Below are 244444 nucleotides of genomic sequence, written 5' to 3'. Positions count from 1 at the left end.
TGAAAACTTTAACTTAGTATTTTTTCTTCTCTCTTTTTTTAACCTAATATTTTTAAGGGAAATAAAATAATAGATGATTTGAAAGAAAAGCATAAATCAGAAATAGAAAAGCTAAAAAGTGATACGGGTAGAGAACAGTCGCATATTAAATGAGAACTAACCAGTCTCAGGAAAAAATTTTTTTAACTTTTTTCAGAAATAAAAAAAGCACATTTAAGGGCTGAAAGGAGAATGGTTTTTCTAAAAAGAAAGATAAAAGTTTTCAAGAGAAAGTGATAGATATAGAGAACAAGCACACACATTTATCCCCACAAGGAAAACCAGAGCAATGTATCAGAACAAATATTTAAAACAAAATTTTGAGAAAATTTTCCTGAAATAAGACTTAAGTCTACATATCGCAAAGGCCTACAGTGTATAGGATAAAACTGACCCAGAACAGTTTAAACCAAAACATTTTCTAGTAAAACTATTAGTCTTTAAAGATAAGGAAAAACCCCTTTGAGCATCCAGACAAAAAGTCCTAGTCATTTATAAGGAAAAGGAAATTCGACGGGCGTCAGACTTCTTTACAGCATCATTTTATGCTAGAAACAATGAAACTGCATTTTCAAGATTCTCAAAAAGAAAATATGATCCAAGAATTTTATATCCCCTTATGCTGTGTTCAGATGTAAAGGCTGCTTACAAAAAAATCTGAACATGAGCTTTTCCTGAGGAAGCTGCTAAGTAATGGTTCTCAAGCGTCTTGGTCTCAGAACTCCTTTACCTTTTAAAAAGTATTGAAGTATTGAATTCCCTGGCAGTCCAGCGGTTAGGACTGTGTGCTTCCATGGCCGGCACACAGGTTCCATCCCTGGTCAGGGAAATAAGATCCCCTATCCCTGGATGCTGTGTGACACAGCCAAAAAAAAAAGTATTGAAGACACCCTTCCCTACAGAGCTTTGGTTTCTGTGGATTGTATTATATCTATCAATGTTCACCATATTAGCAATTAAGATTGAAAAAATTTTTAATATTTTTTATTCATTTGAAAACAACAATAAAAATAAACCCATTAAATGTTAACATAACCTATGGGAAATAACTATATTTTCCCAAATAAATACAATTTAGTGAGAACAGGGGTATTGTTTTTGTTTTACAGCTTTATCATTTCTTACTATCTGACCTAATAGAAAGCAGCCGGATTCACACATCTGTAATCACTCTGTTACAGTGTACTGTTTTGGTTGAAGTGTGTGAAGATCTGGACTCACTCAAATATGTAGCTGGAAAAGGGAGTAGTATTTTAATAGCTTATTTAGATACTTGTGAACATTTTTCTTTGATACTAAACCAAAATTCAAGAAGTGGGAGTTTGTTAAAAGCTAGCTGCAACGTGGGATCTGACACCATATCAATGAATGTGTAACATTTTGCATTAGACCAAATTGGTCATTTGGAAAATATTGGTTCACTGAGTTAAACACATTGACACATTTCATGATACAATATTAAATACTGACACACTCCATTATACAATATTTAAAAATCACTTTTATTTGTATCAACACCTATCTCACCAGAAAAGTCTTTGAGTATTGGGAACTTGTCAGGTTCACAGTTGCAGATACAAGTTTCCCAAAATTCTAATTTTCATCTGAAAATTTGAGTTTTATCATTGTCAATAAATACTAAGTCACTTGTTTTCCTTGAAGTGACAAGCTCATTTTGTGTATTTTTGAGAAAATGTCTACCAAATACCCAAATCTGAATAAGTATAGTTTGTTTGTTACTTGTTCTTTCAGGTTAAAAAGATGTTCCATTAAAAAGTGATTAGTTCAGCCCACAACTCAAACCATTGCATAGTTTTCCTAAATATAATCTTAATTCTACTTAAGCATTCTGGGTCATAGAAAAAGAAGAAAACTTACAAAAACATTTTATGAGATGAGCTTAGCAAAAAAAAAAATGATAAAGATTGCACACATACACACAAGAAAACTACAGAACAATCTCACTTGTGAATATTGGTGCAAAAATCTTAAATAAGGTAGAAAATAGAATAGAATCCAACAACATATTTTAAAAAGTATACATTATGACCAAGTGATGTTCACTACAAAAACGAAAGGATTGGGCTTCCCTGGTGGCGCAGTGGTTGAGAGTCTGCCTGCGGATGCAGGGGACACAGGTTCGTGCCCGGGTCCGGGAAGATCCCACGTGCCGCGGAGCGGCTGGGCCCGTGAGCCATGGCTGCTGAGCCTGCGCGTCCAGAGCCTGTGCTCCACAACGGGAGAGGCCACAACAGTGAGAGACCCGCGTACCGCAAAAAAAAAAAACCAAAAAACAAAACACAACGAAAGGATTGTTCAATATTAGGAAATCTATTAATGTAACTTATTATATTAAATAATATTTCTAAGAAGAAATATCATACGCTAATCTCCACAGTTGCCAATAAAGCATTTGTCATAATTTATATCCATTTTTGATTTAAATTTTCAATGAAGTAGGAATCAATGGATATTCCCTTAATATGATTAAAAGATGTCTGTGTATGTGTATGCAAAATCCAGCATGTTTTTTATTTTTATTTTATTTACTTATTATTTATTTATTTTGGCTTTGCCAGGTCTTAGTTGTGGCACGCAGGATCTTTGTTGCATCATGTGGGATCTTTTAGTTGCGGCATGCGGACTCCTTAGTTGCAGCATGTGGACTCTTAGTAGTGGCATGCATGCAGAATCTAGTCCCCTGACTAGGGATCGAACCTGGGCCCCCTTCATTGGGAGCACAAAGTCTTACCCACTGGACCACCAGGGAAGTCCCCCGCATGTTTTTTACATGAGGGAACATTAGAGTCATTCTTGCTAGTCAAGAATGAGACAAGACTACCACTACCACTTAACATGGTATGGGAACACCAATTTAAAAGGATAAGATAAAAACACTTCTTTTAGCAGATTGTATCATTGTATGTTGAAAAATCGGAGAGAATCAATCGAGAAACTACTGTAAATAATAAGAAAATCTAGTAAAGTAACAAGTTATAAACTTAACAGAAAGAAATACAGTAACCTTTCCATATTCAAATAATAATCAGGTAGAAGATGTAAGAGGACAGAAGACTATTTAAAATAAAAATAAAGATAAAATACTTAGGCAATAACTTAACGAAATATATATGAAGAAAATTTTAAACCATTATTGAAAGAGACGAAAGTCAACATAAATAAAATAACAAGTCAACATCATAATGTTGGAAAGGAAGAGTCAACATCCCAATGATGTCAGTTCTTCCTAATTTATAAATTTAACTTGATCCAAAACAAACAAAAAACACAGGTTGCCTTTCTAGAATTAAACAAATTGATTATAACTTTCATATGGAAAATATCCAAACAAACAAGAGTATCCAGGAAAACCCTGAAAATCTTTTAGTGTCATGTGGGGTGGGAAGCTAGCCACACCTAATATTAAAACATATTATTAAAGTCTCTATAATTTAAAAAGTGTGCTATTGGTGCGTGGGTAAACATACAGACCAGTAAAATAGAATAGAAAGTCCAGAAATAGAAACATGTACAGTTGAAATTATTAATTTGTGATAGAGGTGAGGAATTCAGTGGGGGCGGGGTGGGATTGAGGTTTTTTTGTTTTCGTTTTGGCCTCACTGCAAAGCCAGTGGGATGCGGGCTGACCAGGGATGGAACCTGAGCCCCTGGCGGTAGAAGCGCAGAGTCCTAAACACTGGACTGCCAGGGAATTCCCAGGATTGAGTTTTTTAATAAAGAGTTGAGAAAACTGGATAGCCATTTGGAAAAATATAACATTGGGTCTGTATCTCACACTGTTCACCAAGATAAATTTCAAGTGGATCGGAAATCTAAATGTAAAATGAAACATACAAGTACTGGAAGAAAACATGGGTGAACACCTTTACAACTGAGGATTAGGGGAACTCTTCCTATGATCCAAAAGTCTAGAAGCAATAAAAGAAAAGACTGATAAACTTGACTACATAGAAATAAAAGAAGACCTTTTAGATGTCCAAACTCTCTCTCTTTCTCTCTCTCTCTCTCTCTCTCTCTCTCACACACACACACACACACACACACACACACACACACAGAGAGAGAGAAAAGCCCACTACAAATGAAATAAAAAAACAGTGACAAATTGGGGAATAACATCTTCAACTTAAATCACAAAGGGCTAATAGCTTTACTATACAAAGAACTTCTAAAAAGAGAAAGCCGATGACAATAGAAATTTGAGCAAAAGACATAAACAGTTCACAGAAAAAAAAAATTTTAATGGCCCTTGAACATATTAAAAGATATTCAACCTCACTTTTAGTGGGATAAGCAAACAGAAACTCCATCAAAGTACTACTTTCCATCTCTCAGACTGGCTGATCCAAGTATTTCATAACATATTGTGTTGGCAAGTTTAGGGAGCCACAGACACTCATATATTGCTCGTGAGAATGCCAAATAGTGTAACCACTCTGTAGTGAACATGGCCCTGTCTAGGAAAGTTACATATGTATTTATCTTTAACCCAGCAATCCCACTTCGAGGAATCTGTCTCAAAGATGCACTGGCAAAAATATGAGATCACTTATGAACAAGGTTATTCTTCGCAGTAGTATTTATAACAGCAAAAGATTGATAACTGTTTATCAGTGACAAATCACAGTTGAGTATTATGCACATATAAAAAGAAATGAGAAAGATCTTCATACACTAATATGAGGCAAATTTATTGTTAAATGAAAATAAAAGGTGTAGAAGGTTACATAATGTGCAATTCTTTGTTTGAGAAAGGGGAAACATAGGGACTTCCTTGGTGGTCCAGTGGTTAAGAACCTGCGTTTCTACTGCAGGGGGCACAGGGTTGATCCCTGGTTGGGGAACTAAGATGGCGCATGCTGTGGCCAAAAAAAGGGGAGGAGGGATATATTAATAAATACATATCAAAAAGAAACACTAGAAGATAAAACAGAAATTACAAAAAAAATTTACCTATGAAGATAGGAAGGGAACATTATAGAAGTAAAAATATGAAAGGAAGACTTCCCTGAATTTAACTTGTTATATAATTTTGTCTATAGAAATATAATTATTTTACATATTCAAAAATAGAATTGAAAAGCAACTCCTAAAAATTGAGGACTGAAACAAATGAAATTAACTGTACATCAGATTAGTAGCTTTTTAAACAATTTTATTGAGATAGAATTGGCATACAATCCACTGTATATATTTAAAATGCAAATTTGGTAAGTTTTGACATATGTATAAAGCCTTGAAGCCATCACTACAATAAAGATAGTGAAGGGCTTCCCTGGTGGCGCAGTGGTTGAGAGTCCGCCTGCCGATGCAGGGGACACGGGTTCGTGCCCCAGTCCGGGAAGATCCCACATGCCGCGGAGCAGCTGGGCCTGTGAGCCATGGCCGCTGAGCCTGCGTGTCCGGAGCCTGTGCTCCGCAATGGGAGAGGCCACAACAGTGAGAGGCCCGCATACCAAAAAAAAAAAAAAAGATAGTGAAGATATCCATCATCCCCCAAAGTTTCTGCATGCTCCTTTGTAAACCATCCCTCCCAACCCTCCCCACACTTCTCTCCCCCGGTAACACAGGTACTTTCTATCACTAGAGATTAGTTTGCATTTTCTGGAGTTTTATATACAAGAATCACATAGACTTTTTTTGTCGGGCTTATTTCATTCAACATAATGATTTTGAGATCCATCCATGTTCTTGCATGTATCAATAATTCTTTCATTTTTGTTGCTGAGTGGTATTTTATCATATGTATATACCACAATTTGTCCATTCATCTGTTGATGGACATTTGAGTTGTTTCCAGTTTGGAGCTATAACAAATAAAGCTGCTATAAATGTTCCTGTACAAGTCTTTGTTTGGACATATGCCTTCTTTTCCCTTGGGGAAATACCTAGAAGCTGAATGGCTAGATCAAATAGTAGCTATGTGGGGTATATGTTTAACTTTTGAAGAAGCTGCCAAACTTTTCCAAAGTAATTGTACCGTTTTCCATTCCCACAAGCAATGTATGAGATTTCCAGGTTCTCCACATTATTGTCAGCACAGAATGTTCAGTCTTTTTATTTTGATTAATTCTAATAGGTGTGTAGTGGTTCTCGTTGTGGTTTGTTGTTGTTTTAATTTATTTATTTTTGGCTGTGTTGGGTCTTTGTTTCTGCAAGCAGGCTTTCTCTAGTTGTGCTGAGCGGGGGCTACTCTTCATTACGGTGCGTGGGCTTCTCATTGCGGTGGCTTCTCTTGTTGAGGAGCACGGACTCTAGGCGTGTGGGTTTCAGTAGTTGTGGAGCATGGGCTCTAGTAGTTGTGGCTCTCGGGCTCTAGAGCGCAGGCTCAGTAGTTGTGGCACATGGGCTTTGTTGCTCCACAGCATATGGGATCTTCTGGGACCAGGGCTCGAACCTGTGTCCCCTGCATTGGCAGGTGGATCCTTAACCACTGTGCCACCAGGGAAGCCCCTCTCATGGTGGTTTAATTTGTATTTCCCTAATGACTAATGATGATGAACACATATTCGTGTGCTTATATATAAGCAAATGAATGTGCGTGAAGTGTCAAAATCGTTGGCCCATTTTTAACTAGGTTGGGTTTGTTTTTTTTTTCATATTTTGAATTTTGAGAGTTCTTCATATATTCTGAAGAAACTTCTCTATCAAATATATTCCCAGTCCTTGGCTTGTCTTTTCAGTCTTTTAATAGTGGTTATTGAAGAGCAGAGGTGGTTTTTTGTTCTGTTTTGTTTCTTTTCTTTTTTTTTTTTGGCCGCACCATGTATCCCTGGCAGTGAAAGCACCAAATCCTAACCACTGGACCACCAGGGAATTCCCCTTGAAGAGCAGGTTTTTACTTTTGTTGAAGTCCCATTTATCAATTTGTCCTTTTTTTTTTTTTTCGCATCTTTATTGGAGTATAATTGCTTTACAATGGTGTGTTAGTTTCTGCTTTATAACAAAGTGAATCAGCTATACATATACATATAACCCCATATCTCCTCCCTCTTGCATCTCCCTCCCTCCCACCCTCCCTATCCCACCCATCTAGGTGGTCGCAAAGCACCGAGCTGATCTCCCTGTGCTATGCGGCTGCTTCTCACTAGCTATCTACCTTACGTTTGGTAGTGTATATATGTCCATGCCTCTCTCTCGCTTTGTCACACCTTACCCTTCCCCCTCCCCATATCCTCAAGTCCCTTCTCTAGTAGGTCTGTGTCTTTATTCCCGTCTTACCCCTAGGTTCTTCATGACATTTTTTTTTCTTAAATTCCATATATATATGTGTTAGCATACGGTATTTGTCTTTCTCTTTCTGACTTACGTCAGTCTGTATGACAGACTCTAGGTCTATCCACCTCATTACAAATAGCTCAATTTCGTTTCTTTTTATGGCTGAGTAATATTCCATTGTATATATGTGCCACATCTTCTTTATCCATTCATCCGATGATGGACACGTAGGTTGTTTCCAACTCCTGGCTATTGTAAATAGAGCTGCAATGAACATTTTGGTACATGACTCTTTTTGAATTATGGTTTTCTCAGGGTATATGCCCAGTAGTGGGATTGCTGGGTCATATGGTAGTTCTATTTGTAGTTTTTTAAGGAACCTCCATACTGTTCTCCACAGTGGCTGTATCAATTTACATTCCCACCAGCAGTGCAAGAGGGTTCCCTTTTCTCCACACCTTCTCCAGCATTTATTGTTTCTAGATTTTTTGCGATGGCCATTCTGACTGGTGTGAGATGATATCTCATTGTAGTTTTGATTTACATTTCTCTAATGATCAATGATGTTGAGCATTCTTTCATGTGTTTGTTGGCGGTCTGTATATCTTCTTTGGAGAAATGTCTATTTAGGTCTTCTGCCCATTTTTGTATTGGGTTGTTTGGTTTTTTGTTATTGAGCTGCATGAGCTGCTTATATATTTTGGAGATTAATCCTTTGTCAGTTGCTTCATTTGCAAATATTTTCTCCCATTCTGAGGGTTGTCTTTTGGTCTTGTTTATGGTTTCCTTTGCTGTGCAAAAGCTTTGAAGTTTCATTAGGTCCCATTTGTTTATTTTTGTTTTTATTTCCATTTCTCTAGGAGGTGGGTCAAAAAGGATCTTGCTGTGATTTATGTCATAGAGTGTTCTGCCTATGTTTTCCTCTAAGAGTTTGATAGTTTCTGGCCTTAAATTTAGGTCTTTAATCCATTTTGAGCTTATTTTTGTGTATGGTGTTAGGGAGTGATCTAATCTCATACTTTTACATGTACATGTCCGGTTTTCCCAGCACCACTTATTGAAGAGGCTGTCCTTTCTCCACTGTACACTCCTGCCTCCTTTATCAAAGATAAGGTGACCATATTTGCGTGGGTTTATCTCTGGGCTTTCTATCCTGTTCCATGGATCTATATTTCTGTTTTTGTGCCAGTACCATACTGTCTTGATTACTGTAGCTTTGTAGTATAGTCTGAAGTCAGGGAGCCTGATTCCTCCAGCTCCATTTTTCGTTCTCAAGATTGCTTTGGCTATTCGGGGTCTTTTGTGTTTCCATACAAATTGTGAAAGTTTTTGTTCTAGTTCTGTGAAAAATGCCAGTGGTAGTTTGATAGGGATTGCATTGAATCTGTAGATTGCTTTGGGTAGTAGAGTCATTTTCACAATGTTCATTCTTCCAATCCAAGAACATGGTATATCTCTCCATCTATTTGTATCATCTTTAATTTCTTTCATCAGTGTCTTATAATTTTCTGCATACAGGTCTTTTGTCTCCTTAGGTAGGTTTATTCCTAGATATTTTATTCTTTTTGTTGCAATGGTAAATGGGAGTGTTTTCTTGAGTTCACTTTCAGATTTTTCATCATTAGTGTATAGGAATGCCAGAGACTTCTGTGCATTAATTTTGTATCCTGCTACTTTACCAAATTCATTGATTAGCTCTAGGAGTTTTCTGGTAGCATCTTTAGGATTCTCTATGTATAGTATCATGTCATCTGCAAACAGTGACAGCTTTACTTCTTCTTTTCCGATTTGGATTTCTTTTATTTCCTTTTCTTCTCTGATTGCTGTGACTAAAACTTCCAAAACTATGTTGAATAAGAGTGGTGAGAGTGGGCAACCTTGTCTTCTTCCTGATCTTAGTGGAAATGCTTTCAGTTTTTCACCACTGAGGACGATGTTGGCTGTGGGTTTGTCATATATGGCCTTTATTATGTTGAGGAAAGTTCCCTCTATGCCTACTTTCTGCAGGGTTTTTATCATAAATTGCTGTTGAATTTTGTTGAAAGCTTTCTCTGCATCTATTGAGATGACCATATGGTTTTTCTCCTTCAATTTGTTAATATGATGTATCACGTTGATTGATTTGCATATAATGAAGAATCCTTGCATTCCTGGAATAAACCCCACTTGATCATGGTGTATGATCCGTTTAATGTGCTGTTGGATTCTGTTTGCTAGTATTTTGTTGAGGATTTTTGCATCTATGTTCATCAGTGATATTGGCCTGCAGTTTTCTTTCTTTGTGACATCCTTGTCTGGTTTTGGTATCAGGGTGATGGTGGCCTCGTAGAATGAGTTTGGGAGTGTTCCTCCCTCTGCTATATTTTGGAAGAGTTTGAGAAGGATAGGTGTTAGCTCTTCTGTAAATGTTTGATAGAATTCGCCTGTGAAGCCATCTGGTCCTGGGCTTTTGTTTGTTGGAAGATTTTTAATCACAGTCTCAATTTCAGTGCTTGTGATTGGTCTGTTCATATTTTCTATTTCTTCCTGATTCATTTTGGCAGGTTGTGCATTTCTAAGAATTTGTCCATTTCTTCCAGGTTGTCCTTTTTATTGGCATAGAGTTGCTTGTAGTAATCTCTCATGATCTTTTGTATATCTGCAGGGTCAGTTGTTACTTCTTTTTTATTTCTAATTCTACTGATTTGAGTCTTCTCCCTCTTTTTCTTGATGAGTCTGGCTAATGGTTTATCAATTTTGTTTATCTTCTCAAAGAACCAGCTTTTAGTTTTATTATCTTTGCTATCGTTTCCTTCATTTCTTTTTCATTTGTTTCTGATCTGATTTTTATGATTTCTTTCCTTATGCTAACTTTGGGGGGTTTTTTGTTCTTCTTTCTCTAATTGCTTTAGGTGCAAGGTTAGGTTGTTAATTTGAGATGTTTCCTGTTTCGTAAGGTAGGATTGTGTTGCTATAAACTTCCCTCTTAGAACTGCTTTTGCTGCATCCCATAGATTTTGTGTCGTCGTGTCTCCATTGTCATTTGTTTCTAGGCATTTTTTTATTTCCTCTGTGATTTCTTCAGTGATCACTTCGTTATTAAGTAGTGTATTGTTTAGCCTCCATGTGTTTGTATTTTTTACAGATCTTTTCCTGTAATTGATATCTAGTCTCATAGCATTGTGGTCGGAAGAGATATTTGATACAATTTCAATTTTTTAAAATTTACCAAGGCTTGATTTGTGACCCAAGATATGATCTATCCTGGAGAATGTTCCATGAACACTTGAGAAAAATGTGTATTCTGTTGTTTTTGGATGGAATGTCCTATAAATATCAATTAAGTCCATCTTCTTTAATGTATCATTTAAAGCTTGTGTTTCCGTATTTATATTCATTTTGGGTGACCTGTCCATTGGTGAAAGTGGGGTGTTAAAGTCCCCTACTATGAATGTGTTACTGTTGATTTCCCCTTTTATGGCTGTTAGTATTTGCCTTATGTATTGAGGTGCTCCTATGTTGGGTGAATATTTACAATTGTTATATCTTCTTGGATCGACCCCTTGATCATTATGTAGTGTCCTTCTTTGTCTCTTCTAATAGTCTTTATTTTAAAGTCTATTTTGTCTGATATAAGAATTGCTACTCCAGCTTTCTTTTGGTTTCCATTTGCATGAAATATCTTTTTCCATCCCCTCACTTTCAGTCTGTATGTGTCTCTAGGTCTGAAGTGGGTCTCCTGTAGGGAGCAAATATATGGGTCTTGTTTTTGTATCCATTCAGCCAATCTGTGTCTTTTGGTGGGAGCATTTAGTCCATTTACATTTAAGGTAATAATCAATATGTATGTTCCTATTCTCATTTTCTTAATTGTTTTGGGTTCGTTATTGTATGTCTTTTCCTTCTCTTGTGTTTCTTGCCTAGAGTATTTCCTTTAGCAGTTGTTGTAAAGCTGTTTTTGTGGTGCTGAACGCTCTCAGCTTTTGCTTGTCTGTAAAGCTTTTAATTTCTCCATCAAATCTGAATGAGAGCCTTGCTGGGTAAAGTAATCTTGGTTGCAGGTTTTTCTCCTTCAACACTTTAAATATATCCTGCCAGTCCCTTCTGGCTTGCAGAGTTTCTGCTGAATGATCAGCTGTTAACCTTATGGGGATTCCCTTGTGTGTTATTTGTTGTTTTTCCCTTGCTGCTTTTAATATGTTTTCTTTGTATTTAATTTTTGACAATTTGATTAATATGTGTCTTGGCATATTTCTCCTTGGATTTATCCTGTATGGGACTCTCTGTGCTTCCTGGACTTGATTAACTATTTCCTTTCCCATATTAGGGAAGTTTTCAACTATAATCTCTTCAAATATTTTCTCAGTCCCTTTCTTTTTCTCTTCTTCTTCTGGAACCCCTATAATTCGAATGTTGGTGCATTTGATGTTGTCCCACAGGTCTCTGAGACTCTCCTCAGTTCTTTTCATTCCTTTTTCTTTATTCTGCTCTGCAGTAGTTATTTCCACTATTTTATCTTCCAGGTAACTTATCCGTTCTTCTGCCTCAGTTATTCCACTATTGATCCCATCTAGAGTATTTTTAATTTCATTTATTGTGCTGTTCATCGTTGTTTGTTTCATCTTTAGTTCTTCTAGGTCCTTGTTAAATGTTTCTTGCATTTTGTCTATTCTATTTCCAAGATTTTGGATCATCTTTACTATCATTATTCTGAATTCTTTTTCAGGTAGACTGTCTATTTCCTCTTCATTTGCTAGGTCTGGTGGGTTTTTATCTTGCTCCTTCATCTGCTGTGTGTTTCTCTGTCTTCTCATTTTGCTTATCTTACTGTGTTTGGGGTCTCATTTTTGCAGGCTGCAGGTTTGTAGTTCCCGTTGTTTTTGGTGTCTGTCCCCAGTGGCTAAGGTTGGTTCAGTGGGTTGTGTAGGCTTCCTGGTGGAGGGGACTAGTGCCTATGTTCTGGTGGATGAGGCTGGATCTTGTCTTTCTGGTGGGCAGGTCCATGTCTGGTAGTGTGTTTTGGGGTGTCTGTGGACTTATTACGATTTTAGGCAGCCTCTCTGCTAATGGGTGGGGTTGTGTTCCTGTCTTGCTAGTTGTTTGGCATAGGATGTCCAGCACTGTAGCTTGCTGGTCGTTGAGTGAAGCTGGGTGCTGGTGTTGAGATGGAGATCTCTGGGAGAATTTCGCCATTTGATATTATGTGGAGCTGGGAGGTATCTTGTGGACCAGTGTCCTGAAGTTGGCTCTCCCTCCTCAGAGGCACAGCACTGACTCCTGGCTGCTGCACCAAGAGCCTTTCATCCACACGGCTCAGAATAAAAGGGAGAAAAAGTAGAAAGAAAGAATTAGTAGAAGTAGAAAGAGAGAAAGAAAGGAGGGAGGGAGGGAGGAAGGAAGGAAGGAAGGAGGGAAGGAAGGAAAAAAAGAAAGGAGATAAAGTAAAATAAAATAAAGATAAAATATAATAAAGTTAAAATAAAAAAATAATTATTGAGAAAAGAAAAAAAAATTTTTTAAACGGACGGATAGAACCCTAGGACGAATGGTGGAAGCAAAGCTATACAGACAAAATCGCACACAGAAGCATACACATACACACTCTCAAAAAGAGGAAAAGGGGGGAAAAAATCATAAATCTTGCTCTCAAAGTCCACCTCCTTAATTTGGGATGATTCGTTGTCTATTCATGTATTCCACAGATGCAGGGTACATCAAGCTGATTGTGGAGTTTTAATCCGCTGCTTCTGAGGCTGCTGGGAGAGATTTCCCTTTCTCCTCTTTGTTCTCACAGCTCCCAGGGGCTCAGCTTTGGATTTGACCCCGCCTCTGCGTGTGGGTCGCTGGAGGGCGTCTGTTCTTCGCTCAGACAGGACGGGGTTAAAGGAGCCGCTGATTCGGGGGCTCTGGCTCACTCAGGCCAGGGGGAGGGAGGGGCACGGAGTGCGGGGCGAGCCTGCGGCGGCAGAGGCCGGCGTGACGTCGCACCAGCCTGAGGCGCGCCGTCCGTTCTCCCAGAGGAGTTGACCCTGGATCCCGGGACCCCGGCAGTGGCGGGCTGCACAGTCTCCCCGGAAGGGGGGTGTGGAGGGTGACCTGTGCTCGCACACAGGCTTCTTGGTGGCGGCAGCAGCAGCCTCAGTGTCTCATGCCCGTCTCTGGGGTCCGCGCTTTTAGCCGCGGCTCGCGCCCGTCTCTGGAGCTCCTTTAAGCAGCGCTCTTAATCCCCTCTTCTCGCGCACCAGGAAACAAAGAGGTAAGAAAAAGTCTCTTGCCTCTTCGGCAGGTCCAGACCTTTTCCCCGGACTCCCTCCCGGCTAGCCGTGGCGCACTAACCCCCTGCAGGCTGTGTTCACGCCGCCAACCCCAGTCCTCTCCCGGCGCTCCGACCGAAGCCCGAGCCTCAACTCCCAGCCCCGCCCGCGCCGGCGGGTGAGCAGACAAGACTCTCGGCCTGCTGAGTGCCGGTCGACCCTGATCCTCTCTGCGGGAATCTCTCCGCTTTCCCTTCCGAACCCCTGTTGCTGCGCTCTCCTTCGCGGCTCCGAGCTTTGCCCCTCCGCCACCCGCAGTCTCCGCCCCTTCGCGGGAAACCTTTCCTCCTTCACAGCTCCTTCCCACTGGTGCAGGTCCCGTCCCTATTCTTTCGTCTCTGTTTATTCTTTTTTCTTTTGCCCTACCCAGGTACGTGGGGGCTTTCTTGCCTTTTGGGAGGTCTGAGGTCTTCTGCCAGCGTTCAGTAGGTGTTCTGTAAGAGTTGTTCCGCGTGTAGATGTATTTCTGGTGTATCTGTGGGAAGGAAGGTGATCTCCGCGTCTTACTCTTACGCCATCTTCCTTATCAATTTGTCCTTTAATGAAGCCTGCTTTTGGTGTCATATCTAAGAAGTCTTTGCCAAACTCAAGGTCACAAGGATTTCCTCCCATATTTTCTTCTAAAATGCTAGAAATCTAGACTTACAGTTTTGTATTCACATTAGGAATATGATTCATTTTGAGTTAGTTTTTCTATATGATTTGAGGTACGGATTAAAGTCCTTGTGTGTGTGTGTGTCTTTTGTTTTTGTTTTCTTCATATAGATATCCAATTGTTCAAGGACCATTAGTTGAAAAGATCTTTTTTAAACTAAATTGCCTTTGTCAAAAGTCAGTCGTCTATGAGAAAACAATTCCATTTACAAAAGCATCAAAAAAGAATAAAATACTTAGAAATAAATTTAACCAAGGAGATGCAAGACTTGTACATAGAAAACTACTTAATATTGTTGATAATATTACCCAAAGTGATATACGGATTCAATGCAATCCCTATCAAAATCCCAATGGTGTTTTTTGCAGAAATTGAAAAACTCATCCTAAAATTCATATGGAATTTCAAGGGATCCAGAATAGCCAAAACAATCTTGAAAAAGAAGAATAAAGTTGGAGGAGTCACAATTCCCAAATTTAAAACTTACTATACAAAGTTACCATTATCAAAACAGTGCAGTGCTGGCGTAAGGATAGACATATAGACCAATGGAGTAGAATTAAGAATCCAGAAATAAACTCTCACATCTATGGTCAATTGATATTCAACAAGGATGCCAAGACCCTTCAATGGGGGGAAGAATAATCCCTTCAACAAACTGTGCAGGGAAAACTGGATATCCACGTGAAAAAGAATAAGGTTGGAACCTTACCTTACACTATATACAAAAATTAACTAAAAATGGATCAAATATCTAAATGTAACAGCAATAAACATAAAATTCTTAGAAGAAAATTTAGGGGCAAGTCTTAATGACCTTGAATTTGGCCATGGTTCCTAACTATGACAAAAGCACAGACAATAAAAGAAAAAGTGGACAAATAGGACTTCATTAATATTAAAAACTTTTGTGTATCAAAAGACACTATCAAGAGAGCAAAATGACAGCACACAGAATGAGAGAAAATATTTGCAAATCATATATCTCCTACAACTTAACAACAAAGACACAAACAACTCAGTTAAAAAATGGGCAAAGGACTTCATTAGACATTTCTTGATTAGACAGATGGCCAATAGACACATGAAAGGATGCTCAATATCATTACTCACGAAGGAAATGCAAATCAAAACCACAGTGAGTTACCATTTCACACCTATAAGGATGGCTATACTTTTTTTTAAAGAAAGCCATAGTGTTGGGGAGGATGCAGAGAAATTGGAACCCTTGTATATTGCTGGTGGGAATGTACAATGGTGCCTTTGCTGTGGAAGACAGTTTGGTGGTTCCTCAAAAAGTTAAACATAGAACTACCCTACCATATGACCTAGCAATTCCATGCCTAGGTATATACCCCAAAGTATTGAGAACATGGATTTAAACAGGCACTTGTACATCAACGTTCACAATATTGATGCAGCATTATTCATGATAGCCAAAAGAAGGAAACAACCCAATTGTCCAACAATAGATAAATGGATAAACAATGTGGTATATACATACAATGGGATATTTTTCAGCAATAAAAAAGAATGAAGTTCTGATACACACCACATCATTAATGAACCTTGGAAACAATGGTAAATGAAATAAGCCAGACACAAAAGGACAAATATTGTATGCTTCCATTTATGTGAAATATCTGGAATAGTCAAATTCATAGAGACAGAAAATAGATTAGAGGTTAACAGAGGCTGAGAGAAGGAGAGACTGGGAGTTGTTGCTTAATAGGTACAGAATTTCTGTTTGAGGTGATGAAAAATTATGGAACTAGAGGTGATGGTTGTACAACGTTGTGATGACATAATTTAAAAATGAATACTACTTGGTTAAGGTAGTGTTTCCCAGGTTTCCCCACTTTAAAGTTAATGTTTTCCCTTTCTGTATTCTTTGGAAGCAAGACTGCAAGTCCAGCGCAGCCTCAAAACTGGAAAGAAGTGTTTAAGTACCACCTCTTATAAGGAAGAGTATCTCCATGCATTACTTGGAATTCTTCTGTAAAGGTTTGCTTCTACTCCACCAGTTAGTTATGTATTCAGTCATTTATGTGTCTCAGTATGGACTCATGTACATTTATTTTATACTTTGGATTATAATCTAATACTACATTATTTATTTTGTTGCTCAAATTATTCCATTTGGCCATTGGGAAAATCTTTCAGGTGGACTCCTACATCCTTTTAAAATTTTAAACACTTCCTTTCTGGTACTACAAGATGCTCCAGAATTATTTTGTATTTTCCTTGCCCCAGCTCTAAAATTAGACATTTCTCCAAGGATCTTTGGTTGCCTTTATTGGAGAATGGTATTTTGAAACCCAAATTTGGACATAAGGTGTTCTCATCGCTATGGAGATGTCATTGTTTCTAGGTCCTCTCAGTGGACAGAGCTAGGTAATATATGTACGTATACTAACTTGTGGATACACACTTTCTCTCATTGTTTCTGTCTCTTTATCTCTACATATATTAAGCTAAACATGAGTTCATGCTGATGTCTCCAAATCTATTTCCAGTACCACAGGGTTCATTCCAGTCTTCCCTTCTTGCTTTCTCCCCATCTTCTCTTTCTGACAGTGAGAACCCTAGCTCCCAACACCCATTATACATTTACTTATTTGATCAACCCCAGTATACATGTAAAGCAGTTTTTAAAAAAAATTGATATCAAAGAATTATCCTTAATTTTTAGGTGTGATAATGACCTTGTAGTTATGTAAGAAAATGTCTGTATTTTTAAGAGATGCTTGTTGAGATATGTTGGATAGAATGTCTGGAATTTTCTTTAAAATATGCTGCAAGGGAATTGCCTGGCGGTCCAGTGGCTAGGATGCGCTTTCACTGCCTGAGTTCCACCCCTAGTCAGGGAACTAAGATCCTTCAAGCCACGAGTGCAGACAAAAATAAAAAAGTGATAGGACTTCCCTGGTGGCACAGTGGTTGAGAGTCCGCCGCCGATGCAGGTGACACGGGTTCGTGCCCCGGTCCGGGAGGATCCCACATGCGGCGGAGCGGCTGGGCCCGTGAGCCATGGCCGCTGAGCCTGCGCGTCCGGAGCCTGTGCTCCGCAACGGGAGAGGCCACAACAGTGAGAGGCCCGCAAACCGCAAAAAAAAAAAAAATAAATAAATAAGAATCCACCTGCCAACGCCAGGGACATGGGTCCCATCCCTGGTCAGGGAAGATCCCACATGCCGCGGAGTAAGTGTGCCACAACTACTAAAGCCAGCACACCTAGAGCCGTGCTCCACAACAAGAGAAGCCAGTGCAATGAGAAGCCCGCACACCGCAAAGAAGAGTAGCCCCACTCATCGCAACCAGAGAAAGCCCGCGTGCAGCCAAAAATTAAATATATACATATATATAATTTCAGACTTACAAAAAAGTGAAAATATAGAAGAATCCCTGTTTACTTTAATCCAGATTCCCCAAATGTTAACATTTTACCACATCTATTATTTTTTCTGTTCCGTTTGAGAATCCGTTGCAGACATAAGGCCCCATTACTCCTAAATATTTCACTGTGAATTTCCCATAAACAAGGACATTCTCTCCCATAAAGTCAGTACCATTATCAAAATCAAAGAATTAACATTGATATGGTACTATTATCTAATCTAGAAACCTTATTCAAATTTCACCAATTCTTCCACAAATGTCCTTTATAGAAAGAGAAGAAATGTTTTTTTCTATCCAGGCTCACATGTTGCATTTAGTTTTGAAAAAAATGAAAACACAAGTTTATAAATTGGAAAATGAAAACCCATCACCCCTGACCCTATTCCCCAAAGACAAACATGGTTGACAGTCTTTATGTAAATCCTTCCAGAATTTCTTTCAATGCATATACCACCACACAATACACATATGTTATACGCATTTAAACAAAAATGTGATATTATACACATAAGATTGATTTACAATTTGTTTTCAGTTAATATTTTTATTTTTATACATCATTCTTTTTATTGTTTTTATTGGAGTATAAGTGCTTTACAATGTTGTGTTAGTTTCTTCTGTACAATGAAGTGAATCAGCTATAAGTATACCTATATCCCCTCCCTCTTGGACTCTCCTCCCACCCCCCATCCCACTCTCTAGGTCGTCACAGAACATGGAGCTGAGCTTCCTGTGCTTTATGGCATGTTCCCGATAGCTATCTATTTTACGCATGGTAGTATATATATGTCAATCCTAACCTCCCATTTCATCCCACCCTCCTCCTCCTCCCATGTCCACACATCCATTCTCTACATCTATGTCTCTAGTCCTACCCTGCAAATAGGTTCATCTGTACCATTTTTCTAGATTCCACATATATGCATTAATATACAATATTTGTTTTTTCTCTTTCTGGCTTACTTCACTTTGTATGACAGACTCTAGGTCCAGCCACATTTCTACAAATGACCCAGTTTCTACATCATTCTTTTTAAAGTTTGCATGCTTTGATTAGTAATAATTTAATTAATCTCATATTGATGGACATACAGTGTTTCCAATTTTTAATTATTGCTAAAACATGATGTAATAAACATCTTTATATTCATTTATCTTTAAGCACCCATGCAATTATTTCTGTAAGTAATTTTCTAGACATACAAGTGTTCATTGAGTATATATTTTATAAATATACCTTGAATCCATCATCTTTCTATTTTCATCACTCTTGCTTTGTTTCTCTTTATTCCTTATTTTGATTACTCTAATCACCTCTTAACTGTTCTCTGCCTATAGATTTGCCCAATCCATTCCATCCTACCAAGCTGCCAGATCCAACCACTGTTCTGCTTAAAACTGCCCAACACTTTCAAGACAATTTACTGAGTATGGCGGTAAAGCTCTTCATGGTCTGCATTTTTTTGCATCTCTCAATGTTTGATCAAGAGGACGGTGCACTTCAGTCACAATGAATTTATTTATTTATTTTAATTAACTAATTTATTTTTATTTTTGGCTGCGTTGGGTCTTCGTTGCTGCATGCGGGATTTCTCTAGTTGCGGTGAGCAGGGGCTACTCTTCGTTGAGGTGCGCAACCTTCTCATTGAGGTGGCTTCTCTTGTTGAGGAGCACGCGCTCTAGGCGCACGGGCTTCAGTAGTTGTGGCATGGTGGGCTCAGTAGTTGTGGCTCTCAGGCTGTAGAGCACAGGCTCAGTAGTTGTGGCGCACGGGCTTAGTTGCTCCGTGGCATGTGGGATCTTCCCAGACCAGGGCTTGAACCCGTGTCCCCTGCATTGGTAGGTGGATTCTTAACCACTGCACCACCAGGGAAGTCCTAGTCACACTGCATTTAAATCACAGTCTCCTACTGGTGTGCCTTTTGGGCAAGCTGTTTCCTTTGTTTGGCATATTCTCCAGGTTAACTTCTACTCGTCCTTCCAGACTCAGCTCAGAGATCACTTTCTCCAGATGCCTATTCTGGCCTGCCCACTGAGGGGTGCTCCCAGAGCAGCCTTTGCATGTCACTATCATGACCCTTGTCCCATTGTGTTCACTTCCGTCTTTAACCAGACTGGGTCTATATTTTTACTTTGGGCTTACCAGTCCTTCCACAGTGTCTGATATGTGGTAGGTGCTCAGTAAATATTTGATAAACAATGGAATAGGAAAGGAAATTATCAGGGAGAATTTTACCTTGCTTCAAGACACACTTTAGCACACTCAAACAGGAATACATCTCAATGGGAGAAGAGAAATTTAGGAATAAAATGAAGATTAGTGGTTAATACCACCAGGAACTATGGGAGAAGGATCTATCTGGTAATTATAATCATTCAGCCAACAAATATTTACTAAGCAAATGCCAGGGACCAAGCACTATTCTAGCCCCTGGGGATATGGCAAGGGAGAAGACAAAGTCATGGCTCTCTTGGAATCTGCATTCTCCTGGGATATTCATGGGGCAATTTTATCTAAGTTTCCACTCTATCCCAGGCACAGATCTAGGTGGGGATAGGGGTGTGGTACAAAGACATAAGAAATTTTATCTGTCTCTTCAAAAAGCCTATGGCTGAATAAGGAATCCAAATATATACAGATATAATTACACACACTACAAAACAGAATATATGATCATTTCAAAACCATTAATTAACCCAGTCAACAAATGTTATTGAGCATCTATATTATGTACCCTCTGTACATGGTAACAGATATGGCTCTTGCCTCCAAGTCACTTCCAGTATAGTAGGAGAGGAAGACATTTTCTTTAACCTCAATAATAGGTATATAACTATTAAGTACTTTAAGTACTGTCATATAAGACAAAGCACCAGTAACTATGGGAGCATACAGTCCGGGAAGGCTTCCCTGAGGAAGTAGGGAATGCTATGAGAACACAGAAAAAAAGAGAGATAAGGTCAATTTGGGCAGGTTTCCTAGAGGAACAGGCATTTGAATGAGCCTTAAAAAATGGGAAAGTTTTATCCTGCAGGTGGAGAGGAGGGGCATTCCAATCAGGGGAAAAGCATCAGTAAACACATTAGTATGGGAAAGTACAGTCTGGTCCAGTGTGGCTAAAGGGAAGAGTGAATGGGACACCAAAAGGATGATGAGGATAAGAAGATATTATGGGGAAGAAGCTAGAGAGATGGATTGATGCCTCCATCCAAGAGTTTAGACTTTATTTGTTAAGCTAGTGGTTCCCCCAACCATTAGGCAGATCCATCTTAATTAGAATCTCAGAGGGAATTTTGTGGGTAAAATGAAAGTCAGCCATTGCATGGAGTTGCCACCAGAGGGTACCATAGGAGAAGGTCTACCTGAGCACTTCCCTGTGGCCAGTATTTTTTAATTTTAAAAGCTCCTTGGGTGATTTTGATGCTCACTCAGCCAGCCTTAGGGACCACTGCTTTATACAATAGAGAACCATCAGACGCTTTTAGGCAGGATAGAAACATGATCAACCCCGTGTTTTATGAAACATAACTCTGGGGACAGAATGAAGGGATGGAAGGTCGCAGATGGGGGATTAAGTGGTAGGCTATTGCAATGGGACTGGATGAATAGTTCTGGAGTAGGGCAGCAGCTATGGGATAGTAAGACAGCTGTGAGACAATTTCAGAGGCAGAACCAACAGGACTTGGTGACCAATTGGATATGGGGTTAAAAAGGGAGAGGGAGGGAAAAAGATGAAGGCCTCAGGCCTGGGTGATTGAGATCATGATGCTATGATAACGTGATACTATGGCCATGACAAAATGAGCAACACAGGAGTTTGGTTTTGTCTGGGGAACTGAGAGGAGTTTGGTTTTGAACCCAGTAACTGGCATGACCTAATGGGGCTATTACCTGGCCTCAGAACTGGGTCCTATCTTCTCACTCTAATTCCCCTTTCTGAGTATAGTAATTGTAATTTTTTGGAAGTTTTCTTCTGCTTCTTTTTTTTTTTTAAAAGGAATTCCTTTATTTTTATTTATTTATTTATTTATTCATGGCTGTGTTGGGTCTTCACCTCTGTGTGTGGGCTTTCTCCAGCTGCAGCAAGTGGGGGCCACTCTTCATCGCAGTGCACGGGCCTCTCACTATCACGGCCTCTCCCGCTGCGGAGCACAGGCTCCAGACGCGCAGGCTCAGTAGTTGTGGCTCACGGGCCTAGTTACTCCGTGGCATGTGGGATCCTCCCAGACCAGGGCCCGAACCCGTGTCTCCTGCATTGGCAGGCAGACTCTCAACCACTGCGCCACCAGGGAAGCCCTTCTTCTGCTTCTTGCATCACCTATGTTTGTTATTGTCATGCTGGAGCTTTCCTCAAATGTCCAGTGATCCTTTGTTGGGGAGTCAAGATGTTGCAGGAAAATAGGGCATGAGAGGCTGGTCAGGTCCCAGGTCTCAGGTGAGTCCCTGGAATGGGCCACCAAGTGAGGGTCCTGGCTTTGCAGAGCAAAAATTCAAGAGTGAGCCACAGTAAAGTGAAAGCAGGTTTATTTAGAGAGGAATACACTATTCCATAGGCAGAATGCTGTCTGCCTCAGAAGGCGAGAGTGGCCCTGGGCTGCAGGGGTGGTTAGTTTTTATGGGCTGGGTAATTGCCTATGCTAAGTGGGAGGAATATTCTAACTGTTTTGGAGAAGGGGAAGCAGTTTTCAGGAATTGGGCCACCGCCCACTTTTTGGCCTAAAATGGTCAGCCTCCGAACTGTCGTCATGGCGCCAGTGGGTGGCTGTCATTTAGCATGCTAATATATTACAATGAGCATACAATGAGGCTCAAGGTCTATTGGAAGTTGAATTTTCCGCCATCTTGGGCCTAGTAGGTTCTAACCAGTTTTCGTTGTATCCTCAAGGGCTATGTCATTCTTTTAAAGGTTGTGTCCTGCCCTCTTCCCTCCTGTCTCATAGGAAACTAAGCTGCACCTGGACTTTAGGAGGAAAGAGAAAGATCTAAAGTGTTGGCATCTAAGGTCCTTGTATTAGTCAGGGTTCCCCAAAGAAACAGAATCAGTAGGAGATATATGTGTATATATATATGGGGGTAGGGAGAGAGAGAGATTTATTTATAACAAATTGGTTTACTCAATATGGAAGCTGGGAAGTCCCATGATCTTCTGTCTGCAGGCCAGAGGCTCAGGAAAGATGTTGGTGTAAGTCAGTCTGTGTCCAAAGGCCAGAGAATCAGGGGAGTCAATGGTTTAAATCCCAATCTGAGGGGTAGAGAAGGTGAGATGAGATGTCCCAACTCCAGCAGGCAGATAGGAAGCAAAAAGGGGTGAATTCCTCCGTCCTTTGCTTTTTCTCCTATTCAGGCCCTCAACAGATTTGATGATGCTCACTCATGTGAGGAAGGGCAATTTACTTTAATGGACCCGTCAATTCAAATGCTAATCTCATCCAGAAACACTCTTACAGACACACCCAGAAATAATGCGCACTCTGGGTACCCTGTGGCTAGTCAAGTTGACGCCTAGAATCAATCATCACAGTCCTTGAGGTTCTTGAAGGCAGATGGTGTTTGTCCGCCATTATATTCCCTGTATCTATAGCACAGTAAACAGTTGATCAGTATTGGCTGAATATGCAAGTGAAATTAATTGAGCACATCCCTGTATATGTAATAAAATTTCTATTAGAATTTGTTTCTCTATTAATCTGATTAATTGTGTAGTATTGAAGATTTCCTAAAAGACCACATTCTCTTACTATAGATTGTACGTTCTACATCAGTGAGCTCCACACTGTAGCCTTTTATTTTTTAATTTTTTCTTTTGGCTGCGTTGGGTCTTCATTGCTGCATGCGGGCTTTTCTCTAGCTGTGGCGAGCGGGGGCTACTCTTTGTTGCGGTGCGCGGGTTTCTCATTGCGGTGGCTTCTCTTGTTGCGGAACACGGACTCTAGGAGAGCAGGCTTCAGTAGTTGTGCTTCACGGGCTCTAGTTGCTCCGCAGCATGTGGGATCTTCCTGGAACAGGGCTCGCACCCGTGTCCCCTGCATTGGCAGGCAGATTCTTAACCACTGTACCGCCAGGGAAGTCCACTATAGCCTTTTAGATTTTTGTATTTTCTTCCCAACTTTGCTTCACAATTTTAGTAGTATAGGAGATGACGGTTAATTATCATGATTTGGTGAGAAAGAGGTGAGAAATTAAGCCATATATATATAGTAAAGATCTTTATTGGAGTATAATTGCTTTACAATGGTGTGTTATTTTCTGCTTTATAACAAAGTGAATTAGTTATACATACACATATGACCCCATATCTTCTCCCCTCTTGCATCTCCCTCCCTCCCACTCTCCCTATCCCACCCCTCCAGGCGGTCACAAAGCACCGAGCTGATCTCCCAGTTAAGCTATATTTTTAAAAATTGCTCTTAAGTTCAGTTTTTGGCATTCCCACAATTAAGACATTCTTGGATGTGAAGCCTGGAAGGGAATACTCTTTATAAAATCTCCTTTGGAACTTAGAATTTAGATTTCAACAATTGGCAGTAAATGATTAACTTTTATCTTGAAAATATACCTTTACTCTCCTGATTCAAAGTGCAATAACTATTAAATAAATATGTATTTATTGAATTCCTTCTATATGTCAAGTACTGCTCTGGACATTAGGGAGATGATGATAAAGAAACGAGCAAAGATTGTGTTTGTTTTTATAGAAAAATGTAAACATATACAAAGCTAGAGAAGACAGTATAATGGACTCCTACCTACCCATCACCCAGCTTAAACAATATCAACTCACAGCCTTCTTTCATTGATAAACTACCGCTCTATCACTTCCCCTTATATTATTATGATTATTTTTTTAATTTTTATTTTTTTTGCGGTACGCGGGCCTCTCACTGTTGTGGCCTCTCCCGTTGCGGAGCACAGGTTCCGGACGCGCAGGCTCAGCGGCCATGGCTCACTGGCCCAACCGCTCCGCGGCACGTGGGATCTTCCCGGACCGGGGCACGAACCCGTGTCCCCTGCATCGGCAGGCAGACTCTCAACCACTGCGCCACCAGGAAAGCCCCCCCTTATATTATTTTGAAGCAAATCCAAGACATCAAATTATTTCATCCATAAATATATTGGCATATATAACTAAAAGATAGGGACTTCCCTGGTGGCGCAGTGGTTAGGAGTCCTCCTGCTAACGCAGGGGACACGGGTTCCATCCCTGGTCTGGGAGGATCCCACATGTCACGGATTAACTAAGCCCGTGCTCCACAACTATTGAGCCTGCGCTCTACAGCCTGTGAGCCACAACTACTGAGCCCTCATGCCACAACTACTGGAGCCCACATGCCTAGAGCCCGTGCTCCACAACAAGACAAGCCACCTCAATGAGAAGACTGCAACGAAGAGTAGCCCCCGCTCGCCACAACTAGAGAAAGCCCATGTGCAGCAACGAAGACCCAATGCATCCAAAAATAAATAAATAAAAGAAGACACCCTAAAAAAAAAGATAAAGATTCTTTACTTATAACTATAATATCATTTCCCTACTTACATTTTAACAGAGGAAACAAGGAACAAACAAGCAAATGAATAATGTTAGGTAATAATGACAAAAAATAGGTCCAGGTGATGGAATAAAGACTGATTTTCTATTGGGTGATCAAAGAAATCCTCTGCAAGGTGACATTTGATGAGAGATAAGCCTAACACGAGGGAACAGAGCATGTGACTGTCTAGAGGAAGAGTGTTCCTCACAGAAGCTCCAGCTAGTGTAAAGGCCTGAAGCAGAGCTCGGTGTTCACAAGAGTAGGAAGGAGGCCTAGGAGTCTGGAAGGACTAAGTGGAAGGAAGATTATACGGATATGATTTTGGAGTGGTCACCAGAGGCCATGAGAAAGACGACTTCAGATTTGATTCTAATTAGGTGTGATGAGTAGCCGCTGGAGGGTTTTGAGCAATGGAGAGATATGACCTGATTTACGATTTTTAAAAAATATTTATTTATTCATTTGGTTTCACTGGGTCTTAGCTGTGGCTCGCCGGCTCCTTAGTTGTGGCAGGCGGGCTCCTTAGTTATGGCAGGCATGTGGGATCTAGTTCCCTGACCAGGGATCGAACCCAGGCCCTCTGCAATGGGAGCTCGGAGTCTCATTCACTGCACCACCAGGGAAGTCCTTGACTTATGATTTTAAAGGATTATTCTGGTTGCTCTGTTGAGAATGATGTATAGGAGGACGTTTTAGGACAACAGGTGTCGAAACAGGGAGCCCAGTGGAATAGTCCAGGTGAGAGCTGGTGAGGAGGTGGTAATAAACCAGGGTAGTAGCAGTGAAGATGGTAAGAAGTGAGTCATTTCTAAATGAGTTTAAATTAACAGCTAACAGGATTGGCTGATAAACCAAATGCTGAATAAAAGATAAGAGAAAAAGGTAAGTCAAGGTTAACTCCAAGATATTTGGCCTGACCAAGGAGTGCCATTTACTAAAGTGGGGAATACTGGAGGAAGAGCAGGTTTGAAGGGGCATGCAGGCACTGGGCTTTTTAAGTTTCAGATACCTATTAAACATCCAACAGAGACATCATGTAGACAGATAGCTAATTCTAGAATTTCTGGGAGAGATGAGGGCTGGATTTATAAATTTGGGAAATATCAGTGTGTAGATGCCACTGAAAGTCATAGGGCTGGATGAGATCACCCAGGTAGTGAGGGAGGATAGAGGAGAGGTTGGGAAGAGAAAAGGATCCAGCTGAGGAACCTAAGAGGCCAGTGAGGTAGGGGAAAGCCAGAAGAGTGGATCCCAGGAGCCAAGGCTGCTGTGAGATCAGTAAGCCGAAGACTGAGAAACGCTTGCTAGATTGGGCCCTGCGGTGGCTACTGGTGACCTTGACAGGAATGGCTTCATCATGGGGATAGGGACAAAAGCTTAAGACTAGTGGATTCAAGCATGAATGGAGGTGAAGAAGTGAAAACAGGGGAGCAGAGAAGTTGGGTGGCAGCTGAATAGGGGAGTAAAGTCAAGGGAGGTTCTGTTAGTTTTGTTTTTTTAAACAGAAGCTGTTACAGCATATTTGCATGCTGATAGGAATAATCCAGGAGAGAGTAAAAAACTGATAATGCAGGAAAGAAAGGAGTAATTGCAGGAGCAAAGTTCATGAGTAGGTAAGAAAGAACAGGGAATCGAGTGCACAAGTCAGGGAGATAGATACACAGGAGCATGGACACCACATCTGTTTCTATGGGAGGGGAGGTCGAGTATGTGGGGAAAGATGTACAGATTTAGTGGTAGGAGGATGTGGATGTTTTCTTCCACTTATTTCTATTTTCTCACCATGAAACAATAGGCAAGGATGTCAACTGAAAGTGAGGATTTGGGGGATGGTGTTGCTTTGCAGAGAGGAGGAGATAAGTGGAAGAGGCAATGACTACAGGACTGTGGTAGGATCGCTGTGCAGGGTTGAGGGCCTGCTTGAGATCTGTGCTCTGTAAGAAATGATCTTTAAGTCAAACCCTGGATGGTGTTTTTCCCCTCTTTCCACAATCCAGTCCCTCTCCAGGCACTGAGGACTACATCTTGCTACAATTAGTCGGCACATCAGTCCATCAGTTATTATGTGATTTATGCATTTATTATGCATTAATGCACATCACCATTCATTCATTAAATTATATATTTTTTTAAATTTATTTATTTTATTATTTATTTTATTTTTGGTTGCATTGGGTCATTGTTGCTGTGCGCAGGCTCTTCTCTGGTTGTGAGGAGCGGGGGCTACTCTTCATTGTGGAGCACAGGATCTAGGCACGCGGCCTTCAGTAGTTGTGGCACGCAGGCTCAGTAGTTGTGGCTCACGGGCTTGAGAGCACAGGCTCAGTAGTTGGGGGACACGGGCTTAACTGCTCCATGGCATGTGGAATCTTCCCGGACCAGGGATTGAACCTGTGTCTCCTGCACTGGCAGGTGGATTCTTAACCACTGTGCCACCAGGGAAGCCCCATTCGATTATATTGATTGAGTGCCAGGCACCATTTTAGGTACTGGGGTTACAGCAATGAACAAAACAAATCTCTGACCTCAGGGAACTTCTCTTCCACATCTTAAAAGACAGGAACTCTCAGGACTTCCCTGGTGGAGCAGTGGTTAAGAATCCGCCTGCCGATGCATGGGACACAGGTTCCAGCCCTGGTCCGGGAAGATCCCACATGCCGTGGAGCAACTAAGCCCATGTGCCACAACTACTGAGCCTGTGCTCTAGAGCCCGCAAGCCACAACTACTGAGCCCGTGTGCCACAACTACTAAGCCCGTGTGCCACAACTACTGAAGCCCACCCACCTAGAGCCCGTGCCCTGCAACAAGAGAAGCCACCGCAATAAGAAGCCCACGCAATGCAACGAAGAGTAGCCCCTGCTCCCTGCAACTAGAGAAAGCCTGCACGCAGCAATGAAGATCCAACGCAGCTATAAATAAATAAATAAATTTATTTTTTTAAAAAAAGACAGGGGCTCTCATCTTTGGTAAACACAAATCTTCAGTGAAAACCAATGAGGAGGTGGAAGTTTCCATATTTAAGTACTCAGAACTGAAGTCACCTAAATCCTTAAAAAGAATACCAAGTCGCCATGACAGATGGGCCCAGTGAAGGAGTGAAGGACATGCAGCCTGCCTCAGGGAATGCATCTTTACTTCCTTCCCACTGGTGCTGGGCTGGCTCCATGGAATCTGGCCAAGTGCAGCAGACAGAACAGTAATCTGCTGGAATTTTTGTCTCTAGTGTCAGAGCAAGAATTCATCGTTATCCCAGAAGAGCATGAACTAATGGACCATCATAACGGAACAGGGTCTGCTCCATCCAAATTCTCAGGACTACATAGACCTTACAAGATACAACTTCCTTTGAATTTAGGAATATGTCCGAAAGGCAAACAGAGCATACCCTAAAAAGGGCTTATTAACTGAGGGCATCTCCTCATTTCATCTTCCTTTTTTTCTTACCTGTTTTGGCCTTTTCTTTCTTACTTCCTTCTTCTTTGCTAATTTTCATCTGCTTTCCTTTTTTTTTTTTTTTTTTTTTTTGCAGTACGCGGGCCTCTCACTGTTGTGGCCTCTCCCGTTGCGGAGCACAGGCTCCGGACGCGCAGGCTCAGCGGCCATGGCTCACGGGCCCAGCCGCTCCATGGCATGTGGGATCTTCCCGGACCGGGGCACGAACCCGTGTCCCCTGCATTGGCAGGTGGACTTTAAACCACTGCGCCACCAGGGAAGCCCTGCTTTCCATTTTTAATTAAATAAAGTCTCTTAGAACCACTAGCTCAGGAAGCCACTGTTTGACTATAGGCAGTGGTCGCTGGAATTCTAAGAAGAAAGCTGGCTTTAATTGAAATCAGGGTTTCCTTCTGACTCTGGGCAGGTAGGTGCGAGAAGAAGAGTAGAGTGGGAGCATGGACTGTGAGTTCCCTCCCGGAAGAGATTTGGGAATTCTCTTAGTGACCTCAGACCTTATAGCTCTGCTACAAAGAACAAGAATAAAGTGCTTGTCTATTGGGTCCAGAAGAAAAAACGTCAAGGGAATTCCCTGGCGGTCCGGTGGTTAGGACTCGGCGCGTTCATTGCAGGGGCCTGGGTTCGAACCCTGGAACTAAGATCCTGCAAGCCGTGCGGCACGGCAGGAAAAAAAAAAAGTGAGGAATGGAGTGAATGTGCTTTGTGCATTAACTCTACCCCTTTGCATTAACAGATACTTCTTACCTGTTGTTTCAAAAAGGGAATATTGAAACATGACAGCGTTTTTGTTCAGCTACCATACAAGCAGCATGCCCCCATGCCATATCCCTCTTTGTGCAGTAGATGTCAGCCTCACACAGCCTTTCTCTTCCTAAGTACAGATTCCTAAGAAAACGACCCTCTTACCCACCCTTTCCCTGGGTAAAAAGATCAATTTCTTCCCATCTTCAGCATGAAAAACAACAGTAAACAGTGACTCAGATATTGGAAACAGAGTTGTACTAAAGTACTTGGAAACTAACCAAACCGAGGACTATGGGAAGGGGTGACAAATGGAGGGGTGGGGGCAGATTAAGACCTGTGGATCTCACTGATGTTAGGTGTGGCATCAAGGTGGGTCTCTAAAAGCACAGTTATGACACCAATTCAAGAAGCGTGGACATGGCCCTGATCAAAGGTCTTCTGTTTCCCTCAGAAGAAGCTGAGGCATCAGCAAGTAGCTGTAATGTCCTGGGAAGATCTTAGTGTAAACCATTGATATCCCACTTGTCCAAAGGTGTCTTATCTTTGTCCTTAGGTAAGACATTCTCTGAACTTCAGCTTCCTAATCTTTAAAACAGGGAAAAATTACAGCCTTGTCTCCCCGAAGTATTTAATGAGGGGGAAAAAAAAAATCAAGATATTGTGCAGAAAACAGTTTGTAGATAATGTACTATTTAAATGTAGACAACAGATCTAAAATTATAAAGGCAAATGTAGAATCGAGTTATGAATAAAAAAGAATTCAGCGCTAAAACTTTAATAACCTTCAGTTAATTATTTCTATAGATTTTTCTCAACATATCTCACGAAGACTTTACTTTCTCTCCTGCGCTCAATGTTAACCATGTGGAATTTTGACACACTTAGGATTTATTCCACAAAAAGATCCAAACCTGAAGGAAGCCTTATAATATGAATAAATGGTCCTGTTTATTTAGGGGGTGGGGTGGGGAGATTCCTTTTCCACCTTTTTTTTTTTTTTTTTTTTTTTTTCAGTACGCGGGCCTCTCACTGTTGTGGCCTCTCCCGTTGCGGAGCACAGGCTCCGGACGCGCAGGCTCAGTGGCCATGGCCCAGGGGCCTAGCCGCTCTGCGGCATGTGGGATCTTCCCGGACCGGGGCACGAACCCGTGTCCCCTGCATCGGCAGGCGGACTCTCAACCACTGCGCCACCAGGGAAGCCCTCCTTTTCCACCTTTTACATTGTACCATTAATAGACAATCATAAGCCACTTATAAACTCCAAGTGCAAAAGAAATAGAAATATTAAATTTCAAAAACACTTTCTTTCCAATTGGGTGTGCTTAATACCATTGCATCCCAAAGTTGTATTTGATCCCACTCCCCCTTTAGCTTCTTAGTTCATACGTTGAGATGGCTAAAGCTTACCATATTGTGATCAGTTAGCACCAGTTTTGGCAAGAGACCCCAAATTCATCACATTCATATTTTATCTCGTATTATATCTACACCATTTGAATTGAAACATTACTGAAGGAATTCATGTTTGAGAGCAGAAAGATTATTTGTTTTATAACTTGACATTGAAATTTGAGCAGAAGTCTTCAAACCAGATGGTTGATGCTTTCTGATATTGTCAGGGAAGGCCAAAAGCAATTCAAACTTTTTTCATTTCCCATGACTCATCCCCTCCCATGGAGTTCTGTGCTATATATTCCCTGCTTTGTCTGTTCTTTTTGTTAAAAATCCTTTTTACATCACCACCCCCACTTTTTTTTTTTTTTTTTTTTTTTTTGCTGAGGCTTTCAATTTGCTGTATCTTGAACTGCAGAAGGAGAAGCTGTTGAACTCCTAAACTTTGAAACCTCTTAATACTTGCTGAGTGTTCAAGGGGGCGAAGTAGAAAAGATTGCTGATTGGACTTTACCCCATGTGGAAAAGCCCTTCCTACAATAGCTCAACAATCCCCATTTTAAGGAATTATTTACTTCCCTTAAAATCCAAAATCTTTTGGAACATTCTGTAAAAAGTGAGGCCAATTTCTGTACTTAGTGGTCAGCTTGGGGAACTTTATTTTTTAGACCCACTTTAAAATCAAGTGCTTTTGCATAATGTATGTAATACAGATTCAAAATAATTTCATTTTAGACTTACAGTGTTGTCTGCTATATTGCTTCTTGCTGTTTTTTTCAGAGTACTTTGCAATTATAAATAGATGTCATTGCTCTCACATAAGGCAGTAGTTTCTGGGTAAAATTCTTCACAGAAGCCAAGATACAGTATCAGTATGGAAATAAGTCATCTCTTAACATAAACAATCTGCTTCATGATCAGAGGTGCTTATAACTCCCCACCCCCACTCCAGTCTGCCTTTCTAATAATTTATAGATGCAAAAATATTAGAAGCTGTAAAAGGCCCCATTCCACCAGATTTTGTGTCATTCTTTCCTGGGACCAGAGTGGGGGGTCTTTCTCCCCCATCCCCCACCCCGTTTCAGATAACACTAAATAAGAGCTGCGAACGCTGAGGCTGCCACCTCTTCCGGGTAATTTTGTTTCCACGCTACTCTTCACAGCTGCTCACAATTATACTAAATGAACCTGTTTTCCATTATTCTTAATTCTTTCCATTCCCCTCTCCCACCCTGAATTTCCTCCTATTTTCAGATACTTGAAGATAATGTCCCTACAGCCTTCTCTCCTGTATCCTCAAATCTTCCAGACATAAATATTTTAATACATTCGCCAGTGTATTTCTGATGGTACTAAAGTGTCTGCACAACCGGTGCCTTATTTATAAAGCCCACATCTGCTGAAAGACCTGTAATGCTATACCAGCTCATGAAACTCTCCCGGAACGGTCGACATGGGAGGATTTTTAATACTTCCACTACCTACAAAGAGAAAGATGGAGAAAAGAGAGCCTATCGATTACAAAAGGAAATCTGTTAATCCATCTTCTCGGTGATCTTTGGCAGCTGTGTGCTGCTATTTACATTGAACAGAAAGGAGGAGACAGAGGATGGATAGGAACGGAGGAGGTGGGGGGCGGAGCTAGCTCAGCACATAAAACCCCTCGCTAAAAGGGGAACACGTTCGTTTGTGCCAGAGCCACTCTCCTGTAACCACGGGAGATGGGGCAGTCTGTGCCGTGAGGACGGAGATCGGAAGAAGGAAAACAGGGACAAGAAAACAAGCGAGACCGAAGAGGACATCTGGAGAAAGCGGAAGGCAGGAGACAGGGAGGGGAAAGCAACCCACGCCAGGTGGAAACAGGACCTAGAGCAAACCGGTCGGGTCCACGTTGTTTCTGGGAGAGAAGAGAGTACCGGAGGATTGCCTTTTTTTCCTGTCAGTTAATGAAAACTACTTTTATCCTCATCATAAAAGAAAAGGGTAAGGGGAGGTAAAGACAATCTGTTTTCTTAGGGGAAGAGCTGAGGGAAATCCGGACTACCTCCTTGAAGCATCTGAAATAAGCCAGTGCCTGGTACACATTGCTGAAAGGTCCTGGTTTCTGAAGAGCTACATCCTTTTTTCAGGAGAATTCCAGCCGGAGTAGCTGGTACAGTTCTATTTTTATATTTAAATATCTATGCCTCCCCCTTGCCGCCCCCAACAACACTTTCCTTGTTTGTAAGCACGAGTGACAAGAAAGTGTCACGGCAGAGTAGGAATATTTTCATTTTTCTCTTTTATCTGCCTGGGTCTTTTTTTTTTTTTTTTTTAAAGAGGGTAGGAGTGGTCCTTATCACATCACGGAAAAGGACGTCTCCATTTGAAAGGCTTTCTCTCTAAATATATTTACATCCATATGCATTAGAAAGAGAGATACCTTTCGGAGGTTGAAATCCTACTGAGAAACATGGAAAAAGGAGCCAGGCACCGAAACAACACTGGAAAGAACCACCCAGGTGGGAGCGAGTCGGAGGCCAGCCCCGAGAGTTCTGGAGGGGGCGGAGTGGCCCTGAAGAAAGAGATTGGATTGGTCAGTGCTTGTGGTATCATTGTAGGTGAGTCCAATTCCTTTCCCCACCGACCACTCCTCCCCGTCTGGAGGTCCTCTTGTAGAACCTTAACCCCTCATTCCCCCAACCCCCGTAAAGCACTATTTCTACTTCCTGCTCCCTTAGAAAAGAGTTGTCATTCACCTGTGCTGTAACCTATTCCCACTGGTCAAGTTTGAGGTATAGGAAGTGCTGTATGTCATACATCTCTTCCTCCAAACCCGGCTGAGAAGTTCTGTACAGTGTTTACGGAATGGAGCAAACAGGGGCACACATCTGGCTGATGGTCATTGTTGCCTGGGAGCTTGTTGAAAATATAGGTCTCCGGGCTCCACACTTGAGGGTTCTGATTCAGTTGACTTAAGGTAGGGCTGGGGAACCTAGATTTTTAACAGGCTTTCCTGCAGCCATCTCCTTAGCAGGCTGTGGACTGGCTTTTGAGACATACTTAGTTACTGTTTCATTGTTTACATTATATGAGACTATGGGCCTAGGGGGTGTGTCATAATAAAAATAGCTACAAACAGCAGTATAAGAATGCTTTGCCTTTCTATAGCTTTTACACCTTATACAGCACTTTCTCTTGGCAAAGCACATGTGATAGGGCTGTTATTCCCATTTCACAGATGAGGAAATAAATTATGGAAGAAAAGAAGAGACAGATTTTGCTTTTCTGTAAATGTAAATGCGTAGTTGGCAGTTTCTCTCGTTGCTTAATGGAGTCCATGTAACATCCACGTCTCTTAACATCCACGGAAGACCCTGTGAGGTTCTCAAAGGGCAATGGGAATAACTAGAATGGGGAGTCCGGCTGGGAGGCTTTGAAACTGGGGGTGTCCCCAAGAGTGCCAGTGCAGGCCACTCCAACCCCCTAACTGTACTCTACCGGGCAGGGGGTCCCAAACATGGCTCCATCTCGAGACAACACATATTCCTCTTTCCAGAGAGGCCCTAGAGATCGATGGGCAATGGGTCATTACTGTCCTCACTCCAGAGGGTGAGAGTTTCTTCTGCTGTCTTTGGTAGAGGGCTTTACCTTTTTCCCAGAGAAAGGGGCATGGGACAGTCAGGACAGATAGGTTTCTGTGCGGACTTCCTTTTGAAGGCATGTAGTGTCCTGGTGCCCACAGCACTTGGATAACCCCATGGTCCTCATGGTAGCACAGAGGCATTTTGGCACCTGAGCAATGGTGGCACTGGAGAACACCCTTGAAATCAAATCAAATCAGTACAGTATTCAGATAGTCGTCTTCACCTCTGCACCCAGCCTTCATACATCACATTATCTCCACTCTGCTTTCAAAGTGGAATCCCACTTTATCTAATTCTCTGACTCTGGGAGGTTTTCCAGGCATCTACAGTTTTAAGAAAGGTAATGTTATTTTAAACAATTATAGTCATGATTTGAATCTCTCATGACCTTTTCTGTCTCTCCCTTATTTCAATTGCTCTAAAAAATGAGATCAGCAAAGTACTCAATATGTATAGCACATGCCAATTTAAGGTCTGTAAATAGCCCAGAGCCTGTTACCTCTTTCACCCGTTTGACTGAGAGGATTAAGAATTTTCCCCCCTTTGGGAAGGTTCTGTTTTATCCACAGAGTGCACACCCACATACACACAAGCACAGTCAGACCTCCTTCCTGCCTCAGCCTTGTTCACCCACCCCTACATATGTGCAGGTATTCAAAGGTAGAGAATATTCTCCTATATACTGAGCTTGTTTTTGTCTCTTCCTTTATCGTTTGTCTAAGACTATGAAGAAATGAGAGTGTCCAGGTATAAGAGATATAGTTTTAGTTGGGTGAATGCTACTACTGATTTGTCCACAGCCTCATGGATAGCACTTCACAGTAAGAATAGTCCCAATGCTCCCATTGGTATTATAGCAACCAGAATAATAACTCTGGTAGTCTATGGTGAAAAGAGATCCCAAATATGTGATTTCAGAGAAATCAGGATATTTTTCCAAAGTGCAAGAGTCCTTGTACCGTTAATAGTCACGATTGTATCTCCATTTAAGCTGAGATACACATTTCCCCTTTAGGGTGATGTGGAGATGAAATCCTTTCCATTTCCCCTCCTGTGTGGCTGTTGATTTACAAATGTGCTGAGTAGCTGCCCTGTCCTCTAGAGGGGTTTCCGAGTGGATGACAGTGATTCACGTTTTTTCAAGACCAAATGCAAAAATAGAAATGGCATTTTTCACATGGAATTCAGTGATCTGGTGTGCACTGTCAACACTGTGGAAGGAAGAGAATTTGAAGGCAAAAAGAGAAAGGAAATTTCCTAAGGTCATGAGGTATGGGAAAGTAGCAACTGCCCCAAATCTATCTCATATCCAATTGACTTAGAGGGATAAGTTAAACTATGTTTCATAAAACCTCATAAAATTTCACTCACAATCGTCATTGATGATTTAAAGTAGGAATAACAAAATGGCAGGTGTTACAAGAATATAAAATGAACTAATAGAAGACTCATGCCCTAGAATTATTTATAATCTGACTGGGGAGATGAGATTTATATACATTAGACAGAGAACATTGAAAATTTATGATACGGTTGAGCTGTGTAAGGAGGACAAAGTTAGGTGAATGGTGAGAAGCACAAAGAGAGAGAAGTTCTCACCCAGAACTAGATTAAGAAGCATCTTGAAGGACATGGAGAAAGATGGAGTAGAGAAGATAATTCTGGGAGATTTGGTAGGTAGACGGAAAATGACTAAACTGTGATTTCCTTGAGCAAAAAAATGTGTCGTATACGTCTCTGAATCTTTAGTGCTCAGCAGTGTCCCTGACATGAAACAGTTACTCAAATGATTGTTGAATTTAATTGAGCCTTGGACAAAACTCTGAAGAGCGTAGTAATAAAAAGTATTTATCTGAAGGGCTCTTGGGAACCTGGCTTGAAAATCTTTAAGCCAGGAATAATTTCATCAACTTAGAAATGAGGTTGACCTGTTTTTAATTTTTTAACATCACCTCTGCCCTAATCTAACCAGGCTATTGCTCTCCACATACTTGGCCAAGGAAACCTGTTGGCAACAGGTGAACTTAGATTTCTCCATGAATGTGGAGTCTCCCCCAAATCTAAGGAGAGTATGAAGGAGCAGCAAAATTCATTAATTGATGCTATCAAAGCTACTGTTAATAGCTGTCATTATTAAACACTTATTATGTGCCAGACACTGTCCAGTTACCAAACATACATTGTCTTATTTATCCCTCACAATAATCCCGTGTGGTAAGCACTTCCTCGCCCTTCATCCAGATAAGAAAATAGAGGTTCAGAGGGACAAGCAACGTGTTGAAGGTCACACAGCTGAAAAGTATTGAAGACTCAAACCTAGAGCTTGTCTGAATCCTGAATCAAGCTTGTAAGCATTGTTCTCTACTCTTTTAATTTTCATGTCCTAAAAGAGGTGTTTTCATTTAGATCCTGGGCAGAGGTCCTTATTTGTTTTTATAGATGGAGCAGTTAGTGTTGCATTCCAGGTGAGGAAGTGTCCCAGTATAAATGAGAACTGAGCAATCGGCTGGGAGTGGAAGAAGGTACCGTTCTGGTACAGCTGCAGGAACACTTGTGGGGGAGCCTGAGGTGCGCTGGCTCAGCTACTGCAGGATGTGATCAGCACAGACCACGCTCCCATTAACTCTCCCACATGCACACCTTTCCTCTCTGGACCAGCATTCTTTGCAGCCATGGTAGAGGTGCCCACAGAGTTCCTGGCTGTTTAGGTCACTTTATATCAGTTATGTATTTAGGTATGCACCCAGAATCTGGGTCTGAAGGCACTAGTTCAGCTACAGAGCCTACAGAAAAGATTCATGATTTGTTAGACCATTTTGTTTTTAGCACAATGTATGTTTATGGGGTACCTTGGTATATTTGCTGCAGAGCAATATTGGATGCAGGTCTAGCTATTAGACCGCTCTCTTTCAGCTAACAAGATGTTTAAAAAATAGTATTTATTGAGCTCTTACTAAATGCCAGTTCCTGTGCTATAAACTCTTTACATATATTACCTTATTTAATCCTGACTACAGTCCTATGGAAATAGGTATTATAACTCTATTTTATTTTATTTATTTATTTATTTTTGGCTACATTGAGTCTTCGTTGCTGCACGCGGGCTTTCTGTAGTTGCAGCAAGAGGGGGCTACTCTTCGTTGCGGTGTGTGGGCTTCTCATTGCGGTGGCTTCTCTTGTTGCGGAGCACGGGCTCTAGGCCCGCGGGCTTCACTAGTTCTGGCACGCGGGCTCTAGAGTGGAGGCTCAGTAGTTGTGGCACACGGGCTTAGTTGTTCCGCAGCACGTGGGATCCTCCCGGACCAGGGCTTGAACCCGTGTCCCCTGCATTGGCAGGTGGATTCTTAACCACAGTGCCACCAGGGAAGTCTCTATAACTCTATTTTAAACATGGGGAAATTGAGTCACAGAGCTGGGAAGTAATTTGTCTGGGATCACACAACTGACTACTGAGATGGTCTGACTCCACAACCAAAGCTCTTAGCCATTCCCCGTTTCTAATTGGTAACCAAGAGAGGCAGGAGGGAGGCTGGTGTGTATTGTGTGGTGGGGCAGTGGGACATGCAGGACCATAACCCTGACACTGGAGTCTGGAAAGACCGTGGATGTCTGATGCTGGAAAAGTTGGGGGGAAACTTTTTTTTTTTTTTTTTACATCTTTATTGGAGTATAATTGCTTTACAATGGTGTGTTAGTTTCTGCTTTATAACAAAGTGAATCAGTTATACTTTTTTTTTTTTTTAAGGGGGAAACTTCCTTTAAAGGCTATTTGTCAACAGAGAAGTGTGGCTATAGGTATAACCATACTGAAATGGCACTGGACTGATTTGGAAATATTTCAAGTCCAAAAGATTTTCAGACCCGTGTGTTTTTACACCACTTTAGAAAATTTTACATTTTAGTCTCTAATTTGCTGTATTAGCTTTCTAATCCCCAAAATGTCAATTGGATGTTAACCAGAGGCTGGAGTGTGAAAATTGCTTCTCGAGTTTGTACTTCAATTTTTTTTTTTAAACATGGAAGGATTAGCATTTGGTTCATTCATGATGAAAGCATGTTTAAAACTGTCATTGTTCTCAAAGAAAACTCTGAGACAGAAGCCAACTTGGACACTTGTCAAAACAAACACATCTTAGCGAATAGAGAAACGCTATACCCAGCGGTGTAATAATAATAATGTAAGTAGCTACCATTTCCTGAGCACTACTATGCACCCAATTCGTAGTACCTGATCAGTGCTTTATGGATATTCTCATCTAATCCCATGAAATAAGTACTGTGGTAGAAAGGACGGCATTGAATGAATAAGTAACTGAACAGTGGCAGAGCCAGGATTCCCATCCAGGTCATTGAACTCTGAAGCCACTGGGCTTAATCAAAATGCTCCACAGCATGGAGCTCAGGGCGGCTGGAACCAGGGATCTTGTTGCTTCGTGCCAGGAACCAAGGAGCTCGAGGAGCAAGCTGGTTGAGCCTGCTACTGTCAGGGCTGCAATATGTTCTCTCAAAGAGCAGAGTTATGCAGAATAAGTGAGTAGCACGAGACACTTAGGTTAGGGAAAGAAAATAGAAACCCAGCAGGTAAAAAAATATGTTCCAAGAAACAGAAACAAACAGCCCATTCTGTTTAGAAAAACAGCAACAACAAAAACACCCTGTACCCAGATCAGATGACCTTCTCAGAGAGACCAGCACCATATATATCACTTTTTCTGAATGAAATAGGCTTACTGAAGTGGCATGGAGGTATGAGGCATACTGGGTGAGGCTTTCAAGTTGCCCAGCAAGGTTTTCTGCTTTCTTCTGAGGGTTAATCCAGCAGCACAGCTGCCTGCAAAGAAACGCTTCAGGAATGTCTGTTGCTGCTCTTGTTGTTTGGTTGTTATTTTTGGGGGGGTGGTGAGGGGTTATCAAAAAAGCAGGCATGAGCAAATAATCCCAAGAATATATTCTGAACCACCCCAAACAACAGAAAGTTAGGAGTCCATCCCTTCTAATTTTTAACTCCCAGCTGAGCGTACAGAGCAAGAAGGATCATGCCTTGTTCCCCTCCCAGAACTTGCCTGCAAAAGAGCCCTCCCCACCCTTACCCCCCCACCAGCTCTTCTCCCTGGACATCTGGAATGGCAAAGTGCAGACAGCTCCCTGGCTCAGGGGTAGGGACTGCTGGTCATAGGATCCGGTCGGCCCATATTTTAACATTTCGCAAACACTCATTCAGCGTTATGTGCTAGGCCCTGTGCTAAGCACCAGTAAATTTTACTTCTAAGAAGCCAAATTATCTCTCAAGTCTATTTTAAGCTGTTTCATTTATAGAATGAATGAAGTCTGAGCTGAAAAGCTTTATCGATTGCATCTCATCCCTCATCCTTCCACACGGTCATGAGTCTTCCCATTGGTTTGCTCCCTGCTGTAAATATCTTCAGCATTACCAGTGATGTCACTCCTGGGGAGAGGATTTCACATTATGCCTTAAGATGTTCTGGGCCACCTCACACTGAGCAGCATATTGTGAAGGCCGATTACCCAGAGGGTGTTCCGTTGCTGCAGAATTGTTAGTGTACTTTTCTCAGTATATATAGATTTTCAAGGTGTCTGCTTGTACATCTGTGAGATGCGTAAGTTCTTTAGCTGCCTCTTTAGAGTACAATTCTGCATAGGGTGTTGACTCAGCAGCTGATACAGCCAGGTCAGGTTGCCTTAGGGATAAGGAAGCGTTTGTTAAGTGGGCCCTGATGCTGGAAGTAGGAAGCATAGAATGAATTTTTCCATGATTTGTATTAGCATGTTGTGGAAAGGGAGGAACCACTGATGATATCACAGAACAGGAAAAGCTTTGGAGATAGTCCTGGATTTTTAAACTACTTCCCTCTTTACAGGCTTGGTAACCTGGAACCAGTTAATTATCAGTAAAATAGAAATTTCTTGTGGAGTATTAAAACAAGGCTGGTAGGGCTTCCCTGCTGGCGCAGTGGTTGAGAGTCCGCCTGCCGATGCAGGGGACACGGGTTCGTGCCCTGGTCCGGGAAGATCCCACATGCCGTGGCGCAGCTGGGCCCGTGAGCCATGGCCGCTGAGCCTGCATGTCCAGAGCCTGTGCTCCGCAGTGGGAGAGGCCACAACAGTGAGAGGCCCACGTACCGCAAAATAAATAAATAAAATAAAATAAGGCTGGTATCCTATGGTATATGTTCAGTAAATATTAGTTTCGTTCTCTCCTTTAAGCTCATCGTCCACCACCCCCTCTTCCCCCAATCCCCACTCTCACCCCACCTCCACACTCATTAATTCTGGTTTAGAAACGTAGATTAGATTAGGTTGATTGGGTGATGGGAAGAACTGGCCAATTCAGCCCAAGTCTGACCCGTTTATCAAGCAGCCAATGCTTTTCCTTTTCTCTCTGTTGACTTGAGTCTACTTACTCAATCAGCTTCTTGTGCTTCCCCTGTTCCAGGAAGCTTTTTTTGAATAGCCTCCATCGGTGACCTTTTCCATCCCTAACATCTTGTCATGAGTCACAATTGCGCTCATGCAACTTCTGCTGTCCCTGGTGGTGTCAATTCTGTGTCCACACGCATCATGTTCACTTCTCTGCACGATTCCCTGAGGGCAGGGACTGAGTCTTTCTCATTTTCACATCCCCATGTATTCAGCCTGGCACAGGGTAAGTGCTTAGAAAGTATTTGTTGAAAAATAGCAGTCAGTCTAAGCCAGATTATACATTAGAGACCTGTCTGCCAGCAATGTGAATATGCTTTATTTTTTTGGCTGCATTCGGGATCTTAATTCCCTGACCAGGGATCGAACGTGCACCCTCTACAGTGGAAGCGTGGACTCTTAAACAATGGACAGCCAGGGAAGTCCCTGAATATGCTTAACAATACCGTACACTTAAAAATGGTTAAGGTGGTAAATTTAATGTTGTGTGTTGAAAACAAAATTTTTTAGCTTAAAAATGAGTTATTCCCATGAACAATAAATTTTTGCACTTAGCAAAAAGCAAACAAAACACCAAGCACCCAAATCTCATTTAAGTTCAGATTTGAAAAGGACTTTAGGAGTTAATCAGATGATGACAGGCTTATCTCAACCTTGGCACTATTACCTTTTGGGCCAGATACTTTGTTGTTTTGGGGGGCTGTCCCATGCAGCATCCCTGGCCTCTACCCACTAGATGCCAGTAGCACCGCCTCCCTGGTTGTGACAGCCAAAAATGTCTCCAGACACTACCAGTTGTCCCCTGAGGGTGGGGAGATGGTGCAGAATTGCCACTGGATGAGAACCACTGATGGAGACAAAGCCTCTCACTGCTGGTGCCTGGTTTCCCAACCAGACAGGGAGATGCTGGAAGCCCGATGTGAATCCTTAATGGTCATTTTTGAGGGCTCAGCACTCTTAGCCCCTCAGGCCAGGATGCCTGTCTCTTAATGGCTAGTGGATGGTGGTTGGCTCCATCTATGTTAAAAGTCCATGTGTGAATAAGTGCTTCCCAATTACCTTTCGAAGCAAGCATGTACAGAGTGGGTGCTCAATAAATACTTCTTGAGATGTAATTACCTGTTGGCCACCTGCCTGTGGCATCTAAAAATTGTACCCAGACAATGCTTCATGGTCCTGGCTCTGCAGTGCTATTTCAGAACCAAACTTCCAAAGCAAGACCATTATTGGTGTCTTCTAGAGATTATTTCTATCCCTACTGCTCTAAATCCTAGTAGCTTCTTATATTTGCTGGCATTAAACAGATTATAAAATGTTTCCACGCATGTGTGATCGCATTTCATCCCCACAACAACTCTGTGAGGTAGGCAAGGCGGGAGCAAGTATTCCCATTTAACAGATGAAGTAGGGACTCTCAGAAAAATTCAGGTCACACGGCTTATGAGTGGCAAAGCAAGAACTCAATGGCTCCTCCGACTCTAAGTCTAGCACCCATTTCACTCTTTAGCATGGAATCCGAACCAGCAGAGTCCTAGAGCGCCTTCCACATCTCTGTTGGGCAGGAGATGGCAACACCACAGGGTGTGTGTTGGAGTCGTGACCAGCCGTCACCCTGAGGTAGCTGTTTGTACAGTCCTGATGGGAAATGGACACAGGGTGAGAGGCATGGTGAGATTCCAGGCCTGCCATGAGGATCAAAGCCTGGCCTCGATATGCTGACCCTACTTCCATGCTGTTCCCCTAGTCCTGAAAATCCTGAGACCCTCCCAGCCACTTTGTGGGAGAAGCACAAAGAAGGTTCACCTTGGCTTTCTCTGGACATCATAGAAAAGGACAGAACCTCCAAGGGCCAGGAGAAGCTCTGGCTAGATTCCAAGAGGAGCATGAGTCTGTAGGAAAGGCCAAAGCCTTTTGGATTTGAGAGTCTCTTGGGCATTAGAAGTCTGTAATTCCATGCCCTAGGAAATTCTTTGATGGCTACAGCATTCTAGCATGGACAGGCCTGGAAGTGAGTAAGGCCTTAATATGAATCACATGGGTATTTGCCCACAGGTGAAGTCAGCAATTATTCATGGCAAATGTGGATTTTCTCAATTCCAGCAGTTTTTCTAGTGACAACTTGCCCACTGATACAACTTGGCCCCCTTTTTTTTCTTTTTTTTTTTTTTGTTGGGGGTAGGAGTTTATTAATTAATTAATTTATTTTTGCTGTGTTGGGTCTTCGTTTCTGTGCGAAGGCTTTCTCTAGTTGTGGCAAGCGGGGGCCACTCTTCATCGCGGTGCGCGGGCCTCTCACTATTGCGGCCTCTCTTGTTGCGGAGCACAGACTCCAGACGCGCAGGCCCAGTAGTTTTGGCTCACGGGCCTAGTTGCTCCGCGGCATGTGGGAATCTTCCCAGACCAGGGCTCGAACCCGTGTCCCCTGCATTAGCAGGCAGATTCTCAACCACTGTGCCACCAGGGAAGCCCCTTGGCCCCTTTTTAATGGAGTGGTTCACTTGGCTTTTCTTTGCCAGAACAAGCCAAGCTGGACCTCATCGTCCAGGCATTCTAGGACTGATTTTTCACTAAAGAAGATCTATGTGATGAGATGGTTATTTTCCCAATTGGAGTGGATGAAAGAGAGGATTGAAACCCTGACCTCCAGTACCTTGGCTCTACCAGACAGTTGGGCATCTCATTCTTGAATGGCTTTGTAGATGATGAGCCTAAGAGGAAAACAATGGAGAAAAAAAAAATCCCTGCCATAATCAACTTTCTTCCAACCTCTCATCAAGAAAGGTTCATAGCCAAGGTAGAAAAGCCCTTTCCCAGTTCTCCTTTTTCTTTTTTTCTTTTTTATAAATTCATTTAATTAATTTATTTATTTCTGGCTCTGTTGGGTCTTCGTTGCTGCACGTGGGCTTTCTCTAGTTGTGGCGAGCGGGGGCTACTCTTTGCGGTGCGTGTGCTTCTCATTGCGGTGGCTTCTCTCGTTGCAGAGCATGGGCTCTAGGTGCGCGGGCTTCAGTAGTTGGGGTGCGCGGGCTTCAGTAGTTGGGGTGCGCGGGCTCTGCAGCACGTGGGAGCTTCCCAGACCAGGGCTCAAACCTGTGTCCTCTGCATTGGCAGGTGGATTCTTAACCACTGCACCACCAGGGAAGCCCCCAGTTTTCCTCTTTCAGAGCCACTCCAGATAACCCTCATTTGGACAGTGTAAAGTTTAAAAGCCCTGCAGTTAAGGTGTGTGTTGTGTAATTTCTAGAGGAGAGGCAACTTGGAGTAGGAGGAACCCTTGGGCCAGGAGTCCAAGGTCATGCCTCTCGTCCAGGCCTTGCTACCTATGCAGTATGTGACTTTGATCAAGGCTCTTCGCCTCTCTGAACCTCAGTCTTTGCAAAGGTAAATAGGGATGATAGTGCCTGACCTGTGCACCCAAGAAAGTAGCTGTGAGAATCACGTAAGGTAATGGACATGAACATTTTGTAAATCATCATTGAACGTGGTATTGCAATAGAAGGAAAGAATCAGATCTGTGTTCCAGTTCTTTAATACGCATCTTCTGTGAACCATTCTCATTGACTATAGGGTGGAGCATGTAAAATTGACAATTTTCAGGGAAAAGCTTAAGGCTGTGACAGAAGATTTAGTTTTTAATCCAGTTACTACTAACTTACCCTGTGATTTAGGCAAATAACTAAACTCTCTGGGTCTCAGTTTCTTCATCTGTAAAATAGGAATAATAATATCTCCCTCATTTTCTCCATTTGGAAAAATGAGAATAATAGTTGCCCCACTTTCTTTCCCCATAAATTAGAGATGGTAATAGTAGCCAGTCTACTCAGCAGTGAAATGAGTAGGTTGCTTTACTCATTTGCCTACAGTAGACACTTGACATATTTCAAAGCTTTTGGAGGCTCCAGATAAACAGGTATATTAAATTGCTCTGTGGAGATCAGTTCTAGATTGACATCAGACATCATTTATTCGGTAAATATTTATAGAGTGTTTACTATGTGACATTTCACAGGTAAGCAATACAGTTTCTGCTTTCACAGAGCTCGCAGTCTTAGTGGGGTAGATATATATTAATCAAATAATTACACTAAAGATTGTATATAATAGGCATCACTTTTTAAAAATTTATTTTTATTTATTTTTTTATTAATTTAATTTTATTTATTTTTTATACAGCAGGTTCTTATTAGTTATCTATTTTATACATATTAGTGTATATATGTCAACCCCAATCTCCCAATTCATCCCACCACTCCACCCACCGCCCCCCCCCCACTTTCCCCGCTTGGTGTCCATACGTTTGTTCTCTACATCTGTGTCTCTATTTCTGCCCTGCAAACCGGTTCATCTGTACCATTTTTCTAAGTTCCACATATGCGTTAATATACGATATTTGTTTTTCTCTTTCTGACTTTCTTCACTCTGTATGACAGTCTCTAGATCCATCCACGTGTCTACAAATGACCCAATTTTTTTTTTTTTTTTAGATGTTGGGGGTAGGAGTTTATCAATTAATTAATTTATTTTTGCTGTGTTGGGTCTTCGTTTCTGTGCAACGGCTTTCTCTAGTTGTGGCAAGCGGGGGCCACTCTTCATCGCGGTGCGCGGGCCTGTCACTATCACGACCTCTCTTGTTGTGGAGCACAGGCTCCAGACATGCAGGCTCAGCAGTTGTGGCTCACGGGCCTAGTTGCTCTGCGGCATGTGGGATCTTCCCAGACCAGGGCTCGAACACGTGTTCCCTGCATTAGCAGGCAGATTCTCAACCACTGTGCCACCAGGGAAGCCCCCAAATGACCCAATTTTGTTCCTTTCTATGGCTAATATTCCATTGTATATATATATATACCACATCTTCTTTATCCATTTGTCTGTCGATGGGCATTTAGGTTGCTTCCATGACCTGGCTATGGTAAATAGTGCTGCAATGAACATTAGGGTGCATGTGTCTTTTTTTTTTTTTTTTTTTTGCATTTGCCTGCAATTTGGTCAAATAATATATATATTTTTAACATCTTTATTGGAGTATAATTGCTTTACAATGGTGTGTTAGTTTCTGCTTTATAAGAAAGTGAATCAGTTATACATATACATATACATATGTTCCCATATCTCTTCCCTCTTGCGTCTCCCTCCCTCCCACCCTCCCTATCCCACCCTCTAGGTGGTCACAAACCACCGAGCTGATCTCCCTGTGCTATGCGGCTGCTTCCCACTAGCTATCTATTTTACGTTTGGTAGTGCATATATGTCGATGCCTGTCTCTCGCTTTGTCACAGCTTACCCTTCCCCCTCCCCATATCCTCAAATCCATTCTCTAATCGGTCTGTGTCTTTATTCCCGTCTTACCCCTAGGTTCTTCATGACACATGTGTCTTTTTGAATTATGGTTTTCTCTGGGTATATGCCCAGTAGTGGGATTGCTGGGTCATATGGTAATTCTAATTTTAGTTTTTTAATGAACCTCCATACTGTTCTCCATAGTGGCTGTATCAATTTACATTCCCACCAACAGTGCAAGAGGGTTCCCTTTTCTCCACACCCTCATCAGCATTTGTTGTTTGTAGATTTTCTGATGATGCCCATTCTAACTGGTGTGAGGTGATACCTCATTGTAGTTTTGATTTGCATTTCTCTAATAATTAGTGATGTTGAGCAGCTTTTCATGTGCTTCTTGGCCATCTGTACGTCTTCTTTGGAGAAATGTCTATTTAGGTCTTCTGCCCATTTTTGAATTGGGTTGTTTTTTTTTTGATATTGAACTGCATGAGCTGTTTATATATTTTGGAGATTAATCCTTTGTCCATTGATTCGTTTGCAAATATTTTCTCCCATTCTGAGGGTTGTCCTTTTGTCTTGTTTGTAGTTTCCTTTGCTTTGCAAAAGCTTTTAAGTTTCATTACGTCCCATTTGTTTATTTTTGTTTTTATTTCCATTACTCTAGAAGGTGAATCAAAAAAAATCTTGCTGTGATTTATGTCAAAGTGTGTTCTTCCTATGTTTTCCTCTAAGGGTTTTGTAGTGTCTGGTCTTACATTTAGGTCTCTAATCCATTTTGAGTTTATTTTTGTGTATGGTGTTAGGGAGTGTTCTAATTTCATTCTTTCACATGTACCTGTCCAGTTTTCCCAGCACCACTTATTGAAGAGACTGTCTTTTCTCCATTATATATCCTTGCCTCCTCTCTCATAGATTAGTTGACTGTAGGTGCGTGGGTTTATCTCTGGGCTTTCTATCCTGTTCCATTGATCTATATTTCTGTTTTTGTGCCAGTACCATATTGTCTTGATTACTGTAGCTTGGTAGTATAGTCCGAAGTCAGGGAGTCTGCTTCCTCCAGCTCTGTTTTTTTTCTCTCAAGACTGCTTTGGCTATTCGGGGTCTTTTGTGTCTCCATACAAATTTTAAGATTTTTTGTTCTAGTTCTGTAAAAAATGCCAGTGGTAATTTGATAGGGATTGCATTGAATCTGTAGATTGCTTTGGGTAGTATAGTCATTTTCACAATATTGATTCTTCCAATCCAAGAACATGGTATATCTCTCCATCTGTTTGTGTCATCTTTGATTTCTTTCATCAGTGTCTTATAGTTTTCTGAGTACAGGTCTTTTACCTCCTTAGGTAGGTTTATTCCTAGGTATTTTATTCTTTTTGTTGCAATGGTGAATGGGATTGTTTCATTAATTTCTCTTTCTGATCTTTTGTTGTTAGTGTGTAGGAATGCAAGAGATTTCTGTGCATTAATTTTGTATCCTGCAACTTTACCAGATTAGCTCTGGTAGTTTTCTGGTGGCATCTTTAGGATTCTCTATGTGTAGTGTCATGTCATCTGCAAACAGTGACAGTTTTACTTCTTCTTTTCCAATTTGTATTCCTCTCTTTCTTCTCTGATTGCCATGGCTAGGACTTCCAAAACTGTGTTGAATAATACTGGCGAGAGTGGACATCCTTGTCGTGTTCCTGATGTTAGAGGAAATGCTTTCAGTTTTTCACCATTGAGAACAATGTTTGCTGTGGGTTTGTCGTATGTGGCCTTTATTATGTTGAGGTAGGTTCCCTCTATGCCCACTTTCTGGAGAGTTTTTGTCATAAATGGGTGTTGAATTTTGTCAAACACTTTTTCTGCATCTATTGAGATGATCATACGGTTTTTATTCTTCAATTTATTAATATGGTGTATCACATTGATTGATTTGCGTATATTGAAGAATCCTTGCATCCCTGGGATAAATCCCACTTGATCATGGTGTATGATCCTTTAATTTGTTGTTGGATTCTGTTTGCTAGTATTTTTTTGAGGATTTTTGCATCTATGTTCATCAGTGATATGGGTCTGTAATTTTCATTTTTGTACTATCTTTGGTTTTTGTATGAGGGTGATGGTGGCCTCATAGAATGAGTTTGGGAGTGTTCCTTCCTCTGCAATTTTTTTTTTTTTTTAATTTGGCTGCATTGGGTCTTCATTGCTGCGTGCATGCTTTCTGTAGTTGCGGTGAGCAGGGGCTATTCTTCGTTGTGGTGAGTGGGCTTCTCGTTGCGGTGGCTTCTCTTGTTGCAGTGCATGGGCTCTAGGCACACGGGCTTCAGTACTTGTGGCTCGCGGGCTCTAGAGCACAGGCTCGGCAGTTGTGGCACACGGGCTTAGTTGCTCCATGGCATGTGGGATCTTCCCGGATCAAGGCTCGAACCCATGTCCCCTGCGTTGGCAGGCAGATTTTTAACCACTGTGCCACCAGGGAAGTCTCCTCTGCAATTTTTTGGAAGAGTTTGAGAAGGATGGGTGTTAGCTTTTCTCTAAATGTTTGAGAGAATTCCCCTGTGAAGCCATCTGTTCCTGGACTTTTGTTTGTTGGAAGATTTTTTTGTTTGTTTGCGGTACGCGGGCCTCTCACTGTTGTGGCCTCTCCCGTTGCGGAGCACAGGCTCCGGAGGGGCAGGCTCAGCGGACATGGCTCACGGGCCCAGCCGCTCCGCAGCACGTGGGATCTTCCCAGACCGGGGCACGAACCCATGTCCCCTGCATCGGCAGGCGGACTCTCAACCACTGCGCCACCAGGGAAGCCCTGTTGGAAGATTTTTAATCACAGTTTCAATTTCATTACTTGTGATTAGTCTGTTCATATTTTCTATTTCTTCCTGGTTCAGTCTTGGAAGATTATACCTTTCTAAGAATTTGTCCATTTCTTCCAGGTTGTCCATTTTATTGGCATAGCGTTGCTTGTAGTAGTCTCTTAGGATGCTTTGTATTCCTGATATGTCTGTTGTAACTTCTCCTTTTTCATTTCTAATTTTATTGATTTGTGTCCTCTCCCCCTTTTTCTTGATGAGTCTGGCTAAAGGTTTATCAATTTTATTTATCTTCTCAAAGAACCAGCTTTTAGTTTTTTTGATCTTTGCTATTGTTTTCTTTGTTTCATTTATTTCTTCTCTGATCTGTATGATTTCTTTCCTTCTACTAACTTTGGGCTTTGTTTGTTCTTCTATCTCTACTTCTTTTAGGTGTAAGTTTAGATTGTTTATCTGAGATTTTTCTTGTTTCTTGAGGTAGGCTTGTATTGCTATAAACTTCCCTCTTAGAACTGCTTTTGCTGCATCCCATAGGTTTTGGATCATCGTATTTTCATTGTCATTTGTCTCTAGGTATTTTTTGATTTCCCCTTTGATTTCTTCAGTGATCTCTTGGTTATTTAGTAATGTATTATTTAGCCTCCATGTGTTTGTGTTTTTTACGTTTTTTTCCCTGTAATTGATTTCTAATCTCATAGCGTTGTGGTCAGGAAAGATGCTCGATATGATTTCAGTTTTAAATTTACCGAGGCTTGATTTGTGACCCAAGATGTGATCTATCCTGGAGAATGTTCCGTGTGCACTTGAGAAGAAAGTATAATCTGCTGTTTTTGGATGGAATGTCCTATAAATATCAATTAAATCTATCTGGTCTATTGTGTCATTTAAAGCTTGTGTTTCCTTATTAATTTTCTGTCTGGATTATCTGTCCATTGGTGTAAGTGAAGTGTTAAAGTCCCCCACTATTATTGTGTTACTCTCGATTTCCTCTTTTATAGCTGTTAGCATTTGCCTTATGTATTGAGGTGCTCCTATGTTGGGTACGTATATATTTATAATTGTTATATCTTCTCTTGGATTGATCCCTTGATCATTATGTAGTATCCTTCCTTGTCTCTTGTAACATTCTTTATTTTAAAGTCTGTTTTATCTGATATGAGTATTACTACTCCAGCTTTCTTTTGACTTCCATTTGCATGGAATATCTTTTTCCATCCCCTCACTTTCAGTCTGTATGTGTCCCTAGGTCTGAAGTGGGTCTCTTGTAGACAGCATATATATGGGTCTTATTTCTGTATCCATTCAGCAAGCCTGTGTCTTTTGGTTGGAGCATTTAATCCATTCACGTTTTAGGTAATTATCGATAGGTATGTTCCTATTACCATTTTCTTAATTGTTATGGGTTTGTTTCTGTAGGTCCTTTTCTTCTCTTGTGTTTCCCACTTAGAGAAGTTCCTTTAGCATTTGTTATAGAGCTGGTCTGGCAGTGCTGAATTCTCTGGCTTTTGCTTGTCTGTAAAGCTTTTGATTTCTCCATCGAATCTGAAAGAGATCCTTGTCGGGTAGAGTAATCTTGGTTGTAGGTTCTTCCCTTTCATCACTTTAAATATATTGTGCCACTCCCTTCTTTCTTATAGAGTTTCTGCTGAGAAATCAGCTGTTAACCTTATGGGAGTTCCCTTGTATGTTATTTGTCATTTTTCCCTTGTTGCTTTCAGTAATTTTTCTTTGTCTTTAATCTTTGTCAGTTTGATTACTATGTGTCTCGGCGTGTTTCTCCTTGGATTTATCGTGCCTGGGATTCTCTGCACTTCCTGGACTTGGGTGGCTATTTCCCTTCCCATGTTAGGGAAGTTTACGACTATAATCTCTTCAAATATTTCCTTGGGTCCTTTCTCTCTCTCTTCTCCTTCTGGGACCCCTATAATGCGAATGTTGTTGTGTTTAATATTGTCCCAGAGGTCTCTTAGGCTGTCTTCATTTCTTTTCATTCTTTTTTCTTTATTCTGTTCCACGGCAGTGAATTCCACCATTCTGTCTTCCAGGTCACTTATCCATTCTTCTGCCTTAGTTATTCTGCTATTGATTCCTTCTAGTGTATTTTTCATTTCAGTTATTGTATTGTTCATGTCTGTTTGTTTGTTATTTAATTCTTCTAGGTGTTTGTTCTTTAATTTTTCCAGGTCTTTGTTAAGCATATCTTGCGTCTTCTCGATCTTTGCCTCTGTTCTTTTTCCAAGGTCCTGGGTCATCTTCACTATCATTATTCTGAATTCTTTTTCTGGAAGGTTGCCTATCTCCACTTCATTTAGTTGTTTTTCTGGGGTTTTATCTTGTTCCTTCATCTGGTACAAAGTCCTCTGCCTTTTCATTTTGTCTGTCTTTCTGTGAATGTGGTTTTCCTTCCACAGGCTGCAGAATTGTAGTCTAATTTATTTATTTATTTGTTTGTTTGTTTATTTATTTATTTTTGGCTGTGTTGGCTCTTTGTTGCTGCACACGGGCTTCCTCTAGTTGAGGTGAGCAGGGGCTACTCTTTGTTGTGGTGCATGGGCTTCTCACTGCAGTAGCTTCTCTTATTGCGGAGCATGGGCTCTAGGTGCATGGGCTTCAGTAGTTGTGGCATGGGGGCTCAGTAGTTGTGGTACACGAGCTTAGGTGCTCTGCAGCATGTGGGATCTTCCCAGACCAGGGCTCGATCCCATGTCCCCTGCATTGGCAGGAGGGTTCTTAACCACTGCGCCACCAGGGAAGACCCAGCATCACTTTTAAGTAAATGTAATGTGAATATTCTTTGGGCTCCAGTACACAGCTGTGCTCTGAGTGACATTCCTCCCCCTGTAGAAATTCTAGAGGCTGCTAAGGGGGAGGAGACATCTGATTCTGGTTTTCTAGGTAGTGGCTTCCTAGAATCAGGGCAAGGCATTCCTCTCCTTCCCATGCCGTAGTGCTCGGTTTTGGTTAGCATAATTCAATTTTTTTTCCACTTTTATCTTTGTCATTTTAATTGGTCAAAATGAAGATTGTTGATGGGGAGAGCTCGAGTTTTATAAACGAGAACTCTTGTCCCAGTGCCAGCCCTCACCATCTACTACGGCAGCTCCATGGAAGGACACGTTATCCAAGAATCAGTGGAGACAGGAAGTAGTCAGACCCTCGAAAAGGGCTGTTGGTCTTGCACGTCCCACCCTCCACCTGGGGTGATGAGGAGGGGCACATACTGTGGAAATGTCAGAACGAAAGCAGGAGAACCGAAGTGCTCACTCGTCTCCACTGCGGTGTTTTCTAAGAACCTTAGTGGAACTTTGACACTCCTCATTCCTGAGAAGATGGAATCTTTTCAGTACATCCACCGCCCTTTTCCCTGTGGCAGCAGCCATTCCTGGTTCTGAGAACTGCCTAGCTATCTCCCCACCACCCTTTCGGCACCTTAAAGACCAAAGCCAAAACCTTGTTTTTCTCCCATATTGATTGTTTTTCTAACCCCTCGAGCTAGTTTTATAAGCTTCTATTGCCCTCTTCTCGTCTGGCTTTAAAATGCCCTACAGATGACTCTTCTGATAAATTCCTGCCAGGCAAGGAGTTTACTATTACCTTTCAGCACTATCAGCAGTCCCATCTCACATTTAGTGTGGCAGATGAAGGGTCCGTTGACAGGGTGACTGTGTCCTGAGTCCTGGGATGCTACCAGGAGGCCCTTTTAGTCCCCACTGACCCAACATCCATGCACAGCACACATGGGGACAGGTTGAGGACAGAGGAGGGCTGAAAGGTGTCCTCTCATTCCAAGCCTAGGACTTTAAATAAAAATACCAAAAAAAGGAAAAGCCTTTAAGAACTGGTGGCACCTGGGATCTCATTTTTCTGTCTCTCTTTGCCTGATGTTTAGATCACAAACTTGAACGTGAGGGATTGTTTCGTTTAGCTTCACTTCTATATGCAGCCCTGTTCTATTGGGATAGAGTTAGCACTAGGGGAAAGAAGGCCTGTTGGAGACATAAATGTGCCTCCTTCCCATCGGAATCTAGCTGTAGCCCCAGGCCCTCCGATTTTGTACTTCAGTCTCACCGCTTGGCTGTTCTTTTGATCCTCCTGGGCCCTTCCCTCTCTCATTACTCATCTCACGCAGCAATTTTTTAGTTTGAAAAGGGGCAGCATATTCTACGTCCCGAAAGAATGAAATATTACTGCTTTTAGGAGGTGAATATTCTCTTCTCTTCCCCTTTGACTGAATTTTGGTTTAGAAGTGAAAGTTTCAGGACTGGATTGAGGTTGAGTTGTAGTTGAGATCCGAAAGTCAGTTTTTGAAATTCGAGCATAAAATCGTATACTCTGCATCTTACTCAGCCCAGAACTTGTTCCAAACCACTGGAGAGAGGGCATTCTTTTTTTTTGGCTATGCCGTGCAGCATGCAGGATCTTAGTTCCCTGACCAAGGATCGAACCCGAGCCCCCTGCAGTGGAAGCTCAGAGTCCTAACCACTGGACTGCCAGGGAGGTCCCCAAACCACTAAAGAGAGATGGTGGGAGTTTGAGGTGTTCTCAGAACACTGTCAAATCCAACTGGCCTCAGCTGGCCCCTAGCTCTGTATTTCGACCTGGATCTATTTAGTCTCTGCTTCTTCCCCCAGGCCCTCATTAGTTTGGCAGGGTGGGGCACGAAGAGGGAGCTTTCAAAACACCTATCCCTGGACTCAGAAGAAGTGAACAAAGGAAAGCTTAGGAAGGAACATGTCAGGAGCTGCCTCCACACTTCTGCTCCTCCCCCGCCCAACACACACATCCTAGTAGCCAACATTCAGTCCCTGGGGCCAGCGTCACCTCTCAGGAGCAGACCGTCCCCTTGCACACAGAACAGAAGTGGATTAGTGGAAAGAGCCCTTGGATTAAGCAACAGGAGACCGACTTCTAGATCCAGTTTTACCTACCAGTAGCTGTGGAATTTGGAGAAAGCCACTTAACCCCTCTGTGTCTTAGTCTCTGTGTTTGTAAAATAGAGAGAAATGCCTGTACTTCCTCCTCCTCCTGATTCCATGAGGTGGTTGTGAGGGGCACATGGGACAATGGAGGGGAGAGACCTTTGGAAGAATATGGTGCTGAGGCTTTGCACATATTGCACCCCGACAAACCACTTCCAAACTACCAGGGCTGTTCTGATAGGGCTATTTCATGCTCCGCACCAAGGGTGGGGCCGTGTGTCTGGGGTAGAGGCCAGCCTCCAGGAGTGCTGTCCATACTCATGGGTCTTGAAGACCCCAGACACAGGGTGTGACCACAATCTGTCCAAAGGCATTACCCTTCAGCTCATTTTTAAAGTTTTCTTACTGGCAGCCGGTCTCAAAACAGCCCATTTTTTCCAGCCCTTCCATTTCCAGCCAGCCTTAAGTAACGCCTTTGTCACCACCTTGGCTGGACTACGTTCAGCCCAGTCAGTTCAATCTGCACCACCACTTAATACTGTGTGGACTTCGGCGATGCACTTGGTATCTCTGAGACTCCTCTGTAAAATGGGAGAAATGGTATCTGACTCTATAGGCTTGTCCTGAGGATTAAATGATGCATGTAAAGTACCCGACCAAGTTCCTGGTCTCTACGTGTCCAGTACCTGCTCCTCTTTCCCCTACTTCTAAGGAGAATTATTGCTAGACATACCTGCCTGGAGGGGATTAGCGCATCCCCAAGGCACTGCATCAGATCAAAGGTGAGAGCACCCCTGCAGGTGCTGGTCCTGCCAACTGTACTGACTGTACCATCTCCCCTGGTACCCTTGGTGCCTCTTGCAGGGAACATCATTGGCTCCGGAATCTTCGTCTCACCCAAAGGTGTGCTGGAGAATGCCGGCTCTGTGGGCCTCGCCCTCATCGTGTGGATCATAACAGGCCTCATCACAGCTGTGGGAGCCCTGTGCTATGCTGAGCTCGGGGTCACCATCCCCAAATCTGGAGGTGACTACTCCTACGTCAAGGACATCTTCGGAGGACTGGCTGGGTAAGAGGATGTGCAGGGGACCGAGCGGTCCCAGAAGCCAAGGCCAGGGCTTTCCAGCACGCCGAAGAGCGCTAGAGCTTGGGATTCCTCTTTTGCCTCTAAGTCATGGTTGCCAGTTCCGCCTGTGTCCCCTTGATGCCCCTGAGAGTGGCAGAGGAACCAGGCTGTCGTTTTAATCTCTGTTTAGGGTTTTTTGTTTTCTGTTTTTCTTTTTTTTGCTGCGCCATGAAGCTTGTGGGATCTTAGTTCCCAGACCAGGGATCGAACCTGGGCCCTCGGCAGTGAAAGCATGGAGTCCTAACCACTGGACTGCCAGGGAATTCCCTTAATCTCTGTTGACCTTAGTGGGCAAGATTCTATGAGTGAGAACAAGTAGAACTAAGTGACAACTCTGACTGGAGATGCGCGGGGAAAGCGCATCACAAAAACAAAGCCCTTTTATCCTGACAAATGAGAGTGACCACTAAGGTACAGGGTACTTTTCACGTTACCAAGGATAACGGTATCCCTGATTCCAGACCCTGATCTTGAATATCCTCAGCCCTTGCAGCCCTGTTACTGAAGAGCTCAAACCTCACCAAGGGGCCCAAGGGCGTGGAGGACAAACCCCCAGCCGATGCCTCCCCTTGGCATGTGCTTAAGTGGCCACGCCTTTAGCATGCCCTGACTGTGAAGGTTCCGGGGTTGCAAATTTTCTTTTCCACCAGTGGATGCTGGGGGCTAGAGTGGTAGAGAAGAGATGATGAAATGATGAAAGGAGCAGGGAGAGAGAAAGAACACCAAGACGAGTCAGTACTAGTTGAAACAGCTCATCGTTAAACCAATTTACCGTGCTTGCATAGGGCTAGGTGTCTCCTTTGAGCAGTGGCTGGTTTCCTTAGCATCCCTGAAAACAAAAAGGAACCGCACCCCTTTAGCCCACCTGCCTCTCCTAACACTGCCCAGTGACTTGCCCGGGCTTCCCTGATGGCTTCTGAATCCCTGCCCTGCCAGGCGATGGGAGCGGGGGTCTTTTTTGGTGTCTTGGCTCAAGTGCTGTCCCATTCCCCCACCAGGTTCCTGAGGCTATGGATTGCTGTGCTGGTGATCTACCCCACCAACCAGGCTGTCATCGCCCTCACCTTCTCCAACTATGTGCTGCAGCCGCTCTTCCCCACCTGCTTCCCCCCAGAGTCTGGCCTTCGCCTCCTGGCTGCCATCTGCTTATGTAAGTGCCACCTGGGCCTTGCTCCCAGGATGGCGTCTTCTAGCCTTCCTCGTGGTCTACACGTCTCTGGTTCTCCTTCCTCTCCCTCTTTCTTTCCTCCCCTCCTTTTTTTTCTTCCTTGTTACTTTTCAGTTTCCAATTTGCATGCTGTGGACAGATGGATTCCACATATAATTATCTGGTGTTTAAAAAAAAAAAAAAAAGAAGAAACTTAAGTGTTTTTTTTTAAGAAGATGTTGGGGGTAGGAGTTTATTAATTTACTTATTTAGTTTTGCTGTGTTGGGTCTTCGTTTCTGTGCGAGGGCTTTCTCTAGTTGCGGCGAGCGGGGACCACTCTTCATCGCGGTGCGCGGGCCTCTCACTGTCGCGGCCTCTCCTGTTGCGGAGCACAGGCTCCAGACGCGCAGGCTCAGTAGTTGTGGCTCACGGGCCCAGTTGCTCCGCAGCATGTGGGGTCTTCCCGGACCAGGGCTCGAACCTGTGTCCCCTGCATTAGCAGGCAGATTCTCAACCACTGCGCCACCAGGGAAGCCCCGAAACTTAAGTATCGATAGCTGTTCACAGGCACAGTAATTTTCACTGGGAGGGTTCTTTACATCATATAAAGTAGTTTCACTTGTATCATCTGACCCGAGCCTCACAACAAATCCATAAGGCAAGCTGGGCCAGTCTTACAATTTTCCTAGAGCAGAAAAGGAAACGGAGCCAGGAAAGTGAATTAGCCAAGGTGATTCCTTCTCTTTCCAGCGCACACACCACGCTGGAGACTCCCTACCTCTCGTGGGAAGACTTTTCTGGCCTCTCAACCTGCCAGCTCACATCTTAAAACTCTCTGGGAGGGCTTCCCTGGTGGCACAGTGGTTGAGAGTCCGCCTGCCGATGCAGGGGACACAGGTTCGTGCCCTGGTCCGGGAAGATCCCACATGCCGCGGAGCGGCTGGACCCGTGAGCCATGGCCGCTGAGCCTGTGCTCCGCAACGGGAGAGGCCACAATAGTGAGAGGCCCGCATACCGCAAAAAAAAAAAAAAAAAAACAGAAAAAAACAAAAACAAAACCTCTCTGGGAGGAGAGTGTAAAGGTGTGAGTTGGGAGAACACAAATAGCAGCATGTCCATGGTCCCCGCCCTTGATGAGTTTTCTGTCTAACTAGGCAGAAAAGCCATATAGACAGATTTCATGGTTAGGATTCAATTGCAGTAAAAATTCCGAAAAGGGGAAGAGATCTCTGTGAGCTGGAATAGGTTAGAGAGGCTTTATGGAGAAGTTTGGCAACCTGTATTTCTAGGAAGTCTCAACACTTAATCTCTGATAATCAGGGATCTCAATGGATTGGGGTATGTTGTACCTTTTAGCCAAAAACTAATTTCTAAAGTAAATATTTGGACTTTTTCAGAGGCTCCACTTCTAGAGTCAGCTCAGTCCCTGCCTTCCCACACCTTCCAACCACACATCCACCTAGCTGAGGGCAGTGACCATCCTGGTCACACTCTGTCCCAGGTCTTGACACTTCCTTCTGTTCTGCTGGTGGGAAGGGGAGGGAGGGGTCACTCGCCCACCCAGGAGCTGGGGTGGGACCTGAGGGGTGTGTGCCCTCACTGGCAGTGGTGTGCAGCCCCGGGATAGACCCCATCATCTAGGCAAGTGGCACTGTGGAGCCAACATACTTGTTCGGAGCGTACTCCTTGTGCCGGTTGGGCCTGCTCGTGGATCTGGAGGCAGAGGGATGTGGGCTCCAGAACCGGGCTTCCCGAGCCTGCATCTCTGCACCACTTTCTAAGTGCAGCCAGTGCTTGGCCAGGTCACCGGCCCACCTCTCGTGAGATGAGGCTGAGATCTCGCGTGTGCTGTACGTGCCGTGGCAAGGATTGCCCAAGACAAGAGTATTCTTAGCACAGCATTGGGCACCTCGTGATCCTGTCGTGTAGTCACCGAGGGTAGTCACGAGGATAGTCACTTGGTCCTTGCTTGCTGGCTGGATCTGGAGCTGCAGGAGGTGAGAGGAGGGGGAAGGGGGCATGGGAATGCAGGAGGAGTGGCTGTTTCTGCCATCAGATAGGTTAATGGGGGTGGGAAGGGGGACCACAGAGTGCAGGCCACTGCTGTTTCAGCATCTCATGCCCACAGACACAGTTTCCTTTTTCCTGCTGATGCTGCTAAAGTATCTCAGACGACAGGCCACCCTCACCCTCAACTATAAATCAAGAACCCTGAGGCTGTTCAGTCCTCCCCTAGGAGAGAAACCAGGCCACAGGGGAGAGTTCCCCGGGCAACTAGACCCCACGGCTTCCTTTGCATCCCCCAAACCCGCCAAGCCTAGGTAGGTGACTCCTTGCGCAAAGACCCTCTAGAGTTTTGGAAAAGATCGGATGAGAAGTGATGGTGGGAATGTCCGGATGCGGGTGGAGAGGCAGAAAGAACCTGCTGTAACTGGCTTGCCTTCTCATAGCCTGAAGGGAGTGAAGCGGGGAGGAGAGCGAGAGAGAAGGAACTGCAGATTTGGCTCCAGCTTATGCAACTGCAGCTGCCACTTTGAGTTATTCTATTATTTAGGTCAAAGCTGATTATTCACTGCTGAGTAAGCAAAATATCCCTAGCCACCAGGCAGTAAAAAAAGAAAGTCTTTTATATTTTAATTAAATGAAAAGCCTTTCTCCCTTCTCCAGAGCAAGTATGTTAGTGGGAGGAGGGAGTTAGGAAGCAGGGGAATGAGAGGGATTAGAACTTGGTTTTGGTACCTTCCTTTTGTGATTTGCTTGGGTATTTCTCTTTTCTTTCTCTCTCTCTCTCTCTCTCTCTCTCTCTCTCCCCCTCCCCTCCCCCTCCCTCCCTCCCTCCCTCCCTTCCTTCCTTCCTTCCTTCCTTTCTTATTTCATAAGTAAGTGACTATATTCTCTAAGTAAGAGTCAAGTAATATATAAAGACAGTTGACCAGGAAAGCTTCCTCTTATCTTTACCCCTCTCCCCTGCCCAGGAGCCCTTGTAACAGTGGATAGGTATCCTAATAATTCTAAGTAAAATGCATCTCTCAGCACACACATCTGGGTATTTAGACATACATTTTGACAAGTTATTTCTGCAGCTTGCACTTTTATCCTTTAGCCACATCTTGTGGCTACTACCTGAGTTTCTAGTTATAAACAAAGTGGTCCCAGTGACACAGAAGGAGTGCCAGGTGTTCTGGGGTCCCCCATTTGTATATCCTGCTCCCTAACTATGGGTTTTCCTTCTGTTTGTCCCCCCTCTCTTGGGGACTGGGCCACCTTTCACTCGGGCAGCTCCCGACCTCCTTCCTCTCTTTTGGGGCTGGGGTCACATCCAGCATCTGAATTAGAATCTTTTCTTCTCATTCAAGTCCCCCTCTTCCAGAATGCCTTGTACAAAGGAAGCTCCTTCTCCTTTCTTGCCCTGAGGAGAAAGGAGTACCCTGCATGCATTTCATAAGCAAAAAAAAAAAAAAAAAAAAGCTTCTTATCTTGTTTTCTATCTCTCTGCTATGATTCTGAAGAGGCTAGTTTTCCAGGGCTTCAGATTTCTCCTCCTTCCTTGAGTGATTTGGAAGGTTAAGGATTTCACTGTAGGTATTGCTTTTAACCCTGAGTTGCTTTGCAGTTCCTCTTCAGGAAGTTTCCAGATGTATGATGCATGATGATTTGGTAGGTACCTGTGTGTGTTGTTTTGCAGATCTCTTACAAATTAATCCCTTGACATCAGAGTGTTCAGCAGTCCTTCCTAACTTCTAAATCCCTTACTCTCAGTTCATTTTCCTTTGAGGTTTCATATTCTCGAGGCCCAAACGTCTCATTCCCATGCACTAAGCCTATCACCACAGGTACCTGGACAGTGTTGTCTTCTTGCCCTCCCCTGGTCCCCAAAGAGTGCTGTGCGTGTCTCCTCAGCCTCGTATGTATTGTTGAGAAGGAAGAAATTTTTCTCTACCCTTCTGGGTTCTTCTGGCTGGTCTAAGAATTAAATTGACATGAGACAGATTAACAAGAAAAAATCAAACAAAAGTTTAATAACAACTGTACCTAGAAGAGACCCAGAAAAACTGAGTAACTTGCCAAAATAGTCAAAACCCTCACCTTAAATACCACCTTCAGCTAAAGACAAAAGAGAATGTTGGGACTTCGAAGGGAGGAAGGTAATTGACATGCAAATGAAAAGCAAATGTTTGGTAAAAACTGTTTGCTGAGCCATGTGGAGACAATGGGACAGAGAGTGGACTCTAATCTTTAATCTCCCCACCACCCAGCCCACATTTTGCCGATATCTCTGGTGATAGCACTACTCCAGGAACAGGTCCTCTATCTAAATTCTTTTTAGGCAGCTGGGGGGAGGGGCAAAATTTCTTCCTGAGTCTTTTGGGCCTCGATTGTTTTCAACTTGAACTAATCCGCATGCCAGAGACATTTTAGGGAGGCACATCTTGGTCCCCTCCAGTCTTGCCTTCGAAACTTCTTCTAGCATTGTCACAGTCAAAACGTTGAGTTGATAGATTGCTTTATATCTCGTCGAACGAGTCTCTTCGTCCTGACAATAGGTCACTTCAGTTACTCATTTCAGGAGGTGGTGATGCAGGTGGGCACTCAAAGTTAGGCCCACAGGGTATAAGCAACCAGGTATTTAATAAGAGGCATTTCTGTGGAGACAAAGAAAATAGAGGTTAATGGGTGAAGCAAATTATAAACCCAGTGTCTGAGTCCTGAGAGTTGCCAGCTGAGATTTCTAGATGTTAGGCTCAAAGCATCTTTTGTGGTTTGAAATCTCTTGTGATGTCATCTGGTGTTCAGGTAAACTTCCTGAGTGGCTTACAAAGCAATAGGCACAAAGATTGTCTAAACGTGGGTTATTGTGCTGATCTTGCTTAAGTTTATATCAGGTTGTTCAGTTACGGTTTGTAGGACTTCAAGAAAAGGACAGCTTTAGTTCTCAATAATTTCAAGTCAAAAGTGAGAGAAAAATTGAAAGTGTAAGCTTGGAGAGCTGTAGCCAAATATGTGAGGAAACTAGAATTCAGGGTCCAGTCCAGTTTACAGGTAGAAAAACAAAACCTCAAAGATGATTAACAGAATTAGAATCTAATATCCATAAGCGTGTATTATAGTTTCTATTGAAACATAATTTTTTCTCTCTCTCTAAAATCACCTTTATCTTTACCAAAGATGGCCAAATTAAGACTCATTTGTTTGTAAAATAAATTTAATTGTATTAAACTTGGCCTGATTATTTACATAAGTCCAGGCCTTTTAAAATATGCTTTGCTGGAACTGTTCATAAGGAATTGCCAGATTGAACTTTTTTTTTTTTTTTTTTTGCGGTACGCGGGCCTCTCACTGTTGTGGCCTCTCCCGTTGCGGAGCACAGGCTCCGGAGACGCAGGCTCAGCGGCCATGGCTCACGGGCCCAGCCGCTCCGCGGCATGTGGGATCCTCCCGGACCGGGGCACGAATCCATGTCCCCTGCATCGGCAGGCGGACTCTCAACCACTGCGCCACCAGGGAAGCCCCAGATTGAACTTTTAATTGCCTCTCGAGGCCAGGAAGCCACACCGAGGACATGACATTAGATTCACCTGTAATACCTATGAATTTGGGTGAATTTTTCTCTCCTTGAGGTTCCCAAAATTATCTTGAGGTTCTTGTGCCTGCAAGGAAGGAACTTTCCTTACTCACCTGGTAAAGCTGGTGGGAACCCTGAAGGCAAGGTACCAGGTTGTTTTTCCAAGGGGCTTTATGGCTCCATGAAGTCAACCTTAGTTCTTTAAAGCTGTCTGGTCACATCTAATTCTATGTATGTCTCTCTCAAATATGACAATCCAGTCAAAGCCCTGGTAATATAACCAATATTTCTTTTTAAAAAAAATATTTATTTATTTTGGCTGTGCTGGGTCTTAGTTGCAGCACGTGGGATCTTTGTTGCGGCATGCGGACTTCTTAGTTACAGCATGTGGACTCCTTAGTTGCAGCATGTGGACTCTTAGTTGCGGCATGCATGTGGGGTCTAGTTCCCCAACCAGGAATCGAATGCAGGCCCCCTGTGTTGGGAGCTCGGAGTCTTACACACTGGACCACCAGGGAAGTCCCATAACCAATATTTCTAATTGTATCATGTTATAAGGAGAACAGATTCATACTGAACTTATACAAATAACTATATTGCCATGAAAATAAGAATACTCACTGAGTTTCCAAATTTTAGAGACATCAGGTAGGGAGAAAAAAGATAATTGTTTTGTCTTTGTTAAGCAGTTGTAAACTGTCATACCAGTATTTTTTTGATTGGCAAACTTATGAATGCATATCATAATTTCTAAACCATACGTTTCCTCATAACATAATGCTTTTTTCCCAGTGTGGTACATGACATGTTTTTAATACATATAAACTTCTTTCGTTTTTCTGTAATAAGACAGAAGTAGGTAAACTTAGACTTCTTTAGCAGTTAATGTTTCAGTATTTTATCTTATTTGGAAGTGATCTAGACATTCAGTGAATCCCCATCATTTAACTTAGCAAAACTCCAAAGTTTTAAATTACTAAAAGATTTTGAGAAACCATTTTTAAGTGGACATACCATGAAACATAATAATTATTAAAGAGTTCACCTAAAAACTGTTATCCCATTTACATTTATTTAATTTACTTGTTTCCAACAATTAATGTTTAGATTACCCATGAAAACTTCCTGAGACATTAGACAAAGTCAACCATCATACCAAGCTATTTTTCTTTTCTTTTTTTAAATTAATTAATTAATTTATTTTTGGCTGCGTTGGGTGTTCGTTGCTGCGTGTGGGCTTTCTCTAGTTGTGGCAAGCGGGGGCTACTCTTTGTTGCGGTGTGCGGGCTTCTCATTGTGGTGGCTTCCCTTGTTGCGGAGCTCAGCTCCTAGGCGTGCGGGCTTCAGTAGTTGCAGCACGTGGGCTCAGTAGTTGTGACACGCAGGCCCTAGAGTGCATGGGCTTCAGTAGTTGTGGCATGTGGGCTCAGTAGTTGTGGTGCACAGGCTCTAGGGCGCACAGGCTTCCGTAGTTGTGGCTCGTGGGCTCTAGAGCACAGGCTTAGTAGTTGTGGCGCATGGGCTTAGTTGCTCCACAGCATGTGGGATCTTCCCAGATGAGGGATCAAACCCGTGTCCCCTGCATTGGCAGGTGGATTCTTAACCACCGCGCCACCAGAGAAGTCCCTCTGCTTAATTTTCTTTAAGCCAACTAAATGGAGCTCTTTTACAAGTTAATTTTGGCAATACCGCTTGGAGGTAGAAGATACCACACATCTATAACACATGTATATAGACATATACAAACACACAAACAGGCACAGCGACCCCATAGTCCCATTTCAAAATTTCAGCCATGAATTGGGTACAGTTATACAAAATCCACTCAATTGGGTTTCTGGCAGATGGACCAAATCAGGGTCACCTGTTTAAATGGATTTCCAAGGAAAAAAGAAACTGCAAATCCATCAGTTAATTACCATACTGAGCTCCTACATTGAGTGGAGGTGAGGCATTATTTATACAGTCTTGAAAGAGATTAAAGGCTAGTGAAAAGATGGGTGTACAAACAAATAATTACAATATAATGTGATGACAAAAGAATGTACCACACAGAGAAGGGTGCTTCAGAGTTGGGACAGGAGTGCTAGGGAAGGTTCCCAGATTGAGCTGAGTCTGGAAAGGTAAGTAGGCAGTCTCCAGGTGGGCATACAGTACAACAGCCAGGTAGAGGGAAGAGCATAGGCAAGACTTGGAGTCAAGAAAGAAATGACTCGTTGGAGAAAAGCAAGTACTTTTGTGTGGATGAGGCCTAGGAGAGAGACAGGGAGATAAGGCAAAAGAGGTGAGTACGAGCCAGATGTAAAGGATTCTGCATATCATGCAGAGAAGAGCAGACTTCATCTAAGGAACCACCAAAGGAGTTTGTGCAGAGGAGTAACATGATTAAGTTCACATTTGAGTGAAGAAGACCGTGACACTTGAAGCAGGGAGATGAGTCAGCAGGCTAAGCATTTTTCCAGGCCAAAGAGGTGGTGGCCCAAAATAAAAACGAAGTTACAAGGTGACAAAAACAAGAAAGGATTAGAAGTAGAATCAGCCAGCCGTGTCGACTGATTGACTACTAAGAGAGAGAAATCTAGCTGATCTACAAATCAAAATTAACTAAGTTTCAAATGAAATATGTTTCTACTTAACTGTCTCCAGCATTTGTAGTGAGCAGTTAACAATGTTTTCTCTCTATTTCTGCCTTCCACGCCCTCTCCAAATCCCTGAAATGCTGAGCAGGTCTTTGGTTGGAAGTCTTCCTCAGGGTGGTTACCCCAGGATGCTGTTCAAAAGCCTGCTCTGGAACAGAAGGGGATTGGGACCCTGGGGAAACCTTATATAAATGAGAATCACAGCACTTTGTTCACTCAGCAAACATTTATCAAGGGCCATGATGTGCTCGTTACTGTTCTTGGCCCTGAGAATTGGGGCATGAGATAGCTGGAATTTTTTCGGCCTGGGCTTGAAGAGTAATGAGTAGGAACTAAAGGGGGCTCCCCCAGGTAGCACAGCATGCTGTGTCCTGTCTCCCCTGCTTTCCCTGTGTCTTCCGTTTTTCTCTTCTCCCCCACCCCAGCTCAGGAGCGATGTTTAGCTAATGCTGAAGAATTACTCAGCTCTTGGAAATCGCTGAGCTGGGTGTTCGGGCTTCTTGGCTGAACTAAGTACTGGATGGTGATTCAGCAGAAACTTCAGGTCCAACAACTGGCAGGGAGGGATCAGGATAAGAAGGAAGGGTAAGAGGGAGCCAGGAAGGGAAGGGGGTGGAGCAGCATGGGCAGGCGCTTAGCTGGAAGTGTCCAGGTCGAGCTGTATGAATCAGGATGTCCAGAAGCTGCAGAGCATCTGTGCACCCCTCCTCCGCTGCTTGTTTGTCCTTGGAGGAGAGAGGCCCTTCCAAAGGTTCAGCACATCTCTCCTTAGAGGCGCTTCTTAGATTTCTAAAATATTGCCAGTGCTTCAAGATGAAAAGGGCTGGAGAAGGGAAAACTTGCTGTAGTGTTGTAGGTAAGATCTGTTTCAAAGCCCCACTGTGTACCATACAGGAGCTGGAATCAGGGCTTAGTTTATAGGGAAGAGCTGCTTTGACTTTGCTGTTGCTTTGTTTTGATTTTCTTGTCTTTCACCAGTCAAATTATTTACTCATGCAATAATACCAGCCTTTGTTGTGGGTAGGCAGAGACTTGAGACTTTATAACTCAGCTCCTGGTCCCACGTGAAAAATGTCTCCCAGGCTCTCAGAGGTCTATGAGGAGGAAAGATAGCTCAGGCTGGCCTGTGTGGGCAGAACTGGAACCTTATCCAAGTCTCAGGATTGTGTGCCTTAGAACTCAGATGGGGCTCCGGTGTTTTCTTTGCCTATCAGTGCCTTCTGGCAGCCGGCAATGGTTACCTCCTAGATCTGGAACCGGCTGAGGTTAGGCAGGCTAAGGGAAGCAGCTTTTCCACAATTAGAAACACGTGCCCAGTTCCTTCTAAGGAGCCGGCTCCAGCCTATCACAGAGCCAAGTGCTGCCACACCCGCCGAGGCAGGCGGCGAGCTCACCCGCTGCTGGGTGAGGACTGGTCGGAGGGGCATCACCTCGCCCCTTTTGCTCCAGGTCTAGAGGGAGGGAGTCAGGGGGAGCTGGCCAGAGCAAGGCAGAGGGCGGAGAAGTGCATGCCCCAGCAAAAGGGGAGACTAATAAACCAGCGCTTCTGGCTGGCCCGTGACCCATGTGAAATTTATGGCTGCTTCAGAGGGCTGGGGAAAACTCCATCCCGGAAAGGTGCTTATTTTGAAGCTCTGGAGGGGAACAGCGTGTTCTGATTTCAACCAAGTGGCGTCACTAGCTTCCCTTTCAGAAGCTATCTGCTTTAATACATTCCATCTTTCTTTTTTCTGTCCTGGCCTTCTCTCTCTGTTATGCTCCTCTCAAGCTCGCTCCCTCTCACTCGTAATGTGTGTATTATTCCTCCTTTTCCTTCCTCCCCCTTGTCTCTCATGCTCACTCTTTTCCTCTCCTCTTCACCATCTGTCTTTATGGACTTTGGCAAGTCTGGGCATTTTGACTGCCTGTTTTCTCTTATCTGAAAAGACAAAGAAAGCCCTGGTTCTGGAAATGCTAAAGGAAAACAAGCCTTTCCAATCTGCCTCCAGTTTACTTCTAGGAATGAACCAGCAATACCAAGAAATCCAAATGGAGTTCCTGGAGTTGGAGGGAAATCTGATGGTGACATTGATAAGGGACCAGAGGAGGGGACACAAGGCAGAAAAGCAAGTCTGTTTGTGGGAAATAATTTTCCAAAACCCTGGGGGCGATGAGCACAACGCTCCTGGATCCTGAGGGGCAGCCATCCTAGTCTTCCCCTTTTTCACACTGGCATCTTACTTCCTGCTGCCCAGAAAGCAATCTGGCCAGCATCTTCAGGTGACAGACTCAGAGCCCCTAGTGGCACTGTCAGCAGTGACCATAGGTACCACTGACAGGAGCAAGGGAGAGAGAGGATGTGGGAATGAGAGAAGGGAAAGAAGGGTGATGTGCATATGATACAAGAAAGGCTGGTGTAGTGGCAGAATAAGCAACTGGGAATTGGTGGGGGGGGGGGGGCGGGCAGGGGGTCCAAGGGGGGCAGTCCTGTCTTTGACACTAATAGCAGGGGTCTTACTTCACTCACATATAAGATGAGATTCTGGGTCTCTCTGACTGCCCATGAGGCTGGAAATGTGCCTCTGGGTAGTAGGGTGCAGACCTCTCCCTCCAGTACCAAGAGCTGTCTGCAAATGAGCCCCAACCAGGTCATTCTAATCAGCACTTGTAACAATCAGTTCTTATAACTGATTGTTCTTATAATAATCAGTCCAGCCCCCTGGGCTTCCCTGGTGGTGCAGTGGTTAAAAATCCACCTGCCAATGCAGGGGACACGGGTTTGAGCCCTGGTCCGGGAAGATCTCACATGCTGCAGAGCAACTAAGCCCGTGCACTACAACTACTGAGCCTGCTCTCTAGAGCCTGTGAGCCACAACGTCTGAGCCTGCATGCCACAACTACTGAAGCCCCTGCTCCTAGAGCCCATGCTCCGCAACGAGAAGCCACCGCAACGAGAAGCCTGCGCACTGCAACAAAGAGTAGCCCCTGCTCGCTGCAACTAGAGAAAGCCCGTGCCCAGCAACAAAGACCCAACACAACCAAAAATAAATAAATAAAAATCCAGCCCCCTATCCAAATGGCCCCTTCCTGACTTTCACCCATCAGACCAGACCAGTGTGGTTCATGGAGCAGAAGCTGGCTTGGCAAAATGAATGAGTTTGGTCTGGGGACCCGTGTGGGAAAGTGTTCATTGGCCCTCTGACTAAGACACAAAATGACCCTTTGCCAGCCCAACTCAGCCAAAGTCTTGTGTCCAGAAGCAAGGGAGGACCTGAAGACGGTCATCCAGTGGTCAGTGAGGGATAGCCTGTGCTTTGTGAGCTCTCTCGGGGGAAGGAGAAGAAGCCATGATATGTACCCTGCCCCCAACTCTGTCTAGCATCACCGGTACTTGCCCTCCCCACTTCGTGGGGCTGTCCCACGATGTAAAAACCCTGATATTTACTCGCTAGGGAAGAAGAATGGCTCCTGTGCACACTTGGTATTTTCTGACTAGATTTGTTCATCTATCCATCCTCTATTCAGTAAGCGTTAGCACCTACTGTGTGCCAGGCAGATACAGGACCTCAAGATCACCCTGGCCAGCAGAGTGTTGTTAATGGCTGTGTGCACTATTGGCTGCAGAAGAATAGGGAAGTTTCATTCTTCTCTGGGCCCGATGGGTAGAGCAGGCGCAGCAACAACAGCATTCCTTGCTTTCTGTAGGGCATTCCGTCCTGCAGAATGGGTGGTGCAACTTTCTCGTGGAGACCAAGGCACAGGGACAAGCTTGAACATCTGGGCTCCTGGTTCAGTGGCTCGGGCTTATGCTTACCAGCCCCATAGTCCCCTAATCCACCTTTGTGCCCACACTTTCAGACAGTTTGGGTTGAAGGACCCCAGAGCAGGTAATTTGTGGATGAGTACCCTCCCGAGAAAAAGGCTGAAACAGATAAGAAATTGAAGCAAAGGGTCAGGGATAGAGGAGGAAGCAAGAAGGGAGAAGCAATGCAACAGTGCAAGATAGGTCCTGATGTGTGATACAGCGTCTCTGAGACCCTCCAAACCGCCCCCTTTACCATCCACTCTGCTTTGCTGCCAGTCGTCAGCATTATCCTGAGCAAGTCGTGGCCTCTTTTCGAGTTCTAGTTTCTTAGCGTATGAACAATAAAAATAACCCCTTAACATTTTATACAGCGGTACACAGGTTACAGAGCATCCTGTAACCACATCCAGACCACACTTCCATTTTACAGAGAGGGAGGGGAGGTTCAAAGAGTTTTACTGGCTTGTCCAGAGAGTAAGTGACCGTGCCGGGAAGGGCATCATGGCCATTGGGTTCTTCAAGTTCTAAGTTGTCTGATTCTTAGTCCGCCCAGGCTGCCAGGTCCCTCCGAGGGAGCCATCTCTGCTTCCATCCTTCTGATTTGCTCAACCCCACCTGCACCGTTACCACTTCACTCCGTATACAAGCTGCTCTGAGCTCTACTTGCTTGCTGTGCACTTGAAAAAGGCACCAGAAACCCACGTGGTCCTCCACCCGCCAGGTGTTGCTGGGTAGAGGTGAGGGAAAGAGTGATAAAGTCACAGCCCTGGTTCTGTGAAGGTTGTAGGGACTTAAGACCAACCCCACAATCCCCTAATCCATCCTTAAAATTTTCTGAAGGAAGATTTATTTATTTATGCTAATGACTCACTGATGTTCTGTTTCAAAATGGACTAGAGAGACTGATTTTCAATTGCCTCTTTCACCGATAGTCTTTAATGTATTAATTTAAGGTAAAATTTCCCCCCAAATGTTGTTCCTATTCTTCCCTTCCAATATTCGTAATCCTTGGAGCTCGTGTGCGTCACCTCTCCCACTCCGTGGGGTGAACTCCACCTGGGGAAGCCGCAGAGCGCTGGGCGTCATCCACGACAAGATTGCACACAGTGGGGCCACTCTTTACCCTCTGCCGGGAGGAATGAACTCAGACTCTGGACTCCTGAGTTTGTTCATCTCTTGGCTTTCCATCATGATATCTTTTTATGACCTTTGATTGTAGCCTCTGGTCTGTAAAGTTAGGAGACCAACAAAACTCTGGGGGCAGAGAACAAAGGACTCGTGTCTGTGAACATTGCGGCACTCCACCTGCCTCGCAAGAGGTTTGTAACTCTTGGGCCTCTGGGTGTCTGTGCATCTGGGTTGCATACGTGGGCCTGAAGTTGTATGGACTATGGAGGAGACAGGAGGAGAAGCTGGGATTAGTTGAAGGAGGGGTATGGGGAGTCTTTTGCCCTGAATTTTTCTGAGAGGAAAGGCACAGCTACAGTTACCCTAGGGCATGCCTGTTTACTACTGTATTGAGTTACCGAGGGGAGGAAGAGGAGGCACTGACTCTCTAGCCATAGGATCTGGGTGTGTGGAAGAGCTGGGATGCTGTCATGTGGTGCATGTGATGTGGAAATTCGCCAACCAGGTCAGCACATTGGTGACCTCACTTTCACTGCCCGCTCTTAGAGCTCCTCCCTCCTTCCCTCCACTTGGTGTCCTGCAAGGCCTGTGACACACACTCCTTTGGGGTCCCGGTGTGTGCTCCCTGGTTGCCATTTTTTTCTTTTTTAATAAATTTATTTTATTTATTTACTTATTTTTGGCTGCATTAGGTCTTCGTCGCTGCGCGTGGGCTTTCTCTAGTTGCAGCGAGCGGGGGCTACTCTTGGTTGTGGTGCGCGGGCTTCTCATTGCGGTGGCTTCTCTTGTTGCAGAGCACAAGCTCTAGGCGTGCGGGCTTCAGTAGTTGTGGCACGTGGACTCAGTAGTTGTGGCACACAGGCTTAGTTGCTTTGCGGCACGTGGGATCTTCCTGGACAAGGGCTCGCACCCGTGTACCCTGCATTGGCAGGCGGATTCTCAATCACTGCGCCACCAGGGAAGTCCCTGCCTGGTTGCTTTTAAAAAACTTTCCTCTTGAAGGGTATGCCCCCTGCTTTCTGGTCTTTCTGTGTGGTGTCTGGCCCTGTATTTGTTTCCTATTGCTGCTGTAACAAATTACCATAAACGTAATGGCTTAAAACTACACAAATTGGGACTTCCCCAGTGGCGCAGTGGTTAAGAATCTGCCTGCCAATGCAGGGGACACAGGTTCGATCCCTGGTCTGGGAAGATCCCACATGCCATGGAACAACTAAGCCTGTGAGCCACAACTACTGAACCTGCGCTCTAGAGCCCATGAGCCACAACTACTGAGACCGCGTGCCACAACTACTGAAGCCCACGTGCCTAGAGCCTGTGCTCTGCAACAAGAGAAGCCACCACAATGAGAAGCCCGTGCACCGCCGCATCAAAGAGTAGCCCCAGCTCACCACAACTAGAGAAAGCCCACGCTCAACAACGAAGACCCAATGCAGCCAAAAATAAATAAATAAATGGATAAATTTATTTTAAAAAAACAAAAAAACAAAAACTACACAGATTTATCACCTTACAGTTCTGGAGGTCAGAGGTCCTAAACTCAAGATGTCAACAAGGCTGTGTCCCTTCTGGAGGCTCTCCTTTGCTTGTATCCTTGCCTTTCCCAGCTTCTAGAGGCCCTCTATATTCTTAGGCTCATGGCCCCTGTTTCCATCTTCAAAGCCAGCAGCATAGCATCTTCAAATCTCTCCCTCTCTCTCTCTCTCTCTTTTTTAATTGAAGTATAGTTCATTTACAATGTTGTGTTCGTTTCTGGTGTATAGCAAAGTGATTCAGTTATATGGATACTTTTTCTGATTCTTTTCCATTATAGTTTATTACAAGATATTGTAAAACAGGTATTGAATACAGTTCCCTGTGCTATACAGTAGGACCTTATTGTTTATTTTATATATAGTAGTGTGTATATGTTAATCCCAAACTCCTAATTTATCTGTCTTCCTCCCCTTCCCCTGTGGTAACCATAAATTTGTTTTCTGTAAACTTATGGAACGCTTCACGAATTTGCGTGTCATCCTTGCGCAGGGGCCACGTTAATCTTCTCTGTATCATTCCAATTTTAGTATATGCGCTGCTGAAGCGAGCGCTCAAATCTTTCTCTCTTTTCTGACTTCTGTTTTCCATCATCACATTTCCTTTGTAACTCTGACCTTCCTGTCTCCCTGTTATAAGGATTCTTGTGATGACACTGGGCCCACTCAGATAATCCAGGATAACCTCCCCACCTGAAGATCCTTAATCACATTTGTGAACTTCCTTTTGTGAGGTAACATTCACAGGATTAGGATGTTGACATCTTTGGGGTGGCAATTATTCTGCCTACCACAGGTCCCATGAGTTCTGGTGTCATTGTCAGAGGGAGAAGTGAAGGAGAGGCTTCATGACTCCCCAGGGATCAGAGCTGACCTGGGGTGAGGGGTGCCCTCTCTTAGAGAGCGGGAGCTTCCCCACCCTCTCCACCGTGGACACGTTCCAGGTCAGCCACAGGACCTGCACTGTCATGGCTCAGACAAGGACTCTGCGTCTCTGCCAGTTCTGCAGCCTTTCCAGGGCAGAGAGCGTTGAGCCCACCTCTCCTACTTGGCGGTTGCTAGGCCCTGGGCTCTGGGCAGGGTACGAGATTTCTGAGTTCTGAGTCCCCCACTCCTGCCTGCCTCATTTTTTTGTCTCCCTCCCGTTTACGTTGACAATAAGCTTTTCAAACTGGGCAGATTAAGTAACCAACCCCTGACTTCAGCATCTTCTTGATGAGAAGATGAGACTTTTCACCACCACCCCCGCCAGCTGTTTTTTAAAACCAGGAAACAGAAAGAAAAAAGGAAAAAGAGAGGAGAAAACGCCCAAGAAATACACAGAAGGCTGGTATTCCATGGGGCTGTACCACCCCCGTGGCCAGATTACAATGGACAAGAACCAGAGTCTTATGCCTTCTTGTTTATTTTGTCCAGCTAGCCCCAAATTATAAAATCCTCTGTATTGCTAGAGTCTTCCCCACCTACAAGAAGCATCTCTGATTTCCCTGGGCTGGGCTAGGGGCTCCTCACAGATGCCTGCCAGCTTCTGTGAAGAGCTGTACTGTCACCAAATTGCTTTGTGATCATGTTTTAGCTCATCCATCTCCCCTCTTACAGCGTCAGCTTCCCGAGAACAGGAAGGGACTTGTGTCTTATTTATAACTCCCCGCACCAGAGTATCTAGCACTTGTAGGCTCTTCATAGATGGTGGTTGGATGGATGGATGGTTGGATGAAAACCCTCACATCTCAAACTGCAGTGGCCACTGATCCCCATCTACATGTGGCTTCCCTGAGGTCACTGTATCCCAAGCATGCAGAACTCAAGATCTGGCTGGGAAGAGGGTGGGGACATAGCCCTCAGCAACAGAAGGGGCGCTGGGTACAGACAGACAGAGGCAGGACGCCTGAGCAGGGCAGGGGCTTGGCAAGTGTTGCCTTCACTCACTGACCTTTCCTCTCCGGATGGAGGCTCGGGTTTCAGCCTGCTGTGAGGGACGCTATCCTGTGGTACCAGGAGACTGAAAGTACCCTCTTACCCCTCGTCACATGCTGTGATCGCCCAACTGCAGGGCAAAGGGTCAGACGGGGCCTGCAGCCGTTGTCCAAGGTGATAAGTGTCACAGGCAGCCTGTCTCCTCCGCCCTAGTCTCAGGATATCTCTTTTATGTCTGAAAGATCCCCGAAAAGGCTAAAGGTCAAAGATTAGTCAAAGGCTGGGTTCTTGTTTGTATATAGGCTCGGGCAGGACAGAAGACACCCACAGTAAGTTAATTTGACAAATTGTCCCTTCCTCAAACATCTCGATCCCCCCAGGAACACTGTGGAGAAGTCTCTCTGGCTGCCTGGATAAGGTCCCATTGTGTTTTCTATGCCAGCACACGGGAAGGCGACCACATTCCTCCTCCCCGCCCTTGCCCTCTCCTCCCCTTGGTGAGGATGGTTTTTCTTCTCTGCATGATGAGATCATGATTGGGGTCCTTATTCTGTAATCCTTACCTATCCTCGAGCCACAAGGGTGTTGTTTCCTAATCTTCCTTTCATAGATCAGTCTCCTGTATCCTTTAGTCATTATTGTTTGTATCTGTTTGAACTTCTGGGTCCCAGGGGCCTGGCCTTGTACCCAGAGGCCTTAGAGAGAAATTGAGATTACAGGCCCAGTTGCTTGGAGTGATTTAGGTTGAATTGTTACCAGGCATGTGATCCTGAAATCCTTATTGAATTGAGCAAGATAAACCCAGTGTGTATTTATCAGGACATCTCGTTCCATACAGAACATTTACAAAATGTTCTCCCCGTTCAGGTATATGAAATCCTTCCTCTGACAACATGTTTTGGTTCTCCTTCTATGACACCGTCTTGGATAAAAGCTCCTCCACTAGGAGTCAAGAGTTCCTACCCTTGAAGTTACGCCTCCTGCTGCTCTTTTGACTCTGTGAAACCAACTGAGGAGTTTCCTGGGGAGCTGGGGAGATTGGTGTGCGTCGTAGAATGTGTAGACTGAGATGAGATTGGAGGACTGATGAATTGTGGCATTTTCTTTTTCAAGTATTAAGTATTTGTTGAGCACCTACTATTTGCAGGCACTACTGTGATATGCCCTGGGGTTAAAAATATGAAAAAGTCACAGTCCCACCCTCCTAGTCTACAAGGAGACAGAGAAAAAGAAACAGATAATTGTAATACAAAGAAATAAGTGCCAACCTTATTAACAAGGTGGTCTGGGACGTAGAAAGGAGGGGCGAACTTCGTTCCTTGCCTACAAAACGCGGCTGATACATCTTACCTGGCAGGCACCTTGTCAGGAATAAATAAAATAATAAAGACTCACGGATCAGGTGACATTTGAGCTGGATCTGGAAAGCTGAGGAGGTTGCCAGGTAGAAACAGCTCAGGGAGGAAGGTTACAGATGGATAATAATGTCAGGTCCTTACCCTGCAGAAATGTTCTCAGAATCAAGTAAGGTTGGAAAGTACTTAAAAAGAAAAAGCACAGTTTCAGGATAAGGTAACGATATAACTTGATCAGCTGTTCAAGTGAAATCAGAGGCCTGATTAGAGGCTTGAGAAGAGAGAGAGTCTCGTGCGTTTACATGTACGGCTTGTACCCTTGGAGGACTAGGGGGCGTCCTGGTCACTGTTTCAGGGGAAAGGGAAGCAAGAGGATTTTAATTTTTTTCCCACATTCTCAAGTACTTCATAACCACCAGGAAGTTGGGTTCCCACAGCCCCTGGTCTCCCATAAGTTGCTTAAGGAGTGTGGCAGTAAAACTGTCCTACAGCTCAGCCTCTGAGCTCTCCGCCAGCCCTTGGAGGTTCCATGTTGTTGGCGTCTCTGTGGGAGCCCTGGGACTCCAAGCCCTCCATGCCACCAAAGAAGATATAGGGATGGTGGCAAATAAGCCCATGAAAACATGCTCAACAGCATTAGTCTCTAGGGAAATGCAAACCAAAACCTCAGTGAAATACCACTACACATCCTTTAGAATGGTCAAGCTTTTTTTTTGTTTAATATTCCATTTTATATATGTATCACATCTTTTATTTATTTATTTATTTTATTTTGTCTGTACTGGGTCTTAGTTGCGGCATGTGGGCTTCTTAGTTGCAGCATGCATGCGGGATCTAGTTCCCCGACCAGGGGTTGAACCTGGGCCCCCTGCATTGGGAGCGTGGAGTCTTACCTACTGGACCACCAAGCAAGTCCCTAGAATGCTCAGACTTTTGAAGCTGATAATACCAAATGCTGGCAAGGATGCAGAGCAACAGGACTGTGCGTTGCTGGTGGGAATGCAAAATGACATAACCACTTTGGAAAACAGTCTGGCATATATAAAGTCAAACACGTTCACCATATGACCTAGGATCCCATTCCTGGGTATTTACTCAAAAGAAATGAAAACTCCCCTCAAAGACCTCTATGATCCACTCAAAGACTTCTATGCAAGTGTTTACAGCAGCTTTATTTATAATAGCTCCAAACTGGGAGCCACCCAAATGTCTATCAGCCGGTGAATAGAAAACTAATAATACGTTCATATAATGGAGTACTACTTGACAATAAAAAGGAACTATTAATATACATAGCAACGTGAATGGATCTCAGAAGTACCATGTTAAGTGAAATAAGCCAGACACAAAAGGCTACGTACTGTATGATTCCACTTATGTGACATTCTGGAAAAGGGACAGAAAGCAAATTGGCGGTTTCCAGAGGTACGGGAAAGGGACTGACCTCAAAGGAGTACAATATACAAGAGAACTTTCTGGGGTGTTGGAAATGTTCTATATAGAGAGTGTGGTAGTGATTAAACAATACATTTGTCAAATCTCATCAAACTATACACTTAGAAAAATGAATTTTACTAAAGGTACATTATAACGTGATAAACCTAAGCAACAAAGGATTCCCCTAAACCTAAAATCAGGTTCAGGAAGATGACATCCAGGACCCTAGCAGCTGCTCAGGGCTCCTCTTGAACATACAGTACCTTGAAAACAGAGCCCACGCTCATGCCCTGAGGAGAGTCTTGGTTTTTCCCCAAAGCCAGTGCCGGCACTTCCATGCTCACTCCTGGCTTCCAGCCCTGGGCAAGGCATGTTCTGACGAAGCTCTAATTTGTGGCACGTAATCCCCATTTGTAACCCAACCTACTATCCTGGCCAAAGTTTCTGGACACTGGGGCTGAGCTTGCGGCATTTTTGGCTAACCCGTTACAGTCTTATCATCGGGAGCAAGGAGCATTTCTACTTCTGTGCAGAGGGGTCATGTAGCCTCCTTATGGCCCTGAGGGTATGTTTGGGGGTCTGTCATTTCAGTGCTCCTCACATGGGTCAACTGCGCCAGTGTGCGGTGGGCTACCCGAGTTCAAGACGTTTTCACAGCTGGGAAGCTCCTGGCCCTGGGCCTGATCATCGTCATGGGAGTTGTACAGATCTGCAAAGGTGGGTGTCATCAGAACTTGCCACCCCTTGTGTGTACACACACCTCACACTGTCTTTGGATGTGTACACACCCTGAGATGTCCCAGTTCTCTCCTTGAATGACTTTTCTTCTTCGCTTGCTTGACAAAGGGGATGAGAAACCATTTTCTCCACGGTGGCCGGGAGCTGGGCACGCCCCCCTGGTGTGCAGAGTTCAGTCCTCCCATGCTGATCTCATGGCTCCAGCACAGGTAGATAAAGATTCCAGATTTCTGGAGTACTATCGCCCTTTTGTCCCAGCTCCAGGGAAGCTCTTTGTATCTTATATTTTATCTTGTCCGTATCTTAAAATGGGAGACAGAGGAGCTTTTTATACGATTCAAAATTACTCATAATCTCTACAGGAGAGAGCGCTACATTCCTGGGGCCCCTGCCAACATTCCCCATTGGATTTGGCCCTTTCCAAGCCCGAGCCTGTATTTGGTTTCCATGGGACCTGTGGCAGCACTAGACTCTGCCCAGTGTCACTGGCTCCTGGAGAAAGTCAGATGACAAACAGGGAGAACTCCCACCCACCCACAGGCTCTGGAGGCGGTGTGGGGTGCCTGGATTTTGACTCCAGGAAACATAATTAAGCTTCTGCTGTATAACGTGCCTAATTACTTTCATCCGTTGGATTAAATTCATTAGCAGGTTGTATTGTTTTCGGGAACTTAGACTCAAAGAAATCACTGGGTTGTCTTTTCGAAGATAAAAGACAGCCCAGTCTTTATTGGGACCTCCTAATCTGGTCCCAATGCTTTCTCCTGATCACTCTCATCTCGTTATTTCCTGTCCAAATCCTTGATTATGGATGAAGATGTAAAGTGCGGTCAGCTGCTCAGTATCTTACTATAACTTTAATCAGCAGCCTTTCTTGAGGACCCACTGTGTGCAGGATATTGTGCTGAGGGCTGGGAAGGCCATTGAGAAGCTCCTCGCTGAAGAATCCCTGTCTTCAGGAGATCTGTTCCATGAAAGGGGAGACCAAACACACACCTTAGGAAGAGACAGGAGGATATTGACAAAGAAAGCCGAACAGGCTTGAGCTAATAATAGCATCACGGAAGCTTATGTTTGAGTGTTTGTTGTTCTTGGTGCTTTCTCCATGAAAATGTACCAACTTAGATAGGAGGGAAGGTGATCAGGAGATTGCCAGTGACCCCCATCCTGCATCTCCGAATCCCGGCAAGCCAGTTCCAATTTACCCTGCCCTGCCCAGTAACCTCCCCTGGCCTTTCTTTCCAAGGAACTCTGCCTTTTAAAAAAGGAACATTCAGAACTGTGCTTTGAACCTGAGCCGCCATTTGGACTCATCATGACCATGTCCTGGGGGGTCCTAGACCTCTACTTCTCTGCTCCTTTCGGCCCCGCTTCTCCAATATGTGGCCTTCACTGGAGACCGGGGGCTGCCGAGTTCTGACGTGTCTCTCTGAGCAGCCTCCTGTCCCTGTGCCCACAGGACAGTACTTCTGGCTGGAGCCAAAGAACGCATTTGAGAATTTCCAAGAACCTGACATCGGCCTCATCGCGCTGGCTTTCCTTCAGGGCTCCTTTGCCTATGGGGGCTGGAACTTTCTAAATTACGTGACGGAGGAGCTTGTCGATCCCTACAAGTGAGTTGCAGTAGCCCAGCTCTCCCTCTCCCCCTTCAAACTCCATGACACCTGCCACTGGAAAGAGGGAGCCACACAGGTCCAGTGCCTACTTCTCCCCTCAGTCCCCTTCTGACCATGACCTGGTCTATCCTGAAGAGCCAGTTCATTTCCCAGGAACTTAGACCATTTGTCACCCACCCTACCAGGAGAAAAATGATCCAGTGACTATGCCAGAGCAGGTGAAAAGCTGAAAAAAATGGTGCTGAGATAACACCACTGCCTTAGAGAATGAAATGTGCCCTGAGAGGATTCCAGGCCTCTTACTCATCTGTCTCATGACAGGCAGGTCTTTGTATCTTGAGGTGTGTGTTCGGGGAGAGGGGGGAATGCAGGGTGGAGATTCTGGTCAGGAAGAAGTCAACAGGTATGGAGCATATTCCCAACCTAAGCTGTTTCATTTCCTTTCAATTATCCTGCCCATATGGAGACAAAATCCACCCCCCAGGGAGAGGGAGCATCGCAGAAGGCTGCAAGGACAACTTCGTGCAGAAAGACAGAAGGCACTCCCTGGACCCCATGACGAGGCAGGTGGTCCCAGGTGCCAGGCCTTCCCCCTCTCACCTCCTCTCCCTCTACAGGAATCTTCCCAGAGCCATCTTCATCTCCATCCCACTGGTCACATTTGTGTATGTCTTTGCCAATGTCGCTTATGTCACTGCAATGTCCCCCCAGGAGCTGCTGGCATCAAACGCAGTCGCTGTGGTAAGAAATCAAACTCGGGGAGGGATAAATTAGGAGTATGGGATTAACAGATATGCACTACTATATATAAAGTAGATAAACAATAAGGACCTACTGTATAGCACAGGGAACTATACTTAATATCTTTTAATAACCTATAATGGAAAAGAATCTGAAATAGAAGATATTTATATCTTTATATATAGAGATTATATATAAATATATATATAGCTGAATCACTTTGCTGTACATCTGAAACACTGTAAATCAACTATACTTCAATTTTAAAAAAGGAAAGAAAGAAATCAAACTCCCATGCCCTCAAACCGGGAATGATGATATAGACTTGCGGGCTTAGCCCCCCTCACTTTCCCCTGATCCATGGCTTTGTGGGACTGGAAGTCTTCTCAGGTCCTCAGGGCAGAAGCCACGTCTTCAGGTGCCCAGGAGCAATAGGATGACCAGGTTGTGATGGGCAGCTACAGCTGCAGAACTGAGTCATTGTCACAGACTGTATGGCCTACAAAACGGAAATATTTACTATCTGACTCTACAAAACTCCTGATCTAGGGCACTTTAAACTTTTATTTATTTATTTATTTAGGCTGCGTTGGGTCTTTGCTGCTGTGCATGGGCTTCCTCTAGTTGCGGCGAGCAGGGGCTACTCCTCGTTGTGGTGCGCGGGCTTCTCATTGCGGTGGCTTCTCTTGTTGCGGAGCACAGGCTCTACGCATGTGGGCTTCAGTAGTTGCGGCGCATGGGCTCAGTAGTCGTGGCTCGCGGGCTTAGTTGCTCCACGGCATGTGGGATCTTCCCAGACCAGAGCTCGAACCCATGTCCCCTGCATTGGCAGGTGGATTCTGAACCACTGTGCCACCAGGGAAGTCCTTAGGGCACTTTAAACTTTAAATATGATGATTGTATAAAGGAGATGCGCTCCTCCTTAGAAAGACATAATCTTGCACAAGACTCGCAGTTTCTCTCTGCCTCCGTATCCTCACCTGGACAACTTGACTCCTTCCCTCATTAGGGAAAAGCATATGCAGTTTGTGCTCTTTGGGGAAAGAGATCTTACAGGTCCAAGGCATTGGGGTCCTTGATATCTGGGAAAGACCTGGGAGCCATGCAGTTCCCTCATGTGGCTTCCCCTGGGCCACAGCCCCACCCTGCCACTGTCATCATGTGTCTCATCTCTGAAGACCATAAAAAAAGAGGCCCTCCACTGTCCCGTGGCAGCCTGTTCACATGACCACTAACCCTCCCCAGCAGGACAGCGCTTCTAAACAACCCCTTCCTCATAATGTGCTATAAATTATATATAAATACAAATGTGCTATAAATCAAGTATGTACTTGGCTCAGAGAATGTTGAAAAAGCTGATTCCCCAACATTTTATATCCTTTCTTTTTTAAAAAATAAATAAATTTATTTATTTATTTTTGGCTGCGTTGGGTCTTTGTTGCTGCATGCGGGCTTTTCTCTAGTTGCGGCGAGCGGGGGCTACTCTTCACTGTGGTGCGCGGGCTTCTCGTTGCGGAGCATGGCCTCTAGGCGCACGGGCTTCAGTAGTTGTGGCTCGTGGGTTCTAGAGCGGAAGCTCAGTAGTTGTGGCGCACGGGCTTAGTTGCTCCGCGGCACGTGGGATCTTCCTGGACCAGGGATCGGACCTGTGTCCCCTGCATTGGCAGGCGGATTCCTAATCACTGCGCCACCAGGGAAGTCCCTATATCCTTTCAATACATGAAGACTAGTCTATAGCTTCACCACCTTTTATTTCTTGGCCTACGTAGTGGTTTTTTCTTATCACTTCCCCCACACACAATATCTTCTGTTTCTATGAATTAGGATTTATCTCTGTTTTACAGATGGGAAAACTGAGGCTCAAAGATTAAGAACTTTGCTCAGGGTCTCACAGCTCCTAAATGTTGGGCTAAGATTTGAAACCCAGCCTGCCCAAGTCGCTCTAGTATAATGTACGCGAGGCCTGGACTCACACAGCTGGTTTCTGGTCCTGGCCCTCCACTTCCTGGGTGTGTGATCTTAGGCAAACTGTTTAATTGCTTTGTGCCTCAATTTCATTATCCATAAAACAAGGATAGCAAATGTTAGTTGTTTATTGTATTATCACCACCATACACAGTCTCGTTCATTAGTTAGTCAGTCCCAAACATTACTGAATCCCCACGGTATAGTCATCACCAAGGGAAGTAGGGGTGCAGGAGGGGCTGGGGCAGGGAAGCTGTGGTCCCTCCTCTCAAGGACTTCAGCAGGGGTGGGTTTGGGAGGGAACATTCCCAGCAGTGACACGCAGGTGGGAGGCTGTGACCTCTCCTTTTATGCTCACCCCCTTGTTTTCTCTCCCAGACTTTTGGAGAGAAGCTCCTAGGGGTCATGGCCTGGATCATGCCCATTTCCGTCGCCCTGTCCACATTTGGAGGAGTCAATGGGTCCCTCTTCACCTCCTCCCGGTGAGTGCCGTCCAGGCCCTTCCTGGGCCAGAGGCCACTCTGCTGTGCATATTGCTCTGTGTATATGTGGGGGGGCTTGTCTCCGTCAGCGGGGTTCTGTATGGGCATCTGGGTGGTGACCTTGCAGGGGGTGATTGCTCACACGAGGGCGTGTGCGTGTGTCTGTGTGGACACGGAGGAGCCTGTGCTGCTCGTGTGGTGACGCACGACGTGTGTGGCTTTAGCTGCGGTGGCAAGAAGCGCCATCCCACCTCATGTCCAGAGGAGCAGAGGGCTGAGGAGTCCCCAGGCTGTGTGCTTGGCAACAGAACAGTGCCTTGCCTGCAGCCTCAGAGCCCCTTTCCCACTCGCCTGGAAGCAGGCTGTGCTGGCTGGAAAGGAACCCCACTCTGAAAGGGACCAGGGAGGGACCCATGCCTGGGGCCTCTGGCTGGCCTCATGAAAGTTCTGGGCCCAGATTACAGATCGAATGGGCTCATCTCTGAGTTCCCTGCGGGTGCAGGCTCCTCCCTGTTAAACTGACAGGTGGCTGTAGGAGGCCCTTGTGTGGCCACCCATGAGACCGGGTAGGGGTGTGAAATGAGATGGGTGGGGAAGAACGGAAGGAAAGCATTTGTCCAAAGCCACGTCCCCTACCCCAAACACTCTGGAAAGCCCGAAGCATGAATGGGCCCAGGAGTCCCCAGCCCCCGCCTGCACACATCCGGACGTCTGCCCCCTTCTTAATGTCCCTTTTTGCTGTCTCCAGATGGGCGGTTGAGGCTGGCAGATGCTGGATGATTTCCATTGATGTGGTCCAAAGGGTCCTCCCGGGGTTCTTAGAAAGCCCCCTCCTCCAAGGGCACAGTCCTACTCAAAAGATACAGCAAAAGCAGTGAGCCCCCGAATTCAGCTGCTTCCAAAGCCAACGTCACATTGGGGAGGAGTTCCTGTGAAATGACAAGGGAGTGTCATGTTTTCAGGACCCAGGGCAAGAAAGGGGGAGTGTGGGCATCCCCCGTACCCCAGGACCCTCCGACACTCACCCACGGCAACCTCGTGTGCGTGTTACACAGGAGCAGTGACCACCTGGAGGCCCCAGCCGAGGGCAAGCGGTGGAAGAGCAGTGACCCATGAGGCTCTCTGGGATCTATTGAAGGAGAGTGACTGGCTCCAGTCGCTTTAGAGTGGGGTTTGTCCCTCGGGTAGGCCGAGCAGCGGTCTGCGTGCATGTGGTCCAGCTATGTGTGCATGCGGGAGGCGGCGGCCCAGTGCGCTCGGCCTCGGATTCAGAGGCACAGCTCACCCGGCAGGCCTCCTCAACTCATCTTTCCAGTTCCTTCCATCCTTCCTTTCTTCCTCCCTCCCTTCCCCCTCCCTCCCTCCCTCCCTCCTTTTCTTCCTTGCTCCATCCCTCCCTCTTCCCCTCCTCTCTTCCTCCCTTCCTCCCTTCCTGCCTTCCTGCCTCCTTCCCTCCTTCTCTATCTTACTCTTTTGTTTGGGGGTATGGAGAGGATGATCCTTCCTGAGGAGTAGGAGCGTGTGTGCGTGTGTGTCACGCTTAATGTCATGTCTCCTCTGTGGTCGGCTAGCTGGGCAAGGATTGTCTCTTGTGAACTTGACTTGCCAATGCTGTTGGACCTGCCAGCTCCACTTGGTCCTGGCTGCATGTGGAGGAGGGATGTGAACTTGGGACCCTGGTTATGTGCATGGTGAGGCCCACAGAGCACCTGGGGCTCCACTGGGTGCATGAGGCTGCACTGCAGAGGGGCGATGTCATGTGGCTGCATGAAACTAGTGACACAGGACGAGGTAGTTGATGATGGCAACTGGTGGTGTACATACGGGTACTTGGGACCATAATCGACTCCCATGCTTCTGAGGAGCCGCTCCACTCTCCCCCATACACAAACCACAAAGTGACAGTTCTCTTCAGACCCCCCAGTGTGCTGATTCTGTTCCTTTCTGTCCCCATCACACCACCCCCTTCCTCTCAATGCTTAGGTGCTCCTTTCCCTACAAAGTCCTAGAAAAAAGGAAAAGTGGCCTAATTTCCAATGAAAAGTGGCCTAATTTCCTAATAACAGCTTACAGTGTTCTCTCTTTTTCTTAGGAGAGGAAAGAAGAAGAAGGCTGCTCTTTATGTTAAAATTTCTCTTTTTAAAAATAATTTGTAAACATCAATATCCTGGTCGTGATATAGTAGTATAGTTTTGCAATATGTTACCAATAGGAGAACTGGGTGAAGGATACACAGGGTCGCTCTGCATTATTTCTTACCACTGCATGTGAATCTATGATTATCTCAAAATAAAATTTTAATTTTTTTAACTTAAAAAATAATTTTTGGGGAATTCCCTGGCAGTCCAGTGGTTAGGACTCCGTGCTTTCACTGCTGAGGGCTCGGGTTCGATCCCTGGTTGGGGAACTAAGATCCTACAAGCCGCCACGCGGTGCAGCCAAAAAACAAAGAAACAAACAAAAAAAGTTTATTCTAATTATAAGTTTCCTGTCTATTTAAAAAATTTTTAATTTATAAAATCTAAGAAAGAAAATTTAATTTACTCATAATTCTACCACCCAGAGGTAATTGGTTGATATTTTAATGTTTTTACATGCCTGTAAATAATATCTTAGTTAATAGGAATCATACTGCATGGAATCGTACAGTTTTCTATCTTGCTTTTTTCATTTAATGTTATATTGTGAGCATATTCTCACACAATCAGTTTTTTTTCAAAAGCATTATGTATGCATAATATTCCATTTTATAGATATACCATAATTTATGTGATCATCTACTTTATGGCATTTAGGGTATTTCCAATCTTTTTTATCATCACAATATCTTTGTATGTACACCTTTCACTAACTCTATTCATTTCTTCAGGATTTTGGGGGAGAATAGAATAAGTAGCTTAAGGATACAAATGTTCAGGTATAATTTACATACAATAAAATACACAGATCGTAAGTGTTCAGGTTGATGAGTTTTGACGATTGTAGACAACGATGTAACTACCACTCAAAACAAGATATAGAACATTTCCACATATCCCCCAAGTTCTCACGTGTCCCTTCCTGGTCTACCACCCATTCCCCACCCCACAAAGGCAGCTACTTCCTGAGTAGGATAGGCATGTTTTTAAGGCTTTTCATGTACAGTTTAGTCCCCACGTCTCAAAGAACCTATATCCCTTGAGGAGGAAGGAGGCACATTTTTAAAGGGATTAAAGCTTTAGGCAAAGGAGAGAGGCTACTCCTACAGCACTCCAGGTTTTGTGAGAGACCCACAGAGTGACAGCACAGTCATCAGTAACCCCAAGCCACCCAGACCACACTCAGGGTCTCCACACTCCAGAATCCATCCACTTATATCCACTGACTGCCTCTGGTTTGCCTGCACCTGCCTTGTGAACGTGGGTCATTTGACTAGTGGGCTGGAAGGTGTGCACGAGAAGGCAGGTACCTGGCTGGAGGGGGGGATGCTCCTGTGTGAGCAGAGGTGGGCATGGATGAGGGAGCCGGACTAGGGAGGAAGCATCCTGGGATGGTCCATGGGCCATCGCAGGCTGACCTGCTTTTCTCTCTGCCAGGCTGTTCTTTGCTGGAGCCAGGGAGGGCCACCTTCCCAGTGTGTTGGCCATGATCCACGTGAAGCGCTGCACCCCAATCCCAGCCTTGCTTTTCACAGTAAGGTTCCCTCCCTCTGCCAGCCCTACACACACCCTCCCTCTTTGTGCTGCTTTGAGCTGGGAGTTCACAGTTCCCACACACGCCCCTGTCACCCTTGTGCTCCTAGGTTTCTCTGGGCCTTAAATAATCTGACAAATGGTATATACATGGGCCTGATTAACATCAAGAGATATAGCAAGGAGAGACCCTGGGTCCTGAAATACCTTAAGGTTCCCAGGCTGGCTCATTTCATTCTCCCATACTTTTGGGTCAGACTGAAGTGGCTGCTTCAAGATTTTACAACCTCACAAAGAAACTTTTCTTGGCTCCCCCTGCACCTGTTACCCACAGGGTAGTAGCTTTGGGCCTCTGCTCCTGGCTGATCACTGCACACTCCCAGCCCTCCCCATCAACCTTCCTGCTCAAGGAGGCTCTGCCAGGCTCTTGGGAAACATCACTGAAACAAATTTGGTCTCAGGGTACACCAAATAAGAAAAATCATAAAGGAAGACTGGTAAACTGGTAAACCGAAAATGGAGAAAAGGAAACTAGGGATGGGAGGGGTAAATGGGAAATGGTGGTAAATGGAGGTGGAATTACCCCGGAGTAGAAGCATTTAGAGAGAGCAAACAGAAGGAGCAAAGACTTATTCCTGATGAGTCTTTGGGGTTATTTTTTTTTCTTTCTGGATCCTGACTAAAATATCAAAAATGACTTTGGTTCACCAGAGAAGCAGTTAGACCAGGGTAGTAGAGCTCTCAGGAGTGAAGGGCATTCGCTGTACAACATGAGGGGGAATTTCAGAATGTTCAGATACAGGAAGAAGGTCATCCTGGTTGGTTAGTGGTGAAAGGCAACTGGAGAAGACTCAATGCTCCCAGTGAGCCACAAACCTTTTTCAGTTTAAGCCAATGGTGCAGGCCTATGACTGCAAGGCAAGTACAGTAAGAATCTGGCTTTTTCATCTCTTAAAATCTTCCCGATTATTTCCACCATCAGATCTTACAGGAGAACCGAGCCTTCTGTTGGCCTGAAACAAATTAGCAGAGGGAAAGAACATGGTTCCGAGAGAGCCACTGAGATGATTTTGAAGTTAGAAAGTGAATTCTATCAAGAAAACGTCACAGGGACGTTATGAGGGTTACATGAGTTAATATTTGTAGAATGCTAAAGAACGAACCTGACACTTAAGAAGTGCTATATAACTGTTTATGATTTTTTAAAAAAAAAAAAAGAAAAGGAAGGAAGAAAAATAAATTAGATGACTCAACCAGGAAAAGAGGATGAGGGCAAGAATAAAGCCTTAATCTGCAGTTAACAACCTTCCCTAAGGGATTAAAAAAAACAAAATTAGCTTGAGCTTCAACCAAGGAAGAAGTATAAATGAGACCAGGGTGGCATAGGGCCGGCTGCCACCAGTGTGGCCAGTCCAGTTGTTTACAGCCAGTATCTGTTCTGATTGGTTAGTGCCCATGCTGTACCTGCTGTATCTGTGGTTAAATGTTTTGATTATCACCCATGTGGTGAGAAAGAACTTCCTGGTGTTGAAAGTGTTAGCAATGACCTGGGTTTCTAGGAGAGGTTGTAAAGTCTCTATTTTGAGAGATCCGCTATAAAATGGCATCGTCTGCCTAGAGGCAGGGGAACAGCCCCGACCAGTAAACAGCTCCTCCAGTCTCCTAATGCCTTTCTGATCACCGATGAGCTTCTCCCACTCCCCCCAGTGCATCTCCACCCTGCTGATGCTTGTCACCAGCGACATGTACACACTCATCAACTATGTGGGCTTCATCAACTACTTCTTCTACGGCGTCACAATTGCTGGACAGATAGTTCTTCGGTGGAAGAAGCCAGACATCCCCCGCCCCATCAAGGTGCGAGAACCTCCCTTTGGGGCCCCTCCCCCTCCTCCACTGGTTCTAACTAAGCTCAGATTTTTACATCACCTTGTTCTCGCTGCTGACCGCAGCTCATCATCTCCATGAGTGTGGGAGACCCTCTGGGAAGCAAAGGCCATGTGTGAATGGGGCAGCCATTTCCATTCTCCACTGGGGACAGGACCAGAGCAAACTGCAGCTGGAGGAATAGGTTAGATGAAGTGATACTTCCATCCTGTCATTCCTTTGTTTCCTATGGCTCTAAGTCTTTAAAAAGTCAGCTGATTTTCCCTCGACCTTCTAACCTGACCAGTCTCCTACTCGTCCCTCCAGGTAGCTGGGTTCACTCATGCAATCTCTCCGTCTCATCCCGGAATGAGTTTCCTTCTCCCATCTGCCTCTCCAAATTTTAACCATTTTCCACACTCAAGGACCTCTCTTCCTTGAAGCTTCCCAGTCCACTCCAGCCTTCCGTGATCCTCCCTTTTTAAACTACTATGGCCCTGCACGTAGTAGGGTGCCTGGTGAAACTCTCATTTGTACCAGGAATAAATTTGTGATAGGAACAGATGGGAGTGCTCAGAACAACATATGCCAGAGTGCTATGGGTTCTCCTGCAAATTAGAAGACTAGGGTATATCCCTGAGCTATTTGAACAATCCTATTCTGGAAACACAGACTAGATGCTTCTAGAAGATTCTGCCAGCTGAGGAGTCGAGGGCTCTCGAAATCTCTCTGCCACTTTCCTACCACTCTTAGAAAGCCTGCTAGAGAGAAGAGGAAGTAGAATAACCCCATCTCCCTACCATACGCATACCCTCTAAGAGGAGAGGACAAGAGGAGAAAGGCAGATGAGTAGCGTCTTGAGGACTCCACAGGGGCCTCCCACCTGTGGTCACAAGAGCGGGTGGAGCCCACAGAGTTTGCTTCTTCCTGAAGTAAATAAGGCCCCGGGCTGCCTTATGCCACACTAGGTTTCCTGATTTCTCTCGTCTTGGCAGAAACTCCTTGAAACAAATTGGGACTGTCCCTGGTGAGAGGGAGGGACATTTGCCACATCCTGCCAGCCGGGGGAGGGGAGCCTGACTGACAGGTCCTCTCCTTCTTGCCCCTCACTCATTTCTCCTGCTCTCCTTCTCCCGAGGACCTCGGCAAACATATATCAATATACCAGCAAGCTCCTCCACCTACACGGGCTTCTCTGGCCGTTACAGGCGCACAGCTGGATGATGAGGCCTTGTTTGATCCCACCTCGGAGGACAACGAGAATTGTCCCCTCCCTAGGCCCCCCCACCCCCCTAACTGTCCCACTGCCGACGTTCGCCAGCGTCTGCTGACACAGCACTTGCCCCATCAGGGCTCGGGGTGTGGGAGCCACAGAGCTGAGTGAAACCCAGCTTTGCCCTCCAAGCGCTTCCCTGTGGGTGAGGAAGGGGGAAGGTGCCCGGATGGCCCGGGGGCAGTAGCATCCATGCAGGTAACGGTGCCTCTGATCCACAGGTCAGCCTGCTGTTCCCCGTCGTCTACCTGCTGTTCTGGGCCTTCCTGCTGGTCTTCAGCCTGTGGTCGGAGCCCGTGGTGTGTGGCACCGGCCTGGCCATCATGCTGACAGGGGTGCCTGTCTATTTCTTGGGTGTTTACTGGCAACACAAGCCCAGGTGTTTCAATAAGTTCATTGGTAAGTTGTTGAAGATTCTGAGTGGCTAGAGGGCCCCCTGGTCTGGAAGAGAGTGGTCAGCAGTCTGGCTGGGGAACCCCACCAGGATCGGGAGGCAGGGCCGTAGAGCACTGGAGAAAGGGTCGGGACGGGAGAGGGCAGGTGCCTCCCCAGAGACCTCTGAGGAGAGGAGAACAGCGGATATTTCCGCACAGACCTTAGGCCTGCCAGAGTGGCCATCCTATAGCAGCTGCCCTGGGCTGCGTGGAGACCAGGGGACACCCTAGAATTGGCGGGCGGTGGGCATGGAGCCTTGAGGAGTAGGAGCGGCCAGCAAAAAGGCTGCCCAGAGACGGAGGAGGTAGGTGAGGTGACCGTCTCCTGGAGAGGGAGTCCCCTCACGGCGCTGGCGGCTCAGCTGAGGCCAAATGCTGCGGCAGGAGAGCTGGGAAGGGCCCTGGTCTGGCTGGCCAGGTTGGTTGGACGCTCAGTGCTGATCTGCTTTCTGTGTGGCCTCCTCCTGCAGAGCTGCTGACCCTGGGGAGCCAGAAGATGTGTATGGTTGTGTACCCCAAGGTGGAGGAGGACTCAGGGACAGAGGAGCTACAGGAAGACATGCAGGAGCAGCGGCAGCCCACTGCCCCCAAGGACAAGGATGCAGAGGAGCCCTGAGGACCACCCTCCCCTCTCAGCTGCTTCCCTCCTCCTTCATCCCCCTCTCTGCCCTCCTGCCCTGCCTGGGTCCCCCAAACACACACACACCCCTCTGCCTCTGTCATTCCGGGGTCAGGACCTGGGTGTGGGTGGTGAGAAACTATAAACAAAGATACTGACATTTGTACCCAAAGATCCAGCCTCCTCTCACCCCCAAGGCCTGTGTCTAAAGCAGTGGAGCTTCTGGGGTGCCCTACACGGCCCTCCCTCCTGGGCCCACACCCTTAGTCACTTCCTCAGGAACCTGAGTTCAGGGCTGCCTTCCCTCCCCATTCCTGAGCCCAAGGGAGGCCTCAGCTCCAACAGAAGTGGCAGCAACAGTGAGTCACTTGGGGACAGACTCGAGCAAATCTGTCACCATTAAAGGTCAGCTGCAGAGACCCAAATCCCCCTCCCTTCACCAGTGACCGAAGACATCAGAGGTGATGCCTCCCTCTGCCCCCCCTCCCCCCTCCCCCTCCCCCCCTTCCTCCCCCCCCACAGCCTGGGCCTTCTGTGCAGAGTGAGGTTCCTGTCAGGACAGCATCTCCCCACTGACCTAAGGACCAATGTGCAGGAGGACTGCCCCCTCCCCTAACCCCGGCCGGGCCTGTGGAACAGATTGGGAAAGGCTCAGATTGTAGAAACCCAGCCTTGCCCCTGCCTCCTCCCCCCAACTCAGTGCCAAAGCTTCCTGAAGCCAGAAAGCTGCTTATTTCCAATGTAGCAGACATTTCTCTCCTAATGACAAAGCAGCTCCTCTCCTCCTCCCTCCCACCCCCATGGGAAGGAGCCCACCGCCCTGTTACCCCCGCAGTGATGCTCCAACACAGCCCCAGGCAGCCAGCTCTGCCGGCAGCCCCATCTTGCCCTTCTCCTCCTCTCTGGACTTTTGCTCCTGGGGTGTGAAGGCTCCCCAAGCCCTTCATGCCTGAAAGTCGAGCCAAATCAGCCTTAAGTCACCTCCCATCCAAGAACTGGACCTAAAAATACCCCCTTATTTCCAGCCCTCTGGTCAGACCTGGCATGAAAAGCCTTCCAGGGAGGGAGGGCTATTTCCCATCTCCCCAGAGGTACCCATCCCATCACCTCGGAGACTGTTTGGGGAGAAAGTATATTCTGAAGGCCATTTCCTCCCCCAACTCAGATCACCCCTCCCTCCTTTCTGCTCACACCACTGTCCCGTCTGGACAGCCTCCAGGACAGGATGAGAGGACAGTGGCAGAAGGTACCCACTTTGGAGGCTCTCGGAAAAGCCCGTTCTCTATGGTTTGCTGACTTGTGGCCATCCTGTCCTGCAGGCAGGAAGCTGCCATTCCCTGTGCTCCAAAGAAGGTGCTGGTGTTTGCCCTGGGCCCTTGCAGCCTCCTAGCCACACCTGTTGTGCTAAGGACTGGGATTCTTTTATCCCAAGCAGGAGTCCCCCCCCTTACCCCAACTCCCTATCCTGTCTGCTGAAACTGGAAAACCTGGGGAGTCCTCCTGGCCTACTTGGGTCTCCCAGCTTCCCACCCAGCCTGCTTGAGCCTGCATTGGTAAGATGCGGGTTTGGTCCGAGTTGTGGTCCCTTCAGAGTGGACTCCAGGCAGACTGGGGCTGGCCCCTGGAGGGTCAGGGGACCATCCTCTTGTTCCCTCTTCTCATTCCTCCAACCTTCAATTATTGTTTTTTTGTAAAGTGGATGCCTTACTTTTTGGATAAATATTTTTGAAGCTGGCATTTATATTTCTTTTGGATTTTTAAGGTTTTGTTCTTTTTTTTTTCGGGGAGGGTTTTAGTTATAGCTGGATAATAATCTTCTGTCTTTGAGTTGGTTTAGGTTTTAGTTGTGTGTTTTGTTTTGTGAGGGTTTTTTTTTTTTCTGTTGATGTAATAAAATTTTAAATGGAAATGAAGTTGGTGGTGTTAATAATTCAATGACCTTCCAAGACAGAGTCTCCAGGCACTTCCTGTCTCTGTCAGGAGGGAGGTCTTTGGTTGCCAGGTTCCTTCCAGGATGGCATTCCTGAAAGTCCTTGCGCTCCATAGCTTCGAGCTGTCCCAGGGCCCAGTGCCAGCGCGTTTTAACAGCTCCCTCTCGTTTTGAACCGAAAACTTTCTCATTGCTTCTGTGAAGTCACGAGTGTTAAGATCCTATGTATTGTGCTGAGAGCCTGCAAACTATCTGGGAAGAAGAAACTCATCCCTACCCAGGGTGGGAACATGGGCGACAGAGAGACAGCACCAAGCTGAGTGGAGAGAGGCGAAGGCATCAGGAAGGGACAGGCTGAGCCTGTGGAGAGACCCCAGTGAGGGTGGGGGGGGTTAAGCAGTTAGAAGAGCACCCAGCTGGATGCCAGGGGCTTGATGGGAGGGACTGGGAGGTGAGGTGGGGTCCACTCAGCTGTCTGAGTGAAAGACTAGGAGGGCTGAGGGATCAGGGAAGAGGAGGAAGCAGTTGAGGTAAGGACAAGTACCTCCTGGCGCTCTGGGTTAATCGCTGGAGGAAGTTGACAGGATTAGTCCTTGCTTGGAGTCCCTCCTTTGTGGGCAGCCCTCCCGGCTGCCTGTCCTGAGACAGCATCATTCCAGAGCCAGCACTGCTGACAGATATGCGGAGGAGGCAGGGCCGGGGGGCAGGGGGGGTGAGGGGTGTGTTAAGACATCACCCTTCACCATCTGGAACACTGTGAGGACACTGGCAGGCAAGATGCCTCCACTCCCAGTCCCAGCCTGGCCCCAACACGCCTGTTTTGTGGCTGGCGTTCTAGACTGAGGCTGGAGGCTTGCCATTCACAGGGGCACAGACTCTTGGCTCTGAGACCCAGCCCAGCCACCAAACAGCTGTGTGTCCTTGGGCAAGTCAGTTAACCTATTTAGCACTTTTAAAGGGATGAAAAAAGAAGACAATCTAATCTCAAAGGGTTCCTGAATCTCCCAGCCCATGGCTGTCCCAAAAGAGTGAGAGCAAACTGGGCAGAGGCCAGTCTTGTGCAAGAGGCCCATCTCCAAGCTTCACATCCCCCTTGGGGATTCCCCCAGTTCCCCAACACACACTTTTCCTTTCCCCAGGCTCCCAGAGGCTTCCTCACGTCACCCCATTCCAGCAAGTCCAGCCCTCCCCAACCTTTCTCAGTCCCTGGAGACACCTGTCCCTGGGGGCCCCCTCTCTTTTGTAAGGTGACACTTGCTGATCTTTTCAACCTGCTCAAAAGGGCAAATGTGGGTCTCTTCCTAGGCAACATGCATTTATTTTTAACCTGGGCCTTTAAGCTGTCTTAACCCTGTCAGTCACTTTAATGTGAGGAATTTCAGACGCTCTGATCTGGGGGAATTTGGGAGCCTTTGGAAGTCACTGAAATCACAGCTGCTTATGCATTCATTTATTAATGTAGTCGAACAATAAATATTTCTCTAACCATTGTATCCAGGATTTTGCTATATGCTGTGGGAATAGCAAACTTACTCTTGAATTTTCCAAGTCAGCACAGACTTCAAATATCTTGTGTCACTGTCTCCGTAAGAACACTCATATATGTCAACACACCTGTCCTTAATTTTAGTTCAGGCAATGTGGTCACCCTAGCTGAACAAGTATCTGACCTACCTCTAAGGAGCAAATAGTCTTGGGGGAAAGAAGATAAGAATGCACATGGCCCGTATGTGTGCACATCACAGATCACTGCCCACTCTGCTGGGCTGCGCGTCTGCAGGCAGGGCTGGACCCGCCCTGCGCAGCGCCTGGGACCTACGTGCAAAAATGCCTGTCCAGTTGAGGCGTCAGACAAAGCTGCAGGTAGCGTGTCAACTCAGGAGACACAGATACACCCGCAGGGGGGCAGTCAGAGGGCCGGAAGGAGACTGACGTGGCTGAGACCACTTGCTTTCCATACATTATCTTATTCAAAGTTTAATTAAACAACCGACAAAGTAGGCATTACTACTGCCCTTTTACAAGTGAGATTAAGTAACTGGCCCAAGGTCACCGAGTGGTAGGTGACAGGGAGATCTGAGCCAGGTTCTAGCTGACATGCTCGCTGCCTCCCTGTTGGAAGGACTTGGTGAAGGAGGTGGTGTTTGAACTGAGGCCTGTTACAAAGTCATTAAGATACTACAGGGGCTGGGCTTCCCTGGTGGCACAGTGGTTGAGAGTCCGCCTGCCGATGCAGGGGACACGGGTTCATACCCCGGTCCGGGAAGATCCCACATGCCGCGGAGCGGCTAGGCCCGTGATCCATGGCCGCTGAGCCTGTGCTCCGCAACGGGAGAGGCCACAACGGTGAGAGGCCCGCGTACCGCAAAAAAAAAAAAAAAGATACTACAGAGGCTTTGTTTCAGTTAATGCACACAGGTAGCAGCAGCAGCTGCAGGGAGAAAATGATCCTGCTGACCAGGGGACCGCGGGGGGGCTTCCATCCGCTCCGGAGCAACCCCGCACAACCCAAGAATCCCCCAGCCCTTGACTAGCACTGCCCTCCCTACCCCCTTCCCCTCCAGCGCCCCCTCCTTCCCTAACCAGACGTCCAGAGCGCCCCGGTTACTGGGAAACGCGGCAACGTCAGCCAGAGAGGTGAGGGGCCGAGATCACTTATCTCCTCCACGGCGGAGCTCCGAGCGTTCTCATTTCCTGCCGGCCTATCTGCACACCTCCCGGCTTCCTCCAGCCCCGGCTCGCCCGCTCCTGACGCAGTCTCCCCCTCCCACAGGGTGCCGGACTGAGGGCAAAGAAAGCTCTCTGAGTCACACAGCTCCCCCTTTCCCTAGCCCTTCTTCCCCGGGGGGTTTTAAGAACTAGACCCCTGCCCTTCCCCCCACGTCAGCGCCACAGCCTTGCCTGACCTTGGGTGGCCGCCTCTCAGCCTCGTTTTCCTCCTTTATAAAGCAAGGATAAGTACACCGTCTACCTTGCTTACTTTCCTATCTGATTCACAGGGAAATGGTCTGCAAGGAAAAGGGTATGTTTCAATGACTGAAAAAGCATAACACCGGAAAATGCAAGGCCTTAACTATCATCACTAGTTCATCGTCAGGGAGTGAACAGAATTCCTCCTCACTGAGACAAGGGCCGGACCCTGGTCCTCTCCGCCTGCCCACTCTCCCTGTAACTGCACTGCAAGACCCCCATCTCGGCCATGTTTCCTCTTCCTCCTTCCGGGCGTCTTGCCCTTGCCAGGGCTGTGGGAGGCTGCCCTCTGCCGGTTCACCTGATTCCTGACCGCAGTGGCCCCTCGAGTCCTGAATTTTGGGCCAATATTACCACCTGGTGTTTAACTGAGGCACTGCTGCCAAACTGGTGCAGCTCAGCTTTGGTACCTGCTTGCCACAGCGTCCTCTGAAATGGAGAGAAGGCAGAAATCTCCCGGTCTGGGACCTGAGATCTGTCTCCCGGGTGCAAGCGGACTTCCTCAGGCCAGGTCAGGGCTTTCAGCGAAAATACCTCAAGCTATGCACAGAGAGTGGGGGGGGGTGGGGAGGGAGGAGGGAGGAATGCTAAATAGAGGTGTAATTGCCTGATTTGCAGGCCCCCCTGTCTCTGTCTGCATACTTTATTTTAGCATCCAATGCTGTACACAGCCCCTCGGCATTTGCACCACTGAGGCCTGGCCCTTGTTGTGCCCGACTTACAAAACTTCTGGCCTCCACAGGGCGCTCACAGCTTTTGCTGGTGACAAAAGAGCCAGTGACACATTTCTGTGTGTCCTTTTCTTCTCACTGTACCTATAGTCCCTTTTGCAGATGAAATGCAACAGGTAAAAGCAGGGCCACAGCGGTACCTCCGACAGGAGGGAGTGGGTAGTTCCCAGAGGAAAGAGAAAAGGGAAGGGAGAGGGGGCCCCCATCTGAAACTAAAAGCACAGAGAGCAAGCCGTGGGTTTCGCCTGGAGACCCTGAAACAGAGCCCCAGGAAGAGGTGATGACAAAAGAGAAGGCTTCTCAAGCCTCACAAGAGGAAGTGGACCCAAGAGAGGTCAGAGAACGGCCATGCAGAAGGAAAAAGAGCAAACTGAACTGCTGCGAGCCCTGAGCCCTGCGGCACAGGAAACGGGCAGAGCCCTCAGGACCCGGCTGGGGCAGAGCGCCAGCCCGAGGCTCTGGCGGTGCAGGCCAGGGGCCGGAGCCACCGGAGGAGTGCAGCTGTCAGTTCCTGGGGCTGCCAGGGTCTGGGGCACAGGGCCCAAGCCCTGACCAGGTGCCTCAGCTGAGCCTGGGCAGTCAGGGATGGCGCCAGGCTGCTAGAGCTATAGCCGGGGCTGGAAACTCGTGAGGGCTTGGGCTGTTACACAGACCCTATGCAAAAACCTAGCAAAAAGAGGCTGCTCCGCACCATGAGACAAGCCCTAGTGCATGACTTGGTCCCAGACGCCACTACTTCCTAAACCCCCCAAACAACGCCCCGTGGCTTGCACCCAGGAGAGTGGCTCGGAGAGGTGGGGCTACAAAAAGAACTGAGTGGCCCTGGGGGTAGGTGGAGACCAGCACTGTAGGGGGGGGGGACTGTGAGGGAGGGAGGCGTGTCCAGGGAGGAGCTCAGATCAGGCTGGGGGTCAGCACTGGAAGAGGGTTTTCTCTGTTCCTTCTGACTGGGCATTCATTCTGCACAGGACTTTTTGCAAGTTGGAGGGAGGAGGATACTCAGAGTAAGGTGTTGCCCTCAAGGAGGATTCTGGAATCCCCTGGATTTGACAGGGAGGGGGAGGCATTCCCAGAAGAATCAGCTCCTGGGCACCTCAGAATCCTGGCTTGGAGCCTAACCAGAGTACCCCCAACTGCTTAAATAGGCCAGGGGCCCCATTTCTTTAAAGCCTGCATCCCTCCCTCTGCGGTGCGCCCTGCCCCTCCCTGAGTCACCCCAGGGAGAGCTGGGGGAAAAAAGGGAAGAGAAAAGAGGCATTGACTACAGAGGAAGGAAAAGGAAACAGCAGAGGAGGGAGGAGAGAAGCCACACAGGAGTGGGTGACAGCGGAGATCGGAGAGGGCAGATCTAGGGCAGGGGGAGACAGCAAGCCGAGCATCCCAAAGGGTGCCCCAAGAGCAAGGCGGCCAGGGGCGGGGAGCCGAGGGGGCGGGCCGGCCATGTCCCACGGGACCTACTACGAGTGCGAGCCCCGGGCTGGCCAGCAGCCACTTGAGTTCTCAGGGGCCCGAGTGGGGCCTGGGGAGCTGGGGGACATGTGTGAGCATGAGGCGTCCATCGATCTGTCTGCCTACATCGAGTCTGGGGAGGAACAGCTCCTCTCTGACCTCTTTGCTGTGAAGCCGGCACCTGAGGCCCGAGGCCTTAAGGGCCCTGGAACCCCTGCCTTCCCCCACTACCTGCCGCCTGACCCGCGGCCCTTTGCCTACCCTCCACATACCTTCGGCCCCGACAGGAAGGCCTTGGGGCCTGGCATCTACAGCACCCCAGGGAGCTACGACCCCAGGGCTGTGGCTGTGAAGGAAGAGCCTCGGGGGCCCGAGGGCAGCCGGGGGGCCAGCCGCAGCGGCTACAACCCTCTGCAGTACCAAGTGGCGCACTGTGGGCAGACGGCCATGCACCTGCCCCCGGCCCTGGCAGCACCCAGCCAGCCCTTGCGCGTCCTCAAGGTAAGAGTGGCTCAATTCTCCTCCCCGCCACCCAGGGTCTGGAGGGAGGCCCGTGTGGATGGGGTCTGTGTGTGGTGTTGCTCTGTGAAATCGACCCACCACAAGCCCTCTGTGTTCGCCACCCAGTCGTAACCCCTCTTGGCTTCTCTGTGAATTCACTCCCCTGCCGATCCCCACTGTGTGACCGGAACCAATGTGTCCTGCAGTCCCTGTGACCAGCTGACCTGCTCTGATCTCAGCACGCCCCCTTCCCAGTTTCTCCGCTGCCCACCAGCTCCCTCCTCTCGTTTCTGTGTCACCTCCTGCTTCTAGAAGAGGAAATGCCTGCTGATGATAGAACTGGAGACTCAAGATAGATGGAAGGAAAGTGTCCTCAGAGAGTGTGGGGACATGAAAAGGAGTTTGGGTCAGAGCAGAGGACACTGTACGTCTGGCAGGGCAGTGGCTGTTCTACTGGGGGCCAGGAGCTGGCTCTGAATCCCACATCCCCCTGACGCTCCAAGTGTGCTCTGACCACTGGGATTCCTGCCCCACCTTTGCTCTACTTCCCCACAGCCCTCACTCTTGTCCCTCTGTACCTTCCCCTCCAGGCCCCTTTGGCGGCTGCCGCGCCCCCCTGCAGCCCCCTCCTCAAGGCACCCTCACCGGCCGGCGCCTCGCACAAGGGCAAGAAGGCCGTGAACAAAGACAGCCTGGAGTACCGGCTGCGGCGGGAACGGAACAACATCGCGGTGCGCAAGAGCCGGGACAAGGCCAAGAGGCGCATTCTGGAGACGCAGCAGAAGGTGCTAGAGTACATGGCCGAGAATGAGCGTCTGCGCAGCCGCGTGGAGCAGCTGACCCAGGAGCTGGACACCCTTCGCAACCTCTTCCGCCAGATCCCTGAGGCCGCCAACCTCATCAAGGGTGTCGGGGGCTGCAGCTGAGCCCGCCTGGCAGACTGTGGGCACCAGCCCCCGGGGCTCAGCCTGACCCTGGGGACCCTCACCCTAGAGGCCCCACAGGCCGAGTCAGAGACAAAGACCATGGACAAATGGCAGCAGGGGGGCAAGACAAGGAGGACGGCGGGCCCCAGCATAATGATTCTGTGGCTGAATAAAACTGCGCTATGGCACAGTGCGGGGGCTGTACAGTGGGCCCGTGTGTGTGTGTGTGTGTGTGTGTGTGTGTGTGTGTGTGTGTGTGTGAGTGAGAGAGAGATGGGGGACTCCAAAGGTAGGGAATGCACGAGGCTAGGCCTGCATACCTCTTGATTCCAGGCCCAAATAAACATTCGGGAAATTCAGCAGACAAGCTGCCCGCAGCTCTCCCACAGTGCACCGCACAGCCAGGCCCCGTATCTCTCCCTCTGCTCTTCTCTCCCTCCACCCAGCCCACCCCACAGGACCTGGAGCAGCCTCTGGACACTCCCCTAGCAGAGCTCTGTGGCTCACAGGGAGATCCCAGCACCTCCAGTCCCTCCTGCCTGGGCCTGCTGACCCCAGCCCTGCTCTATCTCACCTTGAGGTATAGGCCTGGGAGTTCCTGCCCCAGGAGATCAAGGGAAAATTCCAGATGGCTCTGATGTATTTATGGTCCCTTAGCTCTTGATCCGGGACTCAATCCCTTCTCCACAGTTCCCAAACTTCAGTCTGCCAGACTGACAGACCCCCATGCCTCCAACCCACTCGCTCCCACCCTTGTCCTTCATTCCCTGGGCCTTCGGTTCCCTAAAGAATCTGAGTGCTTGGGGGACAAATTAGTTGGGAAAGGCCTTGAGACCTGTTCGTATACGAGAAAATTGGTAATGAGGAGGATGACAACACACCTGTGCAGTGAAACCCCATGTGGAAAACAGTTTTTTTCATAGAACTCTAGCCTGAGAGCCATAAGAGGGCAGTGCTTGACAGCCTCAGTTTGAATTTCCCTCTGCTACTTTCTAGCTGTGTGACCTCGTGCCAGTTACTTCTCTCTGTGCCTCAGTTTCCTCATCTGCAAAATGGGAGCAGTAGTAATGCTGTACGTTCATAGATAAACAAGGCCTGGCATACGGTGAGCGCAAATACTTGTTATCACTCCCTTTTGCTAGAACTGAAAGGACCTCAGAGATCTCATCTAAACTTCTCATTTTGCAGGTGAGGAAACTGAGGTCTCAGACAGGGAAGGGACTTACCCAGAGTCTTGCAATGGGTCAGAGGCAGAACCAAAATGAGCTCTGTAAAATCACAGATCTCAAGAGGGGCTGGGAGAGACCTCAAGAGATCATCTGGTAGGCTTTGTCCTCAGACAGCAAGATAGTATAGGCCACATTTAATAGATAAAGCAGTTGAGAGCCGAGGGAATAAGAGACATTCTCCGGAAGCTCACCCAGGTGAGCTTTGCTGTCTCCACACGCACACCTGTCTCTACTTCGCCCTCACACCCTCCCCTCGGAGGCATATGGAACAGTGTGGGGCCAGAGTCAGGGACGCGAGACACAAGATGGGCTGGTTAGAGTCTCTCCTAGGCCACCAATGACTTATAGGCCACTGCTGAGAAAGCAGTGTTAGGCACCAAGGAATAACCTTCTGAGAGGGAGAGAGACTGGGTCTGGATCCTCCCGGTCCGCTCTCTCTCCCCGCACCTCCACCTCCCCAGTGTCAGAGCCTTCCCACATTGAGGACATCCGGGTGTACCACGCCTGCCTCACCCAGGACTCAGTCTCTTTCCTGCCTTTGCCCCTGTGTCTCTCAGGCACCATCTCCCCTACATCTGTGCTCTAGATACCCCTGCCCCAGGTCTGGTTTGGGCAGACAGATCTGAACCTCACTAGATGGTTTATTCTACCTGAGTTGGGAAGAAAGAGGCATCTGTCTCTGTGGATGCCTGGGAGAATCCCACACCTTCCTTTCAGCCCAGGGGAATGCGTTGCATAAAGGGGGTTTGCACAGAGCACGGTAAGTGACTCAACCTCCGGATTTCCTCCTCGCAGCTCAAGACCACTGCCCCTGGACTTATTTTCAAGGTTCTGGGTGATGGGACCTGGGTTGCTTCAGCATCAGCCCCAAGCTTCTCTCCCACTGTTCTGAATCGTGTCTCCTCCCAGCCCACAGCACCCGGGGGCTCCTCAGGGCGGGTGTCTGGCACCAGGTCTGGAGAAGATCCACAGCCCCAGCTGAGAGAAGAGAACACCTGGTCCCTGCCTGACGCCGAGCAGCAGGCACACCTCGATCCTCTGTGGCAGATCCTATCCCGGGGAAATGACAGGTAGCCGGAAGTCACGCTTTTAACCCTGAGGTTTTAACCTGACCTCAACTGGTTTGGGCCAAGGTAACTTATTCAACAAGTATTTGCTGAGCATCTTTCCTGTGTCAAGCCCTTGCAAGGTGCTGAGAACACTGTGGTGACCAAACTCTCGGCTGAAGGACCCCTCCACCTGTCGTGTTCAGGCAGGGCAGGAGATTGTGGGTGGCAGGAGAAGGAAGTCAGGTGCTTAGCCCCCAACTCCTAGGGACAGGACAGGTAGTCTCTGCAGCTGCCCTCATGGCCTGGGGGTGGTGATGGCTCTCTGCTACTGCTGGAGCTTACCACTTCTGCAGCTCTCCCTTAAGCGTGACCATTCACACCTCTATACATTCATGAATTACCCCCTCTGAATATGCCTCTTGGGGAAACCTACTAAACCAGCAGAAAGGGAGGTGGCTTTTTGTTTGTTTGCTTTGTTTTGTTTTATTTGTTTATTTTTGGCTGCATTGGGTCTTCACTGCTACACACGGGCTTTCTCTGGTTGCGGCCAGTGGGGGCTACTCTTCCTTGCGGTGCACGGGCTTCTCATTGCGGTGGCTTTCTTGTTGCGGAGCACGGGCTCTAGGCACGCGGGCTTCGTAGTTGTGGTACGCGGGCTTCAGTAGTTGTGGCGCACAGGCTTAGTTGTTCCGTGGCATGTGGGATCCTCCCGGACCAGGGCTCAAACCCATGTCCCCTGCACTGGCAGGTGGATTCTTAACCACTGTGCCACCAGGGAAGCCCAGAGAGGTTGTTTTAGCTGGGGTGGTCAAGGAAGGCTTCTCGGAGGAGGTGACATTGAAGTCGAAACCTTAAAAATGTCCAGGAGGAGGCAGATGTGCCAAACAGGGGGAAAGGAGAGCAGAGGGGTGAGCAAATGCCAAGGCCCCGAGGTGTCCTGGTCCAAAAAGAGAAAGGAAGCCGGGTGAGGCTGGAGAAATGGAAAGCAGGAGGAAGGGCACGCAAGAACACCGCCTCCCTCCCTCCAGGACCGTCTTCATTCTCTCTGCCGGGAGGAGGACCGTCCCTAAGGAGCAGGCTCCCCATGCCACGCCGGGCGGAGATGCCACAGGGTCCACAGGGTCCGCGGGGTCCGGAGGCTGCAGAAAGAAGGCACCCCCAGGAAGGGCGGGCAGCCTCACCCCTGCCTGGGGAAGGTACGAGGCCCAGGGCGGGGTCACGAGAACTTTGGAAAACCAGCAAATCAAGGTCCAAACAGCACACACATGCGTTCACTTGGCTTTACGATCCACAGCTCGGGCCCACTTTTCCTTCCTGGGCAAAACAGGGGACCAGCATGAGAGTCCTGAGCTGACAGGATCTCAGGCCCCAGGAAAGCAGAAGAGGAGAAGGTAGGATGTTGGAGATACCGCCAAGAGGGAGGAAGCTGCCCAAGGTGAGCCCGCCAAGGTCAGTCCACAGTGGCAGCTTGGCCTTGTGAAAGTCGCTCCCCCTACTCGGTGCGCACCTCCCCACCCCACCCCCACGGGTTGCCACATGCCTGGGCCCCCAGGGCCCCCATCCCAGTGTTGCAAGATCCCGGTTGGGGCTGTGAGGGTGGAAAGGGGCCTCTTCACCTCCACTCCCTACCCTGCCCCAAGCCATGAGGGGACTATGGGATGGAGGGGGCTGTACAGGAGATGCTGAGGCAACAATAGGCAAGGCTGGCCGAGGGCCTGTGCACCTCCTGCAGGCCAGTCACTTCCTATCACCCCCAGCAGGCAGACCTTTCCTCTCAGGACTCAGCGGGGCTGCACCGCAGTGGGAAGGGTCGGACCTGCACGGGACTCCAGGCTGCCTCTATCAGCTGCTGCTATAAGCAGATCTGGCTTGGCCCCAGAAAAACTTCCATGAGCAGCTCATTGAGAAGGCCCATCAGAAGTCCCCTGAGACTACCCCATGGGGAAATGATTGGTGTTTTCAGAGGAAAATGGCTGCCCCTGGCCATCAATTCTGACTTCAGGGAGCAGCAGAAGCGTCCTAGGACTTGGGAGAAGGAAGGCTTCCGACTAGGGAGACACCCCCCCTGCAGCGCTGTAACCTCCCCTTCTCTTTTAGAAACATGGATCTGAGCTAGGTAGAGGCAAGCCATACGTAGCATGGATCCCCCCACCCCACAAGCCAAGCTTCACCCCAAAGCCCCAAACTGTCCAAAACCCTATTGCTCCCCACACCTTGCACTGTCACCCCTGCCCAGACCATCCAACCCTGCTGCAATCGGGACGGTTTGCAAAACGCCTGTAGCTCCCGCTTTGTCACCGTCTGAGGTTAGGACTGCACTCGGGAGATAAGCCCAGGCCCCATCCGTCGTCCTGAGTGAGACTGCTGGCCCTGCTGCAATCGGGACGGTTTGCAAAACCCCTGCTGGCGCCAGCTCTGTCACCATCTGAGGTTAGGGCTGCGCCCCAAGATAAAGTCTAGCCCCGCCCACCAGCCCTGCCTTCAAACCTTGCAAGCAGCATGGCCAAGAGACAGAGCTCCAGGGCAGCCCACTCAGGGTCTGGAAGCCTTAGCCAGACTCAGGGTGAGGACCCCTTCTTCCTGGTCCTCTCTCACCTCCTCCCCTTCATCCCCAGCCTCACCTTTGCACACTGCCCTCAGCACCATCCTTTCCCCTCACTCTCCATCTACGCTTCTCGATTCCATCTTCCGTCCTCACCCTCCCTCCTCCCTCACCTCCATCCTGCCTTCTCATCACACTCATTTATTCATTCATTTGCTATAAAAATACTTAATAACCCCTGCTCCAGGCACCTTGCTTGTTATAGGAGCTACAGGATAAGCAAGGAGGACAGTCCCTGCCCTTGCCGGGCTTATAAATTCATGAGGGGGACAGACAAACATACCACCACAAATAAATAGATCATTCTAAATTGCAGGCAGTGCTACGGGGCAGAAGTAAAGAGTGACTGTGACAGATATTAATAAGGGAACCTGATTTAAATGTGAGGGTCAGGAAAGGCTCTTTGAGGAAGTAACATGTAAGCAGATGTCTCAAAGGTGAGTAGGAGTCAGTCTGGCAGAAAGTGGGGCTTCCCAACAGAGACAGCAGCTCTGCCTAGGCCCCAAGCAGGTCCTTCCCGGCCATTGACAGAGGCTGGGGTTGAGGGCAGACTAGACTGAGGGGGAGAGGTGAGGTCAGAGAGGGGCTGAGGCCAGATCTCACTCAAGGGGTTGCAGAGCATCAAAGGGAGAAAACACCTTCCAAAGGAAGAAGACATTTCCTCTCTCCTAAGGTGAAAGAGAAGAGATGCAGCAGGCGCAGATACAAACAGGTCTGTAGCCCGCTGAGGTTGTTCCCGTCTCATGGCTTCTATTTTTACCATGAAAGAAGAGGTGACTGCAAGTGACTGAGCAGGAAGCTCTGAGAAAGGCTTAAAGGTGTAAAATCCCAGCTTCTGAGAGTGGAATCGGGAGCTGAGATTTCTGGCTTGGAAGCGGCCAGTCGAAGTCTAAGATGACAATTTTAGGCGACAACAGTCTGTCCTCTGGAGGGACTTCCTTCAGTGGTCCTTAGCTTCTCGGGAGCTAGTATGGACAAGACAGATGTTGGGTTCATCTGGGCGTGGGGCTCACCCAGGGAGGCAGGATGGACGGGACAGACAGGGAAGGGGAGGGATTTCGTGGTGAACCTGGAACTTAGGGCGGATAAGGAGAGGTGAAGAGACAGGAAGGGCCAGTGGTTCTTCAATGAGCTTGTAGAACAGCAGCAGTGAGCCGGCTTGAGCAAACAAACCATAAGGAAAGGAGATCATATCAGAGAGTGGGATGTTTGATTCAGTTATTTCATAGTTACTGCAGTTTCTGGTGATGATAAGGCCTGGGTCTGACCCTGGGGGTGGCCTGCTAAGGTGGATGAGAAGCATGTAAGAGATGAGAGGGTGAAGGAACTGAGAAGTGGCCACGCTGGATGGAGTATCCATAAGGATGATGACATCACTTGGACGACTGCCTTGCTCAGCCCCATCCTCTTTCCACAACCCCCGTCCCACATCCCACATCCTCTCATTCACTCCACCCCCCATTAACATCCTCTTCCCTAATCCCTAGTTTCCTACCTCCACATCCTCTTTCTCATCTCCATCCTCATCCTCTCAAACCCCAGCGTCTCTTAACACCTTCATCCTCTCCTTACCCCATTCTCACTCTTCATCCTCATCTTTCTCATCCTGTTCCTCTCAGCACTTTATTTCTCCTCCACACTGGGCACTTGAAAAGCACTATTGCATGGTGGGTTAAAGCCTGTGCCCAGGAGCCTATCGACGTGGGCTCAAATCCCACGTATACTGCCTGCCCACGTTGCCTCGCTTGTAAAAATGGGGTAATAATAACACCTACCACATAAGGTTGTCAAAAGAATTACCTGAGTCTAAAGTGCTTGGAACAATGTCTGGGCTCGATACCATCATTGTTATCCTCCCCCTCTCCTTGCCTCATTGCACCCTTCTCCATCTTCTCACCTCCATTATCCCTCTGTACCTACTTCATATTTCTTCTGAGAGGCAGAGATGAATCAGACTCAGCCCCTGCCCATGGTCTGGTAGGGAAACAAGCACAAAAATAAATGTCAGGGACTTCCCTGGTGGCGCAGTGGTTAAGAATCCACCTCCCAATGCAGGGGACACGGGTTCGAGTCCTGGTCCAGGAAGATCCCACATGCCGCAGAGCAACTAAGCCCATGCGCCACAACTACTGAGCCTGCGCTCTAGAGCCTGTGAGCCACAACTACTGAGCCCACGTGCAGCAACTACTGCAGTCTGCGTGCCTAGAGCCTGTGCTCTGCAACAAGAGAAGCCACAGCAATGAGAAGCCCACGCACCGCAAGGAAGAGTAGCCCCCACTCGCCTCAACTAGAGAAAGCCCGCTCGCAGCAACGAAGACCCAACACAACCAAAAATCAAATAAGTCAATTTATTTTAAAAAAATGTCAGGAGAATGTAATAAGTGCTACTTCAAAGATGTGAAAGAAATGCTCTCGGAGATCAGAGGATATGCAAACTCTGCCTGGGGGGAGTAAAGAAAAGTCTCAACAGGCAGATAAACCTCTCAGCTGTATCTCGAAAGATGAGGAAGGATTTGCCTGGCAAAGGCAGGAAAGAGGTATTCCAGCCAAAGGAACACGAGGTGTTTCTAGTGCTGCTTCTGCTAGAAGGTCTGAAGTTCTGCAAGCTGGTGTGAAGTTAGGATGAACCCCTACCCCGGCAGGGGCACGACCTATCCCAGTAAGGCCACAAGGGGGCAGCGAAGCATTAAGAGAGGTGGAGGATGGGGCCCAGAAAACCTCAAGAGAGCCTCACAGACCTCCAATCCCTTGGGCAAGCCCTGACCGGGAGGGTTTTCCCCAGACTGGGCCGGCCCAGCCAGGACAAAAAAAAAAAAAAAAGACTCTGACACTTGGAGAAAAAGACTGGGTTTGTCTTAGAAAAAGAATAAAAGCCCTCTTAGTATGTCCTCTAACACATGTTGGTAAGAGCAGAATAATTCGCACTGAGTTGAAAGTGTCTGTGGAATACCTCCTCTTGACTCAGTATTTACCATGGTCTAGACACTGTTCTTGGCACTTTACAAATCTTCACTTTCTCATAACAGCCCTATCAGGTGAAGTACAGTCACCCCCCTTTTGCAAGTGGGAACCCTGAGGCATTGGGCCCAAGTTACACTGATACAAAGTAGCAGAGTTGGTTTGGCTCCAGAGTTTGGAGGCCTCCCTTGCAAGGGGTAGCTCCAGCCACAGCCCTAGCGTGTAAAAGCATAAAACCCAGCCCTCCCAACGCCCCCGCCCCCTGGAAGTCAGCAGTCCTCTAAACTCTAGTCCTTGTCCATCACTAACGAGCTCTGTTCCCTTATGTCACTTCACCCCTGACCGGCATCTTCAAAAGCTAAATCATGGGGTTAAGCTCTGTTCCTTCACCCACAAACTGGTGAGTAGACCCTCTGGGCTGTGCTGAGTGCCGTGGATACCAAGATGGGTGGGAAACAGGCTTGAGGGACTGTGGGATGTGGAGGGGGAGCCTCGGAGCTACAGTTACAGCAGAGGATGACAAGCTAGGAGGCAGGGGAGAGGCCCCTCCCGCCTCTGGCCGGTGTGGAATTTGGGCAGGAGGTGTTAAGAAAGGCTTCCCAGAGTAATTACAGGGAAGGTAGGAATTAGCCAGACAGGCGGGGAAGGAGGGTATCCAGGCAGGGGAAAGAGGATGCGAAAGCACAGCATGAGCAGAGAAAGCAAAGGGTGTGCTAAGAGCTCGGTCAGAACATCTTTGGACATCTATTAATGCCAATTTTCAGAGTTTACTTCTCCTCCTGACGTGCCAATAAGCAGCTTCTGCGAAGCCTCACAGAATGTGCTAACACAAGGGCCTCTCACAGGAGGTGGTAGCCAACCCACACGTGTTTAAATGGTGAGCGCCTAAGTGCCCTACACAGGTGGAAGAGATGCCTAAAAGCCTTGCAGTTTGGAGTTCACCCAGTTCTGACATGGGGGCTAGTGGAGTGCAACAGCCTTGTTTGTCCACCTCCAATGAGATAGGCAGGCATCTGTGAAGCAAAGAATGCCCCCCCCACACACACACCATTATGTTAACCCCAGTTTTTTAGTTCTGAGAAGGTTCCAAGGTTGTCCACTCAGAATAGCAGAAGAATCAGGCTGAGACGGAAGAGGGATAGGAGAGTTCCTTCATGGATGAGGCAGGCTTCTCTTTGGAAAGGTCAGTTGAGGCCTCAGGAATGAATATTGCCCCCCTCCAGCTCTCTACTTCTGGCACCCCAGGGAGGAGAGGTGGGGGGCTGCAGCTTTGGCCCTTGTAGTAGTTCACATCGGACCTCTTGGCAGGAGCTATAGATTTACTCAACAACACTCAAATATTGACAAAATAATGCAAGCATGGTGGAGGAGCTTTGGAAAGAGATGGTCAAAAGAGGAAAGCCAGAAATAAGTAAGGTGGGGAAAAAGGGAGTAGAAGGCTGGATCCAGGGCAGCCTATGGAAACATGTTTGCAAGACGTTGCTGCTGCAGCTGCTCCCCCTGGGGAGGTGTCTACATGACAAGACACACGTTTGAGCTTTCTCAGGCCCTGTTTCTCCCGACTTCCCCCAAATTTCCGTTCTTCCTCCCTCACCCTCCCTGGCTCCAGGATCCTCAACCTCTCCGAATCCAAACCTGCCATATGGGAGATCCTATATCAGAGGGAGCTTGGGGTCCTGAGGGAGGCAGGGTGAGAGGGGGATCCCAAGCCCTGGCGGCAGGGCGAGAGGCTGCTCAGCGGCTCCAGGGTGTCCTAGCAGGTGAGTGGGAGAGCAGAGGGCTCCGGAGGACTGAGGGGCAGAGAGGGCTAGTGCAGCAAGGCCACACAGAAAAGAAACTGACGTCTAGGATGTTGAGGTGAAACTGATCTATCGTCTTGTTAAGCCCCTCCAAGGCAAGGACCCCTGCTTCTGCGTCGAGACCCTGCACAGTACTGCCATGCTGTCTGAGGAGACCCAGACACCCCAAACTACCACAGGTGAGTTCATGTCATTGAGAGTGTATACAACTCCTCTTCAGGGATACCCAGAAATGTCTCCAGCTCACCTACAGGTATTCATTCTTGCCAGGTGCAGCCTCCTGAAACCAGGATACCAAGGACAGAGTTGCTTGGGGGCCAAGGTGAGAATGACTTAGCAGATTTGGGGATCTGAAGATCTCTAGCTTGCCTAGATCTCTACAAGACCACCAGCATCAGAATTACTTAAGGTGCTTCTTAACAGTGCAGATCCCTGAGCCCCCTCTCCCCCTGACAATTTATTAAATCAGAGACTGGAGGAGAGCAGGGGAGAAGACTCCCTATTCTAACCGTCCACTAAGCCAGATGTGACATTTCACTCGCTGTCACATCCCTGATGCCCATCTCCGTGGTTATGCCTTGTGGCCAGAGCAGGAACCCTCACAGCTAATCCAGCCAGGTGGGTCTGGGGTCCAAAACACTGATTTTCTCCTGTATGTGTGGGTTGCCCACACTTCCAAGTGCCACCAAGAGGTGAGGTTCAAATCAAATTCCTTTGCCCGGCTCTGCTTCTCAATCTTAAATGTCATGGGAAAGGGTAGGGAGCATACAAGCAGTTTTTATTAAATTGGACTTCCCTGGTGGCGCAGTGGTTAAGAAACCACCTGCCAACGCAGGGGACACAGGTTTGATCCCTGGTCCGGGAAGATCCCACGTGCCGCAGAGCAACTCAGCCCGTGCGCCACAACTACTGAACCTGCTCTCTAGAGCCCACGAGCCACAACTACTGAGCCCATGAGCCACAACTACTGAAGCCCGCGTGCCTAGAGCCCGTGCGCTGCAGCAAGAGAAGCCACCGCAATGAGAAGCCCGCGCGCTGGGACGAAGAGTAGCCCCCGCTCACTGCAACTAGAGAAAGCTTGCACAGCAACGAAGACCCAACGCAGCCAAAAATAAAGTTAAATAAATAGAAGATTTAAAAATAAATAAAATCCCACAAGTCGCGTGGCACAGCCCCCCCAAAAAAAATTGTGCTTATTTGGGGTAACTTGGGGCATGCTAATGAAGTTTGGTTGGGGGCTGAAAAACCTCCAAGCCATCCCTTGGTACCACCCCTGCCAAGTTTCCTGGGCCTCCATTTTCAGGAAGACTTCTGCGTTACCCCAGTCCCCTCCTTTCCGCCCTCACCTTGTCCTGGCCCATCCACAGCCCTCTATCGTAACCTATGCTGCCTGCTGCCAGCTGGACTCAGAAGACAGGCCCCTTGCTGGTACGATTGTCTTCTGTGCCCATCTCACCAGCCCCAGCCTCAGCCACAGTGACATGATCATGGTGACTGCTGCATGATCAATAGGAAGAAGCAAACAGGTTGGGGAGGGAGCGAGCACAGGTCACTCAGCTTCCCATGAAGTGGAAGGACCTCCTCAGGGTGCAATAGAAGGTACCTCCAGCTCTAAGAAGAGCTGATTGTGCAGAGGGGCGAGAGAGTGCAGTCCGTCCTACTGCGGTCCCCTTCACTCTGCAGTCATTTGTCCTCAGGCCACGCTCCATGAACTGCTCCATGCCCTGGGTTTCTCTGGACAGCTCTTCGAGAAATGGAGGGATTGCCCTTCAGGACCCAGAGGTAAATGAGAGGAATGAGGACAATGTCTCCTCACAACATCAACCAGAGAGAACCACTGTTCTCTCACCAACTCCTTCCTTTCAACTCTTCCTGACCCTTCTGAGGTCTCCCTCTCCTCAGATGCCTTCTTCCCTTTCTATACTCAGCGAGAACTGTTCTACAAGTCAACAAGTGACAAGGCGAGATGAGTGGGGACAGCTGCTTCTCAGCACAGCCTGGCCCAACACTTGGGACTGCTAGGGGTTTCACTGGGCACTCCCTTGGAAGAAGAGGTGAGGATGAGAACACTTTGGGGTGATGGAAGGAAGAGGGAACGGTCAGGTGGCACCAGCTATCTCCTCCCAAGGGGCCCTTTGTCTTCACACTGGGAGGCCTGACTACTCCAGAACTGTATAATGACTGCTACCTACGATGGCGCCCAGCACACTCGGCTTGACCCAATCACTCTCGCTGCCTTCAAAGACTCAGGCTGGTACCAGGTCAACCACAGCACAGCAGAGGAGCTGTTGTGTGGCTGGGGTCAGAAATAAGGGAGAATTGCAGAGGGCACTCATGACCCGAGTCAGCTTGGGGGGAGTGAGAGAGGTTGGAAGGGATTATCTGCTGCTAAAGTGTAATTGAAGCTGTGAGCATGGCTGGCCCTGATGGGTCTGGGGGCTTCATTTCTTCTGAGGGCTCTTCTATCTCTCAAGCAGGGTCTGGCCTGGAATTTGGCCTGGTGACCACCTGTGGAAATGGCACCTCAGACTTCTTCTGTACTGGCAAGTGCGTGTGCTGAGGGGCTGCACAGCTGTCAGTGATTCTAGTGTCACTCTACCGTCCCCTACACACAGCAGACTGGGCTGCCACTACCTGCACCTGGACAAGGGAAGCTGCTCCTCAGACCTCATGCTGGAAGGCTGATGCAGGTATCAGCTCTTGGCCAATGGGGTGGGTAGACTAGAGAATGGGGAATGAAACCGAGTGGGGCTGGAGAGGAGTCTCCTTCTAAGGCATCTGGACAAACAGTATTCTACCTTCTGCCCTGCCCTTCAGAGTGAATGCTGGAGGAAGGAAAATGGATTCCCACCTGGGGCGGAGAATCCCCATGGGGAGATCTACCATCCCCATAGTTGTTGCTTCCTTGCCAACCTCACTTCACAGATGCTTCCTGGGGACAAGATCAGGCATCCCTCTCAGATCCCACACCTCAAGGAAGCAAACCCCCTGGCCACTGCTACTTACATCAGTGCACAGAGAGGGGAGTGTACAAGGTGCAGGTGGAAGGATCACCCTGGGTCCCATGCCTTCCAGGAAAGGCTATTCAGGTGGGTATCAGAAGTGGAATAGCTGTAGCACACTGGCAAAAAGTTTGGAAGTGCTCTTATGGTAGTACCATCCAATGTGTTTTGATGTTCATTAAATTTTTTATTATTATTGGAGTATGGTTGATTTACAATATTATATTAGTTTCAGATGTACAACATAGTGATTCAATATTTTTATAGATTATACTCCATTTAAAGTTATTATAAAATATGGGCTCTATACCTTGTGCTGTACGATATATCCCTGTAGCTTCTTTATTGATGTTCATTTATTTTTTACTAAGTACCCTACTGAGTCCATGAATCTGATTTAGAATGTACATTTTCCTTAGAAGGAGGGCTTGAGCAGGTGACTGAGGCTATAACTATACCCTGCTACATATTTCTTTGTAGATACCTGGGAACAATGGCCATCTCTTCTGTCCCTGGGGTTGGCTCTGTTACACAAATGAAGGTACCGATGCTATCAATATTACTTACCCAGCTATAAGTCTTTCAACCTGACCTATTATTTAGCTGGGCCCCCCCAGGCCACTCCCTGGGGAAGGAAGAGGGCGAAGAGCTAACTGAAGCAGTCCTACAAGGCTCTGGTGAGCACTGGTGGGTAAATCAATGGTTCAGGCTAAGGGTTTATACAGTGGGCCAAGGAGAATGTTCAAGTCCTTTACTTGATAACCCTCCTCTAAAGACCTTCCGTTCATCCCAGTCCCAAGCCTGCACCTGTTTCATGAGATATACTCTTCCAGGGACTATACTTCCATTAAGAGATCCAAACGTCCATTTGGCGCTATTTCCACAGTCTCTTGATTACCACCAGTCTGGTCTTCACTGTGCATATGTGGAAATCCCCTGGCTGCCAAGGGCCTTCAGCTGGTATGCTGCACAGGGCCCTGACCCTGACTCTCTGGAAGAAACCTCTAGAAGTATATTATGGAGGAGCCACCTTTACCATAGAATACAGCAAGTAAGATAACATTCCAAGGAGTTTTCTTTCAAATTCCTGGAATCCAGATATTTGAAACTATATTAAGCACTCATTCATACATACACTGTCCTATACAGTTAATATTTCAGAAAACAAGGATCCCTAACATGGTGCCTATCACCATGGGACACCTCTCTCCCCAGCAGTTATAGAGTTCACCTATCTCTAGGACATAGGGCTCCTAGTCCCCTTCTTTTCTTTTTAATGAATTTTTTTTTTCTTTTTTGGCCACACCATGCAGCCTGCGAGATCTTAGTTCCCTGACCGTGGATCTAACCTGGGCCCCCTGTAGTGGAAGCGCAGAATCCTAACCATTGGACAGCCAGGGAATTCCCCCTTTCTTTTCTTAAGCACTACCCAGGCAACTTGCCTGAACACTATAGTCTTAACTCTTCCCCTAAGCCATTTCCTCCTTCCAACAATTTAAGTTGCTGGCAGTCTTGGATCTTGGTCTTCTTCCTTTCAGGTTCTATATCCCCTTATTGATTTCCCGTTCAGCTTACTGTTTGGATGAAGAATGAGTTCTAGGTGTTAAAATAAAGGTAGGGCACTTCACCTCCTAGGCCTAGGCATTATTCCAGGCCAAATATTACCCCTACATCCCTAGGTTTCTAGTTACCTCAGACCATAATCCTTCCATGACCCACCTCGGTCTGTCCATGGGACTCTGCCTAATGTCGCTTATCCTGGTGGTTGCACTGGGAACCATGGCCTATCAGAAACGAGCTACTCTTCAGGTGGGACCTTCTGCCCCTTACCATTCACTAGAGCCCCAAGGCGCAACAGGGGGCCCAGTTGGAGGAATGAGTGAGGTGTGATGTTACCCACAGCATGACACAGGTTAGGGCAGAGATGATTTCTTAGGAGAAACTGGATGGAAAGTCGATCTATTGTCTATACTTAAGTTCTACTTTTCTCAGAATGCCTCCTTCTGTGTATATCAACATTACACTAGCCTTGCAATGAAAAAAAGGTAAAGACTTACGGTTCTGAAAATCTGTTCTTTATTTTGATACAAAAAATAAACCCTTCAACCTGTAAAGAATGTCACTTGTTTTCATATTGTTGTAAAGCAAACTTATAGAATAGGAACATCTGCTACCAGCTCCAAGGATGTCATATATACTTTAGAAAAAAATCATTGCTACTTGGATTCATACCAACATCAGTGTGGAGGAAGGAGTAGCTAATTATCTCCACCTCCTGATTTTTCCATAAGTTTACTAAATCATCACTAGGAAAGCTAGTAGTTGGGATATCACATAATTATGCCAGAATTTGGTAACAGTGGTGAAAGCAGCCATCTGAATCCAGCTAAATTATAAGAACATGACCTTTTATTGTCCTTCTCTCTTGTTTCTGGAGTAGAAGGGCTCTATTTTATACCCCTATGGGCCGGCAGTAGGCTTGAGTTATAATGTGTAGATTCCTTTCGGTTATAGTTGTAAAAGAAGCCTTTAAATTCTTGAGGGTTTGACATCTCTTGGAAGGAAGTAAGCTAGGAGACAGATTGCTGATCTGGATTTGCTTAGATGGAAAACATTTACACTAGGAATCCAGTTGATCGGCTGTTGAAATCACCAGGCTTGTATTGGTCAGCAAGTTCAGTCAGCTGATCGGGACACCATCCCCAGGCCTTTAAGTGATACATTTGAAGTTCTCATGGTAAAGTTGTGGCCTCGGCTCCATTTGCTCTGGTTATCTTCTTTGATTTTAATGCCTATCAGTCTTTACCAGCGGTAGCAGCCACTGCTTGGTAAAACTTTGCCACGAAGTCTGGCTCACTGATCTCCAGCTGCCTGACAAATTCATTGCGCTCCTGCTCAGCCCAACCTCGAAACCACTGATCCCAAAGACGTAGCTGGCACTCAAAGATACAAGGTGGTCGGTTTGCTCCAGACACGCTAAGCTGCTCCAGACTTTCCAGCAGTGGCTGCAATTTTCCCGGTACTGCCTTAGCTACCAGGTCCTGTAGGAAACGTTCACGCTGAGGACCTGACCAGCTGGCAAACCAGTGAAGAATACACTTCATCTCCTGGGAAGTGATGTAAGACATTGGGGGAGGGGAAGAGTTAGAAATATTGTCTGGTACCGAGGGTAAGGGAGAAGGGAAAGGTAGCGGCATCGAAGAGGAAGATGATCCCAGTGGCATCCTGAAACATAAGAGCACTGTTATATACTCTCTGGATAGAGCAACCAAAATACAGCTTCCCAACAACACAGAATCTTATCACACTCCATCAACGTCTACAAAGAAAATTACTTTTCACCAATTTGGTTTACAGAAAAACAACAGGGTCCTTTATTTAGGTTATTATCCAACTTAGACAAGGTACTCAAGAATAACCTAATTTCATTATTTGCCAACCTTCCTCTCTCGTTTTCAAACCCATTACCCTTCCCAACCACTGCCTCCCTCCATCATTCTTATAAACAATCCAAAAATAACCAAAGTATTCCTTGTTCATTCTTTACCACCTAATTCTATGTTCCAGATTCAGTAAAGAAAAAAAACCAACGATTAATATTGGTCCAACACATCTTCCCTAAAATGAAAAAAAGGTACACATTTTTTAATTTACCAAGCAGCTGGTCAGGGCCTAGATGCTAATCATTCCAGAGCTATCAACAGAAGGAAAAAAAAGAAAGGGAAAACATCATATATGACGAAAGAGCCTTCTCCGCAATGTGCATGTAGCCTCTGAAATATGCCAAGAACTTCATAACTCCATTATTTTCTTATATTTCCTGTAAAGCACCAGGAAAAATTAAAGAGCAGAGTTAGTGAAGGCGCCTTGTCCAAAATAAGATAACAAAGTACGAAAAACAGAAGAAGCCAAGTGTTTATTCAGTACTGAAAAAACAGTCTAATTGGTTTGTTGGCTTAGGGATCTAACAACTGTTATACTGTTGTAGCTGTGTGACAATTCATGTCTGAACAATTTTCCTTCATGTTTAATATAATACCTATTGATGACTTGCCATTGATTCGCATCACTAATGCAACTGGAAGGTCAGCCAACTTGAATAGTTTTCAAATCCCACAGTTTGAATCTCTAACAAGGAAAACAAACTACTTGTTTACGACCTATTTTACTGTTTGTGTTTCTTCTGCTCTAAGTTGGAGTGTTTGTAGTGACAAAGAAAGGAACCCCGAAGCAATTAACATCAGTTCTGTACCAAAACGGTCCAGCCGAGGTTGCCTTTTCACAGTGGCCCTACAAGAAGCAATTCCTCCTAAAGGAATTTTATTCTCTTACTCGAAGAAAGGGCTAACTTTTCCCGAGTCTTGCGACATGGCTTCCACGGCAAGCTCAAGATCAATTATCACGAATTAGTTCACAGGCTGGGTCGAAAGACACGGTGCTGCCGCTTGCCACTTTGGAGGCCACGGAGCCTGGCATTCCGTGGTCCCAAAGAGCAACGTAGCCTTAGATGGGAGTGGCGGGGATTCGGAGGATGGGAGGCGGCAGCTGTTTCCGTAGGGGAGCGGGAGGCTTGCCCTACTAAGGGCAGCCCGTAAACACCGAGTCTGACCCGGCCCAAGGAGGTACTTCTACCCCGCTTACCTCCCCTTTCCTCTCACAGGGCACCCGGAGACCGTCACAAGAGTGTTTAGACTTCAACTATCGCCGCCGCTTCCAGGTTTCCTAAAAACCCTAAGGAGGGCCAGCCGGGAAGCCCACGCACTTCCGGTCCCGTACCAGCCCCAAACACACAAGGGCCACAGCGTCTCAGCCTTAGGTCCGGAGATAGCCGAATAATTCCGATTATGGTTATGCCAGAGTCGAGAGCTTCCGAACAGATTCGATTCAAAGCCTCGGTAAGACGAAGAGAACCGAGCTCTGAAAGCAGGATGAGGGAGGGGGAGCAACTAGGAGGATGGAAAGAACCAATTGGTGCCGATGTGGAGACGGAAACACCCGAGAATTTCCGGAGGAACCCGGGGAGTTCTGAGTGGTAATCGAGGGGTTGACTATGGAAGTGGGCGGGGCCAACTCGGTACGTTCGAAGGGCGTTGGCGGAAATTACCGAAGATGCCCGAAGCCGTCGGGACGGACCCGAGTACCTCACGCAAGATGGCGGAGCTGGAGGAGGTGACTCTGGACGGGAAGCCTCTTCAGGCGCTGCGGGTGACCGACCTGAAGGCCGCACTGGAGCAGCGAGGCCTAGCCAAGAGCGGGCAGAAGAGTGCCCTGGTCAAGCGGCTCAAAGGGGTGAGTAGACGGCGTTGCCGGGGTGTCGGAGGGGAGCTGACCCGGTAGAGCCGAGTCTCTGCCGCGGCGCAGGCGCAGTGTCCGAGCTCGGCGCGAGCTCGCTCAGGCCGCCAGCGCCAGCCTCCGGATCCGCGCGCACGGTGGTTGGGGAGGCTCGCGCTGGAGTGGAAATAGCGCTGGTTCCCGCCTTAACGGTAGCGGCGCGATCCCAAAATGGGAGGGTGCGCGCTACTCTCCCGGAGTGTCTTAAGCTCCTTCCTCCTCCCCCACCCCCTCCTTGTTTGTGTCTGTGGTTTCGGCGCATGCGCTGCAGAAGGAGTTAAATCCCACTACAACCACCGGCGTTGCTGGCCTGAGGGGGGCGAGATGGGCTAGGTCGGAGTTAGGTGTTTAGTTGGGCAGAGGGGATGAGGGGTTGGTATCGGTATCGCAAAGAATAGAATTGGGGTAGGGCAAAAATGTCTGCTTGATTAGATTAGGAGGTGAGATGAAGAGAAACCTTGATCTGAAGGGACTTGGTTAGGGAGGGGTGTATAATTTATAGGGCGTCCAGAAGCAATTCGGGTGGATAAGAGTTTGGTGATTATTGATGAGAGAGGTGAGGCGGGCTGGTATATGTTGGGGTTTTGAATAGGTTTGAGTAGATTAGGGTGGGATTGTCAAGAGGTAGATGGATGGATTGGTGTGTATAGGTTTGGTGTAAGCGGAGGGAAAGTGTGGATTTCTTGGTTTTAACTAGGGTAAGTTAGGATACGTGAAGAGTAACAGATTCGGGCTGGGTTGGCTCAAGGGTTAAGTTGGCAAACCGTTGCTTACATTGAAGCTGACAGTTCCGTGTGTGGAGGGATTGGATCAGGACACAGTTTATAGAGTCTGTGGTCATTTTGTTCTGTAGCCTCCTCTGAAATTTTTATAAATTCGGTAAATCTAGGTGCCACTCTTTTGGAAACGATACAAGTTCACTCAAGTAGATCTAGTCCTGGGTAACTGACCAAGGAATTCAGTCAGGCCAAAACCATGTTGGTTTCATGTATTTGAACCTGGTTTGAATATTTGAAGTGAAGGGCCAGATTTAGAAGGGACACTACTCAGAAGTGCAGAAGATAATAGGGATTGTAGTACTGGTTCTGTCACTGTCACTGATTTTATTGCATAGCCACATTTTCCCAATATGCCTGCATTTTACATCTGTACATTTGGGAGCAGTAACCATGGCTACCTTTAAGGGTCTTCTGAAGACGAATGAGGACGGAATTAGTAAAGGGCTTTTAGGTCCCTGGAAGAGGAGTACAGTTTAAGTGTGTACGGTTAGTCATTGCCTTTGATGAAGAGATTGCGGGAGGGTTTTTTTCCTCCTGGTTTCTGACTTTTGCCCTTCTCTGTACCAGGCTCTAATGCTAGAAAATTTACAGAAACACTCAACACCCCATGCTGCATTCCAGCCAAATTCCCAGGTAAGAAAGAAGGTTCACTAGAAGGGGGGGCTCTTTGGATGCACGGAGACATGGAAGGACATGATGTTGTATATTTGATGCTTGATTTCTCACCAGTATTTTCCTCAGTTCCCTGGGTTGAAAATGTTTTCATACTAGGACAGTTGAATTCTAATAAAGAATTCACGAATCAGAAGAGCTGTTAGTTAATTTCTGATTCTTGAAATGGTGTGTTCAGAAAGATGTGGCTCTAGTTGGTTAAGTGGCGTACAAGGATCTGAAGGCATTTGTTTGACATCAATTTGGAAAAAGTAGTTGATGTCTTTGAATGTAGATATGAGTAGACAATCAACAGGGCAGTATAGGAAAATACTTGCTGATCAAGAAGAATTCTTGTGTTGACATAGATTTTCCAAGAATTCAGTCCTTTGGAAATCATCCACCATTGCTAGTTTTAATATTAACTGTGCAGTTACTCCTAAACGTCATTAATTGCTGTTACTTTGGGCAAGAAACTTAACCTTTGGAGCCCTTGGCTTCCTCAGTTTCCCTGTGTGTAAGATGAGAAAGAGTTGGACTAGATCCATAGTTTTATAACTACTCTGTTGGGATCTTGTGGAGCTGCTTTTGGAGACTTCCTAGAGAAAATTTCTTCCCAAATGAGCAGGGGTTCACATTCCCCTCTTAAACTAGATTAGATCTACTTCTGTCTGCTTTGAATATTGAGTTTCTGCATAAGATTTCTTCGGAAGAAATCATTCCCAGTTTCAAAAAAAAAAGTCTTAGGCTGTGTGGTCTCCTAAGATTCTTTTCAGCTTTTAACATCCCCTCATTATATTGTGTCATGCACTTAAAGGAAAAATCCAGGTCTTTGTTAGTGCAGTGGTGTGCAGCTCCAGTACTAGATGAAGTCCCAAGATACAGTGGAAAAACAAGAGAGCTTTCCTACTCCCTTGTTATTAGCTCATGAAGCTGAAAGTATAATCTAACTAGCTTACAGAGGTTAAGTATTTTAACAAGCATAAGAAACTGCATAAGTTAATCACTTTACCATTCTATTCCTTTTGCCGATTACATTTGCAACTTTGAAGTTTTGCTTTTATTAACATAGGTTTTTTGCAACAAATACATACGTTCTCTAATACTTGCAACCCACGCTTCATCAGTGTCCACTGACTACCAAGAGACTCATCTCTATTTTAGGGGGAAAAAAAACATTTACCACGCTTAGGAAAGATGACTAATGACATAGAAAGTATTTATTCAGATTTTTTTCCTTTTTCTGGAGTTCTAATAGGACTTGCTAAGCAAGAAGCTTCTCGGGAAGAGGACTTGTGAAGAGAAAGCTGAAGGGCAGAAGAGTGACATGGGAGTCTGTGTTGCAGAAAAAAATGGGAAAAGGGATTAAGCTCCTGGATTTTAAAAATTGTTACCAAAGATTTCTTCTCACCCAAAGAAAATGGAGTTAGAACTCTGTCTAAATGCTGAATCCCTTTTCTTAGTCTCTTGCTTTCAGGCTTTTAAGTCTAGTAGTTGAATTTTGGAGATGTTTAACAAAATGTTTCCTGGATAGGTGGAGGTTGATCTTTTGTGTGAACAAAAGATGAATTAGTATGAACTAGTATTTTTTTCCTTCAGTTTTTAATATTATTAAAAAGAAAATTTAGATTATATAATTTAGATTATCTAAAAATTTAGACTAAAAGGCATAATTTTATAGGAATTTTTATTTTTTTGAATTATTTGTGTATCATTCTTTGGCTGGGAACTGAATATTTAAAATAAAAAATTACGTGTGCAGTTCCTCTTTGCCATCTTTGTGAATCGTAGGGCTATATATTTTGGTCCTCAACTTAGGAGTAGCTTAGAAAAGGGCCCTCCAACATTTTCCGTATCTTTCCATGGAATTTTGTACCTTGCGTTTTCCTGATTTGTTTTCCTAGACTATCTTTTTCCATGTCTTCTACACAGATTGGCGAGGAAATGAGCCAGAACAGTTTCATAAAGCAGTATCTGGAAAAGCAGCAGGAGCTGCTTAGGCAGCGTCTGGAACGTGAAGCTCGAGAAGCTGCAGAACTTGAAGGTAAGCCCAGACTGTCACTTCTTACAAGGAGTTCTTCCTGCTTATTCCTTTCGCTGAGTAGATGGGCCTGTTTCACTAGGCAGTTTCAGGAATATAAGTCAGGCTGAGACTGCCAGTTATTTGCTTTGGTAGTTTATGGAGCCAAGTGAGTTACTATTTACCTTTTGTCAGGGAAGAAGACACTTAATTTGACTGTCTTGACTAGACTAGAAGAGCATTCCTGCCAACAGGAAGAGTTATAAGTAAATTAAGCTACCCTTTAGATGAACAAGAGCCTTATCTTAGGGAGTTTTTCTCTATGGACAGTGCTCTTTTTAGTATATACTCTGTATCCGTGACTTTGCCTGACCTCCTTCACTCCTCTACATATTCCCACATGCTGAGCCCTTCACTCCCTCCCTGCCCCGACCCAATCTGTACTTTGCAGAAGCTTCAGCTGAGTCGGAGGACGAGATGATCCATCCCGAGGGAGTGGCTTCCCTGCTGCCTCCTGACTTTCAGAGCAGCCTGGAGAGACCAGAGCTGGAGCTCAGCAGACATTCACCCAGTACGTATCTCCCTCCCCACTGCGCTGTTTTGTCAATCCTGCGTAGTTGGTGGGGGGAGGTAGTTACACCTCCTTTCATGCTAAGCCTCCATTAAAGTCCCAGGGCAATTCTGTGACAGTGTTATTTGACATCTGTTTTTCATGGAAATTATGTCCTTTATGAAGTCTGCGTTCACCTCTATGTTGTGTTGACCTCTCAGTATTTTATGAGGCAGTCTGATTTTTCTTCTCATCTGTATACCTCTCTAACTTCCTCTGCCTCTGAATTTAGCAACAGTCAAAACTCTTTTTCATCTCTTCACCAATTGTATATATTGTGTGTTACACATCCAGTCATCCCCCCAAATGGGCATCTGCAGTTTATTAATTCATTCAACAAGTTTTTACAAGTAAAAACTTGCCTGTTGTATGCCAGGCTTGTGCTAGGCACCAGGAATATAGTAGAGAAAAAGACAAGTCTCTGTCATAATGAAACATACAGTCTAGTGAGAAGATGGACATTAAACAAATTATTACATAATTAACTGGAGTTATGCTGTGTACTATGAGAGGCAGTGCAGAGTATTATTTGAGCATATTACGGGGAGCTCAAACCCAGTGTGTGGGATTGGTTCAGGTAAGATTAATTTTTTCACATTTAAAAAAATGTTAAGCACCCACTTTTGCATAGTATCTCAAGCAAAAGTCTGTAAATGCAGCCTTTGTCTTCTAGGAACTACCTGTCAAAACAGTGTGCCTTTAGGGGAACATGCATATAAGACATGTGAATAGTAGGTAGATAAAGTAAACCAGTGTGTAAATTAACAAGTATTTTGAATGATCATTAATGTTAGTGGTCATGGAGAAGGTGATCATTCCATATTTAATACTTCTAGAATGTATAGAAGTTGCTAGCTCTTCTGGTTAATATGGAACTCTTTCCGGAAAGCAGATTTTTAGGAGATATTTAATGATGGGAGAGAAATAATTTCTTTTAGAGATCTCTTTTCTCTTCAAAATAAAAACAGCAAACCACCAATTGATCCATTTTGCTCTTAGCACTCTTTTTTTCCCTGATTGTAAAGCCATGTGGAAGGGGAAAACTCTTTTATAAATTAGTTGTCAGCATTGCTTCTTAAATAAAAATAAGCCAAAAAATTACGTATAGAATTCCTGCTGTATACGTGTCTCTATGCTAGAGTGTGTGGGGAGTCAGCACATTGTAAAATCTATTAGGGAGAGAGAAGACAACTGCACATAAAACTAACAATGGAAGATGGTATGTTTTAAGTGACATACAAGTAGTACGGACACACGTACCACTGGAATTCCAAAGAGTAAAAAATTCTCTGAGGATTAGAGAGATTAGAGAGAGCCTCATGAAGGAGGTGTAGGATTTGAGTGAGCCTTAGAAATACGTAGGATTTGAGTTGGCACAGAGAAGACAAGAGGGTATTTTTAGGAAGGAACAAAGGCACAGAGGTAGGAAGGAAGGTGATATTTAATTTTAAAGGTAATGGGGGAACCATTGAAAATTCTTGATAGCAATATGATTTGATAAGGACCTCTTGAAAAAGAGAGAGCCTCTTTCTGTTCTAAATGTAACTTGAAGTGAAAATGAGGAATGTCCTGAAATAGATATAAGGTTTCAAAAGCAAGTAAAGATTTAGAGTGAGGAAGGTGGCCAGTAGTCTCTTAAGTGCTTTGTGTCTTCAGCAGGACTATGCCTATGGCTGTAATTGTTGGAGGAGGGGAAAAAAAAAAGGTGAAAGGAAAGAGGTGAAAAAAAAGTAAGAAATGAATGTAGTAAATTGTAGAATACAACAAACAATTGCTGTGTGTCCTCTTCGGTATACTCTATCCATAAACTTTCCTACCTCTGATCTTGGCTAGAATGTGAATTTCATAACAGATGTGGCATGAAATTTGGTCAAGGTCCTAAATGGAGTGGTAGTTTGGAGTTCTAGCAGTGCTTGGTTGGATCGGTAGTAATGCCTGGAGTTTACCCAGAAATTAGATTTTTTTCAGGTGTACAGCGTCAGTCTGCCATAGGCTCATAAACTATTAGGCTTCCAGCTTATTTGTTAGCTTTGGATGTTTGGGGTTCCTTATTTAGTAAGATTTTGATTAAAGTAAGGTTCCTAGTAACATATTTTGGTAATCAGTAGTGGTACCTGAGGATTTTTTTTTTTTAAATAAATTTATTTATTTATTTTGGCTGCATTGGGTCCTCGCTGCGCGCAGGCTTTCTCTAGTTGCAGCGAGCGGGGGCTACTCTCCGTTGCAGTGCGCAGGCTTCTCGTTGCGGTGACTTCTCTTGTGGAGCACGGGCTCTAGGCGCGTGGGCTTCAATAGTTGTGTCTTGCGGGCTCTAGAGCACAGGCTCAGTAGTTGTGGCGCGTGGGCTTAGTTGCTCTGCGGCATGTGGGATCTTCCCAGACCAGGGCTCGAACCCGTGTCCCCTGCATTGGCAGGTGGATTCTTAACCGCTGCGCCACCAGGGAAGCCCCTGGATATTATTTTTTTTAAGAATATGAATTCCTGGGCCCTGCCCCAAGAATCTCAAAGAATGTAAGTCCTGAGACCTTACATTTTTAAAAAGTCCCCTGGTAGTTCTGTTGATCAGCTCAGTTTATGAATGACTAAATGAAAGAATAGTTTTTCAGCATTATAGTTAATCAAGATCCTTGGCTTATTATATGCCAGCAACCTCGCATTAATGTGCTGTAGTCACAATCCCAAATAGGAAGGAAAAATTGGTTTATAAAATCCTGCCTGGCTCTCCTTCTTGACTTCATATCTTTCCATCACTTTCTTCAGATTTTTCTAAGATGTTGGGAGTCAGTATTCACCCTCCATAGTCAGAAGTTGCCTCCTAGATCATGACTGGGTATACAACAGTCCTTATTATCTTCAGTTAATTTTTCCAAAAAGAGCCCACTCTAGGAAAATTAGGAGGAAAAATACAAAAACATTTAAAAATGGATATTCAGAATACAGATTGATTAACAAAGGTATAGCCCCAGGGGATCTTAGCCAGCCTTTGGCTTACAGAGCATTTAGCCCTCATTCCTGTTCTTGTGTTAAATCTGGATGCTGAGATTATAAATAAATGTTAGGTAAGTTACTTATACAGCTAACATGAGTCAGATTTAGGGTTGGCATCATTGCCAGGTCTCCATTCTCTTAATTTCTGCTGCTTTTTCATACCCAAGGATACCCTCTGGCCACAGGCTTTGCTCTGATCTCTGTAGCTACCTAACCTGGATCCTGCAAATCCTGCCCAGGGATTTGTTTTCCAAGATGAAGAAACTACCTTCCTATATGACCCTTAAACATTCTTCAGTCTGTTTTTTTTGTTTGGTTTTTTGTGGGGGTTTTTGCCAAGCTGTGCGGCATCCGGGATCCTCTGATCGGGGATCGAACCTGTGCTCCCTACGTTGGGGGAGCACAGAGTCTTAACCACTGGACCACCAGGGAAGGCCCCATTCTTCACTTTAATACATTCTACACTGCCTTTGCTCTCCTGAAGGCTTCTGGCTTTGGAATCTTAGAAATCTTACATTCACCCTGGCTTGCTTTTTAACGCCTGAAATACATTTATTAACCTGTTACCAGTATTCGTACCACTCTTTGCTAAAGGTGCTCAGTTTCTGCACACATTATTAACATCTGGCTGAAGACACTCATGTGGCCATGTTCACATAATAGAAGATGGCACCTTTCCCAGAACCTTGTCTGCATCACATCAGCTCCTTACAAGGAGCTGGAAGAAATTCCTCATCTCTTTCTTATATTTTGTATTGCTTACTAGGCTCTTGTTTTCATGTCTGAGGTTCCCCTCCAGTTGTCATTTTCTTTGCAAAACAGTGATGTCCAGAACTTTCTGACCAGCCCTTCCCATTTTTCCCACATCTCTTTGATGACTTATTAGGCAAGTGCTTCTAGAGGAGGGATCATCTAGAATCCTGTCATTGCAGTTTTACAGTATCAAAATAACATTATGATCTAATAGAATAGCATACAGTTTATAATTGATGGAGATAAAGGCTATTTGCTTATGCATACCTAATTTTAAAATCACAGCTCCAGAACTCTTATTTGATCTGTTTAGCACATTTATCTCTGGTAAACTTTGTACATGCCTTTTTTCCCCCCTTAAAATCACATTTATTTATTCAGAGCATATATGTGCTTTGTTATTCACTGCAAAGCATCTTTGGTATATGTGCTTGTAACACTTGCTTTTAAGTTGAAAATAAACAACAAAGAGAATGTTTCTTGTATAGAACTTGCAGTGGTAAAAGCAAGTACTTGGGTTGGCTAGGCCTGTGAATTTTAACTGTTCGTAGTATTTGAGGCGTATCAGAGAATCTCTCCTGTAGGTTTTCCCTCCAGGGTATAGGATTTTATTGTTTTAAAAATGTTTGTTTTCTTATTACAAAAAGTAGTGTGTATTCATTAGAAAATTTTTGGAAAAACAGGAAAAAACAGGTTTTCGTTTGTTTTATTTGGCTGCGCTGTGCAGCTCGTGGGATCTTAGTTCCCCTACCAGGGATCGAACCCGGGCCCCGGCAGTGAAAGCACCGAGTCCTTACCAATAGACCACCAGGGAATTCCCTAAATTTTAAAATTTTTATTGGCGTATAGTTGATTTACAATGTTGCGTTAGTTTCAGGTGTACTGTAAAGTGAATCACTTATACATATATATCCACTCTTTTTTAGATTCTTTTCCCATATAGGCCCTTTAAACAGGTTTTTAAGTCATCAGAAGTCCCACAAACAAAAATAACCACAGTTGATAGTTTGCTATATAATTTTCCAGTCTTTTCTTTGCCTATTTATAAGCTTAAGATATCTGCAATTTTCAAATCTTTACCTTCCCTCCAACCGGGTAACTTTTTCTTCTTCTTTTTATTTTTATCTTTTAATTTATTTTATTTATTTTTGGCTGCGTTGGGTCTTTGTTGCTGCATGCGGGCTTTCTCTAGTTGTGGCGCACGAGCTTTCTCTAGTTGCGGCGAGCGGGGGCTACTCATCGTTGTGGTGCGCGTGCTCCTCATTGCGGTGGCTTCTCTTGTTGCGGAGCACGGGCTCCAGGCAAACGGGCTCAGTAGTTGTAGCTTGCAGGCTCTAGAGTGCAGGCTCAGTAGTTTTGGCTCACGGGCTTAGTTGCTCCGCGGCATGTGGGATCTTCCCCAACCAGGGCACGAACCCATGTTCCCTGCATTGGCAGGTGGATTCTTTTTCTTTTTTTCTTTTTTACTTTTTTTTTTTTTTGCAGTACGCAGGCCTCTCACTGTGTGGCCTCTCCCGTTGCGGAGCACAGGCTCCAGACACGCAGGCTCAGCGGCCATGGCTCACAGGCCCAGCTGCTCCGCGGCACGTGGGATCTTCCCGGACTGGGGCACAAACCCATGTCCCCTGCATCGACAGGCGGACTCTCAACCACTGCACCACCAGGGAAGCCCTGGCAGATGGATTCTTAACCACTGCACCACCAGGGAAGCCTCTTCTTTTTTTTTTTTTTTTTTAATTCTTGAGCATCTGGATAGTGATTTTTTTTTAAGACATTATTTTTTTAGAGCAGTTATAGGTTCACAGCAAAATCATAAAGGTACAGAGATTTCTCATACACCCTCTGCCCCCACATATGCATAGCCTCTCTTAATATCAACATCCCGCACCAGAGTGGTACATTTTTTACAATGGGTGAACATACACTGACACATCATAATCACCCAAAGTCTATAGTTTACCTTAGGGTTCATTCCTGATGTTGTACATTCTGTGGGTTTGGACAAATGTATAATGACATGTATCCATCATTAGAGTATCATACCAGGGTATTTTGACTGCCCTAAAACTCCTCTTTGCTCTGCCTGTTCATCCCTCCCTCCACCCTCTGTCTTTTTTTTTCTTTTTTGTTAAACTACAATAAGTCAGCTTCTTTCCCTTATTTTGATACATGCCAAGGAGCTTTTCCTGAAATTCATGGAAAAGGTTTTCTTTTGCTTTTCCTCATTTTGTAATTTAACCTATTCCAGGTCATTTAATTATGAAATTATTGATTATTATAGGCACCACATTATTTATTAATATCTTACAGATTACTCTTTAAATCTTTGCTGAAGAATCTGACCTGTCACTGAATATCCTAACCCTAGTTCCTGTACACACACCTGTAATGCAAGTCTTTATTCTCTAACCCAGATATGAAATGGTATATATTCAAAGCTCCTGTTAATCAAGTGATCATGGAGTAAAGTTTTATGAAATATGTGCAGTCTTCTAGTTCATTCTGTAAGTTTCTTTTCTTCTTTTAGTTACAGAAGCAGAGACTAGTTTAGTTTAGATTGCTGGAATAAAATAAGAGAGAAGACCTTGGGTGAGAGCTCACACCATCTGCTTTATTTGCTCTAGTTTAAATACTGTTCGGGTAGCACAGGTTTTTATGGATCATTTAAACCTTTTGTACTGTATCGTACGTATCTGAAATATAATTATATTTAGGCTGTTTTCTAAACTGGTTCACATCAATATTTGCATTGCTACTCTGTAATATTTTAACACTGGTAGGAAACGTAGAGGTCTTCCGGTCCATCCCCTCCATTTTCTCAGTCAAGACACTGAGACCCAAATTATTTAAGTGATTTACCCACAGTTACCTTCCTTCATGGAATGTAAGTGAAATTTTTTTCCAGTTTTACATGGAGTTGTTATTTGGAATGACCAACCTGTGCCCCCTGCAGTGTAAGCATGGAGTCTTAACCACTGAACTGCCAGGGAAGTCCACAAGCTTTCTTTTAATAGTAGACCTTATTTTTCTTTAAAATAATCTCACCTTGAGCTCCATATATAAAACATAATTGAGAGGGGCCATTTCTGAAGCCCTGAGCCCTGAAAATCATTTCTCTTAAGTACTTATATCATGAGATTATTGTTTTACAAACTGGTATATTAATCATGATGTTTTGGTCAAAACTAGTGGTGGCAATAGGCAGTCCAAAAAAATGGACACTGAACACAGTGAAGTCTTGGGCTTTGATTCAGTGACAAAACATTTTACAGAAATAAATGTACTTTGTGCTAGACAATTTGAAGCCCTTGGTAGTTATTTTACATTTATTTGAATTATTTATAATATGTGAATTGGCTTTGTGACATTAAAAACATGCCAGATGTGCATAGCAGGAATTATCAACATGACCCTGACCCTTAGGGCTTTATATAGTCTTTTCTTCCACATAGAAGTCAGAGAGATTAATACAGATATGTATTGAGCCGCTCATATGCTTTGATCGATTGAATTTTAGAAAGCAGTCTTGAATGAATGTTCATGTTATGAGTCTGACTTGGTTTTTTTTCATTTGATAGGAAAAAGCGCCTCTATTTCCGAAGAGAAAGGTGAATCTGATGATGAGAAACCAAGGAAAGGAGAAAGACGATCATCCAGAGTCAGACAGGTAACTCAGTTACCTCTGAAAGCATCCTTCACCTCTTTGGGTAATGCCTTGGGTATCTCCTCCTCCTCCTCTTTTTCCTCAAACTATTTCAGAGTTGGTATCTCTCTAGCTTTCTGTATAGTCATCTCCTTTCTCTTCGTAATCATTTTTCTTGTTTTTTGTTTTCTAATTTATATCTGCTCTGGCCTTTGGATTTCTTTTTTAGCCATGCTGTGAGCATGTGGGATCTTAGTTCCCTGACAAGGGATCGCACCCACATCCCCTGCATTTGGAAGCATGGTGTCTTAACCCCTGGACTGCCAGGGAAGTCCCTGGCCTTCGAATTTCTAAAAGAATATATAAAAAAGTAACTGTGGGACTTCCCTGGTGGCGCAGTGGTTGAGATTCCGCCTGCCGATGCAGGGGACACGGGTTCGTGCCCCGGTCCGGGAAGATCCCACATGCCGCGGAGCAGCTGGACCCGTGAGCCATGGCCGCTGGGCCTGCACGTCCGGAGCCTGTGCTCCGCAACAGGAGAGGCCACAACAGTGAGAGGCCCGTGTACCTCAAAAAAAACAAAACAAAACAAAACAAATAAAAAAATAACTGTGAAAGTTAGTAGGCTGGTCTGTATTCCTAAGGTAGCACATTATTAGAAAAGATATAATTCATTATTCAATTAAAACCTTAAAGCTGTATGATACAGTGTTAAGTAAACAGTATACAAAAGCATATGTATAGTGTAATTACAAGTGTGGAAAAGAAACAATGGGAAAAAATTAAATATACCCCAAAGATGATCAAAATAATCGCATTTATTGATAATAGGTCAGTCCCGCCCCCACCCCCTTTCTAGATGTTCAGTTTATATATATATATATTTTTTTTTTTTCTTTCTTTTGGTATGCGGGCCTCTCACCTCTGTGGCCTCTCCTGTTGCGGAGCACAGGCTCCGGACGCGCAGGCTCAGCGGCCATGGCTCACGGGCCCAGCTGCTCCGCGGCATGTGGGATCTTCCCGGACCGGGGCACGAACCCGTGTCCCCTGCATCAGCAGGCGGACTTTCAACCACTGCGCCATCAGGGAAGCCCTATATTTATTTTTAAAGCTTGACGCTAACAAATGAAGTACTAGCAGTTTCATTATTTTATTCTTTTTGGTCACTCTATTTTGATTCCTGTAAGAGCCCATACTAGTCACGCGTGTCTCTTGTCGCATTTGTTTTCTGTGTTGCTGAAAGCATATATCATTGAGTTTCTTCGTCATGTGTGTGTCTTGTGAGATACTTCTTCTCCTCTGTTGATAGTGAGCAAATATACTTGGAACCATTGAATATTTTTTCTTTCAGGCAAGAGCAGCTAAACTTTCTGAGTGTAGCCAGGCTGCTGAGGAGGAAGAGGATCAAGAAACACCTTCCAGAAATCTGAGGCTCAGAGCAGATCGAAATTTGAAAACTGAAGAGGAAGAAGAAGAGGACGAGGAAGAGGAAGAAGAGGAGGAAGAGGAGGAAGACGATGATGAGGGACAAAAATCTAGGGATGCACCAGTCCTGAAGCAGTTTAAGGAAGAAGAGGGGGAAGAGAAGCCCAGTGTAAAAGTTGAGGAGGTAATGGATGAGAGATCCCAAACTATAAGATCCCAGGAACAGGAGGGGTTAGAGAGAGGAGGGAGAGTTACAAGGTCCCAGGAAGAGGCCAGAAGAAGTCATCTGGCCAGACATCAGCAGGAGAAAGAGATGAAAACAGCTTCTCCCCTTGAGGAAGAAGAAAGAGAAATAAAACCTTCAAAAAGCTTGGAGGAAAAATCCAAGTCCCCTTCCCCTCCTCGATTGACTGAAGATCTGGAGAAGGCCCCTGTTGTGCTACAACCAGAGCAAACTGCTAGTGAGGAGGAGACTCCCCCACCTTTACTTACCAAGGAAGCATCTTCTCCACCACCTAATACACAACTCCAGAGTGAAGAAGAAATAGAACCCATGGAAGGCCCAGCCCCTCCTGTCCTTATTCAGTTGTCTCCTCCTAATACAGATGCTGAGGCCAGGGAGCTCTTACTGTCTCAGCATACTGTGCAGTTGGTGGGAGGTCTGTCTCCTTTGTCAAGCCCTGCAGACACCAAAGTAGAATCTCCAGTAGAGAAAGTGCCAGAGGAGAGTGTCCTGCCTCTAGTTCAGAAAAGCACACAAGCTGAATCCTCAACCCAGAAGGGTCTTGAAACTGAATCAGAAAAATCAGCTCAACCACTCCCTCTAAAAATCGAGGAATTCACACTGGCCAAAGGGATCACGGAGGAATCTTTGGAACAGAAGGAAGGCAGGAGGGCTTCTCATACTCTTGTCCCAAGCCACAGATTGAAACGGTCAGCTGACTCATCCTCTAGCCGATCCTCCTCATCGTCATCCTCCAGTTCTAGATCAAGATCTCGCTCTCCTGACAGCTCAGGCTCTCAGTCTCATTCACCTCCAAGATCCAAGCAGAGAGATGTATCTCAGGCAGGTACTCATTCCAACCCTCGTGGTAGACCCAAGATGGGCTCCAGGTCAACATCAGAATCCAGGTCCCGTTCCCGTTCCCGTTCCCGTTCAGCGTCAAGCAACAGCAGAAAAGTAAGTGTGGGAGAATCCTGGGTGCGTTGATGTTCTGTCTGTACTGCAGTGTTTTTCAACCCCTGGAGAATCTATCATGATTTCCAGCAGAAAAGCTTCCTTTAAGTCCCCAGTTCAGTGATTACTTTCTTCTCATTTCGGAGTCTCACTTTCAACTCATTGATTCCTAAGTTGGGTCCTTTTTCAATTTGATTCCCTTTGATTGCAAAGAAAGCTGAATCCATACCCATTTCCTCTGCTAGACTGTAAACTTCTTGAGGGTATGGACATGCCTTTTTATGTGTGTATCCCAGTACCCAGCACCTAGTTGGGAGTTGATAAACAATTTGTTGAGTAATCTAGGAAGTCAGGGAGGTCACTAAATGAAACAGGAATAAACCTAGGGAAAGATTTAAATAAAATCTTTGAATAAAAAGATCTAAAGTATTAAGTTGGAAAACTCAGTGATCTACTGAATATATGGCATATAAAATGATTTGCCTAATGTGTTTCATTTCTTTAGTCTCTGAGCCCTGGAGTCTCCAGGGACAGCAGCACCAGCTACACTGAAACCAAAGATCCCTCTTCTGGTCAGGAGGTTGCAACTCCACCATTGCCACAGCTTCAGGTCCTTGAGCCAAAGGAGAGGACTTCCACCTCAACCTCTATCCGAGTGAGGCGTATGAGCCAACCTGAGCCAGCTGAAAAGCATGTGACCCAGAGGTTACAGCCTGAGCGGGTAGGGTATTATGCCCCTTCCCTAAGAGGGAGACGGAGGATTAGGCATGATTTTCCCTTTTGTCTTAGCTATAAAACTGAAAGTGCAGTCTGGATAAGGTTCAATAGAAATGGAGAAGGTTGGGGAAACCTGTTAGAGTCTACTTTTTTTTTTTTTTTTGCGGTATGCGGGCCTCTCACTGTTGTGGCCTCTCCCGTTGCGGAGCACAGGCTCCGGACGCGCAGGCTCAGCGGCCACGGCTCACGGGCCCAGCCGCTCCGCGGCATGTGGGATCTTCCCGGACCGGGGCACGAAGCCGCGTCCCCTGCATCGGCAGGCGGATTCTCAACCACTGCGCCACCAGGGAAGCCCCTAGAGTCTACTTTTATTTCCAAATCCCTGGTTCATGAAAGTTCTCCATGAGGCTGAGCAGCAGGGTTCTCATCTTCAGGGCTCTCAAGGTCAGTTCTTCCTCGGAACATCTCCCTTTTTTCTGCCCAAAAGGAAGCCTTTTCTCAGTTCTCTCAAAGAAGAATTTTAATAAAATGATTTTTGGCATAGAAATTCTGTAAGCAATATTCCATTCCACTTTCTTAAATGAAATAATGAAGATAAATAGAGTTATGTGTGGAGCTGGTACTGTGTATGTTGTGCTCTGCCTTTTACCAACTCCACGTTATAGAAAAGGAACCAAGCAGATTTAAGTACGTTGCTATGTTTGTTTTGCTGTGTTTGTCCTTACAGGGGAGCCCAAAGAAGTGTGAAGCTGAAGAGGCAGAGCCGCCAGCTGCCACACAGCCCCAGACCTCAGAGACTCCGACCTCCCACCTACCAGAATCAGAAAGGATTCATCACACTGTGTAAGTGATCTCTCTCAACTGGGGTATAACACTCCCAGTTTGTGGGCTAGTTCTTGGCTCTCTAGGGTTCTTTGGCTAAGTCCTAGTTTCATTATAAAATGTGAAGGCAGAGCTTTATCTGGACTAAGGCTAGACTTCAGTTACTATGTTGAGAGTTGCCACCAGAACTCTTAAGGTAGTCTGAAAAGTGGTGGTGAGAGCAAAAGGAACCCCATATCTGGAATCATCTGACCAAAACAGTCAATTCCTTTAAGAAGGAGGCAGCAGAGGCTTCTTTTTGTAAACTCAAGACAGTGTAAGGGCATTGACTCAGGCATTTTAACTCAGTCTTTAACTCACATTTACCAGCTACGTGTGAGCCTGGGAACACAGCTTAATAAAGGATGTTGAGGATCTACAGAGCACCTTACAGGAGAGTGCTGTTTTTTAGTTATTTTATTTTCTCTGGTTATAAGCTATCATTTTATTAAGCACAGTCTATCCTAGTTATCTCCCACAGTGTACAATACAGCAAAATATGAAGTCCATATCAAGTCAGAAGTTATTCCTAAGACCCTTGGATTGATTTTACCATTTATGCAGTTAACATGAATTTTTTATTCCTTATGTGTAGTCCTAGAAAAATACTGCCATATCAAATTAAATTTGTAATTGAACATGTATGTCATTCATTCTTCTGAGCTAGGTATTACAAATTAAGAAGCCATTGAACCAAAATTCCTGGCTTCAGAGTCTCATGGGAAGTGAAAAAGAAAAGCATTGTGGAAATAAGATTGCTTAGCTTTTAGACATCAGGAATCCTATACTACTTTAGTGAATGTCCTGTGTAGACAGTTGGCCTAACTTTGTTCCATGATTGTTTTAATGGCATTTTAACACTAATACTATCAATATGATTTTTCCCTTTATGTACATCTAATCATTTATGTTCTTCTTAGAGCTTCAGGCTATCTTTTGCCTCTGATTTTGGAGGGTGGTGGGCAGTGACATGGTTTATTATCTCATTTTCTTGAGACTTTAACAATAATTATGTACTCATTATTATAACTTTTGCCTTGCTACTGTCTATTCTAATATTCTTGCCTCTGCTGCCATCTTGTGGCCATTACATTTTTGGTTTGAAAGCTAAAAGTTCACTCTATTGCCTTTGAAAAAAGTTTTTGTTTTTCCATTTTGGAATGGGTACATTATCCTTTGGAAAAGGGTTTTTCTTCTAGGACCTTAAAGTGAAAAACCAGCGGATTCTGGAAGGTGTTCAGGATTCCCCAGCTACACCATCGATGAGGAAATGGGGTGACACCTTCCCTTCCCTATCCATCAATCAGAGATAATGCCTGCCTTTCCCTCCCCTGTCCCATGGGAGTATAGCATGTCTTTTCTGTAATGGCAGTTTCAAAGTAGATGTTGACAACCTGCTACTAATTGGGCCTGAGGAAGTGCCTCCTGTGCACCTTGAGAGGCAAGTAATTTTCTGAAAAGCTGCTTGCTTGTCCTCAAATCCTGTGGGTCTCTGAGATCCTGGCAACAGAGTGGCACTTTGTGCTGTTTTGAAGCACCTTATTTAATGGATTTTTGCATGCAAGTCCAGGGCAAATGAACCTTGGAGTTATATACAGAGTTTTTCTCCTCAGGTAAACGTGGCTTTGATCTTCATTTATGACTGAGCTTATCTAGTCACATTGATTCTGGCATGGTGATAGCAAGTGGCACCTTGGGCAAATATTGAGATTGTCCATTGTTGCCTAAGCAAGCTTCGGTGGAGCAGCCCATAGGTTAGAAATGCAGTCTGAGCTCAGAAGTAGCTCTCACACATCGCTCTTACTTGCTTTCCTTCTGCCTACCTTCCACATGGTCTATGCAGCAGCCTAACAAAATGAGATGCTCAAAACCCATAGGCTCTTCTGGCACTGGGTTTGGTAAATGAATCTTTGAGAAGTTTGCCTACATTTCTGGAGGCCGTACTAAACTAATTCACAACACTCCTTCTGGTCTTTCAGCCCTCTAGAGTGCTAGTGTTCAGCCTGGTGATCTCTGGAGCCCTGGCCAGTTTTAAAAGTGGGATCAACAGTGAGTGCTAAATGGAAAAGACCATTTGTAGCTTAATCTTGGTTTTCCTCTCTATCTCAACAAGAAGTCACATGAGTTTTAAAAAAAACAGAGCTGGGGCCTGTTGATTCAGTAAAGTGTTAAAAAAAAATTAGACTTTACTTCAAGGACCTCTCACCACTTGGAAGAGATTGCCTAAATTTTTTTGGCTGTGCTTGGTTAAATCCATTGTGATTCTGATTGTGCCCTGAGGAATTCTAGGTTTATGAGGTAAGGTATCTTTTTCATTTCTTGGGGCAGGAATTTGTGAGCCCTCAGTTCTGTTTCACTTGAGCCCCGTTCCAGAATCTAGTCCTCTGCCTGCTTATAGATACAACAAAAACTTCCTCATACAGCAGAAAATAATGGTACTCTCTTTTTACATTAAAAAACATAGAGAAAAAGAAAAAGAAAGGGAAAGGAAAAACTTTGTGTGGGCAGCTGTATCATCCAGTAATAGTTAATTCAAACCCCAATTTTTCTAAATACAACCTTCCTGTATACACAAACCTTGCAGGCAATAGCAGCGTTGGGCTCTTGGCACTATGCTTATTTGTTTTTTCGCCTGAGTAGGAGGAAGGAAATGGTCCTTTAAGCCAGTATGACAGTGTAATTGATACTCCTCAGGGGACCTACAGTGCCAGTATGCCAAATGATGCATAATTTTTAAAAAGTAAAATTTATTGTTACCAATAGTTTGCTCACTGAGAAGTTGGTATCTAAGGACACACCCTCTAAAACCATACCGACCTGGGTTATCTTGGGACTAGTATGCTCCTGAGGGTATGCTATGTTTAAATCTCACTGCCTAAGGGTAGTCAGATCCCACTGTTTCTTATTAAATGTCACATCAGGTCCTCAGTTCCTTCTGAATTTTCTATAGTAACTAAAGCTCAAACATATATGTCTATAGAAATTTCCCTTTCCATTAGTTTTTCTGAATCTCATTCCTATTCAGATGTGAACTCTAATGTGATGTTATTAGCCCGTAAGTAGTTCTGTCCTTTTCTTCTGGTATACAAATGCTTTGTGCACTGTTTAATTTTGGGTAGATATCACCCACCCCCATCCCTATGCAGTTTCACTTATTTTTTCAAAGGTATCAGAAATATTTGTGCAAGAATTTAAATAGTGGGAAAGGAGATGCCTTTTGCATAAAAGGGACTACAAAGAAAAGCTGTGTGGGGCTCTGACCCATAGCTAAGAAGGCTTTGGGACTAGTCCTGCAAGTAGATTGAGTCCCATTTTGGGATAATTTCGAGGCTTCCTCTTTTTCTTATGAAAATAAAGTTTTGGGAATTCTTCGGTCCCACAGGTTTGATCATGGGGAAGTAGACAGCACAAACTCATTGTCTTAAGGCCAAGAATAACGTCATAAAATTCTTGAAAAAAATGAGATAGAATTTCCAATTGAAAGAAGATTCTTCCTCCAGGGATGCCACTTTTGGAGAGGCATATTGGCAGCTGAAAGAATTTTAGGACAATTGATGGACAGGGAACATGTATTTGAAGATGTTTGAAGGTAACATTTCTCTGTAGGATAACGGTGTCTGTGGGAATTCTATCCAAAAATACTTATTAAGAAGAAAACCTTTAATTCAGCGAGGATTTACTAAAATATCCACTTGGTACCCCCAATGACAACCTAATTGGGAAATATTTACTGAGCGTTTCTTTGCGTTAGGCCCCAGGCTAGGGGTCAAGGGATGCAGTCTCTGACCTTGAGGAACTCTGCAGGGTAGAGGTGAGAGGGAAGTAAACCAGCAGGTACTAGACAGTGATGAGGGCATTGCTGAGAACTGTCAAACCAATTAGTGCCTTTACATCAGAGAAAGAGCAGTCTACTCTTTGAGGATGCTCAAAAAAAAAAAAAGCTCCCTAGGTGTCACCAAATGAGATAATGGCCTATTAAACGTACACGTGTTTTATGCATATCCTTACCTTGACTTGGGGTGTCTTCCAAGCCAGACTCCTAAGAGCAAATCCTTATCACACTGTTAGATGAGATAGGTATTGTTATTACCCCTACTTTACAGATTAAGAAACTGATACACAGAGGGGATCAGGAACTTGCCCAATATTATGCTACTTGTGTGCGGTGGGGCTGAGGCCTGGATTGAGACCCAGCCAGTTTGACTCCAGAGCTCTCAACCTTACTGAGCAGCCAGGGACCACTCAGTGAAAAGGAGCTGTAGTGTGATGTATAAACGCGACTGCTTTAGCATGCAGTTGACATGTAAGTTTAAGATTTTAAGCAGCAGGGAGGAAATTTCAGTTTTGACTAAACGCTCTGGTATTACAAATGAGATAATACTAAGTTTTTGGTTAAGTACACAGAAGCTTGTCTTAGTGTTAAACCTTTACTGCCACTGGGATACAAAAGGAGCACCTTTGCAGTCAACAAATGGGCATTTTGAGCATCTACTGAGTGCTTTTTTGAATGGGTAGAGACAACTTCCCATTTTACATTAGTCTGAAGATGCCCCTGATTAGTAATTTCCATTTAGTTCCCACTTTCTGCCCAGCAGATCGGCACACACCCCACCACCACCACCCCTGTCCCCAATAACAGTCCTCTCATTTCAGTTTCTTATCTACTTCAGAGCCCTCATTTTGGAGCCCTTCTACCCAAGGTCCCCTTGCCCTGTTTATCCGTTTCCTTTCTGGCTCCTGCAGACCCTGGGGCAGGGTGACCTTATTAAAGACTCTGTGAAACAAAGTTGTCTGTCTTCTCTTCAGAGACACCTCTCCCCTCCTCTACTGGTAATTCAAAAAGGAACTTTCTCCTTATCCACTCCTTCCATCTCCCTGAAGAGAGGATACGTGGTCATTGCTCGTGGTGAGCAGCCAGTTACCATACAGTGATTGGATAGTGCCAAATCTCATCCCACCTCCCCACCTTGAACCAGCTGATCTGGTTTCAGTGTTCTATGCCTGGCTTCTCAGATAGAGGAAGGTGGGCACTTAAAAAGTGCTCTTGACCCTCCCCTCCGTCTCTTTGCAACTTTGGCTTTGTTATCTTCCTTCTTATCATTTTTCACTCCCAGCTCTGCTGTTTCCTTTCCTTCTATTCTCTGGAATCTTCCAAGCAAGCAGCTGTAACTTTGTATGTCCTCTCCACCCAGCCCCCTCCCCCGCCCCCGTGGAAAAGGAGGAGAGAGCACCCTCTCCCTGTGGGGTTAGGCCTCGGTAGCTGTTGTAACCTGAGAAAAGAAGGAAAAAGGCCAGGCCTTTTGAGCCAGCAGTGAGCTCCTTGTGGCCTGCCGGAGGATAAGAGCCTTGCTCACTCAGCGCCCTCCCTCTCTTCTTTCCCCTCCCCTGCTGCAGCAGGGCCCTCCCCCATCCGCACACACGGGCTGCTGGGTAAGTGGCAAGATGGCTCCCCTGCATGTCTCCGGCTGATCGCCGCCGCTCCGCCAATACAATAGAGCCAGCCACTACCAGCAGCCTGGCCCTCTTCCTCCTCCTTCTCCAGAGAGACCAATCCAGCTGAATTCGGGGTTTGCCGTGAGGACTTAACGCTTATCTCTTAAAAGCCAGATCTATTTTAGCCTCCCCTCACCACCACCACCATCTCCTCTTCCATTTACCATTTTTTGGATCCCCAGTTGCTGCATCTCGATTTTCTCTCTCTGGATCGGGTGGTTGGGGAGGAGGTGGTGGGATCTTGGGACAAGGAAGGTGTTTTGGTTTTTTTTTTTAAGTTTTTAGGATTTTTTTGTTTGGTTTTTGTTATTTCTTCCATTCCAGAAAGGGATAAACAGCACTTCCAGGGGGAGAAAAAAAATCATGTTATCAGAAAGCAAAGAAGGGTGAGAGCTTCACATTTCCATGTATCCCTTTTCCCCACCACTCTAGCTCCTCTCATCTCCCTTCTCTTCCCCGTGGCTTTCATTCCGTCTTTTCGTTTTGATTTGTCTTCAGTCATTCTGCTTTCCCCCTTTGTCCTTCCTGCCCGGTTTCTAATTGGCCCCACTTGCCCTCTCTGTGTGGGAAATAGGTATTTTTTGGATAAGACTTTTCTTTAGATTTAGGCAGTTGAATCTCGTGTTTCTGTGGGAGCCTATTAGCTGGGGGCACATTTCCGATTTTCTCCTCCCCCCCTTCCCATGCATCCCTCCCTGCCTGCTCTGGGGAGGCTGTTCTGACCTCTGGGTGTCAGGCAGCCTGCCGAGAATGCCGAATTTTCTGGTGATGGTCAGCCTGGGGAGGCTTGCTTTCCCCTCTCTTGAGACTTAGGCCCCTGATCATCTTGATTTGATTTTTTTACCCCTCAGTGTTTGGGTGGTAGTGGGGATGAGATTAGAGTTAGAAGTTCAGGATGAAGACAGAAAAAAGAAGATGGGAAGATAGTTTATCTGAAGTGAACCTCTGGGATTCGTTGCCTGCAATGGGAGCTGACTTGTGTGATTCAGAGGGGTGGGGGAGTGGGTTCAGCGTTTGTGGGGGGGATGCGTGGTGTAGGGGAGGGTGTGTCCTGACTGGGAGGCCTGCTCTCTTTATCTCTTGGAAGTTGGAATAAGGGAGTGGGAGAAACTGGGCGAAGGCCGAATGTAAGAACAATTCCTACACCTCTGAGCAGGTAAAAGTGGCCTGGTGCTTCTCTGAGCTTTCATACTCTGTCTGGCAGTTTTTGTTTTCCTTTTGGATTAGAGGGGGTCCCTGTTGAAGCTTGAACCCTCGCCAGCCTTCCTCTCCCTGCAGCCCTCACCCCCACCATTTCTCCATTCCTGGTGTCTGCAGACCCTGAGGGTCAGTAGGCTTTTACTTACTAAGCAGTTGATTAAACCCAAGGTTGGGATCATCTGCCACAGCCCTGGCTGTTCTTTCTCCTCTTTTTAAGGAATCAGGCTTCCCTTAGTTTCTCATGCAGTTTGGCTAAGTAAAGGTGTCTGCGCCCAGGTCTAGGGAGGCCACGGGGTTGTAGGCAAATCACAGGTACTTTTGAGGGACTTTGCAGAGAGGGATGTTTCTCCTCTTCATATAGGGGTACTCTGGTGAATTACCTAAGAACATTGGAACCCTGACCCCACACCTCACAGCTTTATCCCATCTGGGCAGTGAGTGAATGTGGTTGCTGTGATCTGTGCTCTTTCCCCTAGGAAAACCGTTTCCTGGTTTTCCTGGGGGGACAAGGTCTCTAGTCTGATCTAAAAAGCAGCCCTCCCAATCCCACCCAAGTGATGAGGCATGGGGGTTTCCTTGACCCAAAACCTAACGTCTTGCTCTCTCTTCCCCTTGGTTCTTTCCTGCCCTTCCCTCCCAACCTCTCCCCATACTGACAGTGAGGAGAAGGAGGAAGTGACCATGGACACAAGTGAAAACAGACCTGAAAATGAGGTTCCAGAGCCCCCCATGCCTATTGCAGACCAAGTCAGCAATGATGACCGCCCAGAGGGCAGTGCCGAGGATGAGGAGAAGAAAGAGGTAAATATCCAAGCCACCTGCTGGGGTGGGTGGGCAGGAGTGGACCTGGGGGAAAGAATAGAGCACTCCGGTGATCCCTCGTACACAGTGGGATAGCTTAAAGAAGGGACTAGGCAAAGACTCGGATCAGGATAGGGCCAAGGGAGAATTCGCTGGTTTAGCAAGGGAGACCCCTTGTGATGGGAACAGGGCTCCTTTATTCCCCTTTCCTTGTTGGGGAAGTAGTGCAGGTGGGGAAGTTTGTAACCAGCGGGAAAGTCAGTTAATGGCCCTTTAAGACCCAGGCTCAGCTTTACCGGCTACCTTCTCTAGCTTCTCCCTGTGGTAACCCCTCTAGCTTTCCCTCCTTTTTAAAAGTGTGTTGGAGATCAGCGCCATCTAGTGGGCCGTGGTGGTTCTCAGCTGACCACCATGCTGAGGAATTTTTGTTCCTCATCTGCCCCCTAGTGGTCTCATCGCAGAGATGTAGCTACTTAGAAGCCAGCCCCTGGGGTCATCCCAAAGGCCCCTTCCCCATTTTTGTGACCTCTTTACTTACTTTTTTGGCATATATCTTATCTTGTGTCCTGAACCCAATTCAGGGGGCTCCCCCCATCAGAGCCAGCGAAGTCTTCTTGGCTCTTAAAGTAATTAGAGCAAGAATTAGCTGGGTTTGGGAGTAGGGTAATAGGGTGGGAGGGACTGTTGTGTGTGTAGCCTTTCTTTGGTGTGTGTTGCGGGGGTGGGGGCCGGTGAACGTGATTTGATGTGCAGAATATTATTTATTACAAGGTCCTTCTTCCCCGTAAAACTTTGTCCAAGTACCTCATGTACGGTAATCCGCCCGTAAAATATAACCCTGCCCAACTGGCCAATCGCTGATGCCGCCTCTTCCTCTGGACCCACCCGCTGCTCCTGAGCTGCCCAGTCAGCCGAGTCTGCTATCCAGGTGTCTTGGCCAGAGGGGGGCATGTGTATGGGATCCTGTGATGGGCCCCCTTTTGCCTCCCTGCCTTGCTTACATCAGGGGGCCAAGAAGAGCACTGTTCTGGAGAGACTTGTATTGAGAAAGCAAAAAGCATTTGGAAAGGGGTGGACTTGCATCATCTCCCTCTTTGGGACACCCCAAGAAGAGCTTGTGTCAGTGCTGGGGCGCCTGCCCACACGCCCTTGCCCTTTTGAGGACTCTGGGTTGCCTTATTTGCTACAGACTGTTGGGATCCCCATCTAGGGCACCAAGACCTCCTAAAGAGTCAATGTTTGTGATCACAGTGCCATGCTGTAAAATACTGAGTGGGGCTCTCCGCTTAAGCTGTGACGACTAGGAACCCTGCAGAGAAGTCTAGGGTCTGAGCCCAGAGATTTAAGGCTGATGACAGCCCAGCCATGTATCACCACTTGCTCATCAGATGGACTTTCCTTTGGTCCCTGTTGTCCATGGTGAAGGGCAGCATATGTTGGTTGCTCCAACTTCTCCTCCATCCCTGGAGGCAGGGGCTCATCCACCCACCTGACTGGAACCGCTGTCTCAGCTGGAGTCCCTGAGGAGATGCCACACACCACTCTCAGAAGAAAAGTATTCTGACCTTGCTGCTGAATGTGTGCCAGGTCCTGGGGCTACCCACCTACTACCCCCAGGCTGCCTTCAACAGAGGCTCCATGATCCCACTCGGTGAGAGGACCCCCTCCCCAGTTACAGGCAGAGGAGAAAGGGACTCTGGAGTCATCACCTGGATTCCAAGTATTGGGTGGTGGTGTCGCTGCAGCTTGCCACTGATGGACATAGGGTCCTGCCTCTCACGATAAAAGGCCAGGACCATTTCTGCTACTTACAGGCCATCTCATCAGGGACTGCAAGATGATGCCCCTACAGGGCCGGGACTGATGTCTCTGCCCCCTTTCCCCCGTACCCCTCGCTGAGCCTGGCCACCACCAGTGAACTGTCTTGACATCATGGAAACTGGGCAGCGTCCCCCCACACGTTTCCCTCCCGCCCCCCCTGCGCCCCTGGGAGGACTCTGGCAGTGCCGTGCTGACCACCACGCCGTGCGCCCACCTTTTTTGCCAACCCAACCCCCCACCAATTGCACAGCGCCTAGCAGGGAGGGCTCATTCTGATTGGACCGGCGGTTGACTAGATACAGTACACAGTGAGGTGCGATTGGCTGAACTGAAGATCCCAGGTGTGAGATGGTACCTGGAACATTTGTCATATTCCTAGTTTATTTTCCTCTTTATTTTCTTCTTTCTCCTCTTTTTTTAATCTTTTATTTTAATTTTTTTCTTTATCTTTTTTTCTGATTTCTTTATTGGATTTGTTTATTTATTTGGTTCATGTTTTTCCTGTTTTAATTAAGAGTTTTTTTTTTTCTCACTAACTTACCCATCGAGAGCGGCCTGGCTAGGGGTCAGGCTGGCCCTTAACGGAGACCAAGGAGACTTGGTTAGACGACACAAACGGGGCTGGGGGGTGGATGGGGTAAAGGGATTTCATCAAGAGGGTTCCTGCCCTACCCTTTAGAAGGGTGGTAGGTCTTAGTTTTTCCAGAAATAAGCACTTAAATCTAAAATGCTCTATTCCCTTTTTTGCTCTCTCTCTTCCTCTTTTTGCTCTGTCCACAGTCTTTCTCCCACTGAGTGTTTGGGGCAGAGACTTGCTCAAAAGCAAGTTTGGAAGTTTCTGGTCCTTGGCAGAGCCCCTAAGGCATAAGCCCTGTTTGGAGAAGAAACAGTAAAGGCTCTGCTAGAGCTCCATACAGTGGTCAGAAAGTCTGAAACTCCCTAGGGCCAGTCTGCCCTGCATAAAAACTTGTCTTTACCAAAGACACCTTTAAATTCTTTCTGCTGGCAATTGGCTCAGGAGGCTCATCTCCAGTGAGTCTGGTGCTGCCGTCCACAGTGTGGTGGGCATCTGGGCAGTCTTAACAGTCTGCTGTCCAAGCCACTCAGAGCCAATGTCAGTGGATGTCAGGCTGGGCACTGAGAAGAAGAGGAGGGTTATGTTGTCAAAGTGCCATCCCAAAGTTGGTTTTCCTTGTTTCCTCGTGTTTTCCTCGAGTTAGCAAGGAAGACCTTAGAAGGACCAGATGACCCAGCTCTGGACATAGCTTGTTGGGCTTGGCATCCTCTCGACCAGTAGAGACAGTGGAAGAGGGCATGACCAATGCTTTTAAAGGGCTGGGAGGCTACTGAAATTCTTCTTCCAGCTTATTTCTGGTTAAGCTAATACATAGGTGTGGTATGGACTAGATGACTTTTCCCTGCTGTGATGTTTGGTTTTATTTTTTTCTCTAACTTGCATTGATTCTGCTTCGTTTTTGCCGTTTGCCGCTTCTGTTTTGGTCTCTGTCTGTCTCTGTGTCTCTCTCTCTCTGTGTCTTTGGAGCCTATGCTAAGACTGCCCCATCTAACCTCTTTCCCCCCTCTCTGTGGGGTGTGTCTCTTTCTCTTTTTTCCCCTTTTCTTCTCTATACAGAGCTCGCTGCCCAAATCATTCAAGAGGAAGATCTCCGTTGTCTGTAAGTCTAGCCCCAAATCCCTGATACAGGTCCGGAATACCATAAAAATCAGAGTTGATAGAGAAGTAGATTCCCATTCTCCGTCAGTGGCATTCTTGCGTCGCCCCCTGCCATCCCACCACCTCCACCCAGCAAATCTACATCTTTTGGGCGTAGGTAGTGTTTCATTTTAAAATTCAGAACTTCACAAACAATCCTTGTTATTTTTCCCCAGCCACACTTCTTTCTTAACCCTAATGAGATACACCGTGAGATGTCTTACCATTTCTTATTTAGTCCTCCTGCTTTTATTATTTCAGATGTCTGAACCCTCAGAACGAGGAGTGGGTTTGAGGGATTCCTATAAAATGCTTACCAGTTTATACTTTATTCTAAGAGAGCATCTGAGAAAATGAGAGTGCCCACACCTCCAACAGTAACATCTTTAACATTTTGCCAATGAGGAACTCCTCATTGACAAAAGTGTAATAGGTCTTTATGACTTGAAATATATCAATCTGTAGTATGAAAATAACCTCAAGCATGACCAGGTCACATCATGATCTAAAATTAAATTAACTTGGATTTTAGTATCACATAGTCTTGTTTTTCTCATTCCCATGTCGTCCTCAATCTGTCTTCCCCAGTACTTTAGATTTTTCTACCACTAAAAGTTTAAATTGCTTACCAGCCTAGTTAGCTCTTCCTTGTTGCCTTCAGAGATCAGTAGTTTTCATCTTTCAGGAAGTGGCTCTAGGCCTTTTATTGTTTACTCTGAAGCATGGTTTCCCCAGTCCCCAAATGTGGTTTCCTTAAGTTAACCTTTTACTAAAATTCCAGTCGAAGCCTCTCTGTGGGTGTTGTGGTGTGAACCAGCAGAGGGCCTGAGAGCATCTAACTGTGGGGTCCTATTTCTTGGGGACAGCAGCTACCAAGGGGGTGCCAGCTGGAAACAGTGACACAGAGGGGGGCCAGCCTAGTCGGAAGCGGCGTTGGGGAGCCAGCACGGCCACCACACAGAAGAAACCTTCCATCAGTATCACCACCGAATCACTCAAGGTGAGGTGGGAGGGGCCGGGGAAGGGAGGATGAGACATGACGTGGGAGTAGACATGGGCCCAGTGTAACGGGGTGGGGGGTATCTGTGTCCCAGAGCCTCATCCCCGACATCAAACCCCTGGCGGGGCAGGAGGCTGTTGTGGATCTTCATGCTGACGACTCCCGAATCTCTGAGGATGAGACAGAGCGTAATGGTGATGATGGGACCCATGACAAGGGGCTGAAAATATGCCGGACCGTCACTCAGGTAAGGCTCCTGCCCCCCACTTTGGGGGAGGGGGCCATGGATGCAGAGTGGGCAACTGAATGGGGAGCTAAGGCGGAGTCCTAGAAGGGAAGTCTGCCATCTGTGCAGAGGGTTGGGTGAGTTGGCCCTTGTAGGGTAGGGGTCAGCAGGCTACCAGATCTAACCTGTAGCCTGTAATAAAGTTCTGTAAGAACACAGCCACCCCAGTGCATTTATTCTTTTTTTTGGTTTATTTTTGGCTGCGTTGGGTCTTCGTTGGCGGTACGCGGGCTTCTCATTGCGGCAGCTTCTCGCTGCAGAACACGGGCTAGGCGCATGAGCTTCAGTAGTCGTGGCACATGGGCTCAGGAGTCGCGTCTCACGGGCTCTAGAGCGCAGGCTCAGTAGTTGTGGCACACGGGCTTAGTTGCTCCGCGGCATATGGGATCCCCCGGACCGGGGTTCGAACCAGTGTCCCTGGCATTGGCAGGCAGATTCTTAACCACTGCACCGCCAGGGAAGCCCAGTTCATTTACTCTTGTCTCCGGCTGCTTAAGTGCTATGATATCAGAGTTGAGTAACTGCAACCATATGGCTCACAGAGTCTAAAATGTTTAATATCTTGCCCTGTACAGAAAAAATTAACCAATTCCTGCCTTAGTTTTCCTCATGGCAGAGTTGAGGCACTACAAATCCCAGGATCTGGTGGAGGTGAACATAATAATGAAATTTCCTCCCTAGTGGAAGAAGCGTGTTAGGTTGACTTACCACCATCTCTCCCCGAGAAACCAGAAACTGAAAAGAATGTACCTGTTTGGTGTTTAAGAATCCCTCTGTAGGGACTTCCCTGGTGGTCCAGTGGCTAAGACTCCACGCTCCCAATGCAGGGGGCCTGGGTTTGATCCTTGGTCAGGGAACTAGATCCCACATGCCACAGCTAAGACCCGGGACAGCCAAATAAGTAAATAGTAAATAAATTAATTAAAAAAAAAAAAAGAATCCGTCTGTTATCTGATACCTTACAGGTGGTGCCTTCCGAGGGCCAGGAGAATGGGCAGAGGGAAGAGGAGGAAGAAGAGAAGGAGCCTGAAGCAGAAGCCCCTGTACCTCCCCAGGTCTCAGTAGAGGTGGCCTTGCCCCCACCTGTGGAGCATGAAGTAAAGAAAGGTAGGTGCAGCATTATGAGTGAAACATGTGGCCCCCTGAATTCCCAGAGCGCTTTATTTGGACCTCTTTTAAAGCGTTTAATGTTTTCTGCCTCGTGTTCTAGTATTTTACACATGTCTTCTCCTAGTTATCAAGCTGCTTGAGGGCTAGGTTTGAATCTGTTTAATTTTTGCATCTCCACAATGAGGAGATCAGCCTGGACCGTACCTTGCACAGTGCAGGTGCTCAGCACATTTAGATGGGACAGTGACTACTGGTAGGGAATTTTAAAGTCCTGCTGGAGGTGAAAGAGCCAGCATTGCTCCCTGCTGAAAGTCATTCTTGTGCTCTATTTGATAGTGACTTTAGGAGATACCTTAACTCGACGTTCCATTAGCCAGCAGAAGTCGGGAGTTTCCATTACAATTGATGACCCAGTCCGGACTGCTCAAGTGCCCTCCCCACCCCGGGGCAAGATCAGTAACATCGTCCACATCTCCAATTTGGTAAGTCATTTTTTTCCCACAGTACAGCTTGGTTTAGAGTCTGAGCTTTGGACTCATGTTTCTTAGGTTCAACTCCTGGATCTGCTGGTTACTCACTCATTGAGTGAGTTATTTTACCACACAACCTGTCTCATCTGAAAAATGGGGAGAAAAAAGTATCACCCTGCAGGGTTGTCTTGAGAATTTGTAGAGAGCCTGGCCCATGATGTCTCAGACAGTGTTACCACTCTTCTCACATTCCTGATGGAGGGTTCTTAACCTCTCTGGCCTCACCCAGACTTGGAAGCTATACTCCTGTGACAGTGGTGTGGGAGATCTTCAGACTAGTTACATGAGTATAGTTCTTGCCTTCTTTAAGACCCTGAAATTTTGTTTTCATTGGCAGGTTCGTCCCTTCACTTTAGGCCAACTGAAGGAATTGTTGGGACGTACAGGAACTCTGGTAGAAGAGGCTTTCTGGATTGACAAGATCAAATCTCACTGCTTTGTAACGGTGAGGGGAAGAAACTGATTCTCTAGGTTGTGGCCTGTATTTCCTTTTGTGACCATCGTGGGCAGATTTGAGGGCATTGTGGCAAGTGGGAAGGGTTGAAGGCCTGTTGTGACCCTCTGCCTTCTCCCTCCCTCTGTCAGTACTCGACAGTAGAGGAAGCAGTTGCCACCCGCACAGCTCTACATGGGGTCAAATGGCCCCAGTCCAACCCCAAATTCCTCTGTGCTGACTATGCTGAGCAAGATGAGGTAAGAAACCAAAGGAAAGGAAGGAGGCGGGTAGGGGCAGGGGAGGCTGTATCCACTAGATTCCAGCTGAGATCCCAGCCAAACCTGGCGTCACTGAGATTCCTTTTCCCTCCTCTTTGGTTCCTTTAGTTGAACCATGGGGCTCCAAAGTCTGTTCACTGGTACCTGGGCTCCTTCAATGGGAGTGATGTCATCTTCATCCTGACTATCCTTGTCCCTCCTCTACCCGCAGCTGGATTATCACCGAGGCCTCTTGGTGGACCGTCCCTCTGAAACTAAGACAGAGGAGCAGGGGGTACCACGGCCGCTGCACCCCCCGCCCCCGCCCCCAGCCCAGCCACCACAGCACCCCAGGGCAGAGCAGCGGGAGCAGGAGCGGGCGGTGCGGGAACAGTGGGCAGAGCGGGAACGGGAGATGGAGCGGCGGGAGCGAACGCGATCAGAGCGCGAATGGGATCGGGACAAAGTTCGAGAAGGGCCCCGTTCCCGATCACGGTCCCGTGACCGCCGCCGCAAGGAACGCGCAAAGTCTAAAGAAAAGAAGAGTGAGAAGAAAGGTACTTAGCTATGGGGGGCACACATACTCAGTAGTAGGTGGGAAAGGGACCCAGATGGGACGGGGCACAGAGTCATATGCATCAAGTCTGACTCACTTTCTTCCACCTCAGAGAAAGCTCAGGAGGAACCACCTGCCAAGCTGCTGGATGACCTTTTCCGTAAGACCAAGGCAGCTCCCTGCATCTATTGGCTCCCACTGACTGACAGCCAGGTGAGCACACGCCTTCCTGCCTTGAGGGGGCACTCTCAAGCTCAGGAGGAACCACCTGCCAAGCTACATCAAGGCTTGGGAGTGAGCAAGGGGAGAGTCATGTGACTACGAGAGTGAATAGGCCCAGGTATTGGCTTAGAATAATAAGGCAGAAGCTAAGCATCACAGAAAGAGGCAGTTTTAAGACCCAGTTGATTGAGTGGGCCATAGAGAAGCCAGACCCATAAAGGATAGAGGTAGACACGAGATCGGAACTCTGTGTGTGTCCCAGGAAGCTGGTGGTGCCAACCGTGCTTCTTGGAAGTTGATTTTAGTTAGCTGAGAAATCTGTGTTTAATAAACTCAGCTGTTTCTCTTTCTAATTTCTAGGGGTTTTAGCTTTTTAAATCTCCGTTTCTTTGTGATGGGCCTTTTGGGAATTGTAGGTTTATGCTACACTAGAGAGAATAGAGGTTTGTTCACATCGAGTTAGCTTAGGAAATACCAGAGGCCAGGCATGGATGGTGCCACTACCTGTCGTGGGCATAAAAGATGAAGACTGGGAGGAGGGCTTGGGGCTCTGAGACGAGGACAGATGTGACTGCTGAGGCTCTGCCCCTTCCTGCATAGCAGGAAAGCTGACAGTGGTCCCGAGCTAAGAGTGCAGGGTCCAGGTGCAGGGAGACCAGGTGAGACTCATGTGAGCAGGGCTGAGGTACCTGTTCTCTGCCTTCCCTGCCTGCTACAGATTGTTCAGAAGGAGGCAGAGCGCGCTGAACGGGCCAAGGAGCGGGAGAAGCGGCGAAAGGAGCAAGAAGAAGAAGAGCAGAAGGAGCGGGAGAAGGAGGCGGAGCGGGAACGGACCCGACAGCTGGAGCGAGAGAAGCGGCGAGAGCACAGCCGGGAGAGGGACAGGGAGAGAGAGAGGGACAGGGAGCGGGACAGGGGAGATCGAGATCGGGAGAGGGACAGGGACCGGGAACGAGGCAGGGAGAGGGACCGCAGAGACACCAAGCGCCACAGCAGGAGCCGGAGTCGGAGCACACCTGTGCGGGACCGGGGTGGGCGCCGCTAGCCGCTAGCCGGGAGAACACTAGGGAGAGCTGCAGGCACCGGCCACCCTGCCCCAGGGGGCTTCAAGGCCACAGAGGGATAGGTACAATCTCCACCACCCTGGAACCAGGGGTCTTTCACACCATTTGCCCAGTGCTGAAGTCTGGCTGCCACCTGTCCCCACATACCAAATGGAGCAGTGGGCATCTTCCCACCCTACCCCCATAATCTATCTCTTGGGACTTAGCCCTCTCCTCCCTCTCATTTCCCATTAAGTCTGTGAGAGGGAGGAGCTATGTTAGGGAGGGAGGTGGTTGGCCCAGAGCTGGGGAACAGCCAGGAGCCCCAAACCTCTCTCTCGTTTTTCCTCCATCCTGCTCACCACCTCCTTTGGTACTTGCACCCCCCTTTTGGGAACAGCCGGGGCCAGGACTGGGTCACCTATGAGCTGAATCAGCATCTCCTCCTGAGTCCCAGGGCCCCTGCAGTTCCCAGTCTCTTTGGTCCTGCAGCCCATGCCTCCTGCCCACCGGTTCCACTTTATATCCACCTTTTCCTTTTGTTCAATTTTTATTTTTATTTTTTTTATTATTAAATGATGTGGTCTATGGAAAATAATAAAATTGACTTAGTTTTAACTAGTGTGATTGAGTGGCTTTCCTTGGGCAGGGCCTGGGTGAGAGCCATGTTGAAGGGGAGGCTGCAGCATGCAGTGCAGCCAGCATTGCTTGCATTCCATACCCTTAACTTAGGCTGCTGCTTCCTGGAGCAGGGACTTCCCACCCTCCCTCCATCCCTGCCTCCGCTCTAGCCACACACAGCTGTGGATCTTCCTCGCTGGAGGGCCGAGGGAAAGACGCCCTGGGAAGAGGGGTGTCCCGGTGCTGTGCTAGAGGCACTTGGTCACCTGGTCACTACCTTCAAGGTGCCGCCCATAACTGCCACCAGGGGGCGGCAGCCGCTCGCTCAGTAGGCTCCTGTAAATGAGCTTCCCAAAAAGGCTCCGTGCCCTCCCGCCGACGTCGCCTCGGTCCCTGCCCTGTTTGTTCCCTGGGCCCAGCCCGCGGACTCCCTGGACCTTTCTGCTGTGCTTAAAGCCCCCAGCCGGCCCGCTACCCTTCCCTGCACAGGTTCCCAAAATGCTGCCGCCTCACGGCCGGGGTCCACAGCAGCCTCCAAGGCTGGTCCGGGGGCGGCGAGCCGGGCCTCCGCAGTGGGCTCCAGATTCCCCTGCTCACTGTGCGCTCGCCCTTCGCCCGGCTGCGGGGGGCGTGCGGGCCGCTTCGCGCTCCCGGGTGCGCCTTCTCCGCTAGCTCTTCGGAAACGGCCTGGCGCCGTGGCCTGGAAGCCCTCCCGCCCGAGTGCCCCTCCAGGCGCTGCGGGCCCGGCCCGGGAGGGGCACCGCATCTGTATGCGCCCGGCAGCGCCGAGGGGGCGGGCAGCAGGCACCGCCCCCGCCCCCCGCTGCGCGGCCAGGGCTGGCCGGGGAGGGTCGGAGGCTGGGCCCTCCCGCGCGGCGCGGAGGCGCCTCGCTCCTCCGCAGGCGGAGCCTCCTTCCCCCGCCCCCTCCGTCTCGCTCCCTTGTTCTAGCCGGGGCTGCTCAGACCTGCAGCGGAGCCGCGGCGCCCGCTCCGATCGGCTCGGGGCTGCGCCCCCGGGACCCGGCGACGGGGGCGGGCGGGGGCGCTCCCCACCGGGCTGGGCCCCTTGGCACTGCCAGGTAAGGGCGCCTGCCCTGGAGCCCGCGGTTGGGAATCCTCGGAGGGGCAGCAGGGGGCCCGCAGCCTGCGGGTGTCTTCAGAGCGGTGAACGGTGCGCTCCGCGACTGGGAGCCCACTGCCGGCTCCCTTCTCCCGCGCTCTACCGCTTTCCCTTCTTCCCTCGCACCTCTCGCTCCCTCTTTTTCCCATCTTCATCTCCCTCGATTTCTCTTCATCCTGCCTTCTCTCTGCCTGTTTGCCTTTTCTGCCCCTTCCCTGGCTCCCCAACCCTTCTCTCTCCCTCTTGCCCTGTCTTGCTCCATCTCTTCCTCTTTGCCTTTTTCTTCCTCCACCTTTCTCTCCTCTCCTGTCTTTTCTTTTTCCCGCTTTCCTTTCCTTCCCCGTTCCTTCCCTCTGCTCTCCTCTTCCCTTCCCTTCCCGCTATCCTGTTTCCCAGTCCTCTAATCGCCTTCCTTCTCTCCGTCCCGCCTCCCTCTCTGGCCCCCGGCTTCCCTCTTCCCTCGGGAAGGAAAGGACTGTCAGGTGTATGTCTGCTCTAGGGGAGGAGGGGCGCAGCCACAGCCACCTGAGGGGTGCCCGTTGGAGGAGAGGGAGGAGACAGTGGTGGGAAGGGTCCTCTAGCTTCCTTCCCACAGCCCCTCCTGGCTGCCCCTTCTCCCAGAATGAAGTTCCGCACCGGGGCGGCCTGGTCTGACCCCGGCAGCTAAAGCTGCCCCTTCCTGGTCATCACACGTACTGAAAGCCCCTCTGCCCCCTCTTCCACCCATTCTCAATCCTGGTACCCGTGACTCCTCTCTGCCTTTCAGGCACCCAGGCTACCTCCTTTGATCTCTTTCCTCCTGTCTCTTGCTGCCATTCTGTCTCTGTCTCTGTCTGACAGTCCCTGAGTCTTGGTCTCATCCTTAATCACGCTGTGTCTCTAGCCTCTGGGTCTGCCTCTGCTCCCCCTCCCCAGTCTTCGGCCTCTACCACCCCTCTTCTTTCAGCTCTGGCCCCCCACTCTGCCTCGGGAGCCCAGTCCCCCTTCAAGGACTTTAGCTAGCTGTGTGCCGGGGGCAGGTTCTGGAGAGGCGGAGTGCCTGTGGAGGACGGACTTTCACAGGCTCTCAACCCTGTCTGAGGCTGCCCTGCTTGTCATCTCAGCCTGACCTAGGCGCCCTGAGACCCCACCTCCATGAATCCCAATCCCTGGATTTTAAGCCCTTTCCCTGGTAGCCCCCATCTCCTCCAGCCCCAAGCTGCATGCCCACCCTGGGAGCAGAGGGGCCAGTTTGGGGTTCCAAGCCCTCCCAGCATCCCCTCTCCTATCTTCTTCCCAAGCTTCTCTACTCAGAGTTGAGTGGCCGGAGATTTATCAGCTTGGAGGGCTGGAGGTGAATATGGGCAGAGCCTGGGTGGAGGGAAAGATCAGACTGTCTGCTCTCTGTCTTAGTCTGGGTTCTGGGCAGTGGGGCGTCTGGTTCCTTGGAGGTGTGATCTTCCGCATCTAACTTTGGGGAGGTTTAAGAGTTTAAGGGTTTCCTTAACCGTAAACAGCTGTGCATCCTGCAGGTGTGGATCCATGGGGCAGCCCCAAAGCATCTGCCCCTCTGCCCCAGCCAGCTCATGCCTCAGCACCCGGGAGCAGTGAACAGAGCCCTGGCTGAGCCCAAATATGGGGGACCTGGTGAGGCTCCTGCTGACCTGGCTGAGTGGCTGGAGCTGCATGGGGCGCCTGGCAGCCCCAGCCCAGGCTTGGGCAGGGTCCCGGGGGGCCCCAGGACCAGCACTGCTTCGGACCCGACGGAGCTGGGTGTGGAACCAGTTCTTTGTCATTGAGGAATATGCCGGACCAGAGCCTGTCCTTATTGGCAAGGTAGGGATCCACCCCTCCCATGTCTACCCTGACCCTCAAGGCCCTGCCCTGCAACTTCCTCACTTCTGCAATGACCTTGGTCCCTCAGGACACCCAACACTCCACCCAGTCCTAGATTTAGACTCTAACTTTCTGTCCCTATGCTTGGAACCCGCTGCCATGTTTCCCCGATCCCTACAGCTGCACTCAGATGTGGACAGGGGTGAGGGCCGCACCAAGTACCTGCTGACCGGAGAGGGGGCAGGCACTGTATTTGTGATTGACGAGGCCACAGGCAATATCCATGTCACCAAGAGCCTGGACCGGGAGGAGAAGGCACAGTACATTCTACTGGCCCAAGCTGTGGACCGAGCCTCCAACCGACCCCTGGAGCCCCCATCGGAGTTCATTATCAAGGTGCAAGACATCAACGACAATCCACCCATCTTTCCGCTTGGGCCCTACCACGCCACAGTGCCCGAGATGTCCAACGTCGGTGAGTACCCCAGGTCCGGACCTCCCGGATCCCATCTCCTAGAGTGCCCTCACCTCTCCTTCCCCGACTGCTTTCCACCCCAGAACCCACCTCCTGCAATTCAGCCCCACTCATGTCTGGGTCCCGCCCATCTACCCTTCTTCCCCACTTGGCTCTGCCCCGGCTGAGCGGAGTGCCGGGGTCCCCCACAGGGACATCAGTGATCCAGGTGACTGCTCACGATGCCGATGACCCCAGCTACGGGAACAGTGCCAAGCTGGTGTACACTGTGCTGGATGGACTGCCTTTCTTCTCTGTGGACCCCCAGACTGGTGAGGATAGAGCTTGGGAGGCGGGTAGGGCAGCCGTGGGGACAGGCACCCCCTGACTCGTCGTCTCTCCCCCTAGGAGTGGTGCGGACCGCCATCCCCAACATGGACCGCGAGACACAGGAGGAGTTCTTGGTGGTGATTCAGGCCAAGGACATGGGCGGCCACATGGGGGGGCTGTCGGGCAGCACTACGGTGACGGTCACCCTCAGCGATGTCAACGACAACCCCCCCAAGTTCCCTCAGAGTAAGGGACAAGTGCCCCGCCTGAGCCGCCCTTTGACCGCCCCCCAGCCCTACAGCCTCGGGAGAAGCCTCCCCCACCCCTCCCCCAGCCAGGCCTGGGAGAAGGATGTGCTGGGGGAGGGAGGAGGACCGGGGACCTCTCTCAGAACGTCTCCCTCCATCCACTCCAAGGCCTGTACCAGTTCTCCGTGGTGGAGACCGCTGGGCCGGGCACCCTGGTGGGCCGGCTGCGGGCCCAGGACCCAGACCTGGGGGACAACGCCCTCATGGCATACAGCATCCTGGATGGGGAGGGGTCCGAGGCCTTCAGCATCAGCACAGACGCCCGGGGTCGAGATGGCCTCCTCACTGTCCGCAAGGTTAGCCTCCTGTCTGCTAGCGCTGCGGACCCACTCACACCTGCCTCCTGCCCCATGGGACACGCTTCTAACAGGGCTAGAACAGGCTCGGTCGGGATCCCTGTGTTGGAGCTTAGAGATTACGGTCATCTCCTCGTCTTTCAGATGAGGGCCTAAGGGCCAGAACGGGGGAGTGACTGGCTCAGGACTTTGCACAGAGCAAGTCTGTGACGGAACTGGGGGCAGACCTAGAGTTCTGACCGAGTAACCCGCGCCCCACCCCACCCCAACCACCGAGGCCACTGCCCCTCTGGTGCCCACCTCCCGGGTTCCCCCCTGCCTCAGTCACTCCGTCCCCCTCACCACAGCCCCTAGACTTCGAGACCCGTCGCTCCTACTCCTTCCGTGTGGAGGCGACCAACACGCTCATCGACCCAGCCTACCTACGGCGAGGGCCCTTCAAGGACGTGGCCTCAGTGCGCGTGGCTGTGCAGGATGCCCCAGAACCACCCGCTTTCACCCAGGCTGCCTACATCTTGGCAGTCCCCGAGAACAAGTCTCCCGGGACCCTGGTGGGCCAGGTGTCAGCTGCTGACCTGGACTCCCAGGCCAGCCCGATCAGGTGAGCTGGGGTGCAGGTGGGCTCAGGGCCAGGGCCCAGCAGCATGCTATTCCCGCCCGAGGATGTGCCCCCTTTACTGCAAATCACGCTCACCTCCTGGCAGAAGTCTCCCTGGCTGCAGGCCTGGGGCCAGGGCAGGGCTGGAGGACCTTGCTGACCCCTCCCACACTCTCCACCCATCCCTCTGGGTGGATGATAGTAGCGCCTCCCGGTGGCAGTGCGAGCAGATGGAACCTCATCTGATGAGTGCGACGGATCAGTTGATGGCCACGGCTACTGACCGCTCGCTCAGCGCTTCACATTTTACCCGCTTGATAACATTTCCTTCTCCAACAACCTGTGAGAGTCGGATAGTAGATAAGGGTAGTAACTGTCTCAGCTCCGGTTGCTTTAGAGCTGCGGTCCCCGACCTTCTCGGCAGCAGGGACCGGTTTTGTGCAACGTAATTTTTCCACGGACGGAGGGGGGTTGGGGGGGCGTTGGGAATGGTTCAGGCGGTAACGCGAGCGGTGTGGCTCAGTTCCTAACAGGCCATGACCAGTACTGGTCCGCAGCCCGGGGTTTGGGGACCCCTGCTTTAGAGGCCTGGCCCTGAGAGGTTGAGTCATTTGCCCAAGGTCACACAGTCAGTAAGTAGCAGTGCTGGGATTCAATGCCGGACTTGTTGGCCCCAAGAAGACCCACTCTTTCCACCGCCCCAGCCAGCATCCCTGTCATAGCACTGAGGGAGTCATTCCCATTTTGTAGTTGAGGAGACAGGTTAAAAGATTTGCCCAAGGTCACACAGCTGGCCTGAGACAGAGCAGGGCTAGAACTTGGGTCCCTGGTCCCCAGAGCAGAGCCCCAGAAGTCGGAAAGACAGGCAGTGTTTACCCGACGTCACCTCTGTCTCTCTCCCTGCACGCCCATGAAACCCAGTCCCCGGCATGTTAGGACAGGTGTTTGATGTTGATGACTCCCCGGGGATATTTGTCTTTTGAGGGGACCCTAACGTGAACTATGGCTCTGGGTGCGCGTCTCTGGCCAGCTCAGGCCCTCTGCCCAGCTGAGCCATGAGGCCCAGCAAGGTGAACAGAGGGAGGGAGGGGTAGCTGCAAGCTCTGGCCCTGCCGCAGATCAGCCCCCAGCCCCACGCCATCTCCCCAGATACTCCATCCTCCCCGACACGGACCCGGAGCACTGCTTCTCCATCGAGCCTGAAGATGGTACCATCCGCACGGCAGTGCCCCTGGACCGCGAGGCTCGTGTCTGGCACAACCTCACAGTGCTGGCCACAGAAGTCGGTGAGGAGTCCTGGGCCCCTGGGAGAACCGGGAGGAGGCAGCAGCCTCCCAGCAGAGGGGCCGTCCCTGGGCATGGACGTATGGGGGTGGGAGAGGGCAGCTAGTGCCATCACACCCTCACCCAGCGTACAGCCACTGGGTCCCCAGCCTGCATCATCACCACCAGGCAGGCCTTCTGGTCTCCTGCCTGGGCTGGGCACAGTGGGTCTGCCTGAGCATTTCCCCTCACTTTCAGTTGGCTCCCATACCTGACTTTCCCCAACCTGGAAATAAATCTAACCTTGAATAGCTTCCCGCACCCTGTGAGACCCTGCCTGGCCCACTCTCTGCTTCAGGCTGAAGGGGCGCCAGGGAGGGGCTGGGCCCCTCCTCTGGGAGCTGACCGGGGCCGGGGTGGGGAGGTGGTGCCAGGAGCCCCTCTCTGGGAAGCCCTGCCAGGAGCCCTCAAGGGTGGGGAGAGGGACCAACTCCATGCACTGCCCATGTCAGTCACCGGTCACCAGTAGTGTGGTTCAGCCTTAGACCTCCCTCCCTTCTATGAACCTCTCCTCACCACGCCTGCTTATGCCTCAGGGTCTCCTACGTTTGCCGTCTGTGTCCTGTTTAGGGAAGTTGTCACTGTGTGCATACGTACTTGTACATGTCAGTGAAGAGCTATGTGTGTGTGTACACGTGGGTGTGTACTTACACGTGTATGATTCCATACGTGTGGAAAGTACATATACATACATACCCATGTTTGTGAGTATACGTCTATAGCTGCATATATGTGTACATAGTTGAGTGTATAGAATTGTATTTATATTATTTGTGCATATGTGTAATTGGATGTATATAGTGATAGATACAAGTAGCTGTTTGTATATATTGTTTTGTGCATGTGTTTGTGGGCAGATAGTAATAATTTACTATTTATTGTGTATCGGACACTGTTCTAAGTACCAAATGTGGGTTAATTCATTTAATCATCACCACAACTTTATGAAGAAGGTACGATTTTTTCCCCCATTTTAAAGGGAGGAAACTCGGGCAAAGAGAAGTTAAGTAACTTCCCAAGGTCACACAGACATTAAGTGGTGGGGCCTCAGTCCCAGTCAGGCTGCAGAATCTCAGCTGTTGTCTCCTCTGCCTCTCATACGTGTCGAATTGTATGTAGATAGGTTTATGTTTATGACCGTGCAGCTCTGTGGCAGTGCATGCGTGTCTGTCTGTGTGAACATCCCTGTGTGTATTTGTGGTATAAGTAGCGTGTCTGTGGCTGCCTGTATATACGTAGCCCTGCGTGTGTGTGTGTGTGTGTGTGTATTCCCTTCAGTGTCTTCTCATCTCCTGCCAAATCCTGCACCCCAGTATTGACTAGCAGGCCCTGGGCCTTAACTGCAGCGAAGGAATGGGCCCCAGCCCCATCCCATCTCAGGGTATCCCAGACCCTTTAACCAGGCAGTCTGCTCCTCTGCCCAGGCTGTCAGCTCAGCACCTTCCCAAAAGCCAGCCAGCTCTCCCTCAACTCGGGGAAAAGACCAAAGGAACTGTGAGGTTTAGCCTAGAGGAGGTGAACACTGGGGCAGGCAGGGATGCATAATTTCCATTTTCTCTTGGATGCCACGGGCAGTGAGAAGCAAGGCAGGGTAATGGTGGGAGCCACCCAATGACGAGGGGGCCTGTGTCTGGCTGTGGTACCCAGGGTGGCCTGGCTCTGCCCCTGAGTATCACGTAGCTCCTCCCTCCCCAAGGTCAACTCTAAGTGATACGCACTGCTACACCACAACCTCCCAGACCTCTAATGGTGTGTGTGTGTGTGTGTGTGTGTGTGTGTGTGTGTGTGTCCACCGGTTTTGTGCATGAAAACGCATTCTCTGCCTCTTGGGGGTCGTGATACTACATTCACTGTATATATCGAACATTCACTTCATGTATGTTGCATTTGTTTTAAAACACTGAGTGTACGTCAAATGGACGGTATGAATGTGTTTGTATGTTTCATGGCTACTGTCTGTGTGCATCCGGTATGCATCCTCTGTCTACCTTTCCTTATGGCACGTGTACCCTGCATGTGGGTTCTTGTATATGTATGTTCTGGGTGCTACACTCCTGTTGAGTGTATATGGTATATGTATTGCACACATCTCGGGTACCACATGGCTGTCGTATGCGCTTGTTCCATTCATTTCGCAACATTGTTTGCTACTTGCATATTGCATGCGTCATCTCATGTATCCCACATGCACGCTATGTGCTGCGTGTGGCATCCGTGCCCACACACCCCGTGTGTTGTGTGTAACTGTGATGTGTGCGCTTGCATGGGGTGTACGTGTTTGTGTTTCTGGCTTCAGACAGCTCCGCGCAGGCCTCCCGGGTGCAAGTGGCCATCCAGACCCTGGATGAGAATGACAACGCTCCCCAGCTGGCGGAGCCCTACGACACCTTTGTGTGTGAATCTGCAGCGCCCGGCCAGGTGAGCCGCTGAGGCATGGGGGTCGGGAACTCAAGACCTCTCCAGCTGCCCACTCCGTACAAGGCTTCTTTTCTTCCTCCCAGCTGATTCAGGTCCTCAGGGCCCTGGACAAAGATGAAGTCGGCAACAATAGCCGTATCTCCCTTCAAGGTCCCCTAGACCCCGATGCCAACTTCACTGTACGGGACAACCGAGGTGGGTAGCCTCCTACAACCATGCCCGTGCCTGCTTCCCTCCTCTCCTCTACCACCCTTGGCCCTGCCTGCCTACCTGGGCCCTCCACCCAACAGAAGGTGGATGTGGTTTGGGGAGTTCCCTGGTGGCCTCGTGGTTAGGATTCTGGGCTTTCACTGCCGTGGCCTGGGTTCAATCCCTGGTTGGGGAACTGAGATCCTGCAAGCCGCGCGCGCAGTGGGGCAAGAAAAAAACCAACACAGGGTGGATGTGGTTTTGCTCTTTGCAAACCTTCCCCACAGACCTTACTGGGAACGTGTCCCAGGAGGTGACCCTGGGCTGCAACGACCTTACTGGGAACGACCTTACTGGGACTGCAACGACCTTACTGGGAACGTGTCCCAGGAGGTGACCCAACACCTTCCTCTCCCACAGACGGCTCTGCCAGCCTGCTGCTGCCCTCTCGCCCCGCCCCGCCCCGCCAGGCCCCCTACCTGGTCCCCATAGAACTGTGGGACTGGGGGCAGCCGTCACTGAGAAGCACCGCCACAGTAACTGTCAGCGTGTGCCGCTGCCGGCCCGATGGCTCCGTGGCCTCCTGCCGGCCCGAGGCTCAGCTCTCACCTGCTGGGCTCAGCACCGGGGCCCTGCTCGCCATCATCACCTGTGTGGGAACCCTGCTTGGTGAGTCAGGCCACAGTGGGACATAAATGTGGGGTCCAGGCCTGCAGGGTGTGTGGAGAGGAACGAGGACACTGGACACAGGGAAATCCATCCTAGGTCTCGAAGGAACCCTCATGCCTGGATTCTCCCACTGCCTCCTGCATCCGAGACAAAAGCTCTGGCCTCATATCCCTGGCCTGTCAATCTAATGAGAGTCATGAGCCATAAAAACTGTTTATCGAGCCCTGACTCTGGGCCCCGTGTGGCGCTGGGCACAGCGCTTGGTATTTCATCCTTTCAACAACGCTGAGGGGTAAATATGTTTTCCCTCTTTTCCACACAAGCAATCTAAGGGCGAAAGACGTTCAGGGAAGTTAAGCAACTTTCCATGGTCACACAGCGAGTAAAGGGTTGAAGTCAGGATTCAAACAAGCTTTGCCAGATGTCAAACCCAGGGCTTGCCACCCCTAGGCCGTTCTGATTGGAACCAGGCTGCCCCACGCCTGGCCCTGCCGGCTCAGCGGCCCGTGTGCGCCTCTCCCCCAGCCCTGGTGGTGCTCTTCGTGGCCCTGCGACGCCAGAAGCAGGAAGCCCTGATGGTGCTGGAGGAGGAGGACGTGCGTGAGAACATCATCACCTACGACGACGAGGGCGGCGGCGAGGAGGACACAGAGGCCTTCGACATCAGCGCCCTGCAAAACCCCGACGGGGCCGCCCCGCTGGCTCCCGGCCCGACCGCGCGCCGAGATGTGCTGCCCTGGGCCAGGGCGCCGCGCCAGCCCCGGCCCCCCGGCCCCGCCGACGTGGCGCAGCTGCTGGCGCTGCGGCTGCGCGGGGCGGACGACGACCCCAGCGTCCCACCCTACGACTCAGTGCAGGTGTACGGCTACGAGGGCCGGGGCTCCTCCTGCGGCTCCCTCAGCTCCCTGGGCTCCGGCAGCGAGATCGGCGGCGCCCCGGGCCCCGCTGAGCCGCTGGACGACTGGGGGCCGCTCTTCCGCACCCTGGCCGAGCTCTACGGGGCCAAGGAGCCCCCGGCCCCCTGAGAGCCGGCCTGGCCCTGCCCGCCACAGCGTGGCGGCTGCACAGGCCCTCTGAGTGAGCCCCCGGGGTCCAGGCAGGCGGCAGCAGCCCAGGGGTCCCCAGGCCTCCCCGATCCCCATGTCCCTCCTCCCCACTTCCCCAGGGCAACCTCCCCCTTACCTCCCTCGTCCTGAGTCGTCTGTTCGTCTCTCTCCAGGGATCTCTGTCTCTGTCTCTGACACTCTCCCTGTCTGGGACTGCGTTGTGCGGCTCAGACTCTGAATCTCTCCGTTCTCTCACTGTGATTCCACTTTCTTGTGGCTCTGTTTTGGTCTCCCCCATTCTAAATCTGTCACTCACGGCTCTGTCTGTCGCCCGTGCCCGCACACACGTTCTCTGTCTGTCTCCTGCCCACATCTGCCCGCATTCTCTGTGGGTCCCTGTGACTGCCTTTTTGGTTTCTTCCGTTGTCCATCCCAGAAACAAGAGAAACTTCCAGCCACTGCTGCCCACCCTCCTGCAGGGGATGTTCTGCCCCAGGTCAGTGTCCCTAGACTATGTGGAACACAGGGGTGGCCCAAAGCCCTCCCTCACGCCCCACCTCTCACTCGGGCTCTCCTGTCGTTGCAGACCTGGTCTGCCCGCATGGTTCCATCCATCACTCATGGCCTCATCCTGGCTCCATTGGCCTCCAGCGAGAGAGGGAGCCAGCTCACCTCCCGGGGCAAGAGCTCCAGCCCCCAACGTGGCCGCCTCCCTGGAGCTCTGCCCAGCCGTCAGCCGGCCCTGGGCAACCTAGCTCTGGGCATTGTCTTGTGTGCTTCCCAGGCCCCAGGGGGAGGGATGGGAAGGAAAGAGGGAGGCAGCTGGGGAGGGGGAAGAGGGAGGAAGGGGAGGGGCCTCCATCTCTAATTTCATAATAAACAAACACTTTATTTTGTAAAGCTGGAGTCCTGCTTTCCTTTCTGCACTCAGGTGTCTGTAAGAGCGTCACTGTGCCAAAGGGCTGGAGGAGAGGCCTAAGCCCACCCCCTCGACCCCTTCTCCTTTCTCCTTTGGGGGACAGTCACTTCAAGTCCCCTTAATAGAGGAGGCTTTGGGTTGACACCATACAGGGACGAAAGAGATAATGACATGTACCTCTACCCCCACAACCTCTGGGTTCTCTGTTGGTCTCAAACTGTCCAAGGAAATTAAGATGTGGAGATTGGCCAGAGGGGAAAGTGGGAAGGAGAAAGTGGAGAAAAGGGGGAGCTATAAAAGACTAAGAAGAGAGGAAGAGGAGCTCTAGACTAGGAATAAGTATGGGTGGGGAAGGGCAGAGGGGGTAAGCCAGTGCCTCCTGGGGCCTGTGGTCCCAGCTGGAGAAAGGGTGGGCCAGGGCGAGGTGGCACAGTCACAGTGGACCTGGGGCCTGCTGCCCCACCTTTTATTCTTCCCAGTCTCTGGTCTTACTCTTTGTGGGCACAAAGAGGAGGGAGAGGGACCAGGGAGGCGGGCTGTTCGAAGGGCTGAATCAAAGTCAACTGGGGTGGGAGCCCAGCGGGTGGCCAGCATCTCTCACCGTGCACTCCCTAAGCAGACAAGGGGTCCACCCGGCAACCAGAATTAACACCCATGCCTCGTAACTCCAGGCAGGGCTCCTGGGGACTCAAGTAGATGGGTCACGATAGGTCCTTGTGACCTTCCCCTCCAAGTGCGGAGTGCAGATAATCAGGGATGGCTGCTCTAATGGGAAGATGCCTTCTTGTACCTTCCACGCCGTTTGGTTAGGGCAACCAGGCGGTGGGAGAACAAGGACCCTGCTCCGATGCTGGCATTGTCATTGACTCTGCTGAAGGCTGGAACCGGGCCCCTGCCTGCCTGAAGGCCTGTGTGAGAGCAGACTGTCTGCCCCTGAGGGAGACGATTAGGAGGCAGCACTCCAAGCAGGGAGCCACAAGGACGAGTCTTCCTGTTCAGAGCTAGATCCACACCTTTGGTCTCCCCTGATGTCTGCTTCAAGCCTCCAGGAGTAAGTGGAGAGAAGGAGGGATTGACTCGTGGGCCGCCCCTGGGCGAGGAGGGGTGCATTGAAGTGGGATGCAGGCCTTTGCCTCCTCTCCCAGCCCTCCTTAACACCCTCCTGAGGTCCTCCCCAGCTCATTAAGCTTCAAGGAAAACAACAATGTAGGGAAACAGGCTTTTCAGCTAGACCCTCAGGCTTATCTCTGGTCTTAAATACCTCACCATTGGAAACACCGAATCCGTCAAAGGGAGGGAAGAAGGGCAGAACCATGGAAGGAAAAGAGAGAGAGAAAGGGAGAGGTGATGGGAGGAGACGCAAGAAGAGTGGGGCTCCCCCCCTGTTATGCCCTCCCTATCTGGGTTTAATCCTCCTTCCCTGATTAATGGGAAGAGGAGGGGCACAGAGTGTTCCAGGGGGTGAGCCGCATGTGGTTCTCAGGGAGCCTTGGGCTGGGCTCAAGTGGCAACCGCAAGCTAGCCCGCCCCTCCCTCCCTGCCTTTTCTCACCCCTGGGGCTTCAGGACAGGGGTGGGAGGATGCAGAAGTATCGAACCAGTGGGGTGAGCCCTGCCCCACCCCACTCTGGACCTCTTTTCCCCAAAAGAAGTGATAAGGCCCGTCTTTCTCCCTGATAACTTCCAGCCTGTTTCCTGTCTCTGCACATAGGAACTGCACATGCATCGCCTATCCTGGATCACTCACATACAACAGGTCACAGACCCACACTCACCTCTGCATGTGGAGGTGCCCCCTCTTATGTCTGCGTCAATCAAACACTTGAACCCTGGGCAAAAGCTGCCCTTCCTCCTGTGTTCCTCCAGGACCAAGCTGGCCTGGGGTCCTTGACCTCTAGTGATCATTGCCAGTGTCCTGCACCTCCTCCCCTGAGGCTGAGGAGTGGGTGAGGGATGAAGAATTGCTATGGAGGCCACCAGCCAGATTCCCAGACCCTGGCTCGAAGCCTGGTCTTCCTGTACTGGGCACCTTTCTGCGGCCCCCCTTCCCCTGACCATTTCCCCCCCCCTCCCCTACTGCTTTCCCTCCTGGGACTCCCTCAGCTTTCTTCCCTCCTCTCCCATCATCCCCTGAAAGCCAGAGTCTGCTGGGGCTCCTCTGTCTGGCCAGCTCCTGCCTGGAGGAATTCTTAGCCTGAGGTGCAGGCTTGGGGCTCACGACTGGGCTGGAGGCTGGGAGGAGGGGTGTCCAGGAGGGAGGAAAGGTATTGTTCATCTTGGGACTGGAAGCTGTAGGAGTGGGATAGAGAAAGAAGATTCAGGAATCTTCAGGTGCCACCTCCTAGGCTGACCGTGCTTTCCTCCCTCACTTGGCCTGGGGAGGGGAGGGTGGGGAGGCATCCCTCCTGGAGCTGTCAGCCTGCATCGCCAAGTCAGGGCTTACAAGGGAGCGGCAAGGGGACGGGGGGTGGGAAAGGATGTGCTAACCCAGCAGTTCCCACTAGCACAGACGCTTCTCTCTTTTCTTCATGCCCAGAGGGAGCTACTGGAAAGAGAGGCTGGAGAGAAGGCAAAGGGACAGCAGGAGGAGAAGTTGGGCAACGGCCATGACATGCCTGGAAGCCAGAGTGCAAGGGACAGGGGAGGTGCCTGGGGCGATGGCTCAGGTCCTGACAAGCGGGGGTAGAGGGGGCTCAGCCCTCCAGGCCCTCGGGCTCCTCTGGGTTCCTCCTTCCCCGGCCACCAGGCAGGGGCACGGCCCAGCTGCTCTCTTCCCCACGTCACTCCCCAGACGCCTGGCAGGAAGAGGCCCTGGGAGAGAAACTGAGCTGAAGGACCACAGCTCTGGAGCGGAAGGCCTGCACCCCAGCATCATCTCTGCACTGACTGTGTGACCTAGGGCAAGTCACATAACCCTTCGAACCTGTTTCCTCTTCTGTCAAGTGAGGATCATTTTTACCTCAAAGAGTTATCATGAAAACTGCGTTCTGGAAAGGGGTTTGCATCATGGTCATTAGGGTCAGGTCGGGGAGGGGGGCAGAGAAGAAAAACAGATGTGGGAAGCCCATGGCCACCCCCAGGTGTACATGCTGCACTGTCTCCTCTGCCAGCCTGGGCCCGCTGGGCTACTTCATTCTCCCCACTTCATTCTCCTCCAGCCATCTCCACTCACCAAGGTGAGAAAGTGGCGAAGACTCTGAAGCTGAACTAAGGACTAAAACGAGAGGAAGAGAGACTGGGGATAGGAGGGGAAAAAGCAGAAAGGAGGATGGCAAGAAAAGAGGGTCTAGCACCTAGCACAGCATCTGGCGTGCAGCCGGTGCGCAATAAGTACTTGCTGAAAGAGGACTCGGTGCTGAGAAGGAGGCTGGATCAATCTATTGGGCGCCAACAGGAACATGTCGGAGAGAGCCTCAATGGCTCCGGGAGGAGAAAGGGATGGAGACTTGCAACAAATGAAGCCGGCAACCCACGAGAGCAGGAGCCAGACGCCATGAGTCTGCCCCCACTGCGGCCCCATCTGCCACCCACTCCCGGGGCTGGGCCCCCAGGTCCTGCTGCTGCTCACAGCGCCTCTGCGGGCATCCTCGAGTCCCCCGGGGCTGGTGCCACAGACGGTTCTCCGCCTTCACCGGCTCTGTCCGGGGTGGCCTCCTCCTCCTGTTCCTGCTCTGGCCCCAGCCCTGGGAGCTTCCGCAGTTCCGAGTACAGCACCCAGGCATCGTTGCGGGACACATATTCCCATCCACTCTCCCGCACATGGAAGAGGTCCACGGAGCCCCCCGAGTAGGCATCACGGTGGGTGGCATGGGCCACAGCACGGCGGGCCAGGGCATAGGCTTCCTGGGTGCTCATGTCATAGTGGTAGCCGCCATCTAGCACACCATAGGCATAGGGAGATCCAGAGCCCACCGAGAAGATGTCCCCCTGCAGGCAGGTGCCGTCGCTGTAGACGTAGAAGAGGGCAGGGCCGGAACGGTCCCAGCCGCACAGGGCAGTGGCCACGCACAGATCCAGCCCCCGATAGCGCGACATCATGACTGATAAGAGTCTGGCGGCGCCGGCCACGCTGGGCAGCTGACCCTCCCTCAGTGCCCGCAGCCGCAGCTCCCGCTGTAGCACCCGGTACCATGTGGCGCAGTCGGCCGAGGTGCCAGAGGTGGTGCCCAGGAGGTGCTGATGCACAGGGATGACCTTGCGTGAGGCTGGACAGGCCACGTAGTCACCACAGGAGGACCGCGTGTCAGCCGCAGCGATGACTCCATGACGGAAGCGGAAAGCCAGGGTCGTGGTACCATGGGCCAGCCTGGGGCCATGGATTTGCAGGAAGGTTTGAGGGTCCCAGCCCTGGGGCACAGCCCAGCCACCAGCCTGAGGCAGGTGAGGTGAGGCTTCTTGGGTGTCGGGGGCCTGCCACTTGCACACATCCTGCAGAGCCATCCCTGGGGTCCAGCGAAGGTTGGAAGGAACAAAGCAGGGATTTGTGAGCTGGGTCAGGCGGAGGAAGAGAGAGAGCAGGGAGGAGCTGGGCTGCGGCCAGAACCAGCTGGGAAGGCGTGTGATCCGTGGCTTCCCTTCTCCCTAACCCCAAACCAGGCTTTGGGACTGGCTGATGGAGCAGCGCCCTCTCCCTCAGAGGACTGCTGAGGGGAGACAGAGCGAGGCCAGTAGAGTCTCCAGCGCTGGGGAGACGCTGCCCATGACACACCCGAGCGTCATCCAAGGAGTCTCCTGTCTGTCATCCTCCGAGCACCTGGAGTTGGGTGGTGGCTGGGAAACTGAAAAGGAAAGGGGGCACCAGTGGAAGGAGCAGAGCTGGGTTCCTCTGGGGTTTCTTGTGGGGGGCACTGGGTGCACAAAGATAAATAAGGCCCTGCCCCTGCCCTGAAAGGGCTGCCAGCCTAGGGAAAGGTGGAGACAAGTCAGTGCAATGGCACAGTCAGAAGAGATTGCCATGGGCGTTCCCTGGTGGCCTAGTGGTTGGGATGCCGGGCTTTCACTGTTGTCCACCCTAGGCTGGCATTTAAGGCCCATTGTGGTCCATTCCTAATCCATCCACCACAACCTCTTTTCACGCAATTCCTAACACATCTCCCACCTCCCCTTCATCTTTTTGAATCCTATCTTTCCAAGTCTGGCTTAAGTACCACCTATTCTGAAAATACTTCCCAGATCCGGGCCGAGAGAGGAGAGACTGTGAGTTTGAGAAGAAAGGGGATCTAAGTGATATTTAAGGAAATGATCCAGACCTCCTTGGCAAAGCCTTCCTGGACCCCCAACCTCACCCCAATCTATACCAAACTCTCTCACCTCTGAACTACAGCACTTATCATTGCTTTCTTCCCCCAACCCCTGCTTTATTGAGATACAATGGACGTATAGCATTGCGTAAGTTTAAGGTGTACAATATGATGATTTGATACCTCTGTGTGTGTGTCTGTGTATTGCAAAATGTTTACACCATAAGGTAAGTTAAATCCTTCACCTTACTTGATTACCATTTTTGTTGTTGTTATGATAAGAACATTTAAGATCTACTCTCTTGGCAACTTTCAAGTATACAAGAGTATTGTTAACTATAGTTGCCATGCTGTACATTAGATTCCCAGAACTTATTCCTCTTATGACTGGAAGTTTGTACACTTTTGACCAACATCTCATTTTCTCCAACCCTGAGCCTCTGGCAACCACCAATCTACTATCTGTTTCTAAAAGTTTGGCTTTGTTAGACTCTACATATAAGTAAGATCATACAGTATTTGTTTTTCTCCATCTGACTTCTTGCCCTTGGCAATAATGCCCTCAGGTTTCATCCAAGTTGTCACAGATGGCAGGATTTCCTTCTTTTTTATGGCTGAATAATGTTCCACCACATATATAACACTTTATGCGTTCATCCATTGATGATGGATATTGTTTCCATGTCTTGGCAGTTGTGAATAATGCTGCAATGAACATTGGGGTGCAGCTATCTCTACGAGATAATGATTTCATTTCCTTTGGATAAATACCCAGACATGGGATTACTAGGTCATATGGTAGTTCTATTTTTAATTTTTTTTTTTGAGGAACCTCCATACTATTCTCCATAGTGACTGCACCAATTTATATTCCCACCAACAGCAGCACTGATCATTTGTACCTCTCCTCTTTGAGGTCTCCCTGAGTGGGACCTTGGAGCAGAGAACTAATGTAAGGTAAATTGGGAACAGATTATGGAAGGCCTTGAATGCATGCTGAGGAGCTGAACCTTACAGACCATTTTTAAGCAGGCAAATGATAAGATCAAGATGTTTCAGGAAAATCAATCTGGTGCTGCGCAGAATAAATTAGAGATATAGTTTGTACCCAGAAAAATCAGGAGAATATTTCAGTAATTCAGGAGTGAGGAGATAAGAAGCCAAAGGCGGTATCAGTTGCAATGAAAAAGAATGTGAGAAGCACTGTAGAGGGAGAATGAACAGGACTTGGCAACCTAGTGGACGTGGAGTAAAGGAAGGGGAGTTGTCAAGATGAGCCAGGGCTTCAAGCCTCTGTGACTGGAAGAACATTATTGTCATTCTTTCATGTGTTCATTTTGCAAACGTGTATTAAGCACACAGCGGGCACAGAGATAAATAGTAGAGAAATGCCTGTCTTTACAGTTGTTGGGTTTTTTTGGCCATGCCGTGCAGCTTGTGGGATCTTAGTTCCCTGACCAGGAATTGAACCTGAGGCCCTGGCGCTGAAAGTGTGGAGTCCTAACCACTGGACCGCCAGGGAATTCCCGAGAAATGCCTGTCTTTAAAAGCTCACAATCCAGTGGGAGATAAATGTATATTTATAACCAGGTAAAATGTGAAAGTGCCTTAAGAGAGGCAGACAGCATTAGTGGCAGAGGGAAAGAACCACTGAGAGAAGTCAGGAGGATTAGTTGCATTGCAGGAGTGACTGCAAAATAATACATGCTTGGTAAACAGAGGCACTCTGCATTTTCCACACCATCCAAGTGTGAGAGCCACAGAAAGATCTTCTGCTTCATTACATTCTGATGGTTGGGTTTGGAAAGAGTTGCCAAATTTCAGCATTAAAAATACAACACTCTCAGAGTCTGTTGGGAGGAGGAGGGGCTGAGTTGGGCATCAGAGGAAAGAGGAATTTAGATATATATATATATGTATTTTTTTTAATAAATTTATTTTTGGCTGTGCTGAGTGTTCGTTGCTGCACACGGGCTTTCTCTAGTTGCGGTGAGCGGGGGCTACCCTTCGTTGTGGTGCGCGGGCTTCTCATTGTGGTGGCTTCTCTTGTTGCGGAGCACAGGCTCTAAGCACGTGCTTCAGTAGTTGCAGCACGCGGGCTCAGTAGTTGTGGCTCACGGGCTCTAGAGCACAGCCTCAGTAGTTGTGGTGCATGTGCTCAGCTGCTCCACGGCATGTGGGATCTTCCCGGACCAGGGATCGAACTCGTGTCCCCTGCATTGGCAGGCGGATTCTCAACCACTGCGCCACGAGGGAAGCCCAGGAATTTAGATATTGATGGATGTTGCTGCTGGAATCCAACAAGGAAGGGCAGATGCTGTCTTCATAGAACCATAAAGCAGGAGGCAACATTTCATACACTTGCCCACTTCCTTGCTTGTTATGGCTCCCAAAAGGGTTGAAAAATGAAGGTGGGTGAAGAGAGGAAGAAACAATGGAATACAGCACATTCCTGAACAAGAGCTTGTCTTAGCTAGCTTAAGTCAGAAAACCTCTTTGTACATCTTTATGGAGCCTCAACTCTCCTCCGGGCTCTGAAATGGTAAATTACTATTGACTCAGTTATTCAGGAGCTGAATTGCGAACCCAGTCTGGATTAACTGGGCCCTTTGCTTTTCCTTCTTTATTCTTCTGCCTTTTGGTCAATTCATTACTCAGTAGAATTTCCACCAGAGGGTGGGAGTAAAGACAATGCTGAATCTTAAAAATTGGTTACTGTTAGAGAACGTGGGTAGCGTGCGCGACTGATGTTATCAAACAACAAGCAGTATAGCGCTCTTATTTTGTTGCGCTTTTTAGCACAAACTACTGTGGTTTTACTAACTTCATAGGAAAATGGCCTCAGCGTAGATCATTATTTTACCCAGTATTAGAGTGCCCTTACACAAAATGGCAACTTCAGTCGCGTTAACAGACTGCTGAAGCAGTAGTGATGTAAGTGTTGCTAGGACACCGGGCGGGGCGGGGCGGGGCTGATTTACCGCTACCGGTTTAGAACAGGTTTTCATCCAGTCACGCCCTTCTGAAAGATGGCCGGCCCCACTTCCGTCCCTCAACCTGGACGTTTGCGATTGCGTCCTATGAATTTGAGGTTAATCTAATCCCGTGTTGTTTACGTGACCAAAGTCAAGATGGCAGCCACATCTCTTTGTAATTTAAGGGGAGTGAAGCCATTTATTTTTTCCTCCTCGGTGAAAATAATCACTCGCGTCTGGCTCTTGTGTTTGGAGGCGTGGTTGCCAGGAGTTAAAATGGTTGCTCCCTATGATAGATTTAATAGGGAGTGAAGCTGTGACGACGAGGCGTTGCCCGGCCGCTCTTTGCTAGGCGTTCTGGCAGGCAGTTCCCTTTGCCCTTACTAGACATGGCGCTGGCCAGCGTGTTGGAGAGGCCGCTACCCGTGAACCGGCGCGGGTTTTTCGGGCTCGGGGGTCGTGCGGATCTGCTGGACCTGGGTCCAGGGAGTCCCAGCGATGGGCTGAGCCTGGTCGCGCCCAGCTGGGGTGTCCCAGAGGAGCCGAGAATCGAAATGCTTCATGGAACTACCACCCTGGCCTTCAAGGTGCGGACCCAGCCGTCGCGCCGGGCTCAGTTACGTGCGCCCGCGCCCTTCCCGACCTCCCAGCTGGTCCGGAACCCGCGGTGGTCGCGGCCACGAAACCCAGACGGAGGCTCGGACCTCTCACCCCAACCCCGGCGGTTTTGCTGTGTCACTGCCCCGAGAGGCCTCGGTTCTCGCTCTGGCCGGAGTGGGGGGCGATGGGGCTGGAAGGGCGGGGCGTGTGGTAAGTGGGAGAAGGAGCCCGAGGCCACTTGGGTTGATACCTAGGCGACCCCAGGGTGCTCCTGTCCAGGAAAGGCCGCAGCAGCAGTGAACACTGGCAGAGGGAAGGCTGTTGTAACCACCAAAGGTTTTAGAAACTGAGAAGCCCCGATAGGCCAGAGTTACCGAAACGTTATGGTTTGAGGAGGAATATTGGTGGGAGGAAGCACTGTACTAGGAGCCAGACAATTGGGATTCTTGGCCCAGCTTTGCAATAACTGGCTGTATGATCTAGGGTAAGTCATTCGATCTCATTCCTCAGTCATCAAGTGAAGGTAATACTGAAGGTAATCCCATGTCAAGGGACTGATGTGAAGCTCTAGTGACATTAATATGAGGGAAAGTATGTTGTGAAGTATAAAACGGCAGAGACAGAGATGTTCTGGGTTTGCACTGATGCATAAAGAAATGTCAAAGATGATGTTTTTGTGGTCTCATGTGGCCTGTTTTGTGTTTCCTCTGATCTTAACAGTTTCGCCATGGAGTCATTGTTGCAGCAGACTCCCGGGCCACAGCAGGTGCCTACATTGCCTCCCAGACAGTAAAGAAGGTGATAGAGATCAACCCCTACCTGCTGGGTACCATGGCTGGGGGTGCAGCGGATTGCAGCTTTTGGGAGCGGCTGTTGGCTCGGCAGTGTCGAATCTATGAGCTTCGAAACAAGGAGCGCATCTCGGTAGCAGCTGCCTCCAAGCTGCTTGCCAACATGGTGTATCAGTATAAAGGCATGGGGCTGTCCATGGGCACCATGATCTGTGGCTGGGATAAGAGAGGCCCTGGTGAGTTAAGCTGCAACCATGTGATTCTTGGGCTGGCACTACAGAGAAGAGGGGTTGGATGAACAGATGAATGGAAGAGCTTATGTCAGTGCTGGGGATGTGTTGGTTAGTTCTCAGTCCTTTCGTCTGTTTGTTCAAGGAAGGGCTGTAGTGCAGGAAGGGGCAGGGAAGTAGATCAGCTGTGTCATTGTCCACCCATGTGACCTTGGGCAGGTTGCTTATTTTCTCAGACTGTTTCATCATCTGTTACATAGGTTCCATGAGGTAATACATGTCAAGCATGTAGTGTCTGACACATAATGTGTTTCCTTCTGGCCTCTCCTGTAAAATGATAAGACCTGCAAAGAGTTGTATTTAAGAATTAAATTGGCTAATAAACATAAAAACTCTAGTCAGTGCCATCTGATAGAAATACAATGTGAGCCGCACATGTAATTTTACATTTTCTAATGGATGTATTTAAAAAGTGAAAAGAAATGGGTGAAATTAATTTTAACAGTTCTCTTAATCCAAAATAACTATTATCATTTCGGCATGTGTCATTAGCCCCATTTCAGGTGCTCACAGCCACATGTCGCTGGTGCCTTCCATATTGGACAGCGAAACTAAGTACCTACTCAAAAGTTAGTCATTTCTCTTCCCTTTTTTCCTGAAGAGAGTCTTTGGCCTAGAAGGGGGGCCCTTTGGGGCTCATCTCCTTTCTTTGCTTGATATAATCACCTAGGTCCTGTTGTCATCTCTGAAAAGAAATTCCTTAGCCTACTTTTCCTTCTGGTATATAAAAACCTTGCCAGGAAATTCAGTCTTGTATCTGATATCAGTTCTTTTTCAGCCAATTGTGACTGTCCCTTTAGTCAAGCTGGGATACAGCTAGTCACTTTCTGTTTAATTTTCCCCTTTGGTGCTTGAAAATAGTTACTCTTTCCTCCTATTGGTTTTGCTTCATTCATTTACCTGCCCCCCACTCCTTTTTTTTTTTTTTTTTTTTTTTTTTTTTTTTTTTTGACTGCACGGCTTGCGGGATTCCTTGACTAGAAATTGAACTGTCAGGGATTCCTGACCAGTGAAAGCACTGAGTCCTAACCACTGGACCACCAGGGAATTCCCTCATTTACCTGCTTTCTAAATGCCTAGTTTTCCTCTTTTGAACAACTGTAGGATACCCACCACTTTTTCATTTGCTTTGGAGAATATTAGTTCATTACTCAATAGAGGATGAAATGGGCTTCCCTGGTGGCGCGGTGGTTGAGTCCACCTGCCGATGCAGGGGACACAGGTTCGTGCCCCGGTCTGGGAAGATCCCACATGCCGCAGAGCGGCTGGGCCCGTGAGCCATGGCCGCTGACCCTGCGCATCCGGAGCCTGTGCTCCGCAACGGGAGAGGCCACAACAGTGAGAGGCCCGCCTACCGCAAAAAAAAAAGAAAAAAAGAAATCGAGGATAAATGAGGAGAGATTTAAAAGTGCACGTGATATAGGAGCTCAGTTTGTTACTTTGGAAATTGAAACACTTTTCTCTTTGAAAAGTGTGAAAGAACAGTTCCATACATCTTGTGTGGTCTAGGGTAGCATTTCAGAAATGTTGTTTTGAACCCTTAGTTATTGGATTGGTCCCAGGTGGTGGAAAACAATGTAAGAGAGTACAGAAACTGGCTAGCAAGGAAAACCCAGGAAGTCATAGCATAACCTAAATTGTACCATCTCAAGAAGCCTTCCTGCCAAGCTGTCCCATTCAGGATGAGTCAGCCCCTGGCCTCAAGCTGACTGAGAAAGGGTCACAGATTACTTAATGCAAGGCTGAATGAGATGAATGCCACTTTAAAGAGAACCAATAAAATGTTGAAGGAATTTGGGGGGTGGGGGGATTGCTTCTGATGGGAGGAACTGAGGCGGACTCATTTTCCTGGATGTGAAAATGAGAGAAAGGAAACAATGAACAAAAGAAGACAGGGAAGAAGCATGAGATTTTGGGGGAAGTAACTGGACATCTAATTTAATTGGAACTAATGTCTAGTTTAATTGTGAAGCAATTGGAACCAGATGGTGAGCTGCTAGGCAAGGTAGTGGCAATGGGACTTGAGGAGGGGCTCCATGTTAGAACCATTGGAACCTGAAAACTGATAAGGGCAGTGCTTTTCAACCTGGCTTGTATCATAATCACCTGAAGAACTTAAGAATCTAGACCCATGCTTGTCCCCCACCCAGACCAATTGAAAAAGAATACCTGGGGTAAGTCCTAGGCATCTTTTTTAAAAACTTCCTGGGAATTCCCTGGTGGTCCATTGGCTAGGACTTAGCACTTTCACAGCCGGGGCCCTGGGTTTGATCCCTGATCCAGAAACTAAGATCCTGCAAGACGCTTGTTGTGGCAAAAAAAAAAAAAAAAAAACTTCCTTAGAGGATTCTGATGCATAGTGAGTGTTGAGAACCACTGAAATAGGAAAAATATTAGTGATGCATTGACAGAATTTGAAAATACAGCAGGATTGGTGGGGCAGAAGACGGATGAGTTTGGTAGGTAATGGAGAACCACTAAAAGTATTTGAGGACAGGAAATTTAAATATGAATTTGGTGACAAAGGCATCCAGCTGGAGAGGCCCAGTGGGCAGATGGAAATGATAAAAATTTTACTACATCTTTGTCTAAACTTTTGTCTGTACCATAGGTTGGCTAACTTTTTCATACAGGGCCAAATATAAGTAAATATTCTAGGCTTGTAGGCTATATGATCTTTGTCTCAACTACATAGCTCCATTGTTTTAGCAAAAAAGTAGTCATAGACAATATATACACAAATGGCTGTGGCTATGTTCCAATAAAACTTTATAAAAATGATGGTTGGGGGAATTCCCTGGCAGTCTGGTGGTTAGGACTGTGCGCTTTCACTGCCGAGGGCCCGGGTTTGGGGAACTAAGATCCCACAAGCCGCTCAGCGCAGCCAAAAAAAAAAGAAATTAATTTAAAAAATTAAAATAAAAAAAATAGGCGATTGACCTGGCCTACCACTGTACCAGCACTGTCCAATTGAAATATAGTGTGAGCCATACATGTAATTTTAAATGTTATAGTAGCCACATTTTTTAAAATAAAAAGGAAAATTAATTGTAATAATATATTTTATTTAACCCAGTAGATCCAAAATATTATTATGATGTGGTACTAGCCAGCATGTGGTACTAGCTTCATTTCAAATGTGGCTAGTGGCTACCATACTGGACAGTGCAGGTCTTTACAATATGATTTAAAATTATAGGCTTTATTCTCCTACTGTGTGACGTATGCCTTGCACTCCAGATAGTCTAAACTCTGAGGGTTAGGATTGTCTTTTTGGGTTTTTTTTCCTTCATTTTTTGGCTGCACAGCCTGTGGGATCCTAGTTCACCAACCAGGGATCGAACCTGCACCCGCTGCGTTGGAAGTGCAGAGTCTTAACCACTGGACTGCCAGGGAAATCCCAGGATTGTCTTAAATATTACCTCTCACAGTGCCTGAAGTTCTGTGCTTGAAACCTAAGTCATTTGAATTATACTTGCTTTTTGGTTGTACAGAGAAGACAGACAAGGCAGTTACTGTAATGTGAGGTAAGATGGGATGGTATGTGTAGAATCCTGAAGTCTTAAAATTTAATTTGATTTCTTCACCTTTTTTTTAAGTAATTTTATAGAAGTGCTGTTTTCTTGTATTTCTGTTGGTCTCCCCTGGTTTTCAACAAGAATGGAGAACTGTTGCCTTGGAGGATGAATCAGATGTCAAAAGGGGTGATCATTTTTTTCTTACTAACCTCATCTCTTTCCAGGCCTCTACTACGTGGACAGTGAAGGAAACCGGATCTCGGGGGCCACCTTCTCTGTAGGTTCTGGCTCTGTGTATGCTTATGGGGTCATGGATAGGGGTTACTCCTATGACCTGGAGGTGGAAGAGGCCTATGATCTGGCCCGTCGCGCCATCTACCAAGCCACCTACAGAGATGCCTACTCAGGAGGTTCGGTCAACCTCTACCATGTCCGGGAGGATGGCTGGATCCGAGTCTCCAGTGACAATGTAGCTGATCTACATGACAAATATAGTGGATCTACCCCCTGAAGGAGGGCAGATGTGGCTGCTTGCCTTGCTTGGGGTGACTGTTGTTGGTAATATGGGTACAGCTCCCCATCCTCTAGTGGAGGGGTCCCTGATTGTATCCATCATTTTTTTTTTAATCTCTGGTGCATTGACCTCCATGTGTTACCCGTTGTTAATGAGCTACTGCAGAGGTAATTATTTGTTTTACTTTCTTGGATGTTAACATTACACTACTCGATCTCAGCCTGTGTTGTGTCTTTTCTCCACACTGTCCCTCCTCCAAGCACTTTACAGTCAAATAAGCCGGGACAGTGGGAGGGAAGTGACTGTAATTACAGGAAACAGCGGTGTGAAGACATCGTCTAGTGAATACATTAACGTCCCCACTCATGAAGCTAATAACAAAGGAGAAGGAGAGGGAGGGAGGAGGGAGAGACTTCCTGATTCTGTCTGCAAAGAGATGAAAAGTTGATGAGGTGGAAAGATGCACAGGGCTGTACCAGGCCGAGCTCGGAGGAAAAAAGCTCTCCTCCTGTGGTGGGGGAGGGGAGGTTGATGCTACATGGAGAGCAGAAAGGTGAAGAGGGTAAGCCAGTTGGGAAGGGAAGCCTTTGACCCTGGGAAAAGAGAGGACAGAGGTGTGTGTGAAAGCAGTAATGACCACCAGCCTGGTGATCCCTGTCCTGGCCCTCCAGTGTGTGCCAGTGTGGGAGACAGAAGGAGATGATGGTGGACTTATAGTCTCCTGGGCAGGAAGCGGCACAGAATTTTCACTGGAACGTGTGGGTGGGGAAGAGGCCCTGCTGAGAGCAGAGATGGCTGATTTATCACACCCAGCGCTGAGGGGCTTCCCAAGCTATGGTGGCAGCAGATGGCAAGGCCTTCTGTTAAAGAGAAGACATAGGACGTAGGGGAGATAGAGGAGGTTGATGGGAGAAACTTAAGAAATGGGAGAGGAGGGCATAAACACTGATTTGTATTAGTTGGCAAGAAGGAAGAAAGTGGTTGGTGAGGGTGACAGTGGAGTGTCGTCTTTTGAGGCCAAGGGGCTGGGAAGGGTTATCCACAGAAATAGAGGGGTAAAGCCTCTTCTCCCCCATACTGCAGCAACCTTCCCTTCTTGCACCTTCCCTCCCCCTTCGGCCTCCTGCAGTCTCCGTATTGACTGATGAGGGCTGTCGGCCAGGAACTGATGGAGGCTTGTTAATTGCATTTGTCAAATGCAGGGAAATTGGGAATTAGTGAGACCAGAGAAGGGAGTTTGGAAAACAAATGACTCTGGTGCCTAAGGAGATTCATTTTGCTGAAAGGTGCCTCCAGAGCCCCTGGAGCTGAGGAGCTGCCAGCGTGGACCTAGACCTGCTCTACAGTCAAAGCAGGCAGGAGCCACGCTACAGCTCCCTTCTGCGCAGCCGTCGGCAGATGCTTAGCTGCAAGAGGCAGAGACACAGTCATCTTCCTCTCACTTAGGACAGTGGTTTGCAGACCTTTTACAAAATGAGAACTTTTTTAAAAATTTTATTTATTTTTGGCTGTGTTGGGTCTTCGTTTCTGTGCGAGGGCTTTCTCTAGTTGCGGCAAGCGGGGGCCACTCTTCATCGCGGTGCGCGAGCCTTTCACTGTCGCGGCCTCTCTTGTTGCGGGGCACAGGCTCCAGACGCGCAGGCTCAGTAGTTGTGGCTCGCGGGCTCTAGAGCACAGGCTCAGTAGTTGTGGCTCGCGGGCTCTAGAGCACAGGCTCAGTAGTTGTGGCGCACGGGCCTAGTTGCTCCGCGGCATGTAGGATCTTCCCAGACCAGGGCTCGAACCCGTGTCACCTGCATTGGCAGGCAGATTATCAACTACTGCGCCACCAGGGAAACCTGGGACTCTTTTTAAAAAATGAACTCTTAAAAAGAAAAAAGAAAAGAAAAAAAAGAACTCTTAGGAGAAATCCAAGCCCCTGAAAGAAATCAAATCAGATTGAAGTAGAGATGAAGGGTCCAGAGCCTCAACCATTAAGCTTCCCCCTCCGGCCACTTCCCACATCACCTCCCACCACCATGCATACTCCCTGGAACTTCTTGGAACCCCAAGGAACACAATTTGAAAATAACTGCCCTGGGAAATAACCTTCAGGAAGAAAAGAGAGTTGAAGATTGAAATTCTTTTACACTGACCCCCAGAGAGCATGAGACTCCCTGGGCTCTTTTCCCATGAAAGAAAATTCAGTCTGGAGAGGAGAGATAGTCATGAAGCAATGCTGCCCTTGCCTTGTTGCTATCTCACACCTGACTTTGCAGTGGTCTAGCTGTTCAGTGTAAACACCTGTTCTGCACTGGCTGAGTCCTTATGTTCAGGCAAAAACCGCATATCCTAGAGTCCTGTGTTCTGGCATATCCCTGCTTCTCTGCCTTCCTGCATTTTGGATAAAAGAAAGACTGGCTTGGGCTTCCCTGGTGGCGCAGTGGTTGAGAGTCCGCCTCCCCATGCAGGAGACACGGGTTCGTGCCCCGATCCGGGAAGATCCCACATGCCGCAGAGCGGCTGGGCCCATGAGCCATGGCCGCTGAGCCTGCGCGTCCGGAAAGCCCTGTGCTCCGCAATGGGAGAGGCCACAACAGTGAGAGGCCCAAGTACCAAAAAAAAAAGAAAGACTGGCTTAATGGAAGAGATCAATCTGTGGTAGGTTTTCTGGAAAGAAATTAGAGCAGAGATAGAGGAAAACTGCAAGTCTCCAGGCCCAGTGATGCTCACTCTGCAATTGCAGTCTCTTGCTGCTGGGACTGGTGGGGAGTTAGCTTTGCAGTGATGTGTGTCTCTGCTTGTGCAGGGATGATGGATGCTGCATAGCACTGGAGAGATGCTGTTGAGTGGAGTGTACCAGTTCAGGGACTCCCATCAGATTAATTTCCCAGTGCAGTCCTCTTGACAAAGGATTATGGAAAAGAAATTGCCTTAAATAGCCAGAAGATTAATTTCTCTCTGCAATTCCCAGGCATCCAAGGGCCAGGGCTTTTTCAGTGATGTCTGACAATTTCTCCTTCCACAGATAGCTCAGTAACACCAAAATGTGACTCCTCAGGGTAGGTGATGGGACTAATCTGATTAAACAGGGAGCAAAACACTCCTAGAGGCCCCATGCTTCCTCTTGCTGGCAGGGAATGCTGTGGGGTTGAAGACAGATGTGCCTTACAGCATCTCCAAACCAGGCAAGGGAGGGCTACAGGGAGCAGCGGTGCCCTGTGGGGTGAGTAGAATGTTCATGAGGGAAGGTGAAAAGGTAGGCGAGGACATGAGGAGGAGGGAGGAAGGTCACAGTTAAATCAGGGACTGAAGCATAATAGTTACTGAGTGTTCCCTCTTTAGGCAAAACCAGAAGGTCAGTGTCTCTTGATATCCTCCTCAGCTAGCAAATGAGAAAACTGTCAAAGCCATTTGGGGAATGGAAAGTTACATCCTTTGAGGGGAAATAAAACAACTGATTTGTTATGGTCCACAGGTTCTATGTGGACTCTCAGGGGAGGGAGGCAAGGGGGGGGATGGAAAGGGAGTAAGGTGAAAAAAGGTTGGAGGGAAACTGGGGGAGCATTTCCCTAGTCTCAGAAGAAGGAGGATGGTTGGGTCAGTGATGAATTCACATGAGCGTATCTAATTTGGTGAATACAATTAGATATTTCATTTTCTGTTAGTTTTGGTTGTTTTTTTAAGACCCCCTCCTGCCAGGGCTCTAGCAGTAGATTAGATGCTTTGAAACTGACCAGCAGCAGTGACCTCAAGACAGGATTAACAGCTTTATGATTTAAAATATATGTATAGGGACTTCCCTCGAGGCGGTTAAGAATCCGCCTGCCAATGCAGGAAACACGGGTTAGAGCCCTGGTCCGGGAAGATCCCACATGCCGCGGAGCAACTAAACCCGTGCGCCACAACTACTGAGCCTGTGTGCCACAACTACTGAAGCCCGCGTGCCTAGAGCCCGTGCTCCACAACAAGAGAAGCCACCTCAATGAGAAGCCCGCGCACCGCAACGAAGAATAGCTTCCGCTCGCTGCAACTAGAGAAAGCCCGCGTGCAGCAACAAAGACCCAACGCAGCCAAAAAAAAATTTTTAAATAATAATAAATTTATTTTAAAAATAAAACATGTATATTGCAACTAAGCATCTCTGCTATTTTGGGGTATTTTTTCTTGTTTGTTTTTTAAATTCTAGTTTCCCTTTAGGAAGCCAGAATCGTATTGGGAAAGCTTTAATTATAGCGGGCAAGATGAGAGAGCAAACACAGCAGTCACAACTGCTCTGATGAGCAGCTGTTGCCACCTCCTGCCTGACCCGGGCCACCCCCCACCCCTGCATCAGCCGACTCTCCACATCCCCACAGTGCACCCCAGGGCTGGCCTCACAGCCAAGTTCTTGCTTCTCGGGGCTATGCCCCACTGAAGCATTTCAATAAAAACCATTTCTAAAATGTCCCATTCGCCGTTGTTAATGGGTCAGGCAGAAATTCTACCCACGTCAGCTTCTTGGGTTTATTTAACCCAACTCATTTCTCCCTGAAGCTCTGCCTCTGAGTCAGGTGCCAAGCCTAACTTGGCACTTCACACTTTATAATCCAGACTTAGCTGTCATCAGCCGTGAAGATCTGAACCAGTTTATGTGAAAGGAAATTAGACACCGTGGGTTCAACCCCTTCTGATGCCTCCCCCTATATCAGCCCCACCCCCATCTTCTCAGGATGCCCCTTCTTTCTGTTGTCTCTCTGCTTGATATCATGTTTTCTCTCTGCTCTCACTTTATAAAAATTCCCTTCTCTTTCCTCCACAGAATTTAAATAAAAACTAATCAATCAATAAACCAAGTGCTGCTTATGGACGTTAATGTAACAAGAAAAGGTTATTGCTAGCTTCAGGGTACCCAAAAAGCTGGTATTACAGAGGGAAAGACAGATGGAATGCGAGAAAGTGAGCTAGAGAAAACAAGAGACAAAATGAGAAAGAAAAGTGACTCCTGGACAGCAAGAGCGAGATTGAGCAAAGAGGAGAGGGAGACGGGTCGTGGCAGAGAAGATGGATGGAGACATTGATAGGCAGAGCTGGACTGTGAATGGGGGTGTGGGTCAGGGAGTGGGAAGGGAGACTCAGAAGGACAAGTGATAGAGTGGGCAGAGAAATAGGGAAGAAGGAAACAGCGAGAAGCTAATGCACAGTGAAACATGTCCCCCTGGAGACAGATAATTTCTCCAGCCATACATAATGAACACGTGCCTCTGTGTGCTGCCCCTGTACTGTCACAGTCACTTACATTCTGCAAGAATCTCTCTCTGTCTACCCTGCTTGTGCAAGGTTGGAAAGAAGGTTTGAGCTCTCTCAGAACCACCTTTTCTCAACCCAGCCAGGAAGACAGAAAAGCAGAAACCGGTCTCATAAGAGCAGGAGGGTAAGTAAGGCAGGATCACAGATTCAGTACCTTTTAACATTTTATTTTCTGACTCACAAAGAGGTCCTCTCTCCCCTCACTTTCATACCCCCTGGCCACATACCTCACACATACATGCCCACAGGTCAGGACCAAGGCTGTTCAAATAGCGAGAGGGGGGCCACAAGTTCCCAGGGAGACAGGAATAGCAGGTGCTTCTGGTAAGAAGGAAATAAGTAGGTCCACGTAGAAATGTGTGTAGCCCACAAGGGACTAAAGTCAAAGGGATATTTTTGTACGTATTGCAGCTCTTTTCCTAGCCTCGCCTCAATATCATCACTATCCCAAGGACACCAGACATTCTTAGCTTCCCCATGCACAGAGTTTCACAGAATACATTGACCCTTTTTTCATGGTAGTTCATCTGGAGCAGTGATGTGCATTGTTGTCTGATTAGAGGAAATCCATTGAGCACCAGGGTTCTGTGGGAGGGCTCATAATCATTCTGTTTCCCTTGAGTCTTGAGGCTGCACTCGAAGCTTAATCTTTAGAAAAGAAAGCAGTGGAGCAGTTTAAACCAGAACAACAGATTAAGCATGGTCCCACATCTCTAAGTACGTCCCAAAGAGGGAAAATGGCACATAAAGGTGGATCAGCCTTGAGTCAGTAGAGCCCAGGTGTGGTCCTTGGCTGCATGGGCTACATCCATGAGCATCTGTGTAAGGTCTCTGATTGTTTTATGATACCTGTCTTCCTTTTCAGTTAAACACTTTACTACACTTTTTGTTTATTCTCCAATGTCTAGCGTGCTGCAGGCTACTCAGTAGAGATAATAAATGTATTTTTAATGAATAAATGAATGAATGAAGGATTTCACTATGGTGTCTTAATGCCAGTGATTCTTACTCTTCTCAGCATTGTGACTCCCTATTATTGTTGCATTTCAAGATGCTGTTTGCTCCTCTGAAACATACTATGAAACGTTATATTAATTTTTAAATTAAGATAAATTAAAATTACTTGCTTTATGAATCTTTAAAAAATGTTTTGCCAACCCCCTGCTTATAAATGACTACAACTAGGTGTCATAAAAGGCAGTTTTGAGAAGCATTCCTGCCCATCCCCACCTTGCCTGGATTCTGCGGTCCTGCTCTCTTTCTCTTCAAATGGCAGGATTAGTCTCACACAAAATACGATCAGCCCCTGAAGAACTGAGCTCCAGGTGTAGCTCTGTAGGTTTTCTCCCTTACCATATTTTGTTTTATTTTGCTTTCTCTTCAATCCATGGACAGAGGCTTAGCCAATACCCAAGCCTGGTTCCTGGATGTCAGGTGCATGAGTGACTTGCTCTTTATAAGGGAAGGACTAATGGTGAAAGAGAAGAAGTTGTGCCACCAAGCCCCACACCCAAAAATGGAGACAAGCCACCTTTCTTTGGGTTTTGGTTTCCTTCAAAATCTAGAATTGTTGCCACTTGTCTTTCTTCCACCGGTTTAAACAAAATGTTTTGACATTCTAGGTGGTGTTCATTAACATGTGCTTTAGAATTTTCTGAAGAATTATAACGGAGTTCTAAAATGAATCAGAGAATTCCAGAGACCTTAAGACCCTGACCTTGTCTTGAGAAAGGGCTGAATCTAAATATCTAAAGCAAACAGTTTTATCTATATTTTAAAAATTCTGAAATGCTTGAAAACTTCAGAGAAGTTGAAAGAATAGTACAATGAATACCCACTTACCCTTCACATACGTTCACTAATTGTTATCATTTTGCCACATTTACTTTATATGTATACATCCATTTATTTATTAATATTTATTTTACTGAATCATTTGAAAGTAAGTTACAAAGATCATGACATTTGACCCTTAAATATGTCTCCTAAGAACTAAGCTATTCCCTTACAAAACCACAGTACTGTTAACACACCAAGAAATTTAACATTACTATGATCGTATTATCTAATACCCTGTCTGTATTCAAATTCACCAACTGTCCCAGTAATGTACATCATATATATTTTTTCCTGATCCAGGATTCAATCAAGGCTCACACATCACATTTAACTGTCGTGTCATTTCAGCTGCTTTAATTTAGAATAGGTCCTCATATTTGTGTGTGTGTCTCTTATGACATTTATACTTTAAAGAGCACAGACCATAATATGTCCTGTGAAATCTGGATTTGTCTGATTCTTTCCTCATGATTAGATTCAGGTTAAACATTTTTAGCAAGAATATTCCCTAGGTGATATTGTATACTTCCCATTGCACTGCTGCTGGAGACACATAATGTCAGTTTGTTACATTATAGATGACGCTGAAGTTTGCCTGCTAGGTTTCTCTATTTGGGGACTTCCCTGGTGGCACAGTGGTTAAGAATCCGCCTGCCAATGCAGGGGACACGGGTGTGAGCCCTGGTCCAGGAAGATCCCACATGCCGCGGAGCAACTAAGCCCATGCACCACAAATACTGAACCCACGCGCCTAGAGCCCGTGCTCCGCGACAAGAGAAGCCACCGCAATGAGAAGCCCATACACCACAACGAAGAGTAGCCCCCGCTCACCGCAGCTAGAGAAAGCCCCAGCGCAGCAACGAAGAACCAAAAATAAATAAATAAATATATTTAAAAAAGAAATAAAGGTACATTATTTGCCCTTTGTAATTAATTAGTAAACTAATAAGAAGTAGAGTGATTATTTGAAATCATGGGAATATCCTGTACTCCCATAGTCTTGCACCCATTGGTTTTAGCATCCCTGATGATCCTTCCTGAATCAATTTTTGCATTGGTGGTTGCAAGTGTTGGTTTTTCAAATTCTGTCATTTCTTCTACCTGTATAAGCTGGCATCTATCTTTCTTTTCCTCTTCCTCATTGTACTTTGCATTTACCTATCTTTAATTTTTTATTTTATTGCATTTTAATTTATTCTTTATTTGCAGGTCTTTAAAGAAAAACTTCCCAGCTGTTTATACAATTTATTTTGCATTTAATAAATCGTCAAATCCATAACTCTTTTCTTTTAAAATCTAATCGAACCTCATTCTTGCTACAACATAAACACCTTTCTTCACTCTTCCTTGAGTACTTCCCTGCTGCCTGCCTCTCTTCCTTCTCTTTTCCTTTGCATTATCTTCCACCTTTCTGTAACCTCTCTCATTTCTCCAAATCTCAACTCTCTCAGACACTTCCCTCTCCAGTGTCTCTGAGGACACAGTCCCAACTGGCTCTGGGATTTCCTTCCACTACTGTTCTAAAATGCTCTTGGGTGTGGTAATGAATAACTGTCAGAAACAGCTTCCTGGCCTCATGCCAGGGGAAGTTAGACTTCACTGTGTGGAGAGGCCCCTTTGGGATCTCACTGAACAGAAACAGCTTAAAATACTAAAGAGATCTGTTTGATTCAAAGCTAAATAAGTAGCTTTTCCTCAATTGACAAGTCATCTGTGAAGTTTAACATTTGAAATCTCAAATGCTTTAGAATTTTAAATTGTAATTAGGTGAAAAAGGTGCATTTTCTCCCTATTCTCATTACCTAAGAGCACAAAAATGGTTTACTCAAACTTTCTACCAAAGATTCCCCTGTGACAATAAGGAAAAAAAAAAAAAGAAAAAGAAATGACAGGACTTCCCTGGTGGTCCAGTGGTTAAGACTTTGAGCTTCCACTGCAGGGGGGCGGATGCCGCATGGCGCAACCAAAAACAAAAAATAGAAAGAAAGAAAGAGGGCTTCCCAGGTGGTGCAGTGGTTAAGAATCCGCCTGCCAATGCAGGGGACACGGGTTTGAGCCCTGGTCCGGGAAGATCCCACATGCCACCCGCGCAGCAACAAAGACCCAACGCAGCCTAAAATAAATTAATTAAAAAAAGAAAGAAAGAAAAGAAATGGCTTTTCCATCTTAACTCCGACCTTTGTAGAAATGGACTCATAATTAAAGATATATCCCAAAAGATGTTGTATGGGGGTTGTGAACATTCTACTGATAATCAGAGGGAAGACAGGCTTCTCTTTCATGGACTCAGAACGAGAGAGCCAAAGAGTATAACATAGCAAGGCAGAGTGGATTGCAATTTAGGCAGAGACTAATGAATGGTCAAGAGCACAGGTCCTGGAGTCAGAAGACCTGGATTCAAGTTCTGACTCCACCATTTAATGAGCTTAATGACCTTGAGGTAAGTCACCCTCCCTCTCTGAGTCTTAGTTTTCTCATTAGTAAAAGAGGCAATATAATAGTACTTATAGGCTTGAGTACATGAAATAGAGTGGCTGGCACCAAGTAAACCCTCAATAAATGTTGATTATAATAATTGTCATTAACAGTTCTGTTTTCCCTTCATTCTAATGTTTTTGAAAATGATCACCTGTACACCTGAGGATATGAGATGTCCTAATATATTCCTATCAAAAGTGAATGTTTTCCTGGGACTTCTCTGGTGGTCCAGTGGTTAAGACTCCATGCTTCCACTGCAGGGGGCACAGGTTTGATCCCTGCTCAGGGAACTAAGATCTTGCATGCCACACAGTGCAGCTAAAAAAGAAAAAAAAAAAAAAAAAAAGGTAAAAAGTTTACTTTTCTAGTGATTTTCCTGGCTTATATTATTATTATTATTTTATTTATCTTTTTTGGCTGCGTTGGGTCTTCATTACTGCGTTCAGGCTTTCTCTAGTTGCAGTGAGAAGGGGCTACTCTTCCTTGCAGTGTGCGGGCTTCTCATTGCAGTGGCTTCTCTTGTTGCATAACACAGGCTCTAGGGGCGTGGGCTTCAGTAGTTGCGGCATGCAGGCTCAGTTGTGGCTCCCAGGCTCTAGAGCGCAGCCTCAGTAGTTGTGGCGCACGGGCTTAGTTGCTCCGCGGCATGTGGGATCTTCCCGGACCAGGGATCAAACCTGTGTCCCCTGCGTTGGCAAGCAGATTTTTAACCACTGCGCCACCAGGGAAGTCCCGTATTATTATTATTTTTTTAATAATGGAAAACACGGGAAAGGAAACACAGAAAGTCTATAACCCTTAAGAATATAAGCACTAGGGCTTCCCTGCTGGCACAGTGGTTGAGAGTCCGCCTGCCGATGCAGGGGACATGGGTTCGTGCCCCGGCCCGGGAAGATCCCACATGCCGCGGAGCGGCTAGCCCTGTGAGCCATGGCCGCTGAGCCTATGTGTCCGGAGCCTGTGCTCCGCAACGGGAGAGGCCACAACAGTGAGAGGCCCGCGTACCGCAAAAAAAAAAAAAAAAAAAAGAATATAAGCACTGCCACCTCATTTTCATGTAACAGGCAAAGCTGTTGCCTGGGTTGTCATATAAGCCAGGGTGCTGCTAGGGTGAAAAAAACACTTGGAGGCAACAGGCCTTTCTGCTGAGAAGCAGATCCTACCAAGAACATCCTAGACTTTGAGAACCAACAAGTGAATGGAGGAGACATTTCAGCACTGGGGGGCTGAATAAGACAGCCGGCTTGGGGCAATGAGACCTTGTAGTAACCTCTCTCTGATCCTGTTTCCTGTAAAATTGGGATGCCAATAACCTGCCTGTTTAATACTGATACAATCACATTATCTAGTTTCATATATTTCATTTATCACATTCGATTTTCCCCAATTATCCTGATAATGTCCATTATAATTTTTTTCCTAACCCCGATTCAATCAAGGATCATATTTTGCATTTAGTTCTTATGTCTCTTTATTGTCCTTTAATTTATTTTTATTATTATTATTTTTAAAATATTTATTTATTTATTTTGGCTGTGCCGGGTCTTAGTTGCAACACACAGGATCTTCGTTGTGGCATGTTTAGTTGTGGCAGCCGAGCTCCTTAGTTGCAGCATGCACATGGGATCAAGTTCCCCGACCAGGGATCGAACCCAGGCCCCCTGCGATGGGAGCGCAGAGTCTTACCCACTGGACCACCAGGGAGGTCCCCTGTTGTCCTTTAATTTAGAACAGTCCCCTCATCTTTGTGTGTGACTTCATTACATTGATATTTTAGTAAGCGTTCAGGCCAGCTGTCTTGTGGAATGTTGTGAGGATGAAATCGGATATTTTTTAAAGCTGTGCTTTGAGCCAGTGAGGCATAACGGTTAAGAACTTGCGCTATGGAGCTAAATTTTCTGGGTTCAAGTTCCAGGTCTACCTCTCACTAGCTGTATAACCTTAGTCAAATAATTATACCTCTCTCTGTCTTAGTCTCATCTATAAAGTGAGGATAATGAGTACCTCCCCACTACTGTGGCGATTAAATAAGTAAATACATGTAAAGTATTCACAGCAGTCCCTGCACAGTAAGTGTTCATGAACTGCTACTGAAGAAGGCAAATTCTTGTTGTGGGATCTGAGTTTCAAAATCTGTGTGTGTTTAGCTAGAAAGAAAATTCACTCAATTATACATGATTATTTTTCAGTGTTTACTAAATGTCTATAATTATGCCAGCTGCTGCAGTAAAAATTTAAAAAATAGTTCCTGAAGGGGAAAAAAAGTTTAAGATATGATCTCTGATCTCAAACAATTTACTAGTGTGAAATTACTATAATATGGGAAACAATCAAGGTAGAGTTAAGCACTGCTAACCTGAGTAAACATGAAGTTCATGCTGATAGTTGAGAGAAGGAAGTGGTCTGTGTTGACTGAAATAGCTGCAGAGTGTTTAAAAACTGACTAGTCAGAGAAGAGGAGACAGGCATTACTCCAGGCAGATGAAACCGCTTGAGCAAAGGAATAATACAGGAGTGAGGGCAGTGGGAAATAAGTACAAACAGGGGCCTGGGGCCAGATTATGAGTCGTTTAAAATCCAGGTACAAGAAGCAGGTCTTCATGCAGGAGGTAAAGGGGGACCATTTTAGGTTCTTGAGAATGTAGTGTTAGCCAAATAGAGAAAAAATTGGGGACGAAGGCTGCGCAAAAAATCCTCGCCCAAAGTGTAAGGCTACTTTGTCTTTCGCCTGAAGGATGTCACGCACTTGCATGAATGTTCATTTAAAGGTGGGAGAGTTAAGCAATAGACGTGACCCAGAGACATTCCACCTGGAAATCATGAGCTCGGCCCACGCACCGAGTGCTTGATGCTTAATCCCAAACTAGAATTTTACTGACTAGTTAACCAACTTTAGCAAATTGTCAGAAGGTGCTCGCTCACCGGTTTTTTATGCTGGTAACGAAGGCCTGGTTTCACTGAGGAACAAACACGGGAAAAGGTGAGAGGAGGGTGAGAAAGTGAAAGGAAGGGGAGAGAGGTGGGGAAGGGTATAGGTGCCAACCGGGCCGCCAAGGTCCGAGCGGAAGGGGGCCAGGGTCGGGGGTCGGGCGGCCCTTGGGGGCCCCCTGGGCCCGCGCCTCGGGTGCTACGCGTGTGCTCGCGGGCGGGGCGCCCAGCGGCCGCCAGTGGCCAATCCGGGCGGGCGTCCGGGGAGGGGCGGGGCTTGCCGGCTCTGGCTCCGCGAGTCCTCCTTTTTGCACACACACGAATACAAAGAGCCATACGACCTTCGGGTATCCTTTTTCCATTTTTTTTCTCCTTAATCTTGTGTGTGTTTTCAAATTTTTTTTAAAAAATAGAGATCTGTGGCAATGCTGGGGTGAGGAAACTGTTGCTAAGGGGAATGTGCGCTTTTCCCCATTTCTTTTTCTGTCTCTCTTCCTCTTTCTTTTTCCTGGTCAAGGTTTTAAATATACCAAGAAGTTGAGAAGCAGGATGGCCGTGTACAACTGTTTCCAGCCAAATTTATAGAGATTTTTTCTTTTTGCTATCACATTTTAAGAACTGGTAAATTTTTATGGTCAGGGAATTTTAAAAATTTATCCTCTTGGGAAGTGTAAGTTTCTTTTTTTAAGCGGGATGAAGGGATAATGTAAATTTCTGCCACAGGCAACGTGTAAGGGAGCGGAGATTTGAGACTCCCTCACAAAGCTGTTTGCGTGCGTTTTACACACCCTCCCCCAGAACCAAAACCAAGTGGCTTGAATGTGGCAATTGTCCAAGGCCAATAGGTTAAAAATGTTTGGATTTTATAATTGTGACACTCATTTCCCGGCGGGGGGGGGGGGTCAAAGCCCTTCTTACAGTGTGTCTTACACACATTTTTCATGAGAACATTGTGTGTGTGTGTTTCTTTAAGCAAGTAATTTCGTAAAGATTTATCTTGGGGTTTTGTGCTTTGTGTATATGTACAGTATGTGTATATGTGCCGTATCAGATTTTGTTTTCAAAAGCGATTGCCTTTGGTTTTTTGTGTGCAAAGTAGCCCCTAGGATGTGGATTTTTTTGTTGTGTTCCCAAATGTGATCCAGACAGGATTTCATGTGCAAATTAAAGCGTAGAAGAAATCCTGTGCATAGAATTACTTAGGCATTTTCATTCCATGTGCATTTACTGTATTTTCTGCTCTTCTTCTAAAGTATCAGATTAGTGAATAATTAAATAATTGCCAAGGAATATGCAGTCCATGTGGCAAATGAGGGTAGGCAATGCATTGAGTCTGTGGTTTAAAGCCGCCTTTCGTGACTGTTTTGCCTAAGTGGTTTTGCTTTTTATTGTCTCACGTTCTTAAATGTACAGCTGTGTATATTTTGGCCTTTATGTGTGGTTTGGTTGGTGTGTTCAGAAGGGAAGTTCTCTCTTGGCTTTTTGACAAAATGGTCGTTGATAGGTTGGGATTTGTTTGAAAAGCTTCACAGCTGGCAAAATATCAGGAAAATAATCCAGTCAAGTCCAATTCTCAAAAACTGTTCATGGTGGTGGTGATGGGGGAGGTGCCAAGAGGAGGCAAAGGCAAATAATATATGGGAGGGATAAGAAATGCATTTTGGTGATCATGTTGCATTTTTAAAATGAAAAGCTTTCTCCCCATGCCAAGAGCCACGGAGAGAAGTGTATGACTTAGAGAACAACAGGCTCAGAACAGCACCTCCGGTTACAGGAGACGTATTCTCACTTTTTTCTGTTACAGAACCATCGTCTCCTATTAGGAGTCATACGGAAAATATTTATATTCAAATCTCTATTGGCAGATTGGAGTGAAAGCATAGGAGGTATATGGGGTGATGAGGGAGAAACTGGAATGTCACAAGTGAAGTAGCGACCAGGAGATAAAAAAAGATCTACTGTAGAGTTCAAATTTCAGGACAACAAAACCTCTGTGTGATAATACATTTCCATTCCCCACCTCGCGTCCCACTCAGTTTCAAGCAGTATTTAAGACACCTAACAACGGCGATTAAACTGTTTGTACAGGTCTTGACATTCACTATAATGAAAGTAGCCCGTGTGGGCTCTGGGTTTATCTGTATTGAGTGCATTTTTATTCCCTAACAATACAAGTCAGATCAGTCTCAAATGTGGATCATTCCACAAGTTTAGGCCTGCGTATCTTTGAAATCTAGTCAGTCTAGTGCCCTTTGTGATGGCAGCAGTGTTAGGAATTTTTAATGGAGTTTTGCTCTTAATCTTTTTCGCCTTACTGCAGGTCTTCACGTGTACTTCCTACCTTCTCGGAAAAGAGTTCTTCTAGAGCAGTATACACAGCCCAAGCCCCTGTCTTCCTAGACTATTTAATTTTTAGTAGGATTTTAGGCTCGGAGGCAATGTCCTTGCTTTGAATTTCTTTGTAAGAAACAAAATTCCTCCCACGAATATATCGTTGTCTTGGCCCTCCTACCAAAGCAAAGCTAAACTCGGTTGGTTTTGCTTGGGAATCCGCGGGGCCCCTCGAGATGAAAACTTCTTTGAAGTAAGGGCAGCTGCCACCTTGCTGAAAGATCTGCAGCTGAGGCCGGCAGGAACGAAAAGCCTTCCGCCACCAAATGTATGAGGCCGACTTGTAGCCACTGTACCTATAATCGTGTACACGCAGCTTTGTGAGCAACAGAGAACAAAAGCGAGTAAACAAAAAAAAAAAAAGGAAGCTAAAGATGGCGTCTGACGGCTTTGAAAAAGCCTCGCAGTCGTGTCCCTCCCTGAAGAGGCCCCTCCCCTCCCTGGCTTGTTGAGTGATTGTGGATTGCGGCCAATAACGTCCCCAGCCCTGCTCCGCCTCATCGTCCAACCGCCAATCACCGGGGGCCCGGAGACTGGCAGGGCGGGGCCTCCCCGCGTGCGCGCGCTGGCCGGGTACACGAGCCGCGCCTCGGTCCTCCGCGGCCGCCCGCGCGCCCTTCTTGGCGCCGTTCGGTCAGCTGGCGCGGCGCGCGGGGCACACGCGGTGGGACACCCTTAGGGCCGCCAAGGCGGGATCGCCGCGGGAACTCTCCCGCCATACTCCCCCCAAGCCCTCCGAGCTTTTTTGGCCACGTAGTCTACCCACGGTGACCCAACGAGATCCCCGGCCGCGCCTCGGCCAATCTGCTCTCTGCGGGCCTTCTGAGGAACACCCCTTTCCCAGGACACCTAGGGCATAGTCTAGCGGGGGCCTCAGTGGCGGGTCGACCTGTTCCTTGCGGCCTCGAGGGCGGAGCTCAGCTCTATTCTCCCTTGCGCCGCTGTGTCCTCCCTGCCTGTGGCTGAAACGTTCTCTTCGGAAATGGTTCTGCTGTCCCTCGTGCCCACTTTGTCATCTTTGACTAATATTTAATCAGCTAACGTTTACCGAGGGCTCTCTGGGCACACGATACAGCTTTAGGAGCTAGTTTTTCATTTTTCAGTTTCTCCAGAAATGCAGGAAGAGTCATTTACGTCAGGCACATGGATATGGAAACCTTAAACCGGTAATTTTAATCTCACCAAGTTGCATTTTAGCACATGTAAAGAAAAAAGTGCTATATCGGGTTAAAAACCGTCGTACTACTATACAGACATACTTGGAATTTTCGGATTACGTGGGATCCTTTTCTTAGGAACTCATTCTGCCCTCTGGGTCTACATCTTTTTTACCCCTAGAAACGAAGTCTTAGATTTTGTTTTTTTGTAGATCCTTAGATGGGTCAGTCTTTAAAAACGTAGAAAAATACTGTTTTATGGTATTTACTTACCTGCTCTTGTGTGATAAGGAGCTCATGTCTGATAAAAATAGGTTTTGAGAGGACCTTCTATCCCGTGAGACATTTTGCACCTTCAAGTGGGGGAGAAGGGCTGACCGGCACAGCAGGAACTTTAAGTGGCCATTTTCCTTTTTTATTTCTTAAAATGAAGATTATGGTATCAATTGCTATGCTTTCAGTAATCACATTTAAGGAAGTCCATTGCTAGCATGACCCTGAATGAGTCAAGGGCCCATTATAAAAACGTATATCATCTGAGTGATACCATACCCTACACACCTATTAAACAGTGGGAAAACTTTTATTTTTCATAGTTTGGAGGTGAACTCAGTCATGCAGAAAATTCAAACTCAGAATGGGTTGAAGCAAGCAAGGGAGCTGCCAAGGGTATGATATATTTAGTTCTAACAAAAATACATGTCTCGGGAGGAAAGGGATAGTTAAGATTATGGACAGTCTCACCCTGAGCTGTCTGTCTAAAGAAGATGAGTTTTCTTTCTTCTTTATCTAAATACTTATTTTAAAAAAACCAAAATTTTTGAAAAGTACATTTTCTAGGCTCCTTTCACATGTATTAAAATTAGACCAATACAGAATGAACCCCAAACACACAGATTTTATGTAAACTTAAGTTTGACAGCTGCTGCCATTTTGTGTTGGCAGCTCATCATAGGATTGAAGATCTTTTTCTTAACATTCAATTCTAAAAGTTGATAGCATTTTGCAAAAGGCATGTATGTTATTCAGTGGTGGTCAATCTTAGTTTATTCCTGTTTTTTCTTTCTTGAACAAGAATGCAAACTCTTGGTTTCAGAATAAATCAGCAATCTGAAGTTGCAAAAGTTGACAGTATTAAAGTTTAATAATAATGGTATAGACACTGCCTGGATAATTTACTCCAGTTAACTGTTGCTTTGCCAGACATTCCATGGATTGCTTCATGGGCTATTAAACAGTTATACATTTTGAGAGGTAAAATAAAGATACCATAATAAAGTTTAGCTATGTTAATAATGTTGGCAGGGTTAAATGGGCTTTAGAACCTTAAACTAGTGATGGAAAAAAGCAAGAATGATTAATTATGGTAGGTCTGGAGTGTTAGAAAAGAAGAATTTAGCAGGTTGTAGCAACAGATAATGCAGCACTATCTATAATAAAGTTCTTTGATCAGTTTGAATTATTCAAACTGAGAAATGTCTGTAAAGTAAAAAGAGTGTCTCAATAGCATATATCTTTGTCTTCCTCTCTCCATGTCAATGAATCTTGGCCGCTGAGTTCATCTTTTTCTTCTCCGCAGTCTCAGGGAAGAGCTTGCCTTCCTTCCTTCTCATGGGCGAATCCTTGCTAGAAGAAAACTTAAATCCTTTCCTAATATGTTTATCCTTTCCTTTTTCACTGGCCTTTTTCTTTCTGCTTTTTAAACATACTGAGGCTCTAGTGCCCTCTCTGACTTCCTATTTCCTTCCTTTCATAACTAAACTCTAGAAAACTTGACTTCATGTCTTGCTTCCATTTTCTCTCCATCACGTTCTCTTTCGTCTACTGCATAGTATTACTTTCACTACAAAAAATACCTCTCTGGTCATTGCCAGTGACCATCACAGACAAATAAATGTATTTCCTTAATTTGCATCTTTTTTAACCATTCTGCTGCACTTGTCACAGTTGATTGGATCCACTTTCTTGATATTCTTCTTCTTTTTAATAAATTTACTTATTTATTTTTGGCTGCGTTGGGTCTTCGTTGCCGTGAGTGGGTTTTCTCTAGCTGCAGCGAGCGGGGGCTACTCTTTGTTGTGGTGTGCAGGCTTCTCATTTCTCATTGCAGTGGCTTCTCTTGTTGAGCACAGGCTCCAGGTGCGCGGGCTTCAGTAGTTGCTGCACGTGGGCTCAGTAGTTGTGGCTCACGGGCTCTAGAGTGCAGCCTCAGTAGTTGTGGTGCACAGGCTTAGTTGCTCTGTGGCAATGTGGGATCTTCCCAAACCAGGGCTCGAACCCGTGTTCCCTACATTGGCACGCGGATTTTTTTTTTTTTTTTTTTTTTTTTTTTTTGCTGTACGCGGGCCTCGCACTGTTGTGGCCTCTCCCGTTGCGGAGCACAGGCTCCAGACGCGCAGGGCTCACGGGCCCAGCCGCTCTGCGGCATGTGGGATCTTCCCAGACCGGGGTACGAACCCGTGTGCCCTGCATCGGCAGGCGGACTCTCAACCACTGCGCCACCAGGGAAGTCCCTTGATATTCTTTCTACTTTGGCTTTCATAACACTCTTTTCCTCCCACCTTACTAACCATTCTTCTCTTTCAATGAAGCCTCTTGCAAGGATTGGCTCGAAGTGCTGTCCTTGGCCTTTGCCAAGGACTTTGTATTTACTCCTTGGAGAGCTCATTCACTCTCTGAAGTTCAAATATAACCTCCTACTAAAGTTTCCAAATCTGCATTCCAGCTCTGACCTTCCTCCTGTTTTTGTTTTTCAGTCCTAGCCAGTTGCTTTCAGAACATTCCATTTAAAGATGCTGCCATCAATTTGAAATTTAACATGTTGTATAAATACACATTTTCTCAAACATGCTGGTGCCTCCTCTCAGCTTCCTCATTTCTATCATTCTGTCAGTGGTACCATCTTCTGACCCTCAGGTTTATAATCTTGAAGCTGTCTTTAACCAATCTCTATCCCCCACATTTATTAAGTTAAGAAATATGATCAGTCCTTCCTCCAGGATATTGAACCTTCATATCCACAATGCTGATTCTCATCACTTCTCTCCAGGATTAAACAATCTCCTAACCTCTAACTGTTCCACTTTAGGTATCTAAGACAGGGGTCAGCAAACTATAGCCCCTAGTCTTAGGTCTGGCCTGCCACCTGTTTTTGTATGGCCCATGAGATAAGAATGGCTTTTATATTTTTTAATGTAAATATTAAATGTAATTTGTGACATTTCTGTGTCCATAAATAAAGTTTTATTGTAACACAGCCATGCTCATGTTTATGTATTGTCCATGGCTGCTTTGTGCTACAGTGGCAGAGTTGAATACTTGTGACAGAAACCACATGGCCTGCAAAGCCTAAGTTATTTACTATCTAGTCCTTTACAGAGAAAGGTTTGCAGACCTCTGCTCTAAGAGTTTCCTTAACTCGATTTTCAAAGTCCTCTGTCAGCTTTCTGTACCTTTTATATAAGCCATTTTGCTCTGATCTCTCACATGTACCCTTTTAATTCTGTTATGTTTTTTTCCCTCTCACTTATCATGTCTTCTTACGACCCTCCCAGTTCATCCTATATCTTGCTCAAGGCTCAATTGTAGGTTTTTCTTCGATAAGCCCCCTTCCACATGATTTCATTCTGTTGATCTTTCTATTATTTCTATTTTGAACTTTCTATTATTTCTATTTTGAACTAACTCCTCAAGATTTTTTTAGTCTGTACCATATTTTTAGGCACATGTGTATATTTTGACTTGTCCTTTAGACATTCTATTCTCACATGCACCGTAAGCTCCTTGTGTGTAGGGACTTTTGTCTTCCCTTCACTTGAGTACTTGGAGGTGGCAATCCATTTTGGTGACTCATCAAAATGAGGCATGGCCATTCATATAGAGAATTTTTAGAAACACATTTTTGTTGTTGTTTTTAACTTGCTCATCTTCTCTAATGGGGATATATGTAACTAATGATATTAGTGTTTTGTTTTTAATAATTTATCCAGCATTTGAATTGGTGTCTGGTTAGTAAATATCATAATGTGAAATGTTCCTTTAACACCTGCCAACTCCAGTTTCCTCATGCTTTTATTTCAGTGTCTTAGAGCTTATGTGGGAGACTCTAGCAGGAGCCTGGGAAACTAAGTCAGCAGTAATATCCATAGGAACCCCAAAAGAGTTATTTGAACGCCCATTATGCTACACTGCACTGTACCAGGTTTTTATAGGCATATTAGTTCAAGAAAACACCTATTTGTTGCCCTGAACGTGACATTCTAAAATGGACATAATTAGGTAATACACAAAATCGAAAAGCAGAAAGAAATTGAGGGACAAAATTATAGAGCAGATAGTATCATGATATTTTATGTCAACACAAATATGAAAATATATTTAGCATTAAAAACTAGCAGAGTTGAAATTATCCTTAGTCTAAACCAGTTCATGATAGTAAGTAAATTACAAATACTCTTGTTTTCTCAATACCTTTCTAATTTGCGTCACAGAAGGTTTTGTACTGATAAATGCATCTTTGTATACTTGAATTCATTTTTTCTTAGAAATGTGCTATTAAATTTAGAGGGGAAACTCCCCAAATTCTATTTCAAGCCATTGTATTTTTTTTTTTTTTCCAAGATTAGGACATCAGGATGGATGTCCAGGATGGGAAGACAAAAGGTTTCAGGAATCTCGCTGTTACGTGTGGAGCACTGACTGTGTGCCAGTATTCTGTAGATGCCTTATATATATTATATACAGTCTTCACAAAAGCACTCAAAAGCATCTCAGAGATGAGAACACTGGGGCTCAGAAAAGGGAATTATATGCCCAAGTTCACACAGCCCATTTTAGTGCTGTTTTGGGAAGATTACCTAAGAAAGACCATTTAAGGGGAGGGAGGGGCTCAAGGTAGGCACAACGCTGGCAGGGGTAAAGGCCTCCTGCAAGAAAGAGTGAGTTTTGGGGGCAAGAGTATTGCAGTTGTCAATTTGATCCCAGGAAGTGTACCCACCCGGAGTCCCAACATGATGCATCTTCATTTCTATTTTTTTTTAATTTTTAAAAATTGAAGTATAGTTAATGTAATTATATGTTACAAATGTACAATATAGTGATACACAATTTTTAGAGGTTGTACTCCATTTATAGTTATTATAAAATATTGGCTACATTCCCTGTGTTGTACAGTATATCCTTGTAGTTTTATACATTATTTATTTATTTATTAAAAACAGTTTTTTTAACTGAAGTATAGTTGATGTACAGTATTATATAAGTGACAGGTCTTAATTTCTTGTTGTACAAATCCTGAACCCAAGTGGTATATTACTGTTTACATAATTTTCTTTCTCTTACAACATCCATGTTTCAGATTAAACTCTGCATGATATTGGTTTTAAAAAACTTAAAAACCCCGCTGGAGCATGTAGGACCTTATTTAGGAAGGAAAAGGATATATTAATGATTCATCCACAAATTGACCTGGGAATCACTTAGTGCTTTCCTTTAACCTTTCGTTTTAATTTGACTTTAACCTTTATTTTTTGTTGTTGTTGTTTTTGTTTGTTTGTTTTATTTATTTTTGGTGGCGTTGGTCTTTGTTGCTGCGAGTAGGCTTTTCTCTAGTTGTGGAGAGCGGGGGCTACTCTTTGTTGCAGTGCATGGGCTTCTCACTGTGATAGCTTCTCTTGTTGCAGAGCACAGGCTCTAGGCACGCAGGCTTCAGTAGTTGTGGCACGCAGGTTCAGTAGTTGTGGCGCACAGGCTCAGTTGCTCCACGCCATGTGGAATCTTCCTGGACCGGGACTCGAATCTTCCTGGACCATGTCCCCTGCATCGGCAGGCAGATTCTTAACCACTGCGCCACCAGGGAAGTCCTAACCTTTAGTTTTTTAGGTTTAACTATGCCTTCCAGTGACTCTAATGATAGAGAAGCAGTAAATGGATTTAAGTTCTTACAAGATGTGAATATCTAGCACAGAAAAGCATTTCTTCCATATAAAGGGTAGAAAAAGCAAATTAAAGACTATTCTTTAAAAACCAAATGTAATTAAAATGCATTGTCAGATTTACATTTTAGTGCCTCAGAGGCATTGATATTGCCTGTTTCCGAAATGAGATTGCTGACTCAAAACAAACAAACCAAATCTCGGAATGTGGAAAATTCTCCTAACCTTCTCCTCTCCTTTTTTTTTTTTTTTTCCTCTCTCTCCTCTCCTTTTAATTGTGATGTTATGATATAATTTACAGGGTAAGATAGAAATGTATCTCTTGAGGAAATTGTAAACATACTTAAGATTTTGTCACTTAGGGAGCTTCAGGCAGAAAGATTCTTTTTTCTGTAATCAAGTGTCATTTAGAAAATGACAATATGAAGTTCCTTGGAGTGTTCTCAGTGGTACAAACCAACCCTCCCACACTTTTTTTTCCTCCTGAAGTAGTTTAGTTGCTTAACTACAGTGATTCAAAAGAGAGGCAGTTTGGCTTATCATTGATATTCTGGTCTCTCCTTTTGGGGGCTGGTTGTGCGGGTAGAGTGGCAGCATGTAGCTACTTAGACAATCCCGTTCAGCTCTGCCTCTCCCTTAAGCAGCATGAGAAGTGGAGTTGAGGGTCCCCAGTTGGTTTCTCTGGGCTTCCAGCTGGAGGATTCAGAACAGCTAGTTTCTATTGCAGAGGCTGTAGGCCCAGGTGTACAAAGTGTGAGAGTAGGGGGCTGTGCACAGCCTTGGTTACTGCAGCTCAACTCTCCTATCCAGCTTTTCCTTTCATTTCCCTGCCCACCCCCAAAACATTAATGATATAATAGTGTGAAGTTGGCAACACGTTGGGGGCTGCATTGATTGGCCTTTTTCTTGTTTAGGAGTCTTACTCTGAATGCATCTGTATGCAAATTATAGAGACGGTAGAATCATGATTTTTTATGTCAACAAAAAGTGGTATCAAAAAAAAAAAAAAAAAGTGGTATCAGTTTAAATACACACACACACTAAACTGAAAGTAGCCATAACTGGATTCTGCTGTCTTCCCCTGACCTTGAAAAAGATATATAAGTTCTCTGCATGTCTCTTCTCTGGCCCTGGGTTAACATGTGTTTCCTAGAGCTGTTGTGTGGATGAGATTAACCTACATGAAGTGTTCTGAACTCCTTAAGGAAGGATGTCAAAGCAATAAAATGCAATACTGTTTTTACAGCCAAGACAGAGAGACGGAGAAGACAGATCTACATTTTCTTCCTTAATTTTCTGATCTTTCCAGATGCCGGTGGGTCCTTTTGAGTCCCAGCTCTGTTCCTTAGCTTGGAGTGGTGGGGAATTCCATGCCTTCCACCCTCTGAAACTGTGTTCCTCCCGAAGGCCTTTGTAGGCCCACCCTTTTGGGAAGGGGTGAGTGTGACCCCCACTGTGTTGAGCTAGGGCAGCACAGAGAAGAAGGCCCTCTGCTCCATAGCCCAAGGAGAGGCAGCCATGGACTGTGTGCGCCTTCAGGGCTAGCCCACTCCTCCTTCACAGAACCCAGCCCCCGGGGGCCCAGGCTGCTCCGACCAACCTCCATGAAAAAGGAGAGTGAATCCAAAGAGACCAGAGCTTCGTGCGGTCCGGTCGACTGGGGAGACTTTTGCAGCAGTCCAGCAGCGTGAGCACGGGCCTTCCTGCCTCTGCCACCATGTCCTTCAGCGCCACCATTCTCTTCTCCCCTCCCAGTGGCGGCGAGGCCAGATGCTGCTGCTGTGCCTGTAAGAGCGAGACTAGCGGGGGCAGCACAAGCTGTCAGGGCGGGAACCCTCCTCCCAGCACCCCGATCACGGTCACCGGACACGGCCTGGCCGTCCAGAGTTCAGAGCAGCTCCTGCATATTATCTACCAGCGGGTGGATAAGGCCGTGGGTCTGGCTGAGGCTGCGCTGGGTCTCGCCAGGGCCAACAACGAATTGTTAAAACGTCTCCAGGAGGAAGTGGGTGAGCTGAGGCAAGGGAAGGTGCCCGTCCCCGATGAAGACGGCGAGAGCCGGGTGCACGGCTCCCCGCCCAAGGAGCCCGGGCCCCTCAAGGAGAGCCCCGGAGAGGCAGACAGGGCCTTGCCGGCCGTGGAAGAGGAGTGTGACAGTGTGGGCAGCGGCGTGCAGGTGGTGATCGAGGAGCTGCGGCAGCTGGGAGCGGCCTCAGCTGGGGGGCCTGGGCCCTTGGGCTTCCCGGCCGCTCAGAGAGACGTACGGCTCCCGGTATGCGCCCTGGCTGCAGGCGAGGGGCCTCCGATGCTCAACCCCGTGAGTACGCAGTGCAGGACACTAGCGGGGCTGTGCTTCTGTGCTCTTCCCGGCCTCTTTCTCTTCTCTTCTCTCCATCCTTCAGCCTTTCTTTCGGTTGTATCTGTGACAGAACAGCACGGTACCCAGTTTCCTTTGCCGGCAGGGAGAGTCAGCCCTCCTGGGTTTTTTGTTTTTTGTTTTTTGGGGGTTTTTTTTTGGTACCGTGGCCTCTCCGGCAGAAGGTCATTTTCTGGCGTGAGTGGTGTCGGGGCAGTGGTACTGCGCTCCCTCTCTGTTGCTCTGCATGGCACCTTCTCCACAGCTGCCTTGGCTGCTCCGTGGGTTCTGCCTCTCCTGGCAAGGATGCCTGCCGAGCACAGACGGCTCATTCATATTTGATCACGGGCCCTCTGCTTGCCAAGAGGAATTCAGGACTATGAGGGAGATGGGGATGTGAGGAGAGAGAGGCAGAGGCGGGGAGAGAGAGAGAAGGGAAGGTGGGAGGGAGAGGACAAAGATAATAGCCGACAGGTGTAGGGAGGGAAAGAGGCAGGGGGAAATGAAGGGAAGGAGAAAAAGTGGAAAACAAGAGCAGAGGAGAAAGGTGAACCTAAATGGAAGGAGAATTGATGCAAGAGAGAGAAAATGAGGTAAGGTGGGAGGGAGGTAGAGGACAGGAAATAAAAATGAGGAACAGAAATGAGAGTTGAGAGTTCACAGTAAGAGGATGATAACATGTAGGGAGAAAGAGGGAAGCGAGCAGGCCTATTTTGTGAGCAGGAAAAGACAAAGAAGCACATGTGCTATTTCAGCTTCTTTACTGCTCAGGGCCATATGAGCAGGAAAATCCTGGCTGAGGAGAGTAAAAACTGCAGAAGTAGTTTCACACATGGAAGTATGGAAAGGAGATGGAGCAACTGTAGAGATCTCAGAGATGGGAAACTAACAGATGTGTTGCCACTTGAGAGACAGTGGGAGGTCTGTCAGCTCTCCTCCACCCTCTCCTCCAGAGCGTCCTCCCTCTGCCCTGTCTCTGTTCCTCCTCCCCGCCACGACGAGGCCCAGACACCCAGGAAAGTGTAGAGCAGCAGAACACACAGGGTTGATGGGAGGGATGAGACTCCCAGCCCATCTGCTGGATCTAAGGAGTGTGACCAGTTGTGTTACACTGCAACTGGTCACTGCTGCCCCGAGGCCTAGCCACGTGCGGGTGATGGCCCCGCGGCTCGCCCCAGTCTGTGCCCCGCCAGGGACTATCCTTGGTTTGGTACTGTTGGAGGAGGAGCTGGGAAGGTGGGAGGAGGCTAGGGGGTACCTGGCCAGGCAGAGCCCTGAGCTGTGGTTCTTTCTGGCAGGGAAGGCTTCCAAGCCAACAGGATGGAATTAGATTTCACAGCACAGAAAGCAGCTCACAGGTCTATAAATCTCAGCCTCCTCCCCCACTTCTTTCTGTGTTTTTTTTCCCCCACTTTCACTGTTTTGTTTTCTGGGCTGCAAAAATCCCCCTCCTTTCTTCTTTCCTCTCTCTCTCTCTCCCGCTTCCTCCCTCCTTCCTTCCCCTACCCTCTATGTCCTTGAGTGAGGGCACAGGCAGGCAAGCAGGTGTCAGGGCAGTGACAGTCGGATGTGGCCAGAGCAGGATCAAGGTGAGGGCACACACTGGCCCCGCAAAGGGAAAAGGGTGGGCTCGGGGAGGCAGTGCTAGCCTCTCTAGAGATTTCCGACTTTGTATCTCCCTCCTTTGCTCCCATATCTCTCCTTTTTATTGTTATTTTATTCTCTTGCTCCTTCTCTTGCTTTGTTTTCCTTTCTTGTCATCACTTCCTCCCTCAACTCCTTTCAGGCAAAACACTTACCCAGCTACATTTCCTATACTCAAGCACAAAGCGTAAATGACTACTCACAAAGCATCAGAAACATGCCTTCTCTGTATTATCAGTCCTGTGGTAATGACCCAACATGAGAGGCCCTGTACCCGCAGAAATATTTGCCCACACTCCTTGTTCATTATACTTGGCCAATGAATGATGGTTGATCAGGTTCCCGTAAGCCTGGCTGGCTAATAGGCTATTCTTTTTTATGTTCTTAGCTGGTGGATGATTATGTGGCCTCTGAGGGTGCAGTGCAGCGGGTGCTGGCCCCTGCTTATGCCAAGCAGCTTTCACCAGCCACACAACCGGCGATCCAGCGGACAACCTCAGAGACAGGGCCGGAAAACGGAACCAAGCTGCCCCCGCCCCACCCCGAGGACATGCTCAGCGCTGCTGCTGCTGCCCTGGAAGGTGCCTTGGAAGAATCAGGCCCTGGGGGAACTGGGGAGCTGAGACACTCTCTAGGATTTACTGCTTCCCCATGCAGGACCAGAGGGAGTGGGCAGAAGAACTCCAGGCGCAAGAGGGATCTGGTCCTCTCTGTAAGTGAGCTCGCTTTCTCCACATTTTTCTTCAGTCTGGAGAGATAAGTGAAGAGGGAAATGTGGGTTGATTTTAAACGTCCCATATCGAATGAATGGTATCCTGAAGCCTGCTGGAGTGGGAGGGGCAAGAAGGAGAGAGCCTCTTCCCTAGCCCAGGGACAGGCAGCCCCACTGCTATCAGTGGAACTTCTTTAGGTTTTCCCAGATAGATTGATATCTTCCATTTAAAGATAAGGGAATTATATCATATATATAATTATATAATTACATCATATCTCCTGGTGATCTCATAATCCTGATGGGAAGATCCTTAAGGGGTTAAGCAGATTGACGGCAGCAGAGCAGCACTGGAAACTGCCTGCAAATTACCAGTGTTCAGGGTGAGTAGCAAGGGTCCCCATGGGCAGAAAGGCCAAGGTGTCCTGAGGTGGTCCCATACCCCAAAGATGCAGAGGGCCACTCAGCTCAGGTATAAAAGGTTTGGAGATTCTACTGATTCTCAGAGCACTTGGCAGGGAAGGTACTGATATGATCCAGTTCTGCCTGAAACCTTGCAGTGGCTCGGAGCCCTAGGAGCGTCACTAAACATCCTACAGTGTACAGGATGTCTCCCCCAACACCCCCATTATCCAGCCTAAAATGTCAATAGTGCCAAGGTTGAGAAACCCTGTTTTAGGGTGACCGTAGACCTTTGGATCCGCTCTGTCGCCCAGAACATCTTTCTGATAACTGTGGGGATGTTCTTTAGCCGTATCTGTTCCCATTGACGGTAATGGGTCTCCACTCTCTGGATAATGGCTGATGAGGTAACTTGAGCGCTCTGGTTAGGAGTGGAGGTCACCACTGACATCCAGCAAGATCTCATCATAGTATAGAACTCATTTCTCCTTGTTACAGTCTTAGTAAAGATTGAAAACAGCTGACTACCATTTATACCTCCTTTATTCATATTACTTCTTTCTTTTTCTAAGAGATCCTACTTTACTCTGCCTTTTCATTTGATGTTTTTACATTGACATATTCTTTTTTTTTTTCTCTCTCTCTCTTCCAGAAGACACCATTCATAATCAGTATCAACTGGTTTCTAACCTTCATTTCAAATTTTGGTTATGTTCAGTGACATGTCACTTATCAAGAACAGGGAATAGGGGGACTTCCCTGGTGGTCCAGTGGCTAAGACTTCATGCTCCCAAAGCAAGGGGCCTGGGTTCAATCCCTGGTCAGGGAACTAGATCGCACATGCTGCAACTAAAAAAAAAAAAAAAAAAAGATCCTGCATGCCATAACTAAAGATCCCGCATGCCGCACGAAGATCCCGTGTGCTGCAGCTAAGACCAGGTGCAGCCAAATAAATAATATTAAAAGAAAAAAAAAAAACAGGGACTAGGTTTAGTTTCTCTGTCATGGATTTCTGGCCCAAGAGGGCACTGTTGTTGCCAGTGATAGAAATGAAGGCTTATACCTAGAAGTACATTTCAAGGGATTTCCCAAAAATTCATAGTGCTTAAATTGTGAATAAATGTGTGACAATTAAAATTTGCATAAAATCAGGACTTTTGATCAGTTCCATTCCTCTAGTGCCTACTAACTCCAGCGAGAGGTCTAGTGATGAGGCCTGGCTTCTTCCTGCCCTTTGGAGAGCTCAGCATGGGACCTTCTGGGAGGACAGCATTCTCAGTCATCCTGCTCTGTGTTATAGTGCTTGAAGAGGCGTGAGAGGACCAGTCAGGGAGTCTTGCTGCCTGTCACAGAGTCTGTGGGTTTAGAGGGAGAGGGATAGTTGCAGACCTTCACTGTTCCAACCTTTAGCTCTGGGAAGGAATGAGAGAGGCATCTCTCCAATCTGAGGAAGCTGCTGTGGGTCACTGCTAGAGATCCAAAAGGACCAAATCGGAATCTTAATTCCTTGGACTGCTGCAGATCCCAGCCACCCATTGGGGAAATTATTCATTTTTAGCTCACTCAGGAGGTAGGTGAGCCAGCAGCCTTTACAGTCTTAATGCTTATTATTGTCTAGAGTATTTTCCCTTTCCACTTCAAGCTTGGTTGGATGTTTATCAGCTGATCTCTTCCAAGCCACTTGAATTGGAAGCTATGCAACTCCCCCACCCTACTTTTTTTTCTTTTCTTTTTTTCTGCAACTCTTTCAAATTCTTTCTGAAGCATTTACCCATCTTTTGTGATTTTTCAAGTTTGGACTTCTAAGAGGTAAAATAACTATATCAAATATGAAGCTAGTACAACAGTCTTTTTTATAGAGTGGAGACCCTAACCATAAAGAGTTAACAGTAATTTCCTAAGTTGATATGGTCAGTCAGCCACAGGGCTAGGAGCGTAAATTGGGCATAAATTTTTTAATATGAAGCTGAAATCCTGAGATCAGCATCCCATCAGTTTGGGACTGGGTAATTTCCATTGACTGAAGGACCTTGGAATGAAAATAGAAACAACAAAACTAAATTTAATAGGAAGAAATGTAAAATCCTACATTAAAGTTAAAAAAAAAAACAGTTGCAGAATGGTGGAGATAGTAATCCATGTGGAAAATGGACTACAAGCTCACTATGAATGAACTCTGTGACACTGAGAGTAGGGATGGGCTTGCTAAGAGAGGTACAGCATCTTGGGTTTCATTCCTAGAAGTATAGAGTTCTAGTCAGGGAAGTAATGTTCCCTTTGGCCAGACCTCAACAGATGAGTTAGATTCAGTTCCAGGTGCCATGTTGTAAGAGGGACACTGGCAAACCAGAGAGGCTCATAGTTTCATGAGGAGTCTGTCTGGCAACTATGTCATGAGGAATGGTTGAAGGACTTGGTGTTTAGATGGGATAAGAAAAGACTTGGTAAGTACATGGAAGCTGTCTTCAAATACTTCAGGTGCTGTTAGGGCAAAACTGGGGTCAGATTTTGGAGCATCTAAGGCAAATTTTTTTTAATTAATTAATTTATTTTTGGCTGCACTGGGTCTTTGTTGCTGCACGCAGGCTTTCTCTAGTTGAGACGAGCTTGGGCTACTTTTCATTGCGGTGCATGGTCTTCTCATTGCGGTGGCTTCTCTTGTTGCGGAGCACGGGCTATAGGCGCGCGGGCTTCAGTAGTTGTGGCACGTGGGTTCAGTAGTTGTGGCTCGCAGGCTCTAGAGCACAGGCTCAGTAGTTGTGGCGCTTGGGCTTAGTTGCTCCGCGGCATGTGGGATCTTCCTGGACCAGAGCTCCAACCTGTGTCCCCTGCATTGGCAGGCGGATTCTTAACCACTGTGCCACCAGGGAAGCCCCTGAGGCAAAATTTTTTAACAATTAGAGATGTTCAATAGTAGCTGAGTCAAAAACTAGTGAGAACCCATCATTAAAGGTGTATAAGCAAAGGTAGTGACTTCCCTGGTGGCGCAGTGGTTAAGAATCCACCTGCCAATGCAGGGGACGTGGGTTCGATCCCTGGTCCGGGAATATCCCACATGCTGCAGAGCACCTAAGCCCGTGCGCCACAACTGCTGAGCCTGCGCTCTGCAGCCCGCGTGCCACAACTACTGAAGCCCGCACGCCTAGAGCCCGTGTTCGTCAACAAGAGAAGCCACCGCAATGAGAAGCCCGCGCACCACAACAAAGAGTAGCCCCCGCTCACTGCAACTAGAGAAAGCTCACATGCAGCAATGAAGACCCAACACAGCCAAAAATAAATAAATAACATTAAAATTTTTAAAAAAAGAAATGTCCACTTGCAGTAGCCCTGGTGTATATTTGCTCTCTCCTTGCTGTTAGGAGTGTGTTTGTGGAAGTGTTTGAAACCCTCTACTGTAGTGATCATATTCCCTGGGAGCAGAAGGAAGACCAGGGGGTAATCCTGGAGACTCCACAGAAATTAAATGAAAAGGAAAGAAAGGGAGGGTTCATTAGAAATACTAACTTGGATCAGCTCTCTGGCTAAGAAAGGGCATCAACAGAAATGGTACCTAGACTATGGGCAGGATTCAGGCAGAGAACCCCACAGGGACAGTGCCTAGGGACCAGAGGAGGGTTTCATCATATTTGCTCCTGGCTTGATTCTGTGTTTGTTTGTTTGTTTCCCCTAGAAATTGGTCCACAATGTGCATAACCACATCACCAACGACAAGAGATTCAATGGGTCTGAAAGGTACGATCCTCTTGAGGGAAAAGATCATAAGGAACTTTGCCAAGGAGAGGGAAATAGAGGGGGCTGCTTCAGTATAACAGTGAGGGTAAGGCTTCCATCTCACCATTGCCCCTTGTATACTGTCTTAGGCCATGGAGGACTTTACCACAAAGTTGATTAGTGCTGGGAACCTCTGTCTAGCTTTTAAAATGCTGACGAGGGACTTCCCTGGCGATCCAGTGGTTAAAACTCCACTCTCCCTGGGCTTCCCTGGTGGCGCAGTGGTTGGGAGTCCGCCTGCCGATGCAGGGGACACGGGTTCGTGCCCCGGTCCGGGAGGATCCCACATGCCGCGGAGCGGCTGGGCCCGTGAGCCATGGCCGCTTAGCCTGCGCGTCCGGACCCTGTGCTCCGCAACGGGAGAGGCCACAACAGTGAGAGACCCGCGTACCGCAAAAAAAAACACAAAAAAACCTCCACCCTCCCACTACGGGGGGGCACGGGTTCCATCCCTGGTCGGGGAACTAAGATCCCACAAGCCACGTGGTGCAGCCAAAAAATAAATAAATCAAATAAAATACTGCCTTATTCACTCTCTTCTCTTGTGGCAGCATCAAGTCCTCTTGGAATATTTCAGTAGTGAAGTTCCTTCTGGAAAAGCTCAAGCAGGAGCTGGTAACCAGTCCCCACAATTACACTGACAAGGAGCTGAAAGGTGAGAAAAACTAAGTTAACTCCCATCCCATCCTTTCTTCATCCCCTGTTCCTGGCCAGAGGAGAAGAGGCATATGGAGATGATTTAGGTGGTTTTGAAAATAGAGGACTTTAAAAAATTGGTTTTGGTTATTCTTTTCACCTGCAATACACACAGGATTGTCTCTAATTGCCTTTTTGTTCCCCTACTCAGTCTGAAATGAAAATGGGAGAAGGAAAGGGCCAGAACACCATCATGCATGACATTTACACGCAGAGCCTGAATCTAGGGTGTTATAAAAAGGAGGTCAGAGTCCAGCCCTGCTCTTTTGTCCCTAAATATTATGTCCTGGGTTTTCTACTTTCCTTGCTCTTCTGTTATTTGTCTGTAGCACTAAGAAAGCTTCTGCTAAAAAAAAAAAAAAAAAAAGAAAGCTTCTGCTGAAAAAGTACTTGTAATCTGCTGTCAGCTGAGTAGAATGGGGGTAGGTTTAACTGGGAGTGGGGGAAGGGAGTTACAGAAGCATTGGAGTTGTCTTTTTTTTTTTAACGTCTTTATTGGAGTATAATTGCTTTACAATGGTGTGTTAGTTTCTGCTATATAACAAAGTGAATCAGTTATACATATACATATGTCCCCACATCTCTTCCCTCTTGCGTCTCCCTCCCTCCCTCCCTGGAGTTGTCTTTTTATAGTGGGAGGAGTTCCTGTTGGAGACGGAGGGAGGCAGAGGGAGCTAAACCAGAGAGGAATGAATAGATGCTGATGGACATACCCAGAAAGCCCATCGTCTAAACAGTGGTTCACCCTTCTCCCATCCAGTAGTATTAGGGCAAAAAAAAGGGCTGAGGACCCTGCTTTTTGCTGCCTGCCTTCTCCCTCCCCACCAGGAGCCTGTGTAGCCTACTTCCTTACTAAGAGGCGTGAGTACCGCAACTCCCTGAACCCCTTTAAAGGCCTAAAAGAAAAAGAGGAGAAGAAACTTCGAAGTCGCAGATATCGGGTAGGTTTCTAGTCTTTCCTTTCAAGATGCTAAACTCTAAACGCTAATAAATAAGTCACAGTGGGAAGGGCCAGGGGACGTGGCATCTGAGAAAAGAGTTGAGATCCAGGAACGGAGCAGAGGAGGAGGAGGAAGGGAGTCAGTTCTAAGATCTGACTTGGGTTCTCTTGAGGACTTGTGTTCTCTTGAGAACTTGGTTCTCTCGGGCACAGATTTTACACAGCCTCCCTTCCACCCAAAGCCTTTCCCCAAACCTAATGCGTGGTTTGTTGCTTTTCCTAATCTCTGTCCTGGGCTCCTACCTTAGCTTTTTGCCAACCGATCCAGCATCATGAGGCATTTTGGCCCTGAGGACCAACGCCTGTGGAAGGATGTGACAGAGGAGCTGATGTCAGATGAAGAGGACAGCCTTAATGAGCCAGGTGTCTGGGTAGCCCGGCCTCCCCGTTTCCGGGCCCAGCGCCTCACGCAGCTCTGCTACCACCTGGATGCCAACTCTAAGCATGGCACCAAAGCCAACCGTGTGTATGGACCTCCCTCAGACCGCTTACCTTCTGCTGAGGCCCAGCTCCTTCCACCAGAACTTTACAATCCTAATTTCCAAGAGGAGGAGGATGAGGGAGGTGATGAGAATGGACCTGTCTCCCCATCTTTTGACCAACCCCACAAAACCTGCTGTTCTGACTTGAACTCGTTCATTGAAATCAAGGTGGAAAAGGATGAGTGAAATCTATAACCAAGAATAACTCTGGCATCCGCCTCTTCCCATGTCCTCAAAATGGGTGGCCACAGGGCTTCCCAGAATAACGAGATGTCTTCTGCAGTCTGAGAAAGCAAATCTGCCTCTCTTCTCAACACAGTCTCCACTAGAAGTGGAAGCTGGCAGCTCTGGTGGGATAAAAGGACTCATCTCCAAGGGGGAAATACTCCCCCCCTCCCCCCGCTGTGAACGACAAGCCAGAAAATGCTTATTCCTAAGCATAACAGTGCCTCGGAAGAGCCTGGGCTGAGAAAAGGAGGATGGGTCCAAGAAACAGGAGGCCTTCTTGACGTATGCCCTGGTCTCTGAGTTGTTTTTTCTTCTGGTTTCACTCAAAGCTCTAGTGAAGCGGCCCTTGGTCGTACCTTCTACTTCTTCCCCTGACTGCTGGTCTTGCTCCGTAGTGGAAGCAGCACAGGACCAGGCCAGGGTAATACTGCCACCTGGTGGACAGTTTCAGTCATGGGCTTCATTCTTCTGAGCAGAACACAGGCTCCATCCGTATTTGGGAATTGGGATCTAGATGTAATAGCTATTGTTTATTGAATTATATAAGGAAGATTTTATTATTCCCATTGTACACATGAGGAAATTAAGGCTTAAAGAGTTCCCCTGTCTCACCAGCAGCTGCTTTCCCACCGTGTGACCAAGCAAGTATACATGGCTTGGTAGCTATCTCTTAGTCCTGTCAGCCGAGCTGTATTTTGAGGAAGGTGAGTGTGTGTGTGTATGTGTGTGTGTGCACACAAGCACACATGCAGAATATATATACACACACAAAATTTGTGCCTTTTTGGATGGATTGAGAAGTAAATATGGCTTTCTCTTCACTCTGTCAATCATACAACAAATACTGATTGCTTACTAGGTGTCAGGTGCTGTGCTAGGTGCTACGGATAAACTGTTGAACAGGTTAGATACTGATCGGAAGTTTTATTGTCTAGTCAGGAAGCCAGGCATTTAAGTAAGCAATGAAATGAATTGTGATAAGTGTGATGATGGGGGAATGTAGCTACCATGGCTATGTACCACAGGGGTAACTAACTTGCTCTGGCGGTCTGGAAAGGCTTCTCGGAGAGTGTTTAAATTGATGCTTGAAAGATGGGGAGAAGTTAACCAGGAGGGAAGGGGAAGCCAAGAGAGAGTTCCAAACCTAGGGAATAGCAAGCACAAAAGTCCAGAGGCAAGAGAGAGCACAGACAAGGTACAGTTCTACTGCAGAACCATTTGGGGAGGGGATGTTGCTGAGAGAAGAGGCTGGAGAGATAGACTCTGTAAAATACCTTAAAGAGTATAGACTTAGTTAAAGGACAGTGAGAAATCGCTGACAGGTTTTAAACAGGGAAATAAGATGATCAGTTTTGTGCTTTTGAAGAATCATTTGACCTCAGGTTTCAAGATGGATGGGAGGGAGAAAGCCTTGGCAGGGAGACTTTTGCAGTGGTCCAGGAGAGAAAAGATGATGACCTGATACATACATATATATATATAGTGGTGATGATGAGGGAAGGACAGATTTGAAAGATATTTTGGAAGCAGAGTTGATAGGACTTGCTGATAGGACTTGCTTGGATTTGAGGTTAAGGGAGGAGGACATAGGGTTGATGTTCAGGTTTCTGGCTTAAGTAGCTAAGTGGTTAATGATGCCGTTTACTCAGGAAATGCTGGAGGAGCCAGTTTTGGGAGGCAGGGAAGGTGAGGTCAGGGTGTTGTGTGCCTTTGAGACAACCAAGTGGAGATGCTATTCGTCAGCTGAGTTTTTAAGTCCAAGAATGTCTGGGCTAGAAATATGGATTTGGGAGTCACCTGTATATAGAGGCTACTTAAGGTCGTGGGAATGGAGAATAGGGCCTGTGGAGCTCCCAGCTCCAGTTCAGACTATGGAGTGGCTACCCAGAGGTCGTGAGCCCTACTGGAGCATGCGCTGTCAGCGCATCACACCCCCTTCACTTGCGTCTCCTTCCTGTTATCCCCCTGAAAACACAGGTTGTTGGTCGCAACTGTGCCCACTGCTGCCACTACCAACTCCTGGATGGGCCTCCTTTAACGGCATCTCAACTTTTCATAAGATTTACTCTCCCATTTTAACCCCAAAGGAGCAAAGTTCCCAAATGTTAGAGGATGTAAGTAATTGGAAGGAAGAATCCAGGTTCTCCTTCCCCATGTGGAAACAGGAAAGGAGGGAGAACGTTATGGTTGATTCTGAAGACAGCTCACAGCAGGCTCTGGATGCAACCTGATAGCCCCCCTTGGTTACTAATGCTTTCAGTCCTCCCTGCTTCCAGTCTGAGAGTAAACTCTCCTCTGGATCAGAGAAAAGCTGTAGGCCTGACCTGGGAAACAGAGAGGCTGATTCTCAGGAGAGATGAGGTCAGGGAGACAATGCAACTAGGACAGAGAAGCCAAATAGTTTGTGCCAAATTAATTTCCCCAAAGATATTAACCTTCTTTCCTCCCCCATTCCCTAAGGCTACACTAAAATTATAAAAGGTGTTCAAAATGTTGAGATGAAAATAATATGCATGATTTGTTTGCATATAATTTTCATACGAATTTACTATCTAAATACGAAGGAGTCATTTCCTTCTCCATTCCCCTCTCCCTCGCCATGTGCTAGTCTGGGCAAAATCAGTTGGCTGATACTTAATTAGGCATGTTCAGCTTCCGCCATGGCTTCCTCTTTTCCTTATTCTTGATCCTCCTAGTATGGCCAAGATCAGCCTCTTTTCCTTTTCCACCTTGATCATTTTCACTTGCTATGTCCTCTCAATGACATTTTCTTTTTCTCCCTTTTAAGTTAGTACTTATTCTTTATCACCAACTACTGTGGGCCAAGCAAGGGCGAGGCGTTCGCTAGCTCTAAAACCGGGCCTTCTATCCCCAGTCACCTGAAATATTTGCTAAAAATCTCATTTCCCAACACCAGGGGGTGTCTATCCATCCCTCTATCTGTCCTACCCTGAAGGTAGAGATTAGTCCCAAGCCTCTTCCTCTCTCCTTTTACATACACACGAAAGCTCCCTCCCTCCCGTTACAGAGTTTTGGGTTCAGAAAGTTGTCTTTTTATTGCAGCTTATCTGTTTGTCTCTCATTCTCTCTGGACCTGAACAAATTTGTCTTTCTCTTGGTCTGTTCACCCTTCCGTCTCCGCACCACCCACGATCCCATTTGGTCCGGCTCTCCTTTCTTTCCATACCTGTCTTCCACCACCTCTCTATAAGGGCTTCCTCGCCTTTCTGGGCTCTTATGCGTCTCTGAACCTCTTTATGTATCTACCTTTCTTCTCTCTCCCTGTCTCACTACTTCTGTATCAGTCCCTTCTCATCTCTCCCACAGTCCCCACACTAGGAACAAAGTCACGATGTTTGCGCAGAACATGCCTCGCGTCGCCCCTTTCTGAACCGCGACATTCCACCGTGCCCCTCCGCGCATTCCAACTGCAAACAAAGAGTTCCCCTCCCCCTCCCCCACTTTTTCATGTCCCAATTCTTGAGTGATGTAGTAGCAACTGTCCAAACTGCCCCTCGCCCTCCTTTCGCCACCAGTCGGCGGATCTCCAGCTACAGGACACTTAGCACCAACACCCGCCACCCCCCCTTTCCGGCGCACCAGATTCCTGCGCCGACACCCCCGTTCGTCTCGCACACGGCGCTCCGCCCCTCCAGGAAAGTAGATCCGGCCAGGCAGACAAAAGTTTGGGAGAGAAGTTGGGTCGGTGCTGAGTGTGTGAGCGAGGGGGGCGGGGGCCTGGGAGAGTGGGGCTGCCGGGCGAGTCGACGCGTGAACAGATAGACCTGCGGACCGGACAGCCGCGGCCGTAGGCACTTCTAGCCCCGCTTAACCCCTGATGCGCGGGGGGACGCAACCCCTCTCGCTGGGGGATGCTGCGGGATTCTTGGCGCCGGGCATCCGGGGCGCCCGCTAAACCCCTGTGCCTATCCTGTGCCCCTGGGGAAGCGAAGTCCGGCCGCAGGGAAAGAGAAGCGGCCGCCGAGACGCTGCAGGGTGCCGGGCGGGGAGGGGGCTGGAGGCCCCAGGCCCGAGGGCATGGAGCGGTTAGGGGAGAAAGCCAGTCGCCTGCTGGAGAAGTTAAGACTCTCGGACTCCGGCAGCGCCAAGTTCGGCCGCAGAAAGGGTGAATCTAGCAGGTCTGGGTCTGATGGGACCCCCGGGCCGGGCAAGGGGCGCCTGAGTGGGTTGGGGGGACCTAGGAAATCAGGGCCCCGTGGAGCTACTGGGGGACCTGGGGATGAGCCGTTGGAGCCAGCCCGGGAGCAAGGCCCCCTGGACGCTGAGCGGAACCCTCGCGGCTCCTTTGAGGCGCCGCGCTACGAAGGCTCCTTTCCCGGGGGGCCGCCTCCCACCCGGGCCTTGCCTCTACCTCAGTCATTGCCCCCCGACTTTCGGCTGGAGACGGCCCCAGCCCTAAGCCCCCGCTCCAGTTTCGCCAGTAGCTCAGCCAGCGACGCGAGCAAGCCGTCCAGCCCCCGGGGCAGTCTGCTGCTGGATGGGGCGGGGGCTGGTGGAGCCGGAGGTAGCCGACCCTGCAGCAACCGTACCAGCGGCATCAGCATGGGCTACGACCAGCGCCACGGCAGCCCCCTGCCCGCCGGGCCATGCCTGTTTGGCCCACCTCTGGCCGGGGTTCCGGCGGGCTATTCCTCTGGAGGGGTGCCGTCCGCCTACCCCGAGCTCCACGCTGCCCTGGACCGACTGTGCGCTCATCGGCCCGCGGGGTTCGGCTGCCAGGAAAGCCGCCACTCGTATCCCCCAGCCCTGGGCAGCCCGGGAGCTCTAGCCGGGGCCGGAGTGGGAGCGGCAGGGCCCTTGGAGAGACGAGGGGCGCAACCCGGACGACACTCGGTGACTGGCTATGGGGACTGCGCCGCGGGCGCCCGATACCAAGATGAACTAACAGCGTTGCTGCGGCTGACGGTGGGCACAGGTGGGCGAGAAGCCGGCGCCCGCGGAGAACCCTCGGGGATTGAGCCGTCAGGTCTCGAGGAGCCGCCAGGTGCGTTCGTTCCAGAGGCCGCCCGGGCCCGGATGCGGGAGCCGGAGTCCAGAGAGGACTACTTTGGTGAGTGAGAGAAGTGGTTAGGGACGGGAAGAGACCCGTCACCGCATTCGGTTCCCCACTGCCCCGACGGCGGGCGCTGGGAAGTCGGAGGCAGAGACGCGGGGCTAGGAAAGAGGCAAGAGGAATTTCCCCTTCCCACTGGGTTTCAAATGGACCACGGGCACCTTATTCCTGCTAAATTCAACCCCCCTGATGATCTCGTGAATCCCAGTTCCTCAGCTTTAGATCCTGGGTTTTTCGCGGTAGGAGGCCTTGTTGAGGGTAACCAAGTGGGGCTGGGAGAGCATCCCCCCATCTTGCTCCCCCCTCGGCGGCGTTGCCCCTGCAGGCTCCTGCGCGCCGCGCCCCCAGCCGGGCCCAGGCTCCGCCCGCAGGAATTTGGGGAATGCGCGGGTGGGGGGGCGGGGCGGGTGGGCCGCGTGCGTGCCGGCTCCTGCCCGGGCGCTCCAGGTGCCCGCGGGCGGGGCCGGTCGCGCGGCACTGGGCTGAGGTGGGGTGCAGGGGGTGGGGGAGCTGCTTCCTAACACGCGCGGAGCTGTGGCCGCGGTCGGGGAAATGAGCCCGGGGGGGGGGGGGAGGAAGAAAGCCCTGGGACGGAAAGCAGAGACCCTACTGCCGTCTGGCCCCAGTCCTGCTGGCTCCGTGCGTGGGTGGGCATTTAAGCCGATACCCGGTGGTGTCAGCTTCTGTTTTCCCCATCCTCCGGAAGTCAGGGCAGAAGCCTTGACCACCGGGACCACATCACCCCTGGATGGATGGCGACCGTGTATAGCTGCCAGAAATAACCCGGGCTTCAGTTCTGGCCGTAACCTGCTCAGAATTCAGGCACGAAGTAGCCCCTTATTTCCTGCTGCTAAAGAAACCTGGTCGCCGCCTCTCTCCCGGACGCAGTTACCTTCAGGAAGTGTTAATTGATTATATGTCTCGGCTATTGGGGGGGGGGATATTGGTGTCTTGAACGATCTTTTAGTCAAGACCCACAGGCACCACTTCACTGTATAAAACAATGCTAATCTGATTGTGATAGGAAGTACAGAAAGAGGTGGAGGGCCTGCTCCTAGGTCTGTGAGCCCCTTCAGTGTTCCCAGCATCTTCTCACCTTTCTCACCATCCATGTTCCTGCCCCAGACCCCATGCTCTAGAACACTGTGGCTAGAAATGTAAATAGAGAGAGGAACCCAGCCAGGGAAGGAAGGTAAGGGAGGAGGTTCAGAGGTAGCAGGGCTGCAGGCTAGTTCAACTCCAACCTTCCCCCATTTCCCCCCCACCCCGCCCCCACCTGAATGAGGAAAACCCAGAGCAGATGATGCTTTGGTCACGGGAGACTAAGTGACAGGATCCTTTTAGCAGTTTCCTTTCGAGGCTGGGGAGAAGTGGTTGATGGGTGGAGAGAAGTCTCCTTGGCTAAGCCATCAGAACCAGAAGGAAGGAAGGAGCTGGGAGAGAGTGCAGTAATATGGCAGGAAGAACCTAGGAGTGGATATGCTGGGTTAGAGGAGGTGAGGCAGACATGCCTGAGCAGTTGGCTCGTGTCTTCCCGTAATGTCCAAGGCTTCCCAAAGAAATGGCTCTGACAGGGCCCCCTGGCATGGCAATCTTGGGGCAGAGCTCCCCTCCCCTGGGGAAGCCTTGGACCCCGGTGAGGGGGAGGGCTGCTTCTCTCCCTAGGGGTCAGTTTGCCTCCTCTGACAGAACCCCCAGCCTGACTGTACCCTCCTACTCCTGCCCCTAGTAGGGGCCCTCTTCCTTGGCTACAGCCTTGCCCAGCTGCCAGAGGGTGGGAGCAGGACAGGCCTGGGCCCATCAGTCGCTGCAGCTGCTGCACGGGCTCCCAAGCCCCTGGGCAAAGACTGGATGGGCCCCAACAGGCAAGGAGTGTGGCAGTGTGCCGAGGGGGAGAGGTGGGGCGGGGTGAGGCGGGCCCGTTGGGATCTGTTCCCCAAAGACAGGCCCTAGCCCTCACTCATGGGCCTGGAATTGGGGAGTGGAAGGAGGGAAGAACACACCCAGGAAACGGGGGTGCCAGAGCCAGGTGTTATGTATTTTAGAGGAGATGTCAGGGAAGAGCAGTTTGGCTCTGTTCCTCCTATGATAGAAGATGACAGGGAGACATGAGGGGTTCTGCCTCCCTTCCCCCCTTCCTCTGCAACCCTCAATCCTTGGAACACACCCTGCATTCTCAGCAGCCACCTCCCCAGAGGAGTCACACTCACATGGTCCCCTCTGCACAGGGCCCTCTGCTGAGCCAGATCCTTCTTTCCATCTTTGGAAGCCTAGAGGTACAGAGCAGAAGTCATTCTGGGGCTTCCCTGGTGGCGCAGTGGTTGAGAGTCCGCCTGCCGATGCAGGGGACACGGGTTCGTGCCCCGGTCTGGGAAGATCCCGTGTGCCGCGGAGCGGCTGGGCCCATGAGCCATGGCCGCTGGGCCTGCGCGTCCGGAGCCTGTGCTCCACAGCAGGAGGGGCAAAAACAAGAAGTCATTCCATAGCCGAATGGCAGTTAGTTTGACAGATGGAGAAGCTGAGGTCCTGGAGAGGCTTTCTGCACCTGGCGTGCTTTCACTAGGAAGCTTTTTTCAGTCTGCTGCTGGGCCCTTATGGACTCACATCTCTGACTGTCTCACACAGTGCCACGGTGATCATATCTTGCCTGATTAGTCTTTTCTCCCCAACAGAAACCGAGCATCTGAAGTCCAGGGACCCTATCTTTGAGTTTCTCCAATTTTCCACAGTATTGGGCACAATGTTGTTGCGAGGCACTAAATAGATGTTCAGAAAATGTCTGTTGATTAATCAGTGAACAAGAATAAGTCTGCCCAGCCAAAACCTTGCTGCATCCCATTAACTCTCTCTTCCCAAAAGGGAGCCTGTCAAAAGGAGGCTGTGACTGGTGGTCCTTTGCCATCAGGAAAGATGAGGAATCCCTGGTTTTGAGCTGGGGGAGTGCGCCATGATGCTGACAACTTCTTCTCTCCTCTCAGGCACCTGTATCAAGTGCAACAAAGGCATCTATGGGCAGAGCAACGCCTGCCAGGCCCTGGACAGCCTCTACCATACCCAGTGCTTTGTCTGCTGCTCCTGTGGTGAGTGCAGCCCCCAGACCTTCTGGACCAGGGCCTGAGGCCTCAAGCACTCCCCGCACATACACACTCACAAGTGCCTAGGGAAAGCAGGGCTTGTGCCTCTCCATTTGCTGGTCTGGCCCCCACCTTCTCTCTTGCTTCCCTTCTCTGTGCTCTACCTGGCTCTCTCCCGCCCGCCCCCATGTTGGCGCCCCTTGCTGAGGTCAGCCCTCCCTCTGCTGAGCCTCTTTCCTCCGCTCTATTCCTCCCTCTTTCTTCTGCCTTCCTGCTTGCCCAGCCTGGACTCCCTCCCAGCCCTCCGGCCTCTCCTTGGAGGGGCTTGGTCTTGGGCAGCATACTTGAGTTGCCTGGGGCGACAGTGAAAGACTGGAATGTGGGAAGGGTGGGGTGGGCTGAGGGAGCGGGGAGCTGTGGGGGAGTGGAGAGGGGGGTTTTCTCTCGGCTGGTCAGAGTTCAGCCACCTCGCTGGAGTGCAGGCCACCGGGCCATGCCAAGCTGATGACATCACGCTCCAGGAATGCCCGCTGCTGTTAGCTCAGGAGGCCCGCCAGGAGCAGGGGGTGCTCCCAGCGGCCTCAACTCCCCAGCCTTTCCCTCACCTCCCTCATTACCCGGCCCCCCTGCTTACCCACTCTGATTCCTTTGCTGGACCTTTAATTTCCTATCTCTGCCTGTCTGGCTCCAGCCTCTCCCATCCCCTGCCTGGCTCCCTTTAGGTTCATCTATCTATTTGTCCTTCTGTTTATAGAGCCTCTTCTGGGAATGTCTCTTTCCCTCTCTCTACTCCCTTGTGTCTCATAAGTTTCTAAGTCAACTTTTCTAAACCACTGGACAGAGCTGGCAGTGGAGATTTTGATGAGAAGAGGGCAGAGGTGGGAAACTTGCCCATTCTCCACCCTTGTCTCATTCCTCCTCATACCTGATAATTTAGACACCCTGGAGCAGTTCCTGGGTGTTGGTTTCATGGGGAGCGGTCCTGCCTTGTCTGCTTGCAGAAGATCCTGGGCTGCTTCTGACCCCGGAGACTCTGGGTCCCTCTAAGCTTGGGGAAGCAGCCTAGTGCAGCAGGAAAGGGGACCAACTTTGCTCTCAAACAAAGCACTTTGTCCCCAACAGTAGTCCCAGTATGTCCTGACCTCCATGGAGCCTATCCCTGGGAGACAGACAGGGCTAGGAGAATAGGAGAGCTGTGCAGAAGCTCCTGGGTTGAAAGGTCCCAGAGAGCAAAGTCCACGACAGTGTGATTGTCTCTGAGCGCATTGTAGGCCCCGTGTTCAGAGCCCCTTGACCTTGTCCCCCAGCCTGTGGTTGGCTTTGCTTTCCCAGGTGGCTCCCCGAGCAAGCACAGGCACTGGAGAAGGCGGCACCCCTTTAAAGCAGGGCCACAGAAAACTGTTGAGGGGGGCAGGAGCTGGAGAAGCAGCAAGCGAAGGAGTGGGGATTGGCAGGAGTGAGACCAAACAAATTGGAATTGCATCAGATGGGGTATTTGTGTGGGGAGACGGGACAGACAGCAGTTAGGAGGACAAGCTCTGAAATCCAGATTTAAACGCATCATGAAACACCGGAGAGCAGTTACCCCGTGGCGGGGACGCCCTGTGCCTGGACCCTGGGAGAGGCTCCAGCCCCTTGTCTACTGCTTCTAGGGCGAACTTTGCGCTGCAAGGCTTTCTACAGCGTCAACGGCTCTGTGTACTGTGAGGAAGATTATCTGGTGAGTGAGGGGTCCCCTGGGCCTGGAATTGGCTCCCACCCCTTTCTCTGTGGCCCATCAGGTCATTCTCGGCCCGTAACATCCTCCCTTGGTCTTCTCCTCCTAGTTTTCAGGGTTTCAGGAGGCAGCTGAGAAATGCTGTGTCTGTGGTCACTTGATTTTGGAGAAGGTAAGCACAGTGTCTTCAGCTGAGACTGTGAAGCTGAGGGGCCGAGGGGTGGAATCAGGAACTAAATGGATACTGAGAAAAGGTGGGGGGAGGAAACCTATCAGCAACTACTTGGCGTCCCATTCTTCCCCAGAACCGCTGTTTACAGTGGCTTCTCTTTGCCTATGGGATCAAGTCTGGACTCCTCCGCCTGCCACCCCAGGCTCCCGTGATCTCTAACTCCCTAACTCTGCAGGCACAACCCGGCCCTCCACCTGAGCCAGGAGTGTGGGGTCCTGAGGCTTAATCCCCTTTCTGCTACTGGCTGGGATCAGTTGAAGCTCAGTTTTCTTTTCTGTAAAGAGGAGTTGGGTTGAATCAGTGGTTCACAGCCCTGGCAGCCTAGCAGATCACCTGGGAAGAAGTAAAGAAAATATCAATGCTGGGTCATCACCAGAGACTGTGGTGAATACTTCTGGGTGGGACCCAGGCATTGATGGGCTTAAAAACCTCCCGGGGTGACCCTGATATGCAGCCAAGTCTGAGAAACACTGGCCTGGATGCTCCCTAAGACCTTTATCAGGGTTTCTGCCTCCATTTTAAGACTCCTTGGTCATCCCAGATTACACAGCATTGTTCTAGGACGAGAGCAGGGGCTCAGATGAGGTTAGTGGGAGCAGCAGGGAACGTCATCGGTAGCTGGAAAGCAGAGACTGATTCTCCTCCCGCCCCACGAGCCAGATCCTCCAGGCAATGGGAAAGTCCTATCACCCAGGCTGCTTCCGATGCATCGTTTGCAACAAGTGCCTGGACGGCATCCCCTTCACTGTGGACTTCTCCAACCAGGTGTACTGTGTCACCGACTACCACAAGTGAGTCCCCCGCCCGGGGTGTGGTGTGGACCTGGGCTCAGGGATTCCCCCGCCTCAGCTCCCCTCTGTCCTCTCTCTTTCAGGAATTACGCTCCTAAGTGTGCGGCCTGTGGCCAACCCATCCTCCCCTCAGAGGTCAGTATGTCTGTGTTCTCCTGCAGGGCAGCCAGTGCTGCTGCCTCTGGGGAGGGACTGGGGACATGCCGCCTGGCCTCCCCTGGGAGGCAGCGGTGCTGAGGAATGTACTCTGCGAAGATTCCCGTGTGACTCTGCTCTCTGGGTCATCACCCTGACCCCAACATCCGGGCCTGGACTTGTCTGACAGCCTTGCTGGACCCAGGCTCCATCTCTTTTCTCCCAGTCCAGAGAAGGAGACTTTCTCTGAAGTCAAGGTCACCAGCCCCCAGATGTAGGGGCTGGAAAAAGGTGGGAAGAATCCTCAGGGCTGGTAGGAAGGGGTCAGAAATGGTTTATGCTGTGTGTGCCAAGGGAGAGAAGCCAAAAGCCCACGAGGAAGCAGGCCCTGTTGGGTCTCCCCGTCCCCGGCTTAGCTTACTTTATTGATGCAGCCTGCCTCTTTCCTTTCCCTCCGTAAGGCCTGAGCCCCTGGACAGAGGGGAGGCTCCACGAGGGGACACGCCTTCCTGGAGGCCAACGAAGGAGAGGGGGGACGTTCCCGCAGGGTCTGCAGAGGCCACCTCAAAGCTGCAGACTGTGGCAGAGAGGCTCTGGAGGCCTCTGTGTGAACCTCCCGTTGGAAGGGGGGCTGGTGGGGGAGGGGAGAGTTGGAGTTATCGTGCTGCTCTCATGCCCATGGGGGTGTGCATTATTTCAGGGCTGTGAGGACATTGTGAGGGTGATATCCATGGACCGAGATTATCACTTTGAGTGCTACCACTGTGAGGTGAGTGTTGGGCGCCTGGGCTCCCAGAGGAGAGCTAGAAGGGGGCTGGGGGAGTGAAGTCCTAGAACTGCCACAGTCTGTAGGAGAGGTCTAGGATACGGGAAACCAGGAAGGTGCTCTGACCCATCTCCAGTCTCTTTCGCGTCCTTCAGCCACTCTCTGGGTGTGGTCGTTTAGTCCTTTCTAAATCTGGCTTCCCCAGAGTCAAGACTCCCAAAACTAGGGACTCCTGGTAACAGCTGGAAATGGGAGCCTGTCTCATTATTTCTGCTGTAGCAGCGACACCTGGCGTCCAGCTGAGGTATTTTCTCAGGTTTCTCTTCTGGGAGTTCATCCCCCTCCAACCCCGCCCCCTTTTTCCCAGTCACTGGGAGTCTAGTGCCCAGCAGGGCCGACTTCCACGATGTCCCTGGTTCCTGGGCTGAGGTAAACTAGGTGTCCTTCTTCCCTAGGACTGCCGGATGCAGCTGAGTGACGAGGAAGGCTGCTGCTGCTTCCCTCTGGATGGGCACTTGCTCTGCCACGGCTGTCACATGCAGCGGCTCAATGCCCGACAGCCCCCTGCCAATTATTGGGTCGGCCAAAAAGTTCCTTCGGTTTTTAAGTAAAAATAAGAGACACATTTTTCATTTTCACCAAGAACTTTATTGGACAGTGTAATCACTGTTTTGTTCCACTACCTTCTACCATTTTTCAGGCAACTTCATAATTCCATCTTCCCAAAACTTTTTATCTTTTTGAGCAAAGAACTGTTCCAGGTGCCTTTTACAGTCTTCCAGGGAATTGAAATTTTTTCCATTAAGAGAATTTTGTAAAGACCGAAATGAATGGAAATCTGAAGGTGCATTGTCTGGTGAATACAGCGGATGAATCAGAACTTCCCAGCCAAGCTGTAACAGTTTTTGCCAGGTCATCAAAGAAGCACGCGGTCTTGCGTTATCCTGATGGACAATTATGCATTTTCTGTTGACTAATTCCGGATGCTTTTCATCGAGTGCTGCTTTCAGTTGGTCTAATTGGGAGCAGTGCTTGTTGGAACTTATCATTTGGTTTTCTGGAAGGAGCTCGCAGTAAAGGACTCCCTTCCAATCCCACCATATACACAACATCACCTTCTTTGGATGAAGATCGGCCTTTGGTGTGGTTGGTGGTGTTCATTTTGCTTGCCCCACGATCTCTTCCATTCCACGTTATTATTGTACAGTATCCACTTTTCATCACCCGTCACAATTTGTTTCAAAAACGGAACGTTTTCGTTACATTTCAGTGGAGAATCGCATGCAGAACTATGTTCAAGAACATTTTTTTTTTCGCTTAACTTAGGTGGAACCCAAACATCAAAGCGATGAACATAACCAAGCTGGTACAAATGATTTTCAGCGCTTGATCTGGATATTTTGAGGATGTCAACTGTCTCCCTCGTTGATTGTTCTCAGTTAATGTCTTGATTTGATTGCTATCAACCAACTGGTCTACCCAACCGCGGAGCTTCATCCAACGAGAGATCTCCAGCATGAAACTTTGCAAACCACTTTTGACACGTTCGATCAGTCACAGCACCTTCTCCATACAGTGCAAAAATCTTTTTTTGCGTTTCAGTTGTGTTTTTACCTTCCTTGAAATAATAAAGCATAATATGCCGAAAATGTTCCTTTTTTCTTCCACCTTCAATATTAAAATGGCTACACAAAAATACACCAATTTTTATAAGTTTTTTTTAAAATGCACACTGATGTGATAGCTGTCACAATACAATCTAACAAAATTGTTTCAAATGAAGTTAAAGACAACTAAGCACTACTAGAGCCATCTCATGGAAAACATCAAACGAACTTTTTGGCCAACCCAGTATATCTGAGATGCAGTCACTGCTGCTGCCGTCACCACCATTGACAAATTCCTCTGGCCAGTGGGCCCCTCTGAGGCCAGCCAAGAAAAAGAAGGCACTCTGTAGCCCTGACAGAAGAGTCCTCTAGGGAGGGCCCCAAGGGCCAGAGACCCAAAGATCAAGACATTCCAAATGGATTGTGGAGGAGGAGCCCTCCAGTTGCCATGATGTGGGTGACTGGCCTTTCCAGGTGTGCAGCCTGTGCTGTAGCACATAACAGGCACACACAGGCGGGTTCCAGTATTTTCTAAAGGTCTGATTCTAGTCTGTATCTCTAGTATACATTTGTGTGCACACACGGGCACACACACACAATCTCTCTCTCTCTCTCTCTCTCTCTCTCTCTCTCTCTCTCTCTCTCTCTCTCTCGTCAGGGGACTCTTACACTTGGTTCATTAGTAGTAGTTCAGCTCTCCAGACCTGCTGCCTCTCAGAGGAAACCAGAGTTATTTCCACCACAGCTCCCAAACTCTTGAGGTTCCAGGAGCCAGAGAGGCAAAACACTTTCACTTGGTTCTGATCAGTTTGGCTAGATCTCTTAAAACCAATCCACTAAAAACTTGTTTACTTAAAGTTCACTTGATGACCAGTTTGCCAAAAGCTGAGTTCCCTTTTGGGTATTTTTATAGCCATTTAGTTGTTCTGTTCGTTTTTGTCACGCTTGGGTATTTCAAGGATTTATATCTTTTCATCTAAGAGTACCCCTGAGTTATCAGCAGCATAAATTTATCAAATTTGCAGCACTTTGTAAATGACGAGATTGCTTCCTACCTTCATGGATATCTTTTTCTGTTACCTACTTTTCAAACTTTTTTAAAGTTTCCAGCAATAAATAGAATTGGTACAGACATTTTGTGTATCATTTTTTGTGTTTCTTAATCCAATATTCTTTTCCAAATTAGATGCTTTGAAAACTGTAACAGAGCTCAATATGATTTTGATGACTTGGTCTGTCTACTACATTCCTGCTGTTGAAAGGCCAATATAGTCTCAACAAATAAACAGGCATGTGGCATATTCAGTTGACTAACAAAGGTGTAACAGACAACAGCAATGAAAAGTGAAAGGGTGAATCTGCTAAACTTTTTGAAATGCTGCAGATTTGATAAATACTTATTTGAAACTGTCTCTAGGTGAATTGGTTTTAGGCAAATTAATCTGATAACCTTTGATCCTTAGTCTTTATTCTCCACCACTTAGAGTTTCATATTGGAAATGACTCTTGAAAACAGAAATTCCACATTTAGGGATGATTCTAAGATGACTTTGCCAGCCAACCTGGGAATTGCATAAAAGAGGCCTCTGAGTGAAAGTAAGAGATCAGATTCACACCATGGAGTGCCAGAGTGGGGGAAATGCACTTTTTTTTTTTGGCAGGGTAATGTTCTGAAACAAAATTACGTGTTCTACAGCTGGGATTGCTTCTTCTGAACTATTGTTATTAAATAAGTGAATACAAAGGCTCTGTGATGGGAAAATTTCTCACCAGGCTGCTCCAGGTCTGGGAAATGCAGACAAGCACGTGTAGCCTTACATCCATCCCTTCGGTTGTTTTACTCTTGGGGGTCTTGTCCACTCTGTCACTCTGACCCTTTGTTTCTTACAGTGGTTTTGGCCTCCCTCTACCACTGACTGGCTGATTCCTTCCTAGGTCTGTGCTCGTCTGTCCTCACCCTGAGGGGTCCCCAAGACTCTGTCCTTGCCACTAGGGCTACTTTCTCCCTCCTTCCTGAGGAAAAACAAGTGCTAATATCTGATGAAGACGGGCCCAGGGAAGGCAGGCCATGGCATAGGAGCAGCCCCAGCTGTCGCAAGGCATCATTGGCAAGTTCCAAGTGTACCCCACATCTCAAGAGTTTCCCTTCTTCCTGTTCACGGGGAGATTGTTCATCCTTAGCAGTTCTATTTACTATTTCCTGTTGGTATTGAAAGATTCATGGGATGCTGCCAAGGATACAGCAACAGGTGGACCTTGTTTGGCCAATTTGCCACCTGATTTTCATCAACAGCCAATAGGCCGGAGACAGCGAAAGGGGAAATGGAAGAATTATGGATCCGTTTTGTGTCTCTTTAGATGAGAGTCACGGACAGGGGTCAGGCTTTCACAGCAGACTTGAGCTATTTGCTCTGGCCAGCCCTGTTTGCCACAGGCCAGAATGGGGCTTGTGAATAAGCCGGCTGGTGCAGGTTCTCTGCCTTACTTCTTAGAGACTTGACTGCTTCCCCTTCCGCCTGGAGCTCTCAGGGCCACAGAAATGGTAAGACTCCGTTTATAATCAGGCTGGAGACCATCCTCAGTCAAGGAGGACATACGAGAAAGCTGTTTCAGGGCACAGAAAGCCATTTGGATGAGGTCCCTGAGACTGTACCTAGATGGAAGGGAATAAGAAGGGGGGAATAAAAAGAGACTAACAGGACTGCGAGAAAAGGATTGGGAAGAAGCAGTGAGTTGAAGCATTTTTGTTTCTTTTTTTTTCTTTTCTTAGAAGGACCCATACCCCAGAGCTGGCCTAGGGGCATTCAGAATCCTAAAGGCAAGACTCCACAAGAAGGACAAGGGTCCAACCAATCTCAATCCTCTCCGTCCTCTCCTCCCTTGCAGCAAGGAAGACCTAAGGCTGGGCCTTTGCTGTGTCAATTGCTTGTGGAGGGCCCTATTGTCCACGCTTGGCTCTCGTTGGGAAGGAGGTCCTAAGGTTTGACCTTGGAAATCTGAGCAGACTGTTCCTGGGACATATAGATTAGACCGGTCTAACTGTGATGGTCGGGAAGTCATCAGAGGCAAATTCTGTCCACTGTGGTTATTATTTCAGCTACTCTCCTCTTAGAAAGGATAGTGTTGACCCATGTGAAGGGAGCAGGGGGAGATGGGTTAGGAGGAAATCTACTAAAAGGTACTGGTTAGGCTTGTATCCTAGAGAGTTAGAGCCAAGCGAGGTGTGCGTTTAGAGATATCGCTGTCACCTCATTTTACTGAATGAAGAAATAGAAACTCTGAGTGATCATGGGACTTACCCAAGGTCACACAGCTGGAAAATGACTTTCCAACTTCTGAAGACTAATAAAGAGCTTATTTCCCCTCTTCCCTCCCCACTACCCCCACCCAGGGGCTCCCAGGGCATAAGTAAACTGTAAATGAGACAAGTGCTTCACTATGACAGATAATTAGGGCAAGTTTTAGCGGGAAAGCCAGGGAACACGAGAGATAATAATGAAAACTTTTGGTTCTTATTAGTGCTTTTTTGTTAATTAGGATTAGCAATCACCAAAGTACCTTTAAGAGCACATTAGGGGAAACAAAGGAAATATACTGCAGGGGAGTCCCTGTCCTTGAGGAGGTCACAGTCCAGCCAGGGAGATAAAAACACACGTAAAATGCGGTGAGAAGATTACAAGCAACATGTCAACAAATGCAAAGAAACTGAGTGTTACAACGAGACCTAATGCGCAGGGTACAGGTGACAGTGATGAGACGGTCTGGCTTAGAGTGTAGATCAGAAGGCAGCAGCCCACTGGCTAAATCCTGTCCCCAAATGCATTGAGTTTGGCCCACTGGGAGTTATTTTTTATAGTATTAACTTGAACCCTAGTTGAAGAAGGAAAAAATGCCAGCTAATAAATGTAGAAAGAATGACAGAATTGGAAAAATGGCATTTTGTGAACTTTAATAAAACTATTGATCCTAGCAAAGATTATTAATTGGTGTTAAACACCATAGGTGAAATGATTGGTAGACAACTGCACATTGATACAGCGCCAAGTAACACTGTCAGTTTACAAACTTGAGGACAAAAATGTAACTGTATATTGGAGGGATCAGACTGTCATCACTCATTTCCTGGAAACAGTCTTGGTATCACCTACCAGTAGGCCAGTTCTGGTATGAGACAAATACATAACCCAACCTAGCATATATTCTAGCTGCTCCCTACCCCAAAAGAAGTATTAGATATAACTTACAGTTTACAGGAAATATTGGGGATAGAGAAACGAACTAATGGACACTAGGAGGAAGCAACTGGACAAATCTAGGAGGTGAAGCATTCTGCAGGGCAACTGGCCAGCTCTCTTCAGCAAGTCAGTATGATTTTTTTTTTTAAGCCAAAACTGCTATGAAAGAGACTTAAGGTATGCAATAATAATACAATGCATGGTCCTGGATTCCCTGTTAGTTTAAACAAATTGCTACAAAAGATGTTTGTGGTCAACTGGAAATGTTTTAATATGGACAGGGGATTAGATGGGGTGAAAATTTACTGAAATGGAAAGGTCAAAATCATTAATAAAATACCAGTTCCAAAACAATAATCATTTTGCTTTTAAAATGTCTATATATTTATGAATAAAAAAGATCTGAAAGGATATGCACTAAGGTGTTAACAGTGGTGCTCTCTGAGTGGTGGGAATATGTTCTGTTGTTGTTGGCCTACATTTTCCGTTTTTATACGATGCACGTGTACTTCCTCTGTAATAATAATAAGCTATTATGAATAAAATAACTGGTTGCCAACATTTACATTTCAGGAGATTTCATATAAAAATCTGGATATTATACACAAAGAGCTGGGTTTCTAAGGTTTTTTGAATAATCAGAAGCTCTGTCACCCCGGGCTTCCATTGCCACATGGCAGCAACTGGTCGGAACTGAGTGATGGCTGCTCCTTTGCTTGATGTATTCTCTCCTTAGTTTGTCACAGTCCCCACCACTCTTTGGTCTGTGCCCTTCATACATTAATTACCTGCCTGGCTCCCACAGACTTTTTTTTTTAAAAATATAAACTTATTTATTTATTTATTTTTGGCTGCGTTGGGTCTTCGTTGCTGTGCGCGGGCTTTCTTTAGTTGCGGCGAGCCGGGGCTACTCTTTGTTGCAGTGTGGGGGCTTCTGATTGCTGTGGCTTCTCTTGTTGCGGAGCACGGGCTCTAGGCACACAGGCTTCAGTAGTTGTAGCACGTGGGCTCAGTAGTTGTGGCTCGCGGTCTCTAGAGCACAGGCTCAGTAGTTGTGGTGCACAGGCTTAGTTGCTCTGCAGCATGTGGGATCTTCCCGGACCAGGGCTTGAACCCGTGTCCCCTGCATTGACAGGCGGATTCTCAACCACTGCGCCATCAGGGAAGCCCTCCCATAGACTTGTGAGTCAGTAACCCTTGATTTGGATGATCAAGGGCTCCCCATCCATAGAGTCTCCCATTATTAATCATTTGAAAATACTGATAAATTAGTTTTGAAATGCTGCCCAAGAAAAGCATGAATTCCAGAAATATCTGTGCCTGTGTTTTTATACAGCAACCCAGTCATGGGAAACCCAGATGTAACACATAATCTACTTAGCTACCATGGTTGAATACTATAAATTAGTTTGGCAAAATTTCTCTTTGGTAAATGGAATATAGAAAGTATACTAAATTGCTAACTTCCTCAAGGATTTGCTTTTTTTTTTGCATAACACCTTAATCATAGGAGATGTTTCAATATTTACAGTGTATGTTCTTCCCAAGCATGAAACTCCAAATGCCCTTTGGTAGGTCTATTTCTCCCACTGGCTCTGACACAATTTTTAAAGGAGAAAATCTCTTCCATATGCAGCTCAGTATGAGACAGTGTCATCATCAGTTTAAAGCCCAGGGAAATACTTTATCAGCCTGGTACGTGTTTACGCATTACAGCACCACACTCAGTCGGTTATAACAAGAACTGAACACGTTGTGCTTCATGTCTAGCTTTTCAAAATGATATGAGTCTTCTTCTGAGTCAATTTCCTTTAACTGTTTCATATTCCTTTGGTAAAAATGGTTTCAATCTGTCCCATTTTTTGAGCCAAACTTCTAAGCTTTTCTTTGAGATCCAAAATTTCCTATCAGGCCTTCTTTATATCCTAGCTCACAACAGAATCTCAGTAAAACCAGGCTCATTCCAGTTTGTATAACAAGTTTCCATGAACAGTCAGGCCACCCTTGAAGCCACAGCGCTGGGTTTGAAAGCCCCTTGGAAGGGTTAAGCGTTTGCAAAAGTGGCACATTATGAACATTTGTTCTAAAATTTTCATTTGATGTCATAGGTTGATTACATATTTTCTTTATCCACCTGGTTTCTCCTTAAATCATGTACTTACAATGGGCATGAAATTTTCTAGCTTAATCAATAGTTGTGGCTCTGAATAACTTCATTTTCCAGTGAACACCCTTGAAAATAATTCTGAAATCTCTTGACTGCCTGTAAAATTTTTATTCCTGAAACTAGCTCTGAGTCCATAATACCATAATATATTCCTGCTACTTGTCTTCAGATACTTTCAAAGTGGTATGGCTTTGTTTGTTTGTTAATTTTTATTTTTTATTTTGGCCACGCTGCATGGCATGTGGGACGGTTCCCCAACCAGGGATCGAACCCAGGCCTCCACAGTGAAACCACTGAATCCTAACCATTAGGCCACCAGGGAATTCCCCAAAGTGGTATGGCTTTAAAAAATTTTTTTTCTAAACAACTGCTTAGTTAAGCATGGTTCCATAATTCAATGGCTATTTTAATGTCCTAGCTTTGAAACGGGTTATGTAAGCCCAAATTTTCAGTGGGAGAAAATACTCTACTCAAAACTTTCCATTAAAAAAAAAAAAAAAAAAAACTTTCCATTAGTTTGATAAGTAGAATCCTAAATGCTCAACCAAAATCTCTATCTTTGGAGCAGCGTTTTGTTTCCTGGCTAGGGTATGGGAGGCAGAGTCCCTGCAATATTCTCAGCAAATCTCCATTCTTCTCTGCAATTCTAAACAATGCAGCAAAGGAATGGCCCAAGTCTGAAAGGCTAAGTAGACTTTTTCTCAGACTCCCATTTACATTTATTATCGTTAAAACATATGTGAATATGTTTTTGAATATTGTTTTGAATCCTCAATCAAGAGCAATGTCTTCAAGAAGGTAGAGCTAGATTGTGAACACGAGTTATGCCTAATTTATCTTTCTCCACCTCCCCCCTAACACCCCCTCCTCCACCAGAGTCTAGCTCAGGAATACTTGAGCATGTTCATGGCTTTATCATTAAAGAACATTTAAGAAGTGGGCGATTGTATTTTGCATATGGTATAGCAGAAGGTGAGATGAACAACAGTGATGAAGAGACAGGCCTATAAAGGCCAAGCATCCCACGGAACAAACAAAACTATATAAGGTATTAGCACTGTGGGGTGGTCAAAAATTCATCCTTTCAACAAATAAGTGCCTCTGTATGCCAAGCACCGAGATAGGTACCTTGGGGTCATGGAGGAAGCACCTTCTTAAATACAAAACCAAACAAATTAAGGTTTTAAAGAGGATTCTGTAGCACTTCTCAACAATAAAAACATGAACTGAAAAAAAATGAATTATTAAGAGTAGCAACAACATGGATAAAACTCAAAATTAACTATGCTGAGTAAAAGAAGCCAGACAAAAAAAAAAGTACATCTTTATTTGATTCCATTTATATAAAATTCTAGAAAGTGCAAACTAATCTACAGTGACAGATAGCAGATCAGTGGTTGCGAGGGGCCCGAGAGAGGAATTACAAAGGGGCACAAGTAATCACTTAGGGAATGACGCCTATGTTCACTATGTTGATTGCGGTGATGGTTTCACAGATGTATAGTTATGTCAAAACTTAATGAGCAGTACACTTTAAATATTGTATGCAAAATACCTCAATAAAGCTGTTTTTAAAAAAATCCAGAGCAAAGAGATAGAGAGGGAGGGAGGGATGGGAAGAGAGAAAGAGAATGAATTCTAGGGCCTCTCTCGCAATTCTTTATTGCTCAAGGACACCAGATGGTGTCGATTGTAAGATCCTTTTTCGGTATTCCACTGTAGTCTTAGCTGCCAGGATGGTCTATAGGCTCAACTTTCTCGTCTTAAGTAGAACTGGCCTGTGAAGTCTTTCACTTCACCTGGTCTGGTCTCCTCTTGGACCCAGGATGCAGCTTGGACTCCTTGTCTCTGCCTCCACTTGCTGGGATGTTTCCTCCATTCGAAATGATCCAAATTTCCTCTCCTTTCAGGCCCAGCTAAGAGAAGATTTATTTCAGTCTTCCCTATCCATTCCTGCAGAAAGAGTTCTGTACCTTCTTCAATTTTCTCTGGTATTTATGTTCTTTTTTTTTTTCTGGTATTTATATTCTAAACTGCTCTTTTGACACCTTTTTGCTGCCATGTACTGTTTGCTTTTCATATGTATGTTTCATCTTCTGAACTAGATTATGAACTACTTCAGGGCAGGGACTGAGTCCTATTTATCTTTGTGTCTCTCCCAAGGCACTTAATAAGTGCTTAATAAGTGTCAGTTGTAAAACACCTCACTTTGACAGTCTTTCCAAAGCATTATCTCAGCCATTATCTCATCTGATCATTACATCAACACTGTGAGATTGGAGGAGCTAGAAATATGTTAGTTCTTCCTTTTGACAGATAAGGAACCGGAAACCCAAGGTCACACAGTTTGTTAGAGACACAGATGGAACAGATAATTGCATGTGAAGGTTTGATCCAATTCAAGTCTTCCCAAGGCCCTCTGCCCTCCTACCTGAAGACAGGCCTCTGTACCCTTCACCTCCTCATTCCCCCAGTACTTTAGAGCTGCTTAGCCAAAGCTTTGTAGTACCATTTTAGAAAACTTGGCAACTATGAGACATGAAATTTCTGTAGATTTCTGATCAGCTCTGAGTCACCAAAGCACGCTTGCTATTTTGTTCCAAGTGCTGTTTCTTAGGGACATTATGCCTGATATTTAATGACGCTGCACTACAGAACTGAGGAAGCATAAATGATCTTTAAAAGCCTTAGAAAATGACAGCACTTTAACATTAAGCATGAAAGGTGGCAGTTGACAAGATGACCAGGGGTAAAAAATTTCTGCACTGGATCACCCTATTTCCCTATGTATTGCTAGCAGAATTCTCTAGTTGGTACCAAAAGAAAAGGTTAAACTCTCTGCCATCCAGCACATCTAGCCCTGAGATTCTTTTCCCTCTACCCCAGACTATCTGCTTCTCTGATGCAAGAGATTTCATAACCTTGGTGCAATTTACTTAGCATCAAATATTTTTAAAATAATTCACCTAATTCCAGTCGACTTTGAAAAAAGGGTGGGTGGGGGTGAAGACAGAGAGAGGTGGGTAGACCCCCCCTGAGAGGAGAAATGACCTTTGGTCAAAGTCCATAGCCAGCCTGAGGTCAAGGCCAGAGAGGAAGTCAGGGGAATTGTCCTCCCACCTCCTGCTGGGATCCCCCATTGGCTGATACTAGTCAGAGAATATGGGAACCCTGAAGTCCTGAGGTAGTCCTTACCTTCTACATAGGTTGAAGAGAAGGTGGATCTGGGGGGCAAATGTAAGACATCCAGCTCACTGGTCTAGGGGTGGGCAGGTGACCCAACCTGGCAATAAGACATATGGGAAAGTCTGCTGGGTGCTCCTGGGAAAGATTTTCTTCCTTGACTGTTACAGGAAGAAGGCTCTTCCCCTTCCATCTTGCTTGGGATGCTGTTGAGAGGATGTACTCCTTGAACTTCTGAAGCCACCTTTTGACCATGAGGGGATTGCGAAGAGAACTGTAAACAACCTTGATACCAGGGAGCTACTAAGAAGCCTTAGGACCCCCAGCTCCAGACTTCTGGTTAAGCAAACAATAAATGTCCACATAGTCTAAAAAAGGAAGACAGGGGTTTTAGTGAAGGATGAGAGGTAAAGGAGAGGGCAGAGGAGGAGCCTGGGGGAGGAAATTGGGTGGGAAGCCCATCCAAGGGGCAGGGCTGGCAGCGCCAGTGGGCGGCAGGTCTGGGAAGGTTCAGAGGGCCCTTGGGTCAGGTTTACACTCTGCAGGCCGCGACCTTGAGCAAGCCACATAACCTCTTTGCGCTTTAGTCTTCCTCTCTGTAAAATGGGTATGATAGTGACTTCCTCGTAGGACACTCTAAGAACTAAACGGGGCGGGGCAAGGCATAGTCTTGGCATAGTCTTGGCATAGTCTGACTCATTGTGGGCCCTCAGTAGAAGCCGGCAATTATTACCGTCTTCTCAACGTTTGCCCTCAACATGGGGGAAGGAACCCAGGAGAAATGGTAAAGAAGTCTGCCTACGACGTCTCCCTTTCCCAGCCCGGATTCCGAACACCCAGTCTTCCGGCCGTTGGGGTCTAAGGGCGCGAGCGAGGCGGGGGGCGGAGCCTGCGTTCCCGCCTCGAGCGGGGCCCCGCCCCCTGCCACTGCCTCCGGTGAGCTTTCGGCCTTTTCCCCTCCCCCGACCTCCCCGCGCGGTCCTCCCGGGCCTAGTTTCCCGCAGCCCCTGAGCCCGGTCCGAGAGAGAGGTTCCGGAGCCCGGGCGCGGCCGGGGGCCGGGTGTTGCCGCCGGCCTGCCCGCCCCAGCCCCCTCGGCACTGCCTCGGGAGCTTCAGCTGCCCACGCTGTGCAGGTTTGCTCCGGAGGGTCGGCGGGCGGCGCTGCGGGGAGGAGGAGCGCTGGGAGGGTTAAGCCGGCCAGTCCCTGGTATCCGGTCGCCGAGACCGCCCTCGGCCTTGGGAATCCTTGACTGCCCAGGCGGAAGGAAAGTAGGCGCTGGAGAGCCCGCGCCGCATTTAGATTCATCTCGGGCTCTGTAAGGGTCACATCTTGTGAAAATACCTGTAAAATCAATTTAACGTTCAGTGCAGCGTGTAAAGACAGATCTAAGAATTTAAAAGACGCCTGAGTCAGAACATTTAAATGCTTCGGTCCTTGTATCACCGTTTAGACACGTCTGAGTGCAAAGGGTGGAGAATCGAGCCTGATTGCCGCCACCGTTCACGCCCTGTAGCACTTTAAAAGGGTAGAGGAAAGCACCCTAAAAACCCCCAAGTGGGCACTTCCCCTAGGGAGGGAAGAACAGCTGACTTTTTTTGAAATTTGGGTTGGTCCTCATTTCCGTGGGCGAAGTTTCCCTGCAAAATTTATTTTCAGGCTTAGATCCGTGATAAACAGAATGCTAAAACACTAAGTAGTGGCTTTTGTTGACAAGTCGATTGTGTTATTAATTCTTAATGTCTCATCCAAGGCAGGAATCGTTATCTCAGTTTTGCAGGTGGGAAAAAGTTTGGCACAAAAAATCAATTCCCTTAAATTCGCACAGAAGCAACGGCTGAGCCGCAAATTAAGTCTTAGCATTCTGATACCTCAGCTACGTCCCCCTCTAGACCATGTTACAACACAAATGAGTAGTTACTTTGATGTTACTCATAAAACCAGGGAGTAAACCAAATGTTCTGTGAACATGAAGTGTTAAATCATAGTAACCTATGTCTGTTCTGCTTTGGGAGGCTCAGCTTCCCTTTGGAGTTTGATAGTTTGCAGAGAGGAGGGGGTGGAGCAAAGAAAGAAAAAAATGGGAAGTCATGTCAAGGGAAAAATTTTGTCTCCACAGAGTCCAAACTGTGCCCATCTTTACTGCCCTTTTGTGTTGATGTCATTCTTTTCAGTGTACTCCGTGTTCTGGCAAAACACCGACGGCTCACGTCGTCCTCCCGGCCTCAGACGCATTAATACACCTTTGAGTTCCTCTTCTGGCCCTGACCTCCCTGTCAGTCTTCTTGTCATGCTCTTTCCTCCAGGTGCTCTTTACTAATGCTGTTATGTGAAAACCAGTTGTTTTTGTTCAAGTGTGGAATGATTCGTCAGTCCAGAAGGATGTTTCTAGAGTTAATGATCAAAAACTACCAACAGATCTCAGATGAAAGGACAAGTTAAAGAAGCACAAGAAACTATTGTGGAATTTGATAGCTGGCTTATTTGACTGGAGAAAAAAGCAGACCTGGATTTTTTTCCCCCTTTTCCCAGTTCACTCATAACTGGAAAGCAGCAGCTCAGTTTTAACCTTAGACATAATGGTGGGGGGAGGGGGCCATCCTCCTGTTTAGACTAGTGAATTGGAAAGTTTTCTTTCCCAAGGAGGCTCCTTTTCAGACAGGACCCAGGATGTGTGACATAGTCCCCGCCCTGTAAGATGTGTTTCTCCTCCCCAGCTTGTAGATGACAGAAATTTGAACCCAAGGTAGTTGTCTCTCTGGAGCAGCCAAGCCAGTTTATTTACCTTTTTGTTTCTTTCACTCAGTTGGACAGATAAGAATCACAAGAAAAGCAGATGGCATCCGGGCATTTCTGCTCATCTGGAGAAGGGATGGAAATACTCCAACAAGGTAAGTGTAGCCATTTGAAAGAGGATTGAGGACTTATCCAGAGAGGTCTTATCTAGGGTCTGTCGTCTATAATAAAAAGGGGGAATTCCCTGGTGGTCCAGTGGTTAGGATTCGGCGCTTTCACTGCCATGGCCTGGGTTCATCCCCTGGTTGGGGAACTGAGATGCCATGCGATGTTGCCAAAAAAAATAAAAAAAGGATTTATAATGTTCACCAGTATGGTTTCTCGCGCAAAAGCCTAACTTTCTAGAGAAACTAGAATACTTGAAGATTCTTAAACACTCTCTTATTGGCAGACAGATTATACTGACTCCTGTTCGGTACCTGCTAGTGCAGTAGACTAAAATTTCAAGATGCTCCCACGCTGAGTTAGCAAGCATATCCTGAAGATGAGCGTGGCCAGTGAACTTTTGAAAGCTACCTTCCTACCTGTGTCTTGAATTTTCTCATATCTTGTCCTCCAAAATCTCAGATCCTTCCATATCTTGAATTCTTTGCATATCTCAAATCCTTTCTTGAATCCTTCAAAAACTTGAATCTTCTGTATTTTGACCATTTCCGTAGTGATCTTTCAATGCGTTTGGGGGAAAAAAAAGAGAGATTTCTTATTCTCTAAAAGGACTCTGGTATGATGGTCCAAAGAATGAAAATGTAAGTGTTTGGTGAGTGGGAGTAAAACATAAGACCTCAGCAGAAAGCACGTGGGAAAAGAGATGGAAAAAAGCCCTTTGAGCATATGGGATAAACAGTGGATCCTGACTTCTTGTACTTTTTCTCACGCATGTGCTGTTCTGCATCCATATGGGTTACTCAGTCTATTTACAATAAGGAGAATTTGGTTAGTTAAATTTTTTATTTACTGTTAAGAATATACCTTCTCTCAGTCTTGCTTATGCGACTAGAGATCCCATACAACGAGGGAACTTTACACGTGGTTTTTTTTTTTCCTTCCTCAAGAGCTCTAGGTATTCTGTGTGAATGAGGCATTTTAGGTACTGTGGTATACCAAAGAGTCCCTTATTCTTGATTCTCTTTGTCTAATATTTTCCAACTGCATTTCCATTTTCTAAGATCTTAGTTTTTTTAAGACTCATTGCCTAATTCTTGATTAATGTCCTTGTATATAATATAAATGCTTGTTACTTTGAGTATTGCCTCTAGTTTATTTGTGGATTTTTTTCTTTCTTTCTTTCTCTTTTGGCCACGCCACGGGGCTTGTGGGATCTTAGTTCCTTGACCAGGGATTGAACCCTGGGCCCTCGGCAGTGAAAGCACAAGGTCCTTACCACTGGACCGCCAGGGAATTCCCTGTTTTTTGATTTTCTTAAAATTTTCATTCGATTTAGAAAACTTCCCTACCAAAAACCTAGGGGTTTTTTGGAAGTGAGTATTAAGCTAAGAGTTATGCTCAGTTATATAAATTGAGTCCATACTGTCTTTGCTTTTTGGTCCCTATGGGGGACATCCCTTTAAGTGTGCAGCAAACAGCTTCCTCCTTGTAACCTGAGTGAAGAGGACCTATTACAGAACCCACACTTCAGCAAACTGCTGCTGAGTCTCTCACAACACATGGACGAGAGTGGCTTAAGCCTCACACTGGCAAAGGAGCAGGCTCAGGTAAGGGCCCTGGGAGAAGGGCTAATAGGGAGGAAGGAAATATCTTCTGAGAAAGAGGGGTTCCTACCTGGGATTTTTTTGGTTTTCTAGGCGTGGAAGGAAGTTCGATTGCATAAGACAACGTGGTTAAGGTCTGAAATTTTACAGAGAGTCATTCAAGAGCTGCTTGTGGACTACTATGTGAAGACACAAGACAGAAATTTAACTTCTGAGGACAAAAAGGTGAGGCAGGAGAGATGAAGTAGGCATTGGTACCAGCTGTAGGAATGACGAGGCCAGCTATGGCTTCAACTGATTCTATGATCTGGGGGAAGTAGGAGCTTTGAGTAGTGGTTATCAAGAAGGAAAGGGACTGTGGTTATGGGGAAGAGGTGGATGTGTTGTCAGGGTTTTGAAAAGAAAGATTGACAGGAGAAAGTACTGGCAGCTGGGAAGTCATCCGAAGGGGATGACACGTTTGAGGACTTTGAAGATGTGTGAAAAACTAGTTTGTGAGGATGGAGGAGATGGAGTGGGAGAAGTTTTATAGTAACTTCTTTTTGTTTTTTATTCTCTCTCTCAGTTTCATGAGACCCTTGAACAGCGGCTGCTTGTGACTGAGCTGACACAGCTCTTAGGTCCCAGCCAGGAGAGGGAGGTGCCCCCACTGCTTGGGCTGGAGAAGGTGGACCTTCTGGAGCTCATGCCACCCTCAGAGGTTGGCGGGGGGCAGATATTGGGACCAAAGAAGGGAAATGGGTTAATTTCTCCCATATATTTAAACACTTTTTGGTTAAGCTTTATTGTTTCTATAAAAATGAAACATGTTCGTGGTGGTCAAACTCAAGTAAATAAGAAAGACATTACAAGGAAGAAAGTAAAAGCTGAAATACTAAATCTAGAAATAAATGCAGTATTATTATATACAGCTTGACATAAATAGTATTATACCTTCCATACCTGTATAGAGAGTATAATCTGTTCTCACAATATATTTTGGACTTTTTTCAAGTATATGATTATTTTAAGGTATATATATTACTTTTCAAATAACTGTAAATAAGATGATACCTCCTAAAGCACTCTTTTTTTTTTTAATTGAAGTGTAGTTGATTTACAATATTGTGTTAGTTTCAGGTGTACAGCAAAGTGATTCAGTTATATGTATATTTATGTCTATTCTTTTTCAGATTCTTTTCCCTTATAGGTTATTATAAAATATTGAGTAGAGTTCCCTGTGCTATACAGTAGGTCCTTGTTGGTTATCTATTTTATATATAGTAGTGTGTGTATTGTTAATCCCACCCTCCTAATTTATCCCTCTCACCTTCCTCAGGCACTCTCAGCAGTGTCCAGGCACATAGTTAGTGCTCAGAGTCCTTATTGTATCATCAGTTTAAATTACAGATAGGATTCCATTGTATGGATGTAGCATAATTTGCTTAACCTTATTGATGGATATTAATTTAAGGTTATTTCCACATTTTTGCTGGTAGAAACCACACTGATAGGAAGATGCTAGTTCATACATGTCTTTGTATGATTATTTTCCGAGTGTTAGTGCTTGAATTGGGATCACCAGGTCACAGGCTACACACATTGAACACACTGGTACGTATTGCCAAACTGCTCTCCAGAGAAGAGCTCCCAGTGCACCTAGGTCCCCACATTTTCATCATCATGGGATCTTGACAGTCATTGTATTCTTTGCTAATTTGATGGGTTAAAAATTAATCTCCCTGATGTCTCTTGATGCATTTTCTTTGGTTATCATTGAGATTGTTAGTCATCACGTATTCATTCACTGGATCTTTCTAGTTGCAACAGTCTGTCTGCATCTCACTTTTCACTTCTGTGGCTGTAGGATTTTATGTGGATGAGAGCCCGGCTCCTGCTTGAGGTGGAGGAGCAGCTCAAGAAGAAATGTTTCACTCTGCTCTGCTACCACAATCCCAGTTCAGGTGCGTGCTGGCTGTGTTCTGTTCATGGCTGGCCTTCAGGGCTCCTGGTCTTCTCTTTTGAGAATAATGTGTTTGAATTTTAGATTTGGGACAGAAGCTGAGAAGCGTTGGAAATGTTTACTTGTTTGTTTCCTTGCTGGTAGAATAAAAGCAAGAAATTTTGTACAGACTTCTTTTATTCAGCAAAGTGGCAGCGTCCTCTTGCTGCAGGGAAGGATGGTTCGTTCTTAAGAGAATCAGAATGAAATAGGGAGTAAAATTCAGGTTAATAGGAGTTGACCGTATCTTTATTTCTATGATTTAAGAGTTAAGGGCCAGGGCTTCCCTGGTGGCGCAGTGGTTAAGAATCCACCTGCCAATGCAGGGGACACGGGTTTGAGCCCTGGTCCGGGAAGGTCCCACGTGCCGTGGAGCAAGTAAGCCCACGCGCCACAACTACCGAGCCTGTGCTCTAGAACCCGTGCACCACAACTGCTGAAGCCCGCGCATCTAGAGCCCGTGCTCCGCAACAGGAGAAGCCACCAGAATGAGAAGCCCGCACACCGCAATGAAGAGTAGCCCTCGCTCAGTGCAACTAGAGAAAGCCCACGAACAGCAACGAAGACCCAATGCAGCCAAAAATAATAAATAAATTAAATAAATAAATAAAAAAGACCCAACACAGCCATAAATAAATAAATTATTTTTACAAAAAGATTAATAAAAAAGAATTAAGGGCCAAATCTGGAAAGTAAGAGAACTGGGCTGTTTTTACCAGGCCATCAGAAGAAAACCTGGAGGAAGACAGAATCTGTAGGATTAGATATCGGATAGGGGCACTGAAACATGGCCTTCAAAGGGCAGGAGCAATTAGGGTTTTCCTATCCAGCGCTCTGTCTCTGCCCAGATTCAGACAGTGAAACCCTGAAGGCAGCAAAGGTATGGAACCTCGCAGAGGTCCTGGTGGGTGAGAAGCAGCAGTGCCAGGATGCCAAGAGCCAGCAGAAGGAGCAGATGGTGCTCCTGGAGAAGAAGAGTGCCACCTACTCCCAGGTTTGGCAGGGCGGTGGGATGGCCTCCTTTCTTTTTTACCCTGACCCCAGGGGCCCCTCTGGGGAAGCCAGGGATTTCTGATCTGCTTTCTTTTCTGCCCTCTTTCATGGCCGCCCTCTTGCTCCTGCCTCCCGGGTGCTCAGGTGCTTCTTCGCTGCCTGGCCTTGCTGCAGAGGCTTCTTCAGGAGCACCGGCTGAAGACTCAGTCTGAGCTGGACCGTATCAATGCCCAGTACCTGGAGGTCAAGTGCAGCGCCATGATCCTTAAGCTGCGGTGAGCTGTGAGCGCCGCGGATCTGAGGGACTCCATCTCATACACCACCCACTCCAACCCTCGCCCTCATCTCTTTCGCCTCCATCGCGCCTGGCACCCTGTGGGTGTTCAGTAAATGTCACGTAGCAGTATTAGCCTTTGGATTACTCTAAAGCTGTCAACATTCTTGGGTCTTTTATTTTAAAGCCCTCTGAAGTAGGTGGTTTACTGTGAGCTAAATTGCTCGGGAATTTGGAATGACCTTGTTTATCCTGTCACTGCTCAACACAGGACCTTGACCATTGGCAGGTCCTGGGTCCCATTCCTAAGTCTACTGCTGTTAGGGATCCTCAGCTTGACATTTCTTTCTTCCCTCGGTCAGGATGGAAGAGCTCAAGATTTTGTCTGACACTTACACTGATGAGAAAGTGGAAGTTCATCGTCTCATTAGGTGAGAACTCCCAAGAGCCTGACACAGCTATTCAGAGCTGGTCCCCATACCCTCCAGACTCATTCATTTTAGTGCCTTCTCATTCTCGTGTAGTTTCTGAGGAACCAGATCCTTATATTGTATCTTCTGTGCCTGGGCTTTTAGGGACCGTTTGGAGGGGGCCATTCACCTACAAGAGCAGGACATGGAGAAGTCCCGACAGGTCCTGAACGCCTATGAGGTCCTCGGGGAGGAGTTTGACAGGCTGGTGAAAGAGTACACCCAACTCAAGCAGGCAACTGAGAACAAGCGCTGGGCCCTCCAGGAGTTCAACAAGGCCTGCTGCTGAGTGTGGGTGGGGCCAGGAGGCTCAGCTTCTGCATAGGGGCTGCCTCCTCCTCTTCCTGCTGGAAGGGCCCCCTCCACCTGAGCCCACCTTCACTCAAGGGAGCGTGGGGACACTTGCTCAAAACACTGCAGTCCTTTAGGCACCCTCCTGGTTTTTCTTCCTTGTTTACAATGAGAGTCTCTTCTAGCAAATGTAACAGATTTGTATAATTTTCTGTACAGCTATTTGTCAGTGTCAGCCCTGTATCATACTTGATTATCTCCTGAATAAAGTGATAATGTTATATCTGAGGATTTTAGTCATTTTTCTTTGGGCAAAGATAAAAAAAGAATATCAAAGGCTATATGGAAAAAAAAAAAAAAGGCTATACGGATAAGGAGGGAAACTGAGTGGATCCAAATAGAGATGGATCCGTAATGCTTACTCAAAGTGAGGGAGGTTGAAGGGCCAGCCCACCCACGTGGAGTCTTTCTTTTTATTTATTTATTTATTTATTTTTGGCTGTGTTGGGTCTTCGTTGCTGTGCTCAGTCTTTCTCTAGTTGCGGTGAGCGGGGTTCTCATTGCGGTGGCTTCTCGTGGAGCACGGGCTCTAGGCACGCGGGCTTCAGTAGTTGTAGCACGTGGGCTCAGTAGTTGTGGCTCACGGGCTCTAGATCGCAGGCTCAGTAGTTGTGGCACATGGGCTTAGTTGCTCTGCAGCATGCGGTATCTTCCCAGACCAGGGCTTGAACTGGTGCCCCCTGCATTGGCAGGTGGATTCTTAACCACTGCGCCACCAGGGAAGTCCCATGTGGGGCCTTAGAGGCTTTGTTCTTAGCAGAAGTGGATTAAAACTGGTCTTGCTCTTGAAGAACTATAGTCTCCAGAGGAGTGCTAGATGCTCAGATGGATAGGGAACTATTCTGTCACTGTGGCTCTCAGTGGGGCGGGTATGATAAAGTAGCAGGGCATCCAGCTCGGTTACAGGAAAGGACACAAGGCATTTGTGTTCCCGCTTCCCTCTGGTGTGGTTTGAGGGTTACTTCTTTCTCTGAGAGCAGAGGGTGGGAGGAGATCACCCTGAGGAACCAAGTTCACGGTCTATTTAGCTTAGAAAAAGGCAGGGCCCTGGCTGGTGTCAAAGTCAGGGACTGCAAACAAGCACAAGACCGACACCCTTATTTAAAAGGGCCTACCCAGCTTCTCAAACCACTTTCCAGGGAGACTGTCTCAAGGTGCTCTTTTGCTAAGATCAAATAATGATGGTTTTGGACTGATTCATAGGAAAAATTAAGGTCTTTGACTCAACTTTAAATTTTTCTGTAAATAGTGCTTACTTCCGTTTATCTATAAGCAAGTGCTGGCCCACACAAAATGAACAAGAGCAATTAGATTGTATGGTCAGGCCACTCAAGACGGCTGTTCTCTTGCTCTTTGTACATCCCCTGCTTGACCAGTCCCCGCTTCACCTGCACCCTACTCATGTGAACGTGCTTGCCCCCAGCCCCAGCTAGTGATCATTCTAATCCTTAGGCCAGAACGGCTCCACCTGCTAGTTTATTTAAGGGAAACATCTGCCCTCCTGACGGTTGCTAACCTGAGGGGCTGTGAAGGATGTGCCTAGCTGCTGGTTTTCCTCGTAGCTGATGAGCCAGCCTGACTTAAATTCCCCCTATAAATGGTAGCCCCCTTCTCCCCCAGGTGGTGAAGATTGCTGCCATGTCCTGCCTGCTCTCTGCCATCAGCAGGGGTTGGGGGCTGTTGCTCCAGGACCCTTTTGCTGTGGACATGTAAGATTCCCTGTCCAATAAGACACTGATGTCTCTGTCACTGACTCTGGGCTATTTCTTAGGTCTCGAGGCTGGGCAGCTACAAGGCTTGAAGGCCTGCGGGGTCAACCCAACATAGATCAATGTAAAAACTCAGAAACAGTCAATATTGCTTAGTTATACTATAATTTTTAACCTAACATTTTTGGGGGAATGTTTTCAAACCTACAGAAAAGTTGAAAGAATGGTATGACAAGCACCAGGATACGTTTTTTTTTTTCCTTCAATTTTAAAATTATAGTTGATTTACAGCGTCGTGTTAGTTTCAGGTGTATAGCAAAGTGATTCAGTTTTATATATATATATATATATATATGTATGCTTTTTCAGATTCTTTTCCATTATAGGTTATTTCAAGATATTGAATATAGTTCCCTGTACTATACAGTAGGTCTTTGTTGTTTATCTATTTTACATATATAGTGGTGTGTATCTGTTAATCCCAAACCCCTAATTTATCCCTCCCTCCCTCCCCTTTTCCCTTTGGTAACCATAAGATTGTTTTCTGTGTGAGTCTGTCTCTGTTTTATGAATAAGTTCATTTGTATAATTTTTTTAGATTCCACATATAAGTGATATCATATGATATTTGTATTTCTCTTTCCGACTCACTTAGTACGATAATCTCTAGGTCCATCCATGTTGCTGCAAATGGCATTATTTCATTCTTTTTTATGGCTGAGTAGTATTCCATTGTATATATATACCACACCTTCTTTATCCATTCATCTGTCAATGGATAAAGGACATTTAGGTTGCTTCCACGTCTTGGCTATTATAAATAGTGTTGCAATGAACATTGGGGTGCATATATCTTTTCTAATTAAAGTTTTCATCTTTTCCGGGTATATGCCCAGGAATGGGATTGCTGGATCATATGGTAACTCTATTTTTAGTTTTTTAAGGAACCTCCATTCTGTCCTCCAGAGGCTGTACCAATTTACATTCCCACCAACAGTGTATGAGGGTTCCCTTTTCTTTACAAAGAGTGTTCAGTGCACCTGAAGAGAGCACTACGGTGCTGTGTCTTGGTCCTTTCCTTCTTCACACTGACTGGAGATGGAAGGTTCGCAGTAGTAAATTTCTCTATTGTGGAGATGAGAAGGGGCCTTGGAGGGCAAGCAGAAGGGTTGAGCGAGAGCTGAGGGTTAGCATCTTGGACCTCAGCTGCCCTCTCCTCCTCACATTTTTCAGAAAAGATTTGCCTTTACTGTCTGTCATTCATTCTATCACACTCCTCTCTTTCTTCACTTACCTTTTACCACATCTGATCAAGAACCAAGTCTTGCTGGGAATTCCCTGGCAGTCCAATGGTTAGGAGTTGGCACTTTCACTGCCAGGCCAGGGTTCCCGATCCCTGGTCAGGGAACTAAGATCCCTGCAAGCCCCACAGCCCGGCCGAAAAAAAAAAAAGAACCAGTCTTGTTGACTCTTCCTCCATAATGAGAGGCAAAGTATATCACCTCCAGAACTTGGAATAGGATCGCTCTCTGGAAGGAAACTAGGGTGCTCTCAGACAAGCATAATCTGTCTCCTCCAGGCTTTCAAGGAGGGGTGAATATCCAGGTCTCAAGGGAGTGACCTTGCCTTCATTCTCCCTCAGCCACCACAAAAAGGCGAACCCGGCGCCCCCTGGAGGGCCCCTCACCCCATAAAAAGTCTCTCCACAATACCCATCCTAAAGGATCTGGACTAGGTTTGTTTTTTTGTTTTTTTTTGTTTTTTTATGTTTATTTATTTATTTGGTTGTACCAGGTCTTAGTTGTGGAAAGCGAGATCCTTAGTTGTGGCATACAAACTCTTAGTTGTGGCATGCATGTGGGATCTAGTTCCCTGATCAGGACCTGGGCCCCCTGCATTGGGAGCACAGAGTCTTATCTACTGCACCACCAGGGAAGTCCCTGGTCTAGGTTTTGTTACGTGAGGTCTCCTTATACCTTGAGATAGTGAAAATATAGGCGTCAACTCATCATGAACGAGGTTAGCAATCTGTAGAAAGAATTTTCCCTAAAAGATAGTTATATTCAAGTGGCTGAGGTCCAGCCAAAGTGGCTAAGTAAGGCCTGGTCTCAGAAAAATACAACTGAAATGTAGAAAGACCTAAATGTACTAAGCCTGGCTGAAGAAAGAATGTGTAACCAAACGTAAATGATTAGCCCAGAGTTTAGAAAAGGGTTAAAGAACAAGATCAGGGCTCTCCAGAGGCTCTGGACCCACCCAGCTGGAGCCAGGCCCTGAAGCAGAAGACCTCCCCAATGTCCTGCCACCTTGTGAGACCAGTCAGCATGGCCAATGGGCATCCTTCCCCTGCCACTGCCCCACCTTACTCAGGTCCTCATTTTGGGTCCCTGCAAATTGTCCTAACTGCCCCTCCTCTCATCTTATACACCACTGCCAGGCCAATTTTTATGATGATTCTGACTTGTTTTTCCCAGGTAGTTTGTAATTTTCACTTCACGTCATTTCTCTGTTCAAAACATGTCAGGTGTCCCCACTGCATACCAAACACAGTCCACATGGCTTAGCTGGGAATTCAAGCCCTCACAGTGCAGCTCGACTTTCCAACCTTTTCCCACCACGCACACCTTCTACTCACCCTAAGCCACCCCACAGTGGGCTTACTCACCCTTTCATGCTTTCCTGTGCTTGTTATGGTTCTATCCACCTGGCAAGAACTCTTCTGCTCATAAAATCCTATCATCTTGGAGGCCCACCTCAAGTTCTTCTGCTTCCCCATGATCATTCCAGCTAGAAAAGGTCTCACTGTCATTTAATACCCACAGCACTTTGTTACAACTTCTTTAAGGTGCCTGTCATGCAGGCCTTGAATTTCATTACCCCACTGGGCAGTGTGTTTAACCCTATCTACAACATCAGAGGCTCCTGGAGGGCAGCTGGTTGTAAAACAGGTGTTCTCAGTCTTTCTGGTCTCAGGACTCCTTTACTTGCCACTATTTTTAAGGACGCCAAAGAGATTTTGTTTATGTAAGTTTTATCTATAGATATTTCTCATATTAAAAATTAAAAGTGAGAGACTATCAGCGGCCTTTTCCTGAAGGATATCAGAAAAAAAATTACTTGGTTTTATTGAGCATGGTTGTTTCTTGAATATAATCCTTTGCCGAGATGGAGTCAGGTAGTATCCGAGCTCTAGTTAGTCACAACTGCTTTGATATTTAAATATGATCTTGATTAGATCTCAATTTTATAAACACAGAACTTAATCCCTAGTGGCAAACGTAGAACCAAAAGAGCTTCTTTTTTTTTTTTTTGCGGTACGCGGGCCTCTCACTGTTGTGGCCTCGCCCGTTGCGGAGCACAGGCTCCGGACCCGCAGGCTCGGCGGCCATGGCTCACGGGCCTAGCCGCTCCGCGGCATGTGGGATCTTCCCGGACCGGGGCACGAACCCGTGTCCCCTGCATCGGCAGGCGGACTCTCAACCACTGCGCCACCAGGGAAGCCCCCAAAAGAACTTTTTTTAAAAAATAATTTTTTTATTGACGTATAGTTTATTTACAATGTCGTGTTAGTTTCAGGTGTACAGCACAGTGATTCAATTATACATATATATATACACACACACATATATATATTCTTTTTCAGATTATTTTCCCCTATAGGTTATTACAAAATATTGAGTATATTTCCCTGTGCTATACAGTAGGTCCTTGTTGGTTATCTATTTTATTTATAGTTGTGTGTATATGTTAATCCCAAACTCCTAATTTATCCCCTCTCCCTTTCCCCTTTGGTAACCATAAGTTTGTTTACTATGTCTGTGGGTCTATTTCTGTTTTTTAAATAAGTTCATTTGTATCTTTCTTTTTTTTTTTAGATTCCACATATAAGCGATATTATATATTTGTCTTTCCAAAAGAGTTTTATGTACCTGTCACAGGGAAGGAGGCAGCAAATGAGTAAGGCTTAAATGATTTTCTAATATTCCTTGATATTTGATTGTCCTCTTCCTACTACAGATAAAACGCCACTGAGTGATATCAAGTATATGAATTACAAGCCTATGTCTTAAGAATGGGAACTTTCTATTCAGAAAAAATTGAAGATAATTGCTGGAAGTTTACTTGAACATCATTTTAAAAATTATTTTAAAGACTGAAGAAACTAATACAATATAGAATGGTCTTAGTTATCAATGTTAGAGAAAAGCAAAGAAAAAAAATCCAAGTAATTTAAATTTGACTTTGAAATGTGATTTGATATTTACATATTGAGATGATGTGTCTGATATCCCAGACATTCACAATATTTAATAAACTAAATATTTTCCCAGTCAAAAAGGTTTTAAAAAGTGAGAACATTTAAAAATATTTATTAATTCATTAAACATAATAAGCCCATTGCATGTCAACATAAATAATACATTTTAATTAAAAAACTGTGTTTTCCAAAACAAAAAAAACTTATGGGG

At 47.0% G+C, this 244444-nt stretch overlaps 11 protein-coding genes, 2 long non-coding RNA genes and 1 other non-coding gene across 37 annotated transcripts; 9 read left to right on the top strand and 5 right to left on the bottom strand.

Annotated features, from left to right (window-relative positions):
• The first annotated feature begins 32415 nt into the window (after nt 1-32415).
• Nucleotides 32416-90734, top strand: SLC7A8 (solute carrier family 7 member 8). Of its 3 annotated transcripts, XM_004283215.3 has the most exons (11): nt 32417-33345; nt 54656-54860; nt 55916-56067; nt 76012-76137; nt 77618-77771; nt 78392-78515; nt 80859-80962; nt 84538-84634; nt 86341-86490; nt 87994-88171; nt 88677-90734. In XM_004283215.3, the coding sequence occupies exons 1-11, from the start codon at nt 33198-33200 to the stop codon at nt 88820-88822; spliced, it is 1584 nt and encodes a 527-aa protein (XP_004283263.1). In that variant the 5' UTR covers nt 32417-33197; the 3' UTR covers nt 88823-90734. The 3 variants fall into 3 exon arrangements, with proteins under 3 accessions (XP_049561387.1, XP_004283263.1, XP_049561388.1); XM_049705430.1 differs by lacking the exon at nt 86341-86490 and having other exon boundaries at nt 32416-33345; nt 88677-88961; XM_049705431.1 differs by lacking the exons at nt 32417-33345; nt 54656-54860; nt 55916-56067; nt 77618-77771 and having other exon boundaries at nt 76022-76137; nt 88677-88961.
• Nucleotides 60056-65075, bottom strand: LOC125963394 (uncharacterized). The gene is made up of 2 exons (XR_007475311.1): nt 64266-65075; nt 60056-60708 (listed from the first exon to the last, which is right to left on the bottom strand). It is a non-coding gene; the product is annotated as an uncharacterized LOC125963394 (long non-coding RNA).
• LOC117197901 (U6 spliceosomal RNA) lies at nt 71160-71266 on the bottom strand. Its single transcript, XR_004478807.1, has one exon. It is a non-coding gene; the product is annotated as a U6 spliceosomal RNA (small nuclear RNA).
• Nucleotides 90735-95405: 4671 nt separating the features above from the next.
• On the top strand, nt 95406-97541 carry CEBPE (CCAAT enhancer binding protein epsilon). Its single transcript, XM_004283173.3, has 2 exons — nt 95406-96406; nt 96997-97541. Exons 1-2 carry the CDS (start codon nt 95897-95899, stop codon nt 97330-97332), a joined length of 846 nt encoding a protein of 281 aa, XP_004283221.1. The 5' UTR covers nt 95406-95896; the 3' UTR covers nt 97333-97541.
• Nucleotides 97542-106529: 8988 nt separating this feature from the next.
• Nucleotides 106530-111861, top strand: CIROP (ciliated left-right organizer metallopeptidase). The gene is given in 18 exon segments (XM_033411659.1): nt 106530-106698; nt 106701-106775; nt 106778-106930; nt 107055-107148; nt 107240-107291; nt 107494-107661; nt 108337-108459; nt 108667-108751; nt 108894-108962; nt 108965-109270; nt 109447-109516; nt 109585-109681; nt 109787-109952; nt 109955-110058; nt 110452-110555; nt 110557-110648; nt 110824-111022; nt 111651-111861. Coding segments are annotated over 18 exon segments (2337 nt in total).
• Nucleotides 111862-112030: 169 nt separating this feature from the next.
• On the bottom strand, nt 112031-115211 carry C2H14orf119 (chromosome 2 C14orf119 homolog). 4 transcript variants are annotated; one of them, XM_033411593.2, is made up of 2 exons: nt 115076-115211; nt 112031-113196 (listed from the first exon to the last, which is right to left on the bottom strand). In XM_033411593.2, the coding sequence occupies exon 2, from the start codon at nt 113193-113195 to the stop codon at nt 112767-112769; it is 429 nt and encodes a 142-aa protein (XP_033267484.1). In that variant the 5' UTR covers nt 113196; nt 115076-115211; the 3' UTR covers nt 112031-112766. The 4 variants fall into 4 exon arrangements, with proteins under 4 accessions (XP_033267484.1, XP_033267482.1, XP_012393380.1 ...); XM_033411591.2 differs by lacking the exon at nt 115076-115211 and adding an exon at nt 114613-115006 and having other exon boundaries at nt 112031-113791; XM_012537926.3 differs by lacking the exon at nt 115076-115211 and adding an exon at nt 114613-115003.
• On the top strand, nt 114851-148013 carry ACIN1 (apoptotic chromatin condensation inducer 1). Of its 5 annotated transcripts, none has more exons than XM_004283176.4 (19): nt 114851-115260; nt 116649-116714; nt 118665-118776; nt 119204-119323; nt 126682-126770; nt 128098-129351; nt 129854-130069; nt 130793-130908; nt 138279-138420; nt 141875-141917; nt 142825-142955; nt 143086-143202; nt 144207-144348; nt 144688-144833; nt 145219-145326; nt 145467-145574; nt 145807-146131; nt 146243-146343; nt 147071-148013. In XM_004283176.4, exons 1-19 carry the CDS (start codon nt 114949-114951, stop codon nt 147395-147397), a joined length of 3975 nt encoding a protein of 1324 aa, XP_004283224.1. In that variant the 5' UTR covers nt 114851-114948; the 3' UTR covers nt 147398-148013. The 5 variants fall into 5 exon arrangements, with proteins under 5 accessions (XP_004283224.1, XP_004283223.1, XP_033267478.1 ...); XM_004283175.4 differs by having other exon boundaries at nt 114913-115260; nt 142822-142955; nt 143050-143202; XM_033411586.2 differs by having other exon boundaries at nt 115123-115260; nt 142822-142955.
• A 937-nt stretch (nt 148014-148950) lies between these two features.
• On the top strand, nt 148951-159450 carry CDH24 (cadherin 24). Of its 2 annotated transcripts, none has more exons than XM_049705263.1 (12): nt 148951-149095; nt 150648-150951; nt 151132-151426; nt 151618-151737; nt 151814-151981; nt 152152-152339; nt 152687-152940; nt 154087-154223; nt 156557-156678; nt 156762-156873; nt 157288-157536; nt 157987-159450. In XM_049705263.1, exons 2-12 carry the CDS (start codon nt 150751-150753, stop codon nt 158559-158561), a joined length of 2421 nt encoding a protein of 806 aa, XP_049561220.1. In that variant the 5' UTR covers nt 148951-149095; nt 150648-150750; the 3' UTR covers nt 158562-159450. The 2 variants fall into 2 exon arrangements, with proteins under 2 accessions (XP_049561220.1, XP_049561221.1); XM_049705264.1 differs by having other exon boundaries at nt 148952-149095; nt 158062-159449.
• A 3412-nt stretch (nt 159451-162862) lies between these two features.
• Nucleotides 162863-164069, bottom strand: PSMB11 (proteasome subunit beta 11). The gene has a single exon (XM_004283179.3). The coding sequence runs from the start codon at nt 163938-163940 to the stop codon at nt 163065-163067; it is 876 nt and encodes a 291-aa protein (XP_004283227.1). The 5' UTR covers nt 163941-164069; the 3' UTR covers nt 162863-163064.
• A 3686-nt stretch (nt 164070-167755) lies between these two features.
• Nucleotides 167756-173647, top strand: PSMB5 (proteasome 20S subunit beta 5). 2 transcript variants are annotated; one of them, XM_004283180.2, is made up of 3 exons: nt 167756-168302; nt 169036-169342; nt 173139-173647. In XM_004283180.2, exons 1-3 carry the CDS (start codon nt 168105-168107, stop codon nt 173423-173425), a joined length of 792 nt encoding a protein of 263 aa, XP_004283228.1. In that variant the 5' UTR covers nt 167756-168104; the 3' UTR covers nt 173426-173647. The 2 variants fall into 2 exon arrangements, with proteins under 2 accessions (XP_004283228.1, XP_012393361.1); XM_012537907.3 differs by lacking the exon at nt 173139-173647 and adding an exon at nt 172828-173122 and having other exon boundaries at nt 167952-168302.
• A 1662-nt stretch (nt 173648-175309) lies between these two features.
• LOC117197887 (uncharacterized) lies at nt 175310-183704 on the bottom strand. Its single transcript, XR_004478788.2, has 2 exons — nt 183165-183704; nt 175310-179344 (listed from the first exon to the last, which is right to left on the bottom strand). It is a non-coding gene; the product is annotated as an uncharacterized LOC117197887 (long non-coding RNA).
• A 2516-nt stretch (nt 183705-186220) lies between these two features.
• Nucleotides 186221-207534, top strand: C2H14orf93 (chromosome 2 C14orf93 homolog). Of its 4 annotated transcripts, none has more exons than XM_033411641.2 (7): nt 186221-186288; nt 196732-197739; nt 199811-200134; nt 204207-204268; nt 204859-204962; nt 205832-205944; nt 206252-207534. In XM_033411641.2, the coding sequence occupies exons 2-7, from the start codon at nt 197140-197142 to the stop codon at nt 206669-206671; spliced, it is 1623 nt and encodes a 540-aa protein (XP_033267532.1). In that variant the 5' UTR covers nt 186221-186288; nt 196732-197139; the 3' UTR covers nt 206672-207534. The 4 variants fall into 4 exon arrangements, with proteins under 4 accessions (XP_033267532.1, XP_049562409.1, XP_033267533.1 ...); XM_049706452.1 differs by lacking the exon at nt 186221-186288 and adding an exon at nt 186356-186374; XM_033411642.2 differs by lacking the exon at nt 186221-186288 and having other exon boundaries at nt 196433-196859; nt 196986-197739.
• A 2848-nt stretch (nt 207535-210382) lies between these two features.
• Nucleotides 210383-221243, top strand: AJUBA (ajuba LIM protein). 2 transcript variants are annotated; one of them, XR_007475761.1, is made up of 9 exons: nt 210383-211784; nt 214766-214867; nt 216514-216581; nt 216688-216750; nt 217471-217601; nt 217685-217736; nt 218437-218505; nt 218708-218806; nt 218958-219096. XR_007475761.1 is itself a non-coding variant. In XM_033411638.2 (8 exons), the coding sequence occupies exons 1-8, from the start codon at nt 210752-210754 to the stop codon at nt 219111-219113; spliced, it is 1674 nt and encodes a 557-aa protein (XP_033267529.1). In that variant the 5' UTR covers nt 210386-210751; the 3' UTR covers nt 219114-221243. The 2 variants fall into 2 exon arrangements, 1 of the variants encoding a protein (XP_033267529.1); XM_033411638.2 differs by lacking the exon at nt 218708-218806 and having other exon boundaries at nt 210386-211784; nt 218958-221243.
• Nucleotides 221244-230494: 9251 nt separating this feature from the next.
• Nucleotides 230495-238494, top strand: HAUS4 (HAUS augmin like complex subunit 4). Of its 9 annotated transcripts, none has more exons than XM_033411562.2 (11): nt 230643-230827; nt 231867-231998; nt 232499-232583; nt 234065-234200; nt 234291-234422; nt 234763-234897; nt 236044-236140; nt 237009-237172; nt 237316-237446; nt 237808-237876; nt 238021-238494. In XM_033411562.2, the coding sequence occupies exons 2-11, from the start codon at nt 231983-231985 to the stop codon at nt 238202-238204; spliced, it is 1149 nt and encodes a 382-aa protein (XP_033267453.1). In that variant the 5' UTR covers nt 230643-230827; nt 231867-231982; the 3' UTR covers nt 238205-238494. The 9 variants fall into 9 exon arrangements, with proteins under 9 accessions (XP_033267456.1, XP_033267453.1, XP_033267454.1 ...); XM_033411563.2 differs by having other exon boundaries at nt 230644-230827; nt 237027-237172; XM_033411565.2 differs by lacking the exons at nt 230643-230827; nt 231867-231998 and adding an exon at nt 230495-230630 and having other exon boundaries at nt 234058-234200.
• The last annotated feature ends 5950 nt before the right edge of the window (nt 238495-244444 follow it).

Source organism: Orcinus orca, chromosome 2 (assembly GCF_937001465.1).
Source record: "Orcinus orca chromosome 2, mOrcOrc1.1, whole genome shotgun sequence".
Taxonomy (NCBI): domain Eukaryota; kingdom Metazoa; phylum Chordata; class Mammalia; order Artiodactyla; family Delphinidae; genus Orcinus; species Orcinus orca.
This window is presented reverse-complemented; position numbering and strand designations above follow the sequence as displayed.

What these genes read in the sequence shown, in the direction of transcription:
- SLC7A8 (XM_004283215.3), top strand. Translation starts at nt 33,198, where the DNA reads ATGGAAAAAGGAGCCAGGCACCGAAACAACACTGGAAAGAACCACCCA. An exon ending in GAGCTTGTCGATCCCTACAA is followed by an intron (nt 77,772 to 78,391) that starts GTGAGTTGCAGT and finishes CTCCCTCTACAG; the next exon opens with GAATCTTCCCAGAGCCATCT. An exon ending in ACATCCCCCGCCCCATCAAG is followed by an intron (nt 86,491 to 87,993) that starts GTGCGAGAACCT and finishes TCTGATCCACAG; the next exon opens with GTCAGCCTGCTGTTCCCCGT.
- CEBPE (XM_004283173.3), top strand. Translation starts at nt 95,897, where the DNA reads ATGTCCCACGGGACCTACTACGAGTGCGAGCCCCGGGCTGGCCAGCAG. An exon ending in AGCCCTTGCGCGTCCTCAAG is followed by an intron (nt 96,407 to 96,996) that starts GTAAGAGTGGCT and finishes CTTCCCCTCCAG; the next exon opens with GCCCCTTTGGCGGCTGCCGC.
- C2H14orf119 (XM_033411593.2), bottom strand. Translation starts at nt 113,195, where the DNA reads ATGCCACTGGGATCATCTTCCTCTTCGATGCCGCTACCTTTCCCTTCT.
- ACIN1 (XM_004283175.4), top strand. Translation starts at nt 114,949, where the DNA reads ATGTGGAGACGGAAACACCCGAGAATTTCCGGAGGAACCCGGGGAGTT. An exon ending in TCACCACCGAATCACTCAAG is followed by an intron (nt 142,956 to 143,049) that starts GTGAGGTGGGAG and finishes TCTGTGTCCCAG; the next exon opens with AGCCTCATCCCCGACATCAA. An exon ending in AATCTCACTGCTTTGTAACG is followed by an intron (nt 145,327 to 145,466) that starts GTGAGGGGAAGA and finishes TCCCTCTGTCAG; the next exon opens with TACTCGACAGTAGAGGAAGC.
- CDH24 (XM_049705263.1), top strand. Translation starts at nt 150,751, where the DNA reads ATGGGGGACCTGGTGAGGCTCCTGCTGACCTGGCTGAGTGGCTGGAGC. An exon ending in TCCCAGGCCAGCCCGATCAG is followed by an intron (nt 152,941 to 154,086) that starts GTGAGCTGGGGT and finishes CCATCTCCCCAG; the next exon opens with ATACTCCATCCTCCCCGACA. An exon ending in CTGTGTGGGAACCCTGCTTG is followed by an intron (nt 157,537 to 157,986) that starts GTGAGTCAGGCC and finishes TGCCACCCCTAG; the next exon opens with GCCGTTCTGATTGGAACCAG.
- PSMB11 (XM_004283179.3), bottom strand. Translation starts at nt 163,940, where the DNA reads ATGGCTCTGCAGGATGTGTGCAAGTGGCAGGCCCCCGACACCCAAGAA.
- PSMB5 (XM_004283180.2), top strand. Translation starts at nt 168,105, where the DNA reads ATGGCGCTGGCCAGCGTGTTGGAGAGGCCGCTACCCGTGAACCGGCGC. An exon ending in CTACCACCCTGGCCTTCAAG is followed by an intron (nt 168,303 to 169,035) that starts GTGCGGACCCAG and finishes TGATCTTAACAG; the next exon opens with TTTCGCCATGGAGTCATTGT. An exon ending in CTGGGATAAGAGAGGCCCTG is followed by an intron (nt 169,343 to 173,138) that starts GTGAGTTAAGCT and finishes ATCTCTTTCCAG; the next exon opens with GCCTCTACTACGTGGACAGT.
- C2H14orf93 (XM_033411641.2), top strand. Translation starts at nt 197,140, where the DNA reads ATGTCCTTCAGCGCCACCATTCTCTTCTCCCCTCCCAGTGGCGGCGAG. An exon ending in CACTGACAAGGAGCTGAAAG is followed by an intron (nt 204,963 to 205,831) that starts GTGAGAAAAACT and finishes CCTCCCCACCAG; the next exon opens with GAGCCTGTGTAGCCTACTTC. An exon ending in TTCGAAGTCGCAGATATCGG is followed by an intron (nt 205,945 to 206,251) that starts GTAGGTTTCTAG and finishes CTCCTACCTTAG; the next exon opens with CTTTTTGCCAACCGATCCAG.
- AJUBA (XM_033411638.2), top strand. Translation starts at nt 210,752, where the DNA reads ATGGAGCGGTTAGGGGAGAAAGCCAGTCGCCTGCTGGAGAAGTTAAGA. An exon ending in CTTTGTCTGCTGCTCCTGTG is followed by an intron (nt 214,868 to 216,513) that starts GTGAGTGCAGCC and finishes TACTGCTTCTAG; the next exon opens with GGCGAACTTTGCGCTGCAAG. An exon ending in GTCACTTGATTTTGGAGAAG is followed by an intron (nt 216,751 to 217,470) that starts GTAAGCACAGTG and finishes CCCACGAGCCAG; the next exon opens with ATCCTCCAGGCAATGGGAAA.
- HAUS4 (XM_033411562.2), top strand. An exon ending in AGCTCATGCCACCCTCAGAG is followed by an intron (nt 234,898 to 236,043) that starts GTTGGCGGGGGG and finishes CTGTGGCTGTAG; the next exon opens with GATTTTATGTGGATGAGAGC. An exon ending in AGAGTGCCACCTACTCCCAG is followed by an intron (nt 237,173 to 237,315) that starts GTTTGGCAGGGC and finishes CCGGGTGCTCAG; the next exon opens with GTGCTTCTTCGCTGCCTGGC.